At 39.1% G+C, this 202,927-nt stretch overlaps 4 protein-coding genes and 8 non-coding genes across 13 annotated transcripts; 11 read left to right on the plus strand and 1 right to left on the minus strand.

Moving 5' to 3' along the window:
* The first annotated feature begins 881 nt into the window (after positions 1-881).
* Positions 882-1,000, plus strand: LOC137288382 (5S ribosomal RNA). The gene has a single exon (XR_010957156.1). It is a non-coding gene; the product is annotated as a 5S ribosomal RNA (ribosomal RNA).
* Positions 1,001-5,761: 4,761 nt separating this feature from the next.
* LOC137288383 (5S ribosomal RNA) lies at positions 5,762-5,880 on the plus strand. Its single transcript, XR_010957157.1, has one exon. It is a non-coding gene; the product is annotated as a 5S ribosomal RNA (ribosomal RNA).
* Positions 5,881-9,016: 3,136 nt separating this feature from the next.
* On the plus strand, positions 9,017-9,135 carry LOC137288384 (5S ribosomal RNA). The gene has a single exon (XR_010957158.1). It is a non-coding gene; the product is annotated as a 5S ribosomal RNA (ribosomal RNA).
* Positions 9,136-19,425: 10,290 nt separating this feature from the next.
* On the plus strand, positions 19,426-19,544 carry LOC137288385 (5S ribosomal RNA). The gene has a single exon (XR_010957159.1). It is a non-coding gene; the product is annotated as a 5S ribosomal RNA (ribosomal RNA).
* Positions 19,545-22,680: 3,136 nt separating this feature from the next.
* Positions 22,681-22,799, plus strand: LOC137288286 (5S ribosomal RNA). Its single transcript, XR_010957066.1, has one exon. It is a non-coding gene; the product is annotated as a 5S ribosomal RNA (ribosomal RNA).
* Positions 22,800-25,935: 3,136 nt separating this feature from the next.
* Positions 25,936-26,054, plus strand: LOC137288287 (5S ribosomal RNA). Its single transcript, XR_010957067.1, has one exon. It is a non-coding gene; the product is annotated as a 5S ribosomal RNA (ribosomal RNA).
* A 3,136-nt stretch (positions 26,055-29,190) lies between these two features.
* LOC137288325 (5S ribosomal RNA) lies at positions 29,191-29,309 on the plus strand. The gene has a single exon (XR_010957103.1). It is a non-coding gene; the product is annotated as a 5S ribosomal RNA (ribosomal RNA).
* A 5,632-nt stretch (positions 29,310-34,941) lies between these two features.
* Positions 34,942-35,060, plus strand: LOC137288300 (5S ribosomal RNA). The gene has a single exon (XR_010957079.1). It is a non-coding gene; the product is annotated as a 5S ribosomal RNA (ribosomal RNA).
* A 3,123-nt stretch (positions 35,061-38,183) lies between these two features.
* On the plus strand, positions 38,184-39,963 carry LOC137287889 (uncharacterized). Its single transcript, XM_067820268.1, has 2 exons — positions 38,184-38,439; positions 39,045-39,963. The coding sequence occupies exons 1-2, from the start codon at positions 38,321-38,323 to the stop codon at positions 39,961-39,963; spliced, it is 1,038 nt and encodes a 345-aa protein (XP_067676369.1). The 5' UTR covers positions 38,184-38,320.
* Positions 39,964-45,655: 5,692 nt separating this feature from the next.
* On the plus strand, positions 45,656-57,542 carry LOC137286470 (ciliary microtubule associated protein 1A-like). 2 transcript variants are annotated; one of them, XM_067818359.1, is made up of 6 exons: positions 45,656-45,767; positions 48,807-49,235; positions 49,962-50,086; positions 51,633-51,773; positions 52,584-52,688; positions 55,561-57,542. In XM_067818359.1, exons 2-5 carry the CDS (start codon positions 48,815-48,817, stop codon positions 52,674-52,676), a joined length of 780 nt encoding a protein of 259 aa, XP_067674460.1. In that variant the 5' UTR covers positions 45,656-45,767; positions 48,807-48,814; the 3' UTR covers positions 52,677-52,688; positions 55,561-57,542. The 2 variants fall into 2 exon arrangements, with proteins under 2 accessions (XP_067674460.1, XP_067674461.1); XM_067818360.1 differs by lacking the exon at positions 52,584-52,688 and having other exon boundaries at positions 45,678-45,767.
* Positions 57,543-64,931: 7,389 nt separating this feature from the next.
* On the plus strand, positions 64,932-73,644 carry LOC137286471 (ciliary microtubule associated protein 1A-like). The gene is made up of 6 exons (XM_067818361.1): positions 64,932-65,152; positions 65,935-66,165; positions 67,080-67,269; positions 70,502-70,626; positions 71,544-71,684; positions 72,831-73,644. Exons 2-6 carry the CDS (start codon positions 65,956-65,958, stop codon positions 72,921-72,923), a joined length of 759 nt encoding a protein of 252 aa, XP_067674462.1. The 5' UTR covers positions 64,932-65,152; positions 65,935-65,955; the 3' UTR covers positions 72,924-73,644.
* A 5,854-nt stretch (positions 73,645-79,498) lies between these two features.
* Positions 79,499-175,503, minus strand: LOC137287310 (protein kinase C-binding protein NELL2-like; the record flags this gene model as incomplete). The annotated part of the gene is made up of 9 exons (XM_067819549.1): positions 79,499-84,866; positions 88,960-89,196; positions 89,526-89,696; positions 90,328-90,410; positions 91,453-91,569; positions 94,778-94,918; positions 108,164-108,259; positions 114,089-114,214; positions 175,419-175,503. Coding segments are annotated over 9 exons (1,149 nt in total), but the record flags the coding sequence as incomplete, so codon positions are not given.
* Positions 175,504-202,927: the final 27,424 nt, after the last annotated feature.

The following is a 202,927-nucleotide window of genomic DNA, read 5'->3' on the forward strand; positions in this document are numbered from 1 at the left end:
TAACAACACTCACAGGTGAATGGTGAAGCCACACGGGCTATTTTCAGTGAAGCCATCGAGGCAAAAATGTAGACATCGTTCGTTTCAAAAGTACATTTCGAGGCTTTAGACTCAAATTCAATCATTTCAAATGTTGTATGTCGTTTCTCAAGATATCTAACTATGAAGGTAAACCCCAACATAACTCATTACTGCCTCTCAGACGCTAAAACAAGCACCCAAACAAAGGCAATGAAGCACGTTTATCTGACAAGTTCGCCATTTTGCGAGAGAAAACATTCGACACTGTTACTGAACACATGATCTGGGGCACTACATTTACTGTTGAAATTTGCTTTTTGCCTCATAAGTAAGTAGCTAGGATGTTTCTTTCAATGAAACGGTGTTCCAAGACGCGAATCTCGGCACACAAACGGGGCGCGAACCCCAGTATGTAGAGTAAGATGGACATCTATTATACAAGACGCTGTACAGAACGATACCAGCAGTCGATCGTCACAGATTAACTATTTTTGCCTGCCACGATTAACCCGACTTTCTTGACATCACGACAGTATGGGCCGTCATCGTTTTCATATTAATTTTATTCGAAAAACAACATAGGCTGCATGCACGATCTCTATTGGGCGGGCGAAAACTGGATGTTTGGGGCGAGGGGGCGGGCGAAGTAGTGTGTCCTTTCTCGCAGCAGATGCGCACAGAAACAGCGTTCATATGTATCACAAGTACCAAATACTTGCCAGATACTGTAAAGATAACACTCCAACATGAAAACACATGATTGTGTAAACCCACTGAAAATGCGAGGATGCTGTTTGATCGCAATGTCCCTTCCCCACTACCCCGTGTGTATATGTAGCCGAAGTTTGCCTGTGAGCGTTGTCTACGGCCATACCACGTTGAAAACACCGGTTCTCGTCCGATCACCGAAGTTAAGCAACGTCGGGCCCGGATAGTACTTGGATGGGTGACCGCCTGGGAACACCGGGTGCAGTAGACATTTTCATTTTCTCCTTTTTTATGTATATTTTATTTTATTTGTTTGTATTTCCACCACAAGGTGCATGTGTATCATTGACATCGGAAAGTCATGATACATTCTATTTCGTTTTGAATGGGCAAACTCCTGCATGCCTGAATATGCTTGTGAACGATTTGTTCTTACACACTTACATACCGAGGACTTTTCAGTTATACTTCTCACCATTTTCCCCCGTCAGTTCACTCGACTACTCATCATCTACTCTGAAGGCATGTATGTTTCATTCGCCACATGAAAGTGTCACTGTACTCCGACAATCAAACATGTCATTTACGATCTTACTTTCGTATATTAAAGGCTGCTTATGTCACATCACAATGTTGTTTGTATCAGGTCTCAGCGCACAACTCTTTGCCTATGCAGATGAGATAATAAGGAAAAGGTAAATCGCATTGAACGCCTGCTATAGGATTCACTGGTTTGCTGTAGGAAAATTACTTTCAAATCTGTGACAGCAAGCCCACAGTGATTCCCTGCTTTCTAAACACACATGGCATGACGATGCGGCTGGGTGGTGAATCAGTCAGCTATTTTATGTTTGCAGTTCTAGCTAGGTCACGCAGACGTACTTTACATGTATTAGACAGTATTTCCGTACCTTTACTTTGACACATAACAGCAGTGTTGCAGGCATTGGGGCGAATGTCAAACGCACACGCCTCACACGACCAAGGGTGCACAACTCTTGTCGCCCTAGTCCTGCATGGGCGAGGTGTGTGTCGGTAAAACACCCGGTGGATGTCAACGTGCTTGTGGAGCTACATGTACACACATAAAAGGAAATCTGTATTGACGATATCTGATATCATCAACACTTTACATGATACATATACAATTTGCATTCTTTGCTTCACATCTTGCTTTGTTTATGTTAAACTTTTGTAGTCTTTGCGTTTATTTTCCTTTGTTTATTTTAGGGTCGGGTATCTGGCTTGAGTGTAATGTGTATGTGGGGTTATGTATTTTGATGGGGCTGGATCTAAGTGAAACAAAACAAGACACACCGGCCATTAGATGGGGTAGGGTTTGGAACGCCCACTATCATATCAATGTAGGAACATACTTATCAAATCCTTCTTTGCTCAATGCTGTATATGCTTTTGCTCAATGTATATGGTTTTACCGACACCTACCTTGGGCAACGGTTTCTTTGCCTCACCTTTACGGTTAAGGCTCATTTTGTAATTATGATCAGTCTAAGCCATCATTCACACTATACCTGCTATCGCTGACACGCATTCTTTGTTATTTCTATGCTGCTGAAATAAATGGCATTGTTTTGTTATCAGTGTTTTCAAGTTTTCTTTTGGGGTATTTGGATGGCCCTGAAAAGGGCCTTTGGACCACAGAAATGTGGAGCGAAGGCGAGACAAAGAGACCTTAGGCCTTCTTTGGCTTGGTGGCCTTCTTCTTGGGGGTCTTGACCTTCTTGGGTTTGGCAGCTGCCTTCTTAGGGGTCTTTGCCTTCTTGGGCTTGGCTGCAGCTTTCACCTTCTTTGGTGACTTGGCGGCCTTCTTAGCGGCTGTCTTTGGCTTCTTGGCAGCAACTGGCTTCTTGACTTTCTTGGGAGATTTGGCAGCCTTCTTTGGCTTGGCAGCAGGCTTAGCCTTCTTGGGTTTTTCGGCTTTCTTCACCTCGCCAAGACGGAAGGACCCAGCAGCTCCAGTTCCCTTTGATTGCTTCAGTGCACCATTCTTGACTCCATTTTTCAAAGCAACCTTGACGCGAGCATTGATGGCGACCTGGTTGTCACCAACTTTGTAGTTGGCCAGGATGTATTTCAGTATAGCCTGTCGGGAAGAACCACCCCTCTCCTTCAAGGATGAAATAGCTTTCTTGATCATATCCACATAGGTGGGATGTGCGGCAACCTTCTTCGGCTTGGCAGCAGCTTTCTTCTTGGGAGTCTTGACAGCAGCGGGGGCAGCAGCAACATCAGCCATAGTGGTAGGTTTGAGTGCAGAAAGTCACGTCAGCTACAAACGGAGCACGGAGAGCGAATGCCTCTCCCCGACAGCCAGCCCGGGTGATACTACAGAGGCGCGGACGTCGGAGGAGACACCCTGCATGTTGTGGCTGCTAGCTGCTAGCTGCTAGCTCGGGAGCGTGTGTGCTTTCTCGTGCATTTGTATCCGAATAATCACTTCTTAATCGAGGAAAGTTTCTATTTTAACTTCATGACTGGATGCAAAAATCATTTGGCTACATGTCTGTTACAATAACAACACTCACAGGTGAATGGTGAAGCCACACGGGCTATTTTCAGTGAAGCCATCGAGGCAAAAATGTAGACATCGTTCGTTTCAAAAGTACATTTCGAGGCTTTAGACTCAAATTCAATCATTTCAAATGTTGTATGTCGTTTCTCAAGATATCTAACTATGAAGGTAAACCCCAACATAACTCATTACTGCCTCTCAGACGCTAAAACAAGCACCCAAACAAAGGCAATGAAGCACGTTTATCTGACAAGTTCGCCATTTTGCGAGAGAAAACATTCGACACTGTTACTGAACACATGATCTGGGGCACTACATTTACTGTTGAAATTTGCTTTTTGCCTCATAAGTAAGTAGCTAGGATGTTTCTTTCAATGAAACGGTGTTCCAAGACGCGAATCTCGGCACACAAACGGGGCGCGAACCCCAGTATGTAGAGTAAGATGGACATCTATACACCTGGAAATTAATCAAGCAACACCCCAATTTTTTCTATTGGAGCAACTTTGAAGTGTTCTGACAATCAAAATATGCCGGGTTGATATAGTTTGACACTTTTTTATTCAACAGACGATCTCTGACAAACAACTTAAAGGGAAAAAGTATCAAGACTTTGCTTTATTGCAACGAAATCCAAATTCTTAAAACTGTCTTAAATTCATGAAAAAATGGACACAATTTACTATTCATCCACAGACGTTGTTGTCAGGTGTATTAACACAAATGTCACATGGAAAGAAAGAACAGTCATCTGAGAGTCTGCACACCGACTTTCATCAATATCTAGTGTGTCCTCCCTGCGCACGCACCACCGATTCCAGACGCCTCCTCATTCCTTGGATGAGTCTCCGGATCTGATTCTGGGGGATCCTGTTCCACTCCTCATGCAGGGCAGCCGTCAATTCGTTGAGATTATGGACTGGTGGGTCTCTCTGCCTCACACGACGGCCAATAAAGTCCCACAAATGTTCAATGGGGTTGAGGTCAGGGCTCATGGCAGGCCATGGAATTCTGTCAATTGCATTTTGCCGCAAAAAATCATTTACAGCATGCGCCCTGTGAGGTCTAGCATTGTCGTCCATAAATATGGGTCTCGTTGCCAGAGGATGGTTCTCAAAATGAGGTACCACAGCCCTGTCAAGAACCTCCTGTTGGTAACGAACACCGTTAAGGTTGCCACGGATGGTAATGATATCCAACTTGCAGTTCATGGAAATGCACCCCCATACCATAACGGAACCTCCCCCAAAGGCCACAGTCTCCTGGATGTTCCGTGGAGCCATTGCTGTGTTCCTCTGCCTCCAGACCCGAGTACGACCGTCCACCATGTGCAGCAAGAACCGGCTCTCATCTGAGAAATGGACCTTCCTCCAAGAGGCAATGTTCCAGTGCAAACGGTCATTACACCAGGCCAGTCGGGCTGCCTTATGGGCTGGAGACAGTCTGGGTCGCTTGATTGGCCTCCTTGCCCGGTATCCTGCAGCTTTCAGACGATTCCGAACAGTCCTGTTCGAGATGGGTCTCCCTGGAAGCCACTCCTGTCTCAACCGAGAGCTCGAGTCGAAGGACCTGCGCCGTACAAGTCTCAGTAAAGCTCTGTCCTCCCGGACTGTGGTCTTCCTGGGTCTTCCTGGTCTAGGCAGGTCTTTAACTTCATTAGTGGCCCGGTATTTTTTCAAAAGTTTTGAAATTATGGAATGATGTCGTCCGATTTGAGTCCCGATTTGTCTTAGAGACATACCAGCATTCCTCATGCCGATTATTTGCCAACGAGTGGCCTCTGATAATTTCCTACGTGCCATGACATTGAAATGAATGAAAAACCGAATGCAATCGACAACCTGCGCTTGTAAACACCCCAGGGAAAAAGTGCATTTTTCGAAAGTTGAGGTTAAAGCAATGCACGTGCGCTGTGCAAGCTTCACGCGCGTCATATCAACCCATGAAAAGCTCATGCTGTATGTCAATACATCAAAATTGAATAATCAATCATCAAAATTACTTCGTTAAACTTTGTTAAGTTTTTATGTGTCTTTGAATTTGGTGTTGCTTAATTAATTTCCATATGTATATTATACAAGACGCTGTACAGAACGATACCAGCAGTCGATCGTCACAGATTAACTATTTTTGCCTGCCACGATTAACCCGACTTTCTTGACATCACGACAGTATGGGCCGTCATCGTTTTCATATTAATTTTATTCGAAAAACAACATAGGCTGCATGCACGATCTCTATTGGGCGGGCGAAAACTGGATGTTTGGGGCGAGGGGGCGGGCGAAGTAGTGTGTCCTTTCTCGCAGCAGATGCGCACAGAAACAGCGTTCATATGTATCACAAGTACCAAATACTTGCCAGATACTGTAAAGATAACACTCCAACATGAAAACACATGATTGTGTAAACCCACTGAAAATGCGAGGATGCTGTTTGATTGCAATGTCCCTTCCCCACTACCCCGTGTGTATATGTAGCCGAAGTTTGCCTGTGAGCGTTGTCTACGGCCATACCACGTTGAAAACACCGGTTCTCGTCCGATCACCGAAGTTAAGCAACGTCGGGCCCGGATAGTACTTGGATGGGTGACCGCCTGGGAACACCGGGTGCAGTAGACATTTTCATTTTCTCCTTTTTTATGTATATTTTTTTTTATTTGTTTGTATTTCCACCACAAGGTGCATGTGTATCATTGACATCGGAAAGTCATGATACATTCTATTTCGTTTTGAATGGGCAAACTCCTGCATGCCTGAATATGCTTGTGAACGATTTGTTCTTACACACTTACATACCGAGGACTTTTCAGTTATACTTCTCACCATTTTCCCCCGTCAGTTCACTCGACTACTCATCATCTACTCTGAAGGCATGTATGTTTCATTCGCCACATGAAAGTGTCACTGTACTCCGACAATCAAACATGTCATTTACGATCTTACTTTCGTATATTAAAGGCTGCTTATGTCACATCACAATGTTGTTTGTATCAGGTCTCAGCGCACAACTCTTTGCCTATGCAGATGAGATAATAAGGAAAAGGTAAATCGCATTGAACGCCTGCTATAGGATTCACTGGTTTGCTGTAGGAAAATTACTTTCAAATCTGTGACAGCAAGCCCACAGTGATTCCCTGCTTTCTAAACACACATGGCATGACGATGCGGCTGGGTGGTGAATCAGTCAGCTATTTTATGTTTGCAGTTCTAGCTAGGTCACGCAGACGTACTTTACATGTATTAGACAGTATTTCCGTACCTTTACTTTGACACATAACAGCAGTGTTGCAGGCATTGGGGCGAATGTCAAACGCACACGCCTCACACGACCAAGGGTGCACAACTCTTGTCGCCCTAGTCCTGCATGGGCGAGGTGTGTGTCGGTAAAACACCCGGTGGATGTCAACGTGCTTGTGGAGCTACATGTACACACATAAAAGGAAATCTGTATTGACGATATCTGATATCATCAACACTTTACATGATACATATACAATTTGCATTCTTTGCTTCACATCTTGCTTTGTTTATGTTAAACTTTTGTAGTCTTTGCGTTTATTTTCCTTTGTTTATTTTAGGGTCGGGTATCTGGCTTGAGTGTAATGTGTATGTGGGGTTATGTATTTTGATGGGGCTGGATCTAAGTGAAACAAAACAAGACACACCGGCCATTAGATGGGGTAGGGTTTGGAACGCCCACTATCATATCAATGTAGGAACATACTTATCAAATCCTTCTTTGCTCAATGCTGTATATGCTTTTGCTCAATGTATATGGTTTTACCGACACCTACCTTGGGCAACGGTTTCTTTGCCTCACCTTTACGGTTAAGGCTCATTTTGTAATTATGATCAGTCTAAGCCATCATTCACACTATACCTGCTATCGCTGACACGCATTCTTTGTTATTTCTATGCTGCTGAAATAAATGGCATTGTTTTGTTATCAGTGTTTTCAAGTTTTCTTTTGGGGTATTTGGATGGCCCTGAAAAGGGCCTTTGGACCACAGAAATGTGGAGCGAAGGCGAGACAAAGAGACCTTAGGCCTTCTTTGGCTTGGTGGCCTTCTTCTTGGGGGTCTTGACCTTCTTGGGTTTGGCAGCTGCCTTCTTAGGGGTCTTTGCCTTCTTGGGCTTGGCTGCAGCTTTCACCTTCTTTGGTGACTTGGCGGCCTTCTTAGCGGCTGTCTTTGGCTTCTTGGCAGCAACTGGCTTCTTGACTTTCTTGGGAGATTTGGCAGCCTTCTTTGGCTTGGCAGCAGGCTTAGCCTTCTTGGGTTTTTCGGCTTTCTTCACCTCGCCAAGACGGAAGGACCCAGCAGCTCCAGTTCCCTTTGATTGCTTCAGTGCACCATTCTTGACTCCATTTTTCAAAGCAACCTTGACGCGAGCATTGATGGCGACCTGGTTGTCACCAACTTTGTAGTTGGCCAGGATGTATTTCAGTATAGCCTGTCGGGAAGAACCACCCCTCTCCTTCAAGGATGAAATAGCTTTCTTGATCATATCCACATAGGTGGGATGTGCGGCAACCTTCTTCGGCTTGGCAGCAGCTTTCTTCTTGGGAGTCTTGACAGCAGCGGGGGCAGCAGCAACATCAGCCATAGTGGTAGGTTTGAGTGCAGAAAGTCACGTCAGCTACAAACGGAGCACGGAGAGCGAATGCCTCTCCCCGACAGCCAGCCCGGGTGATACTACAGAGGCGCGGACGTCGGAGGAGACACCCTGCATGTTGTGGCTGCTAGCTGCTAGCTCGGGAGCGTGTGTGCTTTCTCGTGCATTTGTATCCGAATAATCACTTCTTAATCGAGGAAAGTTTCTATTTTAACTTCATGACTGGATGCAAAAATCATTTGGCTACATGTCTGTTACAATAACAACACTCACAGGTGAATGGTGAAGCCACACGGGCTATTTTCAGTGAAGCCATCGAGGCAAAAATGTAGACATCGTTCGTTTCAAAAGTACATTTCGAGGCTTTAGACTCAAATTCAATCATTTCAAATGTTGTATGTCGTTTCTCAAGATATCTAACTATGAAGGTAAACCCCAACATAACTCATTACTGCCTCTCAGACGCTAAAACAAGCACCCAAACAAAGGCAATGAAGCACGTTTATCTGACAAGTTCGCCATTTTGCGAGAGAAAACATTCGACACTGTTACTGAACACATGATCTGGGGCACTACATTTACTGTTGAAATTTGCTTTTTGCCTCATAAGTAAGTAGCTAGGATGTTTCTTTCAATGAAACGGTGTTCCAAGACGCGAATCTCGGCACACAAACGGGGCGCGAACCCCAGTATGTAGAGTAAGATGGACATCTATTATACAAGACGCTGTACAGAACGATACCAGCAGTCGATCGTCACAGATTAACTATTTTTGCCTGCCACGATTAACCCGACTTTCTTGACATCACGACAGTATGGGCCGTCATCGTTTTCATATTAATTTTATTCGAAAAACAACATAGGCTGCATGCACGATCTCTATTGGGCGGGCGAAAACTGGATGTTTGGGGCGAGGGGGCGGGCGAAGTAGTGTGTCCTTTCTCGCAGCAGATGCGCACAGAAACAGCGTTCATATGTATCACAAGTACCAAATACTTGCCAGATACTGTAAAGATAACACTCCAACATGAAAACACATGATTGTGTAAACCCACTGAAAATGCGAGGATGCTGTTTGATTGCAATGTCCCTTCCCCACTACCCCGTGTGTATATGTAGCCGAAGTTTGCCTGTGAGCGTTGTCTACGGCCATACCACGTTGAAAACACCGGTTCTCGTCCGATCACCGAAGTTAAGCAACGTCGGGCCCGGATAGTACTTGGATGGGTGACCGCCTGGGAACACCGGGTGCAGTAGACATTTTCATTTTCTCCTTTTTTATGTATATTTTTTTTTATTTGTTTGTATTTCCACCACAAGGTGCATGTGTATCATTGACATCGGAAAGTCATGATACATTCTATTTCGTTTTGAATGGGCAAACTCCTGCATGCCTGAATATGCTTGTGAACGATTTGTTCTTACACACTTACATACCGAGGACTTTTCAGTTATACTTCTCACCATTTTCCCCCGTCAGTTCACTCGACTACTCATCATCTACTCTGAAGGCATGTATGTTTCATTCGCCACATGAAAGTGTCACTGTACTCCGACAATCAAACATGTCATTTACGATCTTACTTTCGTATATTAAAGGCTGCTTATGTCACATCACAATGTTGTTTGTATCAGGTCTCAGCGCACAACTCTTTGCCTATGCAGATGAGATAATAAGGAAAAGGTAAATCGCATTGAACGCCTGCTATAGGATTCACTGGTTTGCTGTAGGAAAATTACTTTCAAATCTGTGACAGCAAGCCCACAGTGATTCCCTGCTTTCTAAACACACATGGCATGACGATGCGGCTGGGTGGTGAATCAGTCAGCTATTTTATGTTTGCAGTTCTAGCTAGGTCACGCAGACGTACTTTACATGTATTAGACAGTATTTCCGTACCTTTACTTTGACACATAACAGCAGTGTTGCAGGCATTGGGGCGAATGTCAAACGCACACGCCTCACACGACCAAGGGTGCACAACTCTTGTCGCCCTAGTCCTGCATGGGCGAGGTGTGTGTCGGTAAAACACCCGGTGGATGTCAACGTGCTTGTGGAGCTACATGTACACACATAAAAGGAAATCTGTATTGACGATATCTGATATCATCAACACTTTACATGATACATATACAATTTGCATTCTTTGCTTCACATCTTGCTTTGTTTATGTTAAACTTTTGTAGTCTTTGCGTTTATTTTCCTTTGTTTATTTTAGGGTCGGGTATCTGGCTTGAGTGTAATGTGTATGTGGGGTTATGTATTTTGATGGGGCTGGATCTAAGTGAAACAAAACAAGACACACCGGCCATTAGATGGGGTAGGGTTTGGAACGCCCACTATCATATCAATGTAGGAACATACTTATCAAATCCTTCTTTGCTCAATGCTGTATATGCTTTTGCTCAATGTATATGGTTTTACCGACACCTACCTTGGGCAACGGTTTCTTTGCCTCACCTTTACGGTTAAGGCTCATTTTGTAATTATGATCAGTCTAAGCCATCATTCACACTATACCTGCTATCGCTGACACGCATTCTTTGTTATTTCTATGCTGCTGAAATAAATGGCATTGTTTTGTTATCAGTGTTTTCAAGTTTTCTTTTGGGGTATTTGGATGGCCCTGAAAAGGGCCTTTGGACCACAGAAATGTGGAGCGAAGGCGAGACAAAGAGACCTTAGGCCTTCTTTGGCTTGGTGGCCTTCTTCTTGGGGGTCTTGACCTTCTTGGGTTTGGCAGCTGCCTTCTTAGGGGTCTTTGCCTTCTTGGGCTTGGCTGCAGCTTTCACCTTCTTTGGTGACTTGGCGGCCTTCTTAGCGGCTGTCTTTGGCTTCTTGGCAGCAACTGGCTTCTTGACTTTCTTGGGAGATTTGGCAGCCTTCTTTGGCTTGGCAGCAGGCTTAGCCTTCTTGGGTTTTTCGGCTTTCTTCACCTCGCCAAGACGGAAGGACCCAGCAGCTCCAGTTCCCTTTGATTGCTTCAGTGCACCATTCTTGACTCCATTTTTCAAAGCAACCTTGACGCGAGCATTGATGGCGACCTGGTTGTCACCAACTTTGTAGTTGGCCAGGATGTATTTCAGTATAGCCTGTCGGGAAGAACCACCCCTCTCCTTCAAGGATGAAATAGCTTTCTTGATCATATCCACATAGGTGGGATGTGCGGCAACCTTCTTCGGCTTGGCAGCAGCTTTCTTCTTGGGAGTCTTGACAGCAGCTGGGGCAGCAGCAACATCAGCCATAGTGGTAGGTTTGAGTGCAGAAAGTCACGTCAGCTACAAACGGAGCACGGAGAGCGAATGCCTCTCCCCGTTCGTTCGTTAGTTCGTTAGTTTAGTGCTTTTGAGGTCGCCTTCGCCGGTTGGCATGTCGGCAGACCTATCCCTCCTTGGGATGCGTGGGGTGTCCCTCTTTGGGACGCATGGTTGCGGACGTGGTTGTGGCTGCCAAGGGCTGGGGGTGTCCCACTTTGGGACGCATGGGCCGTTGCTGGTGTCGGTGCTTGATGGGGGAGTGGGGTACACAGTGGCCTGTGTAATGGGTTTTTTTTTTTTTTTTTTTTTTTTTTTTTTTTTTTTTTTTTTTTTTTTTTTTCGTACGGGAGTAGACACGGCCACTCCCCTCGCTATTTGCTGGGGAGTAGACACGGCTACTCCCCGACTTCACCCTGGGAGTGGGCACGGCCATTCCCCTCGCTATCTACTGGGGAGTAGGCACGGCTACTCTCCGACTTCACCCTGGGAGTGGGCACGGCCACTCCCCTCGCTATCTGTTGGGGAGTAGACACGGCCACTCCCCGACTTCATCCTGGGAATGGGCACGGCCACTCCCCTCGCTATCTGTTGGGGAGTAGACACGGCCACTCCCCGACTTCATCCTGGGAGTGGGCACGGCCACTCCTCTGGCTATCTGCTGGGGAGTAGACACGGCCACTCTCCGGCTTGACCCTGAGAGCGGGCACGGCCACTCCCTTAGCTCTCTGCCGGGGAGTGGACGCAGCCACTCCCTCCCATACCTGCTTCTGGAGCGGATATGGCCTCTCCATTGTGGTTACCTATGCTTACCTTGTTCTGTTTTTGTCCCTCCTTGGGACGCATGTGGTTGTTAATTGCCGACGGTTGTGTTGCACACGTGCAATGGTCCCAGACTATGGTGGGGAGTTTCAAACCATGGTGCGGTTGGGTTGAGACCTTGGGGATGGGAGCTTGGGTGCAATAATATCCCTGTGTATGTAACAAACCGGAGGACTGGCTGATTGATATAATTTCTCTATATATACTGACATAGTTCACTGTCCAGAAGAAAGTTTGCTAGTGGCTTATACATTGAATGGTGCTCCGTGTGAGCCAGCAACTGCTTTGCTGTCAACGTATCTAGTTTGGTTTCTTCTTTAAGTGTCTGCCTGATCGTGTCAAATCGTAGGCAGTCCAGCATGATATGAGGGACGGTGGCCTTGGTGTGGCATGTTTGACAGTCTTTGTATGAGGTTTTGGTGGTACCTAGCCTCAGGCGTGTGATCATAATATCCACTCGCCTGTTTTGTGAGGGGCCTGGTAGCTTCCCTTTCACACTGGGGCGGAGTTGATGTAACCATCTGCCTTTGTCTGAGGTGTCCCATAGCCTCTGCCACTTGCTAGTGATTGAATTCTGGATCATACTTCGGATTTCGCTTTTTGAATAGGGATGTTCCAGTGACACATTCAATTCTAGCGCCTGTCTGGCTAGTTTGTCCGCTCTCTCATTGCCGGGTATACCAACGTGAGATGGTATCCAGCACAGCGTGACCTCCTTCTCATTTTCCTGTCTTAGTTTCTGAATGAGAACCAGGATCTCATGGATGGTGTCGGGTCTACTACTGGAGTGCTTGGTTGCCAGTGACTGTATTGCACTGAGTGAGTCTGAGAGGATAACCACTCTTCTCTCATGTAGGTTGCGACAATACCTAAGTGCATGGTGTATGGCTTCCAGCTCTGCAGTGTAGACCGATTGACCGTCCGGCAGGCGTGCCGAGATTGTGTGGTTGGAGGTGGCTGTGTGGATGAGGATACCGTAGGCGGTTCTGTTTCTCACGGGATCTTTTGATCCGTCAGTATATATGTGCGCCGAGTCCTCGTAAACCGTGTCAATCCTACTGAGCGCTCTGACACGTAGTAGCATTGGATTCTCACTTTTAGGCGGTTCATTTGTGAGAGTGGTGTCGACATTTGGAGACCGGAGTCTCCATGGAGGACATTGCACTGTCATTGGTTGGGTTGGAGGTTCTACCTGGTCGCATCCATGCTCTCGCCTTAGCTGGATGACCCTGAGCCCACCTGGCGTTGTGTTGGGTCTCTTTTTAAGCCACGCTTTGGTTCTACCAGAGTAGAGTTTCTCCTCCCACAACCTAGTGACGAGTGGATTGGAGCAGCGACTCCAATAGTTCAATGTCAGTTTCTCTCGCCTGAGATGGAGTGGTAGCTCCCCAGTTTCCACTAATAGGGCCTGGTGGGAGGTACAGGTCGCCGCGCCTGTGACCAGTTTAAGAGCTTGGTATTGAATGTTTTCAAGCCGGCTCAGAGCCGATTGGGAAGCACTGTGGTAGGCTTCGCACCCATAGTCTATTTTACTCCTGATTAGGGACTTATAGAGGGTCAAGAGTGTTTCACTATTCGCTCCCCATGAGCTGCCGGATACAGCTCTCATAGCGTTGAGGTCCTTCTGACAACTCTGGGTGATATTGTCTATATGTTTGGCCCAGGTGAGATGTTGATCGAAGGTTACCCCGAGAAACTTGGCTGATTTCTCAAATTTGACCTCTTTGCCCTTGAGTTTTAGACAGGGTGTGTGGCTTACACGGCAACCCTTACGCTTGAAAACCACTCCTACTGTTTTCTCAGGCGAGATAGTGAAACCCCATTTGTCGCACCATTGTTCCACCCCATCGAGAGCTTCCCTGAGTTGAGCCTGGATCTTGGATAGCTCTCGATGTCTGACCCATACAGCCCCGTCATCGGCGAACTTAGAGGTGTTGGTGTAACTGTCCCGTGGGACGTGTTCAAATAGGTCGTCAATCATGATATTGAATAGCGTGGGACTGATAATGCTTCCTTGCGGTGTGCCATTATCTAACCTGTGTCGCTCAGACAGGTGGTCCCCGAGGAGGACTGATATCGACCTTTCTTGCAAAAAACTTTGAACATAATTTGCCATTTTCCCTCGTACACCAACATTCTCTAGTTTAAGGAGGAGTCCATCGTGCCATACCATGTCAAATGCTTTGCTGAAGTCTAGGAAGACAGCAGCTAGGTACTCTTTCTTGACTTGGGCTAATCTTATATCACTTTCCAGTCGGAAAATGTGGTCAAGACATGAGCGGTTTGATCTAAACCCGCTTTGGTCATGAGATAGGTGTCCGTTTGTTTCAAGGTGATGCTTTAGGCGTATATTCACCATTGCCTCCATACTCTTGCACAGATTTGATGTTAGGGATATTGGGCGATATGAGTTGGCGGACGCCTTCTCCTTTCCTGGTTTGAGCAGAGGTATGACTGCCGCATGTTTCCATGCTGCAGGTACCTCCCCCCTATCCCATATCAGATTGTACAATTGTACGACGACTTTGGCTACGCTGTCAGGCAACCTTTTTAGCATCTCATAGCTGACCATGTCCTCTCCGGGACTAGTACCTTTTTTGTGGTGTATGGCAGTTCTGAACTCCTCCACACTGAAGCATTGATTATAGGCATGCTGTTCGCCTGGGGGCTGTTTGGGCCGTTGCGGTGGCTTCTCTGACTTTGTAAACTCTTCAGAGAAGTTGTTGCTGCTACTGACAGAGGCAAAGTGGGTGGCTAAGATACTGGCTTTTTCCGGTATGGAAGTAGCCCCTGTTATCTTGGGATTGCAAGCGGACTTGCGTTTCCCTCTGATAGCATGTATCTTTTGCCAGACCTGTTTACTGTTTGTTTTGTGGTTGAGCGATCCACAGAACTTTTGCCATGAGTCAGCTCTGGCCTGATCAATGAGATCTTTAACTTTTTTCCTGGCTTCTCGGACTTGTCCTACGGCAGATTTGTCCCTTTGTAACCTGTTTAGAGCCTTTTTCCTAATGCGTCTAGCTTTGGCTATTTCCTCATTCCACCATGGGACGGCACGGGAGCCGTGTTTTGGCTGGGTGAGAGGTATTGAAGCCCGGGCCGCTTTGTATATAGCTGACGTTAGGTTGAGGCTGAAGGTTTCGATATCATCAGAGATGATTTCAGACGGGTCCAATTTATTGCATTCCGTACTGAATAGGGACCAATCTGCTTTGGAGAAGTTCCACCGCTCTCTAGGATTTATGTGGTGGTCGCATAGAGGAGGTGTGCCAAGGTGTGTGATGCACGGATAGTGATCACTTCCCATACTGTCATCATGGACCTGCCATTGGCAATCGTGGGCTAGGTCGTTTGTGGCAATAGCAAGATCTAGGCCTGTCCATCCGCCCCTGATGGGACAATGTCTAGTTGGAGAGCCGTCATTCAGAATTATGAGTCCTCGTGACTCCACCCAGTCCTCCACCATCCTGCCGAAGCAGTCTGAGTGTTTGGCTCCTTCGTCCCACAGCGGGCTGTGGGCGTTGAAGTCGCCGAGGATTAGGCCTGAATGCCCGACCAGGTCCATGAGTTTGTTAAGCTCGTGGATGTTGGTGGGTTCGGCAGTCCTGTGATAGACATTTGCGATTTTGATTTCTTTGCTATTTGCCAACGTGACTGAGATGACTTGGGTTTCAAGGCTTCCCACCTCTGATACGACCATACTGGATGTACAATTGTCGGCGACAAAAGTAACCAGTCCACCACCTGTCCGCCCCGTTCTATCTTTGCGGTATTGTATGAAGCCAGGCATGTTAAAGTTTGTTCTCTTCCCCAGTTTCGCTTCTTGAATTAGAATAACGTGGGGTGTCAGTGCCTTTTGCTGAACTAGGGCTTTGAGTTCGTGGCCGTTTGACCTCAGGCCGTTGGCATTCCATTGCAGTATTTTTAGGTACATGATGACAGTATTTGCCCAAGCTTTTTAATTGAGATTGTTAATCTGCTGTTTGAGATAGGTTGCAGATTGCCCGTAGGACAGCAGTTTGGTGGCCAGTTCCCATAGAATAATGAGATTTGACCCCTCATTGCTGTCCTGTCGTGTGCCTAGTTTGAGTAAGGCGGCACAAACGAATTCAACCAGTGTGTCTGGGATTGTCTGGTTGTGGGCTGCTTGGGTGCTGTCTGTACCTGGTCCAGCATGCCTAACGCCGTTTTGTGTGGTCTCAACGGTGTTGGGAGCCACTTTTGTTTGGCCTTTTTTGCCCCGTTTGCCTCTTGGCCTTCTCCGCTTGGGTTTGGTTTTACCCTCACCCTTGACACTGGTTGCCGCAGTGTCGTTTCGATTCTGTGGCTTGGCGGTTGACTTATCCTCATTTCCCGCCTTACCGCTTCCCTTAGCCGCTTGTGCGTGCTTTTTTTGTAAAGTCTCCGTGTTTAGACTTTTCCTTTTAGTCTGCCTGCTCCTGCAGAAGTTCGAGAGGGCTGAGTGCCCTTGAACTTTGCAGTTCCTGCAATAGGGTGAGCAGTTGCCCTTGCAGACACTCTCTGGCTTGGAGCATGTCCTGCATTTTGCCTCGCTGCGACAATTTGCTTTCACATGTCCATAGCAGAGGCACTTCACGCACTGCTTGGGTCGCTTGAGGTAGGGTAGTGTTGCCACTACCTTACCTGCCACTCTGATCGTGTCTGGCACCTGTGTGCCTATTATGGTGAGTATTACTACTCTGGTGTTTTGCCCTTGGCTTTTAATCCTATACATGTCGCTGATAATAGGATCGCGCTGGGTTGGGTCGATTAGCTGCTGGTCGCTAATCTTCTTGTCTAGATGCACCGCGCATCTGGCGTGAGAGACCCACCCTGGCACTTTCCATATTACCGTTTCGCCAAGGATTTTGTTGGGGAGGCGTAAGGATTCATTTACGTTGTTGCCGCTGACAACGTATCCCCTGTTTGCTTTATTTATTTTGTGGATGGAGATGGACTTGCTAAGCTCCTCCTTAAGGGCTTGGGCAGTGACCCTGCTGGTGAGGGTGAGGTTGTAGTCTTTACAGTAGACTAGCCTCTCCCACGCCAGCTGTTTTGGAGGGTTAACCTTAGCCGGGGCTTTGGTTTGTTTAGCAGTGTCCTTGGATCTCTTAGAGTTCCTGATCCAAAGCTCATTTATCTGTTCCCTTTCCGACAAGCTGAGCCCGCTGAAACTGATTCCCCCTTCAGGCAATTTCATCGCGGCTTGCGCGTATGAGAAGTTTGCCGTTGCAAACTTTCTCTTTTTAGGGTTCTCAGTTTCTGGGCTGAAGTGCAGCTTTGTCTTCCCGGGACGGAGCTGGGCAAGTTCTCCGTTTTCCAGAGTAGAGCTGTCTCTTATGGGGTTGGGCATTCCCCTCTGAGGGCTGGGCATTCCCTCGGTTTCGGACTCAGAGTCCATTTCTATATTTGGTGGGGTAGTCACGGCTACCCCTATGTGTGTATGTTGGCCCCGAGAGCTGGGCGGGCTCTCGGGCTCGATCCCCGTGGGAGTCGAGTCCTGGCCAGGGGGCGGCATATCCCCATTTAGGCCAGTTGCCTCTCCGGGAGCAGACACGGCTGCTTCCCCCGTTTTGTTGGGAATAGTCACGGCTATTCCCTTTTTGTAACAGCGAGCTCCCCCTCGCTTCTTCTCCCTTCTTTTCTCTCTTTGGGGAGCAGACACGGCCACTCCCCTGCGTTTTGGGGTGGTCACGGCCACTCCCTTCTTATTTGGGGTGGACACGGCCATCCCCTTCCTCTCCTTGCAGGGAGTGTACACGGCCACTCCCTCCTTGTCACCATAGGGAGTGGACACGGCCACTTCCTTTCCTTCACTATTGGGGACGGACACGGCCGTCCCCCTCTTCCTCTCTTTGGGAGTGGACACGGCCACTCCCCCCGCTACACAAAAGGCAGTGGACACGGCCACTTCCTTAGCCTCACCGTGGGGGACGGACACGGCCGTCCCCCTCTTCCTCTCTTTGGGAGTGGACACGGCCATTCCCCCCGTTACACAAAAGGCAGTGGACACGGCCACTTCCTTAGCCTCACCGTGGGGGACGGACACGGCCGTCCCCCTCTTCCTCTCTTTGGGAGTGGACACGGCCACTCCCTTCGTTACCCCGTAGGGAGCGGACACGGCCGCTCCCTTAGCCTCGCCATTGGGGACGGACACGTCCGTCCCCTTTTCCCTCTCTTTGGGAGTGGACACGGCCACTCCCTTCCTCTCCTTCGCTTTATCATGTTTCCTGCTGTGGACCTGGGCGGTCACTAAGAAGGTGTTCCCTTCCATTTCTGGTCGGGAACAGTCCCTGTGAGATCCTCACAGCGACTTGCCTTCTTGGTTTTTTCCTTCTGCTTTCCTCCGAGGTCCTTCTAGCTTCGCAGCTGAGCTGCAGATGCCTCTCCCCGACAGCCAGCCCGGGTGATACTACAGAGGCGCGGACGTCGGAGGAGACACCCTGCATGTTGTGGCTGCTAGCTGCTAGCTCGGGAGCGTGTGTGCTTTCTCGTGCATTTGTATCCGAATAATCACTTCTTAATCGAGGAAAGTTTCTATTTTAACTTCATGACTGGATGCAAAAATCATTTGGCTACATGTCTGTTACAATAACAACACTCACAGGTGAATGGTGAAGCCACACGGGCTATTTTCAGTGAAGCCATCGAGGCAAAAATGTAGACATCGTTCGTTTCAAAAGTACATTTCGAGGCTTTAGACTCAAATTCAATCATTTCAAATGTTGTATGTCGTTTCTCAAGATATCTAACTATGAAGGTAAACCCCAACATAACTCATTACTGCCTCTCAGACGCTAAAACAAGCACCCAAACAAAGGCAATGAAGCACGTTTATCTGACAAGTTCGCCATTTTGCGAGAGAAAACATTCGACACTGTTACTGAACACATGATCTGGGGCACTACATTTACTGTTGAAATTTGCTTTTTGCCTCATAAGTAAGTAGCTAGGATGTTTCTTTCAATGAAACGGTGTTCCAAGACGCGAATCTCGGCACACAAACGGGGCGCGAACCCCAGTATGTAGAGTAAGATGGACATCTATTATACAAGACGCTGTACAGAACGATACCAGCAGTCGATCGTCACAGATTAACTATTTTTGCCTGCCACGATTAACCCGACTTTCTTGACATCACGACAGTATGGGCCGTCATCGTTTTCATATTAATTTTATTCGAAAAACAACATAGGCTGCATGCACGATCTCTATTGGGCGGGCGAAAACTGGATGTTTGGGGCGAGGGGGCGGGCGAAGTAGTGTGTCCTTTCTCGCAGCAGATGCGCACAGAAACAGCGTTCATATGTATCACAAGTACCAAATACTTGCCAGATACTGTAAAGATAACACTCCAACATGAAAACACATGATTGTGTAAACCCACTGAAAATGCGAGGATGCTGTTTGATCGCAATGTCCCTTCCCCACTACCCCGTGTGTATATGTAGCCGAAGTTTGCCTGTTAGCGTTGTCTACGGCCATACCACGTTGAAAACACCGGTTCTCGTCCGATCACCGAAGTTAAGCAACGTCGGGCCCGGATAGTACTTGGATGGGTGACCGCCTGGGAACACCGGGTGCAGTAGACATTTTCATTTTCTCCTTTTTTATGTATATTTTTTTTTATTTGTTTGTATTTCCACCACAAGGTGCATGTGTATCATTGACATCGGAAAGTCATGATACATTCTATTTCGTTTTGAATGGGCAAACTCCTGCATGCCTGAATATGCTTGTGAACGATTTGTTCTTACACACTTACATACCGAGGACTTTTCAGTTATACTTCTCACCATTTTCCCCCGTCAGTTCACTCGACTACTCATCATCTACTCTGAAGGCATGTATGTTTCATTCGCCACATGAAAGTGTCACTGTACTCCGACAATCAAACATGTCATTTACGATCTTACTTTCGTATATTAAAGGCTGCTTATGTCACATCACAATGTTGTTTGTATCAGGTCTCAGCGCACAACTCTTTGCCTATGCAGATGAGATAATAAGGAAAAGGTAAATCGCATTGAACGCCTGCTATAGGATTCACTGGTTTGCTGTAGGAAAATTACTTTCAAATCTGTGACAGCAAGCCCACAGTGATTCCCTGCTTTCTAAACACACATGGCATGACGATGCGGCTGGGTGGTGAATCAGTCAGCTATTTTATGTTTGCAGTTCTAGCTAGGTCACGCAGACGTACTTTACATGTATTAGACAGTATTTCCGTACCTTTACTTTGACACATAACAGCAGTGTTGCAGGCATTGGGACGAATGTCAAACGCACACGCCTCACACGACCAAGGGTGCACAACTCTTGTCGCCCTAGTCCTGCATGGGCGAGGTGTGTGTCGGTAAAACACCCGGTGGATGTCAACGTGCTTGTGGAGCTACATGTACACACATAAAAGGAAATCTGTATTGACGATATCTGATATCATCAACACTTTACATGATACATATACAATTTGCATTCTTTGCTTCACATCTTGCTTTGTTTATGTTAAACTTTTGTAGTCTTTGCGTTTATTTTCCTTTGTTTATTTTAGGGTCGGGTATCTGGCTTGAGTGTAATGTGTATGTGGGGTTATGTATTTTGATGGGGCTGGATCTAAGTGAAACAAAACAAGACACACCGGCCATTAGATGGGGTAGGGTTTGGAACGCCCACTATCATATCAATGTAGGAACATACTTATCAAATCCTTCTTTGCTCAATGCTGTATATGCTTTTGCTCAATGTATATGGTTTTACCGACACCTACCTTGGGCAACGGTTTCTTTGCCTCACCTTTACGGTTAAGGCTCATTTTGTAATTATGATCAGTCTAAGCCATCATTCACACTATACCTGCTATCGCTGACACGCATTCTTTGTTATTTCTATGCTGCTGAAATAAATGGCATTGTTTTGTTATCAGTGTTTTCAAGTTTTCTTTTGGGGTATTTGGATGGCCCTGAAAAGGGCCTTTGGACCACAGAAATGTGGAGCGAAGGCGAGACAAAGAGACCTTAGGCCTTCTTTGGCTTGGTGGCCTTCTTCTTGGGGGTCTTGACCTTCTTGGGTTTGGCAGCTGCCTTCTTAGGGGTCTTTGCCTTCTTGGGCTTGGCTGCAGCTTTCACCTTCTTTGGTGACTTGGCGGCCTTCTTAGCGGCTGTCTTTGGCTTCTTGGCAGCAACTGGCTTCTTGACTTTCTTGGGAGATTTGGCAGCCTTCTTTGGCTTGGCAGCAGGCTTAGCCTTCTTGGGTTTTTCGGCTTTCTTCACCTCGCCAAGACGGAAGGACCCAGCAGCTCCAGTTCCCTTTGATTGCTTCAGTGCACCATTCTTGACTCCATTTTTCAAAGCAACCTTGACGCGAGCATTGATGGCGACCTGGTTGTCACCAACTTTGTAGTTGGCCAGGATGTATTTCAGTATAGCCTGTCGGGAAGAACCACCCCTCTCCTTCAAGGATGAAATAGCTTTCTTGATCATATCCACATAGGTGGGATGTGCGGCAACCTTCTTCGGCTTGGCAGCAGCTTTCTTCTTGGGAGTCTTGACAGCAGCGGGGGCAGCAGCAACATCAGCCATAGTGGTAGGTTTGAGTGCAGAAAGTCACGTCAGCTACAAACGGAGCACGGAGAGCGAATGCCTCTCCCCGACAGCCAGCCCGGGTGATACTACAGAGGCGCGGACGTCGGAGGAGACACCCTGCATGTTGTGGCTGCTAGCTGCTAGCTCGGGAGCGTGTGTGCTTTCTCGTGCATTTGTATCCGAATAATCACTTCTTAATCGAGGAAAGTTTCTATTTTAACTTCATGACTGGATGCAAAAATCATTTGGCTACATGTCTGTTACAATAACAACACTCACAGGTGAATGGTGAAGCCACACGGGCTATTTTCAGTGAAGCCATCGAGGCAAAAATGTAGACATCGTTCGTTTCAAAAGTACATTTCGAGGCTTTAGACTCAAATTCAATCATTTCAAATGTTGTATGTCGTTTCTCAAGATATCTAACTATGAAGGTAAACCCCAACATAACTCATTACTGCCTCTCAGACGCTAAAACAAGCACCCAAACAAAGGCAATGAAGCACGTTTATCTGACAAGTTCGCCATTTTGCGAGAGAAAACATTCGACACTGTTACTGAACACATGATCTGGGGCACTACATTTACTGTTGAAATTTGCTTTTTGCCTCATAAGTAAGTAGCTAGGATGTTTCTTTCAATGAAACGGTGTTCCAAGACGCGAATCTCGGCACACAAACGGGGCGCGAACCCCAGTATGTAGAGTAAGATGGACATCTATTATACAAGACGCTGTACAGAACGATACCAGCAGTCGATCGTCACAGATTAACTATTTTTGCCTGCCACGATTAACCCGACTTTCTTGACATCACGACAGTATGGGCCGTCATCGTTTTCATATTAATTTTATTCGAAAAACAACATAGGCTGCATGCACGATCTCTATTGGGCGGGCGAAAACTGGATGTTTGGGGCGAGGGGGCGGGCGAAGTAGTGTGTCCTTTCTCGCAGCAGATGCGCACAGAAACAGCGTTCATATATATCACAAGTACCAAATACTTGCCAGATACTGTAAAGATAACACTCCAACATGAAAACACATGATTGTGTAAACCCACTGAAAATGCGAGGATGCTGTTTGATCGCAATGTCCCTTCCCCACTACCCCGTGTGTATATGTAGCCGAAGTTTGCCTGTGAGCGTTGTCAACGGCCATACCACGTTGAAAACACCGGTTCTCGTCCGATCACCGAAGTTAAGCAACGTCGGGCCCGGATAGTACTTGGATGGGTGACCGCCTGGGAACACCGGGTGCAGTAGACATTTTCATTTTCTCCTTTTTTATGTATATTTTTTTTTATTTGTTTGTATTTCCACCACAAGGTGCATGTGTATCATTGACATCGGAAAGTCATGATACATTCTATTTCGTTTTGAATGGGCAAACTCCTGCATGCCTGAATATGCTTGTGAACGATTTGTTCTTACACACTTACATACCGAGGACTTTTCAGTTATACTTCTCACCATTTTCCCCCGTCAGTTCACTCGACTACTCATCATCTACTCTGAAGGCATGTATGTTTCATTCGCCACATGAAAGTGTCACTGTACTCCGACAATCAAACATGTCATTTACGATCTTACTTTCGTATATTAAAGGCTGCTTATGTCACATCACAATGTTGTTTGTATCAGGTCTCAGCGCACAACTCTTTGCCTATGCAGATGAGATAATAAGGAAAAGGTAAATCGCATTGAACGCCTGCTATAGGATTCACTGGTTTGCTGTAGGAAAATTACTTTCAAATCTGTGACAGCAAGCCCACAGTGATTCCCTGCTTTCTAAACACACATGGCATGACGATGCGGCTGGGTGGTGAATCAGTCAGCTATTTTATGTTTGCAGTTCTAGCTAGGTCACGCAGACGTACTTTACATGTATTAGACAGTATTTCCGTACCTTTACTTTGACACATAACAGCAGTGTTGCAGGCATTGGGGCGAATGTCAAACGCACACGCCTCACACGACCAAGGGTGCACAACTCTTGTCGCCCTAGTCCTGCATGGGCGAGGTGTGTGTCGGTAAAACACCCGGTGGATGTCAACGTGCTTGTGGAGCTACATGTACACACATAAAAGGAAATCTGTATTGACGATATCTGATATCATCAACACTTTACATGATACATATACAATTTGCATTCTTTGCTTCACATCTTGCTTTGTTTATGTTAAACTTTTGTAGTCTTTGCGTTTATTTTCCTTTGTTTATTTTAGGGTCGGGTATCTGGCTTGAGTGTAATGTGTATGTGGGGTTATGTATTTTGATGGGGCTGGATCTAAGTGAAACAAAACAAGACACACCGGCCATTAGATGGGGTAGGGTTTGGAACGCCCACTATCATATCAATGTAGGAACATACTTATCAAATCCTTCTTTGCTCAATGCTGTATATGCTTTTGCTCAATGTATATGGTTTTACCGACACCTACCTTGGGCAACGGTTTCTTTGCCTCACCTTTACGGTTAAGGCTCATTTTGTAATTATGATCAGTCTAAGCCATCATTCACACTATACCTGCTATCGCTGACACGCATTCTTTGTTATTTCTATGCTGCTGAAATAAATGGCATTGTTTTGTTATCAGTGTTTTCAAGTTTTCTTTTGGGGTATTTGGATGGCCCTGAAAAGGGCCTTTGGACCACAGAAATGTGGAGCGAAGGCGAGACAAAGAGACCTTAGGCCTTCTTTGGCTTGGTGGCCTTCTTCTTGGGGGTCTTGACCTTCTTGGGTTTGGCAGCTGCCTTCTTAGGGGTCTTTGCCTTCTTGGGCTTGGCTGCAGCTTTCACCTTCTTTGGTGACTTGGCGGCCTTCTTAGCGGCTGTCTTTGGCTTCTTGGCAGCAACTGGCTTCTTGACTTTCTTGGGAGATTTGGCAGCCTTCTTTGGCTTGGCAGCAGGCTTAGCCTTCTTGGGTTTTTCGGCTTTCTTCACCTCGCCAAGACGGAAGGACCCAGCAGCTCCAGTTCCCTTTGATTGCTTCAGTGCACCATTCTTGACTCCATTTTTCAAAGCAACCTTGACGCGAGCATTGATGGCGACCTGGTTGTCACCAACTTTGTAGTTGGCCAGGATGTATTTCAGTATAGCCTGTCGGGAAGAACCACCCCTCTCCTTCAAGGATGAAATAGCTTTCTTGATCATATCCACATAGGTGGGATGTGCGGCAACCTTCTTCGGCTTGGCAGCAGCTTTCTTCTTGGGAGTCTTGACAGCAGCGGGGGCAGCAGCAACATCAGCCATAGTGGTAGGTTTGAGTGCAGAAAGTCACGTCAGCTACAAACGGAGCACGGAGAGCGAATGCCTCTCCCCGACAGCCAGCCCGGGTGATACTACAGAGGCGCGGACGTCGGAGGAGACACCCTGCATGTTGTGGCTGCTAGCTGCTAGCTCGGGAGCGTGTGTGCTTTCTCGTGCATTTGTATCCGAATAATCACTTCTTCATCGTGGAAAGTTTCTATTTTAACTTCATGACTGGATGCAAAAATCATTTGGCTACATGTCTGTTACAATAACAACACTCACAGGTGAATGGTGAAGCCACACGGGCTATTTTCAGTGAAGCCATCGAGGCAAAAATGTAGACATCGTTCGTTTCAAAAGTACATTTCGAGGCTTTAGACTCAAATTCAATCATTTCAAATGTTGTATGTCGTTTCTCAAGATATCTAACTATGAAGGTAAACCCCAACATAACTCATTACTGCCTCTCAGACGCTAAAACAAGCACCCAAACAAAGGCAATGAAGCACGTTTATCTGACAAGTTCGCCATTTTGCGAGAGAAAACATTCGACACTGTTACTGAACACATGATCTGGGGCACTACATTTACTGTTGAAATTTGCTTTTTGCCTCATAAGTAAGTAGCTAGGATGTTTCTTTCAATGAAACGGTGTTCCAAGACGCGAATCTCGGCACACAAACGGGGCGCGAACCCCAGTATGTAGAGTAAGATGGACATCTATTATACAAGACGCTGTACAGAACGATACCAGCAGTCGATCGTCACAGATTAACTATTTTTGCCTGCCACGATTAACCCGACTTTCTTGACATCACGACAGTATGGGCCGTCATCGTTTTCATATTAATTTTATTCGAAAAACAACATAGGCTGCATGCACGATCTCTATTGGGCGGGCGAAAACTGGATGTTTGGGGCGAGGGGGCGGGCGAAGTAGTGTGTCCTTTCTCGCAGCAGATGCGCACAGAAACAGCGTTCATATGTATCACAAGTACCAAATACTTGCCAGATACTGTAAAGATAACACTCCAACATGAAAACACATGATTGTGTAAACCCACTGAAAATGCGAGGATGCTGTTTGATCGCAATGTCCCTTCCCCACTACCCCGTGTGTATATGTAGCCGAAGTTTGCCTGTGAGCGTAGTCAACGGCCATACCACGTTGAAAACACCGGTTCTCGTCCGATCACCGAAGTTAAGCAACGTCGGGCCCGGATAGTACTTGGATGGGTGACCGCCTGGGAACACCGGGTGCAGTAGACATTTTCATTTTCTCCTTTTTTATGTATATTTTTTTTTATTTGTTTGTATTTCCACCACAAGGTGCATGTGTATCATTGACATCGGAAAGTCATGATACATTCTATTTCGTTTTGAATGGGCAAACTCCTGCATGCCTGAATATGCTTGTGAACGATTTGTTCTTACACACTTACATACCGAGGACTTTTCAGTTATACTTCTCACCATTTTCCCCCGTCAGTTCACTCGACTACTCATCATCTACTCTGAAGGCATGTATGTTTCATTCGCCACATGAAAGTGTCACTGTACTCCGACAATCAAACATGTCATTTACGATCTTACTTTCGTATATTAAAGGCTGCTTATGTCACATCACAATGTTGTTTGTATCAGGTCTCAGCGCACAACTCTTTGCCTATGCAGATGAGATAATAAGGAAAAGGTAAATCGCATTGAACGCCTGCTATAGGATTCACTGGTTTGCTGTAGGAAAATTACTTTCAAATCTGTGACAGCAAGCCCACAGTGATTCCCTGCTTTCTAAACACACATGGCATGACGATGCGGCTGGGTGGTGAATCAGTCAGCTATTTTATGTTTGCAGTTCTAGCTAGGTCACGCAGACGTACTTTACATGTATTAGACAGTATTTCCGTACCTTTACTTTGACACATAACAGCAGTGTTGCAGGCATTGGGGCGAATGTCAAACGCACACGCCTCACACGACCAAGGGTGCACAACTCTTGTCGCCCTACTCCTGCATGGGCGAGGTGTGTGTCGGTAAAACACCCGGTGGATGTCAACGTGCTTGTGGAGCTACATGTACACACATAAAAGGAAATCTGTATTGACGATATCTGATATCATCAACACTTTACATGATACATATACAATTTGCATTCTTTGCTTCACATCTTGCTTTGTTTATGTTAAACTTTTGTAGTCTTTGCGTTTATTTTCCTTTGTTTATTTTAGGGTCGGGTATCTGGCTTGAGTGTAATGTGTATGTGGGGTTATGTATTTTGATGGGGCTGGATCTAAGTGAAACAAAACAAGACACACCGGCCATTAGATGGGGTAGGGTTTGGAACGCCCACTATCATATCAATGTAGGAACATACTTATCAAATCCTTCTTTGCTCAATGCTGTATATGCTTTTGCTCAATGTATATGGTTTTACCGACACCTACCTTGGGCAACGGTTTCTTTGCCTCACCTTTACGGTTAAGGCTCATTTTGTAATTATGATCAGTCTAAGCCATCATTCACACTATACCTGCTATCGCTGACACGCATTCTTTGTTATTTCTATGCTGCTGAAATAAATGGCATTGTTTTGTTATCAGTGTTTTCAAGTTTTCTTTTGGGGTATTTGGATGGCCCTGAAAAGGGCCTTTGGACCACAGAAATGTGGAGCGAAGGCGAGACAAAGAGACCTTAGGCCTTCTTTGGCTTGGTGGCCTTCTTCTTGGGGGTCTTGACCTTCTTGGGTTTGGCAGCTGCCTTCTTAGGGGTCTTTGCCTTCTTGGGCTTGGCTGCAGCTTTCACCTTCTTTGGTGACTTGGCGGCCTTCTTAGCGGCTGTCTTTGGCTTCTTGGCAGCAACTGGCTTCTTGACTTTCTTGGGAGATTTGGCAGCCTTCTTTGGCTTGGCAGCAGGCTTAGCCTTCTTGGGTTTTTCGGCTTTCTTCACCTCGCCAAGACGGAAGGACCCAGCAGCTCCAGTTCCCTTTGATTGCTTCAGTGCACCATTCTTGACTCCATTTTTCAAAGCAACCTTGACGCGAGCATTGATGGCGACCTGGTTGTCACCAACTTTGTAGTTGGCCAGGATGTATTTCAGTATAGCCTGTCGGGAAGAACCACCCCTCTCCTTCAAGGATGAAATAGCTTTCTTGATCATATCCACATAGGTGGGATGTGCGGCAACCTTCTTCGGCTTGGCAGCAGCTTTCTTCTTGGGAGTCTTGACAGCAGCGGGGGCAGCAGCAACATCAGCCATAGTGGTAGGTTTGAGTGCAGAAAGTCACGTCAGCTACAAACGGAGCACGGAGAGCGAATGCCTCTCCCCGACAGCCAGCCCGGGTGATACTACAGAGGCGCGGACGTCGGAGGAGACACCCTGCATGTTGTGGCTGCTAGCTGCTAGCTCGGGAGCGTGTGTGCTTTCTCGTGCATTTGTATCCGAATAATCACTTCTTAATCGAGGAAAGTTTCTATTTTAACTTCATGACTGGATGCAAAAATCATTTGGCTACATGTCTGTTACAATAACAACACTCACAGGTGAATGGTGAAGCCACACGGGCTATTTTCAGTGAAGCCATCGAGGCAAAAATGTAGACATCGTTCGTTTCAAAAGTACATTTCGAGGCTTTAGACTCAAATTCAATCATTTCAAATGTTGTATGTCGTTTCTCAAGATATCTAACTATGAAGGTAAACCCCAACATAACTCATTACTGCCTCTCAGACGCTAAAACAAGCACCCAAACAAAGGCAATGAAGCACGTTTATCTGACAAGTTCGCCATTTTGCGAGAGAAAACATTCGACACTGTTACTGAACACATGATCTGGGGCACTACATTTACTGTTGAAATTTGCTTTTTGCCTCATAAGTAAGTAGCTAGGATGTTTCTTTCAATGAAACGGTGTTCCAAGACGCGAATCTCGGCACACAAACGGGGCGCGAACCCCAGTATGTAGAGTAAGATGGACATCTATTATACAAGACGCTGTACAGAACGATACCAGCAGTCGATCGTCACAGATTAACTATTTTTGCCTGCCACGATTAACCCGACTTTCTTGACATCACGACAGTATGGGCCGTCATCGTTTTCATATTAATTTTATTCGAAAAACAACATAGGCTGCATGCACGATCTCTATTGGGCGGGCGAAAACTGGATGTTTGGGGCGAGGGGGCGGGCGAAGTAGTGTGTCCTTTCTCGCAGCAGATGCGCACAGAAACAGCGTTCATATGTATCACAAGTACCAAATACTTGCCAGATACTGTAAAGATAACACTCCAACATGAAAACACATGATTGTGTAAACCCACTGAAAATGCGAGGATGCTGTTTGATCGCAATGTCCCTTCCCCACTACCCCGTGTGTATATGTAGCCGAAGTTTGCCTGTGAGCGTTGTCTACGGCCATACCACGTTGAAAACACCGGTTCTCGTCCGATCACCGAAGTTACGCAACGTCGGGCCCGGATAGTACTTGGATGGGTGACCGCCTGGGAACACCGGGTGCAGTAGACATTTTCATTTTCTCCTTTTTTATGTATATTTTTTTTTATTTGTTTGTATTTCCACCACAAGGTGCATGTGTATCATTGACATCGGAAAGTCATGATACATTCTATTTCGTTTTGAATGGGCAAACTCCTGCATGCCTGAATATGCTTGTGAACGATTTGTTCTTACACACTTACATACCGAGGACTTTTCAGTTATACTTCTCACCATTTTCCCCCGTCAGTTCACTCGACTACTCATCATCTACTCTGAAGGCATGTATGTTTCATTCGCCACATGAAAGTGTCACTGTACTCCGACAATCAAACATGTCATTTACGATCTTACTTTCGTATATTAAAGGCTGCTTATGTCACATCACAATGTTGTTTGTATCAGGTCTCAGCGCACAACTCTTTGCCTATGCAGATGAGATAATAAGGAAAAGGTAAATCGCATTGAACGCCTGCTATAGGATTCACTGGTTTGCTGTAGGAAAATTACTTTCAAATCTGTGACAGCAAGCCCACAGTGATTCCCTGCTTTCTAAACACACATGGCATGACGATGCGGCTGGGTGGTGAATCAGTCAGCTATTTTATGTTTGCAGTTCTAGCTAGGTCACGCAGACGTACTTTACATGTATTAGACAGTATTTCCGTACCTTTACTTTGACACATAACAGCAGTGTTGCAGGCATTGGGGCGAATGTCAAACGCACACGCCTCACACGACCAAGGGTGCACAACTCTTGTCGCCCTAGTCCTGCATGGGCGAGGTGTGTGTCGGTAAAACACCCGGTGGATGTCAACGTGCTTGTGGAGCTACATGTACACACATAAAAGGAAATCTGTATTGACGATATCTGATATCATCAACACTTTACATGATACATATACAATTTGCATTCTTTGCTTCACATCTTGCTTTGTTTATGTTAAACTTTTGTAGTCTTTGCGTTTATTTTCCTTTGTTTATTTTAGGGTCGGGTATCTGGCTTGAGTGTAATGTGTATGTGGGGTTATGTATTTTGATGGGGCTTGATCTAAGTGAAACAAAACAAGACACACCGGCCATTAGATGGGGTAGGGTTTGGAACGCCCACTATCATATCAATGTAGGAACATACTTATCAAATCCTTCTTTGCTCAATGCTGTATATGCTTTTGCTCAATGTATATGGTTTTACCGACACCTACCTTGGGCAACGGTTTCTTTGCCTCACCTTTACGGTTAAGGCTCATTTTGTAATTATGATCAGTCTAAGCCATCATTCACACTATACCTGCTATCGCTGACACGCATTCTTTGTTATTTCTATGCTGCTGAAATAAATGGCATTGTTTTGTTATCAGTGTTTTCAAGTTTTCTTTTGGGGTATTTGGATGGCCCTGAAAAGGGCCTTTGGACCACAGAAATGTGGAGCGAAGGCGAGACAAAGAGACCTTAGGCCTTCTTTGGCTTGGTGGCCTTCTTCTTGGGGGTCTTGACCTTCTTGGGTTTGGCAGCTGCCTTCTTAGGGGTCTTTGCCTTCTTGGGCTTGGCTGCAGCTTTCACCTTCTTTGGTGACTTGGCGGCCTTCTTAGCGGCTGTCTTTGGCTTCTTGGCAGCAACTGGCTTCTTGACTTTCTTGGGAGATTTGGCAGCCTTCTTTGGCTTGGCAGCAGGCTTAGCCTTCTTGGGTTTTTCGGCTTTCTTCACCTCGCCAAGACGGAAGGACCCAGCAGCTCCAGTTCCCTTTGATTGCTTCAGTGCACCATTCTTGACTCCATTTTTCAAAGCAACCTTGACGCGAGCATTGATGGCGACCTGGTTGTCACCAACTTTGTAGTTGGCCAGGATGTATTTCAGTATAGCCTGTCGGGAAGAACCACCCCTCTCCTTCAAGGATGAAATAGCTTTCTTGATCATATCCACATAGGTGGGATGTGCGGCAACCTTCTTCGGCTTGGCAGCAGCTTTCTTCTTGGGAGTCTTGACAGCAGCGGGGGCAGCAGCAACATCAGCCATAGTGGTAGGTTTGAGTGCAGAAAGTCACGTCAGCTACAAACGGAGCACGGAGAGCGAATGCCTCTCCCGGTCGGTCGGTTCCTTCGTTTTTACGACCCCTTCTAGCAGAGCTAATTTCGGGGTCGGGGTCGCTCCATGCTAGTGGTTATTTGGAGTATGGAAAGAAAAAAGGAAGAGCGATAGTGATATAGGCGAAGTTAAAGGAAACGACCCAAAAAAATGATAAAACGGAGGGTGGGGTGGGGAGGGGGGGGGGGGGGGGGTAAGAAGTGGGATGGGTTTGTTTTAGGATGGGGCTATTTGGTTGTTGTTGCTGCTGCCCTGAGGCTGGTTTGCTTTTTTCTAACTTTTTAGTGACTTTAGCTTTCTTGACGTGTGCTTTTTATACTATTACACTGATTAGGAGCTTGCCTTTTGGCTTTGGTTTGGGTATTATGCTTCGGTGGCTATTTCTGGTGGGTTTGTTAGAGTAGTTTCATAAGGTTTGTTTTAGTGATGTAATTTATGATTGCGTTTTGTACTTGTAGGGGGTTGTGGGGGGATAGGAGACTGTGGATGCTTTTCGTGTATTTTGTGTCCAGTGTGTTGATGTACTGAATTCTGTATGGTGAGTAGAGTGTACATGTGTAGAATAAGTGTTGTATGGTTTGTGGGACTTGACATGAGGTGCAAAGCCCATTGGAATGGCGATGGTTTAATTTTGTGATGCCAACATATAGCCTATTTAGTGTAGACTGTATCTGCCGTGAGTGGCTATAGAGGCTAGCTGATGTGATTTGTTTTTGGATTGTTTTGTACGTCCACGTGACTGGGGAAGTATGTAGTTGCTTGAAATTTTCCCTTGTTATTAATTTTTTAACAATAGATTTGTATTCTTGTTTGCTGTAAGTTAGTGGGTAGTTGATGCGTGAGTTGTTTGTTGCTTCTTTGGCTGCTTTGGCTGCGATTTCATTGCCAGTGATCCCAATGTGTGAGGGTACCCACACTATACTGATTTGTTTATTTTGGTTTGTCATTGTGTTGGTTGAGTGCAGTATTCGATGTAGCAGATTAGGCCTGTTTGTGAAATTTCTGTTTCTAATAGATTGTATTGCACTGAGCGAGTCCGTGATGATTAGGAATTTGTTGTGATTAGTTTTTTCTGCCATTTTGAAGGCTAGATATATTGCCGTTTTTTCTGCGGTATATATGGATAGATTGTTTGGGATGCGTGCTGATGTTGTAGATGTACCTGGTTGTGTTGTGTGTATTGCGAAGGCTACTGTGTGGTTATCCTGGTTCTGTGACCCGTCTGTGTAGATGTGTGTCCAGTCTGGCCAATGTTCATGTATGTAATCCATTACCTGTAGTTTTTGCTGACGTCTGTTTGTTGATAGTTTTGTGATGCTTGTTAGGGCAGTGTCCGTATGGGGAGGTGGGAGGTGATAAGTGTAGTCATGTATGACTGGAGTGAGTTTTATGTTTCTAAGCTTGTAGGCTTTCAGAAGGTTGTTTAGTCGAATGGTGTATGGGAGTCGTCGTTTTTTCTTAATCAACTTGACCTTTTGTCGTGGTGGTAGGTTTTCAGTTGTGGTTATCAGGTTGCCAAGTAATGGGTTTGTATGTGCAGTGGCCCAGTAGTTGAGTACAGCTTGTTGGCGTTTGAGTGGTAGGGCTATTTCTCCAGATAACTTTAGGAGAGATGTAAGTGCAGTGCCTGATACAGTGCCGAATGCGATTGTTAGTGCCTTGTATTGCACAGAATCTAGTTTTTTGGAGTCTTTTTGTGTCAGTGCGTCGTATGCAGGTGCGGCATATTCCAGTTTGGGTCGTATCAGTGTTTTATAGACAGTGAGTAGCGTGAGTTGGTCTGCGGGTTCACGCCAAACAGAACAACTCTAGACCACATCATTCGAATAGAGCACGACATCAGAGTAGCCCAGGCAAGCAAGCACTATCTTTTGGCCATATTCATCGACTTCTGTAAAAATTTTGACAAGATTTGGAATGGCAGGCTCATAACAAAACTGAAACACAAAAATATAAACGGGCGTATGCTAAACTTTATACACAGCTTTCTCAACAAGCGTACAATAACTGTGCAAGTAAACAATGCACTCTCAGACCCACATCACATCCAAAACGGCACACCTCAAGGTAGTGTCCTCTCTCCAACACTCTTTAATCTCATGATCGACGACATATTCACAGACATCCGATCAACAATCAAAACAGCCAAATTCGCAGACAACGCATCCCTCTGGACTTCACACAAGACACTAAGCACAGCCCAGGAACACATCCAACAAGCACTAAATGATATCAACAAATGGGCAAATACGTGGGGGTTCAAAATTAACACAGACAAAACAGTAGCTTTGCTCTTCAAAACACCCTACATGCAAAACTATTCACCACCCCTAATATTAAACAACAGCCAAATAACCTACAGCACGCAAACAAAATTCCTAGGCCTAATACTAGATCAACACCTAACATATACGGAACATATCAAATACATCGTCACAAAATGCAATCAGGATCTAAACCTTATGCGAAGCATACGAGGTACAAATGCCTCTCCCCGACAGCCAGCCCGGGTGATACTACAGAGGCGCGGACGTCGGAGGAGACACCCTGCATGTTGTGGCTGCTAGCTGCTAGCTCGGGAGCGTGTGTGCTTTCTCGTGCATTTGTATCCGAATAATCACTTCTTAATCGAGGAAAGTTTCTATTTTAACTTCATGACTGGATGCAAAAATCATTTGGCTACATGTCTGTTACAATAACAACACTCACAGGTGAATGGTGAAGCCACACGGGCTATTTTCAGTGAAGCCATCGAGGCAAAAATGTAGACATCGTTCGTTTCAAAAGTACATTTCGAGGCTTTAGACTCAAATTCAATCATTTCAAATGTTGTATGTCGTTTCTCAAGATATCTAACTATGAAGGTAAACCCCAACATAACTCATTACTGCCTCTCAGACGCTAAAACAAGCACCCAAACAAAGGCAATGAAGCACGTTTATCTGACAAGTTCGCCATTTTGCGAGAGAAAACATTCGACACTGTTACTGAACACATGATCTGGGGCACTACATTTACTGTTGAAATTTGCTTTTTGCCTCATAAGTAAGTAGCTAGGATGTTTCTTTCAATGAAACGGTGTTCCAAGACGCGAATCTCGGCACACAAACGGGGCGCGAACCCCAGTATGTAGAGTAAGATGGACATCTATTATACAAGACGCTGTACAGAACGATACCAGCAGTCGATCGTCACAGATTAACTATTTTTGCCTGCCACGATTAACCCGACTTTCTTGACATCACGACAGTATGGGCCGTCATCGTTTTCATATTAATTTTATTCGAAAAACAACATAGGCTGCATGCACGATCTCTATTGGGCGGGCGAAAACTGGATGTTTGGGGCGAGGGGGCGGGCGAAGTAGTGTGTCCTTTCTCGCAGCAGATGCGCACAGAAACAGCGTTCATATGTATCACAAGTACCAAATACTTGCCAGATACTGTAAAGATAACACTCCAACATGAAAACACATGATTGTGTAAACCCACTGAAAATGCGAGGATGCTGTTTGATCGCAATGTCCCTTCCCCACTACCCCGTGTGTATATGTAGCCGAAGTTTGCCTGTGAGCGTTGTCTACGGCCATACCACGTTGAAAACACCGGTTCTCGTCCGATCACCGAAGTTAAGCAACGTCGGGCCCGGAGAGTACTTGGATGGGTGACCGCCTGGGAACACCGGGTGCAGTAGACATTTTCATTTTCTCCTTTTTTATGTATATTTTTTTTTATTTGTTTGTATTTCCACCACAAGGTGCATGTGTATCATTGACATCGGAAAGTCATGATACATTCTATTTCGTTTTGAATGGGCAAACTCCTGCATGCCTGAATATGCTTGTGAACGATTTGTTCTTACACACTTACATACCGAGGACTTTTCAGTTATACTTCTCACCATTTTCCCCCGTCAGTTCACTCGACTACTCATCATCTACTCTGAAGGCATGTATGTTTCATTCGCCACATGAAAGTGTCACTGTACTCCGACAATCAAACATGTCATTTACGATCTTACTTTCGTATATTAAAGGCTGCTTATGTCACATCACAATGTTGTTTGTATCAGGTCTCAGCGCACAACTCTTTGCCTATGCAGATGAGATAATAAGGAAAAGGTAAATCGCATTGAACGCCTGCTATAGGATTCACTGGTTTGCTGTAGGAAAATTACTTTCAAATCTGTGACAGCAAGCCCACAGTGATTCCCTGCTTTCTAAACACACATGGCATGACGATGCGGCTGGGTGGTGAATCAGTCAGCTATTTTATGTTTGCAGTTCTAGCTAGGTCACGCAGACGTACTTTACATGTATTAGACAGTATTTCCGTACCTTTACTTTGACACATAACAGCAGTGTTGCAGGCATTGGGGCGAATGTCAAACGCACACGCCTCACACGACCAAGGGTGCACAACTCTTGTCGCCCTAGTCCTGCATGGGCGAGGTGTGTGTCGGTAAAACACCCGGTGGATGTCAACGTGCTTGTGGAGCTACATGTACACACATAAAAGGAAATCTGTATTGACGATATCTGATATCATCAACACTTTACATGATACATATACAATTTGCATTCTTTGCTTCACATCTTGCTTTGTTTATGTTAAACTTTTGTAGTCTTTGCGTTTATTTTCCTTTGTTTATTTTAGGGTCGGGTATCTGGCTTGAGTGAAATGTGTATGTGGGGTTATGTATTTTGATGGGACTTGATCTAAGTGAAACAAAACAAGACACACCGGCCATTAGATGGGGTAGGGTTTGGAACGCCCACTATCATATCAATGTAGGAACATACTTATCAAATCCTTCTTTGCTCAATGCTGTATATGCTTTTGCTCAATGTATATGGTTTTACCGACACCTTCCTTGGGCAACGGTTTCTTTGCCCCACCTTTACGGTTAAGGCTCATTTTGTAATTATGATCAGTCTAAGCCATCATTCACACTATACCTGCTATCGCTGACACGCATTCTTTGTTATTTCTATGCTGCTGAAATAAATGGCATTGTTTTGTTATCAGTGTTTTCAAGTTTTCTTTTGGGGTATTTGGATGGCCCTGAAAAGGGCCTTTGGACCACAGAAATGTGGAGCGAAGGCGAGACAAAGAGACCTTAGGCCTTCTTTGGCTTGGTGGCCTTCTTCTTGGGGGTCTTGACCTTCTTGGGTTTGGCAGCTGCCTTCTTAGGGGTCTTTGCCTTCTTGGGCTTGGCTGCAGCTTTCACCTTCTTTGGTGACTTGGCGGCCTTCTTAGCGGCTGTCTTTAACTTCTTGGCAGCAACTGGCTTCTTGACTTTCTTGGGAGATTTGGCAGCCTTCTTTGGCTTGGCAGCAGGCTTAGCCTTCTTGGGTTTTTCGGCTTTCTTCACCTCGCCAAGACGGAAGGACCCAGCAGCTCCAGTTCCCTTTGATTGCTTCAGTGCACCATTCTTGACTCCATTTTTCAAAGCAACCTTGACGCGAGCATTGATGGCGACCTGGTTGTCACCAACTTTGTAGTTGGCCAGGATGTATTTCAGTATAGCCTGTCGGGAAGAACCACCCCTCTCCTTCAAGGATGAAATAGCTTTCTTGATCATATCCACATAGGTGGGATGTGCGGCAACCTTCTTCGGCTTGGCAGCAGCTTTCTTCTTGGGAGTCTTGACAGCAGCGGGGGCAGCAGCAACATCAGCCATAGTGGTAGGTTTGAGTGCAGAAAGTCACGTCAGCTACAAACGGAGCACGGAGAGCGAATGCCTCTCCCCGACAGCCAGCCCGGGTGATACTACAGAGGCGCGGACGTCGGAGGAGACACCCTGCATGTTGTGGCTGCTAGCTGCTAGCTCGGGAGCGTGTGTGCTTTCTCGTGCATTTGTATCCGAATAATCACTTCTTAATCGAGGAAAGTTTCTATTTTAACTTCATGACTGGATGCAAAAATCATTTGGCTACATGTCTGTTACAATAACAACACTCACAGGTGAATGGTGAAGCCACACGGGCTATTTTCAGTGAAGCCATCGAGGCAAAAATGTAGACATCGTTCGTTTCAAAAGTACATTTCGAGGCTTTAGACTCAAATTCAATCATTTCAAATGTTGTATGTCGTTTCTCAAGATATCTAACTATGAAGGTAAACCCCAACATAACTCATTACTGCCTCTCAGACGCTAAAACAAGCACCCAAACAAAGGCAATGAAGCACGTTTATCTGACAAGTTCGCCATTTTGCGAGAGAAAACATTCGACACTGTTACTGAACACATGATCTGGGGCACTACATTTACTGTTGAAATTTGCTTTTTGCCTCATAAGTAAGTAGCTAGGATGTTTCTTTCAATGAAACGGTGCTCTAAGACGCGAATCTCGGCACACAAACGGGGCGCGAACCCCAGTATGTAGAGTAAGATGGACATCTATTATACAAGACGCTGTACAGAACGATACCAGCAGTCGATCGTCACAGATTAACTATTTTTGCCTTAACTGTTAAAGGCTGCTTATGTCACATCACAATGTTGTTTGTATCAGGTGTCGGCGGATAATACAACACATTCCGAAGTACAGCATTTTGGAAGATAGTTAATATGGTATTGGTCAATATCGAATTACAAGAATTTTGCAGTTTTGGACTGTCAAAGGTTATAAGAAGTCGAACTATTTTCATTATGTGGTTTCTCAAAGAACATCTCATGTGTTTGCGAGCATTTGTTTTTTCACTCTTTTGAACGTGTTAATCATGGAAGGAGTGTTGTTTTTGACATCCATGCTGACCTTGCCACTGAGATTGTTTACTCGTTGTTATTGGCAACAGCTGGCTCACTGACTCGAAACGATCAAAGGTTCCCTGGAATCCTGGTCTGTATATAAATACCATCATATTCCGACCTCTGACGAAGCTTAAACATGTCCTGTTTCTGAAAACGTCGCCACTCGCCAAATTAACTAGCGAGACAGCTACAAGGAGCATATGTTATGTATTGACTCGTCACGTGGTCAGCCCGGCCTAGCTGTGCCAGTTTCTACCCACAAATTTCATTCCCGGGGTGTATCACGCCTTCACCGTGGAGTATATGTTCCGCGAGGCAGGTACGTGATTTCTTTCAATGGCATTGGCATAATGGGTTATAATGTTCTGACTACGATCATGCTATACTTGACTAGCACAACACAGAGCCCATTGCGGTGTAGATCTATTATTGTACAATGCTGCCATTGGTGTGTACGCTCTGTTTAAAACAGTCTGAGTTTACGGTATACGTACATCTGTGTACGCCAGTCAGTTGGTATCTTAGTAGGGACTTGTATGTATTGGACTTACTTCTTGTACATTTTGCCATCACTTTCTCCAGGTTAACCCACCCCCAACCCCCCAGCGCTCTGTAGTATAGCTAGACAGGTGGGTGATTAAATAGGTAGGTAAGTAGGTAGGTAGCTAGGTAACTAGATAGGTATTTAGGTAGTAACACACACACGAGCCCGGACACTTGTCGAAGGTTCAATGAAAATTAAACCATTTGATAAAGTGAGCGTTAAAAGAATGTAGACTATTGTGTTCACTAAATAAAAAATCAGCTGAGTAGTAAACATGTAGCTTCCCCTGCCCCCAGTTTCTTGCATAGAACTGAACCCCAAGGCATTTCTTTATTTGTATTTTTTATTGATGTTCAAATCCATGATGTGTCTTTCTTCAGGGACTGCACATTAAGGATAACTCTGATCAAGTCCATGATGTTCTCCGATTCAGCTTCCAGTACCTCCACACTATCCTCAAACAGACCGGGGTCACGGCCACTGTTTGGGAGAAAGGTCGGGGAAGTCCCTCCGCCTCAAAGTCACCCAACAACGGTGGATGAGCCAATATTCTACCCCGAACCACGATCATCCCTGTCTGAGGTAGGACCACAGAAGAATCGCAGGCGACAGACTAGCTATATGATACCGAGTCCCTTGGACTACTTTGTTTCCACACGACTCACGAGTCCCCGGGCGCCCACCACCCTCCTGGGCCTGACAGACCACAGAGGTAGCAGTCATATCCACGTACAACCGACGCCCGGCCCGATATACCAAGTGTCTGCCCCACAACACATACACAACGTGGTCATGATCCCGAATGAACGACAGAGACATAGGCGCTCATACAGAGCCAAAATATGTCTAGAAGATCTTTCGAAAGAGTTAGGTGTCAAGGATAAATATATTAAAGAATATACATCTCTCTCGGGGAACACTATGATAGAGAAAACTATTGGCATTTTGCTGAACTACATCAAAATCCATTACTCAAACATGCCAATTCGTTCGTTAGATATACATAAATGTGTTTTTACTTCAAACAATGCTTACTTTAATGAATCGATTAGGAGTAACAGGTGTCCTGAAGAAGATGATCTCATCCTGTATGTTCACGGATTGCTGAAACTGTTCGAAGGTAAGCTTGATGTTAAGCCTCCATATTACAAAACAGAGAAGCCTTCCAGGCGTTATGGGAGCCGAGTAGTCAACAGTCGGCCAGTGTCGGCGAAATTTCCCGTCTTCGAGGATGCCGAAGATGACAGTGGGTCAGTTTTTAATCACAAAATATTCCAGTTTGAAATAAACAAGTCTTAAATAGTTTGTTGATGTTTTGTTACTTACCTTGTCACCTACCTACTTAGGTAACTAGACAGGTAGATAAGCAGCTATCTACTTATATTTGCGTAATGTCTTCTGCAGCATATATGTCTGTCATGTACAGGTGATTGTTGACGTTACCCACTGTGAGTGAATAAATTTTAACAGGCCTTAAAATAGTGCTTGCAAGTTATTGTACATGCACATACCAGGCCGCCGATGTGTCAGAGAATGTTGCGATATGCTTTATGTATATGATGTACGTCAGGGCTATGCCAAATATATTACAATTCAAGTGCTCAATGGGTTATACAGCTATACATCTGAACACACAGGCGAAAGGGCATACGCTGGGACATAGCGACGGAGCCATGAAACTATGTACGTTTATCTGTTTACTTCCATGCAAGAAATCACTGTCAATACTGTATTTTGTTTCCTTGGTGACTTTATTGATTATCTTTGGGCCTTAACTCGTGAGACGGCAATCGATAACACTAGGCAGGAAGTCAAACACCTGCCCTTGCCTTGATCTACCTGCCTACACCGCCTGACCCTCACACGTGAAACCTGCTTCATCGATCTCTGCGAACACTATTGTGTGGAAGAAGGGATGGCCTACGGCCGACTGCATTGTTTACAGGGATGCTTAGATCAACGGCATGCTGCAGCGATCGATCTGTCATTTTCTTTCATAGCAATAAAATGAAATAATCTATCTCATATCTGCAGACATTCTGGAGATAGCGCAGGTACTATTCAGAATATCTTTATATTTACCATTGACGTATCTGAAACAATATGACATGCGTTTTTTACACTTTGAAGTAATAACAAACGAGTGAGTTTAGTTTTATACCGCATTGAGCAATATTTCAGCTCTATAACGACGGTCTGTAAATAATGGAGATTCTACCAAATAATCAAGTGATCAACAGCATGAGCATCGATCTAAGCAAATGTTGGCGAGTCTGACCACCTGATCCCGTCTCTCACAAGACGCATGGGTTACTGAATATCAATTCAAAGGAAACAGGTCAGTCAGTATATGTCGGTGAATAACAAACCATCCCCAAAATAACAAGGTTACGTTGTTTAAACTGTTTCGTCATCACAAAATATATTTTCGCCAATTTGTTAACAGAATGAGCGAATATTGTATAACTCCGATTTATGCTCTTTTTACTGTGCAACGGTTGTCTGTAAACAGTAGTCGGGTTTCGATTAAAATAAATAATCGACAATTGGTTGCAGTGACAAAATGACGCACCAATTTGTTTCGATGATTGCTCGTTCGTAAGGAACCAGTCTCCAATTGTGGGATTTCAGCCAGTTCCAAACTCAGACAAATCAGTAAGTGAAACAAAAGGTCTGGATTCCAAGGTATGACGAGGAATATTATGGTGAGACTGTAAAACATTATTGTGAATTGGCGTCTGGTGAACAATATTTGAACAAATTACCAAAGAAACACTGATGCCTGTCTGCTTCCACTGTCGACTATATACTAGTATTTCTGTACTGCAACATAGATTGTCTTGATTTTACTGGTACTAACTACACTGATGAGCGAGTTTAGTTTTACGCCATTTTAAGCAATATAACGACTGGGGATAGCAGAAATGGGCATCACACATTGTACCCAGGGGGGGGAATCGAACCTGTGACGAGCGATGCTTTAACCACTACGGTACCCATCCGCCTTAATTTCTATACATGAAAACCATGATATATGGGGGAGAGACATCGTGTAATATACTTGTGTATGGCAGGTGACTTACAAGGAGGACTTGGTGTAGCAGACTCCACCGACTAATGCATCGGTCATTCTGGAAGAGACCATACTCACATAAACTCATATTATGTTTTTTCGTACGTGTATGTACAATTAACCTGTCATCAAACCAAACGTCTATAATAATTATACAATGCTACAGTGGGGTCAAAGTGAGTGAGTGAATTTTAGTTGTAAGCCGCACTCAGCAATATTCCTGCTATATGGCAGCGGTCTATAAATAATCGTGTCTGGACCAGACAATCCAGTGATCAACAACACTAGCTTCGATTTGTGCAACTGGGAACCGATGACATGTGTCAGACAAGTCAGCGAGCCTGACCACCCGATCCGGTTAGTCGCCTCTTACGACAAGCATAGTTGCCTTTTATGGGAAGCATAGGTTGTTGAAGGCCTATTCTACCCCGGGACCTTCACGGGTCAGTGGAGTCAAAAGATATGTTTTACACTGTGCATCACAAACTGAACCCGATAAGTGGTGGATATCGCACTTATGACTTGCCAAAACTTAAAGGTCACAGGCAACGTAAAACGCAACTTTGCAGATTGTGATACAATGTACCTTCCGGTATGCACCTACCGAAACAAAGCATCAAAAATGCTAATTCAACCTATAATGCTGGGGAAAACGCGATGAAAAAACCCTCGAAATCGGAGTTCAAACGATTCACCAATGTTTCCCCAGCGCTGGCTAAGCGTATCGGCAAATGAACCAGTGGCACACCTACCGATTCTGACTGGGTTCGGTATCGCGGCTGCCTCGTTCCGAGGGAGGTAAACCCAAGTAGAAGATACTGCACTTTTGATTTGCGATTCTACACTTATAATTTTTCTTTATTTGTTTTTTTTTTCTTAATCAGCAATGCATTTATATACATGTATCATGAATAAGTGATAACTGTGTTTTAGTTATATTTGATTTTTTTGGTTGCACGTGACCTTTAATCTGCATTTTATATCTCTACGCTGCCTGGTCGGTGAATATTTCGGGAACAAAGAGTGTTGTTTGTTAGCAAGGATTTGTGGTAAAAGCGTTCGAGGATGCCTAAACATTCATGAATTCCCAAACGTTCATCACAAGTCGTGTACATAAAGAATCGTTTGTTAATAGTGTTTTCTACAACCGGTTGTTATTTCGCCACAAATTCATCAATCAAAACGAATTAGTAATTAGGGTGTAATGAGCCATTAACAATGATAGTTTCATACAACTGGGTCCAGATCAGAATGCTTGTGATATCACAGACTATGCTGATCAACGGGTGGCTGACAGATGTGTTATCATTGAGTACTCATATCATCAACCACTTGTTTGGACCATTGTTACTTACGTGTTGGTATACACAATACGTGACACATCTACGTCATGACATCATATGAACATCACATCCGAGGAGTAAAAGAATATTGATATACTGGCTGATTATGTCAGTGCTTCGTCAACCAAACAGATCGATTTCACTATGTATCGATTTGTTTGCATACAGATCGAGTACACCAGTACCCTGCATCACAAAGCTGATCGATACGACTTTCTCGAACATTATACCCATACAGTTCAGTGCGCACACTGTCAGACAATTGCCCCCAAAACGCCTACGCCTTTGGGTTGAAACACTCCACCATGGGACAAACACAATTTATTGTGAACAAATCGCAAGCAAACCGCCCGCCCGCAACGATTACTGCACAGTTAAGGAACAAGAACCACAATATCAATAACGGGTATGTTACGGGAACGCAGTTCAGCTCAAATGAACTCCCACACTGGTGACAAACAATCGAGACACACTAGGCTAAAGCGACAGTATTTCAACGCAACTAGTGAGTCCTTTCCCCACAGTCATGTCACAAAGGGCCACTTAACTTAACGACCACCATATCATTTACCCTGACAAACAAAGACTTTTAAGCTCGGCTCAGTATATGACTGCTTGACGTGGGTCCAGCAATAAAACGTTAATAGACTGAGGCCTGTCAACTAAGTCTGTTGGCCTATATTGCATATTTCCATATCGATATATGATCAATAACTTGTATGTTTTGATACTTGAAACACGATAGACTACCTGTCTCCGTGTATGCCATGTAGCAAACCAATTTATATTTTGAGCAATACTACGCATTGATTTAACCTACTGTTTCTAATAAACAGGCTAAGGCATTTCTTGAATTATACGTGAAAACTGGCCAGATTTGTCCAAGCGTCACGGTCCAACAAAGGGATAGTATACTAGTAATCTCGAGAGCACTTGAACACACATGCACTCGAACATGCCAACTGGTTGTGTACGTCATGATCATTGACGGTGTTGGTCATATCATAACAAGCGTGAAGGTATTGTTCACCTATATTCTACAGTGCTTACGGAATGCAGGTCTGAAAAATACATGTACACAGTGTATAGGATAGGCGTTATATGCGTGTCTCTTTAACAGCGTACAGGCACAGTCAACTAGTCCACCTGGGTAGTCATCTTGTGATTAATGTAGGTTAGGAAATGGTTTCGTGCGCGGTTATTTTATACTGTTCCTTCCTGTACTAGCGCCATGCACTTTCAGCATGATGATACTCCATCTGTTATAACTGAATGTACACTTCAGTGAGTGAGTGAGTGAGTGAGTGAGTTTTAGCAATATTCCAGCCATATCATAGTGGGGACACCAGAAATGAGCTTCAGATATTATACCGAAGTGGGGAATCGAACCCGGGACGCTTTAACTACTAGGCTACCTCTCAGCTCTCATTTTATTTACGAGTAGTAATGGTGATAGTGGTGATGGTCCTCGTGGTAGTATAGTTAGTTGGTTGGTTTGATTTTTAGCGCGACACTGGGCAATATTCTAGCGAAGTGGTGGTCTGTAAATAATCCACTCACCAAAAGCATCGTCACCGATCTACGTAATTGGGATACGATGACAAGTGTCACAAAGTCAGATTATCCTGACCACCTGATCCCGTTAGTCGCCACTTGCGGATACTGAAGATAAATTCAAGTCCTTATCTTTACGTGTATTTGATAGTAGTAGTAGTTGTAGTAGAAGTAGCAGCAGTAGCAGTGGAAGAAGTAGCAGCTCCTGCAGCCGCAGTGTAATTATACATATATACACATGCGTCTGTCTGTCTGCGTATGCCTGTATCTCGGTCTGCATGTGCGTGTGACTGTCTATCTGGATCTCTGTGTGTGTCTGTATGTGCCAGTGATCTTGGTTTCTCTCTGTTCGCCTGAAGAACTGACTAGGGCAAACAACTAACATCTTGATCAGGAGTTCCTGTTCACCTCGTTGGTTTAGTGAAGTCAACAGTTTTAGGGCTATTTGGAATTATATTTGCTACATATATGGCAGTTTCGTTAACCAATCGATCCAAAACAAAGCTTGAATTTTACGATTACTCTTTGTAATTCCCTATTGATTAGTGATTAACCGAACACTATATATACGTCAATTGGCTATTTTCATTTTTAATTTTATCAGCTTCTTTATTTGTTGAACACGCTGTAGATCTTTACACCCTTCAAGTTAATGCCTTCCGACGAATTCTTTAATATCATACAAAAGAGAAATAATTTGACAAGCCAAATAACTAAAGAAATAATGACAAAAAGTTTAAAACTGGAAATGATTTTCAGCTACTGTTGATCCAATAATAGACTGTCTGGAATATCAACATGACTAGGTGACGTTTTCTGCAAGGACATGTTTCTGAAAATCCTCTCCTATCACCTACATTGTTGAAGTACCCATTTGAATGCGACAGAAGCGCATCAATATTTGTAGCGGTTAACGGGCACCTGCTGTACATGCGAGATTAGAGTTATTCGCCTTGTTTCTAAGGCAAATTGAACAACTAAACTAACCAATGAAAATGCCAGAAAAGGGTCACATGTGTTAGTGTCTGGGTATCCATGTTTATGGAGCAACTGTAGACCCGCAAGCTGCCTGTGGTTTAGGGCAATATCTAGGGGTTATCGCGCTGAAACGGTACACTACTTGATTGACACAGGTGAGTCCGGTGGTTTTGTCTTTATAACACTCAGCTATTGTCATCGTAAAGGTAAGTTCATATCGTGTCAAAAATCGCGATACTGAAACAGTTAAGGACTTTGTTTCAAAATGTCACAGGTGCGTGGCTGTGAATAATAATCTCCATAATCACCCGCATAGCCTACTCGCAACATTACACACTGCCTGTTGGTCCGCAAATAACGTTTTGTTTAATGTGGCCGCACACGTAAAACAATCGTTTTGATTACACTTCTTCTTGTGCTGTTGAAATTGATGTATAAATTTAAACCAACAACACGAAGTTCCCACTGTCTTATCTCCAAGTCGAAGTGATATTGAAAGTAACTTTTAACTTTTCTTAACTCTAGCAAGCTTCACAATATTGATCAGACAAACTGTGGTCACAAACATTTTAAACTTCATTCTACCTTTTTCCCTCAGTACGTATAAAACAAGGACTCCTAAAATATAACCAAACAAAATCAATTGGAATAAATTCTGAAAAAATAAATATGACATAAATTCATCTATAAACTGCAGAAAGTGATAGCCGACTGAGGTGGAGGCTTGTACTACTGATATACAGATATCACTGATTTAGAGTGGATAAAGAGACGTCAACACACAACAGTGGAGTGCCAGAACAGGTTGCCCCGGTGCTAGTCAGTAAACACATAGCAGTTAGCCTCAGCCATGCTTACAGATGTTATCTTTATACCTGCTCAATACATGACCAGCTGTGGAATTTTATGCCGTAATTGTCCTAGTACATTTCAAACTTTGATATCAAGCTTTGATATTTGTGATGAATTTGAGTAATTTAACATGCTTAAATCTCTGGAAACGGTTTTAACTCACCTTCACATGTTGAATAACCTGGCAACATAACATGTTTGCCTAGTGTGTGTACTTGAAACTTTCCCGTGAATGTGTATTTAGAGCATTGTTAGCTTATTAGATTAATTCATCAGATTATTTGCATATTTTCTTTAATTTATGGTCCTTATTGGTTTTCTTTCACCGCAATTTTATTGCCATGTTCAGATTTGTTCAAATTCCAGGTCAACTGCCTGTCAGGTTCTTTTCAACATTTGTGATGTAACTGAAGAATGGCTTATGCAAATGGATGAATTCATTAGAATATACTTTTGTGAATTAACATTAGCCTTCTCACTGTAGTTTTTCAAGTTGATTGTGCTGAACATTTTTTCTTATAGGGCATTCTCTTTTCAGAGGAAATAAATTTCAAAATTGAATTTTGTCTGAAGTGAGTTCATATTCTAAAGATATGAGAACAAATTTATAATAGGCATGGTCAGTGGATATACCGGTAATGGCAGAAAGTTTGTTGTTATCACGTTTACAGAGATACATGCAGACTTTCACACACATGCTATAATAAGGGTTATGATCATGATACACATCTTATTAAAATTAATAAATTGAGATTAGTATGACATCAGTTGCTTACAAATTTGAATATAAAATAATTATCATGGATCAGACAGTTTAGTTATGGAAAAAGTGTTTCTCCTGATATTCACAAACTCAGAGATTCAGATGATCTCCTGTGAGAACCTTTTATAAATATATTTCCCAGCAGTTAGACCCACCCATTCAGATAGTCCCACACATTAAAAAAAAGTACATTATGTCTCCAGCCAGAGTTGAGCAAATTATACTTTGAATCAAACTCTGTTTGGGCAAAGTTTGATATGTTGAAGTTCCAGTTCTTTTGATGTAAAAGCTTGCTCCCTTTATATTCCTTATTCAGTCATTATTTACCAACCTCTGATGGTTCAATGTCTTCAGGTTATTTTCCAGTCCCAATATGTACATTCAGCACAATTCTACCCATAGACAATCTCAGCACCATGCATTGATCATTAATTAAATTAATTCAATCAACAAGGCAATATGTCAACTGCATTAAGTTGAGTCTGTCAGAGGGATATGGTCTTTTCGTGACACAGTCATTACCTACCACAGTTAATTGATCTGTCTTTTGAGGGATTAGCATGTCATTGATCAGTGAATGAAGTGATGCGATTACAAAATGTGGAATGTGTGTCGAATTAGGATTTGATTTATATTCCTTTTGTTTTTGAATGTAGAATGTTGTATGTTTTTTTGTTGTAGAATGTTGGATATATATGTATACAAAAAGAATATGTACACAGTTAAGCAATCTTGTGAAGGACTCAGTTTAACCAGGAAGGTGACTGGGGATCAAATCATCCTACATCTAAATTAAGTAAATTTAAGAGGAAAATTTATGGAGACTGTATGAAATAGTTACAGCAATTGGACCAGGTTCTAAATCTGACTGGCAAAATGCCAGACTTGTGGGTCTCACCTTATCAACATGGATTGAGAAGTTCGCAGTGATTGAGTAGGCTCTCCTTCTATCTGCATATTCTCCAGCATGTAATTAGAATGAGAAATTTTGATGATGTAGACACCAAAATGAATAATGATAAAAGTAATGTAGGTCATTGTTTTCTTTGTCCCATGTGTTTTATGTTATTCATTCTTCATGTTGGTAGATGTATGCCAAGTTATTTTTCAGTTCTGTCAATCCTCACGTAAGTATAAGTATTTATGTAGGTCCTTTCACCTTCACCACAAAAGTGTTTGATTGTACTTGTTCAGAATGTAGGTCACATAGATATATGAAAATGGGGTTCTGCAGGGAGATATACAAATATATACCATTAAAAAACAAGTGCAGGATATTGGATTTACAAGTTTGATAAAATGCAAATGACGAAGCCAAGGAGGAAACAGCTGATGAGGAGAAATCAAGTGAAAATGTGAAAATTTATTCCATTCCTTTTGAAATGTTTCATCTGTGTGGATATATATTATTTTTTCTCATTGGCATTGGCTAGTGGTATGCTCGCAAAATGGAATATCCCCTAGTTCTTTTTATTGGTATAGATTACATTCTGAGAGGGGACATCTAAGAAATGTGCAGATGTTTTACACACTTACCCTTGTAGATACGTTCATTTATCAGCTGCTTATCATGTTCCAGCGACCAAGATGCCGTGCGTTTCACAAAGTACATGGACGGAGACCCGCCCAAGGGGGCCAATTGCTCCCATGTTTGGTAGTCCTGGCCCCCAGTATGCTCTGCCAGGATTGATTGGTGTCAAGGAACACGATCCCAGGAGTCCTCATAGGAAAAACCCTGCCTATTCTTTCGGTGTGAGGCATGGCAAGTTCAGGGATGACTGTGGTCCAGGCCCTGCATATTTGCCTGAAGCTAAACTGTACCGAGATGGCAGGGATGGGGCGCCCCATTATTCACTGTACAGTCGCCCGCAAGATCTCTCTACCCACAAAACACCAGGCCCGGGTGCCTACAGACCTGAGAATGCAGGTCTCACCTCGGCATGTGTTGGGGCCCCTAAATATTCATTTGGAAACAGACATTTAAACAGGAAGTCAGATCGTACCCCAGGTACGCTGTATAAAATGTATGAGGAACTGTACAATAGTATATTGTAATGCCTGACCAGTTTTATTTCTTCTTTTACAGATCCTCCTCCCATATTTTGTCAAGAATAAGAAAAAATATAAAATGAATTTTCCCCACTCAAAAAAAAACATCCTGTTTTTATTGGCCAAAAATGTAAACTATAAAGAAAATATTTCTTAAGATTGTTTTTTTCTCATATAGACTTAATTACCCAAAGTGAAATGCTTTGAGTACTTAAATGGAATGTTACTTTGATTGGGGATTTTTTTTTCTCCTCCTGCCTTTGGGTTTTCTGAGGACAAAAATCCGTAAAGCAGGAAATAAAATTGGTCTGGCCTTAACATGCTTTGTCAGTATTATGTTTCTTATCAACACCAACATCTTTCATGCTGTCACATTATATTTAGTGAGTAATATTTTGTATCGATATAAGACAGTATGAGCAATGTCCTAATCTGTAGCTTCAAATTGAATATCTGTACAATTAGGTTACATATCAGAACATATTAGTATTCATTAGGTCACATATCAACTATAAGGTTTGGGTATAAAATATGTGCAACATGATATCAAGATCAGTATCTCAATGAGCCTTTTGGATTAACAAAACAACTGACCTGTAATCTTTGATCCATTTGACTGACATGACAAAGAGGATGCTGTATGATGCTGCTACATAATTGTTGAATTCCTACATGTTTACTACAGCCCCTAATGCGTACCGACTGCCAGACCAGCTGGGCAGGACAATCGAGGGCGGTAAGAAACAAGCACCTGTGTATTCCTTGAGGGGACGTCAAAAGATTGGAAGCTTCCATGAGGACCTGCAAAAAGTAAGTCATATATCGGTTCTATGTGCAACACATTAGGACCATGCACTGGTTTACTAAATTGTTTCCACGACACAATAAGCTGTTACTCTGTGTGTGGATACAAGACAGTACATTTTCTCCTTACTTACCCATTTAATGACACCCACATCCCAAAGATTTTGGCAGTCAGCTATTACTAAAGGAAACGTTTCAATTTTACAACTCAAATGGCAGCTATCAACATGCTGCTGTATCTAATTATCTTTTGGAGTGAGTTGCATTTTACACCACTTTTAGCATTATTCCAGAAGTATCAGAGTGGGGGACACCAGAAATGGGCTTCACACATTGTACCCATGAAGGGAATTGAACCCGGGTCTTTAACTACTTGGTTACCCACCGCTTATTTTTCCTTTGGAACCTGGTGTGAAATATTTCTATTAAAGACACAGTTTTCCTCAAATATGTATATCATGATACTTATCGTATTTTAAACTGTATCGTAAATATGACTTGTATTGTTTCACCTTTTCATTATGCACAGGATAGCTTCGTGGTTAGAAGAACTTACCTGTCTCACCATTCACCTGGGTTTGATGGCAATTAATGGAGCCCAGTCTCAGTATCCCCAACTCTTTGTCACCGTCACAAATTAGGTGTTATACCTGGGACAAATCCCATTTTTCTACCCGGGTACCCCACCTCCTATTACCTTACCCTACCCGGATACACGCTATGTTAATTCCTGACATCAAATTTGTAAGAAATGGCAATATGTTCTGCAGCTCAGGAGCCAAAATTTCAAGTTTCTCAATATTTTAACCATGTATTATATTCAAAATAAGTGACTTTAAATTATATCTAAATTTTCAAAGACCATGCAACCTTAATCATTGAAACTATCAAACTATTAATCTCTTAGTCAAATGTTCAGAATGTGTTTGGGAACTGAGATGGGTACCCACCCATCCCGGATACCTGGCTTACCCAGCCCTATTTGGTGTTGAAAAAGTTTGCATTGTAAGAGGGATGGATTGAGAGAAATATAAATAGCGTTGCAATGATACAGAAGTGGATAGGAGTGCAGTCAAAGCCTGAACTATGGTGACATCAAACGCTTGAACCACTGTCCTACCTATTCCAAAGTTTATAGCGTTAGTGTTTGAACATAAGTCAGTTTTCATGTCGGGTTTTCATCAAATACTGACTTGTCCATAGGCTACTAGGTAATTTCCGTTTACGATGACAAGTGACTTTTTAAAAACAAAATTGAACCCCTGCTCTAACTGTGTAGAGTCTACATGCTCTCAAACCATTCTTTATTTATGGTATGCATTCAATGTGAGCTTGTAAGATAGGATTTCAGATTATTAGAACCTGGAAGACAGTGATATGAATCCAAACCATAATGTAAGTCAGTGACTGACCTCAAACTTTCTGTTTTAGATGTATGTGGCACACATGTATGTAATCTACGTAATACAGACTTACAAGTCACTTTACGGTGCTGCATTGGAAGTGAAAACTGTTCAAATCTGGGATGATATTATGTCTTCTTTACCTTTAGACTCCTGGCCCCGGTAACTACAAGGTGACTGACCCCAACAGGTATAAGAGAGCAGCGCCTGGATACAGTATGACGTCTCGGTCTCAGTTGCCAGGAGACACCACCAGGAAACCAGGACCTGGCTCCCACAGCCCAGAAAATGTAAGTTCATCGTTCTCAGTTGTGTTGACAATCGGAACCCAAATCCACTATCAATTATTTGAGGACTTGCGATTATCAGTTACAATATAAATGTATACTTTTTTAAAGTAAACACAAATTTAAGGTTCTTCCCCCAGTTTTTTTTTTCTAATTGATGTGAATTCATTCAAGTGTGTTGTACTAAAACAACGAAATTCAGATTAATCGAAAGGTTTTTTTTAAAACATTCAATAATTACTTTTAATCCTTCTTTTAAACAATTTTGATTATTTTTGATCATCGGAATACCAATACTTCTCAGTTAGGAATCTGCTGAGTCCCATTTCTGATTGCTGAAAAGTTTGAAACGATACAGGTTTCAAAGTGAAATGCAAGTGTCACTGGTGTAAAAAATCTTGAAATAATTTAAGACTTTCTTTAACAGCTTATCCATATTACAAAATCTTCAACAACTAGCATCTAGATATATGAATCTGAGAATTTTCACCAGATTTGAGTCCTTTAACAATGGCTATCACTTGAGTAACAAAATGTGTTATGTTATGCCTTGACATGCCATACTGAATATTTTATTCACATTCGTTTTGCACCTGTTCCAAGTCATAAGGAAATTTTAGTTTAATTTTATAACAGACTTTATAGTCTTTTAGTAATGATGATCAGGTATGGATGGCTTTTCTTTGATAGTTTAGCTCTTAAGAAATATCTAAAAATAACAAACAAATCTGAATGACAAAAGGAAATTAATGATGGTAAAAATGGATGAAATTCTTTCCCTATCTCATGCAAGACTGGCCTTCTTTCTTGCAGGTTTACATAAACAAACGCTCAGCGCCATGTGTTAGTTTTGGAATACGTCATTCCCAATACACTGCGCCACTGATAGTGGATGTCCGAGACTAAACCACTCAGGGTGTAGGTCTTCTGTTTCAACACGTAATGTGTACATCTGATAATCTTGCACAGTCACACACACCTTTTCCTTTTTTCTTTGGCAAGGGCCCTTGTTCCACAGTATGATCCCAGTACTACGACTTTCTTGGCTGAAGAATGAGAGTTAAGTTCGTCCTAGTGCTACAACTGTTTTGTGGAACCGGGTTCAGGGTTCTAGTATCCACATGTCCACAGTCACTAGTCTTGGTGTCCCCACTTACTCCCACTCAAGTGTTGAATGTATCTATTTTTGTGCTTCTCTTTTAATGGTTTGCTGCTGTCATTTCCAGACATTTTCATTCTGCTATGACAAGCGACAATGTTTATTTCACATATACCAGAAAAGAAGATCCTTACATAAACTGCAACAACCTGCTAATATAAACAACATGTTTTATCTATTTATGTTGTGTATCTGAATCAGCATGGCTGCTTGCATGTAATCAGCTAATGTTCAGGGCAAAATTACATAATTGTCTCCCCTGTCTTTTAAGACTGGATAGGCTGCATATAAATAATTAAATGTTTCTCTGGCACATTGTTTTTCAAAAGTGACGAGGGTGGTAGGACTTTCTTATGTTTTGGATGAAAAAAAAAGGACACATGAGGAACACATTTATGTTTTTTTTTCTCTCAGAAATACAGCTTGGAATTTTAGCACATGTTAATGAGTTGTAGATTCATTCACACTTGTTCTTGCAGACACTCATTCTTAAAGTGAACAAATGGATGATCAGGGGGCAGCCAAGTCAAAATTATTTCTTTTAAATGGCAATAAAATATTGTCATGCTCACAAATAGCAGTGATGTGCCGATGCCCAAGAAACGTTTTACTTTTTTTATTTAGCCTTACTGCTGTCTTATAAATTTACAATAATGCCTCACTGATACAACTTACTTGAGGACAATCAACATCACAACATGAGTGAGTCAGTCAGTCATTTTTACACCACTTTTAGCAATGTTACAGCAATACCACAGTGGGAGGGGGACACAGGAATGGACTTCCCACATGGTACCAATGTGGGGAATTGAAATCATTTGTTCAGCATGATGATCGAATGCCTTAATTGCTAGGCTGCCAAACCATCACCCAGAACATAAGCTCTGAAACCCAGACCATAAAATTCACAAGGAGACCAGCTCCCCTTGCTCCTTCCATGAAACAGCTTTTATTGAGATCAACCCAAACTCCCTTTCTTTAACACAGCACTATGGTGACCTTAGTGCTTTGTGAAAGGAGGTCTTTCTCCATAGTTCTTTGGTGGCTGCTTGTCCGGCTGAAAACCTTGGTTCAAATCCCCACATGGGTACATTGTGTTAAGCCCCTTTCTGGTCTCTCCCAAACACTGCTTGAATATTGTTAAAAGCAACGTAAAATCATCCTCACTCATGATTTTAACCTTTCGTAATATTGCACTCACCTTGTGAGACCTGAGCATTGTTGTCATCTCAGCTGGTTGATGCTGTGACCACACTTGCACCTGACTGAAGTATACAGTGCACCTGTGTGTTCAAAACACACCAGGGCCCTGTTTCACAAAGCTCTTGTAAGCCTAAGATCTCGTAACTTTTCTTGTAGCATTTGTACCTCCTATACTGTAGCACAGGAAATAGGAATGTTACGAGAAAAGTTACAAGACCTTAGGCTTACGAGAGTTTTGTGAAAGGGGCCTCTGATATTGAAGATGTATGTGATTACAGAAGCACGTCAACACTAGTAAAAACAAATGAACTCTATTCCAGCACATCAACACTTAGTCAAGCACATGAATAGTAGTCAAGCACATGAACTCTAGACTGCACATGGACAGTACTCAAGCACACATTAAAGGATAATCAGAACTATGGATAGATATATATCTCTTTGTATCATTTACGAAAATGTAATAAATGCTACAGGTGTCTTTTCATTGTGATTTGAGCAGTGATACTGTTACTACAAATCATTCAAAATGGACAGATACAAACTCATGGAAACTTTGTCTCAAGACTAGTTGAGTCTCAGACAGACAGACAGACAGACACACACACACACACACACACACACACACACTCACTCACACACACAAATACACACGCATGCACACACACACACACTCATACCCACACATGCACGCACACACACACACTCATACCCACACATGCACGCACACACACACACTCATACACGCACGCACATACACACACAAATACACACGCATGCACACACACACACATACCCACACGCACACACACACACACACATGCACACAGGCACACACGCTCACACACACACGCTCACACACACACTTTTATATCCACCAGCCATGACAGAACTATAACATACCTCATCAACCTGATTAAGGATTAAAAGTATACTCCAGTATGCCCAAATAAAGACGTTGATATCCATGAATCCTTACCTTCATGTGTATATCTTCTACACGATATTGAAGACTTTTTAGCACACTTGATTTCAAGGATAGAAATGGTATACCACGGTATAAGTAGAACTGCAGTATTTTTCCTTCAGTTCCATATACATAATACAATACAAAAATTCAGTGTTTTTAGTTTTCATACATTCATTTTTTTAACCTTTTTTTAATAACAGCTTTTTCAATTCAAAATTACAAATATCATGGTCATTTCTTTACCATTTTATTAAACAGTTTAAGGTTCGGCATTTGTCAGTTTCCAGCATCATGTTCATATTTCATATACCAAACCAAAACACACCGAACCGAAGGCCTTGTACCAAAATATGTACCGTTTAAGAGCATGCCGTTTCATCCCTATTGATTTCTTCTTTGGTCGGTGAATATTTTCCAATACACATCATTCAAACATTATTATTATTTTCATTTCTCAGGTTTACTCAAATAAGAGAGAAGCTCCGTGCTATTCATTTGGAATCCGTCACAGCCAGTACACAGCGCCCTTGATAGTTGAGGTCCAGGACTAGTGTTGCCACGTCGACCAGCTAGGCGTGGGCCAGCCTGAATGCCAGAAGAGTCAGATATTAACCAATAGTATTATTTCACAACAACTGCTGAATATATTTGTCTGTCAGGCAATACAAAATACAATGTTATGCATTATGCTGAAGTTCCTCGACTGTCATCATAAAAACATTATCATTCATTTGACAAAGCGTTAAGAATGAGAAGCATTCCTGCATATTAATGGACATATTGGTAATATTCATAATTATTGTGAATATATCAGTATGTACAGTTTTCTTGAAAAACAAAAGGTGTAAAATCTTTCAACAAATCCTTGCAATATTGCTAAGGTGAAACTGAAAGCTAAACACATTAAAAAAATTAAGAAATGAAAATATACTAGCTAAGTGAAATGTATAAATCATGTCTAGACATTTTAAGACTGAAATGAAAACTTCATTGTGTTTAGTGATTGTCATTCTTTTGTGATTTTTTTTTCAAATTCATATCTTGTCGAGACATAATTTCTACGCAAATTCTGTGTTTATCATTTGTCAAATTTCTTTCCTGAACCTGTGAAATCCATTTTTCAGATTTTGATACGAAAAAATTATACGCAACTTTTCATGATTTTTAAATGAATATATTCGTAAGGTTAACATAAGGATACATAATCATTCTGTTTTCACATCATTTCGTCTTGAATGATTTTCTGTTTTCAGTGACTACAGCTTAGCTAAATGACCCATAACTAGCTATTGTTTGCTTTATTTCAGATACCATTTGTACAAATCTTAAGAAACGTTTTTTGCAAGGTATTTCCATTTCCTGGTATAGATTGATAAAAAAAACTCCAGTTGATTTATTCACAAATGTACCCATAATCAAAAACTGTTCCACAAATTTGAATGGATTTTTAAAATATTACCTCATGTATAAAGAAGAGAAAGGTGTTCTCCCTGTCCCTATGTGATTGTGCCTTGCATACTGATAAGCTAGCATAGAAGGAAATATAGGTAGGGGAGAAGCAGTGTTGTGTATGTTATGAGCTCTGATTTCTACAACCAAATATAAACTGTTTCTCAGATGTGGTGTATAGTTATCAGTTTACCACACCAGCATTTTATGTAACACAAGCAGTATTCACTTTCACTTCAGTATTCAACTTTGAATATTTATTGTGAATTACATTCAGTATATTTACACAATATGGAAATCTTTTGGAGAAACTATGTATGTAATTATACATCCTAACATCAGCTATAACCAAATATGCTTTTGATATGTTGGAATATCTTATTGGTCCTTTGTACTTTGTAAGTCAGATTTCCTTTGAAGATGTGTCCCTGTGAAAACTGACATGAATAATAGGATGGTACTGTATGTTATAATATGTACAATATTTGGCATTCACGCAATATGTTTATGAAACTGGTTACATTGAAATCATTCACATCCTTTTTATCACAATACTCGTATTAGAAAGTTGTTCCATTGAAAAGGAAATGAAAAAGCATTCACTGAAAGATGAAAGTGATTTATTTAATTTGAAGATATAAAGCTGAAAACCGGTATAAATTTGGAAATGGATGTTGAAAGTATGTGATTATATGGCCATATGTCCATACCTAGATTGTTTTATACAGTGTCTGTATTGACTATATGCATTGTTTTCTTTATGTTTGTGGTGTTTGAAATATCTGTTAGCAAATTTTTGCATGTTAGCTAAATCTGTGATAACCTGTGTGCACAAGTTAACCACATTGCTCTGTTGATGGTTTCATAGCTTCGTCATACTGTTGCTGTATATGTTTGCTCAGTTTTTGTACAAATTTTACTTATACATGAAAGTAATTACAATCATGCTCAAGTCTTTAACTAACAAATAAAGTTTTCTGTCTTATGGCTACTTGGTGGGTTGGTTTGTTGATTGCCACAAGATTCCAGCTATATGACGGTGGTTTGTAAATAATCAAATCTGGACAAGACAATACAGTGATCAACAGCATGAGCATTGATCTACACAATTGGAATACAATGTCATGTGTCAACATGTGAGCCTGAACACCTGTATTAGTCGCCAATAACGACAAGCATCATATTCTGTTACGGAAGATCAATTCTGACCCAGATCTTCACAGGATTTTCTGTCTTATGAAGTTGTTTTGTGCTTGTGTTATATCACTGAAGGTCATCTCAAAGCTAATATCTTAAGGTTCATCATACATCAATATCACCAGTTTCTTTCAAGAATCAACATAAAAAATATCTGTTCTGTATGGGATTACCTTTCTTATTTAAGTAGTACTTTTTTTGGTGAAATCAAGTATCAAGTACAGCACTGAGTCATCAGCACATAACATTCCCATCTGAAGCCTTCGGCCAATGTTATAGTCTAAAACTATAATGGTGGTTCGCACAGTGATGTTTATTGAATGTTATCAGTGGAAGTGTAAATCTAAATAAAGCATATATCAAACATGAATGAGGCAAAGTCTCTTCAGATTATTGTCAGGTTTATCCTTAACACCAACTTCTTCTATAGTACATAGTTATATTGACAATTTGACAATCCTGGCCACACCTACTTGTTTCTTTGTATTTAAGATTTTGAAAATACATGTACAGGGACAATACCTGTATACTTCCCATGGTTTTTTTCTGCATTTTCTTTCCATTTATTGAAGACTGAACCATACATTTATATCCAGAATTTAATAAGTATATTTTCAGTCAGGAGCATATTTTTTTCCTCTCATAATGATGTTTAAGAGAGGCTTCTTTTAAAAATAGGAAACTAAAAATGTGTGTGGTCATGGATATCCTCATGCACAGAATCAACAGTTAACGGTCATAATTGTTAATACTAATACTGGTAATTGCTGATTTACAGCATAACAATTAGATAACAAATGCAGATAAGGTGTAGGATTAAGTAAGGCTATAAAGCTGAGCAGATGTTTGATAGGCATTTAAAAGTTGGAAGGGTAATACAAGACACTTGCTATGGATGTGCAATTCTTTATTATTTACACTCAACGTTTCTGGGCCAATACTTGCTCCTTCATCAGGTGAATGAAGGGAGAATGAATGAAGTATAAGCCAAGAAACTTAGTGTGTAAATAAAAAACAAGTTGTACATCCATAACAAGTGTCATGTATGATAAAGTTTGATATATAATTCTTATTTTTCTCCTTTTTTTGTGCCAAGTTTGTAGTGTACAGTGTACAGATGAGGAAATTACCTGTAGAAGTCTCTTATTAATGGAGTAGGTGTAGCATGTTCTATATATATCTGTGAACAGTACCAAATAATTGAAACCTCTCTTTTTTAACATGGGATCCATGACAAAGTAAACAATGGTGTGTCTCAACCTGTCAACACGTCACTATGGCTAGACCCGAAAGACTTTTGGAAATAAGTACCTAATAAACAACTGTTTTGTTTTCAAAAGCATTTATACCATAAATTCATAATATAGACGGATATGTCGGATCACTCCTGCATCAGATATGATTGTGAAGGTTAATGAATGACGGGCTAATGGTGATTGTATGAGTGCTTCATTCTGTAGATTAGTGTCAAGATGTTCGTGTCTACTTGACGTGTAACATCTGACCACCGTGCACCGAAAATCCACATTTTCAAAGAGCATTGTGCTTAGTTATTGTACAGCTATGCAGACTTCCTCTCCACACTGATTAAGACTGTTTATGTGAAACCTAAATAGTGTATATTTATTTTTATAAACTAATTGACATATGCGCTGGCTCTCTTACTCATCTGATGGGGGAAAACTGACGGAGTTATCAGTACAAAGTCTCACTTTTCTTTATTCAAGGCTGTTAGCCCTTTAAATATGTTAACTGTAAATGGATCAATCACTTCATCTCTACTGTCAAACACCATTGTCTCGTTATCCAAAGGACCGTATGTTTAGTTTGACTTATCCTGAAATTATTACTAGGCGACAACAGAAAGAATATGCTGTGAAATAAAAACAGAACCGTTAGTTAAAACTACGTGTGTCTTTTCACATTCAAATGTACTAGGTTGTAGTTTAAGTTTAATATCAACTTCACTTATCAGATAAGGGTTTTATGTATAATTCTTAGAACTGCAAAAAGATTTCGAATCAAGTTCGACACATTTACCTGGTTGTAAATATTCGAGAGGTCTCTTCCGGCATTTTGAAACATCCATGATTTAGGCTATGTGATTGACTATACGAGTCACGAAGAATACACTCTGGTTTCCAGATTACATAGTTATAATATATTTATTTAGATGCAAGGTGAATATTCACCTGTTAATAAATCTGACATACATTACAAGAAGATTTGCTAGCGACAGATGGTCTCGTAAAATCCATTCATTGTAAGATCATTTGCCAAAATGCGATACAAAACAAATAATACATGTACATCTGTTTGTAGAATATGTCGACTGTTATCATCATTTTAATACTAAAATCTAAAGAAGACAAAAGCGAATGATTCACCACGAGGTAAGATAAGAAACTGCACAAGTTTGCCGAGATAATTTAGGAAGCATTCCATATGTACACCTATAGTTATACAAGACCATCCAGGAAGTGATTGACAGCCACCATGTGATATTTGCAGACTCCGTATCTAATATAGCATAACGGTGCCCTTCTTTACCTTATACAGCGGTTAATGTATGTGGAAATACAAGACTGTGAAACTGTAATATTATCAAAGCAAAGTGGTACCCTTATTGTATTATGACCTCGGAACGAAATTAACTGTATGTTATATATAAATCTAGCCGCCGTACACCAACTTAAGCACAAGATCGATGTAAAGATGTGTGTTTTACATTTTATTGTTATCCAAGATGTAAAATGACCACACACTGTGAAATACTTCAAGAATAGTATTTAAAACTGGAATTTATTCAGAAATAATTGGACCCACCGACCTGACTTTTGAGGTCCAAATTCTGTAACCATGTATATATTCCTGATATCACCTGAGAAGGGAGGCAGTTTGGACATCAAATCATTCTTGTCTTAATTTGATCTCCATTTGATTTACCCTCTACAGAGACAGATTAGCCAGTCCAGGATGCCAAAGCACCTCCAACATAGCTGTCAGGAATGTGTATTGCAGATCTCCTCGTCACTACCTGTGAGGTAGACTGGAAGATAGTGCTTGAACGCTCTACAAACCATCGATGGCGCTTTCGGCAGAGCACATGCATGTATTAGCTCGTTTTTTGTCAGTGGTGTGGGGGCCTCGATTTGAGCCAGCCACTGATTTACTATGATAGGAGCGTTGGCACAAGGGCATCAGCACAGCGTTTAAGTAAGCATGTCGGACAAGGATCGAAACTGCAAGATCTTTATTTTATTAAAACGTTAGTAAAGAAATGCAGAAAACCCTTCTTTAAAACCACCTTTTATAATGCCTAATAGCATTGAAACTTGGCTTTGAACGATAAATCTGTTCTGCTGCTTTTGTATATCACTCACAATGTGAATATTTCACCTACATAGATGGCGGTCTGTTAAGCATTGTTGGTATATGGAGCGTTGGATATTGGAAACACTTAAGTTCCCATGGTTTGCTTCTGACACTGTAGATGTTGAGGACAGAAGTCCTCCAACAAACACGTTGAAAGTCAGTTTTGCCCATTTCATTGAAATGAACATTGACAAGGTGATCAAGTCATCAAATAGAACTTATTATTGGTCCAGGTCCCACTCAATTCATGATGGAATACTTGGATCTCCTACTACCGGTAATGACGCAGATCGTCAGCCTAACCCTGTCTACTGTAGTGTTCCTAGACTACCTTTATCAAAGCTGCCATTAGGCCTCTCCTGAAGAAGACCAACCTAAATGACACCCAAGAACTACAGTCCTGTCTTATCCTATCTCTCAAAGACTGTAGAAATAACTAACAATATAAGGCTCAGGGAGCATTTGGTTGCCAGGGTTTACTGGAGGAGTTTCAGTCTGCTTATAGGGAGCATCACTGCACAGACTATTCAACTACGTGTTTAATTGATTCGTACATCAGTAAGCATTTACCATGACGGATGACCTAACTTCCAGAAAGCTTAATTAATCCGTACATCAGTAAGCATTTACCGTGACGGATGACCTGTTTCATGGCATATAATATTGAACAAAAATAATGAAACGGCATAGGACTTCAGCAATTTGTAAGTATCAAGAAGGACTTCCATACATGTAACATACATGACTGTGAATGAGTTTAGTTGTACGCCGCTTTAGCCAATATCCCAGCGGATGACACCATGGTATGCAAAGATGGGCTTCGTTTAAAGTTCCCATGTATGGGATGGAACCCGGGTTTTCGGTGTGGTGCATCAGCACCCCCTTAAAATTTAAGCTCTAGGCTAACCTACCGCACCTTACATACACTGAAACACGAACACTAATAGTTGAAATCTGATCCTGGATAACTTATTTTAAGGAAGATACTTTTGTTCTGATATATCTTTTACGTCTTTCTGGTATGCTGCATCAAGGGTTTTAATACTTGAGTTTTCACTGCATGCCGCTTGTTCGTACAGCGATAGTGTGACAAACATCTGCAAATGTCTTCCACGTGTCATATGCAAAGATTTGTTCTGAATAGCTATGGATATTAAGTACAATTAGAAACGTGTCATGCTTTAAATATTGTCAGTTTCTTAAACACTATCATATTCTTTTAGGTGTGTGTGTGTGCGTGTGTTTTGCTTTATTATTGTGTTTTAATTGTGACTATTTCATTCGAAGTGAGTGAAAGGGATAAACCTCTGTTCTTGTAACTCTACTTGCGATGTTATAATGCGTTTTGCATAAATTAGAAAGAGGTGCAGCCATGTAGATAATATTCGTACTCATTTGACCATGTAGCATTTCAAACTTGCCCTCTCAGAATGTCTGTATATGTGTTCCCAGGACACACAAAAGTAATCCCAGGTAAAACGCTGTTGCACTAATAATGAGTTTGAGCATCAGTTTAAATACCCTCATAAAAATACACAGTTAAATATCAAATGCATGGAAAATTTATATGGATTCATATGTTGTCTTACCTTAAAAATCCATTGTGAAACATCTAAATGTATGTTCGGTTTCTCACAAATATCAATCCGGTCCAACCTCTGTCACAGTCTCCCCAGAGTCTCATCACAACCTTCTATGTAAGTTGTCTTCCCGTTGTCTACAAGCTAAATCGATTAGCCTCCTTGGCCGTAGTTTTAATCCAATATTTGTTCGTCGGCCGACTCGGTGCAATAGACTGACAAATAATCGCATTGCTTGTAGATTATACCCGCTCAACAACTGCCGCTTACGTTACCAATATCCCGTCTTCTAATCGCCCAATCTCACGAATATTTCTTAAGGGGGCAAAGGACGACCCGTGGCTTTGATACAGGTTGAGATTAATTACAAAAGTCTGACTGCTTTGTTCACGTTTGGACACGAAAAGGCTATATATCTGATGATAAATTGTGGTAAAAAATACGTTTTGTTTCATGTACACGAAATGATCGGACACTTCTGTCGCGTCCATAGTAACAAGAATATCGATTCATATCTTTGTAAATCCCTTTTCTCATATGAACAGCCAACTGCCCGTGTCTGACTGGGGGATAATCCCTCAGTGGGGTGTGTAGAGACTGTATTCAGGCAAACGCTTAAGGAGTCTATTGTTATATCGCCACTGTTCTCATAGTAATACAGCTATAGACAGTTGTGGACATATACGACATTAATAATGAACTCTAAATAAATATTGTCAACTGACTTTCAAGATGATCAGCTTTACCACTTGTATATGCCTCGCTGTCGAATGATTCTCCGAGCTTGAATTTAATGTTAACTGAAGTCGAAGTCGATTTGTGTGAACGATTCGAGTTATTTGGAATTCCTCAAGTAAGAAAATGATTATTTTATTGTGATAGTTTGATTTCACTGTGGTACTTTTCGTTCTATATAACGGATAATACATTTTTCATACTGCAGTGTTTACATGTCACAGCAAAGTGCCCATTCATTCATTCATTCATTCATTCATTCATTCATTCATTCATTCATTCATTCATTCATTTACACCGCATGTGATGAATTACGAAACATTTTCCGTTTTGAATAAATACCTGACTTTCCGGTACATGCGTAGCTATGTCGATTTTAAAATCAGAATAAACTATACGTTAATAAAGAAATAACAAACGAACAATGTCGTTAAAAAAACGCAAGGGTACAGGTCGGTGATTAAACGGTATACTTGACACGTTATCTGGACGCCTGAATAGAGTTTGACGTAGAGTCGGCTGGGGTCTGTGGCGAAGTCAATCAGCTATAGAAATATCAGCGTAGATCAATATCGAGGTATATATTAATTGCACACCTGTTGTGTTCAAAATCCAACCCACCACTTGTTTCAATTGTTCCCAGCGTTACTTCATATTTTTAAACACAATGGTCGTGATTCGCTACAGTTGCCAATGGCAGGACATGTGTTTTGTTGCTCTGCAAACCCTGCTTCTATCTGATTGCCCGTTACAAAAGAAACACATCGACAAATGTTGTAATTTGATAACGTTAGGCGTCTTAACCTTTTCGTGTCTTTATTCTGTGGACAGACTTGTCACTAGGGTTTCGAATGTACCCTTTGCCCAGGTACAGGGGTGCCATTAGCTGTACATGGGCGGGCATGTGTATATATAGGAAAACTTCCCGTAATGACCTCCGGTGGTAAAATAAACCGCTTTAAATTATTCATAAATGTAACAAGTACATCATTGTCTGGATTTGATTAATTGTATGATGCGTATACGTATTTATGTGTCATTGAACCCGATAGGATTCATCAATTGGTAATTTCTTTGATTGTGGACGCTTTCCTTCTTCATAAAAGATATAAAGAATGACACACTTTCTTAGTTTATGCGCTTTAAATGGATCATAAAAAAAAAGAATCAGGGAAAGACAAAAGTTAAGGAGCATGTGTGTATTCTAAATTAGACAATTTCAGAATAACTTACGAATAATTATCGGTAAGCCGATTTCACTATAATTAACATTTCACAAATTAGTACTTATCCTCAAAATATGTGTCCAGAGACTACTGTATTATTTTATTCAGTTTCTGCATCGACAACATATCGGAAGACTCTGAATCTCGCGTTTTCTGTTTAATAACAATCTTATAAGCTTTGTCACATTTTACGTGATGTAAACGGCTAAGTAATGACCCAAGAGATGGGTTTAATTATTCGTTTCGACGTGTGCCTCGTTTCGGCTTATCGATGCGTTGATAAGGACACGGCATTACGTTGCTAGGGACGGCGGTGTGAGCTTCTGTCTGCGGACCGGTAGGTTCGAAGGCGATTAGAGAATTGAGGGTGCCTTTATATGCCAGGGTGTTGTAGATTCCTCAGAACAAGGAAAGTTCTCACTTATTTAACAAGTATTGCGAAGACCATCAGTCAAACAACCTCAGTAACTTTGGAATACACTAAATTGGTAAGTTCTCCATTTTGTAACAGTAAACGGTGTAAACGTTTGAACTGATCAAGCCACAGTTCGTTGACTCTTGTAAGAAACCGATCACTTTTTCTCATTGTATTGTTAGCGTAATTCGGCTGGTGGTGGTATAACTATTATAAAGAACTGTATACTTGTTAATGTGTGAGGCAGGTTGTACCTATATATATTTTAATAAAATATTGAAGACCCCTACACCTAGATTGGTGACTAGCCTTATATCTTCAGAGTCAGACTTCAAAAAGACATACCACTCTTGTTAAATCAAAATGTTTATACGTACTGAGAAAATTATGACACCCATGACATGTTTTGGCTAGGATATATAATTTCATATAGTGTTTTGGGTTTTTTAGGTCTTGGAGAGCACTTATTGTATGAATCTACTTGTAATCCTCAGACAATTTGTTGACTTGCCAGTCTCCACCTTCATTCTGAATGTTTTATTGCTCTTACTGTTACCTGCTCTTTTAGAACCACTTACCAAAATTGTACACATGCATTATGTAAGATTTGTTGATTTTATTTCAGAAAAATGTTTTGTTTGAAAGTTTCATGGTAGACCAAGATCAAGCTGCAATATCATCATTATACACAAGAGGTTTCATGAAATAAGAAAAGAGTTTGAATAAAAAAAACCCAAACAACACCTCCCCACCTCCTCAAAAAAAACCAAAAACAATTAACAACAAAAAACAGAGATTTGTTACAGCTTACTTTTTCTTTCCTAAAAAAAGTTCCATTTCTGTTGAACTTATCAGGTTCCTTGTTAGGTGGTCACAATGGTGTACAACTACACAAAACCACGTGGACCGATTGCTGCCATGTACAGCAGCCCTGGCCCATGCTATGGTCTACCAAATCTGATTGGCCAGTCAACCCATGATCCTCGCAGTTCGCATTCCAAATACCCAGCATATTCTTTTGGCATCCGTCATGGAAAATTCAGAGATGACTGCAGCCCTGGCCCATGCTACTATCCTGACACCAAGGTAAGCATCTCATCACTAAACCATCATACCCTTCTCGGAAGTCTCCATAGACAAAATGCATATATACTGAGGACAAAAATAAGGGATCATAAGAAAGCATGTGTCCGTTTATGTTTTTTTAAAGGTTTCTTCAAAAGCTGTGTGATACAAACCATGTCAAGAAACCTTGGGAAAAAAAGAAAGGAACACTGCTGCTTTCATGTGATTCCTTATTTTTTTTCCTCAGAATATATTCTAGTACCATTGTTTGGTTATCACTAACAATAATTATAAAAAGTAAAAAGATTTTGTAATCAGCCAAACCATCAACTATTCATGAAATTGTTAATGATACAGTTTAGACAACATGGCATCTTAAAAAAGCAGATTGACAGCCCATCTGAAGGATGTATGAGCAACACATGTAATGAGTGTTTGCAATACTTACATTTAACAGTTGACCATCAGGGCCTGCTGCTACCTACAGGCTTTAAAATCTACAGGCAGTGAATGAAGTCTGCAGGCCCATTTTGTGAAAGTCAAACAAATAAATACAAAATAGATTACACTGTACACAACTTTACACTGTTTCTAAAAAACGAAGTGAAGCCAATGGCACAGGGAGGAGTTTTTATTTGTTAGAGTGGTGTTGACATTCCAAAGCCAAAGCGCTGAAGTACCAGGAAGTGAATCTGGAAGTTATTGTAACGAGATGGATCTTGGATGATTCCCAAACATTAAGAAAGAAAAATGAAAGGGCAAACATTCCAGTTGAAAAGTAATTGACATATAATTTACTGAGGGCCATGAGGGCCTGCAGATATTTGAAACTGCCAGCCCAATACAATAACAAACGGCTCAGGGCCTTCAGGCCAGCGATTATTTTAAATGCTGCTGCATGTTATAAAGTGTAACATGAGTCATCTTTCCTGCAGGTATATCGAGATGGACTGGATGGTACCCCCCATTACTCCTTATACAGTCGCCAGAAGGACAGCACATCATTCATGACCCCAGGACCAGGTGCTTACAGTCCTGAGCAGACTGGCCCCTCTGCCAAGTTCCGCCACCCAGCATACAGTTTTGGTATGAGACAGAGACATAGGAGAACAGACAACACTCCAGGTGAGTCATGGATGATTCAGAAGCTGAAAGTGATGAAGGAGTAAGAATATTAAATGAATAAGATAGAAATAATAGCAACTATAGAACTTTTCCCTCACCTAACATCAACCCAACCTTACCTAAACATATTCCTTACCCAATCAAACACATCCAAAGTAAAGCATGACTATTTATTTCATAATTACATATAGGTGGTAAAGTGTGAGATCAGCTTCTACACCTTGTGCAAATGTTTTGTCCTAGTCCATACGCTATGTTCTGCCTAATAGATGATGTATTCTACTGAAACAGTTGAAAAAAGATCATTTGACTATTTGCCATTTTGTGACCTTTATAGGTGCAAATTCTATTGTTGCACCTAAAAACTGTTGCAATATAAGAAAGGATTTACCTGCTCATCATATATTACCTTCTAATTTTGTTCATTTTATCATGATGTAAGGTGGTAATCCTTAGATAATAATCTGTATTTTTAAGAGAAATCTGTAACAGTTGATGTCACTCGCTATTTACTTTATGGGATGATATTGTGTCATAGTAATGGTCTTGTAAACTATACAACTTCTACCCTTTGAAGTCTTAACTCAATTACTTAAATGTTATTCATAAATGATGACTCTAAAATGTGAGTGAGTATAGTTTGACACTGCTTCAGCAATATTTCAGCAATATCACAATGGGAATGCCAGAAACATCTCCATACCTTGTACACGAGTGATACTTTACAGTGACATTAACTACATTAATAGTCTGTTAACTTCAACAACATAATTTGTCAATATTGTCCTGTCACATTGTCTCAGGCTGAAAGATAGATAATATCTTTACAGTCACAATAGCATACAGACCCTAACATAGCAATCCAGGCCCCTCTGAACACAGTCTAGCATGTCATCCTCAGTGGGAGACACGTTTAACGCTCCACTGGAAGTTAGTAGCAACATGTTTGATTCACCAAGCTACATGACACTTGATACAAATTGATTTAACATTATAATAATCAATTTCTTTGTGCATGCGTTTGACAACAAAATCCTCTGGTTAATAAAATGTGTGGACAGCAGTGATATTGTATTGCCTATTCTTTCAGTGTATTTTTTTTTAACTAAAAACATGTGCAAGATTATGTTTGCCTATCAAAGTTAAGTTACTAGATACACATGACAAATTGCTTAGTCACTATGTCAGTGATCATTATTGCTTCTGTATTAGAACTCTTCATTTGTTGAATGATTTAAATGTTAAATGCCATTCTCAGGATTTTAACTGATCAGTGTATTTCATGCAGCATTTAAGAAAGAATAAAGAAATGTTATTGTTGTGCATTTATGTTGAGTTTTTAAGATCATTCCTACTTTTTAAATATAGCATTTCTACTCCATAGCTTTAACTTATATTGAAGATAATAAACCTTCAACTGTCTCGATCTAGCCAAGACATCACAGATTAACATCTCAAAAATTATAAGAGATATTTCGATATGTATCACAGGAAAACAACTTTAAAATATTGGACTCCTTTATAGCTCTCTTTTTTTGTATTGTGCTGAAATCTGGGGCACTTCCATGAAGATATCCAACAAGAAACTGCAATTGTAGTTATTTCCACCTGGGATTAAAATTTTAGTTCTTTTAGTGCAAAAATATCATGTATCAATAATCATGACAAATACTCAAGTAGGAACAACACGCAATTTTTTTATTCTCTCAGATAACAACAGCAAAAGAATATGTAAAAAAAATCAAGGTAATATACCAGTAACAGCGATGACAATCAGCAAATGTTTGTTATCAGTAGCTCACTTACGTTCATCACAAATCACAAAAGTCCTGCTTGAGTGAAACCACTATTCCTTAATTCATTGTTAGTTGACCTCGCATATGGGACTGGTGTTTTCATGTTGACACAAGTGTAATTCCACTTCTCTTTCTGATTGTTTCAAGTAACCATGATTCAATTATGACAGCTAGTTTTGATCATATCACGTCTATCAGTCGTGAAAACTTTGTAATGGGTACCATCACTGAGGTGTTTGAAGTGGAAGGAAAACAACTTAGTGAACAGATGTTTACTGAACTTTCCACGAAAAATGCACCCTGCAAAAATATATAGGATTACAGTTATAGAATTATCCTGATTTTATTCTGCGAAAGATTTTACAGATTTAAGAATACATTCAGCACCTGGAGGGTTAGTCAGTTCACTCTACAATATTTCTGCATGACAAGCGCAAACAAAGTACTATTCACATCAACAATAAAAGACTACCACATTCGGTTTACTTCATGCTTATATCTCTTGACGATGGTTGAGGACACTCTCTGACTACTTCAGTAATGAATGTTTTGTATCACTTGAGATGAGTTCAGCCAATATGGGTGATGTTGCAGTGTTTTAATGTGGTGATCTCAGACTATGTATGTCGATCTTTCCTTTCATTGTTGGAAAGTATGCACATGTATTAAGTGTTATTTGTCAAAATTTAGGTTTGATCAAATTAAGCTGCATGTTGAGACTGGAAAATTCCAAATGAACAAAGATACTGTGAATTTGTTTGCGTGAGTGAGTTTAGTTTTACGCCACACTCAGTAATATCCCATCTATATAGTGATGTCTGGACCAGACAATCCAGTGATTAACAGCATGAGCATTGATCTGTGCAACTGTGACATGTGTCAACCAAGTCAGCAAGCCTGACAACGTAGTCCCGTTAGTCACCTCTTACGATAAGCATAGTCTCCTTATGTGGGAAGCATGAGTTGCTGAAGGCCTGTTCTACCCTGGACCTTCGAATGGTCAAATTTTGTTTAAAGAAAAATAAGGAGTTTGTGGAAGGTCAATCCTATGTCATGATATGTAAACGGTACGCTCACTGAAAAAGAAAGTTTGCTACACAGGCTATCCAACAAATCAAAAGTTTATCCACCTCATGAAATCAACAGAGAGAGTATTAGGCATTGATTAACAAAATTGTTTTAAGAAATGAGAAACATCTGTAAAGATATTGATCTTTATCCTGATGGCCTGCAGTGTGTTCATATCTGTACCAGGCAATCCAGTGGTTGAAAGTGTGAGCATTCATCAGTGCTCTCTCACTGCTTCAGCACCACTGTACCAGAGACATGTTATCAGTGTAACCATGCATAATACAAAGTAACAGTTAGTCCCTGAAACATACAGCTTTAATACTTTTGGAATAAAAAGATTGTTAAAGCTATTTTATATGTTACAGCGGCCAACAGCTATACATTGCCCAACATGATCGGCAAGACAGTTCAAAGTGGGAAGAGACAGGCAGCTTGTCATAGTCTGTCTGGGAGACAGACCACGGGAGGCTTTGCTGAGGATCTAGCTAGGGTAATCTGATACTTCTAATGTTTATTGAAAACTGTTCACATCTTTTTGGATAACAGACTTGAGGACACTTGAATTTCAAACCTGGATATGTTGCTCATCTTATAGTCTGGTGGACCCTTGAAAATGTACCAATGAATTTCACTTTAAACAAAAAAATAAATGAAATAAAATGATATTAAGATTGCAAATCATTATGAATTTACCTTGCCAACTGAACATTTAAATGTCAGAATTTTATTCAACTTAGGATAAATGTTGTTTAACAAAAGATCATAGATTCAAACTGCTAGCGCTGGTTTGTATTACAAGAAGGGTATGTGAAACAAATGCACGTGGGTACGTGATGAGCATTTTAACATAGACCAACCCTACATGTGCTCGGTGTTTCATTTAAAGTGCATACCCTATTGTAATTCAAACCAATAAAAGCGATTTGATTCTATGATTGTTTGTTCAACATCATTTATCCTAAGTTGAATATATTTCTGAGATTTAAGAGATCATTTGGCAAGGTAAAATTATGAGGATTCACAATCTTAATTAATATCACATCATTTGATTTACCCTTTTTGTTTAAAGTGAAATTCATCGATATATTTTCACTGCCAACAGACAATAGCCTCAGATCAAAATTGCTCTGATAATGTCTAATAGTGAACAGGAAGCTGTTATAAAATGGTTTCAGTATTTTATAGTCAGCTATGGGGATGAATGTCATAAATAAATTGCATTCAGATAAGCAGTACATTGTGTATCCAAACAGAGAACACTTTGCACACTGTGAGATGAATGTAGAACTGTTGTTGAAGTCTAGAATGTATTTTACATGAGCTTCATTCAGTTCAGCAGGCCAGTTGTCGATTTCTGATCGTAGGATAAATATAAATGATTACATACTGACTGCTGTTGGTGTTCAGGCTCCTGGACCTGGTACATACACGACCACCGACCCCAGCACATTCAAAAACAAGGCCCCTCTGTACAGTATGACCAGCAGAAACATCATGCCTGGGGACACCACCAAGAAGCCAGGACCTGGAGCTCACTCCCCAGAGAATGTAAGTCTCCATTTGTAATACTGCTGATAAAGTGTATCTTGTAGGGTTGGACCTTAGTACAGGTATATTGTACTGTGAACCTCACAATATGATATACTGCGGTACACTTTCCACCAACTGGTTCACCCAATCTGATCGGCAATTTCCGTCACCATGATGCTGTATTTCCTGTATGTTATGCATTAATAGTTTTGAGAATGTTTATTCGTCATACCACTGCATTCGTGTGACTTTTAAACCATATAGATAAAAACAAAATAGATTGATATCGGCACTCACTAAAAAAAAGCAAAATTCCATAGACTGATGCAAACACTTTTTCTCATGTTTTAAAACTTTAGAGCGAAGTCTTCAGTCTGGAAACATTTTCAACTGATCTCTTGTACAATCAGATATGTGTCCTGACACTGGCCAGTGGCATTGTTTCAATAGAAAGTAAACAATAATTTCATTACCTAAACCATGTGTTAGACTTTCATATATATCACAATATATATTGCAATATGCAAACACATACCAAAACACATACAAAAATTGTGGCAATACCCAACCCTAGTATCTTGCAGTGAAACTTTGACTAGAAGAATCAGATTTTTGGTCACTGAAATATCGGCAGAAGAACAAATACCAGAGTTACATTAAGGATATTCCAGAGTTACATTAAGGATATTTATAAATTAGTGAGCAGTACCTAAGGGTCTCAAGCTGATATATATGATAAGCGAAAGATTGGGAATGTGCATTCATTGCTCAGCTTTCTGGATCTACCAATCAGTACCATTTTTATAGTATTTAGCAATCTTAGGTGAGGAAATACCAGGAACTGGTTTCATAAATGGGAAACCAACTGATGACTTCAATGGCTAGCCAGCACACTAACAACTGTCCCACCTGGGTGCTGTTGTACAATGCATCCTTTCCTTATCACAAAGACTAGCTTAAGTCTATGTTATGCGACTTACAGTCACCTTAGCACTAAGATCACTTAGAACAGTGGCATAAATGTCTTCATAAATTAAAATGAATGTCGTCTTGAATTTCACTCAAGTTTCATTTTCATTTTGCTTCTGTGAAGGAGTCTATCAGTTGATTTGATGACACCACTTTCTCCCAGTGAGTTTTTACAGTGAGTTTTTATCATTCTAGGTTTGGATTCACAAGACAAAGGAACCTGACTTCTCCTTTGGAATCCGCCACAGTCAGTATCTTGCCCCACTCATTGTTGATGTTCAAGAATAGGTATCCATGGCAACTGACACAAACAAATCAAAACACATTGTTCAATACACAGAACGAAAAACATTTCATGATCAAAACCTTCCTCAGTCACATTGTGTATTTTGTACAGAGCAGCCTTTTACCACTGTTATGTATTGTGGAGTTTAATTTGTCACATTGTGTACATGTACAATAACCTTTGCCAAAGATGGGAGCATTGCTTATGTTTTAAAATCTGTTCTTTGTGTTACAGTATGTATTACAGATGTAAACATGAATTCATATAATGACCAGTAGCTGCTACCAATTTGTTTCGCAAATGTTTTCGTGGTAGGAGAAAAATCAAAGAGGAACAAAATAATTTTCATCTGGATTTCAGATGACCATATTTGTTCATATGGTTATTTACAGTATTACAATTTGAATATTTTATTTTTTTGTGTACATTTCTCTATTAAATGCCCTATAAGCATGTATATTTATAACTTTGAGTTTCTTTGAATTTTGCATTTGTGAGGCATACATCATGTTGTTGGTCTATTGACTTTTGAAATGTTTAATTTTCAAATATTTAACATGCACAGAAATCAAAAGTATTTGTGCTAATTTGTCAGATTTTACCAGTATTGATGCATCTATATTTTTATACATAATTTGTCAGGGGCGTGTTTTGTGCTAACTCTGTAATAAACATGTATGTATGAATAAACATTGTGAGGTTAATAAACCTGTGTGATAAAAAGAGTTATCTTGTTATCATTTTCTTGAAATCTTATGACGAAAGATGTAAGAACTACGTGGCTAATGGACAATTTAGTCCCTCGCTCACATAAACAATCCATGCCATCAGGGTGCCATTGTAAAAACTGTTTACCAAGGTTGAACTTTGCGACCGAGGTTAACCCTAAGATAACCGTAACAAAGGGTTACCCCCTTAGCAAAAACCCTAGGTTAAACCTTAAGGAGCTAAGGTACCATATATTACCGTAGATAAGCTGAATTTTGAGGACCACAAAAGGCAGTCTGTAGAAGGGGGTTGGCTTATCTATGAAACACAATGTCTAAGCTAAGTGCTAAGTTTTGCACCCAGGTCCTTATGAAATGTCATCACCAAATTAAAGATGACTTTCAATTTCTCATTAGTTTTCTGTGACATTCATGGTGCACTCACGATTCCCATAATCCTCACATCAATATTTCTTTGGAAGATTCTCAAAGGTGCACTGAGTCCTCTATCCATGGTGATTGTACCTTGCTATACTTTTAACTTTTAAACCCATTTAAATCCAGATTAGAATTGGTTTTATTCCAAACAACAGACCTGTGAAGTGAAATGGGGTACAGCATTGTGCTCTGGGCCCTTATTCTCGAAACGTTCACAGCCCTAAGAATTCTTAACTTTGATCGTAGCCAATGTGTTAGGAATGGGCTTAAGGAGTTCGTAGGACTACGAATGTTTCGAGAATAGCTAGCCTGGAGTATTTAACACACATTGTAAACCAAAAGTCACTGTGTTCTGTAATCTGATTGGATGAAAAACATGATCAAATGGTATTAGATTCCCGGAAACTGCAACACTATTCACTGCGTATTGACACGTAAACAATTGTTTTGTTGTGTCATCAACAGTGGTGACGTCATTCAAATCATATTGTGACGTAAAGTTAGAATGACGTCAAAAATGAGCAACACCAGATGCTACCATGGGAACCAGCTGAAACGGCCAGCTGATGACACTTCACTGCTGTATTCATACTCGATGTAAACGAGTGCAGACAGTAAAACCCCCTTTGTTTACTTTTTTGTTTACTATGTCGATAAACACCAATATTTCATTTGAAACCTCCGGCTGCCGCCATTGGTTCCAAATGCATTCCCATGCTTCAAATACTCAATAACACCTGGAAATTGGCCAACACATGATGTTTATCCCCTAAAAGAGGTATGCATGGAAGTGAATGTCTTGACTTATGCTGATGGTATTGTGCCATTCCACAGAGATACCACGCCACAGTTCAACAAGTAAACTCCCGTCTGACACTGTATCCTAACCTGTCCTTGTTTTATCCAATGCCAAAAGTCAGGCAAGGTAATAACATGTACCCTATTTAAACATGTAAACACCAGTCAGACACAGTATCCTAACCTGTCCTTGTTTTATCCCTGATGCCAAGAGGCATTACATAACAACAAGTACCGTGGTTTAGCAAGTTCAGAGCTCAAACCTGGGGACCTATTCCAGCTGTCTTCAACAACAACAACAACAAAAACAGACAACATAAAACAACATAGTTTGCACAATAGTTTAATCATAGACATAAAATCATAACAAAATTATGAATAAATGCATTGGTAATATACCATGATATGACCTAGCGGATACGACTGGGTACAACACAACCGCTGAGTGCAAGGCCGTCTACACAATTCACTGAGCTCAATTTGGGTTGAACATTCATCATGAACTCTGAGGGATCGATCTCTCCATGTCATCTAGATACACTGAACAGTAGCCTCTCAAGTAACTGGTCAACTGGTGAGTCTTATTTAATCCTTAGTTAAAGTACACCATTGGCATATGTGTGTACAAATTTATTAACTGCTCATTATTTTTTCTTTGAAAATATTTGAGAACAAAAATACTGTGTGTTTAGACATTACTTTATTACACTTCATAAACACAGGGCGGTTCAATTTGGCTTTCGCACAGAAACAGATCAGCTTACAAGACTTAAATGTAATAATAATACATGAATCAATAATGTGATTATATTATTACAATAATATTAATAAAAATAATCATGGCAGCAACAGAACTGGCAACTGCACAATGAAGACTAATTGCAAAGTACTTACTTATATAAGCACTGGCTTACATTTATTCTCTGGCCGACAACACTGTAACTAAGCAATATGTGGCAGCCATTGAAAGGACCAGTTGACTGACATCTTAAGTAAAGGCTCACACTATGATCTGGAAACTTCTGTGGGTGATCACCCACTGTGTGTACACGACTAAACATGGTACTTACAAGGGTAAAGGATAGGTCAAAATAGCTTATCTTGAGGCCAAAACAAATTAATAATATGTGTGTACATGCAAATAAAGAAACATTATTGATATAATTTGTAAAATAGGTTAAAAATTTTCCAGACAAAATAGCATAACACATGATTACATAACACTAATCATTTTTGTAAATATTCTTGTTTGAAGCAAAACAAATTTATTATTTGTGTCAACATGCAAATAAAAAAACATTATTATACAACTTTGAAAAACAGGTTTAATGACTAAATTGTATTACACATGATCACTTACCACTAATCTTATTTGTAAACATTCTTGTCTGGAGCATAAGTCATAGTAAGTAAAGTGATTGAGTGTGAGTGAGTAAGGTTTTATGCAGCTTTTGACAATATTGCTATTTCAGCAATACCAAAAGCAATATTCCCACAGGGTGACACCAGAAATATGCTTTACACATTGAACCAATTTGGGAAATCTAACCTGGGTCTTCAGTATGACGAGCCAACGCTTTAACCCCTAGGATACCCCTAGGCCCCTCCCCACCAGGAATTGAACCCACACTGTCAGAGTGAGGAACCTACTGACATCACACAAAGTCAGCTGTCCACCCACTCACCTATAGATGAATTCCAGATTCTTTCCTCTTATTACAATACATGTTATGCCATGACCAATCATCAATAGTCACAAACAACAATCAAGGTTTCCTTCATTTCTTCAGTAGTATATGCAAAAAAGGGGTGGCACAAGTTACAGATGTATCAATGTATCATAAATTGCCACAGAAAGACGACACATATCAGTTCTGTATTCATTTTCACAAGTAAGTCAATGCCTGTATAAACCCAGCCTTGTTACTAAAACAATGCTACTTGCCACTGCCCTTGCTGGCATATCAGGTCACTAAGCAGAGCAGAATGCTAAATCTGACTGCGTTCACCAGATAATACCATTCCAATGAACCTGAATTAATCGGTCATCCAAGTTAATCACAAACTGCTTGCGAGCAGCAACCTCATGTTTGCAAGGGGCACATCCACCAAGGATTGAGAAAAGGCATGGGCCATGTGCCATTTTGCATGTTAGAATAAAAAAATGGCCCATTAAGATTTTGAAGATAACTCCAAAACTAATCAAAAGCAATTCTAGATGCCAAGAACATATTTTCTAAGGTCTGAAAATTTAGAATTATATACAGAGGAGTTGATATACAGACATACATGTACATCACTCAATCATTGAAATGGGTATTTTGGTTTACAAAAATCTTATTGCTGTATTATTCAGCCAGTATCAGAGAAAGTGATGAATTACCAACTGATCTCTATACAAATAATCCTAACTATGTCACCGATGAGCATGAATTAATATTTATTTCTGCTTTCATAACACATTGTTTGTTTCTGATAAGACATTACAAATAAATTAGAAAATAACAGCAATGCCAATAAACGTATCACTTGCTACTCATAAGACAACTAGAATACCAATAATAATTGTTGAACACTTTCCCCAGAAGCACAGATAGAAATATAATGTAATTATGAATGTGTTTAAAAAGTCATGATAACATTTATATGAACAACAATTATTCTTGCTGATATTATTTCAATGAAGATGACTCTGACAGGAGAGACAGTACTGCAGATGGTCAGACTGTTTGATCTCACTAGAGTCTCTGTGGTGGAGTGGTCTAATGGTCAAAGTACTCGCTCATCATATCAGGGTTTGATTCTCCACATGAGTACAATGTGTGAAACTCATTTGTCTTCCCCACCATGTTACTGCTGGAATACTGCCCAAAGTGGTTCACACCTTACTCATTCACACACTCACTGACTTCACATTTTCTCCCTTGCATCCCTTTGATCCTTTGCATACTGTTCTGCCAAAGCTAACCATGAGATGTGTGTTTCCTTTTATTACAGTGTTCAGTGGTGTGTTAAGCATAGTAGAGTACTATATTAATGCATGGATACAGATTAGGACACGTTTCTATTTCACATCGTATTTTCCTTATATTACCGGACCTACCGTAAATATAACGGAACTTCTCCCTCTTCATTTATTTACGTCATTCAAAATTAGAATTTCAGATCCTTTTTAAACTTTTGCTTTCTGAAATTGAAATGAAAATTTTGTGCCTGAAAATAAAACATTTGAAAATAATATGAAAAGTGTGAGAATCAAGCAATAATAATTGTTATTTGAACCACTATACATCATAAAGATCTTTAAAAAAAAACACATCAAAACTTAACAAAAAATTGACAACTGAGTGAGATGTGGATATAACACTGCTATCTGCATTATTCCAGTCCTAGTACAATATAAGGAAGACCAGAAATGAACTTGACATGTAAGGGGAATCATGCCATTCTTATGTATTAATGTAATCACAGGATTTCATCTGCACCTGCATGCTTACATAATAATAAAAATATACAATGCTTAATTGTTATCTTTCTTAACAGAATGGTGAGAGACTAGTTGATTGAAGCTCCATGAAAATGACCTACCTGTTATCTGTACATTGAAATACTCCAGTAACAGAAGCATCACCGTTCACAATTTATTTCCAGCATATGAACAGCCTTGGTAACTGTACACTAACCATTCACTTGAACTTACATCTGACTGATGAGATATTTTAGTCCATCAAAGTTTCCATTACCAACTGTAGGCAACAATGTCTAAACAACGTCTATGCTCATGCTGTTGATCACTGGATTGTGTGGTCAAGACTCAATTATTCACAGACTGCCGCCATATAGCTGCAATATTGCTAAGTGCTGCAAAACACTAAACTCACTCTCTCTAAACAATGTCATATCTATTTTTACTTTTTCATTGATTCAGTCAAGAATGAATAACTTATAAGTTAATGATTAAATATCATCATAGGACATATGTAACGGATATTCATCAGAGAAATTAAACCTTCATTGCTGACATGAATACTGATTCTTGCAACTTGGGAGCAGCATCTCAGTTGGTGGTTATTTGAACTTTTTACCATTTACATGCATTATATATGGAAAAGTACAATGGCAGCTTTGTCTTGACAATGAAACCTGTGTAAACCCCTAACCGTCTCAGCTCATTATTCATGACTATAGTCTCCTCCAGGCAGCGTTCTGATATTATGTCCAAGGTTGTATCGCAATGGTCAACACCTCATTAATACAAAACTTCCACAAATTTCCTAAGTTAAGAACAGCAACTACTTTCTATGATAACCCACACTGCCTGGAGCAGTCAGACAGCACAGGCTCTACACATACAGGGCAACATGCACAGGTTGAAATAAATTAGAGCATACACAAATAAATTCACACCAATAATATGTCACCCTAACTATAAGTACATAGTCCTCACATACATGTACAATTAAGTCCAATAGCAGAGGTGTGACGATATAGACAATTCACAATACGATACGTATCGCGGTATCTTGGAACGATACGATACATTTCGATGCACATCACAATATGCTATCTTTAATTATTTTCTTTAAAAACATATATTTTCATATCAAGTAACACTGTATATTTTGACATAACTGTGAATTTCTCGTGAAAATTAAGAATTTCAAGGTCAACAATAAGCATCACGATATGAAAAAAAGTATCAATATGTTTATCGTCAGATAAAACATCATGATTATTGATATTGCGATATATTGTCAAAGTCTTTCCAAAAGCACTTCAAAGAAGTATGACCTAAATCCGTTTTCTGGGTCTTCTTTAACTCATGATTAACTACAGAAATATGCAAGAACAGGCACTCTTTATGGCATAACAGATTTACTGTACTAATGTACAAAAGGATCAGGGCCCTTATTCTCAAAAGCCCTAAGAATTCATTACAGTAGCCAATGTGGTAAGATCTGGCTTAAGAAGTTTGAAGGGCTACCAACATTTCAAGAATAGCTAACTAGGCAACTTCTTTTCAATAGTATATTTTTCCTTCATGAAATAACTTTGGACGTAAGAATGACCAGTTTGTTTTCATGATGTTCAGGGACTTCAGTTGATTGGCAGTACTGGTATGATCTTTAACATAAGAAAAACGAATAGTAATGTTTATGGCCGCTGAAACGTTCTGCAACAAAAATAACTAGACTGGTCTTTGGGAAACCAATTCAAATGGATCTCCAATTGTGCAGAAAATCGTCGAAATTTGGTCTTTAATGCAGTCGATGCCACCAATACAGCTGTACATGCAAAACTACACACTCTCATAGCATTTTATGATAAATCAACAATTAGCACTAAACAATATTCATCCAGTATATTCAAAAGAACACTGTTAAATATACACTGTGATGCATTATGTGAATAAAAGACTTACCACTTCATTACAAGGTTATAACACAACAAGGAGATGAGGTCAGATTTTGTTTCTGCCAGAAACAGTGCTTTATCTTAGTTTAACATCAAGTATGGCACCAAGAACACAGAATGTGTCCCTGGGGAGCGAGACAACAGTAACAGAAGCATTGGTTCAATATGGCAATGATGAGATCTTGCAGTCAACATATCAGAAATGTGCATTAACTGAGTTAGCCAGATTGGTATTGCATAAAATCCCTTTCATCACAATAACAGTTCTGAACAGGTAGATGGAAGAGAACAGCCACCCAGCATTATGTCCCCTTAATATTTATCATGAACCCAAGGTTATAGAAGAAAATTAAACAGAACCATGATTTCACAAACAGCATTTAATGACTAAACCATGAAACAATTCAGTAACAGATAAACATGCTCTGAAATACAATTTTACAATTAAATTTTATTTTCATAGTCAACCAAACACAAGATATCAGGAACATGTTCTAGTAGATATCATTGTCAACAGATTTATACAATTTATATCTCACCTCACGCATTAATGCCGTTTTCTGATTGGCTAAGTGTTCTTCTATAATTTTTATATACTCCACTGGCAATGCCTCATTAGGTACTTTGTGGCAGTAATTTTTATATTTTGAATAAGATTGAATCACATATAATGTAAGGAAATTACTGATGTTTTGAAAATGCAGATCGATGGAGGAGAGAAAACTCTACAGCTGTTTTTCTTGTCATCTGCAAAATCTAGTGACTGCTGCAAAAAGTAGTGTACCCATGCTCTAAACAATTAAAAATTAATATTGAAGTGGTGGGTAAGATAAGTATGTTGTTCACTTGTCCCTCGGGCCCATGGGTTGATATACCCTCGTTGTTTTTTCATGTTTAGGGTACATCAACCCATGTTCCCCACGTGATTAGTGAACAACTCATAATATACCACATTTCTAGTATGTTAACTGGGAGGTAATTGGTAGAAAACTCCAGTATGATATAAATCATACAAGATATGGCATATAATAAATAAGCACCATTAAATTAGGGAATACAGATGCTAAATATGCAACAAAATCAGATTCCCCATAGAACCAAAAATTCACACTAACTTAAATGCAGAATATTATCATATTCACTTACTTTCTCCCATAATCATCTAAAGTTCAAATAAAACCTTAAATAGTCACACAAATTTATATACAAGGTTAAGATCATTTGAAAGAATAAATGCCATAACATTTGGCAGTTGGTTAAACAGATCTGATCAACACTAAAAATATGAAGACAACATATACAATTATAAGCAAGTAATAAATAATATTTAGACAGGGTTTGCATGCATCATGAAAATACAACTCCATGAAAGCATCATTCAACACACTACAGGGAAACACATTTTAAACACAAAATTGTAAAACTGGTGCTTAAAGCTTAGTTACTTGTGCAAAAATACTTTGTCAGTTCACAACTCGAATGCTCAAAGTCTTTTAGGATTTTATTCTTGATTTGTGATCAGATGATTTTCTTGAAATTGTTTGAAACTAATAAAGACATCTTTAATAATCTAATCTTTGTATTAGTAGAGGCTTTCACACTGACATCAGCCTTACACAGAATATGCCAAGTCCTGTTCCTAAGAGGTCATGAAAATAGAGACAAACAGCAAAAAACTCAACTTGAGGGTGAAAATAAACCAACAACAAAAATGTGCTTCAAACTTCTTAATAAAATGATCATATAAAGACTTCTTTTCACCTGGACTAAAAAATAATCACTAAAAATGTATGATTTTGGTAGAAACAAACACCTGCATATCAACTGAAGAGGAAAAGGAGCAGCATAATAAGAGCTGGGACAAGCAGAAATAATGTAATTGAGAGTTTTTAACATGAAATGCCTTTTTTTTTTTCAACTGGTTTTGTGAAATGGTACATTAATACCTGAACTAACTTATGTGTTTCATCTCAAAGCTAACCAAAGCAAAGGTTGTATTTAGAATTACAAATAAAATTGCCCAACTATATTTTTGTGAATGTAATTGGACATTCAGTCTACTGTAATGATCATGCAGCACTACAAACAAAATGTCAGTAACATAAAATCTCTGAAATACTGCTCTACAATAATTAACAAATTATAACCAATAAAGCAGTTAGCTGAGGGATATTACACACATAAACTATGGAGACAACAAAACTGGGTATCCTAGTATGTCAACATGTATCTAGAAGCCTAAGCTAACCAGTCTTATGATGTTGTACAACATGGGGGCATACAAAAGCCACATCATTACTATAACAATAATATAAAACTGCATATTTAACCTATGATCATACACATCGGCAAATTTCTTTGGAATGAAGTCTCCCAGCCTGGTATGGTACAGTATATTCTATCTGTTCATGATTACAGTATATTCTACCTGTTCATGATAACTAAATGATGATATTTTAACTGGTAAATACCAATTTTTATCAACACTGAAAGACAATACTAAACACCTTCACTGAAAATACCATGTGTTTCACAGAATCAAATTTCTTTTCACACTTGTGGAAAATCTGTATTCACCATTTAAATTTTAAACAACAAATAGACATTATAAGAACAATTTCAAAATCATTATGTCACATAGATTATATAGTCATTTCCATGTTTAAAAATATATTGCATCACTTTTTTTAAACACAAACTATCCATGTTCTATAATTCAGCTATGTTTAAAGCTATCCCTCATACATTAGGAAGTGAAGCTACTTTGAAATAAGCAAGTAAATCCCAGAAAGCCTGTCAAAAGTTTTGATGATAATGACTGATACTTAGCAATCAATGACAATCATCCAACTGAAATTATGAACTATTACATGCATTATCTGAGAATAATAAGTAATTATGTAAATTATGCAATGAAAATTCTATGATACATAATATCAAGATCATGAACAAAACTCATTCATAAATAATTAACATCAACACTATAAAAACATGAAATTCAAATATATTACAATAGAAAGCAAACAGCTAAACTGTAGGTATCTACCGTATACTTCCAATGAGGTAAGGCTGTTATCATCTCACACACTGTGATGAAAACAGTAATATCATACTTGTGTCATAGCAAGAATACTTGTCAGACTACAAACTACTAACAGCAGGGATATTCAAATCTTACATAAGTCATCATTTTCCACTCTAAAATAACTCTCCAAATCACAACTTAGTCTAATTTCTAAAAAAGAAACATACTACATAGTTTGCATCAGTAATATATTTATCAATTTGGTTTATCTCCAACAATCATCCCATGATCACATTCACAAAGTAAATTTGGTCATGGCAACTCTAATTCCATGAAATTTAGTAAAGGTGTCATATACCCAACATGTGTATCCAAAATATCATGTATTAATTCATTATTCATTGATTATCCCTAAAATGCATTTTCGAAACAAACTTTTCTTTCAGCTGTTTGATGACAAATAGCACTCTCTGACAAGTATCATCTGGATGTGACTTTAACACATCTCATCTCACAATATAACAAGCATGGTGAAAGCAACAAGCTGTGCACAAATTCCAGACTTCAGTGCAGTCAGCACCTCTCTCAGACAGCATCATCACAATGTCTGATCTGTCTAGCCTCGCATGATGTACCTTGGCTAGGACAGTTGGAAACAGTCCTGACTCAAACACCATGACAAGGATTTGGGATCATTCTGCTCAGCAACTGATGCTTCTACTGGATATTGTTTAGACGCTGCATTAATTTGGATCAGGATGATATATCATCTTCCACACACGTAATATTTTGAACGTGGAACAGAATCTCAATAACCTTTTAAGCAGACAAGACATATCAGTTGGACAAATGTGTACAATGTCCATAGACACTGTTACCTGTTCTGGAGGAGCAGGATCAACAGAATTCTGGCCAGAAATATCATTCATTTTGGATTCGTGAAAGAAAGCAATGCCAATATTTTTGGATTAATTAAGCAAAACAATGACCAAATTGTCCAATATCTTCAAGTAGATACAACACGATCCTTTCTATAAGAAAGATACACTTCTTCTATGTAGTCTTTTGTCTCTGAGATAGCCCTACCTGTCACATCTCATGGGTTTCATCCTGCTCCTCATGTCTGATCCCAGACAGGAATGAGTATCTAAATGTTCTGAATGCATGTCACTACAGGGAAGAGCAGATCAAGCTGATGCAGTGTCTGAGGTACATTTTAAACAACATTACAGCTGTCAAACTTCAAAGTGCAAAATGTATTTCAGTCAGTCAACAGGAAACAAAATAAAACAAGATCTATATTCGTACCAGATATTCATCTGATCATAGCAAAGTGATTATCTGGTCCAAGGTGGATCACTCCAGATTAATCAAGTCCTATCTGGTCACAGCACAGTTGACCAGTCTGATCTGGTCCAAATGGGATGATCTGGTTTGATCTGGTCCAGGTCAGCTTCAGCTGGATGATACTATCCCAGGGAGATCTGGTCTTCGGGGGCGGCAGTAGGTAGACCAGCTTCAGCATAGCAGGTTTGGTTGAAGGAACAACAGATGTGACCAGCCTGCAAGAGAACTTTAGTGTCATCATCTTTTCACATAACAGATGTGATCATCTTTCAACAAAACTCAACTTACTACTGTGTCAAAATGAAAGATGTGACTGCCTTCTGGAACATTCAGGAAGCACAAAGGTGATTGTAGTCTGTATTACATGAAAACTCATAAACATCTGATATAAAGAGTCACAGGTGACAGCTGAACATGCTAATACTGACATATCCCCTATGCTGTCCGATTCCATGCAACTTCGTCCTATACATGTAGCATGTAGCTCATCTCTAGTATAATTGCATCACATATGATTTGTTCAATATGTTATATCTTTGAAACATAAAAGTATAAGCCTCAACCTAACAAAATGATGATGTTGTTAGATCTCTTGGTCAGTTTGAGCAGTATATATGATAGTAAGGAGTATGTATGACAGTGGGCCGTCTATACGACAGTAGGAAGTATATATAACAGTAGGGAGAATATACAACAGTGGTGGACACATAACAGTGGGCAGTCTATTCGACAGTAGGGAGTATATATGACAGTAGGGAGGATATATGACAGTGCAGGATACCGTAGGAAATATATATGACTGTAGGGAGGATATATGACAGTGCAGGATACAGTAGGAAGTATATATGACAGTAGGGAGTATATATGACAGTGCAGGATACAGTAGGAAGTATATATGATAGTAGGGAGGATATATGACAATGCAGGATACAGTAGGAAATATATATGACAGTAGGGAGGATATATGACAGTGCAGGATACAATAGGAAGTATATATGACAGGGAGGATATATGAAAGTGCAGGATACAGTAGGAAGTATATATGACAATAGGGAGTATATATGACAGTGCAGGATACCGTAGGAAATATATATGACAGTAGGGAGGATATATGACAGTAGGGAGGATATATGACAGTGCAGGATACAGTAGGAAGTATATATGACAGTAGGGAGTATATATGACAGTGCAGGATACAGTAGGAAATATATATGACAGTAGGGAGTATATATGACAGTGCAGGATACAGTAGGAAGTATATATGACAGTAGGGAGTATATATGACAGTGCAGGATACAGTAGGAAATATATATGACAGTAGGGAGGACATATGACAGTAGGGAGGATATATGACAGTGCAGGAACAGTAGGAAGTATATATGACAGTAGGGAGTATATATGACAGTGCAGGATACCGTAGGAAATATATATGACAGTAGGGAGTATATATGGCAGTGCAGGATACAGTAGGAAGTATATATGACAGTAGGGAGGATATATGAAAGTGCAGGATACAGTAGGAAGTATATATGACAGTAGGGAGGATATATGGCAGTGCAGGATACATCAGGAAATATATATGACAGAAGGGAGGATATATGACAGTGCAGGATACCGTAGGAAGTATATATGACTGTAGGGAGGATATATGACAGTGCAGGATACAGTAGGAAGTATACATGACAGTAGGGAGTATATATGACAGTGCAGGATACAGTAGGAAGTATATATGACAGTATTGAGGATATATGACAGTGCAGGATACAGTAGGAAGTATATATGACAGTAGGGAGTATATATGACAGTGCAGGATACCGTAGGAAATATATATGACTGTAGGGAGGATATATGACAGTGCAGGATACAGTAGGAAGTATATATGACAGTAGGGAGTATATATGACAGTGCAGGATACAGTAGGAAGTATATATGATAGTAGGGAGGATATATGACAATGCAGGATACAGTAGGAAATATATATGACAGTAGGGAGGATATATGACAGTGCAGGATACAATAGGAAGTATATATGACAGGGAGGATATATGAAAGTGCAGGATACAGTAGGAAGTATATATGACAGTAGGGAGTATATATGACAGTGCAGGATACAGTAGGAAATATATATGACAGTAGGGAGAATATATGACAGTAGGGAGGATATATGACAGTGCAGGATACAGTAGGAAGTATATATGACAGTAGGGAGTATATATGACAGTGCAGGATACAGTAGGAAGTATATATGACAGTAGGGAGTATATATGACAGTGCAGGATACAGTAGGAAGTATATATGACAGTAGGGAGTATATATGACAGTGCAGGATACAGTAGGAAATATATATGACAGTAGGGAGGACATATGACAGTAGGGAGGATATATGACAGTGCAGGAACAGTAGGAAGTATATATGACAGTGCAGGATACCGTAGGAAATATATATGACAGTAGGGAGTATATATGGCAGTGCAGGATACAGTAGGAAGTATATATGACAGTAGGGAGGATATATGAAAGTGCAGGATACAGTAGGAAGTATATATGACAGTAGGGAGTATATATGACAGTGCAGGATACAGTAGGAAGTATATATGACAGTAGGGAGGATATATGGCAGTGCAGGATACATCAGGAAATATATATGACAGAAGGGAGGATATATGACAGTGCAGGATACCGTAGGAAGTATATATGACTGTAGGGAGGATATATGACAGTGCAGGATACAGTAGGAAGTATACATGACAGTAGGGAGTATATATGACAGTGCAGGATACAGTAGGAAGTATATATCATAGTAGGGAGGATATATGACAATGCAGGATACAGTAGGAAATATATATGACAGTAGGGAGGATATATGACAGTGCAGGATACAGTAGGAAGTATATATGACAGTAGGGAGTATATATGACAGTGCAGGATACCGTAGGAAATATTTATGACAGTAGGGAGGATATATGACAGTAGGGAGGATATATGACAGTGCAGGATACCGTAGGAAATATATATGACAGTAGGGAGGATATATGACAGTAGGGAGGATATATGACAGTGCAGGATACCGTAGGAAATATATATGACAGTAGGGAGGATATATGACAGTAGGGAGGATATATGACAGTGCAGGATACCGTAGGAAATATATATGACAGTAGGGAGGATATATGACAGTGCAGGATACAGTAGGAAGTATATATGACAGTAGGGAGGATATATGACAGTGCAGGATACAGTAGGAAGTATATATGACAGTAGGGAGTATATATGACAGTGCAGGATACAGTAGGAAGTATATATGACAGTAGGGAGTATATATGACAGTGCAGGGTACAGTAGGAAGTATATATGACAGTAGGGAGTATATATGACAGTGCAGGATACAGTAGGAAATATATATGACAGTAGGGAGGACATATGACAGTACGGAGTATATATGACAGTGCAGGAACAGTAGGAAGTATATATGACAGAAGGGAGGATATATGACAGTGCAAGATACCGTAGGAAGTATATATGACAGTAGGGAGGATATATGGCAGTGCAGGATACAGTAGGAAATATATATGACAGTAGGGAGGATATATGACAGTGCAGGATACAGTAGGAAGTATATATGACAGTAGGGAGTATACATGACAGTGCAGGATACAGTAGGAAGTATATATGACAGTAGGGAGGATATATGAGAGTGCAAGATACAGTAGGAAGTATATATGACAGTAGGGAGGATATATGACAGTGCAGGATACAGTAGGAAATATATATGACAGTAGGGAGGATATATGACAGTGCAGGATACAGTGGGAAGTATATATGACACGGGGCAGTCTATATGACAGTAGGGAGTATATATGATAGTAGGGAGGATATATGACAGTGCAGGATACAGTAGGAAGTATATTCAACTGTGGAGGGTAGTATATAGGACAATAGGGAGTATATAAAACAGTAGGGAGGATATATGACAGTGGAGGGTACGTAACAGTTGGCAGTATATACCACAGTAGGGAATAAAAATGACAGCGGCCAGTATATACACCAGTAGGGAGTGATATATGACAGTTGGAAATATATATGACAGTAGGGAGAATATATGACAGTGGAGGGTACATATGACAGTGGCCAGTGTATATGATAGTGACTAGTATAGATGAAAGTGACAAGTGTACATAACAGTGGGCACTTCACTCGACAGAAAGGTGTATATAGGACATTGACTGTGTGTATGACAGTGACACGTGTATGTATGAAAATGGGGAGTATATGAACGTGGGAGGTATTTTTGACAGTAGCAGTATTTACCTTGCATTCACAGGATGTACACTTGTCACTCTCCAGCACCCAGGAGTCCCCGTGTCCGAACTGATGATTCAGATACATGCACTTTGCTGTGGAGTGGTCCTGTCCTCCTAGACCAAGGTTAGGGTTAACGCAGGGGTTGTCATCAATGCAGCGTGGGCAACAGTCTCCCTTCTCCTGCACCATGTTGTGACACCGATCCTCAGGGCACTCTAGAGGCCAGCAATCTACCTCTCCTTGCTAAAACAGATGATATTGTCAGCATGCGTTACCATGTTACCATGTGTTACCATGTGTTCAGTCACTAACAGACACTTGAAGGCCTGATACAGCTCACCAGACACTTGCAGGTTTGACTCAATTTACCAGCTGCCTGCAGGTCTGACACTGCTGACCAGATACTAAGTTCTGACACAACTCACCACACACTCATGTGCATCGAACACAGCTCACCACACACTTGCACGTTTGACACAAGTCACCAGACACTTGCAGATCTGACACAACTCACCAGACACTCACAAGTCGCACACACCTCACCAGCCACTCGCAGGTCTGACACAACTCACCAGACACTCGCAGGTCTGACACTGGAAGGTCCACCTCTCTCCATTTTGCATGAAGAAGGCGAACTCTTGGTGGGGACACTGGGCAGTCAGGTTACAAAATGGACAGCAGTCATTGTCCACCGCAGGATCAGAGCAGTCACAATCCTTCTTGTGGCAGGTGGTCACTCCAGACTGCAACATCAACACAACACCCCAGTAAACAAAGCCCAGAACTGACCCTAAATTCAGGTGAGATACAAACTTAATGAAGCCCCAGTAAAATCTACTTCACATGTCTTCATTTGACTACTGATGATTTTCAGTTTATCAGTGAAGTGATTTTGAGATCACAAACCCTAACATACACTGAACAAACATTTAGGTATCATGAATATTATCTGCATTGTTTCATGAAGAAATGTACAACTGATGATGTACATAAATGAAACTAACCCTGCCCCAATTTAAACTGAATTTGTTTTCTTTTAAGTCATGAAACAACCCAAATGAACATAAAAAAGATTCATGTATGGCCACAGGCACCAGTCCCACCGAAACTAAAGAGTATGCAAAGTTTCATGAAGAAACACTACTGGATGCTTTGGAAATTAACCCTACCCTCGTTTGAACCAGTCTAACTCACTGCCTTGGACATGCAAATATGAAACAAAGATGGAAGAATGATTTCAGTGATAAATAGAATCCAACTTATGTCTTTGTTATCCACAAGTTTATCCACATGAGTTAATAAATATTTTGATCCTTGCTTAGGGTGAATAATGAAGTAACAGTTTTTGTAGGTGTATCATAAGAAATCACAAACCTGACAGGTACAAGAAAGACACTTGTCCACTGTTGACAGCCACGTGTCACCATTCTTGTGCTCCTGGCCTTCAAACAAGCAGTCTGAAACAAAGCAAAATGTACACCAAGCTGTCTGAATCTTCACACAGTCTACATCAGAACTGGATAACATTTCTGGTGATACTGTTGCTCAGCTTCAAAGGAAAATAAATGTTCTGTTTTCGTGATGAGACAGGAATGAAGGTAAACATGAATAAAACTAACATCATGGTGTTCCGTCGAGGAGGCCCTCTTACATGCTATGAAAAATGGTACTACAAGAGGAACAGAATAGAGGTTGTCAATAACTATAGATACCTTGGTGCTGTGTTTACTCCTACTCTGTCATCTACTAGAGCACAGAGCTGTATAGCATCTCAGGCAAATAAGGCTTTAAAGTCATTCTATGGTTATCAGTATAAATATGGAATAGTCTCCTGTATAGATGTATTTAAAGTTTTCGATACAATGATTTTACCTATAAAAAAAATACCTACATATGGAGCAGAGGTATGGGGTGTCTAGTATTCACAAATTATTGAAAAAGGTATGTAAAATTAGAAATGCATGAATTCAGTTATTATTCTACAACTTGCATCCAAATGATACTTGTCAGAAGGTTATAGTGTGTCTTTGTACTGTACAAATTGTCTGAATTTGAACTTGTATTACCACTTTACACTGTGCTCCGGGTTGTCGAAGGCAACAATTTATGACAGTCACTGACAGTCACCAGCATGAAACTAACTATATATTTGTGTTCTATTCTGTAATGTGGGCCATAGCCCTGTATACTGAATAAAGATGTCTGTCCGTCTGTCTGACATCAGAATCAGTCAGTCTAAAGCCCAACACATACCTTTGACTACTTTTCATTAAATATAAGTGACCTTCAAACAATTAAATTACAATTTGTCAGTAACAATTTTTTTTATAATTTTTCTAATCCTAAAGATCTTAAAATGTCACACACAACACTTTAAATTAAACCTTTCATGATACAAACAAATACACAACTGAACTAATAGACTGATGTATTTGATTCAAAGGAGAATATGAAATCTGGTTTCTGCTACGTCAGCATCTACATCCACACACAACTTACTTTTCAGACATGTGTTGTTGTTTATACACCCACAGTGATACGACCCTTCCTCATTGATGCAGTGCATTGTGGGATGACATGTGTGGCCATTTCCTTCTCCCGCACATTCATTAATATCTGTAGGATGAAAACAAAACTCATATTCTTTATGATTAGTGTGATTAGCCCTAGTGAAAAATAACATATTTTCAAAACATACTGTTTAAGTACATACAGCATAAAGATTAGTTTCTTACAAAAACATCAGCTTTACATTAAACCATCCATGAAATTAAAATCCTATTTTTTATATCATTTGGCTTTTGACCTTTAGTCTGGTAAAAGTTAAAAGTCAACTCAGATGTTTATATAAACAGAAATATCAGTTGTTGAGTCATTCAAAAGAAACATTTCCAGTTGTTTGCTTACATCATTCTTTTCATCTTTGAGAACTGATAAATGGTTAAAATAAATTCTTTGAGAACCCAGTGAAAGAAGCACCCACAACACATCTGGACAAAATCAAATTTTGAATGACACTTTCTTCATCTTTTAGGACGATAAAATACGATAATTCTTCTCATAAAGATGCTTTATAAATGGTCTTGAATATTTTTATCTGATACCACCTATTTCAACAACAGCACCCCCCAAAAACTAGTAACTAGTAATCTGGAGTTACCTCCCTTCTTCCATGAACTGAACAGATTCATTTCTAACATTTAGATCACACCAAGTAACGTAGTGAGTCAAAACTTGTTTAGGATTTGAATTTGAATTCTTTGTGCATACATATGGCTGATTTCATATTTACTCTCAGATGAAACATTTTTAATTTCAGCTTCACGTTAAATTGTAACTAAAAGTGTAATATATACACACTGATGAAATTTAATTATATACACTATCAAAATAACATGAACTTAACAGACTTGGTATATCCATGGAAACACTATTCTTGATATATCAGCTTTCGTTATTAGCAGCGGATTCAGCAAGATCACATCATTAGAAAGAGTCAGAGTCCAGACACTGGTCTAACAAAGTTTAAAGATCAGTTAGGTTTATCCAGACATATCCTTTCTTGGTAATAACATTATGGATGTTTCTTGTTGACAATAGCCTTCCTAGACAGGTTATCCACAATGATCTATATCCACTGGCAAACGTCCTACTGATCAACTGTTGTTAAAGATTTAAACATACAAACTGCAGTTTCCATCGCTGGCCAGCCATAACAGACCAGTACCAATTCATGTCCTTGTTCTACACAATTGTTAACAATGATTAAGCACAAGTGGCAATTATTTACATGTAATTTGACAAAGATCTTTAAACATGATGACTTTCCCACATACACGTATATGTTTCAAATCAACTATGATAACAGATTTCCATTTTTTCCTCCTGACATATTGACTAGAAAATCTGGATATTGTACTGGGAAAGTTACATCAATACAACACTGGAAAATGTTAAAAAATTATTGATACGAGAATCAAACATGCATTCCACATGGCTGCTCTCTTGGCAAACTGCAGTGTTTCAGTTGTAAGACCACTGAAATGTTCATCTAATGACATCAAGTCAAAGTCAACAAACAACACAACATCAATAAATGAACAAAGTATCTAGTCAAATGAGCGTGAAGCAACCCACATCAACAGACGCAGCAAATCAGATAAGCAAAAACTCAAAGAAATACCACTGGATAACAACTACAGGAAATGAAAACACACCGACAAACCAAATTCTAATGGAACGACAGACCAAGAAAAGTTGCACATACTCCATCGCATTACATATAACACTGCACACAGAAGACAGACATTCCAATACATTCTAACCGTTAAACACTTCTACTTCCTATTTCACATAAAATGACTCACAGAAGACAGACATTCCAATACATTCAAACTGTTAAACACTTCTACTTCCTATTTCACATGAAACGACACACAGAAGACAGACATTCCAATACATTCTAACCGTTAAACAGTTCTACTTCCTATTTCACATAAAACGGCAAACAGAAGACAGACATTCCAATACATTCAAACTGTTAAACACTTCTACTTCCTATTTCACATGAAACGGCAAACAGAAGACAGACAATCCAATACATTCAAACTGTTAAACACTTCTACTTCCTATTTCACATGAAACGGCAAACAGAAGACAGACATTCCAATACATTCAAACTGTTAAACACTTCGACTTCCTATTTCACATAAAACGACACACAGAAGACAGACATTCCAATACATTCAGGAGCTTAAACACTTATGCATGCTAGCATATGCTATGACACATATTACACCTGCATCAGTTTAGATCCATGCATGCATACATGAACGCTGACACATATCACACCATCAGTTTACATACAGTCATGCATACATAAATTTTCCCAACGATCACACCACTTGCCTGTCACACACAGTGAAAATTATCTACAGCCGTGCCCCGTTTATCTGAACACTTGTGTTTTTATTGAAATTGTCCAGATAAGTGAATTTTCAGATATCTGAATCTGAATATGTACAAAATAAACGTACAAAGAAACAAACATAGTAGTCATCAGACAAAATCTTTATTGATTACAGTACACATAAACAAATATCAATGCATACAATGTCTCATACCTGTCTGTGCAGTTATGCTCGCTTGAAGAAATCAATCGAGAGGACTCGAAAGCGACCGGACTTTTGCCAGTCAGTTTGTCACTGTCGACATTCACAAGATCATCGGCAGTAACAGTCACGATTGCAACTTGTGCACATCGCGAAGTTCCAACATGGCCATGTCTTCTTGTGGGTCCTCATTTCATTGGATAATATCCACATGACAAAAGCAGTTAGCAATTGTCTCTTACAGCTGTCCAGGGCTGCTTGATCTTCTGGATTAATTAATTATAGTGACCCACAAATTGACATGCCTCAAAATTAACCCAGTGTCACCTTGCTACTCAGAGGTACAATAAAGTTAATCTTGTCACGCTTCAAAGACTTCCGACTTCTTTGTTACATCACGCAAGGCCCTCGGTAATTGCATGTGTAAACATACAGGTGCTCAACCATCCAGATATACATCACGAAAAATGCACATAATTTAGTGTTTTGTATGTGAAAATAACCGTATGGTTACGAAAACCGGATTTCCGGATAGGTGAGTAATTTTACGATGTTGTGAATTCGTTTTAAGGAATTTTCGTTGGGAAGGCAAGTTTTCCGGATATCTGAGGTTCAGATAAACAGGGCACTACTTTACTTCTAAGAAGTATGCATTCATAAACACATAATTAACACACACTTCAACAATAACACTATGCATGCTCATTTGGTACCTAGACATAGGCTGCCATAATGGTTGTCTGGCCAGTTGCTATGGAAACCTTCAAGACAGTCACACTGGTACCATCCCGGCTGGTTAATACAGACGGAGTGTCCACGACAAGAGGATATACCCAGTGCACACTCGTCAATGTCTGGGAGAGAAAACATGTCACTTGATTAAATATAATGCCTAATGGGAAATAGTGGGAAAAAAAACAAGATTGGTTCAAATTAATTAGAGGAAATAACACTTTTATGATGCAGAGTATATCACACTAAGGAGAAACAAACAACATACTTATCTAATGCTAATCATGTAATTACGCCAGCTATGTATGTACATCATAGCTGTTTGGTCATGTGGTTGGTGAAGACATCCTGCCTAATGCATAATAGATGTTGTACATGTGTTTCAGATTACACTTTCTCAGGACTACAGATTCTAGTACTTCTGCTTGGTTGTGTCCCACCTGGGATTCAAACCCATACTCTTAGAGTGAAGCACTTAATTACAAGCACACAAAGTCAGCCATTTCCCCCACTCAGCCACCACCGCCTCAACATGTGGATAAATTGGTCACCAGAAATGATGAGTGTATCAACAAATGCTAGTCAGTAATATCATGATAGACAGTTGATAACATTACGTGGACAAGATAACCCAAGATCGACAGTAAGGATAATGTGGTTGCTAGAAATGGCTCAAATGTGTCTGTGATTGTTGTTTCACTCTGCAGTTTCTAATATCATGATAGCCAGATGACTATAAAACATGACCTTGAAAACAAGAAGCGGGGTTGCTTGATGGTTAAGCCTTCACTCATCACAATGATGACCAATATATGTATGATGTGTGAAGCCCATTCTTTGATATTCCTGGAACAATGCTTCCAATAGCGGCATCAAACTATACTCACTCAGTCACTCACTTACTGGAGCAGAAACAACAAAGTCTTCCCATCCATCATCACCAACTCAATTCTATATAGCCAAAATATTTATTCTAAGTGCATTCACATGAATTTGAAAATATGGACATTCTGCAGACATTGAATGCTGAATGACAGCCAAATACTTACCATAAACTTTTGCTCATCATTTCATTGTGATCTTTCATCATAAATACAGTGTCAACAAATCCATATTCAATTACGCAAGTTAATCCTGATGGGCAAACTTTCAATACATGTCTACAAAAGATACTTTTGTCCTGTTGTCTTTATTCACTTCTTCTACAGCTAACTTAACTGAGATTACTATCGCTCTCTACTTTAAAGGGCTCTTCATATTTAATATAACTTCCTTAAAAAGGATCATGAAGACCCTATATGTCTGAGTACTCAACAGGTTTGCACAGCAGAGAAACATGTATTTTTTATGGCAGCAAGTTGCCCATATATTCATATTATTCTCTTAAATTTTCTGTATATCTTACAAAAATACGAAAAGACATAAATCAACTGAAGTATATCTGGAATATTGATTAAAACTTCTTTTTGTAAGTTAAAAAACAAGTGTTTCAAACACAAACATGTTTTCATTCTTAAGAAAGTGCATTAATTTCAGTGTAACAGAAACTACTATATTCCAGTCAAACTGACTTCCATGATCTTGACACAATGCACCCTGGAACTTTGATATTAAGACATGGTGGAAGCATTGCCTTTGTACAGGCACTCCTTGATATATCTCCATGTAAGTTTACTTCACACAAAAGGTGTATGACTTACTGGTATCATATATTGTTTAAACAATTTCGTTTGATAAACTTCATACAGTTTCTGATCCAATGCTTGGGTGAAGGAAATGTTAGTGCCTCTTACAAGCCTGCCCTCTAACAAGGCCTAATCTGAGGTCTTGAGGCTGAAACAGTGGCGTGAATGTCAATTTATCTGCTTGGTCTTTGCTGAGAAGCAGCCATATGGCTGGAATATTGCTGTGTGCGGCGTAAAACTAAACTCAGTCACTCCTAGCTGAGAAGGGTAGTTTCAACCGGAATCAAGACTGTCAGACTGAAATCCCACAAAACAGCAACAAGATTACTTTCATGATTAAACTCAAAGTAAAACTGAAGAAACGTCATTCTACAAGATGGCAGCTAAAAATGCATTTATAATCCATTTATGTCCAAACAAACAATGATGAAGGAGAAATACCTGAAACATCTGACCAATACCCATGAATTCACAACTTACAATTTTTCTCTGAAGGAAACATAATATCTGAGTCCCATGATGTTCTGATCCAACATGACCAAATAGGTTAATTCAGTCAGCAAGTTGTCATGGTGATGACGTCCCCTGTGGGATGATGACACTCTGCCACATACTCCGTCTACAGAAGGTACGTCCCTGATCACATAGTGAATTGAGACATATTGTCCTCCAGTTCAGTATGAAGATGGTTGGCCTCACCTATGTAGTGGCCATACAACATCTGAGTCTCATGATACAATTGAAAACACAGAGTTTCTGATATGAGGTCTTGTCCATACACCAAATAGATCAACCTCTCCAGCTTGCTGGCAATGTAAGGATAGTATCAGTGGGTAAACCCCCAGCCCTGCTGGTCAATGAAACTCCATAATAGCTAATATCGTAAAAAGTTTTTAAACCTTAGAATAACTTTGCAAAAGTAAGAAAGGAGGTTTCCAAAATAAGAGCACTATCACAACAACATGATTACTTTTTCAGTTTTATGGACTTTTCGAAATCTTGAAATCAAATCCACACACACATGCAAACTCACTGTTTAAGAATGTGAAAAAGTTTAACACGAGCAGTCTTAACCTTTACCAAAAAATGCATTCACCACCTAAGCTGCAAGACTGAATTATGACAGAAGAAGATCAGCAGCACTTTTTATCTGTGATCCAGCCAAAGAATCTACGTCTTCTCTCTCCCTTTTTGTGCAAGCTAATCAGTGAGCAAAGGTGTGGTGACTACAAACGCTGATATATTTTCACATCAAGACAAAAAAATGACGGAAGTGCCCGCATGTTTATCTGAAGAGCTGTATTACTGCCTCCTACTGTTGTGAGATGCTCCCTCTGATTGCCACGGCAACAGGGCTCATCTCAATATCAATCACATTAAATATTGCTGTGTAAATTTGAGATAAATGTACATAACTGTTGATTTGAATGTTTATTTTTCATCCTACAGGTGGTCTTTGACGGATCTTTGAGTAAGCAGTTTCTTTTTATTTGCTTATTTTATTTTAAAAAGTGATGTAAATATTCAGCTAAAAATGCTCAAACCAATAACTGTTTTTCTAACAGCATACACTATGTAAAGACTCTGGTTCACAGGTTGAATGTTCAGGTTTCTTATAAAAAGTTTCAAAATCTGAAAAAGAAACTTGCCCATTTTTGCAACAGGTTGTCAGTTCGATTGAGTAAATTATCATCCCTTTGATAGTCATAACAGGGATGGATACAACTTTTTAAGAAAGGGGGGGTACATACTCCACTCTCACGGAGTTTCAATGGTCATTTAATATGCTTTCAGGACAAAAAGGTTTTAAGTCTCTGAAACAGGTAGTTGCCAGCTTTTTGGTTTGTTTGCCATGGTTATGGCAACACCTCATTCAACAATATTTGGCGGTGGTCTGTAAATAATCAAGTCTGAACCAGACAGTGCAGTGATCAACAGCATGAATATCATCTGTGCAACTGGGATATAATGAAACGTGTCAACCATGTCCATAAACCTGACCACCCAATCCTGTTTAGTCGCCAGTCTCAGGACAAGCATGGGTTACAGAACACCCTTTCAAGCCCAGATCTTCACGGATCACCAGCTCCTTGAAATATCCTCTTGTGAAAGATAGTTGCCTCAACTCAAGTTGAATCTCAAAGATACAAATCGCACAAATATCTGGAAAAAATGTATTGTCAACTTTTCAGAAACAGCCTCTTATCAACTCTTTAGTTATTGGTTAGCAATTAGTGATCTACTTTTTGAAAGGGTAAATTCTGAGTTCTATGCGACAATGAAATATAACCTTCAGAAAATAGCTGGCAACTCTTTGGAGCTGTTATTTGTCAACTCTTTGCAATAAATAATTGTTAATATAGTTATTTTACCATTCTGTGAAACAGATAGTTGTAAACTCCATGAAACAAGTACTAAACTCTTTGATACTGTCATTAATTGTTTGACACTACTATTAACTTATAAATAATTACTCTTTGAAACAGATGATGACTCTATCAAATGGATTCATCTTGAAACAGTAACATCTCAACTACTCGAAATAATTACTTGTCAATTGTATGAAACAGATAATTGTCAGCTTAATGAAACAATTACTTCTTGAAATAATTATTTTTCAAAGCTTTGAAACCACTGATTGTGAAAAAGTTGCCCTTAGTTATGCTGGTATGCTTGTCTGGACATTGAAACATGTCGGACATTGTAATTAGAGTACCTTGTCCCCTATATTTTGATATACATCCTATTGTTTGTTTTGGGGCGGTGGGGTAGCAGCCTATTGGTTAAAGCGTTCGCTCGTCACGCCAAAGACTCGGGTTCGATTCCCCACATAGGTACAATTTGTGAGGCCCATTTTCTGGTGTCCCCCACCGATCGCTGGAATACTGCTAAAAGCGGCGTAAAACCAAACTCACTCACTCAGTCACTATTGTTTGTTTTCATGGGCTTACTTCATGGTTCCTTTTCATCACTAATGTATAATGATACAGCTTGTGGTCTCACACCCATGAAATGTTTACTCGATTAAACACCCATAATGGGACCGGTGTATTTGTATTATCGCTAGTGTGTAATCTTTTCTAGTTCATAAAGATCACACTATAGTGGAATATTACTAACAAAACCTTTTCCATAACTGCAATATCTAATAAATTTACAGAATTGGACCTGACCTTATTTAGAACAGTAATCCTTCTCCATGGGTAAATCTGGTACCCAGGAGGGTCCTGAGCAGAACGCACACTTGTACTCCTAACCAGACCAATGGCTATTATGTCGGTGTTCGCAGCAGGTTTTGTAAGAGTGTGTGCAGAAATGAAATTATAAATATGTAGTCCAAATCTTTTGCACGCGAAATTTTAACTACAATCTGGAATCATTTAAAGATTTCTTGGGTTTTTTTTAAATATGTTGCTGTTTTAAGGTACTTTTTATACGTAAGAACATCAGAATCTATGCGTCAGATTCACACATACAAAATAATTTCTGCATGTTTTTATCATAGACCATATGGTCTCTGTTTTTATTAATTTTTTTCTTGAAAAATGCAGGTTTCTGCAGTAACGAAAATACTGTTATGTGATACATTGTTTCACTGTAGAAACAATAGACCTCCATGATGCACTTCAAGTTTCTGCTATCGATCATTTCTTTCTGAGAAAGTAAGCTGGCATTCCTGAGCTTAAATTTCTTGTGTTGAGTGATGACATAGCTTCAGCCAACTTCAGTCTACACATGATTAAAATATTCTGGCATCAGTCTATTATGCTGGAACAATAATGTGTCAAGAAGCAATACGTGCATCTTAAAAGTACCACCTCCACAAAATGGACATAGAATGTTTTTTACAGAAATAATCTTTGTGGGTTTGAGATGGTCCCTGGAGTGCACCTGCTGTGAATCTGTTAAAACATGTTAAGGCAATTCGACACTTAGGTTGAATATGAGATCATCCTAAGACTAAGGTTGATTATAGTTAACACAAAACATCTTTTTGTGCAGAAGCTGCCAGGTTACTGAGTGCAGTATGTGAGAGCAACTCCAGACATCAGAGCCTCCATCGCTTACACTGTGACAGAGCTGCTGCAGCTGCTGCTGCTGCTGCTGCTGCTGGACTACACTTACTACTTGGCTGTACAAACAAAATTTCAACAAAATCTATGAAAATGTTAACTAAGCAAAGTTTGACCAAAACAGATTTCCGCAGTGTAGGGTAGTCCTGTGGTTAAAACATTTGTTTATCACACAGAAAACCTGTATTTGATACCCTATATGGGTACAATGTGTGCAGAGAATTTCTGGTGTTCCCCCACATGATATTGTAAAACCATACTCACTAACTCCTGCTGCTTTAAACAGTGCTCTGTGACTCCATGGGACGAAATATGAATTGTCAGAGCACAGTACAAAAGTGATGCTGGTAATAAATGTATCATTTCAATTCAACACATGAACAGTGATCTGGGATTTGAATCATAAGATCCTGGTAATAAAAGGGAGACAACTGAGCACAACAAAGCATGTGTGCATGAAAAACTTATCATTACAGACTAAACTCAGTCCAGTGTAAATGGCTTTAACAGTTAACCCATAAATGCAAGTTTCATCAGATGTCAACACTGATGTGTAAAGACTAAACCCTCTCTAGTGTCACTGAACCTTAACTGTTATCACATTTACATCTGTGCCTCAATCACCTTTATGTAAAGACTAAACCCTCTCTAGTGTCAATGACCTCAACTGTTATCACATTTACTTGTGTGCCTCAATCACCTATATGTAAAGACTAAACCCTCTCTAGTGTCAATGACCTCCACTGTTATCACATTTACTCGTGTGCTGAATCACCTATATGTAAAGACTAAACCCTCTCTAGTGTCAATGACCTCAACTGTCATCACATTTACATGTGTGCCTCAATCACCTATATGTAAAGACTAAACCCTCTCTAGTGTCACTGAACCTCAACTGTTATCACATTTACATCTGTGCCTCAATCACCTTTATGTAAAGACTAAACCCTTTCTAGTGTCACTGAACCTCAACTGTTATCACATTTACATCTGTGCCTCAATTACCTTTATGTAAAGACTAAACCCTCTCTAGTGTCAATGACCTCAACTGTTAGCACATTTACATCTGTGCCTCAATCACCTTTATGTAAAGACTAAACACACTCTAGTGTCAATGACCTCAACTGTTATCACATTTACTCATGTGCCTCAATCACCTTTATGTAAAGACTAAACCCTCTCAAGTGTCAATGACCTCAACTGTTAGCACATTTACATGTGTGCCTCAATCACCTTTATGTAAAGACTAAACCCTCTCTAGTGTCAATGACCTCAACTGTTATCACATTTACATGTGTGCCTCAATCACCTATATGTAAAGACTAAACCCTCTCTAGTGTCACTGAACCTCAACTGTTATCACATTTACATCTGTGCCTCAATCACCTTTATGTAAAGACTAAACCCTCTCTAGTGTCACTGAACCTCAACTGTTATCACATTTACATCTGTGCCTCAATCACCTTTATGTAAAGACTAAACCCTCTCTAGTGTCAATGACCTCAACTGTTATCACATTTACATGTGTGCCTCAATCACCTATATGTAAAGACTAAACCCTCTCTAGTGTCAATGACCTCAACTGTTATCACATTTACTCATGTGCCTCAATCACCTTTATGTAAAGACTAAACCCTCTCTAGTGTCAATGACCTCAACTGTTAGCACATTTACATGTGTGCCTCAATCACCTATATGTAAAGACTAAACCCTCTCTAGTGTCAATGACCTCAACTGTTAGCACATTTACATCTGTGCCTCAATCACCTTTATGTAAAGACTAAAGCCTCTCTACTGTCAATGACCTCAACTGTTAGCACATTTACATCTGTGCCTCAATCACCTATATGTAAAGACTAAACACACTCTAGTGTCAATGACCTCAACTGTCATAAATGCAAGTTTCATCAGATGTCAACACTGATGTGTAAAGACTAAACCCTCTCTAGTGTCACTGAACCTTAACTGTTATCACATTTACATCTGTGCCTCAATCACCTTTATGTAAAGACTAAACACACTCTAGTGTCAATGATCTCAACTGTCATAAATGCAAGTTTCATCAGATAACAACACTGATATGTAAAGACTAAACCCTCTCTAGTGTCACTGAACCTCAACTGTTATCACATTTACATCTGTGCCTCAATCACCTTTATGTAAAGACTAAACCCTCTCTAGTGTCACTGAACCTCAACTGTTATCACATTTACATCTGTGCCTCAATCACCTGTATGTAAAGACTAAACACACTCTAGTGTCAATGACCTCAACTGTCATAAATGCAAGTTTCATCAGATGTCAACACTGATATGTAAAGACTAAACCCTCTCTAGTGTCACTGAACCTCAACTGTTATCACATTTACATCTGTGCCTCAATCACCTTTATGTAAAGACTAAACCCTCTCTAGTGTCACTGAACCTCAACTGTTATCACATTTACATCTGTGCCTCAATCACCTTTATGTAAAGACTAAACCCTCTCTAGTGTCACTGAACCTCAACTGTTATCACATTTACATCTGTGCCTCAATCACCTGTATGTAAAGACTAAACACACTCTAGTGTCAATGACCTCAACTGTCATAAATGCAAGTTTCATCAGATGTCAACACTGATATGTAAAGACTAAACCCTCTCTAGTGTCACTGAACCTCAACTGTTATCACATTTACATCTGTGTCTCAATCACCTTTATGTAAAGACTAAACCCTCTCTAGTGTCACTGAACCTCAACTGTTATCACATTTACATCTGTGTCTCAATCACCTTTATGTAAAGACTAAACCCTCTCTAGTGTCACTGAACCTCAACTGTTATCACATTTACATCTGTGCCTCAATCACCTTTATGTAAAGACTAAACACACTCTAGTGTCAATGACCTCAACTGTTATCACATTTACTCATGTGCCTGAATCTATAAGTAAAGACTAAACACACTCCAGTGTCAATGACCTTTACAGTTTATTATTAACATCAATAACGAAAGACTAAACGCACTCTTAGGAAACTGCTATCACATTTATACATGTGTGGCTGAAGCATGTAGAAGTAGAGGTACAGATAAAACCAGTGCAACTGATCTGAACTGTCAACACATAAATGTATGCGTGGATGAGATGACTTAACTCTCTCTTCTAAAGCTGACAAAAGGTCTTAAAACAGACATCCAATATACAGGTTAATAGGAAAGTCGAACTCCAATAAATTTGTTTAGTCTCAGGAAACTGCACAAGTCAGAATCTCAGCAAAACACTCTCCAACATACACTGCTCCAAGGACCACAGAGCATGACTCTGTTTAAACCACCCTTTGTTTCTGGCCAAGGATCAAACACAATTGTGATTGTCTTCAATGGAAACAGCAGCATTATCCAGGCATGGTTTATTCTTCCAGACAGCGGGCACCTGCCTCACCTGGTGTGTTTTCCTTAACCTGCCCTACAGCATGCAGTTATGTACATAACATGGTAACAAAGCCCACAATTAACAGACAGGTTACTTGCCTTACCTGTGGGAGACGTTTCAACTATTTGATTGAAGATGACACTGTTGTTTCTAAATGATTATGTATATCATAGGTCTTAAACAGACATCAATAGCAGATTAACACAAAGTGTAATTCTCTTACAAAGTCTCCAGTTTAGATACTATTAGATTCAGAACTTGTAGAGGACCATTCATAATTAAAGGTCAGGGGAGTTGATGGTGATTGTTATGGAGAAACATGCATGATGTGAATGACCACTACAAAAATTCATGTACAAAGTAAGTGAATGAATAGAATGAGTGCATGAATATGGTTTACCCCATTAGCTACAATGCTCCACTTGTTTCAAGGCAGTGTGTAAATAATAGACCCTAGTCAAACCAGTGGTTGATGGTATGAGCAAGCTACTCCATCCTGAGTAAATGGGCCTCAACTGAAAACTCCAAGACTCAACATTGTTAAAGACTAAAAAAAATGACAAAAAAATGGACACATTAGATTTCCGGCCTTAAAGACCTACTTCAAGATCAAGAGTCAAGAAAACAAAAAAAAATGTTCAGAAAAATGAGACGTTGTGGGAACTTTTATCACCTTCAGATAGTCAAGTAATTTTTGTCATTTTATCCTTGATTTTGTGTTTCTTGCAAGAGACACTGCAGTAGCAATGATGTCAACTAAATTTTCATTTCAGTTCTGCCATGTAAGAGACAGTGGCAGGCAAAATGGCCAGATTGTTCTCATTTTGTCTTCCTTGCAAAACAAGGCTGTCCCAATCATAAAAGCAACGTTAAACCTAAACCCTCACAGACTAATAAATAACTGCAAGAGATGATTTTCTGCACTTCTACTCTTTAAAAGAAGAATATCTCTTTTGCTCAATGTTTCAACCTTTTCCTTTGTGTTGAGAAAATCTGAAGATAAATGATAGATTTGTTGACTATCCTTGCAACAGTCAAGATTTGAGTTGTTTTTCAAAAAGAGTTCTAAAATGTTTAAATGTTTTGGAGTCAAAGACGTTTATTTTCCTTTTGCAGCTGATGAAATGGTCCTTCCATTCCTGTTTTTATCATTGACAAAAGTCATAATATGAGCTTTTGGCAGCAAATCACACAACAATTTTTATGAATTCCATCCAGCATGATGAAAACCAATTTCATCTTGGAATGTTTTGGCAAAGAAGCAATGGCATATCCATCTTCTCCTGAATATATATATTTTATTTGTTTAATGCAGATACCTTCTGCCCACAGCACTGACTGTCAACAGGACAATTTAAAATGGCAGAAAGCTAAAACATGCCTGATGTTATCAGGAAAACATTGACATATCTTGCCAAATACATCTACTTCACTGTGTTAACTCTGAGTTGGGGCCAATATAATGTCAAAGGGAATATATCACTGTATGGTGGTACAGGATGCTTGATGCCTGATAATACTGCCAACATTATTTGGGGCAGTCACTTTGGATGAGAAGGCCATTTTGTATTGTGGGGTTCTGGGAAACATGTTGGCTGAAGGTGCAACTTACTTGGGTGGGTGATTGATCACTTTTGGCTGTGTTCTGCATGGCTGCATGAGTCTAGAGCGTCACCTACCCTGGATTGATTGGACTGATGAGTACATGTGTCAGAACCACCTTCATCTGTGTGCTGCATGGCTTGTCTAGAGGATCATTTAACCCTCAAAGACTGGACTGACTCTCTGATGAGTACATGGTGCACAACTACCCTCATCTGTATGCTGTGTGGCTATAGTCTAGCAAGTCATTTAAGCCTCAAGGACTGGACTGACGCTCTGATGAGTACATGGCTCTGTACCACCTTCAACTGTGTGCCTGGATGGCAATTGCAGTGTGTTGTTTAACCTTCAAGGACCTGACAAACTCTCTGATGAGAACGTGGTGCATAACTACCTTTGCCTGTTTGCTGCGAGGCTGGTCTAGAGTGTCATCTACTCCTCAAAAGACTGCACAGCTCTCAAATGAGTCTATATGGTGCACACCTACCTACATCTGTGTGATGCATATTGAAACCATGATGGACTATTCCAGTTAGTTCCTGAGTGCTTGGGGAACACCAAGAGTATTTTGTGATTCAGCAGACCTTGTGTCTTATCTTACCTCTCACATAAATGTCACTTTCTGGTTGGCTAGGTGCTCTTCTATTATTTTCAACAAGCCAGTAACATTTTCAATGTACCCTGCTGGGAATGCCTAATTCATGTGGTACTAAGTGGTAGATATTATATATCCTGAATAACATTGAATAACATATGATGTATGGAAATTACTGATGTTTAGTGAATGCAAATCGATGGAAGGGGGATAACTCTAAATCTGTTTTCCTTCTCTGCAGAATCTAGTTATGGCTCCAAAAAGATTTGTAACCATGCTTCAAACAATTCAGAATTAACTGTGAGGTGTTCAGGCTCAGGAACTTAAACAAACATCAAGGGTAAATGAACCCATGTTCCCCTCGTGACCAGTGGACAACTTATAAGATATCAGATCTTTAGATTCAAAAGATGCTCACACAGTCAAACAAGATTACAATAGTTTCTATGACATTTGTCTCTGTAGATATGCATTGCTGGCATTTGTCTGAGGTTTTTCTTTTCCACACTCCTCTCCATTGTGACAAAATAATGTACGAAACTGATAGACATTAATAGTTTGTGTTAATCAATAAACCTACATGAATTTGTGATGATCAATAAATCTACAAGCATGACCAGACATGATCCAGTGCCACCACTGTGAGCAGAAATAACATGGTACATGGTAATAACCAATGTGCAGTTTCTGGACACATCCGTAAATGCAGAGCTATCAAGTAATCACATGCTGTGATACAGCTATGAGATTCTCACAAATATTGTGAGAAGGAACTATCAAAGTGACATACATTATCTTTCCATTTCTTTCATGACAGTCATGATACCATATTAGCACTAATGAACTTTTACATGACTGAACACACTGATTGGCCCTTCCACAACAGTTGATTACAGACATTTGATCAGTTCAGTGTTTGGTACTACTGCACATATCTCCTGGCAGCATATAGCATCACTTTCACTTTCCTTGTTGTTTAATGCATTGTATGATCCCCAGGGAGTTGAGATTGAAAATATGATGTGTTGTTGAGATGGAGATCCAGTGATCGAGGGAAAAACAAAAGCGCATTTGAGTAGCTATACAGCATATAATTGTTACACAAACAATAGTGTAATAATAATGCCACACTCAATAATATTCAAGCTATTTGGCAGTGATCTGTAAATAATCCTGTGTAAGACAAGCTATCAACAGCAGGAGCATCCATCTGCACAGTAGCAGCATACAGCAAATTGATACAGGTCATCCTGTAGGGACCAACAGACCATGTATCCATCTGATAGTACTGAAAGCCAGCAGGTAAATGTTGTTTAATGTGATAGTATTTATATGAGCCTGAAAAATGTTCAAGCCTGGTACAGGCAAATCAATGGTTGATGGCATGACTCTAACTGTCAGGGCACTTTGATATACAAACAGTGCAGTCAAACAATAGAACCAAAAGTTTGATCAATCAGTTTTTCGTCAAAGACATACATGGAAAACTTTGGACCTATTTTGTACCAAATAATTCCCTACATACAGTTCTGACATTTGCCTGTTTTGTAATGCTGCATTCAGCAATATCCCAGCTATATAATCATAGCTAATAAATAACCGACTCTTAAGGAAAGCCAGATTTATGGATATAAACTTCTTTATTGTGGATAACACAATGTTTCAGAGCATATGACTGATCCTTCATCAGGATCATTTACCCGATGAAGGAGCAAGCATACACTCCAGTTGTGTTATCCACCATAAAGAAGTTGATATGCATAAATCTGGCTTTTCTTATGCTTACCACTGGAGCAGGCAGTTCAGTAATTGTCACTGAAAGCACTGATCCTCATGTTGAGCGTCTGATGACAGTTAAGAACGTCTCACCTCTAAAGTCATCTCATCACCTCTTACAATCAGCACTGACTGCTGGTGACACTTGTTCTCTACTAAGTGACAGACATTCCATATTCAAGTACAGCAAAGAAACTACCTGGGAAGACTGAAGTTTGAACTTACCAAGTTCACAGTTTGGACCTATATATCCATGGCGGCACTCACAGACATTTGGCGCCAAACACTTCCCCCCATTGAGGCATCGGCCATGACAAAATGCTGGAATACACAAACATAATTCATCATTCAATTACATTGCAAGAAAACAAAATGTCAATAACAAACGGAAAAATGCAGTCTGACTTTGCAAATCTTGTAGTTCTAATTGGTCAAATCCATCACATGCTGAATGACAGCTTACAAAGAAATCTGTGACATAACTGATATCAGTTTATAGTTGCATTATGTATAATATACACACTGACATGAAATTTAGTTAAAGAACCAGTCATAAATAGCCATACAATACCATGATCATATCACCATTGTTTACATAATGACCATCATAGAACATGATCAACCATGACCACAAGTACTATGGACACTGAACAGAGAAGATATCCTCAGGAACAGTCCCTAATGTCTTGGACAAGGAGATGACGCTAGCTAGGAAGATGGGAACACTTGGTGTGATATATAATATATCCCTATTACCAGGTCCCCAATAGTCTTGGACAGGAGATGGTACCAGGAACAGGACAACATCTTGTATTATGTTTAATACACCCCTTTTACCAGGTCCCCTATTGACTTTTACAGGGCACTCCCCAGAGAGCTGAAGCGCTCTGTATGATGTATTACACACACATAAACCTGTTACAATGAGCATGCTAAGCTGAGTGTGTGGCAAGTGAGCTCTCAGCTGCTCTGATGGCTGATTCAGGTGAGGGGCTTCACATCAAAGGGAAGGGGGATCAGATCGCGACAGGTCGTCAGCGATAAGGAGCGGGGAATGAGGGAGAATGAGGCTGTCTAGACACAAGAAGGGGATGATACCTATTGGTCAACCAAGCCCAGGAAAGCAGACAGCAGTACAATCTAGTACCATCTAGTATTATATAATCTGGTACAATCTGGTTCAATCTGTCCTAATCTAGTCCAGGCCTCAAAGACACCTGAAAAGAATGTTGTATCTTGTTAAAGGAAATGCAACATATGTTGATCTCTGCAGACTGTCTGTCAGTATGTCTGTGTGTGGTACCCAGAGGTAGGAACATATCGAACACAGAGTCCATATAAGTCTGATTGTATTTCTCTCTTGAAATAAGTAGTTAAAAGGATAAGTAACATTACTTACATTTAAATTAGCATGCAAAATATATTGGTAAAGACTTGTTAACACATGGCAGTGTATCCCAGTTGCATAGATTGATGCTCATGATGTTAATCACTGGATTGTCTTGTCCACACTTGATTACTCACAGACAGCCATTAATAGTCCAGAATACTGTTTAGTGTTGCATTAAACAGCAAACCAACATTATCCCTCTATATGAAAGTCAAATCTGATGAGTAAATCATGTGGATTGATGGTATGACTGTGAAATATTCTTTGAAATAAACAGGGTTTGTTTGGGTGATTTTTCAAATTTTGGACTAACTAAACTGTTTACTTACAAAAAAACTTGGTAATCACCCTTTGAGCCTTTCATGCTTAACTCTGAGTATTGGGTAACATTGTAACAACAGCCGACTACATTACACTCTGGATTATTCCGCCCTGGTATCCTAGCAGGGCTCTTTGATGGAAACGGATTTTCACTCATGTTCACAACTTTCAGGACACTAATTCCAAGGCCTTGTGTTATCTAATAAGTGAGTTGTGACCCAAGGACATGTTTTATCTAAAGAGTGAATTGTGACCAAAGGACTAGTTTTATCTAACGAGTGAAATGTGACCCAAGAGCTTGTTTTATCTAATGAGTGAGTTGTGATCCAAGGACTTGGATTCAATGAGTTGTGACCAAAGGTCTTGTTTTATCTAATGAGTGAATTGTGCCCCAAGAACTTGTTTTATCTAATGAAGTGAGTTGGGAACAGCAAGCCTAACTGCATTTAAATTTGTATCGAGGGAAAGCTCTTCATCCTGAGCATCAAAGGGAAAGAACTCTGGAAGTTGCAGCCCCTTGACCACTGACTGTCTTTATGATTATGGAATTTTGAAAGTTTGAACTTCCTGCCATCATTCTGCCTCTTAATTTACCAAGAAGCCTGTATCTCTGTAATGAATAAATTAAATGTTCTCCAGTACCATTGATCTCCACTTCATCGGATGACTGAACTATCATCCAGCTGACCAGACAAGTAGACATTCCTCTGTGTTTGCACAACATCATGAGGAAACTGCTTCACAGTGTAAATAACGCCTGGTCATTATCAAATATCCCCCAGTATACAGTGACCTGGTACCATTTCCCTTGACCAGACAGCATGACCCTGTGTCTGTGTTTGTACTTTCTCCCTGGTGTACAGTTGCTGATGCAGCATAAAACGTTACTAAGTCACTCACTCATTCTGTCCCTGGAGCAGTACATGTCTGACTCCATCTTTGAAACATATCTTGAACTGATGCAAAATGTTTCTACTTCATATCACTCATTACAGCAGTGTAGATGTAGATGTAGAAAATCTAGCCTGTCCACAGGATTGGTTGGTCTATTTTGTACCAGTCCTGCCAAAATCTAGCCTGTCCTCTAAAAAATAAATGAAACACCATTTCAAGACTTAAAAGTGGTTTGCTTTATTTTAAGCTATCATTTAATACGCACACACAGAGCTTAGGCTGTTAAATGTCTCCTAGTGGAGTCATCTGGTCACATCACAACAGAACTAGTCTTTAAGCAAGTCATCAAAATCTCCATCAAGATCTGAAAACTGGCCCAATATGAGTTTTTTTAAACTTTTTTTAATCTCGGACACTGGGACGGGCTAACTTTCCTACACTGATTACACTGTTGTTTTTCTTGTATTGAAATAATGACATGTACATATTATAATAAATTAATTACTTTCATACATGTAAATGGTGTATGCAATGATAGATTGTTTCAAACTAAATTATACAACTATGTTCTTCATGAAAAGGAAACATTGTTTTGATGGAATATATATATATAGTGCAGAATTTGTTGAGAAATATTCATAACCTGTATTAAGAAATAAGAGAGAAACATGACTGGTCACAGAATCTATTTGACCGACATTGTAACCACCTAACCAAATGGTGTTAACCTTCACAAGCATAGTATATGGGTACAGCTGATACACTAGTTCGATTATTAAGTATTTTTAAGACTTCTTTGTTTGAAATACTGCAGCAATGATAGTCTGTCTCACAGTCCCTGAACCACATTATTTGCCCTACAACCCAACCCTCACTAGCCTAAATAAAGCAAGTCTAGATTTCCCCACATTGAGGTTCTGAATCTCTGGTCAGCCTTGGGTTCCTTTTCAATTAAATATGTTTGTTTGCTACAATCAAAATTATACTTTCAGAGACTATGTATTATTCTACAGCAATGAATAAAGTTCTATAGAGTGTAGAAACCATGGACATCCTCACATCAATATTAAAGTTACACTGAGAGAATGTTGTTGTTTAATGGTACTTCTGACATTGTTCCTGCTATATTTACCATGGAAATTTGTTCAAAAAAGAACTCATCAATACAGATCACACTCTACTGCAACCGAATTTCTTCCATGAATGTTTCAGCATGCTGAAATGAGGCTATAAACAGCTCTGTTTCCTGAACTCATTAACCCTTTCAACTCAGCCATCTGTGGTTAATGCTTGGACATTTCTCTATTGATTTCCCTAACAGAAATTAGCTGTTGTCGTTTTAAAGGGCCCCATGTCAAATTTCAATCCATACAATCAATCGATATCAGATGGAAATTGCATGTTTGCAACTTAAAACAATATTGGCACAAACGTATGAAAATCCCACTTTTGCCACAAACTGCACAAATTATTTGGAAGCCACGGCACTGAAGTAGTGCAAATATTTGCCTGCAGTTGATGTTAACTTTCCCATAAAAATAAACATCAAATTTCCGCAATCTGAAAAGTCCCATAGGATATTCCAGCTATAGAAACATGCATATGGAACACTTTTTACTTTAGATACGAAAATAATAACGTAGCAAGTACTTTATCAAAGATCACACACGTGAAAGCAAGTATTTCTTAATAACAACCAAACAGATAGGAACTCTTAAACTTAAAAAAATGACAAATACTATACTAACATGCAAAGAAAAAAAATCGAATTTGCATCCCTTGCAAAAAATTCTCAGACACTGGCCTGCTTTGTTCAGAAATAATTTTGCACAAAAAAAAGAAGAGGATTTTTTTGGTGATGGTTAAAAATAGATGTCAGAATGAACGAGGCCTCTATAAACACAGAATCTTCTTTCAAAAATCTGTACATCTTCAACAAGCAAAGTGTACTTATTAAGCTGGCAGCAATGGTGGATCTATTTGCAGCAAAGGTAAATATGACTGGCGTATTCCTACACCGTTCTGCCGGTAATCAGTCATAGAAATGTACTTATGATGTTGTACTATGAGAAATTCCAACAAAATGTAGGGACGACATTATGTTTATTTAGACAAACCTAACGTAATAAATCTCAAATGTGGTTGTGGATAGTTTTTCCTGGAATAGGTACAAGAGCTTATTTTGCAAAACATTCTTCAAGCTACCTACACACGTTCTAGTCAAGGGTATAACGATATTTGTGTCTGTAGATAATTATGAGTTTGTGGAATAAACTGTGTTTTTTTTGACGTGTCAAATGAGTACAATATTCAGATGTAGTATGAAAAGTCTTTGCAGTAAACATGTGATGCTTGTTCCAGGATTCAAGTAATTGGTGTCAAGACACTTTGACCTTCCGTTGCTAAGTCTGATGTATACCTTGTTGTTATCCTACTCATAAGAGACACAAACACATACATATTCATGAAGGGGTGGAGGGTTAGCCTAGTCATTAAGGTGTTCAGTTATCATACCAAAACCTGGGTTCAATTCCATAATAGGACACGAAACCCATTTCTGGTGTCCCCAGCAGTGATATTGCTCGTATATTGCTAAAAGTGTCATAAAACTAAATATAAAACTCATATAGAGTCACGTATGTGTGTTGCGGCTCTAACTAGTACAAGCTAAAGCCATTTAAAAGTACTTGCCTCCAAGAGTTTTAACACTGACTCTAGACAAAGACATACAGACTCCTAGCTGTCCAGTCATTCAGTATAGTCAATGTCCTTTAAACTGTGTCCACCAAACCGTCAGAAAATGAGCTTCACATATTGTATCAGTGTGGGGAGTCAAACCTGGTTCTTCAGCATTGCAAGCGAACACTTTAACCACTAGGCTACCCATCACCCCTCAAACAGATTAGCAATGTGTCCTAGGAAATCAAGTGGTGTATTCAGTAAGATGGGCAACACAAATGTTGGTTTCAGCATTCATCACTACTTATGACAGAATTACACAACAAAATATTTACCTCATGCTTGTTAGATATTATTCAGAAAAGTTATCAAAATTGTTTCAAAGAAATATCTCAAAAGCCTTCAAAATTAGAAATTTTAAGAACATGAGCTCTTGTCCTAACATTCTTTAGGACAAGAGATACAAGTATTTCATGCATTTCAAATCAAATGGGTTATTATTCCTGTTCAGGAAATGTGCATTGGCAGGGTTTTGTAAATTCAGGTGACCACCATAAGGATATAGCATGTATAGTGTGTCCTTGCAGCACAGTCTCCTTATCTGTGATGATTTGCAATGTGATGATTTACAAAAGGACAAACAATCTTGCTAATGCTGCATAACGAATATCACATGTTAGACAGAGAAACACCACCATTCCATGGAATCAATTTTCATTGAGTTTTTTGCTTCAAATTCACAATTAAGAGTGTTTTTAGAACTCACTGCAAGCAAAAACACTTAATCCAGGTGTTTCAAGAATTCTGTGATATATTTTAATACTGAAGTCTTTCTGAGATGATAGGAATCAAATCGTGATACTCACGTTCACATTTAGTGAATCCATCGCCAACATATCCATCAAAACAGTCACATCGATAGGTACCCTTCATATCTGTACATACAGCTTTCGGGTGACAATGGTGGGTGCCTTCCAGACACACGTTAAACTCTGTAACATCAAAATGAGGCTCAGTTAGCTGCCATATTGGAAACAGAACAGAGATGAATTTACTGGAATTAAATCAAACTCATTCAAAGTCTGAAAGAGAATGCTTGGATTATATGGATGTGATAAACTACGAAACATCAGAATTAGCAGGCATTGATGGAAACTACCAGGGCAATCATGCTCAGATGTAAACCACACAAGCTGAGTGAGTGTGTGAAGGAAGGAAGGAAGGAAGGAAGGAAGAGTAACCGAAAGAGTAAGTGAGTAAAAGGGGAGTTGGATGAAAGAATGAGGAATAGGTGTTTGATGTTTTCTTATTTGTTGCCCTGACAAAACAAACAGTATCACAAGTATATACATACAAATCTTTACTACAGCATCACCACCCACTACCATAGCGCCATGTACATGCTTAGACCCCACGTCTAGCATTACCAGTAGATAACCACTCTGTAAACAAACAGTCTGAACCATTTGCTCATACAATAGAATGATATTTGAATCTTTAACTAATTAATTTAACTAACATTAACCATTACAAATTTTCAGAGAATTCATTCTCATCTCTATAGTATCTGATAATGTTTCCTAAAAAAGCTAAAAGAAATTCCTGAGTTTTCGGAGCTGATTGGCTGAGTCATACCCTATGGTGTATATACAAAGTATGATTAGTTTCTCAGACGATAACATTTGGAGGGCAGTATCATTTGTCCTATCATGCATGTAGTTCAAGGCCCTCTAATCAAAAGCTACTTTAACACCATTAATTTTTTTTTTTTCAAACGTATGCATAACAGGAGATAAGAAAAAATAACAAAAAATAACAGCCTTTGTGCCCAGGTGTTTTTTTCCCTACCATTTCTTGAAAGTTTTTCAGTAGATTTCGCACTCAATAAATAACTACCAACTGTTGATTTTTTTATCTCATGGGGCCATTTTTTGCCAACAACTTGTTTCGATAGGCGTAACAGCAGCACTCACTCTAAGAGGTGAGACGAGCCTACCGTAGACAACGTGTGCTTCATCATCTACGACATAGTTGGAAAAGCGCCACCTAGGCAACTAGAAGGGAGAACACTCATAGAAGTGTGCAGGTCTACACAGAAATAACATGGCATTCCAGCACTCTTTAAACACCACTGAGACTCTAGCGATAGCACTGTTATCATTCATGGTGAGATGTTACCTGTGTGATAACACCAGCTATCCCCCCATTATCTAATCACTCTCAATGTTGTTCAGAAAAAAATAGTTGTCTTCAAAGAAAACACTTAGGAAAACATTTACTTACGAAAACAGATCTATGTATACCAATGTAACATATTTTTCCCTCTTTCTGAGGGTGAATGCTTCTTTGATGTGTATTCTGAGGGCAAGTAGATTAGGTTAGCATAATTCCATAATGATATAGGAATGAGAAGATAATTAATTAATCTTAATAATTACCAATAAGCTAAACACCTCCCACACTGTTTGGCCTCTAATTAGGTATAAATCACTTTCTAGGGGAGATAACTGGCATACTGTAACAGCTACTAATATAAAGGCTTTACAGGCTTAATGAAGCTCAATGATGGGAGTTAGAAGCTAATTGGTAGCACAGTGTTTTTGCTTTGTTGATGTGGCGACATTGTTATTTTGATTTTTTTAATGCTGTGGAATTAGTTCATCTGACAGATTTACCATCACTTGGCAGGATTAGTCTGATCATAGTGATCATTACAATTCCTATAAATACAACACATTTTCTGTAAGTACATTAATTCACAGTTCGGACATTTTTATTATGAAGAGCCTACATGTAACTCCACAAGTAGCTCCTGTATTGTCAGCATATGTAGTACAAGTTTCAATCTGAATCTTTTTCATACACTTTAAAACTATGTTTTATGCTTTCCTTGACAGGATTCAGCTACAAGACACCTCTCTGCACTTATTCACATAAAAAATTTTGATCTATTTTGCAAAAGTATTGTCAAAGTTTAAATTTTCTTTCTATTTTTTGTCTTGGTGAAGTAATGGTGAAGATTATTCAGTTTCAAACAGATTAATAAATACCTGTTCCTTGTCTTGTTTCCGCTTTATCAAATCACTGTACCACGTGTGTAACTAGGAAAATCAAGGACAAAAGACAGACATTGCAAATTGAATGACATCACTACAGTCCTCCTGCCAAGGACCTGTAGCAATGGTGGTAACCAGATTCTGTCACTGGTTCTAATCACCACCCTAAAGGCCTGCTCAGTTGATACCTTGTCATTACAAACTGATATTTTACTAGCTGCATAACTTTTTTAAAAAAAATAAAAAAATCCTCCACTCTTCAGTCAAGGGAGACATGAAAATCTTCCTTTTCATTTCAATCTAATTTCAACTCAAATGTCATGAATGCAACCATATATGTTAACGCACATAGACCATTATCTGTATATGATCTCTGCCTTGCCCAAATAGAAGAATATTTCATCCTTTGAGTTCTTAAGCTTTGTGATCAGAAACTATGTAATCAGACACTCAGAACTGATTCTGTGTGATTCAGTCAGAAAACATAATACAGTGTTCTGCTCCAACCAGTCCTTGATAAGCTGAAACCCAACATTTTCATGGTTTAAAAAATTAAGTCATTGCACTAACCTTAACAAACCCCTGAAACAACAGAATCAATTTTTAAAAGGATAACTGTTAAAGGTTATTTCTACATTCTCTGGAAGGATGTATACAAGCATACATGAAGGGTATGGCCTCCACATTGAGTAATTGCTGGAGATAATAGTTCCATAGCACTTCTCAAAATCTGCACAATTTGGAGAGGCTGGCTCCTTGCACATGGCTGCAAGATGTGCACCTCCCACAAACATCCCACGTAAAGGCTAAGAGATTAATACTTATGCCATGAATTCTATCTGTTTTATTATAAAACATTCTTTCAGAACACAGATGGTTTACTATCCCTGGTGTGAGGTATTGTTATGTCTACTGCAGTGCACCTACCCCCAAAATGCTGCTGATAAAAAGTGGGAAGATCCTCCCCGCCTTGAAAAAAATCTGATGTAAAAACGATGTGACACAATCAGTGGTGAAGTCGGATCCCTCCCCCGCCATGAGAAATAACACTTCCGGGCTGGTTAGAAATAGCTCTACCTTTCTTGCTTTAAACAAACACGTCTCTTCCTTTATCATTTGGCTTTGATTCTGGAGACTCCCTCTAATCTCATCCTTACTCCGCCCTCGTTGGATAAATACACGTTGCGATATCATCTAGCATTCTCATTCTACAAGACTTAGACTTAAATTTTCTATACATACACCAGCAAAGACTAAATAAATTAAATCCTGGCAATCTCCATGGAAGTTGGATTGATAAGAAGTCTAAAATTATTAGTTTTGTCTAATCCGGAAATCACTTTCCTACAGCAGAAAAGACACACAATACCAAATAAGGCAAAGGATTCATATGATGAAAAGCAAAAGAAACACAATTTTGAAAAAAAATGAAATCTGATAAAAGTAAGCATTTATGTCTTCTATTTTAACATTTGACAAAAAGCAAGAGTTGCATCTCTTTTGCTGTCCAGTATATTTCCCTGCTACAAATTTATAATAACTAATCACATAATTCATACTCGTGTAAGCTTATTAACATACAGGTGATAAAATTATATGTTAAGTCAGACATGATTATTTACTTGTTTTATACACCTATAACTTTTCCAACCATTTTCTAGAACATAAAAAGTGATTTAAAAAATCAGCAAATCATGTTTATTAAACATTTATGATAATATTTACAGTGAAGTAACTTTGACATTTGGACTGTGTGCTCTCTCCTGTTGGCTCTATCTGACTTCATCTGAAGTTGAAGGACAGCATCTCCCCAAACAGTTTCATATAACATGCATATGCATCACTTCAATTACTCATTCCCTTCTTTCTTTAAATAAGATATAAATATGACAAATAATGAAGTTCATACATGTATAATATCTCTGACTCTCCTCACTAAGCCTCATGTTCCAAGTCATGTACCACACAGTAACTAGCACATGAAAGTCAGATTTCTACCTCTTTAGGATGCCATTTTGTGTTGAGGTCTGAGGAAACCTCTAAGTTACTTGAATGCATAAAGAAACAGAGCATGCCACCCCTGCCATTTAAGAAGAATGAAATACTTCTAAGATATTTATTACTTTTTATTTTTGGTGACTACACAATGCCATGATAATCACATTTAGAATGTGGTCAAATGTAACATTATTTTTTGGTCAGATACGATGATTGGTGTCTACATAATCAACCAAGGTAGGTTGTGGACATAACTGAAGAAACTGGATGCAATGTTTTATGAGATATAATGTTTGAAAAGTGGTCAGAGTGTCATGATGACCTTGAAGATAAGGTCAATGTCACCCAAATCAACCAGTGTCTACACAATCTCCCAATGTAGGCTGTAACCAGACTTGAAAACATTGGGTACAATAGTTCATTACATATCGTGTTAAAAAGAATCTGGGCATGCAAACAGATGGACGTACATTTTTACGGACGGGACAATAATAACTGGCCAATAAAAATTATGGATACATCTATTCCAATCAGATGTCAGCTTTCCAAAACAGTTTGGTTTCATTATTTTCTTGGTTTTTCAGTTTTCATCCCTGCCTAAGAGAACCACCATAGAAAACAAAGAATTATTTTCTATTAAAATTTCAAACATTACATTCGTTTTGAGTCATAAAAATAAGATATGGTTATCTGAATGTTCATATGGAGAAGAAGAAGTTGCAAAGAATAGATGCTGACTCACTGATTAGAGCGTTCATCTCTGAACAGGTATCTTCAGATCTTCACACAGATATTCATGGCATCAGAATAATGGGTATATGAACTGATTTGAATGAGAGAGACTGCAATGCAATATAAACTACCAATCCCTCCCTCAGCTTCTTCCAACTGATACAAGAACACAGTTAACTTAAGTCCAGCCAAGATGCTCACATTCAGTGGTGAGCCACCATGACTTCCAACAGACACATCAACATCTTGACTGTTGTCCTGTCCATCTTGCAGGTGTGTAGCGAAATTATTACACATTACTGACTGTGTCCTGTCACCCTAACATCAGTATCTGTCTGTTTCTTCACATCCTAAACCCACATTTGACTTTGTTTCCATGGCAACTGTTCCATTAGTTCCAGTTCAGAGTCCAGTTTGTATGTGTAATGGCCGGCAATGTTAACAACTCCAATCCCCAATTAGTATAGTTAATGAATAATCTATCTCACCGCAATAGATACTACACGTCACACTCTTGTCCAACCTCTGGAGACAACATTCAGTACTCAGATATATATTTGTATTGATTTTACATTGGCGTAATGTAAAATGTATGATAAAAATACAAAATTCAGTGGTAAACTGAACAGAACACTTGGTTACCAGACCAAGGATTGTGATCACCTCTTTCTGCTGTTATTTCCAGAATTTGATGCAAACATTATCGTAACAACTATAAGATCTTAACAAATAAAGATCTTACCTATGAATGAAATTGTCTAATTTTATTTCATGACCACATGAGATTATCTGATATTGTAATAAAGCCATTACTGCTACAGTTACGTTGAAAACTAGAAACCAGAAAACACAATTGGTTCATAAAATATGGATGATGATCACCTGGCAAAAGAAATATTTTCCTTTTCACTTCCATAAAAATAAACTAACTTTCCAGTTATAACTGCTAATATAAATCAGAAATACTGTAGATTTGATGAAACTGTATTCCAGTTCTACCAGGTGGGCGTCTGTGGCCTGAGAAGAACATGTGTAGAGGGAAGTAGGTTGTTGTAAGCAGACATACCCATGTAATGACCGATCAATCTCAGCCATTACCCTGTCTAATGGACACTGTCCAGAAACAGCTCGACTCTTTCCCACCTCAAACATAGTTACTGTTCCATGCCATATTGTCTTCACAGAACTTGGAATATATACTCAAAAGCAATAAATACAATGACCATGTTCTTGTTTTCCACACAATAACATCTTAGAAGCACTAACTAAAAACTTGTTTTTCTTTGAAGGTTAGACTTGACCATGTTGAAGAAGGCCAAAGATGTTCAATACTTTTAATGTACACCCTGCCAAGCCATTTTTGTGAAGCAGCATCAGACAGATACACAACTTATGCTAAGTCTTCTTTAAGTGGCATTTTAGAAGTTGGTGTGATGAGGATGAAGACTTTTAGGGATAAGCAAATTCTTTCTTGCAGTGGATGCAATGTTTCAGTCTTCCTTGATTTTACAATGGTAGATCCATTTGATTTCCACTACGCCCATTGCCCTAAATGGAAACTGTGTCTGAAAAGCGTTCCTTTGTCACTGACATTTTATATCAGTAGTTCTTCAATGGTCTTCACAAATGGTCTTTACGGACCATTGCTACAACAATGACCAAACAAACAAATATGGCCACATGAATATATTTCATCTGATTGTCATGATTTGAGTATGTAAGAGGTTCACTTTCTGGCATGTTGATGATAACGGATTATTGTTCTGACATGGATATTGCAGCAGCTATAAATTCCTCCAGAACTGATCCAGACCATCAACCATCTATTACTGTGTGACTAACAGTCTGGACATGAAAATAAATTGTGTCTGACCCTCCATTCAGGATGAAGGCACCAGGTGTGTGGCAACATGTCACTGAGAGCAATACCTCTTGAGGGAGTTGCATGTCATAACACACTGCCCATCTGTCTCCAGGTAATGACCACAGATAACACTAGCAGACATAACATCAGCAGATCATTCCAAGACTTCCAGGAATTCCTTGAGACTGTTGGTAATGATGTATACCAGAGAGACGGTGCTGGACTGAGTAATGGAGGAACACATTAACATACTCAGGGGCCAGCAATATGTCAAATAATCACTATACACAGAGGAGAAGATCTTAATGAATAATTTATACCTTGATTATCTAAAAAGCTAATGAAATGTAAGACAGAACACTTCTCTCATTGTGTTTACAGAGCTGACTCCCTTGTATATGCAATGATACTATTATTGTTGGGCCTCAAACCAGATTTGCCATTATTATCAACATAGGTTTGTTGGCACCAATGCACATAGTTTTCGCCTAAATGGTAAATATGTAAGACTAATGACAATCCACTTCTTGCTGTTTTCGGTCCAATTGAAAGTGTCTGCAAACTCGTGAGAGTTTCTGTATCAGTGACACTCATGGACTCATCTATTACTTTTCATATACAGACTGCACAACTGTCGAAGTCGAACTGTCGAACATGTTGCCATGGAAACGTCAAAAATATTTTATTCAGAATTCCAGAACTATGAAAAGGCACCGGTACACCAATAGACCAATCTATGTGTCAAGTTTGGTGAAGAAATATTGAACGGTTTTACAGTTCTGCTCCGGAAAAGACAGGCGCACGGATGAACGGAGTGCATTTTAATACCCCCTGCAAAACGTGTTGCCGGGGATAAATAAGGGTGGGCATGTTCTGATGAGGGTATCTGTTGTAAGGCCACAATTAGATTTAAGATAAGAATGGACAGATTCTACTATGGATGGGTTACTAGATTCAGGTAAAATTACACAGACTCAGATAAGGGTGACATCTGCAGTAGGGATGGGACCCTTACAACTACCCTTCTGTTGACTTGTAGCATCTACCAGGATGACCTTGAAGATTATGGCATTTGAAATTTTGTTGGAGAATGAAGCCAGAATCAGAACCAAGGAACCTTGTGAAAGTGTTAGATTTTGGGACCCTACACTGGCCACCCTGTGTGGTCAGTTCAGTGAAAGACCAGGCAGTCACTGGTCAGTTTGAACACAGAGTGCTAATTGGAAAGTTGTTAAGATAAAGAGGCATGTGATAAGGATAGACTCCACTCACATAAATCACAGATTGGGAAGACTCAACATGTGCCATTAAGGTGATAGTCATGGATCACTATTCTACAGCAAGAGCCTGACCATCCACTCCTCTTTCATCTCGATGTGTTTCAGGGACCTTTGTCATTGATAGTATTGTACCAATATATAAACTTCACACTGCATGAATGTGGCTTCATGTATATATCGTAGCAGAGAGAACCAGACTGCAGCTGGTAATATTTTCGCTATCAAAACTTCAGCTACATCAGAAATTTGAACAAAATTCTAGTTTTGTCACAATTACTAAATCTTGTCTGCAAATTTCACAGCACAAAACTAGAAAGGAGTATATATGTTGTGTTTTCTTTGCTTTCCCAGTCATGAACACTTTGGAATCATCACAATTATTAATATTATTCTGAATTGTTGCAAAATCATCCATAACATTCTTGCTATATCACAATAAATGTCCTGTAAGATTATTAAATCAGGGCCTGCTCAACTATTTACTTACGCATGCACACATGAAGATCCGGGTTTGAACTGGTCTTCAGTAACCCATGTTTGTCGTAAGAGGTGACTAACAGGATCGGGTTGTCAGGCTCGCTGACTTGGTAGACACATGTCATTGGTTCCCTAATGTGTAAATTTATGTTCATGATATTGATCACTGGATTATCTGGTGTAGACTCATTATTTTAACAGACTGTCGCCATATTGCTGGAATATTACTGAGTGTGACCTAAACTCACTCACTCACGAGTGAGTGATGATCCAAGACACTAATCCACATTTATATCCCCTCTCATGACAACATGTTATGAACTGATGACCACAGGGAACATGGCCACTGTGAATAAACTCCATCAACCCTCCAAGGAATCTTCCCAAGCCAAAGTGACAACGAACAATATACAAACCCAACTACATTCCATCAGGACTTGACATGATGTCAATGCTGAACTCATGTCCACCACCAGGGTCACATGGTCAAAGGGAGATAAGTGTGTAGACTCTCACCACACTCATGCATCCTAAACAAACACCACTAATGAAGTGTGGCTTTGGTAGGTTTGTCCTGACAAATGAAAACAAACATATTAGTGATCTGTACACATCACATGCTTGTCCACCATATGACCACCTCAGACCATTACATTAACCCTTCCACTGGTGCAATAAACAGAGACTACCCAGCTGAAACACAACATCAGTTGTGGGAAGATAGCATCATGACACAACATTGTCACAACTTTAGTATTACGTCATTTTATGAGGCTATACTACAACATAATAGCAACAATGCAAATTACCTTGAGGAAGCATTATGCTTTGCGTTCCTCACAATATTTGAATGTTTCTCATAACTTGGTGTGATGATAGATTTTTCTGTAAAACCTTTCACTTTGAAATTCTTTCTTCACTATTAAGCTACAGCTTCAGAAAGCATAACAAATATAACATGCACATTGACGAATAAACTTTGAAGTGAATTTGCTTTGTTTGATACCTGGGTCTTCAGTCTGATGAGCAAACATTTAATCACTCGGCCACATCATATCCTCTTCATTGCATGACAAAAGATATTATCCACATAAAAATCAATCTGAAATAAATCAGCCAACTGTTGTCAAATCAGCACATCAAAGCACAGAAAATCAAAATGATCTAACGTCTCACACCAAAACCAATGCTTCATCACAAAATGTGACTCCAGCCTCCCCATGACTTCAAAGGGTTAATGCTCATCTGACCATAACCATAATGATACCATTAGGTACACCACAGCTCTGCATGTAAAGGTCAGACTTTAACAAATGGTCAGCAAAACAAACAAATTACTCGTGACCCCAGGCAGGACCTTGCACATGAGTTACCTGTACAGGGGTCAGGTGAGGACAGAGTCAAACAGAACCTGATGGTACTGACCCCTGGACATGAAGATAATTGATGGCCATTCAGAAGTATTAATCAAGCAGGTACAACCTGTGCATCTCTTTAGAGGGGTCAATGATGTGATGAGGGGAAGGAAACCTTGAGAGGGGTGAGAGAAAGGGTGAATTTGAGCATTAAAGTGTTAATTATTATTTCAGCTCTGACGCCCAAATGGACTTGTTTCACTGTGCAGATCCTGTGAATCAAACCCTTCCTTAAGCACCTGGTAGTCTGTCATACTACTGAAACAAATATACCCAATACAATAATACAACTTTGGAATAAATGGCATGCCTAGATTATTACAGCTACAGAAAATATATAGTTTTCATAAAAATCTAGATTCCATTTTATTTTATTTTTTAAATAATTTATAAGTGTTTCTTCCGCATAATATATATATATATATATATTTCAGAAGCTATATGCTAGTCAAATCACTTGGCTACCCGATCACACCTTGAGGGACAGATGGGAAGAAAGGAAGGTTGATGACTGCCTTACCTCTTCTAGCTCCAACTTGTCTATCAATATTATAGTCTCAACAGTTTAAAAGTAGCCAATGTCTTTTCTTAGCACCAAAAAGAAATTGTGTGGACTTCGATAAATGTTTACACTAATCCAATGTTCTGATCTTTGTAGGTGACTCCAGCAGGTAAATATACCTGTTACTATGGTATCCCCATTCAGATAAGCACATGTTATGATAGTCACCCTCTCCTCTTGACAGAAACGGCCATACCATGTCTGCTTCATTAGGGAGGAATGCCTGAAGCAGGCATTAGATCAGTCACACATAGTGTATTGCATGCTTTCATACAGTGCACTCTGTCTTTCTCGGATTTCTGCATATACCGGACTGAACTTACAGTACTAATGTAATCCTTCTTCAAAAGAAATTTCTGTGTAACTCAGACTGCCGTCTAGTTCAGACTTTTTACTTGGTCCAAAGCCTGTCCAAATTAAACAGATGGAACTGTACAAACATTGAACAGTTGTATGTAACAGCGATCCATAAAGACTGATTCTTCAAAGAATAAAGTTTGAAACAATATACAAGTTGTGAAATGGGTTTTAATGTCTCTTTAGTCTTCACTTTACTCTTTACTTCGCGGGAGATGCTGATGAAATAAAGATGATTAAGTTTACGTCTTATCTCCTGGTATGATTACCTAAATAGAAACAATTGGACTTGTGTATGCAGCACATGTATTCTGTAACACTTAAAAAGATAAGGACTATAATCAAATTATGACAGTCCAAACATACAGTTATGATTCCTCTTCAGTCCTCCTTGCTTTGCAAGATGTCATGTCATTCACAAACCTGATTAAAACTCATGAAGATCAATCACTATCACCTCATCATCTCTCATCACAATATATACTAGCAGATAAACTTTCAGCAACTTGCAACTCTGAGCACCTCCAATCGTGCGATCTCCTGATCTCATTACAACATCAAACGTCCATCACACATGGTGTCTGTGCCAGCTATCGCTCACACACACACGATACTACATCATTAAAGGTATCTTGTATATAGAAGGATAAACAGTCAACCTGAACTATGGCCACTTCTCAACTCACAACTTGCATAATGTGCTTTTTTAACTCTGAGATGAATATCTGATTTAAAATAATTTAAAAACATCCATAAAAGGATCAGGAACAGATTAAGGCAAGGCACATGACAAGGCAGTTCGCCACTCTAAGGATCTTAGCGCTATGACTAATGTGAGCCTGTCTTAGGTAGGGGAGTAACAATTATTTCAGCATAAAGGCTGCTCTGTGGAATGAGGTTCTGGAGCTAGAGTTATGTAAAGGCACCCATAAGTATTGCAGACGTTAATGTTTTATGGGATATTGTCACTCATTACAAGTAATGAATAGTCAACCTGATATATCTTTGTAGTGGAACACTAAGATAATTACTTTGTGTTTATCCAAAGCATGGTAGAGTAAAGCGCAGTCAAAACTCCCAAGTTGTCGGACTTGTTTCCTGCTGAAGCTAAGGGAGCTGAATGGATTACATCCCTGACATTGTGTGTCGGCAATTGGATGCCTGTCTAAGAGTGTACGGTTCAAATCCTCCATGAGACAACCTCACAAGTGCTTTTAGGAATATATACTTTACTGAGAAAGTGTAATAATAAATACAATAGACATTACATTCAGCAACTTTCTAAAATGGCACTGTCTATTTCTAATAAATGATTATAAGGATTTTGTTCAGGATCTTAATCTTCCAAATAATACACGGCAATATACTGTCAACATTCTATGCTGCCATCAACATATTACCATTGGAATATTTCGCAATGATTTGCCAATAACTTCTTGTCTAATTTCTCACTCAGGAACATTGCATCCATATTACTGTCCTCCAGATAATAAAATCCAGTCACCAACTTCAATCGATGCAACTGTACTATAGTGGAAATCATTATTCATATTAATTATCCTAACCACCTGCTCTTATATCAATCATTGGTAGCTGTAGACAAGAGACAAATGCTTCGTCTCTGAATATATAATTTTGATAGTAACAAACAAGAACATTTAAACTGAAAAGGAGGCTAGAGATTCTGGAGCTGAGGAAATCTAGATTTGCTTCACACAGGGCATTTAACAGTGTAGAGAGGGCTAGGAAGAAGGATAAATAATGTGGTTCAGGGACTGTGAGAGACTACAGACCCCTTGTAAAAGTTCAATAATTTTGCTGTGTAACTTTTATCAGTTCTAAATGCCCCAAATTTAAAAATACACCCCTCAAAAAATCTGCTCTGACTCCCGCCAATTCTCCACAAAAATAAAAACCATTCCTTCAAAAAGATACTGCAATTCACACAAGACATGATGGACCAATTACAAAGAGGAATGGAAGCCAACTCTTGTAGCCTAGTTGCAGAGAGAGATAAACATTAGCTGCACACATGGCATCAATGGCAGTCTTGACAAGATTTCAGACCCACCTTTGGTTCTTGTCCAACTCTTTGATTTCATGCTGACCTTGACCTTTCCCCAAACAAAAGGTCCATATCAGCATTAAATTGAGTGCAGTATGAGCAATAATTGTGAACTTTTGTCTCATTCGCAGAGTCAGTGAGAGAGTGAGTGAGTGAAAGATTCAAAATCACTGTTTTGATTTTACCCCTTTTCCTTCCAACAAGGTTCCACATATCATGGAATATTGGTTAGACATGTCTGAGACCAGAAGTCACTTACTCTTTGGAAGCTGAAAGTTTAAGCCTTATTTTTATCTCAGTCTATTAAGCTGCCACAAGTCAGTGACATTATTCAACAACTGCCATCCATGTTTCATTGACAAAAATGTATTCTAAATATCTATATTTTGACTGAAAATATTTACAATAGTGAACACATTTTACCTGATGAAACATTCAACCTGTCACCTGATTAACACAAATAAATCAAGAAATACCCGTGACATACTATCTCAGTAAGCCTGTTTTCAGTAACCAAGAAAAATAATTCTTAAGATGTTTGTCTTGCAAGCTTTCATGAACCCATGACCCAGACATAACAGTGCATCAGTTATTACAACAAAATAATTCAATCACTAACACTTCAGCTGATACTCTAGAAAAATGTTTATTAAAAACAATTAGGTACTTGAGTAGTTCCCGACGAGACAAGTCGTTTGCCATCGACAAATTGAATGACTGAGCCCCAAAGGCAGAAGGCCATGACCCACAACTCTGTGTCTGAAGTCCCATCCAAGATCAACACCAACACCATGGATGCTTCCAATCTATGCCTGCTGAAATCTTGGCCCTGTTTGTTTTGGAACCATTACACTTGAAAAGAATGGAGATTTGGACTTGTGCTGCCACCTGTTTTCAGACAATAGCCCATTCTTGATATTCCTGTAATTCTGCAGGAAAAGTTACAAGGTAATACTGTGCGACTGTCGGCACCCTGGCAAGCATAAATGCCGTGCTGTCAGCATATATCGCACGAAGGTGTGTGCTCTACTGCTGGTTAGATCCTGCTATGTGCAACACAATGCAATATAAGAATAATCACCTGTCAGCCATGTAATACACAAGTTCATAAACTCTGTGTGTTCTTCACACCCAGGCCTGTGTGGAATGATAGGTTGAAGTATCTGTGTACAGTAGTGTACCATAGTCACCTGCTTGTTGATTTGCAGTAACGTTGAATATGCTGTGTACAGTACTGTACAAAAGGCATGCAATCTGATGAGTTGTTAAAGGTTGGAGTATCCAACAGTACTGAACTATAGGTAGTTCATTATATGACAGTTGATGAGCAGTTAAAAGGTGAGTAGGGATTTTTGTTTAAAGCCACTTTTAGCAGTATTCCAGCAATATCATGACAGGGACACCAAAAGTGGGCTTGACACATTGTTACCCATGTTGGGATTAATATCAAACAAAGGTCTTCTGCATGATGAGTGAACACCTTCATTCCTAGGCTACCCTCCTGCCCTAGTTACAGACTGAAGTATGTATGTACATTACTGTACTATAGCAACTCATGATGTGATGGCTGAAAAGAAGTTAAAGGTTGAAGTATATGTGAACAGTACTGTACTTAAAGCTGTTTATGACACGTTACACTGCACGCATCTCAATTTCCATGACAGAACACTTCTTTCAAGAAATGTCTTACCAATGTGTACAGTTTGAGGAACACTACATGGAATTTAGATTGTAGTATTATAACGAATGATGTGATGCCGCAACTTCCAAACCATGACTCCCATGACTGCACATATGCTATGCTAGGGGCTATAAAGTGCACCGACAGACACAAATGTCCAATACTTTTCTTCAACTGCCCCCCAAACTCCCTTCCATTCAAACTGACCTAGTCTGTCTCACAGTCCCTGAACCACATTTTCCCTGTTAACGTGCAATCTCCCCCCAAACTCCCCTCCATTCAAACCGACCTAGTCTGTCTCACAGTCCCTGAACCACATTTTCCCTGTTAACGTGCAGTCTCCCCCCAAAATTCCCCTCCATTCAAACCGACCTAGTCTGTCTCACAGTCCCTGAACTACATTTTCCCTGTTAACGTGCAATCTCCCCCCAAACTCCCCTCCATTCAAACCGACCTAGTCTGTCTCACAGTCCCTGAACCACATTTTCCCTGTTAACGTGCAGTCTCCCCCCAAAATTCCCCTCCATTCAAACCGACCTAGTCTGTCTCACAGTCCCTGAACTACATTTTCCATGTTAACGTGCAGTCTCCCCCCCAAACTCCCCTCCATTCAAACTGATCTAGTCTGTCTCACAGTCCCTGAACCACATTTTCCCTGTTACCGTGCAGTCTCCCCCCCATTCAAACCGACCTAGTCTGTCTCACAGTCCCTTAACCACATTTTCCCTGTTAACGTGCAATCTCCCCCCCAAACTCCCCTCCATTCAAACTGACCTAGTCTGTCTCACAGTCCCTGAACCACATTTTCCCTGTTAACGTGCAATCTCTGCAATGCTGTAGCCTCAAATAAAGCAAGTCTAGATTTCCTCAGGTTCTGAATCTCTGGTCTCCCTTGGGCTAATTTGAAGCTTATATGGGTTAGCTTGCTGCTATCAAAATTATGTACGTTCAGAAACTGAGGATTAGTCTAAGTCTGACCCTGTAGCCATTCTACTAAACTTGTATGGTTGCCCTGCGGCTTTCCCCATCTTCACCTGTTTTCTACCTGTAAATACTTGTTTATTTCAGCTAATATTTCCTGTTTAACTTACATTAACCTATTCTGCACACACCTGCAATATGTCCTGGCAATTTGCATGTCCCGTTTAGCATCTCTGACAGGCAAAGTCAAACAAATTGAGGTCATTAAAAGTCACAGTTCAAGTCTTGCAAGATAAGAACATGCACGAACAGAGGCATATGGACACTAAGGTCACTTCAAGGTCATCTTTCAACTTCCTTCCCTGATTGGGAAGAAGTAAACAGACCGTACCTACATGGATCAAAGTTCCAAAATAGATGTCTGATTAGAATTGTAAATAAACCATGCCATCTGACAAGGCACCTGCTTTGGTAAATAAACAATAAGGAATGCTTCACATTTCTGTCAATTACACTATCAAAGTAAACTTGCTGGCCATTTACGGGTGTGGGGATCAACATGCAGGCTGTGCTATGTTCAGTGCACTGTCAGTGTATTCAGATATATAAGGTGATGCTGATCTTTTATGGCATGCTTTAAAATGGAGGAATCACATAAGAAGATCTGTCACTTACAATGTTACTTTCACGATCAAACATGCCAAATTTTGATAACTGTTGTTAAAACTGACAATCTTTCAATATGCCATTTTACAAGTAAATGTTTCAGATTTCATCAAAACATATAATTGTATTTCTGACCTGTCTTGCAATTTATATGGGTTTTTTTAGTTCTCTGTCAATTGAAAATGAATTGAGCAAAACAAATCAAAATGGTTTCAGGACTGATATGGAATCATTTCCTCAAAATAACAATGAAATTATGAGCACAAAATTGTTAAAAATAAATCTGAATCAAGTCTGAAATGTAGAGATTTGTGGGCCGGTGGGGTTGCCTTATGATTGAAAAGCATTTGCTCATTATGCTGGAGGCACTAGTTTAATTACCCACAAAGGTACAAAGTGTGGAGCCCATTTCTGGTGTCCTCCACCATGATATTGCTGAAATCTTTGCTAAAAGCAGCGAAAAGCTAAACTCACTCATTAGTTATTGGTAATAAAGCTCCAATCATATAAATGCCAAATCAGCTAATCCAATAGCGTCTAGTGGAAAGGATAGGTTGATGGCGACTTATCCTAAACGAGAATCCATTTGTTAATACTTAAGCCAACTAGACAGGAAAATTTCCAGGATTTCAATGTCTCAATTTTGCTATTGTATACATATTTCAATCTGTCAAGGTAAAGGTCAGTTGAGGTCATAGATCACATGTAAGTGTCTCCAAGGGAGGTAGAAAAGTTCTGAAGTAAGTTTCTAATTGAAAGATCTATCAACAGCAGATGATCAGTAGGCAAGTGGATGGCGTTATCTCCAGTGAGTGATAGCAGTTAACGGCAGCTCTGGTATCCCTACACAACATGCAGCCTATTATCTCTTTACACTGACTGTGTGATAACGTACAGATAACACAAGTCTTGTGTGAAACCTGTGTCAAACACAAGTAATTTCAAGTGTGAAGTTCAGGGAATGCAGGTTCTAGAAAAATGTTCATTTTGAAGCTGTCAGTTTGTGCTGGCCTGAGACCAGTCATATCACACGTCAAATAGTAATTATTTGAAGACATACCTGGTTCTGGTCAACATGCAGCATCAGTTAAGATTGATTCAAGTCTTTCAAAAGCCATCTTGTTTATCTAGCTAATGTTTAATGGTGCATATCAATCTATGTCGTCATTGAGACTATGTCTCAGGTTCACAGCCTGAGACTCATTACAGAACCCAGTGGCCAAGTGATTTGTAAGTAGTCTGTTTGCTTCATCATACAGGATTGGAAACGGTATTTCCTTTAAGCTCCAACAGGATTATAAACTGATAGAGCTTCCTATGTCCATTGTTGGTTATATTGATCATTGATGTGTACCAATGCTGCAGGAGAGCTATAGGTCTGTCTGACCACTTGAACAATTGATTTTTTTCAACAAAAAAGAAATATAAAAACTGTTTCTAACAAATCCAAACTGATATAGTTTTCCCTATACAACCAACACAAGCCTCAAACATTCATTTTTTTCTCCAACACAAGCCCCTAAAACAAAGTTTCTCCTGTGACAATGACACAGCTAATACAAGCCTCTAAACCAAGGCTTTCTTACCTCAAGAACACAGGAAACACAATCCTTTACACCAAGTTCTTTCCTACCCCTCTGACTCAGACAAGATGAGCCTCTAAAACAAAGTTTCTTCTATGCCACTGACACTGCTATCACAAGTCTCCAAACGAAGGTTTTCCTTATCCAATAAACCTCTAAACAAAGTTTGGGCACTACCAAAAGAAGAATGTAAACCATAGTTCTCCCAACACAAACAACACAAGCCTCTGAAGGCTTTCCCTTTCTCACCAACAGAGACCTCAAGACCAAGGTTTTCCCTTCCCACCAACACAGACCTCAAAACCAAAGTTTTCCCTTCCCACCAACACTAACCTCAAAACCACGGTTTTCCCTTTCCCAACCAACATAGACCTCAAAACCAAGGTTTTCCCTTCCCACCAACACAGACCCCAAAACCACGGTTTTCCCTTTCCCAACCAACATAGACCTCAAAACCACGGTTTTCCCTTCCCACCAACACAGACCTCAAAACCAAGGTTTTCCCTTCCCACCAACACAGACTTCAAAGCCAAGGTTTTCCCTTTCCCACCAACACAGACCTCTGAATCAAGGTTTTCCTTTTCCACCAACACAGACCTCAAAGCCAAGGTTTTCCCTTCCCCACCATAACACACCCTAAAACCATGCTTTTTATTTTCCTCAAAACAAAGGTTTCCCCTTCCCATCAACACCAAGGTTTTCCCCTCATGCTTCTCAAACTCTCTTCTGAAAATAACCTGCCATTGCTTGCCACAGTGAAACATCTTGCACTCAGTCACCACACACACCAAAGAAATGAAAGGGATGGGTCTACTTAAGGTAAAAGAAAACCTGATGTTTCAACACAAAAACATCACAAATTCTGACAAAAAAAGCCTCCCTGCATGGTTTCAGTAATGTGGAGTGAATCCACAACAACACTGAGAATCATCGGGCAAAGCGATCAGTCCCATATTCCACCTTGTTTTCCTTTGAGTATCCAAGACATGTTTGAGTTTGTTGCAACCCAAACATTTGTGGAAGATAAGTCTCTTGTGCTGGTGCTGAAAGACTAATGCCTTGCAGCAATGAAGATCATCTTAACTGTTATTGTTGTGCGAGATTACTTAAATACACCTCTGACATACTTGTACAGATTTCACATGTCTCATATTTTCACAAGCTTATCCTTAGGGAAACTTACAAACAAACAAAAACTCTACCTGACATAAAAAAAAACTACACATAAAAGATACCATGTACAATTTCTCCAAGACTGAGGCTGTTAAACAAACTATACCAACATTCAGCATCAGTTAACTTTCTTCTGAAACCTCTCCATAACAAAACTAGAAACATTTAAAAAATTTAGATCCACTATTAATTTAAAACAGCCGTGTCAATCAAAGCTTAAACAATCCAAACATATTACTTTAATAATTGAACATTTATTGTTGCCACAGATTTATGCCCACATTTAATTAAACAGCATACTGGAGGATTTTGTTCAACCGTCTGACTCTCCTGTATATAATTGGGAGGGTGCTGTACCCATGAAAACTACATCAGATAGTTGATAAAGGTTTTCTGTTTTCAATGTAGACCTGTACAGTTAACAACGACAAATTTAATTTAGAAATTAAGGCATGAGGTTTTAAATATTGAATGTAGCTTGTATAAATCAATGGATAAACTAGCTCTACTTTGAAAGCACAGTATGTTTATCTCCATAATACCATGACTTAATGAAATCCAAAGTCTGGTGAAAGTCAGAATATTGAGAAAAGTAGCAAGAGTCCAATATCTCATGTGGCTTGTCGATCTGAATGAAGGAAATACAGATACTGAGCTCCAGATAAAACATTACCTGCATATATAACTTACACTGAAAGCGCATCAACTTTTGTCAGCCATTTTGAAGATGGCACTACTGAACAATATTAAACAAGCCTGGCAAGGTTTATTGAATCCAACACTTCAGTTTGCTATAATGATGCTATGCCACTCATTTTGAGGCATAAATATCTGTAATTTTAATTGTTGAGCAACTTGTGATTACTTGTACTTGTAGCTATACAAAAACACATTTTATAATTACTTCTGGGAGAGAAATATTGTCTAATCAAGCAGTTTTTTTTTTGTTTTTTTTTTGTTTTTTTTTGTGACTGAATAAACAGAACTGACAAATCTAAATTCAGAAATTTACATAAATTCACAGTAGAATGGGGATTAGGAGGCCAACTTGGTTGATAATATGAAACTTTAAGAGTCTAAAATCCCCTTCCCACACTAGATGAAGTCTAGTTACACCAAAGTAGTGAGAATTAATACTCACTCTATCAGCCACTGGATCATCAGTTCAAAGTTTGTTTCCCTGCAGCTAGCAGCAGCAGTAGTAGTAGACTACCATATGTTGCATGTACAGTAGAACACGGATATAACGAACTCCAAGGGACCAAGGGATTTAGTTCACTATATCCATTGTTCGTTATTCACGTTTGACCGCCATATTGGCTTATAGAGATGAAGAGACACGTATATACATGGGCTACATATTTTTATTCTTGTACATTGACATTAAAATTCTGATTTCATTGTTCAAATACATTATCTAGAACATGTTTAACAATCACAACAATTTCAACAATATAACACTTAACTGCGTTTAACATAGTCCACAATTTTGCACAGGAATAACAAAGAGTTTGGTGGCAAGAAAACCATAGCAACGAGAGCGAAATGAAGATCTGTGTATCAGTCAAGCTTTTAAACACGATGTGTTTCTTTTGTTAATTAATTAATGACTATCAAACAAAGTTGATTCACCGCCAACGAGTTTAAACAATGTTGATTCACCGCCCACAAGGTTGATGTATACCGCTAAGTCGCTGAGTTGACACTGAGCTGACACTGAGTGAGTTCGCTACTCACGTCGTTAATTGGGCTTGGGGTCAGGAAATCAGTTCGCTATAACCGTTAATTCGCTACTCACGAGTTCGTTATTCACGTATAATTTTAATGATATTATAAAGGGACCATTGACGGGACTTTTAAATTTGTTCGCTATATCCGTTTGTTCGCTATATCCATGTTCTACTGTATCAATCTATCTATAGTCTAGTCCAGATTCAATTACTATTAAGTCTGCCACTGTATTGCTGGAATATTTCTGACTTCGGCTCTAAAGGCAAAAACAAACAAACCCAGATAATTTGAGGTTCCTTACAGCTCACTGCTTGTAAGTCTGCAAAAGACCAACACCGCCCTAAACAAGCAGTGTGTCATTGATATTTCCCTGGTACCTGCTTTACCAAATATGCAACCAACGACCTGATCCGTCCCCATCTTGCACTACCACAAGTTTACCTAATGTGATTCAGGAAGGACGATAAGTTCCCACCAGACATAGGGTTAAAAGCATTAATGTTATTTGTGACTGTTTACAATTACAATACAGGGAGTAATCTCTGTCTGTGGGCCATGAAACTACCTGTTACAGAGCTCTCAGACAGCAGACGGGCAAGTTTTGTCTGCCAGTAAACAGATTCTCAGTCCTGTGAAGTCCCAGTGAAACAGTGCAATCTCATTCATTGATAGTTCCACAGCCTCTTGTGAATAGGATTTCCACAACAATTTTCAAACATGAATAATATATCTTCTCTATTGTACGATTAATGGTAGTAATTCAATGAAAGAGAAACTCAAATTTGTCATTTTACTCCCAGATTGAGGACATTATTCTGCCAAGCTGTTACAAGTGAGATCTCAGTATCAGATGGTTCTATGCTTCAGACAATTTTAGGAAACACTTTTTACCATTTTGGTTAACGCTGCACTCAGCAATATCCCAGCAATATGGCAGCAGTCTGTAAAGAATCTATTCTGGACCAGACGAAACAGTGACAGAAATCTTGAGCATCAATCTATGGAATACATGGATACAATAACATGTGACAACCAAGTCAACAAGCCTGACTATCAGATCCTGCAAGTTACCTATGATGACAAGCATGGACTCCTGAAGATTCTTCCCTAGATCTTCACAAGTCTTTAGCAAACACAAGACATGAAGTCAGATAGGTTGCTATGTTGGATGAGACAATGTTTACTGCCAAGTTCTGCTTGATATAAGAACTTAAAGCATGTGGAATTCATTTTGATGAAACCTGTCGAGTCTAGCCAATGATGGAACTCTTTACTCCTCAAACATTCAATCAAACCACCTGCAAATATTGGACTCCTTAAGAAATAGTCAAAGTTGTGACAATAATTTCTAATAACTTTCAAGTTTAAGCAACCAGATTACATCTTAATGTTCTTTCAGTTAAATAAGACACATGCTACATGACATACACCATATGAAATTCACAGAAATTGTAATCTTTGTGTTAGTTCTCTTGTTGCATCATGTTAAAAGAATTTCCCTATACAAATTTGGTAAAGACTGATATGCATGTGATTCAGTCTAATCCCATAGGAAGGTCTCAAGCTGCAACGAAATCATCTGAATATACTGATACAGTAAACTGTCAAAGATCAATAAATGATGAAAACAAAGAACACCATTATTATCTAGTTTGCTGGGAGCAGAATGAAGGTTGTATCACATCAAATCTGATTGATCTGAAAAGTGATGACAAAGAATTATGTCTATGTAACTTAATGCAGTCAACCTAGCTCTCAATATAACACATAAGGGTTGGATCCTCTGCCATGGAATTTAAACACAAACATTGTTGGAATCATACAGGAACTCTTAAATGATCAAAATGAAAGCAAATGTCAATGTGTCCAGTAAAAAAGAAGAACACAGAAATGGTGAAAGTGTTGAATGTGCAGACCTCATAGGTTAATGAAGCATTCTCTAACAAGCACCTTATCCAGCCCTCAGACCTGGCTCACGCACCAGGGACCTCACCAATAAACTGGCAATGCTGAGTGTATGGGGCAACAATAAGTCAGCTTTATCTACAACTGCTAGCATACAGAGTGTGTGTGGCTGTATGCATCTTCACCACAAGCGTCTGCAGAATCTATCATTGGCAAAAGAGTACTTTATTACACCGTTTTTCATCCCTTATCGCCACGATCTATTTGATATCACAGCCATAGTTTGCTTATCAGTGTTTTGTTTTTATTTCATTTCTCACCTGTGAAGAGAAGGACTACCTGTACATTTGTACTTCTTCCAGACATAAGCTAATACAGGCCTGGTGTACCTTTCAACTGGATTTTTCTCCAACCCTTCCTAAGTGGCCCACCCAAGAAAGATTAGCTTTTAAATGTGCATTATCTTTATTTCCGTTTTGCCTGCACCCATCTGAACTATCCCTACAGCATTGTCAGTAAACAAGAGTTTCTAAAATCAAATTAGATTCCCCCTTTTTGAAGACTTACAAAAAAATTCCTACAATGTAACAGTGATGTGCCAATTCTCGCAAAGTATGTTAGTATAAGACTATCATTTAACTATAGTTAGAAACACAAAACACTTGAGCAGTACCATCTCTGTTGAGTGTGTTATGGATCAAGGCATCAAGTGTGCTATGCACTGTATCAGTGAGTTAATACCATAATCTTTAGTGATTCAATCATAACAGTTGAGTTGAAACTGTGCAACACTGACACACTAAAATACATGAAACCATAAAGTCAGGTGTCTGCACCAAGAGACAAACACTGAGAGAAGTCCACAATCTATGCTGTGTTGTAAAATGTCATTCAGTAAAACACTAAAAGCATGAAACTAAAACATCAGGTGTCTGCGCCAAGAGATAAACACAAAGAGAAGTCTGCAGTCAGTGCTGTGGTGTAAAATGTCATTCAGTAAAACGCTAAAAACATGAAACCATAAAGTCAGGTGTCTGCACCAAGAGACAAACACTGAGAGAAGTCCACAATCTATGCTGTGTTGTAAAATGTCATTCAGTAAAACACTAAAAGCATGAAACTAAAACATCAGGTGTCTGCGCCAAGAGATAAACACAAACAGAAGTCTGCAGTCAGTGCTGTGGTGTAAAGTGTCATTCAGTAAAACGCTAAAAACATGAAACTATAAAGTCAGGTGTCTGCACCAAGAGACAAACACTGAGAGAAGTCCACAATCTATGCTGTGTTGTAAAATGTCATTCAGTAGAACACTAAAAGCATGAAACTAAAACATCAGGTGTCTGCGCCAAGAGATAAACACAAAGAGAAGTCCACAATCTATGCTGTGATATAAAATGTCATTCAATAAAACACAAAAAGCATGAAACTATGAAGTCAGTTGCCTGTTCTCAGAAATAAAACTGTGTGACAATGAAACACTGAAAACATGAAACGATACAGTCAGTTGTCTGTATCTGGAAATAAAACTGTGCATCACAATAAATACATCAAACTGAGAAATCTGCAGTCTCTACCTTGGTATAAAATGTCATACAAAGAAACACAGAGAACATGAAACTGTGAAGAGTGAACCTTAAGGATGTGTTGCAATGACATGCCAAAGCAAGACGTCTATAAGGATAAGTGCTACCTGACTACCTGGTTAATGTCATCATGTTTTTTCCAACATCTGAATGCAAATAACAGACTTTGAAGACACAATGACAGAGAGACAGGTCACATCGTCCAACGAAATACAGCGAACAAGACATGCCACCCAATCCTCGTTTGGGTTAAGCTGAATGACAAACTGTAAAACATCCAGCTGACATGCAATCTTTTAAAACAATAGCCTGTCATCTGAAGGTGAGTTGATATAAAATGTGATGTCACCTTTTGCCTAAATTGGTCTCAAAATGATGGGATATACAGTCACACCTGGCCATTCATGATTAGTTTATGCAATACTTGTTTGGAACTAGTTCACTTTCAGGGCATCTATTTTCTAACAACATGCAGCAGAGACCTGGAGCCATTACACAGTCATCTTGGTATCATGGACTGATGTAAGTCTGTCTTAGAGTCAGGAAGTTATGATCATCTCGAATAAACACACTTTTCTTTACTATCACAAGAAATTACAATCCAAATGAAATGGTATAGATTTTCAGTATTTTGAGCTAGCATAGCTGGCCCTTTGAAAAATCCCTGTTCAGGTTATTTCCCTGAAACCTAGCTGTCTTTTACTGGAATTGGCCTCAGCTGAGAGACATGTATTATCTTACACTCCAACACAATGTTTTACCAAGAACCTTCCCTAGATTCATTTAGAGCAGCAGTCCTTGGATCTATCCCTTTGTTGCTTCAACCCTCTGTCACTGTCTAATGACAAATAATGCTATTACTCTGGCATTTCCAGATAGATGGAACCACTGGCGCCATGACATATCTATAGTATTCTCAGATCCTCAAAAAAAATCCATTACATAATATCAATATTTTGTGTCCATTTTCCCTCCAGAGCAATATCTATTTGATAGAATTGGTTTATGTGTAGTCAGAAACAAATTTGAAGCATTCTGGACAGTGTTTTACAGATTGGGGTGAATTCCACGCATTTGATTGATGACATAGTTCTCTGTATATTTAGACTCCACATGCAATATTGACTGAATGACTCAGATTTATTTCAAGGGTTCAAAAAATGTTTTGTATGTCTCTTTAAATTACCATAAAGTTTCTTTGATATCAGATACTTTATTCAATTTTATACTGGTACACTGTCAATGTAAGATAGGTTGTGTTATCTACACATAACTTTTCTGATTGTGTAGCCCTCATACTGAGTTTATAAAACAATATCTGAACTTTTCTAGATACTCACTGTTGAATTAAATCGGGAAGAGACATACATAAATGCAACATTCTCAATTTCATCCAGATGCAGAGAGGAAGCAGTGCCTTCTTCAGAGAACATAATATCATGATTGTGCCATTACGATATCAACAATGAAAGCCTGTGACATCATTATCTACCCAGAACTGTGAAATCTCATGGCATCCTTAATGAAACATGTATTATCTAAACAGTCTACACTGCCATATCGTCCAAATACTGTCACATCACAAACTATAGTTGTAAAAAAAAAAAAAAAAAAGTACTAGAATTCATACTACTAAGAAAGTGAAATCCCAAATATGACATATGTTGTATAGTAGCCACAATGAAGTATTTTGCCACTATCCACTAACAACTTCCATAATGATAACTGTGTTATCTAAACAACAATAGATTGTGATATCAATATCTACCAAGTATTGTTACATCACTAAACATGGTATCCTGATAACTGTGTTATCTAAACAACAATAGATTGTGATATCAATATCTACCAAGTATTGTTACATCACTAAACATGGTATCCTAATGATAACTGTGTTACCTAAACAACAATAGATTGTGATATCATTATCTACCAAGTATTGTGACATCACTAAACATGATGTCTTTAATGACAACTCTGTTACCTAAACAATGATAGATTTTCATATCATTAACTACCCTGTTACTGAACATGACATCAGTGATGATACAAGGTACATGGATATTTACAGACTCATCCATCTTGAACCCCTCTGGAATAACAACCCCATATACTAGTAGCCAATGACATACTTGTCAACTGTATGAATAACCGATCTTTTGAAACAATATACATCATTTGGTAAAGCTGCATTTTGTTGATATCCCAAATGGGTTACTCACATGCACTTCAACCAGATGTAAAACCATATATTTCCATAAACAAGCATTTGCATTGGAAGCAATAATTATTTGTCTGCCGATACTCCCAAGGTAATATTTTCTTAAATTGATTTTCTGGTGAACCTGTGCACATGGTTGGAAAATATCCTTTTCAGTTCTCTTTCAGACAGGACAACCATGCTCATGAAATACAAACAAATATTTGAAAACTTACAATATGGTACCTACACATTATGATATTTGATTCAGATATTAGATATGAAAGTCCACTTTGGAATGATGTAAAATGTTTTCATTCACCTCACTGGCTTGTTATTTACATCCTGTGAGTCTTGCACACACCATGTGATTTTCTAATAGCACCATGATGAGAATCTCTCATTGTCACTATCATACTTTTGTCGTCACTAACACCTTTTAAAAACTTTATAAAATAACATTTTTTGGTTAGCTATGTCTCAGAGGTCTCTGTTTCCAACTGATATATTTCTCAAATTTGAAGAAAAAACATGTTGTGTAGCTTGATTCTGAGTATTTTGCCACTGTTGATAAACAAGCTTCAAGCAAAGTCACATCTCATTAAATGTGAGAAAAAACATTATTCTAAATGGCCAAGTGTAAATATAAGACGAGTGAAAACGTGACAGTGCCATAGGTGGAATGCAAAATTCCTCTCAGGCAGCTGAATGTGTAAATGTCACAACATACAGTACAAAAGAATATTTCAAATTAAAAAAATAATTACGTCATTCACAAAACATTACATTTACAAATGTATAATAATTACAAGGTGATAGTTTTACACTAGCTAAGGAAGCTGAAGATTATTTATTATTTCCACTAATAACACACCTGCCTGAAGATCAGAATAATATTTTTTGGTCAAATTGTGTCTATGCGTAAAAAATATCAATACTGACATCTCCAAGATAATTGGATCATAAAAATACTCCCTTATCCATTACCCATTTTTTGAAATACAGATATATCCATTAGTGTAAGCCGTAGTACAACAGCCATTAAAACCATCCTTCATTACACTCTACTGATGGAGCGAGTTTTATTACTTCAGACAGGTAGGAAAATTGAAAACATGCCTGGAAACACATCAACATGACATTTTCTACTTTATTAGTTTTGATGTAAAATTTTAGTGAAAAACTGCTTTAAAATTTCAACCATATGGTAACATTTTACGGATTTAAGATTTGTTGGCAAGGTTGCTGTTTTTTCATTAGTACCAATCTGTGTGGTTTCAACACTCAGCAGTGCTCTCTATGGAAAACAGAGGCAAATACACTCCATGTGTTGAAACAGGTTCAAAGAGGGATGAAGAGATTAACCCTTCATACTTTCAGCTAATTTTCAAAACAGAAAAAAAACCATCTGAAATGTACGAAAAATGCTTGAAAAATTGTTTCCAGAGCAAACATGCAACTTCCAAGATGCTGGAACTTTAAATGGTTTAGTAAAACATACTAGTGCTTGTCATTACTGCAAAATGTTTATAGCCCATCTTTTTTGAAAGCTAAAACTTGAATGAGTCAAAACTGCTTTGCATCACATACAGAATTCTCAATGGGAGAAGAACCTGAAGGCCATTTCAAAAATACTGAGAGCCAAGTGTTTCAGGGTTGCAGTACATTTTCATTTGGTACAATAGTGAACCTTTTATCTCAGAACACTCACTCACTGAACGTAACTAGGGCAAACTGTGGGACATTTGGTTGTTGTAGTAACACCAGAGTCATCATCAACATCATCATCACAAACTATCAAACTTCAAATATATCACAAATCCAGACAAGATGAATCCTGTCATGGTACAATAAAAAACAATATTTCAAGATGGAACACCCAATATATTTATTCACACAGATCACTGAGCACTGATTCAGATCAGACTACCATCATATGAAACCCACCCAAATAAGGCTTGAATAAGGCAATAAGTGGCACTGTTCTTAACTGTCTAAGGAGCATAAAGAGCTGCATGATAACCTGCTTGAGAAACTGTGACTCTTTGGTGCCTTTGGTGTCTCTAAGACCTCCTTGAGAATCAAGAACTTACCCAAACTCTACTCCCCGTACCCATACTGACAAGACAAACACATGTCCTGTCTAGACCCTGCTGTCAAATCATGACCCTCCATCCACCTTTAGACTCGAACCAGTACTGTTCACAACCTGCATGTCACATAAACCTTCTTTACCACATACCACCATCTTGAGCTGATGGCACACCTCTACCCTACCTACCCCTACTATCTCACATGTGTCTATGTCTTCCATGTCAAATAATCCCCTCTGCCCCTGAATAATAAGACGTTTTGCCTTACTTCATTCCTCAAGAAGCCTCCAGACCTACCTTGTCATATCATATTCATACAAGAAAACATCTCCCTCATTCCTGGTTTATCAGGAAGATATCTGCAATGTCAGCTGTCAGATTCCTTACCCAACACCCACCTTCCTCCACAAACTGCTCCACCCTCTTTCACCCTCCCCCACCTGCACACATAGGTCACTGCATGCCGCGTTTCTCATCCCTACAATAATCCTATTCCTCTACCCTCCTACCGCCACCCGGAGAATGGCTATATTACACAGTCAGCATCACAGGTAGCCTCTCCAGTGTCTGCATACACAAGGCTTCTTTGCATCCTGTTTTAACCTTTAAAGAAACTTTAATAATTAAAATGCAAAGGGCTTTCCTTAATCAAATGAAATCTCTGGTAAAAGCAAGGTCTACTGTATGAGTCTGTTTATATGACAATCAATTTGTTCCTCTGACATCATCAGAGTTGGTTCTCCTAACCGGTCAATTCATGTCAGTGTGAAATTACTCCTGATTAGAACATCCAACTGAACTATTGCTTCAGGATCCCTTGTCACCTCTCCTAACCTCCCTTATGGCTCAGCCTCATTTAACTTCACTTACCCCTAAGCTTCTCAACCTCCCTTTCCCCCAGTCTATTATCCTCCCTTATCCCTAACCGCATCCACCACTCTTGCCAAACCTCCCTTAACCCTAAGCCTCACCCAACCTCCATTATCTCCCAGTCTCACCCAACCTCTTTAATCTCCCAGTCTGAGCAAGCTTACCCTTCTCCCCCCTCATCACCAACCTCCCTTATCCACTGATCTCATCCAGCTCCTTTATCCCTCAGTCTCACCCATCCTCCCTTTATTTCCCAGTCTCACCCAGCTTACCCTTCTCCCCCAGCATCACCAACCTGCCTTATCTCCTGATCCCACCCAAACTCCCTTATCCCCTGATCTCATCCAACCTCCCTTATCCCCTGATCTCATCCAACCTCTCTTATCCACTGATCTCATCCAACTCCTTTATCCCTCAGTCTCACCCATTCTCCCTTTATTTCCCAGTCTCACCCAGCTTACCCTTCTGCCCCAGCATCAGCAACCTGCCTTTTCTCCTGATCCCACCCAACCTCCCTTATCTCCTGATCTCATCCAACCTCCCTTATCCCTCAGTCTCATCCAACCTCCCTTATCCCCTGATCTCATCCAACCTCCCTTATCTCCTGATCTCATCCAACCTCCCTTATCCCTCAGTTTCACCCATCCTGGCTTTATTTCCCAGTCTCACCCAGCTTACCCTTCTCCCCCAGCATCACCAACCTCCCTTATCCCCTTATCTCACCCAGCCTCCCTTCTCCCTCAGTTTCATCAAACCTCCCTTATCCCCTGATCTCACCTAACCTCCCTTATCCCTCAGTCTCACCCAACCTCCCTTATTTATAAGTCTTACTGACCTCCCTTTATCTCCAAGTCTCACTGAACCTCCCTTGTTGCCCTGCATCACCCACCTCCCCTATCTCCCAGCCTCATCTAACCTCCCTTACCCTCCACTCTCACCCAAATTCCCTTATGCCTAAACCTAACCCAACCTCCCTTGTCCCCCAGCTTCTTCCAACCTCCCATATCCCCAAGCCTCACCCAACCTCCCTTATCCCCCACTCTCACCCAACCTCCCTTATCCCCCAGCCTCACCCAAATTCCCTTGTACCCAAGTCTCATGCAACCTCCCTCATGCATCAGCCTCACCCATTCTCCCTTGTCCCTCTGCTTCACCCAGTCTCCATTATTCCCCAGCCTCACTCAACATCTCTAACACTAATTCAATCTCATCACCACCCTCCTCCCCTGAGCTTCTATCCATCCTGCACCTAGCAACATCTACCTGCCCATCCCCGACATCCAGTCCTGTCTGCTTCACCCACCCTCCCTCACCTCTCCCTCTCTGCTCCCCCTGGCAACCTCTACCTGTCTGTGTTTGGGTCAGGAATGTCTCGTCTACAAGGTGTGATAGGAGGGAAGGAAATACCAGCCATAAACAAGGCTACAATCGTAGCACATCTTCCACTAACGGAAGTACAAGCAGATTAAACATTGTACATCAGATCTCAAGGTTAGAATGCAGTCATTTGCAAATAAAAACATTGTTGTCAAAGGAAAGTATGTTTGTTGTGTGTATGTTTATCAAAGCAACTGCACTAGGGATATATCACGTTAGATGGAATCACAGCATAAAGGTTAGGGCTTGTATCAATAAACAGGCAACAGGTTGCTGGCCAGCCACCTCCTGGACTCTGCACCATGAAGCATTACAGCAACCAATGACACAGCCAGTGTTAACCATGTACAACATTGTATCAACGTTCAGGAATCTAGGAGATGTTTACAAACACAGCAAAAGACAAAAGTCAAAGAAAACTCAATGTCCTAATAAGTGTATTAATCTGGATTCACAAATATATATATATCTTAAAAAGAAAAACAAGGAACATTTAATGCTGTTTGGGGTGCTCTTTGCCAGGTGACAGTAGTTAATCTCTCACAGTACAATTTCTTTATTTCACTACAATCAATCTCTCATCTGACAATTGTATATTATATTTTAGTTTACTACATTTAATGTGTAATGTTAAATATATATATGAATTTTGCAGGTGTAAACTCTCGGTGGGACAGGTTACTGGGTTACTGAGGTTTTACTGTATAACAAAAGGATTTTGATCAAAGACCAAGATGGAATTTCAGTCATGCTGGTCTTTGAGGGTGTGTACAGTGATAATGAAAGTAGTGCTTAGAGAGGACCACCTAATGGGAGCTACATTATGGATAACTCTACAGCTTACAAGACATGCAGAGATAAAAATGTCGGCGCTTTCAAGTTTTCAGACTCCTGCTAGGCTAAATTAATAGATAATGTTTGGCTCTATTGTTTATCTTCAATTCAGAGATGTTTCATGGCAGACTGTGATCATGAGGTTGCCGAACTAAGAGGTCAGATGTTATAATGCTAATAATAATCATCAAATATGACTTTCTCCCAGAGACACAAACGGTTTGCATCTGATGATCAAATTGCTGACACTGCATTATTTCATCTGTCATTGACCAAGATGAGAAGTGTTACGTGTCCATGGGATGGATGTATGAATGTAGTGATTAGTCCCGAGTGATTGAATGACTTGTTTTACAATGCAGTCAGCCAAATTATAGCTATGTCAAGGCGGTGAGGGACATAACCACACTTTAGATATTGTACTAATGTGGACAATTGTACATTGGTCTTCAGAGTGAGATGTGACATGTGTGTACTTAAAGAACTTGGCTGACCCAAACCTATCCCAACAACGATATATGCTACCACCACAACTACATCCATTCCCTCACCCTCACCCTCACCCCCACCCACAACCACACCCACATTTTTATTCTAATTCACATCCACATCCATTTCCACAACCACATCCACAACCTCAGCCTTATGTCATTATGTAACCATGTGACCACTTTCAAATGTAAAAAAGGATTCCCCTTTGGGTAATAAAGCATTGTCACTGTCATCGTCAAACCAACATCCACATCCTCATCCACATCTATTCCTACACTCCCATCCACAAGCATGACATACCCACAGTCACATCAGTACAAACCATACCCACAATCTTGTCCTCATCAACATCCTTATCCACATTTAAGTCCACACCTACACCTACATCAACAACCACATCCATATCCAAATCCCCAGTCCCACCCACACTCACAACCACCCATATTAGTCCTTTGGGTTCTTAACTAAATCTTCTGTTTTATAATATTTAAAACATCTCAGAGGATACCAGAACTTCCCACCAAAGGTTTATCTTCATTAGCCATCTCAACCTTTCACACAACACAGAGAAGATCACTTGCTGATTCAGCCTAAAAGATATACAGTATGTCATAAATCACAGTCCTATTCAATGATATTGCAATAATAAAACACCTATCACTTGCATCACTGGTTCTCCGATGGCTTGTCCCATGACTAAGGTAAGTCAGGTTTTTGTGACGTCGTCATCAACGTTTTTTACACATATACATATTGTCTACCTGTAACATTACCATGTACTATCCACTGCTCTACACTGATATACAACATGAAGACCACTGAAAATATATTTCCAATTCTCTTCTTTCCTGATATATCCTTGGGGTCAGGTTTACGTTTAACTTTGACTCAGTCAAGGTATTAAAACCTAAAACTTATCCCTCATCTTAGCATAGCATTTATTATTTAAATGAAATTTACATGCACAGGATCCTTGCCTGAGTTCCTGATGAATCTGCTGGGAACATATTTATGGCTGCAACATTGCTAGTATACAAAGAAAATACATTTGAAATATTTAGTGCAGTCTGGCAATTTCCCTGGACACCAACTTCACTGAGGCTAGTGCCCTTTCGACAGTTACAATACCTCAAACTCTCCAGGGCTCACCTATCAGAACACCTACGCTAACCCCTGGATCCATTCCTGTGGTTCTTGAGAGCTCAGATTACCTGTCCTTGCTTTTCAATACCCCAGTTGATTTGCTAAGCTACTTAGTCAAATGGACCAATCAAAATGTAAGATATAAACCAGTCTCAATCTTCTCTCCCAACTGACAATAGTGCAACAAAGTGCAACTGACAAGGATTCAAAGGGGTGTGTGAGTGAGTGAGTGATATAAAGGGAAGTGAACCCTTTGAAGGATCAAGCATGTCACTAAGTGCCTCAAAAACTTGCCTTGGTTTGGATTTTTAGGCCATATGAGTTACTCCCCTCACCCATTTTCACTTTCCTCACCCTGACATTTCACTGTCAATAAAATATTCCTGAAAGATGGGCATGTAATCGCAGATTACAAAAAATCTAGGAACTGATCATGGGGTTAGTGCATGTCTTCCAAAATGCAAGCTCCAGAGATATGGTTGACATGTCAGAAAATACAGTCTAACATGTCAGCCCCATTACTTCATTATATTATGTTGAGAATATGTTTAGAGTGCGCCTTTAGTTAGTCTTATCACTCTCCTATCAGTTCTTTCAAAACATTTTTTTTTCTTAAACCTTACATAACACAGTTTGTCTGTAGGCTCCAAAGTTTCTGAAAATCATACTATACAGCAAGTTGTTCCTTCAACATTTCTACGATGTACCAGGTGGGGTGAAACTTATTATCATATACATATACGCTATCTCCAACTTTCCACGATGTCATGAACAGTACATGCAGAATCCCGACAATTATCTACCCAAGTCTCAAGCAAGCTGACAATTTTATCATTGGGACAAGTGTTTTCCATACACCACCATCAATTATGCCACCATTTTGAATCAGTGCGTCTGCTCAGCGGAGGAGCAGAAACCACGCCAGCGGTAAACCTAATAGTCAAGTGAGTAATATGCCCTATCAGTGCAGCAAAGTGTAGACAAATCAATCAAAACAAATATTTTTTCCAAACCATACTTTTTGTGTGTCAAAAACCGGAGAGAAATGATACAACGATCGTTATTCAACTCTGAAGGACCACCAACATTTCTCAAATGGGGTGAAAGTGCTAATTTGATTTTATTTTATCACCTTTAGATATCACTCTAAGTCATATACTAGATAGCTGTGTGTCTGTCCATGAAAACCTAGGTGTGTTTTGTCCTAGACTAACTGTCGTATCAGCAGTGTTGAAACTGTTGTATAAACAATGGGTGTGCAAAACTCTCTTAAGAATACCCTTGATCAAAAACTTTTGATGATAAAGTAATAAATTAGGGGCTAGCTTGGAAGATGAACATCTGTCATACAATAAAAAGACACCAGATTATTCAGAGAAATGTGTGCAATGTTATGCTGTGTGTTCTGCACTTGTTTTTTCACATTGTTTGTTTGATGAGTCAGATCTCAATCCTTCATGAGTGAGTGAGTGTGTTTAGTTTTATGCCACACTTAGCATTATTAAAGCTATATGGCAGTAATTAGTCTGTAAATATTTAAGTCTGGACCAGACAATCCAGTGATCAACAGCACGAGTATTGATCTATGCAACTGGGAACCAAGACAGCAAGCCTGACCACCCAATGCTATTAGTGGCATCTCACGACAAGAATGAGATACTGAAGATAAACAATCGTTCATGATGACACTCAATCATCAAGTAATATCATGTAAGTAACATCCATGCAGTTGAACAGATTGGTTACAGTTATATCAAAGTATTACTGACCCGTTATGTTTTCTAAGAGTGAGTGAGTATAGTTTTAAGCCTCTTTTAGCAATATCACTGCAGTGGACACCAGAAATGGGCTTCACACATCGTAATGTTTTTTAGTGAGTGGCATTTTAGAAGGTCACATGCAACCAAAAAATCAAACATAATTAAAACACAATTATCACTTATTCATGACATATAATATGCATTGCTGATTACAAAAGAAAAAATAAACAAAATTATAAGCCTACAATCACAAATCAAAAGTGCAATATTTTGTACTTGGGTCTACTGCGCTTGAAACGAAGCAGCCACAATACCGAACCAAGTCTGGGCTGTTGGGTGTGCACTCAAGTGTAACGAAATCTTTTCACTGGCTAGCTCATTTGCCAATATGCTTAGCTGGTTCTCTGTATATGTCGTATAGGCCCGATAGGTGTTAAGTTCAATTGCATGTAGTCAATGATTGAAGCTTTGCATCAAAATCGAACCTGGGTTTTCAGGTTTATGGGTGAGAACTTTATATACTAGTACTAGGCTACCCAACAGCCCAATCTCATGGATGGAGTATTTGTCAGGACAGTGGATGGTCATACCAAGACTAATTCCCTTACTTGCATTAAGGGAATAAAACAACAGATGGTCAACTGATACACACAGATGCAGACATATAGACACACACATACACAATGCTATAAAATTCCTGTAATCTTGAAAGTGAAAGCTCCATTTTATCTAAACACCTACAGCTGTATAAGTGTGTTCTGTAGAGTATCATCAGCTAAGGTACCTTTCATACAGCAATTTTAACACTCAGTCACTCAGTGTTCTCAAGTGACAAAGGAATATACTTGTATGCTAATGGCTTATAGGCATATCCACCTAATCATTTATCAATGTCATATTAATGCAGAACAGCCATTTTAGCCATCCAATCCTCTGCCTCTTGAATGAAGCATGGCATCTTTTGGGATATGCTCCGAGATGGTACGTAAATCTTTATTTATCAGAAATTCTGCCTCTATTTATCTTCAGAATATCAGTTATTTCATACAAACAAAATGAAGTTGAACCTGACAATTTACATGACAGTTGCAGAGTGTGTTTCTTAAAGTGATATGAAGAAATGTTGGTTCTCTTAAGGACTGCAGTGGTTTTATACTGATGATAAATAATATTCTTCAAGCTATATCATGAATAAGATACTTCCTTTAAAAAATATCAGCCATTTCAAATTATTCAGATTATGTTGAATGAGTATCATCCCTGCCATACAAATCACCAGCCCCTGAAAAGTGTGCCTTCATAGCAACCCACTCCACTGACTACACAGAAACATTCAGAATATATGCATACATTCACAGTATGTCAGCTCTTTTTTAATCAATGAGCTTGAAAGCAGAACTGGCCTAGCAGACTGTGGGTATTTTGTTATTCCTCCACACAAGACCTGGGTTTGATTCCCACATTGTTACAATTGTAGATGTTTAAGTCCAGTATAGAACCGACAGCCTTGTAATGTTTATATCCAAAATCAAATGAAAGGGTTCGTACTGATACTCTTTCTCATGATGACTGAAAATCATTATTTTTCTTTCATTTTATAGCCATTATTTTGCACTTTTGTCAGTTTAACTTTACACATTCACATCCAGCAAAGGGAACATGGCTAGTCCACAGTCGAATGAAGAGTGAGTGAAAGAGTTCTAATTTTAAGACATTTTAGCAATATTCAAGCAAGTCTTTGAAGGGCATATAGAAGTGAAATACATAAGAATGAAGATTTTTATGGATATCAACTTCCTTATTATGAGCACACAATGTTTCGGAGTTAATGCTTACTCCTTCATCAGGTGACATTTTAAATCTTCATTCTTAATATTCAAGCAATATTGATGTCTGGGGACACCAGAATGGGTTTCACACATTGTACCAATTTAGGGAATCAAACCCAGGCCACTGCATGACAAGCAAACACTTTAACCACTAAGCTACCCCTACACATCCCACATTCAGTGATGGAACAATAACTCCATTTCACTTCACCACACCCATTTGCAAAAAAAACCCGGTTAAAATGAATCCTTTATTTCTTAATTTTTACTCAGGATGTTTCGAGATGATTTATGTGTGAAAATTTAAATCCTGAACATGAAAGAGTATCATTTCCTTAAAACAAATACATCAAGCAATCACAGCTGTTCATCAGATAAGTCTGGCCAGAGCTAAATGTCCAAGTGTGGTCAAGCAAATGTTTTAGTACAACAAAGAAATTGGTAGTTTAGGAGTCAGTCCTCCAAGTTTGCTTGTTAGCCACTGACCAAATGCTAATAACCCAGGAAAATAATCACCAGGTAGTTTAAATATTTCTGTTTCTAAGATAAACAAGCAATGGACATCAAAGCATTTCCTTCATGAGGTGAATGCTGGACCCACCTAGAGGAAGATGTATAAACTAACTGAGCAAAAGCAGATGGAACAGAGCAGACGGCATTCTAACATTCCCTGGTCAGCAGATGGATCCACTGTCTTTGTCCCTAACAAACTGTTTAGGTTTTTACAAGAGATCCATTTTTTGTATATCAAAGCACCTTCTCAGTGAGTGAATGATTGATGGCCACCTGTGGTAATGCCTTAAATTCAAAAGAAATTCACGGGATTGTTGTTTGAGATGATAGATATCAAATCCACACAAGTCGCTTGCCAGCATCTCGAATATTATGCATAACTCGAAGTACCTGTTGGTCAGGACCATTTTTTCTACCATCACAGACATACCTATGTCTCGAATACATTGATCAGTCAAATTTATAACTTGGTCCCCAGCGATTCGACTCATCGTGATCTGACCGTAATCTTAACACTGCAACAGGTCATTGTAGAGTAGTAGAGGCTACTTACTCCGTTAACTGTCAGATATTTTTTAAAATAATGGTTGTCATTTTTCTGACCATTCACATGTTAAGAACTGGATTTTATGTGGATAACGAAATTCAACCACTCATTTGTATGAATAATGGTTTAAATATCAATAAGTTATGGTTGCTAAAATGTCAGAACATAGTCTGAAATTATCAATGTCTTAACTATGGCTGTCCAGGACTGAATTTGCAAGACACCTACAATACCTATCCATTGTATACTAAATTGATATGTGCATGATAAATAACCAAACTTGTCAACACCCTCATTTTAACACTGAGGTTCATGAAACCTCTTTTCATGTCTTGCTGACCAACATAATTCAATATAAAGGCAATTAATGTACAGGCTGATACACGCACGCACGCACGCACGCACGCACGCACGCACGCACGCACGCACATGCACATGCACACAAACTTTGAATGAATACTCAAACTGCTTGATTTCTTCTCAGTGACATTTCATGAAAAAATCTTACAGAATCTAGACTATAACAAATCATAACTGACTTAATATGGAAAATTCTAAATTACATAAGATTTTAAAATGCACAAATCAAGTCTTCATATTACTTCTGCCTGTTTCGACAAGCTCTTTTACAGCTCTTTTTCTAAAAAAACAAGTGTTAAAGCTGTAAACCTTATTGCCTAATAACAAAGATAAGAAAGTTAGGTCTGTACTACAAGGAGCAGAGCTTAACTGATTGGGTTATCTAGATTGAATAATTGTCAGAACCCTCACACAAGATACAGCAATTATAGTGACCTTACAAGCATCCTGGGAAGTTGAGAACCTAATGGGACGTGGTCCATTAACACAGTCTTTACAACATCCTACATGAGAGGATGTTACATGATCCTAATGCACTGAGCTTATGGCTAGGCTTTGATTAGACTGACAACTGTTTGCAATATACAATCATGACTCTGTCTGAAGACACCGTTCTTGAAGGACGCTCTTCACAAACACCAATAGCCAAAGTTTACATTCAAAGACTTAATTGGGTAACATATTTTTGGGGGGTTTCTGCAAGTTAAGTAGACTGCATTTGGAATCAGATGAGATGTCTGAAGAGCAAATAAAGGGAAATAACTGTTGTAATTACACCTGCAGCCATTTCGTATTTGCCAATGTTTGGCTGTGGGGTTGAAAACCTTCCAATGAATGCAGCGTCTTGATCCATCCAGTAGGCAAACACAATTATCAGTCTCAGTGTCAACTATAAACAGAATCAGAGTGCCCTGGAGACACTGGCGCCTTTATTAATCTAACCAAAGCCATCAAGGGTCAAGATTTCTATTCATTTAGCTGTTATCGTTCATCAAAAGGAGTTGATCATCAGCTATGCATTAATTCTCATTTGTCATACCCTAAGCACTAAAATGTTCTTCCAAAGCATGCATGGTCATTACTGATAAACCCAAAAGAAAGTCATGTGATGAATATACCTTACACATATGCATTTCTGCATGAGGCTGTATCAAAATAAGATTGGGACAATGACAGGACCAGAACAAGCAAATTAAATAATTGGATAAACATTCATTGAAGTCACTTTCAGTCCATACATTTATAAACTGTTGAAATATTTGACATAAAACCAACAATAATCTTGTTAGATGTGACAATGTGAAATATGAGTTTTCTGGACACCATTTAACTTTTTTTACATAAATCCTTCACCCTACCTTCATCTCTTGGAGATGAAAAAATGTTCAGTAATTCATGTTCTCTGAGTGCAAAGTTTAATTATATTTTAAGTTCACTGTACAGAATTTACTATTTTTTAATCTTGAATGCAACTTTTGATTTTTAATTTATAGTTTGTAACACAGCATTAGCTTGCTTGTAACAGAATTAGCTAGCCCATAACTTTACTATTGTTTATCATGCTTATTGTACATCATACTCGGCCAATCTGGTGTTTTGCATGAAAGGATCATGTTTCTCTTGCTGTGAGTTGTTCTGACAGTGTTAGAAAATTTAAGGCTTCTGTGAATGTTTCAAAAAGGTCTTGGGCAGACATGTTGCGCACATTTCCAAATTTTATGCACTGGTGACCAAAAATATGTTGAGAGCATTTGCAACTTTTCCTACATGTTTCTGTACTTTTGTTAGTGTGCAATTGACATGTCTTGACATGTGTTTGTGACAGGTGCCACTGATTGGGTAAGATATGCTCAAGATCTTACAAACACTAGGTATCAGAACGATTCATAGAGACATGTTCTGATATAGTCAGAATCATACAGTGAACTCTGATTTTCAGCAGAGATTTCTTAAGATAATGGACTTTTTTCCTTGCTTTTATTTATGGGTTCAAATAAAGTGCATATATACTAAAACTTTTTATATGTTACTTTCAACCTGCGCAACTTTCACCATTCAGTTCCACAGATGGTACAAAATGAAAGATGACAATTCTGTAAATAAAGGAAACAGAAAAGCATAAATAATCCTTGGTGGGTTGTTTACAAAACTTTATAACAAGCCTTATACAAAGAACAAACACAGTGGAACATCACAGACGCTACCTATCACAATCACTGATTGTAAACTCTGTAAATAGCTGCAGAAAGTTTCTTTCATATGTGACTTTGATAGCCTGATAGTGAGCACCATGTGTACTGCTTCCATCATCCCTAATTATCTCCAGTCCAAACTTTATATAGCCACTGAAACTGGCCAATCAGGCAACACAATATTTACCAGGTGGCTAATGAATGGGTACAATATTTTCATTCTTAAAAATCTGAATTTGTTCTGAACTGAAATTGGAACACCAAGAATAGTAACTTAAACTCATTTTTTTCACATAAATATGAGAATTAATTATTTTATATAAATATATAAGCTATAAGTAAATGTTAACATCATCCATTGTCTTACAGATAAGATTCAAAGATATGGCTAGACTAACATATAGTAAGCGTAAAATATAGTATGGTTATATAAAACAGCACTGACAATGGGTACCTTGAATAAAAGTACCTGAGATATCTCCTGTTGGGGAGAAGAGGGGATGAGGGAGAAAAAGGTTTGTTTTATACAATATATACTACTGGGCCCTTAACAGGTACAGCATATGGTAGAGGAAATGGTGAATGTCTAGTTTGTTAAAATAACAATTTCTCATGCAAATTATCTAAATATATATATTATCTAAATTAGCGGATAGTCTATAATCCATTATTATACCTATGATACAAGTACAGGTGGATATATTTTGAAAACAATCATGAAAACAGCAGTCATGATTATTGTTGGTATCTATTACCATAAACATCCCTGGAGAATGTCGACATTACCATCTGACAAAGAGCAACAGCAAACTGACACTGTAGTTTTGTATGACATTGTACAATTCCCACACAATCTGCCCAATGAATAATAGATAGGACAGATCTGTTCAGATATTACTAGAATAGTTTGGAATAAATGTCATGTCATCACGCAGGTCATGCTACATGGTATGGATCCTGCTTCTTTTACATGCAGTCAACAAAACCAGTTATATAACCTGCTGGATTGAAAACTCACAACAGTAACAAAACACTATCAGAAAGTACACTAAAATGTAATGTAGCCTTGTGGTTCAAGCATGGGATCATCATGTAGAAGGTCAGGTTCGATTCCCCTCATGGTTACAAAGTGTAAAAACTAAACACTCTCTCACTCTAAATTAGAAGACAGCTAGTCGAAAAAACTCTCACAGTCTTTTACTTTGAGGGTGCATCTTGTCACACTTTGGAAATGCATTAGGTATCTGAAAATAACAATGCTGTTTGAGTTCAGATCTCATTTTATTTACCTTGAGAAGGAATGCATTTGGAACCAACGGATTCATATGGATTTCAAATGAAATATTCCCGTGCTTCAAATACTCAATAACACCCGGAAATTGGCCAACACATGATGTTTATCGACATTGTAAACACAAAAGTAAACCAAAGGGGTTTTAGTGTCTGCACTTGTTTACATCGAATACGGACACAGCAGTGAAGTGTCATCAGCTGGCCGTTTCAGCTGGTTCTCATGGTAGCATCTGGAGTTGCTCATTTGTGACGTCATTCTAACTTTACGTCACAATATGATTTGAATGACGTCACCACTGTTGATGACACAACAAAACAACTGTTTACGTGTCAATACGCGGTGAATAGTCTTTCAGTTTCCGGGAATCTAATACCATTTAATCATGTTTTTCAACCAATCAGATTACAGAACACTGTAACTTTTGGTTTACAATGCTGTTTGGGTTCAGATCTCATTTGATTTGTCTTGAGAAGGATCTAAGCAAAAGTGTGAATTATGTGCATTATATGTAAAATGACACATCCATATTTCACACTTTTACCTTTAGGTTTGGGGATGAGTCACTGTCAAGTTTCAGGTTTCATAAACTCAGATGTGCAAAGTATAAGAACACTGACTACATGCCAGGTAAAAATTTTCTATGCATGTAGCAATAGTAAAGTGAGTGAGCGAGTTTAGTTTTATGCCGCTTTCAGCAATATTCCAGCAATATCACGGCAGGGGACACCAGAAAATGGGCTTCACACATTGTACCCATTTGGGGAATCAAACCCGGGTCTCAATCGTGACGAGTAAATGCTTTAACCACTAGGCTACCCCACAGCCCCCAGCAATAGTAAAGAAACATAATCAATGTAGATACATACCCATCACTTTGCAAATGACATTACCAACATATTATCAGCTAATGTCAGCCCTCCAACAATTTCTCCATGACATCAACTAAATCAACCCAAAAAACCCAAATATATCATCCTGCCTCTCACAAAACTACAGAAAGTGACATAGTTTGTGAACTTGAAAAAGGGAGCAATTTGTAGCATGTATCTATTAGCATTTTCTTGTGAAATCAACGTGTATATCTAACAGTATCAACAACACTACCACAGACATCAACAGGGTACTATCACACGGAGGACAGGACTGAAGGAGAAGATGATAGCAGCGATGATGTACCTATCAGGCAAGATATCCCCAAGTCACAAATAAAGTCATTATCTGAATGCACAACCATCAAGACAAAACATTATACAAGACAAGAAGAAGAACAGCTCCCTATGAAGCTGACATCAGAAGGAAGAATACTCCACCAAGGACTAGTCTGAGGGGAAGAAGATGGCCGTCTGCTCCCAGCAGGTGCATGATATGTTACAAGATAGCAGTAATCACAGACCGATGGCCACTTGTGGACTGTAAGGATTGCTGGGGGAGTATCTACATTTGTATCACCCTATCATAGTTCTGGAGATAGGCAATCATAAAGCCATCTATTGCCTACAGTAGAGTCATAGACTATGTTACTGACTGGGTCTGCTCCAGGCAAATGGAAGGCTACAGTAGCAGATGGTCTGTTAGCTGACTGCAGTCTTAAGGCATTGACATATGTGATAGTTGGTTACATTTCTGGAGTGGATCAGATGGAAGAGCATGTGAAAGACAATTCAACATCACATTTATTTCATATGAATATCTTTGTTTGAATATTTTTAATAACAGAATATTGTTCTTGTAACTGTACTGTGTTACTGTATTGACAGAATCAACTTATGAGAGAATTTTTTTTATACCAAAATAGGGGCGTTGGGTTGGTTAAAGTGTTAGCTTGTCACACTGAAGGCACAGGTTTGATTCTCAACATAGGTACAATGTGTGAACTGCACACTATTGCTGGAATATTGCTAAAAGCGGCCTAAAACTAAACTCAAACCAAAATATTGCTCCTGTATAATGATACCATATGGATTTAATTAATTAATTCGTGAAAATATTTGACATCGAAATCATTTACCTGTTACTATTTGGTGAAACTGTATGGACTCAAACATCATGTTCTTTGTGCTATATATCTGTACGAATTTCAAACAGTTCCTCCAGCATAAAACTTCCCTAGACAATGTATCAATACATAGCTCTGGGTGATAGAAATTTGTTAACTGTGACTTGCACTTAAAATAACTCACCAAGAGATCTTTGACACCATTGTCCAATTACAATACATGGATATGATTTATGCATAAATTCCAAAAAAGGATTAAAGTGTCTTCAAGTATATGATTATTTTGAGAACAGCTATTTCTTTGAAAAGAAACAACGAAAACAGCTTAAAGGTCACATGCAACCCAAAAATCAAACATAATTATAACACAGTTATCACTTGTTCATGATATATAAAATGCATTGGTGATTGTAAACATAACAAATAAACAAAATTATATGCGTATAATATGGTGCAATATTTTGTATTTGGGTTTACCTCCCTCGAAAATGAAGCAGCCACAATACCGAATGCAGTCAAAGCCGATGGGTGAGCACTCAAGCGTAAGGAAGCCTTTTCATTGGCCACTGGTTCATCTTAGCTGGCTCTTTGTTTATGGCTTATAAGCCTGATAGGTGTTAATTTCAAATTGCATGTGGTCAGTGATGGAAGCTGTGCATTGCATGTTGTCATTAGCAGACAGGCAGGGAGACATATAGGTGTCAACGAAACAGACATTGAGCTTTCTCTCTGACAGAATCTGCTTATCACAATCAACATGGTTCTTTAAGGTACCTAGTAGATTATTTACTTGTTTGTGTGCACAACCAAGACTAGACTACTGCTCACGACCTCATACTCCAAGCAGGCACACCGTTTCAAGTTCTGCGAACCTATTCAATGTGCATGCATTATGAGCGCAGCACAGCATAGGTGTTGAAACACTTCCTCCCCCACCCCTAGCACTGAGGGAAAATTAGTGAATTGTTTGAAATCCAGTTTCGGGGGCTTTATTTCACCCCATTTGTGTTTTCAACTTTACAAGTTCAGCAGGCATTTTCGATGATTTGTTTTGGTAAGTGCATACCAAAAGGTATCAGAATCTTCAAAGTTGTGTTTTACGTTGCATGTGACCTTTAACATTCAAGTACTGATAAAAAGTCCATTAAACCTGAAATATTTCATGAGGAAGAAATGATTGCCAAGGTTTGGTTTCACTCAGATTCTGACTGGCAATCAATCACCTTTATCAAAGCCAATATACCTACTGAAGTTATGTTTCTTTCATCTCACACAAACATTTGTTTAATTTTGCCTTCTTTCAGGAAAGTAACAACTGCTTCCAAATCAAGCATCTGTTGAAAGAGACATGACATGCAAATCTATGTAGCGGTCAGTACATATCGGCCAGTGGTCAAGATAAAGCATGGAAAACATTCTCATATCAAGTGCTACTGATAGGCCAGGGTGATTTACATGTAGATCAAAGATTGGTGGAATAAATCAGCTGACTATTGTGAGTGGAATCTTTGGCTGAGCCATCAACACACAAGTCAATTGACATGGGGGTTTATTAGTTGTGAGAAGACATTTGGAGGTGAAACTGGCTGCTGAAAAGACAGTGCTGAAAGATGTTTGCTTCTTGTGCATACATTAGGAACTGTTTGCATAAATGTACTTGATATTTCTGGGTTAAAGGAGTGCAAATATTGTGGTAAATATTCTTGGTTATGACAGGTGGAGATACTCCATCTATCTCAAAAGACAAAAATATACATTTTATCTCTGAACTTTGAGATGACTTATACAATAATATATATTATCATTTGCTCTTTTCTTAAAAAACAAGGTGTAGACTGAACAATATATGAGGTCTGTTCCATTTGCTTGACTTAAACCCACCTTACAAACCTATCACTTAAAGACTTACAATAACTTGAGCACGCATGGAAACACCTCCCTATGACTTTTTGCAGTGACTTCATTTTATTTGTAGCGCCATAAGCAAGCACTCCGTGCCTGGAGTTTGGTGCAGTATGATTGCACATATTACTATTATCATTAATATCAGCAAACACAAATCTCTGGCATAACATAGTATTATGTTGTACAGTATATCCAAGACTTCTAAAGCCACCACATATATGTAGCTGAGCCCATATTAGTTAAACTGTTTCAGATCTGAACTGCCCCAAAGGTCTATGAGTGCATAAATCTTCATCTGTATCCCACACTGACAGCACCATGGGACGTAATGAACACTAGTCTTTTTTAACCTCTCACTGGTGGTCACTCCAACTGATGCAAGACCTCTGACCACTAACCGCTGAGACTGAAATACACTCCTGATAAGCCAGGTGGGAGCTTCCACTGACCAATGGTCCTGCATGCTGATGTCCGAAGGGAATACGAGGTGTTATCCACCACAGGTGCCCTGGTCAGAATCCCATTACAGCTAGTGATAGCAATGAAACCAGTCTGGCATGGTGTCAAGAGGCTTAGATAAAAGTAAAGTTTGTTTGATCCCTGATATTGGTAAGCAAACTGTCGGAATGACCTGGGTCATAGTAACATTGGTCCGGATACCTATATACAGAGCTAGGGTCACGGAAGTAGCAGATAAATATACAATCAGTGTTCGTCTGAGTGATGCGTAACTACTGTTACCCATGAAGACTTGTTTGAGGATTTACTCAACCTGTAGGGATTCCCCACTAACGACAGAGGTCCACTGGGACTTTTATTTACTACTCACCCATTGAAGATATCACTGTTTAATAATTTTACAAAGTTATTACACATTGTGTAACACCATCACATGATGTCGTATGAATGACGTGCGATGGTATGACATCACAATGCTAATACCTCTCTCACAGTAGTATTAGACCTTGATTGACTCACAGAAAGCAGAGTGTCATCACTCTCATTGAATTCTTAAGAAAGAAGTATTTTGCTCGATATTATTTTGCTAATGTTGGGTGAGTAACAAATGAAATACTAAACTATGTCCTGTGTAACACACCATATTTATGAAACTCGTGAATGGCATCGGTATCTAACTCACTTTTACTCGTTAGATACCAAACCATTCACTCGTTTCATAAATATGGTATTACATAGGACATAGTTTAGTATTCTCTATCTATCCCAGTGGTGTGGAGTGATGCTCATGATGTCAATCACTGGACTGTCTGATCCAGACTTGATTATTTACAGTTCACCATTATCATCACTGAATGTATGTGGAATAATAGTGTTGTAAATAAGAAAAAAATAAACTGATGAGTTACTAATCAATAACTTTGAATCACATCTCAGTAGTATTCACCTAATTATACAGAACCCAATAAAGCAATAAGTCATACTAATCTGGATGATACTGTTCTCAGTGAAATCATCTGGATCATCATGCCTCAGGTTTAATGAACCTTTATTATCAAGCAAAGTATTACTGCTATTTTTAAGTAATCACATTGCTTGGTCTCAGTGCTTCTCTTAGTTCCTTCTAAATATGGTCATGGAGAGGAAAGGCAATTCATTTCTTGGGTGTGCAGCTGTCTTGTTTTCAGTTTCCTGGTAATTCATTTCCTAACGGAACAGCTGACTTGATATAAGTTTTCTGACAATCAGTATACTTGTTTAACCTAGTTAGATATGTATAGTCTCTTTACAGAGGCCACTTGCCACACAACTTACTACTTGTTTCATAGGTTTCATTTCCCAGTGATAATTCTTGCTCCATGGTTTTGAGGATTCTGTGAAATGCTTCTGTGGCTCTTTGCTGAACTACCATCCACTGACATCCCTATCATTGTTGTGGCTGTCTAACAATGTTTCTGTGCTGCCTGTAATACCCATAGTCTTATGTGACACTTGTTCTATGTCTAACAATGTTTCTGTGCTGCCTGTAATACCCATTTACGTAGTCTTATGTGACACTTGTTCTATGTCTAACAATGTTTCTGTGCTGCCTGTAATACCCATAGTCTTATGTGACACTTGTTCTATGTCTAACAATGTTTCTGTGCTGCCTGTCATACCCATTTACGTAGTCTTATGTGACACTTGTTCTATGTCTAACAATGTTTCTGTGCTGCCTGTAATACCCATAGTCTTATGTGACACTTGTTCTATGTCTAACAATGTTTCTGTGCTGTCTGTAATACCCATAGTCTTATGTGACACTTGTTCCATGTCTAACAATGTTTCTGTGCTGCCTGTAATACCCATTTACGTAGTCTTATGTGACACTTGTTCTATGTCTAACAATGTTTCTGTGCTGTCTGCAATACCCATGTACTTAGTCTTATGTGACACTTGTTCTATGTCTAACAATGTTTCTGTGCTGCCTGTAATACCCATAGTCTAATGTGACACTTGTTCTATGTCCAACAATGTTCCAGTGCTGCACCCAGCTTGCTCATTAATCCTTCCCTGACACTTTATTCCATGTTCATTAATTCATCTGAGATACCGCCTAACTACCTTCCACCTCCCCTCTGCTATGGCACTTGCTCCCTGCCCACCAACAACGTTCTATCTCAAACTGTAAGTGTCTAAGAAGATCAAAGCTTCAGGATAAAAATGAGGTGATACACTGCTGAGATGCTGGCAAAATGGCAAAAAACACACAACAAAATCCCTCTTTTTCATATTCTATGCCAGTATTTAACAAAGCCAGAAATACCTTAATTATCTAAAAATCTTTCCCGTTTTCTGCCTGGGAGGAAATATGCAGTTAAAAATGACAAAACACATCCTTACACAATTCTTTCACAAAGTTGGTGCAAGGTACTTGTAAAGAAAGTTTATGAGTGAAATGACAAGTTGTACATCATTTTGAAGGAGATTGAAAAAAAATAATTACTCCCCTTTATGTTCAGAAAAGAATTTTGTAACATACACCCTGCAGTCTTATAAAGCAATGGTCATGATCAGAGACATTCAGTGTACAAAACCAACAGTAAGTTGTTACCCCTTGAGCTAATTGGACAGGTTGTTAAGATTGAAAGCTCACTCCCCTCAAGTAGGTATCTTATCATTGTTCCTATCAGACCATAGACTTGACTATTCTCAGTTTGGAGCTGACAAAAAGCACATACCCTAAGTTGTTTCTCAAACATGTTGCCAAGGGTAGCCATTTTGGAATTTTCTCTGTTCTCAGATGCTTGGGAGCAACTTCCTGGCATTTAGGGGTGCTTGACTGACGGCATCATTCTTAAACACTCTGCTGCTGTCGGAACCATATATTCCTCTTGGACATTCCAACACATTTTTGGATGCATAAAACATCACCCATGTTTCACCCATGAATGTATTTTAACAAGTGTTGATCGCTGTGAGCATTTCTTTTCATAGATTACCAAATTCTGTCTGACACCGCCATATTTTTTTTTCTGAACACGCCTTATATGGAATGGTGCTCAAGTAAAATCCATATCATACTGACTGTTATAATAATATGATTATGTATGGATCTATGTGCTTGACAGTTGCACTCTGAGTAAGTGAGTTTAGTTTTATTCCACACTCAGCAATATTCCAGCTATATGATTGTGGTCTGTAAATAATAATGGTCTGAGTTACCCCCTGAAATCAGGATTTAGGATGTGCACATTACTTGGAAGCTAAATTTCAAATCATTTTAAAAAAATTACAAATGTTTGTCACAGTTCTTTGAATTAACTATTCCACATCATTGAGACACTAACGTTGGTAGTTTCTTATTCTTGATAAAAACTTCATGTTCACATAAACGTATAATCACAAATATTTAGAGGACAATCCTTTTATACCATCAACACATCCCAAAATTCAGCTGTCTACTGAGAAAGAGATGATGGCATATTATCAGTGGGTGTCTGGGGGACCGATACTACAGTGACATGTGCCTAGGCCCTGAAGCACAACTCATCAATCACCTTATTTATAAAAATATAGAAGAAAAAAACAGACAATTAGTCAACATGTTAGGAAACTAATTCTTTTCACAAAACAACTTATATCAACAAAAATAAAAAGTGATTAACGAACACATGCTTATGATGTAGTTAAAATTATACAACAGAATGGCATTTAGGAAAGAATTCTCAAGATTAAGGAAGGATATCTATGAAGATCTCATCCTCAATATCTCCAGGGTATACATTTCGATATATCTCCAAAATACCCTGGATGCATCTATGGGTTGCCCCAATAAATTTATGACCTCCCTTGGCTGGCTTTTTATCCAATTAGGTGCCTAGGCTGGGTAGTTGAGCATACCAATCACAACTTTCACTATTTAAATTATCCAACCGAATAAACTTGAATGAGGGATACTTTTAATGAGATAGAAGGAGTTCTTGCAGTTTTGGACCTGTTAATTTGCCTGCATGATTTCCCCCAAATCTGAGTCACATTGCAAACTCCACTATCTTTGGTGACACTTGCATGCTCAGTTGTAAACGACTTAGTTGAATGGCTGCTGTGACAATACAGAGTTGGCTGAGGGAGGTAAAAAAATTATTGGGCTGTAGATGCATCCAGGGTATAGTGAAGATTTATTAGAATGTATACATGGGAGATATTGAGGATGTGAAGATCTGGGTTAGAATTGATCTTCAACAACCAATGCTTGTTGTGAGAGGCGACTAACGGGATCAGGTAATTAGGCTCACTGACTTGGTTGACATGTCATCATATCTCAGCTGCACAGATTGATGCTCATGCTATTGACCACTGATTTGTGTGGTCGGGACTTGATTACTAACAGACCACTGCTATATAGCTGGAGCATTGAGTGCAGCTTTAAACAACAACCACACTAAAACAAATAATGATTATTTACAAGTTAATCTGTTACGCTCCATTAATATGTGCCACATAATAGGTTATCTGTTGGTCCAAGGAATCTGTTACTTTGCACCACAGGGAAACTAAGTCAGTTGCAAATGTCCCCCAAGCTAGCCACAAATAGTGATCAATTTTCAATCAAGCCTACTGGTATACCAATTACTACAGTAATTGGAAATAAATAGTTATGAAATGAAGGAAGTGAAGATTAGTTGTGAACAATATCACAGCGATGTGTTCCTCACATGGCCAGGCTCATCTGTAATGTAGTCTGATGATAGCCAGTGATCAGAATGAGGATCAGCAAGTTGCCCAGCCAGACTGACCTGTGTCAGACAAAGAATTCATGTCCACTCAATCTTCGTTGATTTGATGTAGAATGGAATAGTCAGTCATACTCCAGCTGTAGCCTGACCAACAGTCAACAGTCATGACCAGAAAATACTGCGATTATTATAAGCAGCCAACGATGTACACAATGAGCCTGTAATAACAAACCTACAAGAGTGAGTGAGTTCAGTTTTACACTGCACTCAGTAATATTCCAGCTATATGGAGGCAGTCTGCAAATAATCGAGTCTGGAATGGGCAATCCAGTGATCAACAGCATGAGCATTGGTCTGCACAACTGGGAACTGATTATGTGTCAACCAAGTCAGCAAGCCTGATTAGCCGATCCTATTAGTTGCATTTTACAACCCGACAAGAGACTATGTACCTTTCTGTTCTAGAAGTATGATAGTAACCTACTCTTTAACTTTCAAGTTTCAAGTTTCAGAAAATACTGAAGTAAAATTGTGAATGAAGTTAAGAAAAAAGATAATTAATAAGTCTTTTGCTTAAGATGACTTTTCTGGAATATACTTTTGCTGTTTATTCATTAATTTCAGCTTAATAAAAAAAAGTGCTATGGTTCAAAACAAATGTACCTTTCTTGTATTGCACAAATCTCATGTCCAAAACAATCCCTGTCATACATCAACCCTAACAACAATTCCATGTATGATAGTACCCCTCCAGCTCTCATCTTAGAGAAATGCCATTTCTTCAAAATGATTCTTTCAAATGTTAACGGCAATGTCTGGCAAAAGTTAACGACCAAGAACTTGAAAAATCTTGCACAACATTCATGAATCATGATCCATCTTCTGATGCTGTTGTGTGTTTTTATTGAACATCAAACTGACTCACAGACCTACTAATGTTGAAATTGCATGTGTCTGATTTGCTTTGGACTTAAAAGGAACATGTAAAAAGATAGTTTGGAGAACAGTTTTAAACTTACAATTATTTTCACCACAAAGAAGTTGATAACTTCTAAATTCTAAGCTTCCTTAAGTACTTGCAACATGTCCAGCTTCATGTCATTAATAGCTTTCTTGGCTCAGGGATTGGAAAAACAAGGTTTTCTAGCTGGAACCTTAAAACAACTCGACTTCATGTCAACTGAACTCCCATTAACATTTCATTGTGAAGGCTCAGGCAGACACAGTGGCTGGCCCATGACACCTGAAAACTCTGGATGTTAATTTCCACTGAGACATATCTGAATTATTGCTGAAAAAGGTTCACAATAGCAAGTTGTGCAAGTTTGATGCGTTGACTTCGTTATAGGTTTTCTGGTAATTCTGAAAAATCCAGGAACGGAAAAGAAATGGACATGCTTTTCTTCTAGAACTTTTGTATTCAGTTCCATCTGTAGATCAACACTGACTTTCAGGTCTTTGATGAGTTAACAGAAGAACCCATGCCTACTATTAAAAAATGTCACCTTCATATAAAGTGAAGTCCCTATTGTCAACACAAATTGGATAAGAAAGACAGATTTAATTTAAGCAAGGCTAATTCCAAAACAAACTTTCTAAACTGATCCACTGCTGTGAAAAGAAATTCCATAATTCAATAAAGCCAGTGTCCAGTCTACGTCCTGTCTAGTACCAAAGGCCTCCCTTGATTCCCACTCGACCCAGCGTCCCATGAGCAGACAAAGAGCCAATCAATACTCACTCTGTAGACCTGCTAGACAGTTAGTGTCAAAATGTGTCAACTAACTGATTTATAGTGATTTGATGGGCATCATTGCTTGACTTTACGCACACGGATTATAACTAATATTTATGTGATAATCGTAAAGCTGGAGGGTCCCTATACAGAAGTGGCTGGAGGTGCAATATTGTAGCAGGAGGTATACAAACTCCAGTGTCTACTGGTAGTGATGAAAGATTGTTTCAAGGCATCGATTGGCATATGTTGATAATTAACATCTACCACGAATAAAAGTGGCACAAGGGATAAATTAACCCTGAAAATATGAAGCATCTCAAGAACTTAGTGGGACTTACAGTTAGCATGTCAAGTAACTTAAGAAAAATATGAAAGTTCAGTACTATTCCACTGATCGAATTCCTTCACATTCATCTGAAGAACTTAGTGCGACTTACAGTTAGCATGTCGAGTAACTTAAGAAAAATATGAAAGTTCAGCACTATTCCGCTGATGAAATCCTTCACATTAGAGACAGTGTAGGAATTCAAGTAAAACTGAGTCTGGTCGTGTAAATGATTCACTAGGGTTTCCAACTCCAACAATCTCCCTGCAACCAAATTCATTAAAGGTCCTTAGAGGTATTCATAGCAGAATGTCTCCGACCAGATCAGGATCAGAATCCAAACAAGGTGTCAGCAGAAATGTTAAGATTCTTCACTCATACATCATAGAAACTTACAGTGATATCAGGTAATAGAGAGCTATCCAAAATAGGTATTGAGCGGGCACATTAGTTTTACTGGGACAGCATACGGATGAGTGATAATAGCTGAATACAGTATTTGTGCCATATATGATACAGAAACAGTTTCGACTTTATTTTTTTATTACACCATGATGAAACTAAAATATGAATCCAAGTGACATAAAACTGAGCCCGCAGTCTTGTAAAGTGGAAAGTGTGTTCTTTCCTCTTACATTTTTTTTCCGAAAAGAAATTTGAAACTTTAATGATACAAGATGATAAAGATTCTCTCAAAACCATCATTACACATGCTGTTGGTCACATGACAACACACATCACCTCAGGCAAGTGGAAGAGCTGACACACATTCTTCAGTGGGGCAGGTAATCTGTATCACAGGAATCAGGGAACATGACAAAGATGCATTAATGACTACTTTGAGGGGAAAATGGAGGTAAATTCCATAAATCTGTCAAAACATCAATATCCACTTTGAAGCTCAGCCACTAAAATTAAAGCCTCATTTCGGACAAATTCTCTGAAAAGCTCACACAAACAGTACAGACATTCCATCTTGCATGTCTTACATTACCAACACAATCTTTTGATCAAAATGAATCAAAATTACACATGCATATCTTTATCAACAGCATATATAGCCACGCTTATCAAGGAATGGCAGAACAGTACTGCAAAACACCCTACACCCAAAGAGTATAGTATCTTTTTCAGGTGAGTCCTATGTAAAGATTATTAGGTGTGTCATTCTGAAAGTGTGGGTTTGAATCTTGGATGGGGCTCAACCAGAAAAGAACTAGAATTTGTACTTCACAGAGAAAGTGTAATCCCAAATATGACCCTTGTTTCAAAGCATTCCCATCTTTATATAATAGTGACTATAATACACACATACCCTCAATGCCAGATAATAACCAGCCTCAGCTATCTGCCCAAAGAGATTCCACTGGATTCTAGGCAAAACAGTGATGAACTTGTGTGAATGAATTCCTGCAAATCAGACATGAATGACACCAGGTGTCTGCAAAGATGGTTGGCATGTCCAGTTTTACTATTAGCCTACAGACACAATCAAAACAAAAACACTGAACTTCATAGGGTTAAATCTACTACTATCTTTCAGGTCTTCAAAATATATATATTGTTTTCTAATACTGCCAAGCTTTCCAATTTTCATTAAATTATGAAGAAACTACAAAAAGTAAATTGCATTATACTCTCGACTAAATGTTAAGACAATGATCTTGACATGGAATGTCAGTATGAAAAGTATGATGGCGTATACTACGTAACAACATTACACACACTGTATTAACCAGGGGCATAGAAAATACCACTATGAAGATGGTCTACATCTTGAATCGTATTCAACACTGGTAGATATGAATCATCATTTGATTGGCTGGATAAAGGTCAGAACTTGCTGACCTAGGGCAGACTTCTTGACCAGTGTGCTTACTAAGTGTTAATATTGGCAAAATTCCTGTAAATCAAAGTGATGAGTCAGCTATTGGGATCGGTCATTGGAAGCGTGAGGAATCGGCTGGAGAGGAAACAAACCAAGTCATGTGTTTAACAGCACACCTAAAAACCCAATAAGGAGTTCATGAAACTGCCCACATTATTCCACCAGGGCGTCTACACACAGTAATCACAAGCAGTGTTTATGGAATATTTCTGGCATTAGAAAAATTACACCAGTGCACTTGGTTGATTGTTTTATAGTAAAAAATATTATTGATACATACTCGAAATGTGGCATATTGGTTTTGGGGGAAAGGTTGTACAGGATTTAATCAATATGAAATATAGAGGGAAACATGTGACACTTGCATGATGCTGCAATAAGACTGATAAATGTTATGAAACTGAATTGATTTCATGTCAGTATTCATTGCTGTAGGTGAGAAATGAAAAATAGGTATTCTGCGGTTGAGTAAGTGAATTAGGATTAATGCTTCTTTGGACAGTATTTCATTTATATCACAGCATGTCACCTTTTCAAATTCAATTTGACAAAACCCAAGGATTTTTTTTATGGCTTGAAAGTGACTGAATATAGTCAGTAGAATTTTGTCATATGTTTCATAAACTGTTATACATGCTGAACTGGCAAATGTTTCATGAGAATGTCCTTGACTTGACATATGTTTGTGAAGGTTCTTGACCTGACATAAGTTTGTTATGAATGATCTTGACTTGACCTATGTTTCCTAAGAATGTCTTTGACCTGACATGCTTGTTGAGAATGTCCTTGGCCTGACATATGTTTGTGAAGAATGTTCTTGACTTTGCCGGTTTGTTAAGAATTCTCTTGACCTCACATAAGTTTGTTACCAGTAAGAATGTTCTAGACTTAATATATGTTTGCTAAGAATGTCCTTGACTTGACATATTTTGGGTAAGAATGGCCTTAACTTTACATGTTTGTTAAGCATGTTCTTGACATATGTTTGTTAAGCATGTCCTTGACATATGTTTGTTAAGAATGTTCTTGACTTGACAGAAGTTTGTTAACATTGTCCTCGACTTGATGTAAGTTTAAGAATGTTCTTGACTTGACATGTTTGTTAAGAATCTCTGTGACTTGACACAAGTTTGTGAAGAAGGTCTTTGACTTGACACAAGTTTGTGAAGAATGTCTTTGACTTGATGTAAGTCTGTCAAGAATGTCCTTTCCCTAACTCAGACACTATTCATCCAAGTATGGACACCCCTACGAGACTGTATGACTAGGGACTATTTTTGCAGACCAGTGGTGCCAAGGCAGGCTGCATGAAAACTTTGGTAAAGATAATGAATTTTCTTAAAACTTGCTATAGTTGTTTCACAAAAAATGCAAATAATGTAGATGAATATGCTTAAATAATGGTCCCTATGTTTGCATTTGATTGATGGCATCATAATACTAACAATAATTCTTACTGTTATATTGATCATCATAATACTGATGATATTCAATCAAGATCCAATATACAGTGGAAGCTGTCTAAACCGCCACTCATCGGGGCTGAAGAAATAGTCCGGTTTAGACAGCATGCTGGACTGTAGTGCTGATGATAAATGTACAAGAAACGGGTAGGACTGAGACTTTATGCTGGTGTTGAGAACTTGCCGGATTGGACAGATGTCAGTTTTGACAGCTTCCAATGTAGTAAGTATCCTGCACACCTGATCTTATCATAATCAATAGAACTTATCAATAGCAAGTTTCCTACAAAGCAGTATCCCACCATATATTGCCATAGCTTCTCTTGAGCTACAAGCACATATAATTGTCTGTATGGACAATAACATCACAACAAATCTGAGGTTTACAAGAGACAGTTCCTGTCAAAGCATCATTTCATACTACATGGCAATGAACGTGTTAGAGCTTGTATGCTACACTGACACAGCATCATGAGTACATGTATAACCGTCACCAATAATTTGAAAACCTGGAAAAGACCATACTATATAGACACACCATGGAATAAGACCATAGTTTAATGAGTTTCAACAAAAATTTCCAAACCAGTCCCAAAACAATTTTATTCTGTGTTTTCTCTGACCACAACACAAATTTTGGTTTCATAAGAGTGATACATATGTCTACGTCCCTGATGATTCATATGAAGGTCAGTCAGTAACATGACCACAGGTTACTGGACATTGGCGCCATGTTGTGACTAATTTGGTAAACATCTCCTCTTAGTATTTCCCAAGACTATGCTAGAGGCTGAAATTTCACCAAATATCCTTCCAGTCATTTGTTGAGACTCTTGGGACCATCTATCGGACATATCTGTGTAATTGGTGAAATTGATTAAGTCTACTGTAAAGTATACAGGGGGAATATGTTAGAAGAGTGTGTATGATGTGCTTGAGGCTTAACACTAAAGTCATGGTACTAGCATTTGAGATGGTTACAGCCACATTTAGTGTATGTAGACTTTAGTATGACTCATAGGGATCGACACTGGCTACATGAATTAAGATCATACCAATCTTTTAGCGCCAAGATAATGGTAAGTACAAATCAGTACATAATCCACAGGCCAATGATATAAATGTTCATGGCAGTCCAATGTGAATCTCTTTATGAATATGCAGGAATGTCAAATAAGAGTTTATGTAAATGGCACAGAATAATTCAAAATAAAATATAATGTTATTTGATTCAAGACAATACCCATGTTCCTACAAATATCTAAACATGATTTCACTAAATGTCACAATAAATACATGTATTAACTATCTTTCAAAATATTTCTTTGGGCTGATCCCAGGACAAAACACTACAAACTAAAATTTAGCATGTGACATGACAAAGAATTTATTGGTACCTACAACGTTAACCATGGCGACAAAACAAATTCTGATGATGACAGCAATTGTACATGAATATTCTTTTGGTCAATCAACCTGAAATATTTCAAATTTGCATCAGAAACTGCAGTAAATGACAAAAAGAATGTGAATATTACCCAGGACTCTGAACTAAAATATCCAATTGTATTTAACTATAACATACAGCCCAGAAAATACCAGCACAGCCTTGTAAGCTATACCCTACCAGCAGCTGCAGACAGTACATGACTAATACAAGAGGTGAGTAGTGGAGGCGAGTACTGGAGGCATCATTGAGGGCCTGACCTAGTCTGCGTGTCCAAGACCAGGGATTAGATACGCCAGGCTAAATTGTAATATGGTACAGGTCCAGCACTGTAATGGAGCTAATTAAACTCCTCACAACCTGGTACTGGAATTAGTGACTTAAGCCAAGGAACCATTGTTTACCTAGGACAGCCAATGTTATCACAGGTTTTATTTGATCTGAAAACATTTGAAAGATTGGTAGCTTACAAGCACAGATAACAGCAATTTGCTGAAGTGGATACTTACCTTTCATTTACATGGCAAGTTGTGCTGAGTAAGCAAATTGAGCACCAGTCAAAGAAACAGTTGCTGATTTGGCAAATTTAAAGTATCCACTGATATTTGATCATGATACAAGAATGACATTTTGTTGATACAGTTGCAATGATATTTCAACTATGATAAGGTTGATTCTGCTGATAAGGAGAATCAAAAACCTGGAATCTACAAATAAGCATCAACTGATGTTCATGCAAGATAAATTTATAACTGAAAAAAAAAACCCACAACAAATAACGTAGGTTCATCTAATATGCAGTTATGATCAAAATCCAGTAAAAATTGAAGAATGATAAATTTTCTTTGTCTTTGTCCATCTGTTCTGACAGCCTTCACACCAACAATGTTGGCAAGTGTGTAAGTTTGTCGGTGGGTATGTGGTTGAGTTTTGAGTGAGTTACATCAAAACATGTAAGCTTAATGTCAAAAAACAAAAATGGTTCTACTCCTGTTAGACTTTGATGAAACACATGGGCATGAACATGGTGCTGTCATACCTAGATACTTAGTCAGGGTGAACAAGGTCTCAACTTGAATCCACAATCACAGGATCCTGGGGTGACCAAGGGAAGCAACTCACCACAGCTAATCACAAGCCTTTGATCAGTTATTGTCCTTGCTCCACCATGTTAATTGACAACAGATGAGACACAGATCATAGTCATCTGTTGTTGATAAGCCAGACAGTCATGCTCAAAGCAAATACATGCAGTGCCATGTAATTAGTGTACAATGAAGGAGGTGAATGTGACTGGATGTGTATATAATATATATCTTAAGAATAACCAAAATGAACATGTGTAACATGCAACACAGAAAACAGCTTAAAACAGCATTGCATAATGAAACTGATGTTCATGTTACTACATTACAAATCAGTCATTGTTTGACAAAACTTCTTCAAAAACAGTGCAGTGTAGATATATAAAGTTATTTCAATGAGGTGACTATAAATGAATGGGCCGTTTGCCATTTTACCACAATCAGCAATATTCCAGCTATACATAAATCATCAATTCTGGCCTAGACAAACCAGTGATTGATACTCTGAGGTATGGTAGGTATGGTGGTCCACCAAGTCACCAGAATGATTCAAGAGCTTTGACGAAGCCTTTTCTTATGCACCCATGTCTCACATGAATGACTTGGCTTCACATGTAAATTTAATCAAATGACATGAAGTTCAATATCTTAGTTCACATGAGAGAAGACAAGAAGTTAGGAATATAAATTTGCATAATGGAAGTATGAACACTGATTCTCATATCAGACATGGACAAGACGGAGGCAAGATGTACAGACACAGGTGCATTTGCAGGAACAGCAAGAGTGTTTGGTACAGCACACATGGAAACCACTAAACACTAAATGTTCAGTCTGTTCAGTGGAATGTTGAATAAATAATGTATGATGTTTGACTAGGTTGGACAAGTTATTACTATATTACTAGTTATTACCTCTGATGATGACAATGGTTGAGCATGATGTTGCTAAGGATACTCATATTGACAAAGTTCAGCAAGATGTTGCTATAGATACTTACAATATTAACATAAATGAGCAAGATGATTCAATAAGTCAAGCTTGATGTTGACATGGTAAGTCAGACATGCAACTACAGGTAAATACTGATGTTACTGATAGAGCTTATATAAATTATGTCTAACATAAGTCTGCACAGGCATATCACAGATATATTGCAGACATATGATTCATCACAGACATCAGAGTGGAGATAAGGTTTGTAGGAATCTCACAACATTGATATGTGCAGTATATTTGAGATGTAATGAGCTCCTGTGGACTACAAGGTGGATAGATAATTGTGACACACTTCAGTATGTGGCTAGACATGACAGGACAGTCTGAAGACATAGTGGACATGTCAGACAAACTTCATTTGCAAGGAACAGATTAGAAACACTGAAGATAATGTGAATACATGACACAGATGTAAGTACAGTGTGTTTTAGAAAAGAATGAACAATGTGACAATTTCATTCAAGAGAGGATCAGACTTCAGTACAATGAGGCGATTTGACACAAGAGAACACTCAAAAACATCAACATAACTGAAGAAATAAGTGCCACACAGGCAGAGATGAGAGACTTGGGTACAAGAGTCTGGACAGATACAATGACTTAAGTGCAAAATGGCTGGAGATGACAGACGTAAGTACAATGTGGATAGGCACACTCACTTTAGTGCAACATGGCCCGACGGGACAGTCTTCAGTATAATGTGAATAAGATTACACTCACTTTAGTGCAACATGGCCGGACGGGACAGTCTTCAGTGTAATGTGAATAAGATTACACTCACTTTAGTGCAACATGGCCAGACGGGACAGTCTTCAGTATAATGTGAATAAGATTACACTCACTTTAGTGCAACATGGCCAGACGGGACAGTCTTCAGTATAATGTGAATAAGATTACACTCACTTTAGTGCAACATGGCCGGACGGGACAGTCTTCAGTATAATGTGAATAAGATTACACTCACTTTAGTGCAACATGGCCAGACGGGACAGTCTTCAGTATAATGTGAATAAGATTACACTCACTTTAGTGCAACATGGCCAGATATAATGGATTTGAGCACAATGTGAATAAGATACATGACTTATGTGCAACATGTCTAGAGATGACAGACCTGAGTACAATGAGGATAGGCACACTCAGACAAGTGCAACATGGCCAGACAAGACAGTCTTGGGTACTATGTGGATAAGACACAATGATTTAAGAGCAACATGACTAGAGATGAAGTGCAACATGTCAAGAGATGACAGACTTCAGTATTCTGTGGTTAGACAGCATGACATAAGTACATGGCTAGATATGAGAGAACTTAGGACAACATGGATAAGGAAACCGATATATGTGCAAGTTTGACACAGAAACTTGAGCATAACAAGAACAGAAGTGGATAGATACACAGACTTAAGTACACCATGGTGAGAGTGACTTGGGTACATTGTGGGTAAGTGCACTGACTTCAGTATAACATGGATAAAATCAGAGATAGTTGACAAACACATTGACATATGAAAGATGAGAGATTTGAGAACAATGTGACAGTCAATGTGACTAGACAGTCAATGTGACTAGACAGTCAATATGACTAGACAGTCAATGTGTACAAAGTGTAAAACTCACCACCTGTTGACGGGACTACTTCATCTGGGGAACAATGAGCAAGCAGGATTAGAAGGGTTAATAAGCATATATTGGCACTTAATGTGTTAATTCAGAATGTAATTGTTATGGAATTTAAACTACTAAACAAAAGGTTCAATCGGTTAGTAATGTCATGACGTGAAAACATCAACAATGTCTACATATTCAAAAGATCAAACTAGTTCATTAAACATTTGAAATATTTCTGGATTGATAACAAAATTGAACTTCTGTGATAGAATAGTACTCAGAATGCAACTTCACACATGAGAGAACGTCACACAGCACATAAAATGAAGAAAGTGTATGTTCACTGCCAGACTGGGTGACTCACATAGCAAAAGGAATGAACGTGTTCATGAAATAGTTTTAATTTTCAGGTCCTACAATTTTCGGTTTTGGTATTGTTTTTGTACTTATATAGTGCATTAACAACCATTAGGCAACATTTCTTTGAAGAAAGGATAGACAAGGGACAGTAATAATAGACCATAGAAAAGGAAAAACCATGTATTTTTATCAAAACAGCTTAAACTGGTAGGCTTTTATGTTTACATAATGCCATTTAGGAAGTGGTCAAATGTAACATAGGTTATATTTGGGATTACACTTTTCTTACAAATTCTAGTAATCGGTTTTAGTTGACTCCCCTCTGGGATTCAAACCCACTCCCTAAGATTTAGGCACCTAATTCCCAGCACAAAAGTCTGCCACCCAACCCACTGAAGCTTTTATTGATAGACTTTTTGACAAATTTTATCATGCATAAATAACCTGAAAGCCACAAACATTTTCTAAATTTGTTCACAACTGTTGGCCATTAACAGTCAAAAGTTATAAAATATTTATATCTATAAATATTAACATTTTACGATGAATATTTTTAACTTTATTTCTGACATTCACATTTACTGGAATTTGTTTTGGGAGTTACTCTGGGCCAGAATCTTTCTCTCATGTTGATGTTTTGAATTCTCATGTGTCTTAATGCATAACCTTCCCCATTAATGCACTTAATACAATTGACACCCAGTCATTACACATATTTAATTCAGATAAATCAATATCAAGTATTACTCATCGCCTGTCTAGTCCAGGAATTGTTACCATTCAAAGTTCTCAAGAATAAATAACCAATTTTAAGAGCATGAGTCACAAATCTTATTCTAAGATGTCAATTCCCCAAGGCCACGGAACAGTTCCAGTCTTTCATAAAAATATTCCCCTGCCAATAAATATTTTGATTGGCATACAAACATGGAATACAAGCTTTTATAACTACTTCCCTTTAAGATCCTAATCAAACCAGTGATTAAGACACAGTTGGCGATAAGCTGACGCCACGAACAATATCCTTGTGACATTAATGAGAACATGTAAAGAAAGATAACCAGGGCATTCCCTCCCCTTGTCAATGCATGTTTCCTTCCTTACAATGAGCTGATTACACCCCAGTTTGTTAACGACCCCGCGGTTACATGTATGAGCCATGTTGAGCTAAAGACTCATTTATGATGGTCTCTGATCATTAACTCTTTAAATGGCTTCCTAACTAGCATGCATATCCGTTAATCTGTCACCAGGATCTAAGCAACTGGGGAACAAGGAGGACGGCCTGCTCTCTCTGCATCTCTGTCACAGAATGACAGGCCATTAGAGTAAATATGAACAGCAGATAGTGTGTAACAAACAATTTAATTAAAAGAAGAAAAAACTTTCCTGTCAAAATTGACTGCTAATAGATGATTTTCCATATCCATGTCATTCACTAAATCATAATCATTAATCTTGTGAAATTAGTCTTAAAATGAACACACAAGGAGAAAAAGACAAAAAAACAAACTATTATTTTCTTTTAAGACTGAAATGAAGAACTGAAAGTTTCATTTACAATAACAGAAATTTTCTTCATCAGTGTATAGCAGTGACTGGATCAAAATCAAACAACCAATCAAATATTAGGTATCAGTTGATAGATATCTCAAGAAAACCATCACTGAACATCAGATCACAGTGACCTGGCTTTCATTTTCTGAGGAAGACGCTCAGTCAGCATACATTTAGTATTCATTGTTTCACAACAACGTGTATAAACAAGTTTGCAAAGACATTTCCTGAGCACAAGTTCTTGGAAATTTAGAATATAATGACTACACTGTTAAAGCCAAATAATTCTTTTCTGTCCTAAGGGATTTGGACAAAATTCTAATGATAGGCCTTGAGGGGTCTTCAAGGACAGCACAATAATTTACATATTCATGTTGTCAGAATTCTGGCAGAGAAGAGGTGGCGTTTAGAAATTTGGTTAGCTTCAATAAAATTCTCAATCATGAAAATCTAACGAGTCTATGGCAGCCTAACTTGGCCTGATTTGAAACAGGATGACATTCAGTCTTGGCTTGTATGTACACGTTAAGGAGAAATTATGTTGTTCTTAAACTATTAACATTCATATTTCCTGTAAAAGGTCTTAAAAATGGTAAGCAGTTGTAAGAAATTTACTTTCTAATTTCTCTATTATCATATAAATCAATCCCCAAGCAAAGAATCACAGATAGAAAATAAATTTCAGTTGTTCTTACACAATTACATTCAGACAAGCTGACAATTCTTTTTCTGATGCAGTGTATCACTTTCCACTTATTTACGTATCCACTGAGTTGAAAATACAGCTGAATCTCCTTTGTCTATAAAGTACCTGTATTTTTAAAGCAATGTGAAATAAAAATATATCTTATCCAAAGGTTCTGTGAACACCCTCTAACAGAACATGGTCATGGGGTTCGACCCCACTTCTAACCACTGGTAATAACCATTAATCCAATGGAAACTATATTCATTCAAACGTTTGGGTTGGACTTAAAGCAAGTGCCTGTTTGTGCACTGTGAGGACAAGAGGCTGCACGCATCACTGTCCATATCACTGTTCCCTGATGGTGAGAGAGTGGAATCGACAAAATGGATGCAATTCATTTAACTGTTGATCTTACCCTAAACTCCACAAATTACCATAGTCAATATTTATGTAAATGTTGACTCCATCTGAAGGTGGCAGCTGAAGACTAAACACACAGCCTCAAGGCTTGGACACAGGAAGCTCACATTCTAAATCAGCAACGGTACTGCACGTGTTCAATTTTCAAAAGGTGTTGAAGTTTGCTTGCAACAAAGAACAGAATTGAGCTGTATTCTGTGATGATCCTTGTAATGATAAGAGGGTAGCTCTCTCCTAATGGACACCAGTTGGTTGTGGACCTCAAGTGGAGGCAAACACCACAGGGCATGACCTCAGTTGGTCACTATCCCCAGGACATCCTCTGACCATCCATGTGCATGACTGACATTCAGGCCCTTGTCCAGATGTGTGGTCACTCAGTGTGCATTAGTCTGTCACACAGTCCTTCAGTTATATTATTTTCCCTACTGCCAAGCCCTTTCTCCAATGTTAAAACCCTAAATGATACAAGTCTGGATTTCCCCAGGTTCAAGGAATCTCCCAACTCACTGGGGCTTCTTTTCAATTTGAATTTTGCTGTTACTATCAAACTTACCTACCTACCTACCTACCTACCTACCTACCCACCCACCCACCTACCTACCCACCTACCTACCCACATATATATTCAGGGACTAAGTGTTAGTCTAAGTGTATCTGAACAGACTGTCATGATTCATGAAATTATGATGTTTAAAATCAACCTGAAGAATACCCCATCTTAGATCCTTTCAGTCCTTTTAGTCATTAATTACTGAACAATCATTAGGTATAAGTGTAAATCTTCAGGGTTTTAAAAATAAAATTACATGTTTTTCTCAAAGCCAACAGAATCCATGATGAATATTCATCAAATGAAATTATAGTTGTTTTTACTCTATGACTGAAACCTAGAAGTATTATCTTGACAGAGCACTATCAATACAATGAACACTGCTGTTTCAGGGTTCGTTCAACATCAATACAATCAGTACCAATCCTCACCACTGCCAATTACTGTATTGTATCTACTTAAAGGGGTGGTCAGCCTACTGTAGAGGTCATCCAGTACTGACCAAGCAGTGTAATTACTATGAAGATCACTCTCATCCCCTGTTGCAGAGCACTAACTGGATTATACACTGGCTGCTTTAGTGGTGAACACTTTCTGAAGAGCTTGGTAATCGTCTGATGAATTCCGTCACACTGGTGTTCTCACAGCACATGTCTTGTCAACGTCTGTTGCCAGTGCTGGAGGCAGATATAATCACCCAATAGCAACTGGTTAAATCCTGGTATATCATACTCTGAATACTAAATATTTAGACACATAGAGTCATGTGCATAAGTCTTCTCATGATATTACTTTATGTTAATTAGTAACCATATCTGTAGTTAGACTTCGACATACTTTAAGTACCTTCAGTCATCATTTGGGAAGAATGTGATAAATTTTTGAGTTTGTATACAGTTCCAATGTCATGCTGTTTGTTAAACTTCAGAATTGATTTTGAGTATCAGATGAACATGAAATCTCTTCCTCTACATCACAATATAAAGATCCAATCTGACACCTAAGCCTGCAAGGTGGTGATGAAAAGGAAACATCAAAAATATGGTTTAATAATTCGTCGACAGTGTATCCAAAATAATTAACTGCCAATAGCTACTTGTAATTGAGACAAATGCCAATGTTCTCAAAAAAAAAATTCAAATACAATATGAACAAAAATATTTGTAGAATATTTTTATATTGTTAAGATTTTCAGTTGTACTTCAAAATGTTAAAACTAGGGCTGAGCAGCTCACAAGCAAACAAGTCTGTTTTTATTAGATTTGTCTTTCCGTGGGAGCATGTCCTAATCAAACTTTGCAGCTAAACAGCAACTTGTGGATCAATCTGCCTCTCTGAAATCACTACTGCTCTTTCAGTCATAAATGCTGAACAATTTGGTTTCAAATGGAAATCTAAAAAATTGAACATCCAATGCATGTAGTTAAAGTTCTTAATGAACCAGAGGATCTGGCAGCCTTCACACACTGCAATCTAACCCAGTGTCTGTCAGCAACCCTCTTCCTGTCTCCAATACAATAATCCCATAACCTCTGAGTCGCCTCATCAACCAATGAAAGTTGATATCATTTATCTATCATGATTGGTCAAATTGACACAGTACAGGACCAAGATGACCTTGAAGTGAGGTCATCTAGTGGCACCTCGCCAACAGACATCGAGAATGACCTCATCCATTATGACTTCCAAATTATCACAGGTTTTGCTTTTCTCAAGAGGTAAGCCAGTGTCTGGTGCATGTCACACCATGCTGAATATTGATTTCATGTAGTTGTTTATTTGTTGCTTAAACACTACATCCAGCAATATTTAAGGTGGTGGTCTGTAAATAATCAAGTCTGGACAAATACTGTGAACCATCCCAGGTTCAACGACATGCTATCAATAAAGTCACACCTAATAGATAATGCATGTTTTCACTTCTATTACCTGGTTGCTGAGCATTCCAAACTTGAATGTCCTTGGAAATATTGCATGTAAAACTTGACCTACAGTCTACAGTCACAAGTGCAACCTCATCTCGTGTGTGTGTCCTGGATCTGAGGTTATAAACAAAATTTCGTGTTCAACTAAAGTTCACGTTCAAATTTGTGCTCATCCTCAAAATCACACTCAGCTGAGTTTCGTACACAAGTAATGGTTCTAAAACATTTTGAGCACGTACTCAGCTGAGCACAACTCACGCAGTACTCTTTGTTTATGATACAAGCGGCAATTTGGAACTCTTCCATCAGGAAAGGTAAGAAAAACAATTCGGATGTTGTCATCCAAACATTGACAACAACATCCATGCGTGAGACTTTCACCAGAAATTGGCTCCAACTTCATTTACCTTGACATGAGATACATGATCTGCTATTGAGAACAGATTTAAATCCAACTCACTCACTTACTCACTCACACATCTCTGACATACATCAAATTTGGGTGAATTAGTAAATATTTTGTTGCTACTTGTCTGTAATCCAGCTGGATGACAACAGTGCCTCCTCACCAAGTCTCAAACTGGGGAACCAGGTTTGTAATATATTAATATCCAATGCCATTTGCATTTAAAGACACTCAATCAAATATGTCCCCAATACTGAGCAGCTGATACACCTCACTACCTTTAATTGACCATCCTGACCACTCAATACACATTACAACAGTTAATTACTTGACTGAGGGCTGAAGCAGTAAACATCACTATCTGTCTACCATGATCCACAATCAGCCATGTTGTAACCAACCACTCTCCAACCATGTCATTCATCCTGATTACCTTAAACCAGTAATTACTTGACTGAAGGCTTAACCATCTGGTTACATAGTCCACAATCAACCCCAGTGTGACAACCAATCCCGATAAAAGACAGATATTCTAAAGCATGGTGACCTATCCTTCCAATCAAAGTCATATTCCATGCGCTTTATGTACATTCATAAGTCAAAAGACGAAGGATGAAGCACATCATTCTTTGATCATGGTCTAAAATAATATGTACAGTATACCTTGGTTATATTGCCACCATTTATCCTGCAGACAATAGGGCATTATATTGAGGATAGCATATACCCAGAGGAGTTATAATAACCAAGGTGCACTCTATAATACTTTTAGGGTGATGTTTCCACAAAATGTATTCGCTTCTTTCACAGACCATCAGTTTTAATGCATTTGCATGAGGCTATGAATTTATGATTATCAAACATTCATTCATGTATTTTGCTTTCAGTTATCATCCCACTATTTGTCATCTCAAAGAAAAATATTTCCATTTCACAATTAAAAAAACAGGACTTGTTTACGACTTGTGTATACACAGGAGAGCTTGAAGCAATATACATACATATAATATACATGTAGAAACTTTATATCATCAAGATATCGGTTTCTCAAGATGATATTTCTGCAAAGGTTGAGATGTTTTTTTTCTTTCTCATTTATGGAGCTCTGAGATCCAATTTTCATAAGGCTGCAATTCTGGGGACCATTTAACAAGAATCCCTACAAGGATTCCATTTGACTAATGGTTAGTCTCTGATTATATATAATCTTAATAGTAACAAACTAACCCATATAAATTGAAAAGGAGACCAGAAATTCAGAACCTGAGGGAATCTAGACTTGCTTCCTTTGAGGCTTAAATATTGCAGAGCAGGCTTGGCAGAAGTGAAAATGCTGTGGTTCAGGGACTGTGAGACAGACTAGGTTTCTATGTACTACTCCAACATGTGGATGATGATCAACTGACATTGAGACCAACAAATCCACATTTTAGTTGCCTGGAGACCAATGATCATGATATTCCTTATGCGGTTCCTATATAGTGCATGTGGTGATGATGCAGAAATTTACTGAACACACATCATGACCAACTCATCCACAGATAAATTTAAGCTACCTATCTTTTGCCAAATTCCCTATGTGGTGTGCAGCAGCCCACATGTTGATAATGAACAACTCTTCCCCCTTGTTATCCAGGCCCAAAGGCCTGCAATCACCAATATTCATGCCTGTGTCAGTCAGTATCTCTTGAAGCATGTGGATCATCATCCAGCTCATAAATCATTGGTCAAGGAGCCCTGGAGGTGCTGGTCAAGTCTGGACACTTGGAAAAGGGCACCTGCTACTTCTGAACAAGAGAGCACGTGATTGGTCTCTTGACTGATGCCAACTAATAATTCTCACCAAGGATGCCGGTCAGACAAGACTTAACACTCTAAACCTAAACAATGAACACCATCCAGTCTGATAAAATGGGCCCTGAAGCATGGAGGTGATTAGCTGGACAATATGTCACTCAGTCTGCAACATGCAATAAATGAAAGTGGAAACGTTTATTAAAGCTTGTCTGATTCAACTCCAACTTCCTCACATTGGTTTTGGATTTAAGACCATGCTAAATAAGCCAACAATAGTTTAAAACACATCTCACATGGAATGTTTACTTCAACATTAGCTTGATTTCATTAACAAGAACATAATCTAATGGTTGAATTGCAATCAAAATGTCCCAGCCCTTTAGTACTACTTTCATTAAAGATCAACCTCCAATAGCCAATACCAATTACCATAATACTTCAGAACAATGAAAGACTTTGTAAGACAGACAGACATTTATCCAATGATAAAGACCAAGTCTGTTTCCCAGACCTAACACAGAAAAATGAATAGGAGCCCTACTCAAGTCTACAATTATTTGGCAAGTCTACGGTACCTCAGGTCCTGTTAGAAATTTAGGATTATTCAGGGCTCCATCTGAACTGGTTTTGTACGTAAATACAATATGTTAAGTGGATACTTCTATATAAGGTAACTTTATTTATAGGACTAAATGATATCAGTCTTGACTTATCAGTCTTACATACAGTATGGGTGACAGAATAAATAGCCAAGTGAAAGTAAACACAATTAACCTAGGTGTTGTCCCAAGGAAACATATAATCAAGAAATAAAATTGAAGTAAGATTATGGGCACAATTGTTTGAACTTAATATCATCATTGTTTCATGAACCTTTTCAAGAGAACAAATTGAGGTAAATATTTCACATATTGATATAAAAACCCTGTTCAAACAATCAACACTATCTGTTTCTAAAACACTCAACCTTAACTTCTCCTTGACCAATATGCAATGAAGTTGGTTAATGCAAGGTTTTAATCACATCACTTTACGCATTTTGTCTTCTAAAACTTTTAAATGTTGGAACATGATCTGAATCCAAAAAAACACATGATGTAAAGCAATTCAACAGAAGTATCAATTTCATTTATGGATTTACAAACTTCAGACAAATAGACACTGACAAACTAGCAGTGATCCCCGATCAGACTCTGTGCCATGATCCTGCATAACAAGTAGCCTCCTTCAGCACCAAAACAAGCATCTGAACTGCAAAGTGTCTGTCTCAAACACAGCAAAACATGTCACAGCAATATGCAGAATTCAAACAAAGCCCTCCTGGCTAATACAGTCTGCATTACAGTAACAAGCTCCATGACAGCACATGAGCATAATTGAGTTGCAGAGTTTTTAAATGTCACCTACACAACCACAGAGGACAGGTCCATTTAATCAAACGATTGGCGATTGTGTAATCAGACGCACACTTCATGATACGAATACTTGACAAGTTGATGGTTCCTGGCCAAGCTCACTTGGACGAGCTGCGATATTGGCATGCTAGGATCAAGTTCCTGCACATGATGGCCAGGATCTAGTCTGGCAAAACTATGCCATAATCCCATCTGTACATATATTTCCCAGCTTCAATCTCATCAACTGTTCTCCAAATTCATTTCATTGCCTGACATAGTACCAAGGGGATGATGTAATCTGTGATGGCGGCATTGTCGTTATGTCCACACATATTTTATTGGTTGTATCAAAGGACGAACATTTAAGCTCAGTGGAGGTGTCTTCATTCCATGGCATGTTCCCTAAGGTTCTGCATATCTATATGCAGGTTCCTGCATAACTTGAAAGCCTGCCTAAGGTGAACCACTAAATGTAGGATCTATCTGATCTGACAATCACGTCTTGAGAGAAGTGTTTAGCTTCCAGATATTATGATATGTCTTACATAATGCATAACTTCCAACAGTGAACTGTCTCTTTTTATTGAACACTATTGAAACACATCCAGCCCTTGGATTTACATTTCATATAGTTATAGGCACAATCACGAATGATCTTTCCACTAAGCATTCAAAGATGCCATACCACACTTGTTCTGAGCTCTACAATCAAGGTTACAATACTTAAGGTATCATGGTAGACATGAGGTGGTCATTTCAAATTTTCACACACAGTGACAAAAGTGATGTGACTTTGAACACCTGGTTTCATCATCATGTGAGGGTGATTTGTACAAACATACTTGTGAAATGGTAAAACTGTACTGTCTTGGCAGAGATGTTGTGTGAGGGAGGCCAGGGTTTTGTTGTTTTGTTTCACGTATGACCTACTCTTGTTAACTTCATGAAGACTTCATAACTTCAGTGGTACTTGGGGCAGTCTGACTATACTGAAACACGCAGTGAGACCTTATGAGGTAATGTGAGCCAATCACACAAGCTGGAGTCATACTCTGTACCATAGGAGCTTCATTTTACTTGCTCATTGTGCACTTGCTGTATTCTTTCGCACTAATTCTGAGAAAGGTAATGTGCTAAACAGTGGAAGCTGTCTAAAGCATCACTCATTCAGGGAGCTGAAGAAATAATAACGTTTAAACTAATCCTGTTTAAACTATGTGCTGGCTTGTAGAGCTGATGACTGAGATTTTATGGTAGTGTTGATAACTTGCTGGATTAGACAGATGCTGGTTTTGACAACTTCCACTGTATTTAATTTGTCTTAGGTTTAGCTATTAAATGAGACTAATAATACTGATTTGATTTGAACAGTGCCAAAATAAGGTCTAAACTACTTAACTTTTGCAATGTATAACATGGAGAAGTATTTCCTCAGAACAGTGAACATGTTACACTTAGTTTGAAAAATTAACTTTCTTTCCAAAACAAAATTAGCATATACACATATAAGTAATTAATCACTAATAAACTAATACCATCACATTCTATTAGAAAAAGAAAGAAAAACGTTAGAATATACCATACACCTCAACATATGAACCAGCCTCCGGAGAAAACACTTGTTAACATGACTATGAAATATGGACATTGATTGACAAGGGCTTTTTCTAATATACGGATACACAAACACTGAAATAAGATCCTTACAGAGGAAATAAAGTTGTGCCTTCATCAAAAACAGTGCCATAAACCAGCAGCGATGGTCAAATAATATAGGTAGTCATTACTCTCTTCGTCTGGGTTTACTTGCCCCAACAGGGGGGTAATTACCATGTCTCGAGAGGGCTGTGTATCAGGTAGGGGACATTTACCTGGGGTATTTATAGGAGTGATGAAACAGGATAATTCAACATCGGACAATGTTTGGAGAGTTGTAATTTTGTCCACTGCTCGTATGATTATATCTGTTAATGGTCTTTAAGTGCCATGAAAGGCAATGAAACGTTATACTTAGATTTGACCGACAAACTTTTCAGACTCATACGTGAAAGAAGTTGGGATTTGGTCTATGAACAATTAGTGAATTTATATCGTAAATGATAGACCATGACTATGAAGCGTATCCCACTGGAAGTTGAATCCACCAAAAACCATTACCCCCCACGAACAAACACACCCACTAACCCTCATGGGTTATCATGTCGTTGTTGGCCTTTCAACACCTGGAGGTTGTTTCACACAATAACACTTAACATATTTATACTGCATAGGGTTATTTAGAGTTAGTTGACCTAAATACACACTACCTGTTATTAGTGTCAGAACAATAAATCTACTAAATCAACTCTCAGGAATTACACCTGAGTCAAAGTGATAGTTTCAAACAGCTGCAATTTATGGTCGTTTACTTAATTCAACTATATGCTTTGGTAAAAGATATCAACGACCATCATGAAGCATATGGTTTCAAAAGGATATAATTAATGTGAGATCATCATCATCATCATCATCATCATCGAAGTGTGGTAACTGTAAAACCAACCAACTAAGAAATATATCTAAATAATTGAGCTTATTCTTCATAGAAAGTTAATTACCATGATTTGTCTAACATGATTGAAGAAGAAAATCAGACACTGTTAGTGTGCAGTTGTCAGTGTTTTCTTATCAAGATAGAAAAGACAGTCAAATCTTAAGTGCATCAAAACAAATAATGATTCAAACTACCACATCTTGCATATCTCAAAGGACTCACAATCATGGGTAGTTGTGTACAATCTTAATTTGTATACATTACAGAGCTGTTTCTGCTCAACAAAACCTGTAATCTAGGTTTCAGACATAAATATTTCTTCTCCAGATTTATTCTCTAAAATACATGGGTATTTTGTACAATTCCCGTTACAAACATGCATTCATGGAAATTAATAGGACTGGAAGTGTTCCAGATGAAATAGTTTACAGACCTCTTATACAGAGACATGTTATGATACAGCTGAAATATTGCTGATGTGGTGTTAAATTTAACTCACTCACAACACTCACTCACTCAGGAGGTTCCAAACATACAGAAGTTGCTTGTAAAGCGAACCCACCAAAACATACGACACTTAATTTAAGGTATTTAAACCCAAAATATTTTGAATAACCTCTTTTTTCAGGCAACATAGAGATGGCAAGTAGCCAACAATTCTACCATTAAATTCTTCAAGCTTTGATCTCAAAATATGACCACTATGTCACATTTCATCATCTCAAGAAATACCTCTTCGCCAATTTCCTGTTGTTAATGACATGAAAGAGAGAAACTACTCGGGCAAATCCCACCAGATGTACCTGAAAAGCTTTTTATTACCTTCCGATATGTGGCCATTCATTAAGTGACACTATACACTTTCCACCCATCTTGTCCATGGCTGCAGTCAATGGGACAACACCTAACACCATGCAAGTTGTTCACTCTTCAAATAACTACAATATTTCATGAATGGGATTGTGATTTACAACTCCTCTGGAATTTGGCCTTTGACTTTCAGTGTGGAACTATATGGGTCAATGAAAGGAATACGATGAGATCCCTGGCTAAATATAACCATGATGAAAGGACGTGCCTTGTAAAACAGGGATCATCTACATGGCTGGAGCACATGGCTGACAAGAGGGGTGGGACTTTGTATACATTCACAACACTTTCACATACTTCCCAGGTAATCAAGATTGAAATATTGCTGGCAACATGGAACTCATTACTCTAACACTGCCATAAAATCCATTGTCCATGTTCCAGTTTGTAATGGTATTTTCAATAACATATTTAAAGGTAGTAAATATGATGCTTGATAAGACATCTACCTATAAAACTGCATCACTGGGTTATCAGAGCACATCGGTTTGGAGGTAGTTATAAAGTTTGATCAATGAAATACAAATGACCAGACATTCTTGAATGGACAATGACTATCAGAAAGTAGTCACATGTAACGCATGAGCATATCCTTGTACACATTTTAAGCAATATAGTTGATTCAAAGAAACTGCTGGTCCATATTGGTCAAAAACATGCATTGTACATGGGAATTTAACCTTGATCATCTTCCCACATAGTCAGTCACACACTTTTGACAGTAAAACTGCTTCAGGCACAGTTCTTATCTAGCAAGTTCCTCCTGAGGATCGACTTCACGCCATAAATATAGCATGTCTCGCACTTCTGTATTCTGAAGACATTTACTCAACGTTGAAAACATCTGATAAAAATTAAAGGACTATGCTGTATCTGTCATGACATGATCAGAATAAACACTGTTTATTCCTACGACTATAATCAATTTCATGACATGATCGCAAAAAACGTATTTATTTCTATGAGTATAATTAATGTCATGACATGGTCAGAAGAACACTATTCCTATGACCAAAATCAATATGTCATGACATGGTCAGAAGAACACCATTCCTATGACCAAAATCAATATGTCATGACATGGTCAGAAGAACACCATTCCTATGACCAAAATCAATATGTCATGACATGGTCAGAAGAACACCATTCCTATGACCAAAATCAATATGTCATGACATGGTCAGAAGAACACCATTCCTATGACCAAAATCAATATGTCATGACATGGTCAGAAGAACACCATTCCTATGACCAAAATCAATATGTCATGACATGGTCAGAAGAACACCATTCCTATGACCATAATTAATGTGCTATATCATGATAATAAAAACACCATATATTCCTGTGAGTATAATTAATGTCATGACATGAACATAAAAACACTATAGTTTCATATGCCTAAAACTAATGTGTCATGACATGATAAAGAATGTATGGTCATACTAAATATTTTAGAGTTCTTAAGTTTCTTGTGAGTGGTATATATGAAGGCAAAAAGGCAATATTTTCAATGTGTACTAATTGACTTTTCACAGCAAGGAAAGTAATTTAAACTTTTTGAGCCACCCATCAATATTTTGATGAAAGGAATAACTTTCCAATGTTTGGAAAAGTGATGAAAAAAGGACATGAATTCCAAACATAAGAATGAAGCTTGCATGTGATGCCATTTTGATGTACTGAATTTTATCTTATTATATTTTTATTTAGACACACTACATGAGTAAGGGGCTTTGGTTGAACGACATGTAGAGCAATATTTTAGTTATATATAAAGGTCTGAGAAGTTTACTTTTTACCCTACAAAAGCTGAAAAATATAGAAATAGATTCAGGGTGAACTGGGTGCCACTGTACAAAACAACTTTACCGTTAACAGAGTTGTAAGGCTATGCTAAGGTATGGCAGTTACGGTCACTTCAGTGCTAAGGTCCCTTTGCACAATGACAACCAGGTATTCATGTTTATCACAGGCTCCTGGTCTGTGCAAGGGAAGAAACTCTGCAAAGGAAATTTTGTTGGTGATTAGCTAAATGCTGCTCATTATCACACTTATGGTGCTATCACATGAAAGTAACAGTGTGAAATCTCTCTACCATTAATGACAGTATGACAAACCACCTCTGAGTTAGGGCAAGATAGTTTAAGGGTTTGCAGGTCATCCTGGTCTGTCCATGGTCTATCAAATCTTATCATTATGCCCTAAGCAATCCTAGTAAGCATATCTCAGGCTTAAAAATTCCCACTGGTCCACAAAAACAGGAGCTATGAAACTGTGCTGAGGTAAGTAAACATCCAATGATGACAGTCATTGACTAAGAGCATTAATGCAATACAGAATAAGTTCTTAATGCTTCAGTACTGCAAAATATTGGAACTGAATAAAATCACAGAAAAATTATACCAGTATATAATAAACATTTGTTTTTATTTCAGGTAGGACCAGCTATTACCTGCGAAGGTTCATACTTGTCTGTTGGACTAGTATCAAGAATGAATTTCTAAGGTATTCGCTGTGTGAGATCTCTTTATCAGAGTGAAGGTGAAACTCCTAATGAACAGAATTTTATCATTAGAAGCAAAGCCCATTTAAAGTGCCATGTACAGCATGAACATAAGGTTGCTGGTCATCTTTGAACTGACTTCACTCTTGACTTCAATCTTCCTGGTGGTCCAGCACCAACATGGCTCCAGAGGCAGGATAATTTGACAGGCATCAATTGGCCATTTCCTCCAGAATCACTCACTGTCTTCCTGACCATGATACAGGATCATTAATGTCCTAGTCCTGGCCCAACAAATCTGGCTGCACTGCTTGTATGTTTATCAATGTGATGATGTGTCTATATTTCCATAACTGTCATATAAAGTGTGTAACAGTGTATAGCATTGTAGCCCAGAGCCAGCAGTATACATGTTATCTTTACTGCAATCGTCTATACATCAATATTTAAGATCTAGTTTAGTTGTGTCCATATTTCAGTAGCTGTGATACAAAAAGTGTAACAGTGTAAACTATTGTATAGCATTGTAGCCGAGGGAAGTAGTATACACTTATTTAAGATCTAGTTTAGTTGTGTCCATATTTCAGTAGCTGTGATACAAATAGTGTAACAGTGTATACTATTGTATAGCATTGTAGCCGAGGGAAGTAGTATACACTTATTTAAGAACTAGTTTAGTTGTGTCCATATTTCTATAGCTGTGATACAAAAAGTGTAACAGTGTATACTATTGTATAGCATTGTAGCCAAGGGCAAGTAGTATATACTTATTTAAGAACTAGTTTAGTTGTGTCCATATTTCTATAGCTGTGATACAAAAAGTGTAACAGTGTGTACTATTGTATAGCATTGTAGCCAAGGGCAAGTAGTATATGCATATTTAAGATCTAGTTTAGTTGTGTCCATATTTCTATAGCTGTGATACAAAAAGTGTAACAGTGTATACTACTGTATAGCATTGTAGCCAAGGGCAAGTAGTATGTGCATATTTAAGATCTAGTTTAGTTGTGTCCATATTTCTATAGCTATGATACAAAAAGTGTAACAGTGTATACTATTGTATAGCATTGTAGTCACGGGCAAGTAGTATATGCATATTTAAGATCTAGTTTAGTTGTGTCCATATTTCTATAGCTGTGATACAAAAAGTGTAACTGTGTATAGTTTTGTATAGCATAGTGGCTCACTTCAAGTGACATACACCTTATCTTTACCACAACCATGTATATATCAGTATTTTAGATCTAGCTTAGTTGTGTCTACCAGTATTTTTCTGTAACTGTGATATCTACTGTGTACCAGTGTATAGTATTGTAGTCCAGGGCAAGTAGTATACACATGTTATCTTTAGCACAGTCATGTATATATCAATACAGAAACTTTGGTTTAGTTGCTATGATAGAATTAAGTATATTTTTGTGTCTTTTGACTTTTGTGGGAGGTGTTTTGTCAATGACTTCATGATATTCCACTTGAAATAATGAAGAGATTATCCAGGTTCTCAAACAAACAAAAAAACTATTGTTGGGAATTGGTTCAAATCTCAAATTTTTATGCATTACAATCAATGAATCACTGAAAAAAAATGGTTACCATCATTTTTTCCTATTCACGCTATTCTTGTAAATAAGCATAACATGATGCAACTTGCTACTTTAAAGTGATGACTGATATATCATGAAGATAAACTCTGGAATCTTCAAGAAATGTTCAGTTATGACTTTTCAGTTTGTGAAGTGAGTACTTTAACAATTAAACATGTTTTCAGGCCCTGAATTCCCAAATAGTTTGTGTTTGATTATGAGAAATGTGGTCAATTACTTGGTGGTTTGGTCACTTTGACCAACCTTTGATTATTTCAAATTTGATGGAACAACACTAATAAAGAAATGACACTTTCACATATTTATGAAATCTCACATCCACTAGAAAAAGAGAAAAATGCTTTCACAGATTACATGGATCTCTAACTTTGAGAATGAAATGAAATTTGATCTAACTGATTCTCTTACTGATTGAATAAACACATATAGTTATTCCTACATATTAAAGAACTTTCAGTCTCACTGACCAAAATAAGAGACAACTCTCTCTCTCTCTCTCTCTCTCTCTCTCTCTCTCTCTCTCTCTCTCTCTCTCTCTCTCTCTCTCTCTCTCTCTCTCTCTCTCTCTCTCTCTCTCTCTCTCTCTCTCTCTCTCTCTCATTAACACAAAGATCTCTCTCTAAATTGTCAAACAATTCTTGGAATATTGCTAACAGCGATGTAAAACCAAAATCACTCAGTCACTATAACATAAGCGATTAAAGAAATCTCTCTCACTGACAGAGTAAAGAGGTAAAAAAAATTCTTGCAGATTACAAACATATATCTCTTACAGTCCAAACAATTCGCGCTCTCACTGATTAAAGGGATCCCTTGCTTACCGATTAAATAAAAAGACAAATTTTTTACTTTAACAGATCAAAGACAAAGAAATCGCAGTGTCACTGACAAAATGAAGAGATAACATTCCTTCTGACTAAATACCAAGATAACATAGTCACGCAGACTCAAGAGATCAATCTCAACCTGACTAATGAGGTTATATTTCTCAGATTAAGACTAACATTCTCATTCTGAGAACACCGATCCCATGCTATCAGTTTGAAGGAGTTGCAAACTGCAAACCTGGTCACCTGTTGGAACTATCCGTTGCAACTACAAAACACCATTAGACATCAACCACAGTGTACCAAACTTGTACAGAAATACAATGGTAAATTCTTCCACACAATCTTCAAATGTTTAGCTGAAGGAACAACTGCCTGATCAACTAAGAAGACAGATGACATACATCTTTTGTCTGGTTTGGTTGAAATGTGGTTCTGGAGCTACCTCCAATCATTTCTGTGTCAAATTCTTCGAACCATGCATTGTTTTGGGGCACTGAAAACCATTCTTCAAGCAAGATGGAACAGGAACCCTATTAGGGAAACATTAGCACTGTTACATTACATAACGAAAGCAATGGCACAAATAGTATGATCAAGCTATTAATACAACAAAACTTCCTCTGTGATAACTCCATGATGATCTGAACTCAACACTTACACAACAGTCTTCAAACATTATCTGTCCACACTCAATGCATTTTCTGTTCTAAAAATGGCTCCTACAGAAAAAAATGGTGCTTAAAGAAGTTCAGACTAGGTTTCTTGAGACATATTTTTAGCACACAGTCAGCATTCTTTTCTAGCAGTATCTTAGTTGCTAACTGTTGTAATTTCCTGGTATGAAAAGTCTCTGTTTGTAAAGTGTCAGATAGCTATCAGATAGTTGTATTACCATGCTTTTAAGCCAAGACCCTGTCCCCGAGAAGCTGATGTTTATGAAACAGTTTACTTTACGCTCACGCCTACTGTCTGCAGGAATAACACAGATAGTTCATCCAGTAAAAGTTTATGTTTTTTTAAGAAAGTATTTCTCAATGAACCACTGATTGCTGCTGATTCATCGTATTTCAAAGAATGATTAAAATATGAATCACACATTTTCTTGATAAGGAATCAGTTATACTGGTAATCTTTCTGTTGGTGAGTCAGAAATAGGAAGAATCTCAAAGAGATCCTGTGTTATTCCTCAAGGAATAATCATGGACAGGTAAACATACCATGTGTTACCAATAATGGCATATACTGTACTAGGGTTTTACATGACAGGTAAATGTGCTACAAAGGTAGAGAATGGCTGTAGAAAATTGGATGTACAGTATTACTCAACCAAAACACCTTATTCATTTTGCTAAGTGTTTGATTTTTTTCTTTGAGAGTAGTTACTTGCATCATTTCCCCCATCAGGCCACACTAAAAAGAAATTATCAAAAACAGTTCTCTATTACTGTGAACAGGTCCCTCATATTACCTGCAATGACCATTATAACTAATAATTAGGGGTCTCGATCAACCTTATGTTTGGGAATTGAGTTAAGACCCTGATATACAATGTAACAATAATGTCAACAAGAACAGACAGTTTCGTTTACCTGCCCAAACAGATTCCTAAGGACATAAAGCTGTGAAAATTATATGTAAGGATCTTTCAAAATCAGTGACAACACAGGTGTCCACAAAAAGGTAAACTTGTCCACTTATCCACAAAAAGAGATCCCATAGTCACATTGCAGTGAAAATAATAAGAATGGATAACTCAGAATCACAAGAAAAGTTTAAGTCTGTCATAATCCCCCTTTAGCATCTGTATATGAAACTATTTGCATAGAGAATAAGTGTTTGTTTGCAAGGAACAGCATGTAGTGAACCCAACCATGTCATCTGCAAGACAATGAAGACATCATCACTCCAAATACCAAAGTTCCATTAAACAGAAAAACAACTGGAGACAAAATGTGAAAAAAAACCAACACTGTACATACATTTTGATAGGTTACACAATGAGTCAAAACAACTGCCTGTATATTTATTTTCAGCATGGTCTACTTAGTGTGGCAGGATTAGAGTCAGTCAAATTAACCTGCTGTACAATAATCCATCCATGTCAAACACACTGCTGTGATCTCATTTACGGTGAAAGGAGATAGATACAGGACACACTGAAGACTGCCAATATCCTGCCCCGGGCACATTTACCTCTTACCTAGATCAGGAGAAATCATTAAACAAATCTGATGCTATGAGTTGCCACAAACATGGCTTAATTACGTTTATCTATATTTATCTGCCAACTGGCCATGCTACACTGATGAGCACTGCTCCTTTACGTACTTTCTCGCCACAGCATCAAGCCAAACCTTAAAGGCATACTTTGTCTTTTCACTGGATGATTCATTAAGGCAGATATGGGGTCAGGGATATTGTTTACCACTTGTGTTAATATGATGTTGCAAGCACTTCAAGGAGACACCCATTCATCATGGGGGATCTGCTTGGAGACTGACTAATTGAACACATCAAGGCCTTTAGGGGTATATAAAGCCACATTCTAGTCAAAGTAAAACGTTCCCAAATCCACCTGATTGGTTCAGTTACAGTGATGGCATCTGTTGATCATGAAATAGGTAATCATGTCTTACTTTATCCTTAGCACCCAGTCATGATAGTGTTGGACATATAGAAGACAATATGTTACTTTTATAATGCTCTACTATTCATTGTTTGTAACAAAGAGACACTGAAAAATAAAACAATGACGTCTAGGGCATTATGACAAAGGGACACAGTAAAGTACTGTTATGCTCTAGTAACCAGTGTCACAACAAAGGGACACAGCAAAGTACTCTCATAACGCCCTAGTTGCCAGTATTATGAGAAAAGAGATATTAAAGTATTTTCATAATGCCCTAGTTGCCAGCATCACGACAAAGGGACACAGTAAAGTACTCTCGTAATGCTCTAGTTGCAAGTGTTATGACAAAGGGACACAGTGAAGTATTTTCATAATGCCCTAGTTGCCAGTTTATGATAAAGGGACACAGTAAAGGGTTTTCATAATGTTCTAGATGCAAGTGTTATGACAAAGGGACACAGTGAAGTATTTTCATAATGCCCTAGTTGCCAGTTTATGATAAAGGGACACAGTAAAGGATTTTCATAATGCTCTAGATGCAAGTGTTATGACAAAGGGACACAGTGAAGTATTTTCATAATGCCCTAGTTGCCAGTTTATGATAAAGGGACACAGTAAAGGATTCTCATAATGCTCTAGATGCAAGTGTTACGACAAAGGGACACAGTGAAGTATTTTCATAATCCCCTAGTTGCCAGTTTGTGATAAAGGGACACAGTAAAGGATTCTCATAATGCTCTAGTTGCAAGTGTTAAGACAAAGGGACACAGTAAAGTACAGACATACTGTCTTAGCTGCTAGTGTTATAATAAAGGGGCAAGGTAAAGTACTCCTGTAGAAACCATATTAGCCATAACAGTGATAATGGAAGACAGTAAAGTACAGGCATAATGCCCTAGTTGCCAGTATTATGACAGTGTGTCAACACACTCACAGCTCACACTGTATTATTGTTAAACAAGTATTTACACAACAGCTTCAGATGGCAGTGTCTTCTCAAATGCCTTGTGTTTTCTGTCAATACTACATTGATTTTACTGAAGGGCTTTTTACAAAAAGTATGGTGGCATTCTACATCAACATGTTTTTCAAGTCATGCTTGAATGAACTAAAACGCCAACATCCTTTCATTTATTATGAGTAAGGAAGTTATGCATGCACACAAAGAAAATTGTTTCTGTCACTTTTGTTGTTTTCCTAACAGAAATACTTGGGTAAGAATAGTATTTTAAGATTTAAGAATAGAAACAGCGACAAGAAGATATGGGGTTTAACATCTCCTGAAGATTATTGACTTTAGTATCGATGTGCAGGCATGCATGTGTCTGTGTTTGTACTAGTCTGGAATGGATCCAGTCATAGAGTGCCTGCCCTTGGGTCTTTGTAAAACTACAAGATCCTACTTTTCACTGCCAACTTGTATTTGCTCCAAGACAGTGTGACTCCAACAATGAGAAGAAGAGAGCCTTCATACTGCTGTGATCATGAATATCACCAATTCCTACAGCTCAACAAGCCATGTTTGTGTCATTACATCCTTTGAAGGGTATAGCCTCCAACCCGACTGTACTGTCATTCATGTCTAACATGGCCCCTAGTCTCCATACCAGGCTATAATTACTACCTACTGACACAAGGTATTCCCCTTACAAGCCACATACCACGTGTCCATGGAACAGTGTTACTCTGCCTAGTAACTATTCATCAAAGGAAGCAACTGATTACTGCCATCATCATGCCTCTCCACACTTCAGTACAGCTCATGAATAGTTGCCACCATTGTTCCTACAACACAGTCTACATTCCAGACAATACCGACCATAGCTCGGGATAATTAGGAAATGCAAGGAACGAGTAGCCTTCGAGTGGGCACATACCCCTGCCCCTGCCTCAGCCTTCTGTCACCACTGCAAAGTTTCTTATGATAATAATGCTTGTCCAAAATATTCAGATACCATCTCCTGGTCCTGTTGTTCAGAATGTTATTCGATAGAATGTGAGAATGTTTTACAGTGCTTTTTGGAATATTCCAAAGGGGGACACAAAAAAGTGCCAAACAAGTTGTGCCTTCCATGGAGACATTGAACCTGCATTGTACAGAAACATATATACAACTTCGTTACCATATTTCTGAAAGATATTAAGCTGTCAAATCTGAATTCCTAATTACTGATTCTTACAACAATCATTAGGTGCTAGGGACCGGATCAATCTTGGAATGTCTCAGGAGAATCCTCATCAGTCACAGTCAGTATGGATATAAACATGCATCATCTTGCATACCTTACCTACCACTAAACAAACTCTAAAAAAGAAGACTGCATGTTCCACTATGACTAAAATGTGTCTGTGTTTTGAAATACTACAGCACTCTCCATTATTTGTTCCTTAAAAAAAGACCAGTGAAGAAACTTATGAATGCAACACTGAAAATCAGTGCTGACACCACATGTTCGTCCACATGGGAAAGCAAGTAACACCCTACCATACCTAATTCACATAATTTGGACCCATGAAGATCCGGGATAGATATTATCTCGGGGAGAAGATCCGTGTTGTGTTATTATTTCGGAAACTACTTCTTATATATCTACAACTGTACGCTCGGTATTCTCATCACTTTCTTATATATATCCCAATTGTGCAGATTGATCACTGGATTGTCTGGTCCAAACTCAGTTATTTACAGACCGCCACATAGCTGGAATATTGCTGAGTGCAGCATAAAACTAAACTAACTCACTCTATTTGCATATGAAAGTGTGATTATTGTTGCCTGAGGATGTACAGCATCTTTAAATACATAAAGCACATCAGTCTTCACCCATTCATCTCATCTTTGGCCAAATCACAGCCATAGGCACTTCAATCAGTCATAAGGTCAAGCGAAACAGGGCTTCACATTACAGTCAGGATTATATCACTTTCACAGTGACATGTATGTGTGTGAGTGGCTTGCCTGGTCTTGCCTGGCTGCTCTTGCCTGCACATAAAGAGCCCTATGCAACAGTATAATAAGGAAAGTCAACTTCCACAGTTTAACATGGAAAGTCAACTTCCACAGTTTAACATGGAAAGCCCTGTGCAACAGTACAATAAGGAAAGTCAACTTCCACAGTTTAACATAAAAAGCCCTGTGCAACAGTATGATAAGGAAAGTCCACTTCCACAGTTTAACATGGAAAGTCAACTTCCACAGTTTCACATGGAAAGCCCTGTGCAACAGTACAATAAGGAAAGTCAACTTCCACAGTTTAACATAAAAAGCCCTGTGCAACAGTATGATAAGGAAAGTCCACTTCCACAATTTAACATGGAAAGCGCAACACATAATTTAACATGGAAAAACAATGAAATTCACCACATAACTACTAACCATTCAGTCTCCCATTCCAAGAACCAGCCATACCACAAGCAAGTACCATCAATTAACATGTATTATAAATGACACAACTCAGGTATTGAACCAACTTCCAGATTTCATAGCAGATGCTCCATGGAGGTGGTAGCACCCTTCAGCAAAGGACTTGCCCAATCTCTCAATACCAAAGAGTCAAAGTGGCCATATTACTGACTTGATATAGGAATTAGAAACTGTCTGGGCTGCTAGCATCTCAGAAATCATCGTTCATATCTTCCTATTATTCAAAGCCGTTTTCCCCAGCAAGATAACATTCCACGCCCTTCTGACCATTGAGAGACTCATTCATACAGCAATGCTGACAGAAGGTCTAAGCATCTGGAACATTTTTCAATGGAGGTTCTCGTATGGGTCTTGTGTCTGAAGTGTAGCAATAAATTGGAAGATTCCTGTATGGGTTGGAGGGCTCCTGTCTGGGCAATGTGTCTGTGGGATAAGTCTGAATTGGAAGGTTCCTGTATGGACCAAGTGTCTGTAGGGTAAGCTTGGGTTGGTGGGTTCCTGTATGGGTCATGTCTGTGGGGTAAGGTGGGTTTGGAGGGTTTCTGTATGGATCATGTGTCTGTGGGGTAAGCATGGATTGGATGGTTTCTGTATAGATCATGTGTCTACAGGGTAAGCTGGGTTTGGAGGGTTTCTGTATGGGCAATGTGACTGTGGGCTAATCATGGATCAGAAGGTTCCTGTATGGGTCATGTTTCTGTGGGCTAATCACGGATTGGAGGGATCCTGTATGGATCATTATTCTGTGGGGTAAGCATTGATCAGAGGACTTCTGTATCGGTCATGTTCCTGTGGGGTGAGCATGGATCTGAGGACTTCTGTATGGGTCATGTTCCTGTGGGGTAAGCATGGATCGGAGGACTTCTGTATGGGTCATGTTCCTGTGGGGTAAGCATGGATCTGAGGACTTCTGTATGGGTCATGTTCCTGTGGGGTAAGCCTCTATGGAAGAAATCATCTGATCTAGTAACATTAAGCAAATGTTGACACTAATAGTTCTTTCAGAGTACAGTTTCATCGATTCTTATACTTCCTCCAGGTTGCAATTTGTGAGATGCATTTGGTGTTTTTTTCACTATTTTGGGGTATTTTTTTATTATTTCATGGAGAATTTAGGGGTATTTTTGGTTCTAGTAATTTGCATTGTGTGTTAGTTTAGTCAAAATATACTACTTTCATTAAGCTATCTGTGTAAGAGTCAATGAATAGCAAGGTGTTTCACTGTTCCTCCAAGTGACTATTTTTAATGTACCAAGTCACCTTACCCATCATCAGATGCTTGAATGAGGTGTCCCTGTATTAACACCAAACTCATCTTCAATCAACATTCCCCAACTAAAATTTAAAGCATTCATCTTAACCACTCAACTTTAGCTTTCCTATTTCCTGTGAATCCGTTTTGAAAGAGTTCAGAGCAGATGCACATTCATGAAAGATACACTGTTTTCAGTGGTTGTCTTCATTCAGGCAACATTCAACCTGACACTTGTCTTTGTTTAGCACACTAACCGCTTCTGATGAAAGCACTTGTTTCTGGAGATCTCTGAAGGAGGCAATGTCTCAATGAATAAAACCTTGTTGAGTTACGTATTTAAGCAGGATATGTTTTCTGTGCCTTGTGAAGAAAGGTAGTTCCAAAGACGTTCCTATTCAAAGTCAGTACTAAGGCACACAGTCTACAAGAACAGGAACATTTCAAGGTGTGAGATGGAATTTAGTGATAATTAAGTATAATGAATAATGCTGAAGCAGAAAACAGCAAAATCACAAACATATCTAAACTAAAAACAAAATTTTATTCCTATGGTAAGACTGACAGGTACTTCTTACACAAGGAGTTTTGTCCACCTTGATGTGTTAAAATGCTCCTCCTGCTCTTAAAGTAATACTGACAGGTCCATCATACAGGATCAGTTTTGTCCACTGTGTTGTGTTGAATGTTGGTCTTACTCATGCTTCCTGGACCATGGAAGTGAAGTGCTCCCATCAAAGTTGGAACTAACCATTTATTGGACCAGACTGTTTACATCCTACCAAACAGCAGGGCAGGACAAGGGAATGAGGAAGAGAAACAATAGGTTGTGGCAAGGAAGTCTGTGAATCTGGAAGAATTGCACCATCACCATGATACTTATAATCAGACTGTTTTTCTTCCCTCAGAGAAACTGTTTGGACTGCCTTAGGTTGATGAGCTTTGTAGAGTGGTAGCCATAACAAGTGACCAATGAGAGTTTGTGGTACTGTTGGTACTAAGTGCCTGGTTCGGCAGTGAGATGTACTATTTTCTACTCCACTATCATGGTACAGCCCACAGAGAGTTACTGGTGGTTCTCAGACAGTGTTTGCTGTAAGATGGACTATGCCAAATCTGCTATTATGATGACATAATCCATAGAGAGTTGATGGTGGATTTCAGGCTGTATGATGTCTTCAAGCTCAATGCATGTAAGAAGCCAAACAATGGTCTTATATCCATATACCTGACAACAGTTCACATAGGCCAATCAAAGGTTCTGTTAAGGGCAAATGATTGTTATGGGCCAGTCAGTAGTTGTGAATGGGTTCGGTATAGCCAAGCAATGGTTCTGTATAGCCAAACATTGGTTCTGTATAGCCAAGCAATGTATTTTTGTATCACTAAACAATGGTTTTGTATAGCCAAGCCATGATTTTGTTTAGGCAAAAAATGGTTTTTGTATCACCAAACAATGGTTTTGTATGGCCAAATAATGGTTTTGTATGGCCTAACAATGGTTCTGTATGGCCTAACCATGGTTTTATATAGCTGGACCATGGCTTTGTATAGCCGAGCAAAGGTTCTGCATGGCCAAACAATGGTTTTATATAACCTAATAATGTTTTTTTTTGGATGGGCAAACAATGGTTCTGCATGGCCAAACAATGGTTTAATATATCTAAGCAATGGTTCTGTATGGCCAAACAACGGTTTTATATGGGCAAACAATGGTTTTATATAGCCAAACACTAATCAGTGTTTCTATGTAAAATAGCTATAACATTATCTTGTCCCAGTTTGCAGTGGTGAGCTGCAGTGTGATAGATGGGCTGCCACAAGGCCACGTTGAGATCAGACAAAGGTGGGAAAGGTCAGGTGAAGAAGAGAAGCAGACATGATATAGAATCCCTTTGTAGCAACATCACCTCCAACATATGTGAAGTGACCTGGCAGGTATCTTATCATTACCATGATACCTCCCTGCTTGCCCCCACCCCCTACCTGCTCATCCCTACCCCCTCCCCTCTAACCCCAACATACGTTCAACATCAGGTTACTATCTACATAGAACCATGGGCCAATATTCACACAGATTAGGTAAACATAATCAATGTTACCACCAAGTAACGGCACTTGCTGCCATCCATTGCTGCTTACTCCACACCCTTCACTCCTTGTCATCCACAATTTCTGTATTTGTCTTACACTTTTTCCTTTCAGCCAAACGCAGTTTCTCTTTGCCATATTCCTCTTCATACTTGTCAAACACCCCTTCTTCTTTGAGAAACACCCCTTCCTCCTTGTTACATATCCCATCCTCCCCTTTGGACAAATATGTTCCTCCTTGCTGTAGAATACTTCACCAGTTGGACACACATTCCTTCCTTCTTGCCATACCATTCCTCACTTTGGACACACCTCCCTCTTTCCTTGCAATACATCCCTTCTCACTTCGTACAAACATCCCTCTTTCCTTGTCATACAGTTCCTCCCTCTTTCAACAAAAATCCCTTCCTCCTTGTCAAACAGTTCCTCCCTCTTTCAACAAAGTCCCTCCCTCCTTGTCACACAGTTCCTCCCTCTTTCAACAAAATCCCTTCCTCCTTGTCATACAGTTCCTCCCTCTTTCAACAAAATCCCTTCCTCCTTGTCACACAATTCCTCCCTCTTTCAACAAACATCCCTCTTTCCTTGTCACACAGTTCCTCCCTCTTTCAACAAAATCCCTTCCTCCTTGTCACACAATTCCTCCCTCTTTCAACAAAAATCCCTTCCTCCTTGT

The sequence above is a fragment of the Haliotis asinina genome, chromosome 6 (assembly GCF_037392515.1).
Source record: "Haliotis asinina isolate JCU_RB_2024 chromosome 6, JCU_Hal_asi_v2, whole genome shotgun sequence".
NCBI classification, from domain to species: Eukaryota; Metazoa; Mollusca; class Gastropoda; order Lepetellida; family Haliotidae; genus Haliotis; species Haliotis asinina.

Bases quoted from the DNA above. Each gene is read 5' to 3' on its own strand.
- LOC137287889 (XM_067820268.1), top strand. From the start codon at position 38,321: ATGTTATGTATTGACTCGTCACGTGGTCAGCCCGGCCTAGCTGTGCCA. The intron at 38,440-39,044 runs GTACGTGATTTC...GTCTTTCTTCAG, and splicing joins GTATATGTTCCGCGAGGCAG to GGACTGCACATTAAGGATAA.
- LOC137286470 (XM_067818359.1), top strand. From the start codon at position 48,815: ATGCCGTGCGTTTCACAAAGTACATGGACGGAGACCCGCCCAAGGGGG. The intron at 50,087-51,632 runs GTAAGTCATATA...CTTTACCTTTAG, and splicing joins TCCATGAGGACCTGCAAAAA to ACTCCTGGCCCCGGTAACTA. The intron at 51,774-52,583 runs GTAAGTTCATCG...TCTTTCTTGCAG, and splicing joins GCTCCCACAGCCCAGAAAAT to GTTTACATAAACAAACGCTC.
- LOC137286471 (XM_067818361.1), top strand. From the start codon at position 65,956: ATGGTGTACAACTACACAAAACCACGTGGACCGATTGCTGCCATGTAC. The intron at 66,166-67,079 runs GTAAGCATCTCA...TCTTTCCTGCAG, and splicing joins GCTACTATCCTGACACCAAG to GTATATCGAGATGGACTGGA. The intron at 67,270-70,501 runs GTGAGTCATGGA...TATATGTTACAG, and splicing joins GAGAACAGACAACACTCCAG to CGGCCAACAGCTATACATTG.